At 43.1% G+C, this 287447-nt stretch overlaps 10 protein-coding genes across 16 annotated transcripts; 7 read left to right on the forward strand and 3 right to left on the reverse strand.

The window, feature by feature from the left end:
• The first annotated feature begins 875 nt into the window (after nt 1-875).
• PSKH1 (protein serine kinase H1) lies at nt 876-26154 on the forward strand. Its single transcript, XM_070760357.1, has 3 exons — nt 876-968; nt 3257-4275; nt 24340-26154. The coding sequence occupies exons 2-3, from the start codon at nt 3355-3357 to the stop codon at nt 24655-24657; spliced, it is 1239 nt and encodes a 412-aa protein (XP_070616458.1). The 5' UTR covers nt 876-968; nt 3257-3354; the 3' UTR covers nt 24658-26154.
• An 8193-nt stretch (nt 26155-34347) lies between these two features.
• Nucleotides 34348-42426, reverse strand: CTRL (chymotrypsin like). Its single transcript, XM_070761637.1, has 7 exons — nt 42372-42426; nt 40838-40941; nt 40293-40372; nt 38452-38533; nt 37592-37772; nt 35983-36116; nt 34348-34509 (listed from the first exon to the last, which is right to left on the reverse strand). Exons 1-7 carry the CDS (start codon nt 42424-42426, stop codon nt 34348-34350), a joined length of 798 nt encoding a protein of 265 aa, XP_070617738.1.
• A 4496-nt stretch (nt 42427-46922) lies between these two features.
• On the forward strand, nt 46923-48271 carry LOC139171905 (leukotriene B4 receptor 1-like). The gene has a single exon (XM_070760401.1). The coding sequence runs from the start codon at nt 46977-46979 to the stop codon at nt 47883-47885; it is 909 nt and encodes a 302-aa protein (XP_070616502.1). The 5' UTR covers nt 46923-46976; the 3' UTR covers nt 47886-48271.
• An 8945-nt stretch (nt 48272-57216) lies between these two features.
• On the reverse strand, nt 57217-84979 carry EXOC3L1 (exocyst complex component 3 like 1). The gene is made up of 14 exons (XM_070760402.1): nt 84614-84979; nt 81405-81582; nt 78769-78929; nt 76436-76655; nt 73567-74242; nt 73143-73260; nt 70826-70951; nt 68424-68524; nt 66919-67029; nt 66659-66800; nt 64652-64777; nt 63653-63808; nt 59948-60072; nt 57217-57909 (listed from the first exon to the last, which is right to left on the reverse strand). Exons 2-14 carry the CDS (start codon nt 81445-81447, stop codon nt 57723-57725), a joined length of 2292 nt encoding a protein of 763 aa, XP_070616503.1. The 5' UTR covers nt 81448-81582; nt 84614-84979; the 3' UTR covers nt 57217-57722.
• E2F4 (E2F transcription factor 4) lies at nt 84931-106665 on the forward strand. Of its 2 annotated transcripts, XM_070760403.1 has the most exons (10): nt 84931-85225; nt 88891-89000; nt 93522-93683; nt 96508-96551; nt 97735-97796; nt 100561-100843; nt 102232-102423; nt 104304-104351; nt 105065-105109; nt 106420-106665. In XM_070760403.1, the coding sequence occupies exons 1-10, from the start codon at nt 85097-85099 to the stop codon at nt 106533-106535; spliced, it is 1191 nt and encodes a 396-aa protein (XP_070616504.1). In that variant the 5' UTR covers nt 84931-85096; the 3' UTR covers nt 106536-106665. The 2 variants fall into 2 exon arrangements, with proteins under 2 accessions (XP_070616504.1, XP_070616505.1); XM_070760404.1 differs by lacking the exon at nt 104304-104351 and having other exon boundaries at nt 85005-85225.
• A 4885-nt stretch (nt 106666-111550) lies between these two features.
• On the forward strand, nt 111551-146121 carry ELMO3 (engulfment and cell motility 3). The gene is made up of 22 exons (XM_070760358.1): nt 111551-112224; nt 116429-116529; nt 117074-117178; nt 117338-117378; nt 120526-120598; nt 120900-120950; nt 123754-123923; nt 126507-126606; nt 128356-128507; nt 129441-129519; nt 130392-130442; nt 131181-131303; nt 131436-131567; nt 132952-133056; nt 134062-134170; nt 135473-135609; nt 137316-137479; nt 139032-139144; nt 140757-140861; nt 142764-142846; nt 144304-144381; nt 145220-146121. Exons 3-22 carry the CDS (start codon nt 117101-117103, stop codon nt 145430-145432), a joined length of 2157 nt encoding a protein of 718 aa, XP_070616459.1. The 5' UTR covers nt 111551-112224; nt 116429-116529; nt 117074-117100; the 3' UTR covers nt 145433-146121.
• Nucleotides 146122-150633: 4512 nt separating this feature from the next.
• LOC139172519 (uncharacterized) lies at nt 150634-166120 on the reverse strand. 2 transcript variants are annotated; one of them, XM_070761668.1, is made up of 7 exons: nt 165954-166120; nt 159864-159965; nt 157782-158765; nt 156354-156569; nt 155113-155325; nt 153157-153374; nt 150634-151552 (listed from the first exon to the last, which is right to left on the reverse strand). In XM_070761668.1, exons 1-7 carry the CDS (start codon nt 165978-165980, stop codon nt 151378-151380), a joined length of 1935 nt encoding a protein of 644 aa, XP_070617769.1. In that variant the 5' UTR covers nt 165981-166120; the 3' UTR covers nt 150634-151377. The 2 variants fall into 2 exon arrangements, with proteins under 2 accessions (XP_070617769.1, XP_070617770.1); XM_070761669.1 differs by having other exon boundaries at nt 155113-155259; nt 165954-166061.
• Nucleotides 166121-166201: 81 nt separating this feature from the next.
• TMEM208 (transmembrane protein 208) lies at nt 166202-177278 on the forward strand. Its single transcript, XM_070761670.1, has 6 exons — nt 166202-166280; nt 167931-168026; nt 170151-170210; nt 172213-172349; nt 173254-173338; nt 176726-177278. The coding sequence occupies exons 1-6, from the start codon at nt 166275-166277 to the stop codon at nt 176861-176863; spliced, it is 522 nt and encodes a 173-aa protein (XP_070617771.1). The 5' UTR covers nt 166202-166274; the 3' UTR covers nt 176864-177278.
• A 7572-nt stretch (nt 177279-184850) lies between these two features.
• On the forward strand, nt 184851-213496 carry ZDHHC1 (zinc finger DHHC-type containing 1). Of its 2 annotated transcripts, XM_070760407.1 has the most exons (13): nt 184851-184962; nt 185490-185692; nt 194117-194216; nt 196305-196523; nt 198609-198784; nt 199962-200063; nt 201909-202033; nt 202304-202462; nt 204999-205111; nt 206971-207056; nt 208937-209030; nt 209676-209796; nt 211904-213496. In XM_070760407.1, the coding sequence occupies exons 4-13, from the start codon at nt 196305-196307 to the stop codon at nt 212437-212439; spliced, it is 1731 nt and encodes a 576-aa protein (XP_070616508.1). In that variant the 5' UTR covers nt 184851-184962; nt 185490-185692; nt 194117-194216; the 3' UTR covers nt 212440-213496. The 2 variants fall into 2 exon arrangements, with proteins under 2 accessions (XP_070616508.1, XP_070616507.1); XM_070760406.1 differs by lacking the exons at nt 184851-184962; nt 185490-185692 and adding an exon at nt 189765-189964.
• Nucleotides 213497-238634: 25138 nt separating this feature from the next.
• Nucleotides 238635-270139, forward strand: TPPP3 (tubulin polymerization promoting protein family member 3). Of its 4 annotated transcripts, none has more exons than XM_070760361.1 (4): nt 238635-238900; nt 261187-261380; nt 267729-267882; nt 269271-270139. In XM_070760361.1, the coding sequence occupies exons 2-4, from the start codon at nt 261193-261195 to the stop codon at nt 269457-269459; spliced, it is 531 nt and encodes a 176-aa protein (XP_070616462.1). In that variant the 5' UTR covers nt 238635-238900; nt 261187-261192; the 3' UTR covers nt 269460-270139. The 4 variants fall into 4 exon arrangements, with proteins under 4 accessions (XP_070616462.1, XP_070616460.1, XP_070616461.1 ...); XM_070760359.1 differs by having other exon boundaries at nt 238642-238917; XM_070760360.1 differs by having other exon boundaries at nt 238792-238933.
• Nucleotides 270140-287447: the final 17308 nt, after the last annotated feature.

Below are 287447 nucleotides of genomic sequence, written 5' to 3' on the forward strand. Positions count from 1 at the left end.
CGATAACTCGATTGTTGAAATCATATTTTTTACAGTCAAGTTTGGAGCGGCTCGTATTAAGTTTGAATCTGTTGCGTTCTCTTGTGTTGTTGCGGTTGAAGCTGAAGTAGTCATTTACCGGTAGGACGTTGCAGCATATGATCTTGTGGGCAATACTCAAATCGTGTTTTAGGCGCCGTAGTTCTAGGCTTTCTAGGCCCAGGATTGTTAGTCTATTTTCGTAGGGTATTCTGTTTCGAGTGGAGGAGTGAAGGGCTCTTCTGGTGAAATATCTTTGGACATTTTCAAGGGTGTTGATGTCTGAGATGTGGTATGGGTTCCAGACAGATGAGCAGTAGTCTTGGATGGGTCTGTGATCTATGATGTATTATTTGAGTGTTCCTTTTATTTTCTTGAGCAGTATGTTATATATAATATAATATAATATATATATAATATTATATAATATATATAATTATAAATATATAATTATAAATAGTTATAAATTATAAATATAAATTTATATATACTGTACAAATGTTAACAACAGTGAAAAGCTTGTCCACTCCTTTTAAAATTGCAAGGTTTCTTTTATAAGGGAAGCAGAATTAGGTTTTCAAAAAGGCGTTTTAAAACAAACGTCCATCAAAAGATGCAGAAAACTAATTTGCCGATGGCTAGGCAGGGCCCCCCGGCAAAAAAGAATGACAGCCCTCTATAGGCGGGGCTTCTGTTTCCCTAGCAACTGTCGCCAACCGTTCCTTCCTCTTTCTCTCTCTGTTCCCCCCTCCCTCTCTCTCTATGGACCAGGGAAAGTCCCGACCTCCAACTCGGCTCGTCCAATCACAGCAGAGGAGAGCGGCCTGGGTACCTAGCGTTGGGTTCCCCGAGCGCGAGCGCGCTCTGATGACGTCATGAGGCCAGCGCCAGGCCAAATCCCCCCCTGTGGGCTTGTGGTGGACCCGGTACCCTCCCGGCCGCGGGCTGAGGTGAGTCCTTTCGGGTCGGCCCGGCGAGTTCCGAACCTCGGCCCGCTCCTCGGTTTTTTGCCCGGACGGAGCTGGGCTGGAAGTTCTCGGCCGCCTCGGTCCTCTTGGGCCTGCGCCTGTTTTCCTTCTGGTCCGCGTGCCAGGCCCGTTTTGGGGTCGCCCCCCCGACCCCGGGAGCGCGGCTGGTGTATGTGGGCCTCCTTCAGCCCGTCTTCTCTCCCCCCGGGCGGAGTTTTTCCACGCCGGGCAGCGCTGGGTTCTGACAGCTGGTTGCACCCCCAACCCTTAATAACAGGTAGCAGTGTTAGAATAGGATAGAATAGAAAAGAATAAAATTCTTAATTGGCCAAGTATGATTAGACACACAAGGAATTTGTCTTTGGTGCAGATAGTCTCAGTGTACATAAAAGAAAAGATACGTTTAATACTTAAATATTGTCATAGGGTACAAATAAGCAATCAGGAAACAATCAATATTAATAAAAATCTTAAGAATACAAGCCACAAATTACAGTCATACAGTCCTGTGTGAGAGGAAAAGGGTGATAGGAATTATGAGAAAAAACTAGTAGTACAGTAATAGTAGAGCAGACTTAGTAAATAGTTTGACAGTGTTGAAGAAATTATTTGTTTAGCAGAGTGATGGTGTTCGGGGAAAAAACTGTTCTCGTGTCTAGTTGTCTTGGTGTGCAATGCTCTGATGTTTTGAGGGTAGGAGTTGAAGCAATTTATGTGCAGGATGCGAGGGGTCAGTAAATATTTTCACAGCCCTCTTTTGGACTCCGTACAGTACACAAGTCCTCAATGGAAGGCAGATTGACAGCAATTGTTTTTTCTGCAGTTCTGATTATCCTTTGAAGTCTGTGTCGGTGTTGTTATATACATGATACTAGACAGAGAGGGGGGGGGACATTAGGACAGTGGATGGAAGGCATGCTGGTGCAGTTATGCACGCCCCTTATTGTTTTGAGATCCCAGGACCCATAATTCCCAGCTGGCATGTTTATCCAAAGCCATCTGGAAAGGAAGAACTTCAGGAGGCTGAGCTATAGAGCTTCAGGGGGCAGGGTAGGAAATATAAGTAAAGGAGAAAGGTGAGGAGGGCTGGGGGAAGAAAAAAGACTAGATTTAGCTCTTTTTTAAAAAGAGATAGAGATCCTGTATTTTAGTAATAGGCAGCTGCCCCAGAAATCCCCCTCACCCTTTCATCTAGCCTGGTCTTTTAAACTTTACAATCCCTTTCATATCACCTGTCAACCCAAGCTTTTTATTATTGGTGGCTGGGGAATTCTGGGAGTTGAAGTCCATACACCTTCAAGTTGCCCAGGTTGAAAATATAACACTGATTTGGAACAACTTTGAATTGAACCTGTGGGTTAAATATGTTTCTCGTTGTTAAGTTTTTGTCTCTCTCTCTTTTTTTAATGGATTAACTGTTGAGATGTTATTATTATTATTTATTTTATTATTGGATTTGTATGCCGCCCCTCTCCGCAGACTCGGGGCGGCTAACAACAATGATAAAAAACAACATGTAACAATCCAATTTAATAAAACAACTGTTAAGTCAGGCCTTGTGTATGACACTTCTTCACCCGCCACATCTTAGCAGTGGGTATGATACTGAGCCAGTGTGTGCCATTAGTTTGTGGTTAAACGTGTCTTGTGAAACTCTTAACATGTGTTTCATTGGATCAAATAAGGTAACCACAGCTCAGTGTGTTGTGCAAAGATGGATTTGGGTTCTATGGCTAATCAAGCATAGCTCGGGCTGACAGGCAGTTTCTGACTACCGCATTTCTGATATGTCGTTTGGCAGGACCCAGGGGAAGAGCCTTCTCTGTGGCGGCCCCGGCCCTCTAGAACTAACTCCCCCCAGAGATTAGAATTGCCCCCACCCTCCTCGCTTTTCGTAAGTTTCTTAAAACCCACCTCTGCTGTCAGGCATGGGGGAACTGAGATACTCTTTCCCCCTAGGCCTTTACAATTTATGCATGGTATGTTTGTTTGTATGTATGTTTGGTTTTATAATAAGGTTTTTTTTAGTTGTTTTAGTATTGGATTGTTACATGCTGTTTTTTATCACTGTTGTTAGCCACCCCGAGTCTACGGAGAGGGGCGGCATACAAATCCAATAATAATAATAATAATAATAATAATAATAATAATAATAATAATAATAATAATAATAATATAATTTCTAAAAAGTTCCTGATGTTTGAATTCAACTGTAGATGCAGGAAAAATAACCAAGCCAACACAATGGCTATTTTTCCCTTTTTTTTCAGCTTCTTGGGATATTGCAATGGTTGCAGTTGTTCCAGACATGATTGCTGTGGTGCTATCCTGGGAGACCATTTTGATGGATGACTAGTACCATTCAGTGATGGGCTGTGGGACTAGTAAAGTCCTCCCTGAGCCTCCCGAGGATGTTCAATTGGATCTTGTTAAAAAGGTTGAGCCCTACACTGGTTGTAAAACTGACATCTATAAACATTTCATCAAAGGGGATGGCGACGCCATCAAGTCTGCCATTCCTTCTCCACCGTGTCACACCAATCCGTACGTGGAGCAGCAGGAGCCCCGCAAGAACAGAGTGGCAAAGTACCGTGCCAAATTTGATCCCAGGGTGACAGCCAAGTACGACATCAAGGCTCTGATTGGCCGAGGTAGCTTTAGCCGGGTGGTACGAGTGGAGCACAAAGCTACCAGGCAGCCTTATGCAATCAAGCTGATAGAGACCAAATACCGCGAGGGGAGAGAAGTATGCGAGTCAGAGCTGTGTGTTCTCCGCCGGGTGCGGCACACCAACATCATTCAACTCATCGAAGTTTTCGAGACTCAGGAGCGCGTCTACATGGTCATGGAGCTGGCCACCGGAGGCGAATTGTTTGACCGCATTATCGCTAAAGGGTCTTTCACGGAAAGGGATGCCACCCGGGTGTTACAGATGGTATTGGATGGGGTTAAATACTTGCACACGTTGGGCATAACTCATAGAGACTTGAAGCCAGAGAACCTGCTCTATTATCACCCGGGTATGGACTCTAAAATCATGATCACCGATTTCGGGCTAGCGAGTGCCCGGAAGAAAGGAGATGACTGCTTAATGAAAACTACCTGTGGGACCCCGGAGTACATCGCCCCAGAGATCTTGATCCGGAAGCCTTACACAAACTCTGTGGACATGTGGGCGCTCGGGGTGATCTCGTACATCCTACTCAGTGGGACTATGCCTTTTGAGGATGATAACCGCACCCGCTTGTATCGGCAAATCCTGAAAGGAAAATACAGTTACTCTGGGGAGGTGAGTAAGGAATGAGGATTGATGTTGTGTGGGATGATATGTTTGATGAGAACATGACCGAAAAGAGCATATTACACAGTCCATGTAATTATAACTAATACAGTGGTACCTCTACCTACGAATGCCTCTACTTACAAACTTTTCTAGATAAGAAATGGGTGTTCAAGATTTTTTTGCCTCTTCTCAAGAACCATTTTCCACTTAGAACCCGAGCCTCTGAAACTGTAACCGGAAAAGGCAGGGAGAAGCCTGTGTGGGGCCTCTCTAGGAATCTCTTGGGAGGAAACAGGGCCGGAATAGGCGGGGAGAAGCCTCCGCGGGGCCTCTCTAGGAATCTCCTGGGAGGAAACAGGGCCGAAAAAGGCGGGGAGAAACCACCATGGGGCCTCTCTAGGAATATCCTGGGAGGAAGCAGGACCTCCACCCTCCCTGTGGTTTCCCCAATCCCACACATTATTTGCTCTTACATTGATTCCTATGGGAAAAATTGCTTCTTCTTACAAACGTTTCTACTTAAGAACCTGGCCACGGAACAAATTAAGTCCGTAAGTAGAGGTACCACTGTATAACTAATACTTCTAAGGGCGTGTAACAGTGGCTTCATAACTGGATGACCAATTCAGCTATCCAGGGCAATCACCTCTGGTGTTGCTTCATGCAGATCTAGGGAACCAGGGAACGCACATTGTGGGCAGTCTTGCGCAATATATTTAATGGTTTGTATATCAACAAACCACAATCTCAACAAGGAGAATCTTCCCACCCCCACTGATACAGGGCCAAGGCCCTTCTTCCAGTATCAAACCTAAATAAAAGAATAGCCAAGGACTAGCATCGTTCCTATAATGTTATTGCAGGGATGTCTTGAATATTTGAATCACTTCTCAAAGGGGCTAATCTGCTTTTGGTGAATTGCTCTGCCCTGATAAGTGGGTCTCTTCTAGGAATATGCTTGTAGCCAGGGAATGGCCCAAAATGCTGCACTGTGACAGTAATAGTAATGGTAGAAGGAACTTTTAGCACTGTGCAGGTGTATTAGCAATGACATTTAGACTTACATACTGCTTCACAGTGGACTCTCTGAGCGGTTTACAGAGTTACTGTATTGCCCCAAAAATAATGTTCTTAATACTTCACCAGTGATATATGGATACGTACTATTTCTTAATCTTGTTTTTGAAATTTTGCCTGACTGGGGGAGATGCCTTTTAGGTGTGCTATATGTCAAATTTAATGGATTTTATTTAACCTGTTCTTACTCTGTGTATGTTTTACTGGGTTATGTCATGGGCTACATTCAGCGTATAAGATGCACCCAGATTTTCAACCTCTTTTTTAGGGAGGAAAAATGTGCGTCTTATATTCTGAAAAATACGGTTATTTCAGCAGCAGGGATCTTTCTCCTTTCCCACTCGTTCAAAACCAGCGCCTTTTCAAAACCAGTGCGGGTGCAGGCACATCCATCCAGTGGTTGGGCACGTGCCAGAGCGAGATTTGGCTTCTGTGCATACGCCGGAAGCCAAATCTGGCATGAGGATGTGCGCGGAGCGAGATTTCGTCAATTTTCGTCAATATGTTTTGCTTCCACACATGCAAAAATCGCCGAAATCTCGCTCACATGTGTGTCCTCGTGTGAACTTGGCTTCCGGTGCATGCGCAGAAACGGAATCTCGCGCCGATGTGCACGCCGGTCAGCTAGCTGGAGCTGCGCGCACACCTCCATTTTTGCTACCGGGATGCCTTATTGGACGTACCGGCTGTAACCCGCTACTGATCTAATAGTAATCCGGTAGGCGGTAGGGAGAGCAAGTAGGATGCTTGGCTGCATAGCTAGAGGTATAACAAGCAGGAAGAGGGAGATTATGATCCCGCTATATAGAATGCTGGTGAGACCACATTTGGAATACTGTGTTCAGTTCTGGAGACCTCACCTACAAAAAGATATTGACAAAATTGAACGGGTCCAAAGACGGGCTACAAGAATGGTGGAAGGTCTTAAGCATAAAACGTATCAGGAAAGACTTCATGAACTCAATCTGTATAGTCTGGAGGACAGAAGGAAAAGGGGGGACATGATCGAAACATTTAAATATATTAAAGGGTTAAATAAGGTCCAGGAGGGAAGTGTTTTTAATAGGAAAGTGAACACAAGAACAAGGGGACACAATCTGAAGTTAGTTGGGGGGAAGATCAAAAGCAACATGAGAAAATATTATTTTACTGAAAGAGTAGTAGATCCTTGGAACAAACTTCCAGCAGACGTGGTAGATAAATCCACAGTAACTGAATTTAAACATGCCTGGGATAAACATAGATCCATCCTAAGATAAAATACAGGAAATAGTATAAGGGCAGACTAGATGGACAATGAGGTCTTTTTCTGCCGTCAGTCTTCTATGTTTCTATGTTTCTAATCCATTTTATAGTTAACAGATGGGCCTCCCCATGGCCACGCCCCCTCCCTCTTTATCACATGACCATGGGGAAGCTACAACAGCCGTCAGGATGAAAAGGGTCATAAGTTGTAACTTTCAAACGGTCAGTAAATGAGCCATTGTAAGTCGAGGACCACTACTGTATAGCGGTGGGTGCTTGGCAGTGTGGCCGCACGTGTCTTCCTCACGTGGTTCCATTCTTGAAGGGAGAGTCTCTTTTCCAGAGGCTATTAAGCGATCAATGGCCACGCTACTCTAATAACTCATTCAGGTTCTGCTGACTTCACTGCTCTAATTATTATTCTTTGGCTCCTGGATGATAGATAGTTGATGACCAAGAAGGGAAGTTTAATGCAGCTTGGAGAGACACTACAAACACTTCTGATGATGTTAGCTTCTTTGCGTTGCAGTGCTTATTCGGAGCGGGATCAGCTCAATTTATCTGTTAGGAACTAATTGTGTTTTTCCCTGCGCCCTGCAGCTTCTTTGCTTTATCAGGGCTTTGTTAAATAAGCAGAAGCCTTTTTTTGGGTGGGGTGGGGGGGGCGTGTATATATATATAAAGTATATTAAAAAAATAACAGAATATACTCCACCTAATGTGTCTGGTGATTCCATGATGAGAAGCCAAATAGTTTGATAGATCCTATTGTTCTACTCTCTTATGATTGATAACAAAAACTCCCGGTAAAAGTATCCACAAATTATCTGCCTGCGTCACCGACTAATTTTATGAATGGGACGTAGTGGGGCAGAAGACATCTGTGTTTTACATTTTTTAATATGCAGATTTAAAATATGTACTACAATTTCTATGCATTTCTCGATCTCCTCCTCGATCCACAGCTCACATTATAGAACCATCTTTCAGCTGTGGCGAGGGGGGCGTTTGCTCAGGTTCGCCTGGTGCATCAGTTGCGGCCCTACCTGGACCGGGAGTCATTGCTCACAGTCACTCATGCCCTCATCACCTTGAGGTTCGACTACTGTAACGCTCTCTACATGGGGCTACTTTTGAAAAGTGTTCGGAAACTTCAGATTGTGCAGAATGCAGCTGCGAGAGCAATCATGGGCTTACCTAGGTATGCCCATGTTACACCAACACTCCGCAGTTTGCATTGGTTGCTGATCAGTTTCCAGTCACAATTCAAAGTGTTGGTTATGACCTATAAAGCCCTTCATGGCATCAGACCAGAATATCTCTGGGACCGCCTTCTGCCGCACGAATCCCAGCGACCGATTAGATCCCACAGAGTTGGCCTTCTCTGGGTCCCGTCGACGAAACAATGTCATCTAGTGGGGCCCAGGGGGAGAGCTTTCTCTGTGGCGGCCCCGACCCTCTGGAACCAGCTCCCTCCAGAGATTAGGATTGCCCCCACCCTCCTTGCCTTTCGAAAACTTCTTAAAACCCACCTCTGCCGTCAGGCATGGGGGAAATGAGCCATCTCCCCTGGTCTATATAATTTATGCATGGTATGTTTATCTGAATGTATTGTTTTAAATAAGGGTTTTTAGATATCTTAATTATTAGATTTGCCATTGTATATTGTTTTTTATTATTGCTGTGAGCTGCCCCGAGTCTGCGGAGAGGGGCGGCATACAAATCTAATAAATTGAATTGAATTGAATTGAATTTCCCATCTCAAAAAGCAGGCTGTGATGCTGTTAAATCTTCACAGTCTGAGCAGCTTTTTTTGGGTTTTGTAGTTCCACAGAGACAGTCCCTAGATTTTCACCCAAGCTCAGCAATAAATCTCTATTTGGGAAGTTTGATGGGTGAGTTGCTTGTGTTGACAATGAGCTGCTGAGTAATATGGAGTCCTCTTTAAAATCCATGTTTCTTTTTCCTGTCTTTGCATGATAATAGACTTCTGGCCCCCATGTTTCTCAGCCTTGCTTCCTGTTTTGATAACATCTGGTCTAAGGTTGTTAGTTTCCAGGCCTCCCAGCTTCAGTCTTCACAATCACTGCATTTTTCAGAGTGTAAGACACAGATTCCACCCCCCTACCCAAGGCTGAAAATTTTGATGCATCTTATACTCCGAATGTAGCTTTTTTAAATCTTTTTTTCCAGCTCTAATGAAGTGCTAACGATCTTCCTGGCTTGCAGGATTTTTTCATTACTACTCTGAAGCAGATTTTTTCCAGCCCTAAGTCTTTGCAGGCTTGTTTTCATTGCTATTCCCTCCAAAGAAGCTTTTTATTCAGCCCTAACCAGGGGATAAAATAATGTGCTGAAGCTGACCAGACTAAGGACGCTAGCCAGATGAATACTTTGTACGTAAATTCCCCACTCCATTTTCCTCCCAAAAAACTAAGGTGCATCTTATAATTCGCTGCGTCTTATACTCTGAAAAATACAGTATACAAAATGTTTGAAATATATGAAATTGGGTCAATAGGTTCCACGTAATACGAAGTGCAGATGGAGCTTCAGTAGCGGACTGCAGTTATTTACACAGTTCCTAATTGAAGTGGTCCTGTACGCAGCTCTATTCTGTCATCCTCCAAGCTATTCCATTCTATCCAGTCATTTCATTTTACATTTCCCTTTTCTAATTAACTCTGAATATTCTGTGGTTTTCTCCTTAGAATGTGATTGTGAGCTTTTTTTCCTTTTAATGTCTGCAAACCTTAAATTTCCCCTGTGCTTGCTCCTATGCTCCTGCTGAAGCCCAGTGACTGTTCTCCTGCTTTCTCCCACAAAATTTCATTTGCAAACGCAAATGTGAGTTGACAAGTATGTATGTAGCCCAAGATTGTCTGGAAAGAGACTGTATTTCACAGGACTATCAAGGTCAGAGAGGCCTGGTTTCAAATCTCAGGAAATATGAAACTCACTGGCTGACCTTGAAGAATCACTTCAAGTACTCCCTCCATCAAAAAGGAAAAATGCTACCCAGGCAATGGGAAAGTTTATTGCTAAGATATTTAATAACACACAGGAACAACACAATCGAGTTTGCACATGTAGGTAATCCTTGGCTTACAACAGATTCCTTAGCGACTGTTTAGTTACAACGGCACTGAAAAAAGTGATTTATGACCATTTTTCACACTTAAGACCTTTGCAGCATTCCCATAGTCAAGTGATCAAAATTCAGATGTTTGGCAACTGATTCATATTTATTTTTATTTTTTTTAAAGAATGTTTTATTTTTTTTAAAGAATGTTTTATTTTTTTCACCATCTTTACATAAACATTGATACATGTGACCATGGGGAGGCTACAACGGTCGTAAGGATGAAAACGGTCCTAAGTTGTTGTTGTTGTTGTTGTTATTATTATTATTTATTTATTTATGTATTTATTTATTAATTAAATTTGTATGCCGCCCCTCTCCGTAGACTTGTAACAATGTGGAGTGAATTATTATTATTATTATTATTATTATTATTATTATTATTTATCAGATTTGCATGCCGCCCCTCTCCGCAGACTCGGGCCGGCTCACAACAGTGATAAAAACAATACATGGTAACAAATCTAATAATTAAAATCTAAAATAACAGTTTTACATTAAAAAAGTCTAAAAAGAAAATATAAAAATATATAAAAACATACACACAGTCATATCATACACAAACTACATAGGCAAGGGGAGATGTCTCAGTTCCCCCATGCCTGACGGCAGAGGTGGGTCTTAAGAAGTTTACGAAAGGCAAGGAGGGTGGGGGCAATCCTAATCTCTGGGGGGAGCTGATTCCAGAGGGTCGGAGCCGCCACGGAGAAGGCTCTTCCCCTGGGTCCCGCCAGACGACATTGTTTAGTTGAGGGGACCTGGAGAAGACCAACTCTGTGGGACCTAACCGGTCGCTGGGCTTTGTACGGCAGAAGGAGGTCTCACAGATAACCTGGTCCAGTGCCATGAAGGGCTTTATAGGAATTATTTGTTTAGCAGAGTGATTGCGTTCTGTGAAAAACTGTTCTTGTGTCTAGTTGTTCTGGTGTGCAGTGCTCTATAGCTTTGTTTTGAGGGTAGGAGTTGAAGTAGTTTGTGTCCAGGATGTGAGGGGTCTGTAGATCTTTCCACAGCCCTCTTTCCCCCATCATTTAAGAGGCAGAGGACACATCATCTGCCTGGAAGAGTGGTTGCAATTTGTCATTTACATTTGTCAGCTTGCCTGGGAAAATGATCCACCAACGTCACTCTCTCCTTGTTGCTCTGTGACTCACAGCAGCCTTTTCTTTCTAACAAAGACCACTTCCACTTGATACAAAGTTTAATGCACCTTGACGCATATCCCACTTCAGATAGTTTTGCAGCAGAAGTTGCCTTGAACACACTGTTGGTGCATCTCTGATGAAATATTGACTTGCTCGATGGTGTAAGACACAAACGTAAAATTTGTACAAAATTTAAAAACTATGAGGAAACCAAGGCTGCCTTAGGCATCATACATAAATTGTGCCCCCTTTTTATAATTTTAGTCTTAAATTGTGAAACTGGCTTAGGGTTTGTTCTTTTTTTTTTAATATTCCAGTTTTCTTCTATACTGCTCAAAAAAAATAAAGGCAACAATCAAATAACACATCCTAAATCTGAATGAATGAAATATTCTCATTAAATTAAGTACAAAGTTGAACGTACACAACAGCACGTGAAATTGATGGTCAATCAGTGTTGCTTCCTAAACGGACAGTTTGATTTCACAGAAGTTTGATTTACTTGGAGTTATGTTGTGTTGTTTAAGTGTCCTGTTTATTTTTTTGAGCAGTGTGGAGAATTTTGGCCCTTTAATAACTTGAGCCAGGGTGGCGCAGCAGGTAGAGTGCTGTACTGCAGGCTACTGAAGCTGACTTGTAGATCTGAAGGTCAGCGGTTCAAATCTCATCACCGGCTCAAGGTTGACTCAGCCTTCCATCCTTCCGAGGTGGGTAAAATGAGGACCCGGATTGTGGGGGCAATATGCTGGCTCTGTTAAAAAGTCCTATTGCTAACATGTTGTAAGCCGCCCTGAGTCTAAGGAGAAGGGCGGCATAAAAATCCAATAAATAAATAAATAAAATAAAACTTGTGGACTTTAACTCTCAGGAATTCTGGAAGTTGTAGTCCACAAGTCATAAAATGGCCGTGGTTCCGCATCTTTGTTCTAGATTACGTTTTACATTAGTGGCAACAACTCTTGTTTGTTACTAGCCCAAATTCACTTATTCACTAATGATTGGGAATGGGGTGAATTCTGGACCATGATAAGCACACTGGTTAGAGTGCAGCACTGCAGGCCATTTCTGCTGATTGGAATTTGGCAGTTTAGTTCTCACCTGGTTTAAGGTTGACTCAGCCTTCCATCCTTCCAGGTTGGGTAAAATGAAGACCCAGATTGTTGAGGTCAATATGCTGACTCTGTAAACCACTGAGAGAGGGCTTGAAACACTATAAAGTGGTATATAAGTCTAAGTGCTCTTGCTATTCCTCCCTCCCTCCCTTGATGGTGCAATGGTCAGAATGCAATACAGTGTTCCCTCAATTTCCGCAGGGGATGCGTTCCGAGACCGCCCGCGAAAGTCGAATTTCTGCGAAGTAGAGATGCGGAAGTAAATACACCATTTTTGGCTATGGACAGTATCACAAGCCTTCCCTTAACACTTTAAACCCCTAAATTACCATTTCCCATTCCCTTAACAACCATTTACTCACCATTATTACTGGTACGCACCATTGAATAAGACACTTAGTGACCCTGATATTTATAAACATAATTATTTATTAACAATAATTATTATTTTTGGTTATTTATTTGCAAAAACTATTAGTTTGGCAATGACATATGACGTCATCGGGTGGGAAAAATTGTGGTATAGGAAAAAAACTGCGAAGTATTTTTTAATTAATATTTTTTAAAAAAACGTGGTATAGGCTATTTGCGAAGTTCGAACCCGCGAAAATCGAGGGAACACTGTATTACAAGCTAACTTTGCCCACTGCCAAGTATTCGATCCTGACAGGTTCAGCCTTCCATCCTTCGGAGGTGGGTAAAATGAGGACCCAGATTGTTGGGGGCAATAGGCTGACTCTGTAAACTGCTTACAGAGGGCTAGTAAGCACTGTGAAGTGGTATACAAGTGCTATTGCTACCTGTTCTAACCTGACTGCTTTATTATATAAATACTTTATTGCCATACAACGAATTGTCGTTGACAACGAAAGTCACGTGACACCCAGACACAATCCCACCACACATAACAAACAGGGGGGGGAAATGCCCCACCCGCGCCACAAATTCCCTATTCTGAACCACATCTACACAACAGACCAAGTTACAATGCCCCTAAGATACTTTTAATTCTTGATTGACAAACAATGACTTTTCAAGTCTGGTTGGTCTGCTGTTCCTAAAAGCCAGCAAACAGTGCGATGAGGGCTGGGGTCCAACAGTGGCAGAGCCTTTGGTTTCGATCTCTCATTAGTATTTCAGTTACTTACCGAGGAGGGCTCGATTTTCAAGTGCTTGCAAGAAGGAAGAAACAAATCCACGAAACTCTTGGATGGAAAGGAGGCTGCAATATCCTACTCTTAAGAGGACCTTAAGAGCGGTCCCACTCTTTCTTAGAAGAAGAGAAATCCATTTACCAAGGAATGCGTTTTCGCATCCCTGGCAACCTCAAGGGGCTCGATTGAAGAGTCCAAGTGTTCTTCCTTTTTTTTAATTTCATTTTTTTAAAAAAAAAAAAAGAGAAATATTGAACGGAGCTTGGAATAAGATGCTGCCGTCCCTGACAGGTCAGCCTAACAGTTGCACATTCTGAAAGTCTTTCTCCTTTTCCCCCACCCCAATTCTTTGCTCTTTCCCTCAACCTTTAATGCAACTGTCCAGCTGACAAGCTAATGTACCTAGAGTCCCTTTTGTCCTCATCTGATTGCCTCAGCTCTATGGCCAGATCTGATGCAGCGGGCAGAAAATGTTCCCAGAAGTACAGATTAATTGGACATTTGCTCTCTTTCAAAGTTGAAATGGCCATGGATATTTTTTTTGCCTACAACGTTGGCTAAACAGTGGTACCTCTACTTACGAACTTAATTCGTTCCGTGACCAGGTTCTTAAGTAGAAAAGTTTATAAGAAGAAGCAATTTTCCCCATAGGAGTCAATGTAAGAGCAAATAATGTGTGGGATTGGGGAAACCACAGGGAGGGTGGAGGGCATGTTTCCTCCCAAGAGATTCCTAGAGAGGCCCCACGGAGGCTTCTCTCTGCCTTTTTCGGCCCTGTTTTCTCCCAGGAGATTCCTAGAGAGGCCCCACAGAGGCTTCTCCCCGCCTTTTCTGGCCCTGTTTCCTCCTAGGAGATTCCTAGAGAGGCCCCATGGAGGCTTCTCCCTGCCTTTTCCGATTACAGTTTCGGAAGCTTGGGTTTGTAAGTGGAAAATGGTTCTTGAGAAGAGGCAAAAAAATCTTGAACACCCGGTTCTTATCTAGAAATGTTCGTAAGTAGAGGCGTTTGTAGGTAGAGGTACAACAGTACTGTAGTTAATCAGGAGCCTTGTATGCAAGATGTTTCCATGAGGATAAAGACGGGTGTATTTGGGCTAATAACCTTTGTGGACTTGAATTTTGCCCACTGCATATTGACCGTGAGAATAGAGATTATTTAATTGGAATTAAACTCATTTAGTTTGCTTTCAACTGTTTAGATTCCGGTTGATGTACCTGGAAAAGTAGACCCAGACCGGATGTTGCCAAGAAAATTGTTTATTATTTCTCTGTTTAATTTTTGTAACGGAGTGGTGTAGTATAATGCAGATTTGACTCAAGAGAAGAAAGAGGAGAATACCCAGCCATTACAGAAAAGACATTTGAATTCTGATAAAGTAGAAAATGTGAAAAAGAACAACTCTCTCTTAATTGTGTTAGGTATAAATTGAAACCTGGAGAGGCTCTGACAGGCTTTCAGGATTCACTACAATATCCTTATCCACAATCTAAAATGGGGGTCTTCAAACTTGGCATCTTTAAGACTTGTGGACATCAATTCCCAAAGTTGCCAAGTTTGGAGACTTCTGATCTAAGACTTCTAGCATTTCCTGTTTCCTAAACTTCACCATCTCAAAGGGTAGACACATTATCTGTTAAAATTTATGCATCGTAAAATCATAGGGCTGAAAGGAACCCTGTAGGTCTTCTAGACCAACCCACCGCCCAAGGCAGAAGTCCTTATACAATCCCAAATGGATGTTCAGATTTGGTCTCCCCATCTGATAGAGCCAACTTGTTCTTTTAACGTTCAGCATTTATCTTTGCAAAATGTGATATTTTTCATTTATGTTCCCTGAAATTTTAGCCGATAAGAATATTGTGGTTTTGGTTCAGATTTTGGCAATATATTGATGTATTTGTTTCTAACGACTTTTATCATTTTTTCATTTGTATAAAATCTGTAATAAGTTTGCTTGAGCAAGACCACCATGTCAGAAGTCATATCATTACCCTTTCAGTATTTGGCAGTGATTTCTTGGGGAAAACAGAAGATAAAGAAAAGGTGTTTTGTAAAAATGTGTTCATGAAGTGGCATATAGAACCACAGAATTAGTTTTCCCTCCCCCCCTCTCTCTTTCTTTCTTTCTTTCCTTCTTTCTTTCTTTCCTCCTCTTTCTCTCTTCTTTCTTTCTACTCTCTCTCTCTTTCTTTCTTTCTTTCTTCTTTCTTTCTTTCTTTCTTTCCTGCTCTTTCTCTCTTCTTTCTTTCTACTCTCTCTCTTTCTTTCTTTCTTTCTTTGTTTCTTTCTTTCCTCTTTCTCTCTTCTTTCTCTCTAGTCTTCTTTCTTTCTTTTGTTCTTTCATTCTTTCATTCTATCTTCCTTCCTTCCTTCCTTCCTTCCTACCTACCTACCTACCTTCTTGATTGTTCCAGCATATTGACCATTTGTCCAGGCTCCATCATCCCCTCCAGTCCATCATACTTGGTACATAGGTTTCAGTCTACACAGTATACATATTCCCTTTACTGGGAGTTTGCCAGGGCTGGGTTTAGAGACATGTTTCCCAATTAAGGTTTTGTTTTGCTGTTTGGACTTAAACGCCTTTCTGGGCGATTGGCAGACTTCTTCTGAAACCTGAAAATTGACTCAATCAAGTGATCAGTGTCGATTGGTAAAACTGTGCACGTAGCTGACTGTGCAGAGGAGGCTTCTGGTTGTTGGTTCTTAGGAACACCTGCTGCTGCCGCATTCACTGGCTGGCCTGTGTAAGATACAAGATGAATGGCTTGTATTGATACATGCCTGCAGACTACATGGCAAGTGCACAAAACTTCCACCCCTACCGAGGAAGTCAATGTTTTGAGATATTTCAGGTGGCCGATTTAGAAGTTTTTTTGGCAGCTGTTGGGAAAATGATGTTCGCAAAAACTAAGAAAATTTCAAGTTGTTACAAATTTGATTCTAAATACTGTGTACCAAATGCAACCTACTCAGAAAGTAAGTCCTAGCTTGATTTTTTTACACATGCACCTGATATAAACCCTACTCCCTACAAATAAGTCCTCCCTTTTCAATATTAGCAAAAATATGTTATATACACAGACACACACACACACACACATATATTTGTTTTCGTAAATTTTCATGGGTACAGGTATGACGGTCTTGGCATATTCAGGTTTCTTCCCATGTAAGATTCAGAGATTTCTGGCAAAACGTGTATATATATATATATGTATGTATGCATGTATGTATGTATGTCACATGTTTAAGCTGAATTTGAAAATTAAGGGAGACTAGGATATATATATATATATATATATATATATATATATATATATATATATTCGTAAATTTTCACGGGTATATGTATGTAGATTGTTCTGAGTTCGGGTTTTGCCCTGTGTAATATTTTGCATGTTTATGCGATGTTTCGGTGAAATCACATCCACCATCATCAGGCACGAAGCTTGGAAACTTCAGCCTGATGATGGTGGATGTGATTTCACCGAAACGTCGCATAAACATGCAAAATATTACACAGGGCAAAACCCGAACTCAGAACAATCTACATATATATATATATGTGTTCCCTCGATTTTCGCGGGTTCGAACTTCGTGAAAAGTCTATACCACGGTTTTTCAAAAATATTAATTAAAAAATACTTTGTGGTTTCCCCCCCTATACCACGGTTATCCTGCCCGATGAGGTCATATATCATCACCAAACTTTCGTCCACCTTTAATAAATATTTTTTAAAAATAAATTTTAATAAAGAAACATGGTGAGTAATAATCTAAATGGTTGCTAAGGGAATGGGAAATTGCAATTTAGGGGTTTAAAGTGTTAAGGGAAGGCTTGTGTTACTGTTCATAGCCAAAAATAGTGTATTTACTTCCGCATCTCTACTTCGCGGAAATTCAACTTTCGCGGGCGGTCTCGGAACGCATCCCCCGCAAAAATCGAGGGAACACTGTATGTATATATGATTTTTTTTTAATCTTTAAAAACCACCCAGAGTTTACGCAGAGTGAGTTGGGCAGCCTGTATAAAAATTTTTTAAATAAATACCCTATCCTTTCTTCCCCCCTCCCCTTTTAAATACATACAGTTGGAGAATCCTCTGTGAAACCATCATTTTGGTTTGTTTGCCTGTTAAAACATTCACAGATCAATAAGGGTGGCAATTTACTTTTTAAAAACCCATTCCGGATGATGTTGCCAAGTGCGTTGCACTATAGATGGTTTCCTAACGTGATTGTGACAATTTTGGATGTATCAAATGGCTACTCTACAGCACGGTCATTTATTTATTTCCAAAGATGCGCATTGTTAAATGCGAGCTGGACAAAACATGATACGGGACTCATTAGTAGAGAGTGTCTGAGAAGGCCCCGTAAATATCCGCTATAGCTTCAAAATGCTCTGGGCAGTACATCACCCAATTTCTCCCTGTTTAGCTTGCTAAGTCTTTTGCTGACAACGGCCATTTCACTGGCAATCTGTTACTTAGTGGTATTTATTCTTTTTCTCCGGTGTGCAGAACAAGAATATTGCTCGTTTCAGTCGGCTCAATATATTTTAAGCCTGTGCTTCCCCAAAGTCTGATTCTATACCTGGGACTCCTATAGCTGTCTAGTCACACCAACTGAAAAAGAGCGTCAGTTTCTTGAAGCTCTGCTCTATTTCGTATGATGCTGTAAATGTACTGAAAATAAGACCCTGTCTTATATTTTTTGGAACCCTGAAATAAGCCCTTGGCCTTATTGCCAGGCACTCAAAAGTCCGATTGGGCTTTGTTGTGATTCAGCCTGAGGCTCCTCGGGGACCGGCTGCATCTCTGCTGGATCCAGGCCCGGAGGAGGAGGACAGTGAACAGGAGGGGGAGGACCAGGCAGACGGGGGAGAGGAAAGTCAGGAAGAGGATGAGGGGGAGCAGCCTGAGAGCCCCGGGGGGGGGGCTCTCCCCAGCCAGTAGCCTGGCCTCATTGGATGAGGAAGCACAGGCTATAATTGACATGAGACAGCGACGTGCAGCTCAGAGACGGGACCAATTAGAAAGGTATTGGCATCACTGAATTGGCAACAGCTGGGTTTGGGTGTGGTTCTCCTCAGCAGGGTTTAAAAGGCAGGCCAGCCCTTTAAGCCATGTGGAGCGTTATCAACTGGAAGTTCTGTGACCCTGCTTTGCTTCTCGGCGTCTCTGATCTTGGCTTGTGGCCTAGAAGACTGGAAGACTTGGGGGAGGCGTATGTTTGTTATCTCCAGCTTTGTTTTTGACAGCAAGAATCCTGTTTTACTTCATGGCCTTCGTGAAACATCTTTGAAGTTTCAGCGTGTTCCTGTTTGTAAGGACATTTTCTGTTACCTGTGTTTGCTTTGAATTCTATAAACTGCCTTTGCTTTTTACCAGTGTGTCTGGATTCTCTTTTTGGGTTGGTGTTTGCTTCTGGAGGGACCCAGACAGAACAGGCTTATTATCAGAAGATGTCTTATTTGGGGGGAACAGGGTATCTACCTATCTATAACAGTGGTTCTCAACCTTTCTGATGCCGCGACCCCTTAATACAGTTCCTCTTGTTGTGGTGACCCCCCAACCATAAGTCTAGCACCAATTCTCCCAACAGAGCTTGAAGCTGATTGGCAGGAAGGTCAGAGGGACACCCCCACTTTAAACGCCTGATTGGTCGGATTGTAAAACTACGTTCCAAGCGCCAGAATAGAAGCTGTAGTTCCTAACACCTTGGGAAATTTGTCTTTTCCCATGGTCTCAGGTGACCCCTGTAAAACTGTCGTTCGAACCCCAAAGGGATCCTGACCCCCAGGTTGAGAACCCCTGATCTATAGCTAGCTAGCTATGTATGTATCTATCTTTCTTTCTACCTATCTCCACCCACCCATTCCTTCCTTCCTTCCTTCCTCCCTCCCTCCCTCCCTCCCTCCCTCCCTCCCTCCCTCCCTCCTTCCTTCCTTCCCCAAAAATAAGATCCTATCATATATTTTTGAACCCTGAAAAAAGGCAGAAGAATAAAATAGAAATGAATTAACCAAGGATTTAAGGATGTCATGGAGGTTAAAAGGTCCAGGATATCATTCTTTGATGGTGAATAACTGAATTAATACATTACATTGTTTTTGAAAAACTGGAAATAGCCCTTCAGGAAATCACTACGAAGCTTCAACGAAAACATGAATATTGAGAACAATGACCGACATGGTATAAATCACCAGGCAAAATAATTAATTTCAAGCCTCTTCTGTTCGTGGTGCTTGGGTTTGCTATTGGAACAGTTTCTCCGCACAAAAGCCCAATAATGAGGCTCTGAATGTTTATAGCAACAGCTATGGATTTTGTCTATTTCTGCAGCTACCTGCAGAGTCCCATTCAGGTCTTTGTTGTTGTTTCTGCTTGCTTGTTCTATTTGTTGAGGTTGGAACAACAAAGAGGAAGAAAGGAGTCGATTTGGGGGATTGGAATTGGAATTCCAGCTGATTGGAACTTGAAGGTATCTCAAATATACAAATATTGTAGCACATTTCTTTTCCTGTGGGTATACCCGCTCCAGACTAAAAAGTGGATGTAACCCTAATATGGTAGACTACTAGGCACCATACTACACCTAGCTAACCAAGTATAACTTGGCACTGAATAACCCATTAAAAAAAAACCATTATAAAATCATGCATGGGATAGAAAAGGTGGATAGAGAAAAATCCTTTTCTCTATCACACAATACTAGGACGAGGGGACATTCCCTAAAGCTCAGAGGTAAGAAAGTGAGGACAAATAAAGGGAAATATTTCTTCACCCAGAGGGTCCTTGGTTTATGGAATTCACTTCAAGAAGAGGTCGTGACAGCTGTCGGCCTGGATAACTTCAAGTCAGGATTAGACAGATTCATGGATGCCAAGTGTATTGGTGGTTATTGAAATGGATGTCCAAGTGCCGCCTCTATGTTGACTGAGGCAGGCGGGGTTCCCTTGGGTACCATTTGTTGGGGTCGAGGGAAAGGGAGGGTTTTGCCTTCTCTTTCTGCTCAAGATCCCCATGGACAATTGGTGGACCACTGTGTGACACAGAATACTGGACTCAATGGGCTTTGGCCCAATTCAGCATGGCTTTTCTTATGGTTCTACTTTTGGAATGAAAACCATTGTCTTGGCATTTAGTGTGATCTTCGAGGCCCGTGATGGCTAACATATGGCACATGTGCCACAGGTGGCACACGGAGCCATATCTGAGGGCATGTGAGGCATTGCCCTATATCATCTCCAGCATGCATGTCCTTGCTGGCCAGCTGATTTTCGTCCTGAAGGCAGGTGTCGGGGAGGTCTTGAAGCGCTACTCTATTTCATATGATATTGTAAATGTACCATAGCTAGTATATTTTTAAATTCTATGCTTTAGATCAGTGTTTCCCAACCTTGGCAAATTGACAAGCAGGAAGAGGGAGATAGTGATCCCCTTATATAGAGCGCTGGTGAGACCACATTTGAAGTACTGTGTTCAGTTCTGGAGACCTCACCTACAAAAAGATATTGACAAAATTGAACGGGTCCAAAGACGGGCTACAAGAATGGTGGAAGGTCTTAAGCATAAAACGTATCAGGAAAGACTTCATGAACTCAATCTGTATAGTCTGGAGGACAGAAGGAAAAGGGGGGGACATGATCGAAACATTGAAATATGTTAAAGGGTTAAACAAGGTTCAGGAGGGAAGTGTTTTTAATAGGAAAGTGAACACAAGAACAAGGGGACACAATCTGAAGTTAGTTGGGGGAAAGATCAAAGGCAGCATAAGAAAATATTATTTTACTAAAAGAGTAGTAGATCCTTGGAACAAACTTCCAGCAGACGTGGTTGGTAAATCCACAGTAACTGAACTTAAACATGCCTGGGATAAACATATATCCATTGTAAGTTAAAATACAGGAAATAGTATAAGGGCAGACTAGATGGACCATGAGGTCTTTTTCTGCCGTCAGTCTTCTATGTTTCTATGAAGATATCTGGACTTCATGTCCCAGAATTCCCCAGCCAGCATTCTCTGGCTGGGGAATTCTGGGAGTTGAAGTCCAAATATCTTCAACTTGCCAAGGTTGGGAAACACTGCTTTAGATCATAGGCCTTCAAACTTGGCAACTTGTAGACTTCAGTTCTCAGAATTCTCCAGCCAGCGTAGCTAAATAGAATTCTAGGAGTTAAAGTCCACAAGTCTTAAAGTTGCCAAGTTTGGGGATTCCTGCTTTACATTATCCAAGCAATCATTATTAGTATTGGGTCTGATCTGGTTTAGGACTCACCGGGGGGGGGGGGAGATGGGCCCACCCATTTTCCTGTCCATGAACTTGTTGCATACCAATCATCATCTTGTTTTCCTTGCTTTGACATTTAAGTGGTTCCCTAAGAATTGAGTTCAAATGCAGGTTTTTAATATTGCACCCAATGTAGCTCTCCTTGAGCAAATACTGGGGGGGAGGATATATTGAAGTAATACAAAGCTCATGAAATTGAGAGTCTGCGACCAGCTTGCCATGTTCCTCTCATTTCATTCTAGAGAATGAAAGTGATCATTTTAATGGGCAATAGGCAAAGAAGTCAGTAAGCTCGTTTCATTTCTAACCTTAATTTTGTGTGTGTGTGTGTTTGTGTGTGTGTGTGTATGTGTCTGTATATGTAGGTTGTTCTGAGTTCGGATTTTGCCCTGTGTAATATTTTGCATGTCTATGTGTAGTTTCGGTGAAATCACATTCACCATCATCAGGCTGAAGTTGTAAGCTTTGTGCTGCTGTAGATATACAGTGATCCCCCGAGTTTCGCGATCCCGATCATTGCGAATCGCTATATCGCGATTTTTCCACCCGATGACGTCACTCCCTTCCTTTCTCATCTTTCTTTCTCTCTCTCTTTCTCTATCTTGCTTCTTCCTCTCTCACACTCTCTTCCTCCCTCTCTCATCTCTTTCTTTCCTTCTCTCTCTTTCTCTATCTCTCCCCCTCTTGCTCTCGAGCGGCAAGCGAGCAGCCAGGCGGGCGGGCGAACGGGCAAGCGGCAAGCGAGCGGCCGGGCGAGCGGGTGACGGGCAAGCGGCAAGCGATCTTGGGGTTTCCCCTTTGCCTGGGCGGCGGGAAGACCCAGGGAAGGTTCCTTTGGCCGCCCAACAGCTGATCTGCTCCGCAGCGCGGCAGCAGCGAGGAGCCGAAGATGGGGTTTCCCCGTTGCCTGGGCAACGGGGAAACCCCATCTTCGGCTCCTCGCTGCTGCCGCGCTGTGGAGCAGATCAGCTGTTGGGCGGTCAAAGGGTCTTCCCCGCCGCCCACACGCAAACTCCACCATCTGCGCATGTGCGGCCATGGAAAAGGGGGCGCGCATGCGCAGATGGTGTTTTTACTTCCGTGCCGCTACATCGCGAGTTATCGATTATCGCGAGGGGTCTTGGAACGGAACCCTCGCGATAATCGGGGGATCACTGTAGTTCTAACTATAGATATAGATATAACTATATCTACAGCAGCACGAAGCTTACAACTTATATTCCCCATATTTTGGGGAAGGAAGGCAGCTTAGGTCTCGCAGTGTTCGCCTTAGAACAAGGACAGAAACACCAGCCTGAAGATGATGAGTGGGACCTCATCGAAACGTCGCCAGAAATTTCCAAATCCTACACGGGAAGAAACCCGAATATATATATATATATATTCCCTCTTCTTAAGAAAGGTAGCTTAATTAAATCAAGCCAAAGATACATACTGTACAGCAGGTGAAGCCTCCAGCAAGATAAACAGATCAATAAACCAATTTGTGTTTGCTGACTAGAAGAGATTTCTAATTACTAGTGCTCTCTGCTTACCATTTCAGAGGGTGGCAGAGTAATTGAAAGGATAAGAAATCCAATTCCTTCTTGTTCGAGAATTTGTTCCTGTTTAGCGCCCCTTAACTGAGCTGGTAATGCTGACTCCCTTGTCAGATTGAAGGTGATAATTTATTGCTGCCTGTTCCCCATTCAGGAATTGCTTCGCATTTTGGTTAAAATAATACCGGTTGGTTAAATTGTTAAAATAACATTGAAAACATTAACATAGATTATTGGTTGGCGATAATTAGCATTTTTAAATTTAACATTCTAGCAGTATGTGAGCTCCACCTCTCTCTAACTGCAAACATGGTCCCTTTTTGTTGTTGTTATGCATAAGTACAAAATCTAGATCCGGGGTGTCAAACTCAAGACACAGGGGCCAGATCTGGCCCGCGAGGCTGCCCTACAAACAGAGGACCAATCCACGGTGCTTTTGCTCTGCCAGCGAAAACGGGCTCCCAAGCTTCGTTTTCGGCTGCCAGGGCCTCCTGCAACCCTCTGCCAGTAAAAACAAAGCTTGGGAGGCCCACACACGGGTTAAAGTGTGTGTGTCCATCTAAATAGCCATTCTGTCTGGAAAGAGCACTGAGAGACCACGGTAGATATTTTAAAAATCTGCCTAACCCTCTAATCTCAGGGGTTATTGAATAGCCGTTGATATTATAGTGCAGGGGTGTCAAATTCTCATCATCACGTCATCACATTAAGTTTTGTGACTTTTCCTTCCTTCCTTCCTTCCTTCCTTCCTTCCTTCCTTCCTATCTTCCTTCCTTCCTTCCTTCCTTCCTATTTTACTCTTCTGCCTTTTTTCAGAGTTCAAAAAAATATAAGGCAGGATCTTATTTTGGGGTAAGTAAGTAAATGAGGGAGGGAGGAAGGGAGGGAAGGAGGAAGGAAGGAAGGAAGGAAGGAAGGAAGGAAGGAAGGACAATAGCACTTAGGCTTATACAGTATACCATTTCACAGGGATTTCCAGCCCTCTCTAAGAGCGGTTTACAGAGTCAGCCAACAATTCTCATTTTACTGACTTCGGAAGGATGGGAGGCTGAGTCAAGGATCAAACTGCTGGCAGTGCGCAGAGTCAACCTGCAATGATGGGAGGGAGGGAAGTAATAGCTCTTTAAACTTATATACCACTTCACAGGGCTTTCCAGCCCTCTCTAAGCAGTTTACAGAGTCAGCCAACAATTTGGGTCCTCATTTTACTCACCTCAGAAGGATGGGAGGATGAGTCAAGCTTCAGCCAGTCAGGATCGAACTGCTGGCGGTAGGCAGAATCAGCCTGCAATACTGCATTCAAACGACAATTCACGTTTCCCCCCCCCATCCCTTTTGTTTCTCCTTAAATTCTCAGCCCTGGCCCAGCGTGTCCAACCTCGCTAAAGATTTCATCGACCACCTGCTCACCGTGGATCCCGGCGACCGGATGACAGCCCTTCAAGCCTTAAAGCATCCCTGGGTTGTAAGCATGGCGGCCTCATCTTCCATGAAGAACCTGCACCGCTCCATCTCCCAGAACCTCCTCAAGAGGGCGTCGTCTCGTTGCCAAAGCACCAAGTCGGCTCAGTCGACCCGTTCCAGCCGCTCCACCAAATCCAACAAGTCCCGCCGAGTGCGGGAGAGGGAGCTACGGGAACTGAATTTGCGGTACCAGCAACAGTGCAACGGCTGATGGCGCCCAGCAGGAGGCGATCTCACTTCCTTCTTTCCGTCGCTGGGAGCGCGTGGTGCAGGGTGCCCACTAGGTGCTCCAGCTGCCTTATTCTTTCTCTGAACGGTCTCTGCGTTCTGTCTTTCCGTTTTGAAAGAAATGGAGGCTTTGGGGACATTGATGCCTGCCTGGGTATCTACCTACCAGTATCTCTGTCGTGGTGGGAAATGAGGAAAGTCCGCTCTGGGCCCTTCCTGGGTCAAATCCTGAGCTGAGGGTCTGCATTGCTGGAAACACGTGGAAGAGAAAATACTCACTCAGTTTAAAATCTCTGGTACCACTGCTTATTTAATGGCGAAAGTCAGTTGTGGTTGGCACAGCGGCCGATGGTTGGGTATTTAGAAGGCACTCCTCTCTGCCCATTTACCTGGAAATAAGCTTGATTCAATTAAGGGTGTGACTTCTGCACATGTACAGAAGTACACACTGGGCCAGTGATGGCAAACCTTTTTTTCCTCGGGTGGCGAAAGAGCATATGCGCAAGTGCCCACACTCATAATTCAATGCCTGGGAAGGGCGAAAACAGCATCCCCTGCCCCCCTGGAGGCTGGAAATGGCCTGTTTCCCAACTTCTGGTGGGCCCAGTAGGCTCCTATTTCACCCTCCCCAGGCTCCAAAGGCTTCCCTGGAGTCGGAGTAGGGTAAAAACGCCCTTCCCCATCCCGCCGGAGGCTCTTTGGAAGCCACAAACGACCTCCCAGAGCCTCCGTGCAAGCCAAAAATCAGCTGGCTGGCACACACATGCACACTGGACTAAGCTAGGGCAATGGCTCGTGTGCCAGCAGATATGGCTCCGCGTGCCACCTATGGTACCCGTGCCATAGGTTTGCCATCACTGCACTAGGCTCACTTGCTTAAGATTTGGAATCACCCGGAGTTAGAGGCATTTCTAGGAGGGCACAAATAGATGATGGGTTTTCTTTACCAGCGTGACCTCTTGGACTGTACTAAACTTTTTCCCCCCTAGAGATTCTAGTAACATTTAATGTGTTATGCGTGTGGCGGTGTTCTCTACATCTGGGCCAACATTTATCTGCAAATGGCTTGGAAATGAGCTTCGTCCTTTTTCCTTGCCTCTTATTTTGTGGCATTGCTTTGATCTTCCATTTTTTCCCCCTCTTAAGGTTGGGGATGAATTACTATAATCCCAGTTATCATTCCAGATCTGCCAAAATTGTAGGATGTGGGTCAGCATTCCACATTCCCAGATTACGGCAAGAACCTTGACTTTCCTTTCCAACATCATATGCTCTTAGTAGATGACCTATTAGAAGGACAGAAGGAGCAATAGAAATCTCTCATCAAATGTTGTGGTTGAAGCGTGACCGTTAAATCTGCCTATAGAATTGTGCAGAAAATACACTTGGGAATGACTGACTTTCCTAGTTTAATGAGATCCACAAATATTCTACACTGCAGAGACCCCCAATGATTAACCCACTTTAAAAAAAATAAAAATTGCACAGTTGTAAACAAAGAGCCCGAAAACAAAAGCAATACAGTGATACCTCGTCTTACAAACTTTTCGAGATACAAACCCAGGGTTTAAGATTTTTTTGCCTCTTCTTACAAACTATTTTCACCTTACAAACCCACCGCCGCCGCTGGGATGCCCCACCTCCGGACTTCCGTTGCCAGCGAAACACCCATTTTTGCGCTGCTGGGATTCCCCTGAGGCTCCTCTCCATGGGAAACCCCACCTCCAGAGTTCCGTTGACAGTGAAGCACCCGTTTTTGCGCTGCTGGGATTCCCCTGAGGCCCCCCTCCATGGGAAACCCCACCTCCGGACTTCCGTGTTTTTGTGATGCTGCAAGGGAATCCCAGCAGGGGAATCCCAGCAGAGCAAAAACGGGAACTTCACTGGCAACGGAAGTCCAGAGGTGGGGTTTCCCAGCGAGGGGAGCCTCAGTGAAATTGCAGCATTGCAAAAACACAGAGGTCCGGAGGTGGGGTTTACTATGGAGGGGAGCCTCAGGGGAATCCCAGCAGCGCAAAACCAGGCACTTTGGCTGGCAAAAGGTGTGAATTTTGGGCTTGCACGCATTAATCACTTTTCCATTGATTCCTATGGGAAACATTGTTTCATCTTACAAACTTTTCACTTTAAGAACATCGTCCCGGAACCAATTAAGTTTGTAAGACAAGGTATCACTGTAATCCTGCCGTAGCCATGTTTTAAAATAAAGTCAGGTGAAGCAGTGCAAATGATTATAACAAGAAGATTGACATATTACCAACATGCATCTTCAAAGTCACTAACTTGAAGAGGAGTTGTATTCTTCTATCCTTGTTTAAGCCTGATGTAGTTCTGCAGAGCCAAAGGAAGTGTTGGGATTTTGAAGATGGCATTAATCCTTTAATTTCAAGCAGCGTGGAGAGTCAGGTTTTTAATGGCTCTGTATTGAAAATGCATCCCCCTGCACATAACAAAGCTAGCACATCAGGGAGTAGACGAGGCACTAAATCTTTATTAGCAAAAGGAAGATTTGTCAAACATCAGAATGGATTCAAGGTGGCACACAAACCACGCACCCCTTGCTTGGTGAAATGGTCCGATGAATTCTGCTACCTCATTCTGCAGCATAGTAACTCCTGTGGGAAGCCAACTAGGGCTGGTCAAAATACAATCTGGAGTTTTCAAGTAGATGACCCTAGTTTTGAAAATAACCATCCAGAGACACTTTTAATTCTCTATGTCGTATTCAGTTGAGCTAGTCCTTTTTCTGTTCTATTTTTCCCAGTTGGAATTGTGTCCATGACAGTTATAAAGTGCCTTTTATCAGAAACCAGCTCCTTATATCCTCTGGCAGATCCTGTTTTGCAATGTAACTTTCTTAAAACTGATACTAATCATGTATTTAACGATAATTAGCCGGCAGTTTAAAGTTTAGCATTTCTTCAGTCTTGATATTCAAGGGGTGTTTATCATGTTGGGCAGTTAAATGCCACTGAATTTTATGAGCATTATGAGCCTAAATATACGTTTTACTCCAGTGAGTGATGATTCTAATTTTTACATTCATTTGAGCATGCTGTTACTCCACATTTTTACTTCTGTACTAAGCACAATTTGTGTAGAATTGGTTTCTCAGGCCAGAGTGCCATCTAGTGGTTCAGGATATTCTTGCCTGTCGGATCAATTAGTGCGCCCATCTTATTAATGCTTCACTTCATATCCTGTCACTGTCATTGTTTATTGTACCATAATTGGCATACCTTAATCCATATTTTGATAGCTATTGGGCCATACAAAATTTCCCATTGGTGTTTGCATCCAAAGTGCCTTTTCAAAAGTCAAGTGGACAAAGAAAGTCCAGTCACCTCTTGAAAAAGCAGCTTTGGGACAACCATGACCTGGATGACTGAAAATCTCCATGGACATCCTAATCATGTTTGGCATGATTAGGAAGGGGATCGAAAATAGGTCGGCAAGTGTCGTATTGCCTCTGTACAAATCAATGGTGAGACCACATTTGGAGTACTGTGTACAGTTCTGGTCACAGTATCTCAAGAAGGATATAATGGAACTGGAAATGGTGCAAAAAAGGGCAACAAGAATGATCAAGGAAATGGAGCACCTCCCTTATGAAATCAGGTTGCAACACCTTGGTCTCTTCAGCCTTGAAAGGCAGCGTTTAAGGGGTGACTTGATCGAGGTGTATAAAATCATGCGTGGGATAGAAAAGGTGGACACAATACCAGGACGAAGGAGCACCCTTTAAAGTTCATAGATAAGAAAGTGAAGACAAATAAAGGGAAATATTTCTTCACCGAGAGGGTCATTGGTTTATGGAATTTGCTTCCAGAAGAGGTCGTGACAGCTGTCAGCCTAGATAGCTTCAAGGCAGGATTAGACAGATTCATGGATGCCAAGTGTATCAGTGGTTATTGAAATGGATGTCCATGTGCCACCTCTATGTTGGTTGAGGCAGGCAGGGTTCCCTTGGGTCCCATTTGTTGGGGTTGAGGGAAAGGGAGGGTTTTGCCTTCTCTTTCTGCTCAAGATCCCCATGGACAATTGGTGGACCACTGTGTGACACAGAATGCTGGACTCAATGGGCTTTGGCCCGATTCAGCAGGGCTCTTCTTATGTTCTTGTGACATTGACCTTTGCAGTATTTATTTGACTCTTCAGATTTGAAAAGGTCTGGGGTAGAGATTTCTTTAACTCTTCGTTGCTCCATTCCTTTTGGATAAGAGGCCAATTTGAGAGATGCCCTGTTTTTGACCCCCTGGTTGTCCATGGAGATCAGTAATATCTAATGTGAGAAACCTCCAGGAAGGATGTCTAACTGTAGCCTGCTGGCCTGCTATAAATCATTCACAATGGAGTTTTTGTTTTAAAGTGCATTCCATAATTTCTAAATCAAGAAAAAAAATAGGTTTATCTTGGATGCAGCATAAATTAATCGATGCTTCTTCCTCTCCTGCTCTGATTCATTTTGGTATCTAGCTGCTAAGTTGATTTTATTAGATACGCAATAACAACCATTGAATGTCCTCCTGATCTTGAGATTAGGTTGTGCCCCATGCCGGAGCCGCCTTTTCTCACTTTTGGAAAATACTAAACATTGTAAATATACTGGAACTTAGCAATACTGTGTCGAAAAGTGCGAATTCATTTGAAATCCATCTGTGCCTTGGAGAAAGAATGCAAAGTTGGGGTTATGTTCTAGTTTGCTAACAGTGGCACTTTGGAGACGTACGTGTGCTATAGATTAGAAGTTACTTCTGGGTCATTTTATGCTGTTGGAAGTACAGTGGTACCTCATGATACGAACTTAATTGGTTCCAGGAGGAGGTTCGTAAGGTGAAAAGTTCGTAAGATGAAACAATGTTTTCCATAGGAATCAGTGTAAAAGCAAATAATGCTGCAAGACACCGTTTCAGTTCCTTTGCAAGTACCTGTTCTCTGCAAAAAAATTCCTCCCCCAAGCTGCCCCTCACTCCTCCCTTTTCTTTCTTAAAAAGACACCCTTTCAGTTCCTTTGCAAGCACGTTGTTCTCTGCAAAATATTTCCTCCCCCAAGCTGCCCCTCACTCCTCCCTTTTCTTTCTTAAAAAGACACCCTTTCAGCTCCTTTGCAAGCACGTTGTTCTCTGCAAAATATTTCCTCCCCCAAGCTGCCCCTCACTCCTCCCTTTTCTTTCTTAAAAAGACACCCTTTCAGTTCCTTTGCAAGCACGTTGTTCTCTGCAAAATGTTTCCTCCTCCAAGCCGCCCCTCCCTTTCTTCAAAAAAGGAAGAAAAAAGAAACCCCTTCATCCCAGCAGCAGCTGCTTGGGTTCGTAAGGTGAAAATAGTTCGGAAGAAGAGGCAAAAAAATCTTAAACACCGGGTTCGTATCTTGAAAAGTTCGTTAGAAGAGGCGTTCGTAAGATGAGGTACCACTGTATGTTCTTTTTATGTCTTTTATTTGAACATCAGTGGGTCCTTTTATGCCAGACTCTTCCTGTTACTTTCTAAGACAGGGGTCTCCAACCTTGGCCACTTTAAACTTGGTGGACTTCAACTCCCAGAATTCCCAAGCCAGCTTTGCTGATGGACTTCAACTCTCAGAATTTGCTGGTGGACTTCAACTTCCAGAATTCTGGTGGACTTCAACTCTCAGAATTCCCCAGCCAGCTTTGTTGGAAGTTGAAGACCTCCAGGCTTAGTGACCAAGGTTGGAGACCCCTGTTCTAAGGTCTCGTTGGATTAGAGCCACGCATCCCAAAGGATTGGCAGTAAAAAGTACCATCATATTACTGCTGAGTAGGAAGTAGCATGAGATCTTTTTCAAGGAGAGTGATTAAAAGAAGGTTGTGTGGAATCAAGCATGTATGTATTCCACAATGTCAGGATATTTAGCTTTTATCTGGCGCTCTTACTGTCTGCCTTCAAACTGCCAACTCTTTTAAAAAAAAATAATAATCCAGGAACTCTTGCACTTTATCCAGTCCCGATAATTTAATATTTCCTATGAGCCGCGTGTTTCAACATTTCCCATCATTTCTTATGAAGCATGCATTCCAGTGTTTCCCAACATTTTCACTGAGTCACAAGATAGTGCTTTAACATTCCTCTGGCTTTTTGATGACTTTTACTCCCCAGTGGAAGAGAATTCAAATGTGGAAATGTTACTGTGACTGTACAATAATTTACAAGCCTGTCAGAGCAGGTTTTCTTATGAAATTATTGCTAGCAAAATGCTCCTTCCTGAGGACCACATTCCTCTTCTGCTTACTAGCCAATGGTGCGCCAACATGGATTCCCCTGAGACTGGTGGAGAGGCGGCAACAGGAGATCATTTTAAGCGATCCTTCTGTGTCTTCCATAATGCCTAGATTGGCCTTTAAATGTTCATCTCATCAATGACCAGGATTGCTGTGTGTGGCAGTTTCAGCTCTGATGAGTAGGTAGAAGGTAGAATTAAAGCCATCTTGTGTTCTTCTGAGGTTTCGTAAAATAGAATTCAGCAACTGGAGAACTTCAAGAAAACCCATTTAGGAATGGCATCAGATGCCTAAATCCACACCGGTAATTTTGCCAAAACTTTCAAAAAGTTGCCTTTATCTCAAGATGGATATAAATGCCATTTTTGCCAGTTTGGTGCCTTATTTAAAGCACTCGAGCCATTATTCTTGGAAACCTAGGGCTACAATGAGTTCACAGTCCAAACAACTCACTTTGCTGATGATGCACCCTAAGTCCAGACGAGTTCCCTTTCTCTCTGTGTTGTGTTACAAATAGCTTTTGAAACTCAATGGGAGTCTGATGCAACACAAGGGACTCCTTTATTCAAAGAGGGGAAAAACCATTACAAATCTCAGCAACCATTTCTGAACTGCTGGATGATTTTCATCTCCATCTGATATCATGGAAGCAGGTAACACAACAGAAAAAAATAGGAAATTCACCCTTTTGATAGGTAGTTGCCTGCCCTGCTTTTAATTTTTTTCGGTTTGATTTAGCAAGCCACGTTTTTCCAAAACTCTTGGCAACTTTAAGTCTAGTGGATTTCAACTCCCAGAATTCCTGGCAGCAGCTGGCCAAGATACTGGTATTCCAAGTAGTCCTTGACTGACAACTATTTGTTTGAAGTTGGAACAACACTGCAAAGGTTGACTTATGACCATTTTTCACGCTTACGTTGCAGAATCCGCCATGGTTATGGGATCAAAATTCACACACTTGGCAACTGGCATGTATTCATGACAGTTTTGCTCTCCCGGATTCATGGGAGCTCACCATTTATGATCACTTGAGTCAGCTCCCTACAAGCAGAGTCAACAGGGAAAGCCAGATTGTGAAACGGGGTGCAACTCATTGGACCAAAGAAATTTAGGTCTCAGTTGTGGTTGTTAAGTCAAGGACTGTCCTGTTATTCTGTGTCTAGACCAAGGATAGGCAAAGTTGGCTCTTCTTTGACATGTGGACTCCAACTCCCAGAATTCCTGAGCTAGCATGTTTCGCTCAGGAATTCTGGGAGTTGAAGTCCACAAGTCATAGAAGAGCCAACTTTGCCTACTCCTGGTCTAGACATACCTCGCAGCAGCCATACAGTGCTGAGATTGCTCAGCCATTTCATTGAGAACCCTTAACAGTTTTTGTCCCCAATAAAGGCTCGATTGGCTTATCAAGAGCCTCAGGGCTGTCTAGAAACCAACATGGAATTCTGGGAGTTGAAGTCCTCAAGTTGCCAGGGTTGGAGACCCCTGGTCTAGATTCTTACAGGTACTGTACTTCTCTACTCCAGCATCCCCCAACTATATCTTGCTGTCTTCCTGCCAATATCTGGTGTGCTGTGAATGTGTCACTGTCGGCACTACAGCAGGGACGTGCAACCTTGGCAAGGTTTGCAGACTTCAACTCCCATAATTCCCCAGACAGCATGGAATTCTGGGAGTTGAAGTCCACAGGTCTTAAAGTTGTCTAGCCCTGCACTACACTATCCTTCGGAAGTTCTCCGTGGTAGGAATTAAGCAACTTCGGTCCAACTTTACGGATAACTTCTTCCCGTCACCGTAACATCTCATTTGCCAAAAATAATTGTTTCTCTTACCACTTTTTCATAGGTCAGTGACTTCCCCACTCCCCCGCCCCCCAAAAAGTATTCACATCTGTGATTATTTTTTTTATCTTTGGTGCCTTTTGGGATTTTTTTGTTTTTACACAGTGGAATCTCTACTTTTTTAGAGGGTGATTTGATGCATGACAGTTAACCTGTAATGTTGAAATTAGTGTATGGAATTATTTATTTTGTGTATTCAGTCTGTTTTTTTAAAATTTGGAACTGTAACCTTTTTATTCAATAAAATGTTGATCCTGACAGTGGTGACGGGTCATTTGTTTGGTGGGGTATGATTGAAATACTGTACACGTTCTAATGAAAGACGGGATTTTTCGGGTGAGGATCTGCACTTCTGAACTAAAGTTAGAAGATGAGGATAAAAAAGGTGGGTTTCAGCCCTAACCACGGGATATAATAATATGCTGACCAGACTAAGGATGCTAGCCAGATGAATACCTCCCAGGTAGATTCCCCCCCCCACCCCCAGTTTTCCTCCCCCAAAACTAAGGTGTGCATCCTACACTCCATCTTACACTCTGAAAAATACGGGAAGTAGATTTTACTGCTTGCCCCAAAGCCTCCAGCCAGCATACAAAAGCTTTCCCGCACCAAGACTGGAAACCTTTCGGTGGGAGGGAGAGACTGAGGCTGCCCACCGTTTCAGAGGTCAGAGAAGCCGAGCAGGGTGCAATGGTCCACCTCTCCCTCTGCTCTCAACTCTCTGCTTTTAGGGCACCCAGAGCAGATGAAGAAATTGTGGTGGAGAGGCTGGAGAGCTCACCAGATCTTCGCAAGGAGTTTCCACAGGCCCGTGTGTGTGCGCGCACGCGTGGAATCGACAGGGTGACTGTTTCAATCCCTCTGTGATTGTTCATAAGGGTGAATCACCGCTGTGGTGCTCCAACATTCTGCCACACGAATCCCAGCGACCAGTTAGGTCCCACAAAATTGGCCTTCTCCGGGTCCCATCAACTAAACAATGTCGTTTGGTGGGACCCAGGGAAAGAGCCTTCTCTGTGGTGGCCCCGACCCTTTGGAACCAACTCCCCCCAGATATCAGAGTTGCCCCCACCCTCCTAGCTTTTTGTAAGCTCCTTAAAACCCACCTCTGTCGTCAGGCATGGGGGAATCGAGACTTTCCCTCCCCCTAGGCTTATAAAATTTATGCATGGTATGCTAGTATGTATGATTGGTTTCTAAATTGGGGTTTTTAAAATTAACTTAAATATTAGATTTGTTTACGTTGTATTATTATTGCTGTGAGCTGCCCCGAGTCTGCGGAGAGGGGCGGCATACAAATCTGATTAATAAATAAATAATAAATAAATAAACTCGGAAATGTCGTAAGTACTCAGGGGGGAGATTATGTCGTAATTTTGAACAGTTGCTAAGTGTTTTAACTCGGGGACCACCTGTAGTTTACTTCATTTTATTATGAGATGATCATTGGAGGAAGATTTCCCCACCCCCCTTGAAAAGGGGTGTGGGTTTTTTCCCCCACCCGTATCTCAGTTGCAAGAATGTACGTTGATATATTTTTTATATTGGCGAAGAGTCCCAGTGAGAGTATTTCTCTGGTGTCTCCCAGGGGTGTCATCAGTTTTCAGCCACAACCTGGTCAATCCAGTCGCGGAATTTGGAGACTCGGCAATACACAGCAGGAGTATTGATGTTACAGCTGGAGTTTCCCCAGGAGACGATCCCAACCAGATACCAAGTTGAGTCTTTCTGGCATACCAGAGGGCCACCAGAATCACCCTAAAAGGAAAGCAAAGCAAATGCTTTTAAGTAAAAAACAACCCCCTTTTTTTAGCGTAGGGTCAGAAAAATTAATCAACACGGTTTCCAAAAAAAAAAAGAGTAACCGAAACTGAGGAAAATTAAAGCAATTACCGTATTTTTCAGAGTATAAGATGCACTTTTTTCTCCCTAAAAGAGTCTTAAAATTCAGGTGCATCTTATACTCTGAATATAGCTTTTTTCGAAGCTTTTTTCCCCAGCCCTAACTAGGTGCTAACAATCTTCCCAGCTCTTACCCTGCAGATTCTTTCATTGTTACTCTCTGCAAAGAATGTTTTCTAAGCCCTAAGTCTTTGTAGGGTTTTATTTTCATTGGTCTAACTTTCTCTGAATAAGTTTCTTTCCAGCCCTAACCAGGTGCTAACAATGTTCCCAGCTCTTACTGCCTTGCAAGCTCTTTCATTGTTACTCTCTGCGAAGAATGTTTTCCAAGCCCTGTCTTTGTAGTCCTCCCCCCCATTCTCTACTTGCTCCAAATGTTTCTTTCCAGTCCTAACCAGGTACTAACAATGTTCCCAGCTCTTACTAGCTTGCAAGCTCTTTTATTGTTACTCTCTCCAAATAAAGATTTTTTAAAGCCCTAACTAGGGGATAAAATAATGTGCTGAAGCTGACCAGACCAAGGACGCTATTCAGATGAATACCTGGTAAGCAGATTATTTTCCCTATTTTCCTCCCCAAAAACTAAGGTTCGTCTTATACTCTGAAAAATACAGTAATAAAGTTTTAGAAAGCGCTATTGCCCACTTAGAATTAGAGAAGTCCTCTTTCTACATAAGACTGCAAAACATACTAGGGGTAAGAGGAGAAAAGGAGGGAGGGAGGGAAGGAAGGAAGGAAGGAAGGAAGAGGAAGGCAAGGGAAGGAAGGGAAGGGAGGGAAGAAGGAAGGAAGGAAGGAAGGAAGGAAGAGGAAGGGAAGGGAGGAAGGGAAGGAAGGAAGAGGAAGGGAAGGAAGGGAAGGGAGGGAAGAAGGAAGGAAGGAAGAAGAAGGGAAGGGAAGGGAAGGGAGGAAGGCAAGGGAAGGAAGGGAAGGGAGGGAAGAAGGAAGGAAGAGGAAGGGAAGGGAGGAAGGGAAGGAAGGAAGAGGAAGGGAAGGAAGGGAAGGGAAGGGAGGGAAGAAGGAAGGAAGGAAGGAAGAGGAAGGCAAGGGAAGGGAAGGGAGGAAGGCGAGGGAAGGGAAGGGAAGGGAGGGAAGAAGGAAGGAAGGAAGGAAGGAGAAGGGAAGGGAGGAAGGGAGGGAGAGGAGGAAGGGAAGGGAGGAAGGAAGGAAACTCCAATAGAGCCAAAGGTTTGAAAAACCCGAAAGAATATTACTGGGTGCATTTTCTCTCCCTCACCACAATAAACCTGTGGCTGGACACAATAGACCTCTCTCTCTCTCAGTTCAATATGCTGCCCTGATAAAATATTTTTTTATAGAGAAACTTACGTGGCAGGACGAAGCACCAGCTCCACCCGCACATATCATGGAACTGGTGATAGGCCTGGAATGTTTTTTCTGGCACTCATCTACCGGCACCAAGGGAAGAACAAGTTGCTGTAATATGATTGCAGATTCATAGGCTGGCGGAAAGAAAGAAGGAAAAAAAATTGGTGGGTGTTCTATTCTGGGCCTGCACAGAGGAATCCACGCGCTGATATTCCAAATCATTTTTTTATATATTGAGTGTCATTTATACAAGCCAAATTCCTGCATGTGAGTTCACCTTGGCAGCTTCTCAGCCCAAGATCAAAGCTAATTGTGAATTCCTACATGAGATAAGGAGTCTCCAGTTTCACTGACTTACAATTACAGCTTTCCAGCATCTCCGCAGACAGAGCAATTCTATTCCAAGGATTTTAGCAGAGAAATAACAGTTGGCTAGTGTAACCTGGCTGAAACCTCAAACATCAGCCGACTCCATTACAAAACGTTGAAACTCCACCCCGAATTTCCCATCGGCCACCCTTAAATACCTATGGGGAGTGGTCAACAATTCCCTAGAGTTAACAAACTGCAGACTACTTCCTTTTCCCATACAGGCAGTGATGGGTCAGGTTTGCAGAACTAGTAGAAAAAATTTGGTCAGGTACGCAAAACCAGTAGAAAAACTTTGATCCCCCCCCCCTTCTGGGCTCTGGGTATGTTTTTCCTATCTCAATAAATGAGGTTGAATATGTATAATTTTAGAAGAGCTGTGTGCGTGTGTGTTTGTGTTTGTGTGTGTACATACACATACAGTTTATATGTGTGTGCCTGTGTGTAATACAGTATGTATGTACACATATGGCCTATATACATAGAATTAAAGAGTATATTTTGGATGTTCAGTAATAGTAAATAGATAGGGAAATTGTACTTCTTTGAGGCGAGGAGAGGCCAGGCCCCCAAAACCTTGACATGAGTGACGTCAAGTTGGCCACCTTTAAGCCAGTCACATGATCTTTAAGCCACCCCCCGGTCACATGGCCATCAAGCCACTCCCACCTGGTCACATGGCCAGCAAACCACACCCACAAAATAAGCCACACCCACAGTGTGATAGTAAAAAATTTTGCAGCCCTTCACTGCATACAAGTATAGAAGACTAAGAAAAAGACAAGAATTCTTGTATGCAGTGAAGGGCTGCAAAAAAATTTACTATCATACTGTGGGTGTGGCTTATTTTGTGGGTGTGGTTTGCTGGCCATGTGACCAGTGGGCATCTAGCAAAGGCTCATAGTCTTCCTCCTCCTCCTCCTCCTCCTCTTCCTCCTCTAAGTCAGACCCTACTGTCATTGGCATATCTGCCAGGTCTGGTGGTCCTTCAAGTTCATCAAGGTCTATTTCTTCCTCACTCTCACTCTCTGCATCATCTGGCAACACCACTGGCCCAGGGTACCAAGATGGGCCTGGCTCATCCTCATCTCAATCTATCATTACAAGAGTTGGTCGAGGACCCCTCACAACAGTGGGGAGGAAGAAACCAATTGGAATTGTCAGATTGAATTGAAGAAGAAGGCAGGCTGGTGTCTTCTTCGCTTTTCCCAGCCCGCCTGATTCCCAAATGGCCACTTACAACTCAGTTTGTCCCGTCCCCAGCCAGTTGTGACACACTTTAAATCTGGGGATAAACTCTCCGCGGGAGAAGCCAGGCAGACTGGAGATACGTAATCATTCAGCTCCACGGGAGAAGACAGCTTCACTAGGCTGATGTCGTTGTTTATCTCGTAGGAGTTCCATTTCAGATGGGTAATCACCTGGAAAACGACAGGATTGGGTAGGATGGAGAAACTTTAAAAGATTATAGTCTCTTCTTGATTGAAGATCTTAGAAGTCCATCACTCCTTTTTCCATTCAAAAACCAAGCTTCTTAGTAATACGCTGATAACTCTTGGTATTTCTGAATGGAAATACAGTAGTACCCCTAGATACGAGTATAATTCGTTCCAGAAGGGAGCTTGTATGTCGAGCAACTCGTATCTGGAACAAATGGCTTTAGACTTTGTTTTTCCCCTCCGAGATAACCAAAAGCAAGGATTCTTGCGCCACCTAGTGGACGCTCGGCTCGTATCCCGAATTTGAGCTCGGGTCTGGAACAGAAATTTCTCTCCCCTCGTGGCTCGTATCTTGGAATACTCGCATGTGGAGCAGCTCGTATCTAGAGGTACTACTGTACATGGTTTCTCCATTAGGTCTTCATCTGAAATCACAGATTGTGTGATTGCTATCTTTTCCTTTGTTAAGAATCTCTAAAGGAAAATAAATAAAACAAGAGTAGGAGAAGAGTTCGAGGTTTTGTCAACTTTATGTAACTCCTGATTTCTCGGACTGCACTTCCCATCATGCCCAACGTCATCAGAGACTTGAGAATTATTGTCCAGTGCATCTAGATGCACTTTCTGGTCATTTGATCATTGTCCCTAATGAACTGCTCACCTTGATTATAGATCGCTCTTGGACTGGTGGAGCATTATCGAATCTGTTCTGTAGTCCAAACACAGCCAAATCTGATCCCTTTCTGTAGAAATAAAAACACCACTCATGTCTTACTGTGCTATTGCGACCTTTTTCTCTCTGATGCCTACATGCAGCTAAACTGAACATCACAACACACTGTAAATCAATCCCTTAGAGCTGGGGATGGAAGAAGAAGGGTAGGGTAGAAAATAGAATGGAACAGAAATATAGTAGCATAGAAATGGAAAAGAGATGGGATGGGATAGAATAGAATATAGAAATGGAATGAGAGTATATTGAGTAGAGTAGAAGAATTGAGTTGAATTGAATAAAATAGAACAGAACAGAATAGAATAGAATTCTTTTGGGCCAAATATTGTTTGTTTGTTTGTTTGTTTGTTTGTTTATTTGACTTCTATGCCACCAAATCCCGAAGGACTCAGGGCAGCTTACAACAGCAATATAAATACAATATAAATAGATACAAAATGATAGAAAGAAGTCCAACATTATCTAAAACTAAAACCCCATTGAAAAGTTATTATAAAAATGACAATGAAACACAGAAGAAATTTGCTTCAGGTGCAGAAGCTCTCAGTATTCACACCCCACATGGGTTCCTCCCAGTTCACACTGGTTCTATAGAACCAGTAGCAAACTGGTGATGACATCATGAAGCCGGTTCTGTAGGTTCAAGTCTGTGGAAGTTGCCAACTTTTGGGGGTAGTGTTTTTTTATGGGGGGGCCCTGCATTTTTGGCACTTTGTGTGTGCGAAACACAGCCACGCAGCACGCAATGTGTGTGCAGCCACAAGGCACAGGAGGAAGTGAACTGTCGGCAAGGTAAGTTAGAACCCACACCTGATTCACACATAAAACTGCAAAGTGATAGGTCATAGGTCATAAATAGGTCATAAATAGATAGCATCGACTGAGATTCAAACTCTTGAATCTCAGGTCATTTTGTTGATTCAGTAGTTCAGAAAGGGATAGAATAGTTTGGAGATGCAGATGGGGAAAGAGATGGTTAAATCAGAGAAGATCTTTTGATGGACAGAGGTCAAAGGGTAAAATTCTCTTTCGCCTTTATGGAAGGGATACAGTTTTAGAGCAAACCTTGGCGACTTTTAGACTTGGGGACTTTGAACTCTCTGATGACTCCAAATAAAGAATCATCTCGAGGAAAGTGGTCAATAGAACAAGACTCTCCACGATTGACCTCTCCAGGTTCCTAAGAGGCCAGTAAGGGGCGTATATAAGTGCACTGATGTGCCTATCGTCCCCTGTCCAATTGTCTTCCTTATCTCATATATCATATGAGATAATAGGAAATTAATAGGAAAGTGAACACAAGAACAAGGGGACACAATCTGAAGTTAGTTGGGGGAAAGATCAAAAGCAACATGAGAAAATATTATTTTACTGAAAGAGTAGTAGATCCTTGGAACAAACTTCCAGCAGATGTGGTTGATAAATCCACAGTAACTGAATTTAAACATGCCTGGGATAAACATATATCCATCCTAAGATAAAATACAGAAAATAGTATAAGGGCAGACTAGATGGACCATGAGGTCTTTTTCTGCCGTCAGACTTCTATGTTTCTATGTTTCTATATATATTCTCTCCTTATCTATATATATATCATATATATTCTCTCCTTATCTCTTATATCATATATATTCTCTCCCTCCCATCTACTTCTCTTCTTTTTACTTTCTATCGTTATATATATTACTTAATGTCTATTCTCTTCCATCTGTATTGTATATTGGACAAAGAATATTTTTTTAAAAAAAACATAGAAGAGATTTACTTACACCACATTGCAGTGAGCAGCAGTAACAACCCAGTTCTCATTGATCAGGGATCCGCCACAAAAGTGGGAATGTGAGGCAGTCTAAGAAGGGGAAATCAAAACAGCACAGATTTGGATCGCACAAAGAAGGATAAAATGCATCAAGAAAACAGGTTGTTGGGCATGTTTATGCTCCTAATTTCCCCCTCCTTATTTCCTCCTTCTGAACTAAACAGAACACACAAAATAATAATAATGTGTAGTTCGCCTTTTCCAACAAGTCCCAAGTATGGATATGAATCAATTCTAAAGCCAGGTCCGATTGGCACTTAATTTGAGCGTTGTTCTCACTTTGGATGCAAAAGTTTATCAGCAAACAAACTCCAAATAAATCTGTTTTCAAAAAAAGAAAAATATCACACACTCTTCTACTAGGAATGCAGAAAGAATATACAGTACTAAAAGTTGCACAAAAACAGTATTAGTTAATTTTAAAAGAAAAAAACTGCAACTAACAACAAGAACCCACACTACTGACCTACCAGTGATCGCAGAAGATGTCCTTACCTGCAGCGAGACTTGCCAGGGCCAAGAACCATGAATGGCATCCTGCCCGTTGATAATTCTCCCTGTCTCTTTCACATTGGGCTTAATGGTTGGAATCCCGCAGCCTACGAAAAGACAAAGAGAGATTGACCCTCTCAATCTGATAAGTATCTCAGATCTGGACTGAGTAGCCCTCTGTGATGGACAAGAAGGTTGTGCAGGAGTGTTCAGATTTGTTCATTTCCTGCCATTTTTATTTATTTTTATTTATTTATTCATTCATTCATTCAAACAATTATAGAGTGGTAATTTGTACAAATAAAACATTACATAAGTAATGATAAAAAGTAACAAAAGAAGACAATAGGACAGGGACGGTAGGCACAGTGGTGCGCTTATGCACGCCCCTTACAGACCTCTTAGAAAGGGGGAGAGGTCAATCATAGATATCTAAGGCTAAAGGTTTTGGGGTTAGGAGTAGAAACCACAGAATCAGGTAGTGCATTCCAGGCATTGATTACTCTGTTGCTGAAGTCGTATTTTTTGCAGTCTAGTTTGGAGCGGTTGACATTTAGTTTAAATCGATTTCGTGCTCGTGTGTTGTTGCGGTTGAAGGTGAAGCATGCGCATCAGCAAAAAAACCTAGTAATTTTTACTGGAATCATGCTGGTGAATGCCTGGTGGCAATAGAGTGAAGCTACACGCTCCATTTCCGTCACTGGAACAGGGTCCCAGACCTTCCACCTCCTGGCCCATTCTTGCCTATGACAATCGTTAAGTGTTGCACCTCCTGATTCTTGACAAATGTATCTTTTTATTTTATGTACACCGAGAGCATTTGCACCAATGACAAATTCCTTGTGTGTCCAATCACACTTGGCCAATAAAGAATGCTATTTCCCCACCTGTTGCTCTTTTTTGCAAGACAGGACATTCAGCTAAGCAGGCCTGTGAATTAGGCAACGTGTGTTTTGCGCTTGTGTGTAGTGTGTTGCAAGCAATGAACGTAAGCAGTGTTCCCTCTAATTTTTTTTGGGGGGGGGGGCGGAAAAGTATAGTGTCTGAGCAGCAGTCCCTTCGGGATTGGGCGGCACAGAAATAATAAATAAATAAAATAAATAAATAAATAAATAAATAAAAGTGTGTCTATAACAGTGAGCTCATAATAGGGCAACTCTATCAATATCAAAATGCCACTTAAATAGTTGAGCTAGTTTCAAACTAGATTTTGATTTTCTTTCTCTCTTCCTTACTCCCATTCTTTTTCTTTCTCTTTTCCTTCCTCTCTTTTTTCTATCTGTTTCTCTCTCTTCCTCTCTCTCTCCTTCCCTCTCACTCTTTCCCTCTCGGCTTCTGGGCAGGTTTGGAAAACTCTGAGTTGATGATGATTTTTAAGTGAGCGATTGCTCACTGCTCAGCTTAGAGGGAACTATGAACGTAAGCACCCCCCCCCCCACATACACACACATACCTAGAAACTGCATGATCCGTCAGCCGTGATGAAAGAATAGGAAGCAACCAACCAACCTAGAAAAGCAACACAGGCTTTACTCACCACAGGCAACATCAAGGAGCACTAGGTAAGTGAGGGCTGCCCACAGGAAAGACATTCTGGTTGTTACTCCCAGGAGCTTTAGGTCCCCTGGGTGCCGCTGGGTTTTTATTGCTATGAGCCATGGCGCATCGCCAGGTGGGGTTGACTTCCCCTCCCCGCATCCTTGGATTGATGATAGCAGGAGCCGACTAAATTTAGCCTTGGTGGCACGGTGCAGGTGTCTTGCGAAGGACGTTTCACCAACAGTGCCACCGAGTTTGCAAACAACACCTGTTTCCCATAACCGTCTTTTTGCTTTCGAGCTGAAAGCTCCACACTGGCCATTTGTAGAGTTTCAGACTTAGCCTAATCACCGCTGTCTTCTTTTCACCCAACCATTTCCCCACTCGGTTAAAGACCTTGGTATACTAATAACAAAAGATTTAAGTGCCAAAGCCCACTGCAACAATATAGCCAAGAAGGCTTCAAGAGTTGTAAACCTAATCCTACGTAGCTTCTGCTCTGGCAATCTCACACTATTTACCAGAGCTTACAAAACTTTTGCCAGACCCATCCTCGAATACAGCTCATCTGTTTGGAACCCATATCGCATCTCAGACATTAACATCCTTGAAAATGTCCAAAGATACTTCACCAGAAGAGCCCTTCACTCCTCCACTCGAAACAGAATACCCTATGAGACTAGGCTTTCAATCCTGGGCCTAGAAAGTTTAGAACTAAGACGCCTTGAACAACATCTAAGTATTGCCCACAAGATCATATGCTGCAACGTCCTGCCTGTTGGCGACTACTTCAGCTTCAACCACAACAACACAAGAGCACACAACAGATTTAAACTTAATACCCTGTTTCTCCGATAGTAAGACACCCCCGATTGTAAGACGTATTAGGGGTTTCAGGGGGGTCGGCTAATATAAGCCGTACCCCGAAAGTAAGACATATGTCTTACTTTCGGGGAAACACGGGGGTATTGCCGGGGGGGTAGCCCGATGACGTCGCTTCCAAGCTCCCCACGCGCCCCTCGCCTTCGCCTCGCCGCGGCGCCACCGCCTCTTCCCCGGCTTGGCAAAGCGAAGGACGGCGCTGGTCCGAAGCGAGCCGAGCGGGCGGCTTGCAGCGAAGGCGCTTGTCCCAGCAACCGAGTCCTGCTGAGGCTCAGCTGCAAGCGGCCGGCGAGGCCGACCGGGCTTCGAGGCGAGCGGCCGGAGCTGCGCCCTCCTTCGCCTCGCTGCAGCGCCACCCGCCTCTTCCCCGGCTTGGCAAAGCGAAGGACGGCGCTGGTCCGAAGCGAGCCAAGCGGGCGGCGGCTTGCAGCAAAGGCGCTCGTCCCAGCAACCGAGTCCTGCCGAGGCTCAGCTGCAAGCGGCCAGCGAGGCCGACCGGCTCCGAGGCGAGCGGCCGGAGCTGCGCCCTCCTTCGCCCGCCTCCTTTCCAGCAGGCAGGTGGGGCTGCCCAACTGCGCAGAGCGGCTCCTCCCCTCCAGACACACGCTTCCCCGACACGCGCCTGTGTCTCCACGCGTGCACGCCGCTTGGAGCCCTGAGGTTGAACTTGGAAAAGGGCTCACGAGGCTCCTGTCCGGCGGCTGCCCTTCTGGACTCTGGGGAGATGCCTTCGGGAATGCGACCCTTTCAATTTTTTTCCAATGTAAGACATACCCCGAAAGTAAGACGTAGTGGGGGTTTTTGGGGGTAAAAAGAAAGTAAGACACTGTCTTACTTTCGGGGAAACACGGTATTAACCGCTCCAAACTTGACTGTAAAAAATATGACTTCAGTAACCGAGTTGTCGAAGCATGGAACTCATTACCGGACTCCATAGTGTCATCCCCAAACCCCCAACACTTTACCCTTAGATTATCTACAGTTGACCTATCCAGATTCCTAAGAAGTCAGTAAGGGGCGAGTACAAGTGCAGTAGAGTGCCTTCCGTCCCCTGTCCTATTGCTCTCCTATATCTCCTATACCTTTCCTCTATTCCTATATCTCTTCTTCTATTCTTTCATTGATATATTCTATTCCTATATCTTGTTTTCTATTATTTCTTAGATATATTTTACCATGAGTATCTCCTCTATAACCTTCATCATGTATTTCACTATGTGTATATTGATATATACCCACTAAAACCCTCATTGTGTATTGGACAAAATAAATAAATAAATAAAATAAATAAATAAAGCATTTCCATAGGATCTCCTTAATGTCTTGTCACCATTTCTCCAGGAGGGATAGAATCAATGAAGGGCTACCGGCATGGTAAGCCGCCCCGAGTCTATGGAGATCAAATAAATAAGTAAGTAAGTAAGTAAGTAAGTAAGTAAGTAAGTAAGTAAGTAAGTAAGTAAGTAAGTAAGTAAGTAAGAAAGAGAAAGAAAGAAAGAAAGAAAGAAAGAAAGAAAGAAAGAAAGAAAGAAAGAAAGATAGGTTTATGCAGGACGCCCTGCATTTTCTTTCAACATCTTTCAGTGCAAATTGGGTGCTCTGGGGTGGAGCTCCATTTTTGCTACCCTACTGTGTCCCCCAACCCAATCTGGGCAGTAGCCCACCCCAGATAGAATCAAGATCACACAAAGTGTTAATACCACTATAGGATGCCTTGGTAAGGCCCCACTTGGAATACTGCATTCAGTTTTGGTCGCCACGATGCAAAAAGGATGTTGAGACTCTAGAAAGAGTGCAGAGAACAGTGACAAATAGGATTAGGGGACTGGAGGCTAAAACGGTTGCAAGAACTGGGCATGGTTAGTTTAATAAAAAGAAGGACATGATAGCAGTCTTGCACAAAGAAGAGAGAGTGAGTCTATTCTTCAAATCACCTGAGGGTAGAACAAGAAGCAATGGGTGGAAGCTGAACAAGGAGAGAAGTAACTAAGAACCAAGAAGAAATTTCCTGACATAACAGTTAATCAGTGGAACAGCTTACCCCCAAGAAGTTGTGGATGCTCCAACACTGGAAGTTTTTAAGAAGATGTTGGATAACCATCTCTCTGAAGTAGTGTAGGGTTTCCTGCCTAAGCAGGGGGTTGGACTAGAAGACCTCCTTGTTCTTATTGTTATTGTCATTGTCATTATCATTCTTGTTACATCATCATCATCATCATTATTATTACTACTACTACTACTACTTCTACTACTACAATGATAAGCAGATGGTTGGACTAGACCTCCAAGGTCCCTTCCAACTCTTGTTGTTGTTGTTGTTGTTGTTGTTGTTGTCATTATCATTCTTGTTACATCATCATCATCATCATCATTACTACTACTACTACAATGATAAGCAGGTGGTTGGACTAGACCTCCAAGGTCCCTTCCAACTCTTGTTGTTGTTGTTGTCATTGTCATTGTCATTATCATTCTTGTTACATCATCATCATTATTACTACTACTACTACTACTAGTACTACTACTACTACTACTACTACAATGATAAGCAGGTGGTTGGACTAGACCTCCAAGGTCCCTTCCAACTCTTGTTGTTGTTGTTGTCATTGTCATTGTCATTATCATTCTTGTTACATCATCATCATTATTACTACTACTACTAGTACTACTACTACTACTACTACTACAATGATAAGCAGGTGGTTGGACTAGACCTCCAAGGTCCCTTCCAACTCTTGTTGTTGTTGTTGTCATTGTCATTATCATTCTTGTTACATCATCATCATTACTACTACTACTACTACTACTACTACTACTACAATGATAAGCAGGTGGTTGGACTAGACCTCCAAGGTGCCTTCCAACTCTTGTTGTTGTTGTTGTCATTGTCATTGTCATTATCATTCTTGTTACATCATCATCATCATTATTACTACTACTACTACTACTACTACTACTACTACTACTACTACTACTACTACAATGATAAGCAGGTGGCTGAACTAGACCTCCAAGGTCCCTTCCAACTTTTGTTGTTGTTGTTATTGTCATTATCATTGTTATATTATTATCATCATCATCATCATTATATGCAGATTAAGGACCTTTTGTGAAAGGACAAATAACACACCTAAAGCCAAAATAAAGTCTATTTTAATCATTTGTCTGAAGTAATGTAGGGCTTCCTGCCCAAGCAGGGAGTTGGACTAGAAAACCTTCAAGATCCTTTCTAACTCTGTTTTTGTTGTTGTTGTTGTTGTTGTTATGATGACGACATGGAGACACACTAACCAGGAGCCCTTTCTGGGAACCCCGCACGTTGTTGCCTGCAATGTAGCTCCATTCTGTAGACTTGCTTTCCGGGCAATGCAACAGAACCCTTACTCAACTTTGTAGGAATTGAGCCATAGGCAAAATACCCTCTGAAAGGAAGTGGACTGGAGAAAGCCTCTGTTGCAGAACCAATCAGGATGCCCCAGTCTGAGTCAACAAAAAAACACAACACCCTCTTTTTAAAAGAAACTGGCCTTCGCCCAAGAGGTCTACTTCTTCTTCTTGGGGGATCCTATTGACTCGGTAGGGATCCTATGCATTTGTCCTGGAGCTCTTTTGCCTTCAGACAAGACTACATGGACACAGGATGACCGACTTCAATGCCACAGGGACACCAACCAACCAGGCTACCGATTCTCTGGAGGCCAAAGTGATTCCAACCGTACTCATGACTATATGCTTCCTGATTGGGGTTCCCGGCAATGGCCTCGTGATATGGACCATCCTTTCCAAAGTCCCCCAGCGCTCCTTCACCATCACCCTCATCCTGAACTTAGCTGTGGCTGACTTACTGGTCATACTGACTGTGCCTTTCTGGACTTACTATTTCGCCAAAGGATGGGTTTTTGGGGTATTCATGTGCCGGTTCCTCATGTACCTTGTGTACGTGACCGTCTACACCAGCATCTTCTCCATCACTTTAATGAGCCTCCACCGCTTCGCAGTCGTCGTGTTTCCGCTCGCCTCCCAAAGATGGCGGAAGCCACGGCAGGTGCACGTGATAATGTTATCCGTTTGGTTGATAGCGGGGGCTCTCTCCTGCCCGTGCTTGATATTCTCCGCCGAACAGATGCTCCGAGGGGAGTGCACGGATGAATTTTACGACTCGGACAACCAACGCATTGCGGTCAACGTCGTGGAGACGCTGTTTGGCTTCGTGATCCCTTTTTCTGTCTTGGCAGTCTGCTACACCTACGTGGCCAGGAAGATTCGGACGCTGAGGAACCACAAGGAAATGAAAAGTGAGAAGCTGATCGCTGCCGTCGTCGGAGCCTTCTTCATCTGCTGGCTCCCTTTCCACATCTTAAACCTCATCACCATCGCGGCCTTGTTGCTGAGGCAAGCCAAGCCCAAGGTCAGCGAAGACTTACTCGAGTCCTTGAGCATTTTAACAAACGTTCACGGGGCGGTGGCCTTTTTAAGCAGCTGCATCAACCCTATTCTCTACGCCTTTGCGGCCCGGAGTTTCCGCGGCGGGCTGCGCGAGACCAACTTTGCGAAGTTGTTCGAAAAACTGCGCAATGACACAGAGGAGACAGTAACGAAGGACAATAATGTCCCCATGCAGACTTTGTAGTTCGAGAAGAACCCGGAGCAAATTGGAGAGCGAACACTTTGTTTTTTGAACGGAATGTCGTTGTCGCGATCTAGAAAGGACCATAAGGGTAGGTTTTAGATAAAAGATTTTAGAGGATATTCAGAAACTGAGGTGAGGACAAAGGTCTTCAGAGAACTACTCTAGTTTAGTTTATTTGGATGTGTGAATGGGTGGGAGTGGCTTACCGACCAGGATAAGTTTTCAAATAGGTGTTTGGACTCTTTTTCACTTGATGAAGTCACATTCTTTGAAGATCCACAAAAAGGACAAATGATGGACAGCATAATTTGTTGAGGAGCACAGGAACATTTTAAGGTTTTGTAATGAGCCCACAAGGTTCAGTATGATAACAGATTAGGCAAGTAGCTCGATTTTCTTTCATTGCTATAAAAATTCAGTTCTAGATAATGATTAATTTGTAAAAACATACTATTTAATTATGTCCTATTTTAAAAGTAATTAGGGATCATTCTAAGGTACTAGAGAAGGAAGGACAATAAAAAAATCATTAAGTGTTCAATAAATAGTGCATAAACTTACTACCCCCCCCCTGCACCCCCCCTGCCCTCCTGGGGGTCAGAAGCCCATAACTATCATCCCCTCAGACCAATCCTACAGAAGGAATTAGGAATGTTTGCTTCTTATGGCTTACTGTAACCAGGTCTAAACTAACTAAAGTGTTTTTAATAGGAAAGTGAACACAAGAACAACGGGACACAATGAAGTTAGTTGGGGGAAAGATCAAAAGCAACGTGAGAAAATATTATTTCACTGAAAGAGTAGTAGATCCTTGGAACAAACTTCCAGCAGACATGGTTGGTAAATCCACAGTAACTGAATTTAAAGATGCCTGGGATAAACATATATCCATTGTAAGATAAAATACAGGAAATAGTATAAGGGCAGACTAGATGGACCATGAGGTCTTTTTCTGCCATCAGTCTTCTATGTTTCTAACTGTAGTTAGACCTTATTGAAATTTAAAGAGACACACCAACATTAAACTTTAGCTCATGAACCTGACTTCTCTGCTTAATTAAGCTTGGATTAATTTCTGGCTTACCCATAACAATAGGTATTTATTAAGAGAAACACTGAAGTAAAACCTTCTTCTAATCTTTCTTCAAGGGTGCATCCATGAAAAATTGAAAAACAGAAACATGTGGTTTGCCCTTCCTGCTAAGTGGTGGTTTATTTTTCTTGGGTTTGCCGTAGTTAGCTGAATCATGTAATTTACGAAATCATGAGGGTTGCCACACCAATCCCAAAACCGATTATGGTTTAGTGCAATGTATGAATTTCTCTGGTGACCCAAAATTGTGCTGATCGGATCAATTTGAGTTGACGCACTTCTGTGTGTTTCTTGAATTCTCCTTAAGTGGGGATGTTACCACCAGAAAAGAATTTGATAAGGATCTGATAAGACGCTCCCTGAAAACGCACGTTTTGTGGTCAAATTTCCTATTTTGCTTCCGCAACGCATCACTTCCTGTTTTGATTTCAAATACTACACAGCAAGAATCTCTTTTCCTTGTTGGTGGTTTGGGGAACAGTGGTGGTGAATAAACAGGACAGTTTTCTTGGTGTTAATAGTCTCCAGAACCAAATCCCATTTTATTAAATCTTTCAAATAGTTGCTGGTAATTAAAACATCTGAACCCAGTTCTAACTTTTGTTTGCTTTCTTCCTGCTCCTCAAGATGCTCAGGATTTTATTTATGAGGGGTGTGTTGTTTATTCTGTATTTAATTCTGCATTGTTAGAAAGAATGGGCATAAAAAATGATTAACAGTGGGTCTCCTGCTGACCATTAATAAGTGTCCCAAGATTAGCCTTTCTGCTGATCCATTAAAGCTGATTTTTTAGCATGTATTGTCATTTCTTAAACAATGTCGGTTGGCGGGCCCCAGGGGAAGAGCCTTCTCTGTGGCGGCCCTGGCCCTCTGGAACCAACTCCCCCCGGAGATTAGAACTGCCCCTACTCTCCTTGCCTTTTGTAAGCTCCTTAAGACCCACCTCTGTCGTCAAGCGTGGGGGAACTGAGACATCTCCCCTGGGCATTTACAATTTATGAATGGTATGTCTGTATGTATGTTTGTTAGAAAATGGGGTTTTTAAAATATTTTTAAATAGTAATTTAGATTTGTTGTAAATTGTTTTCACTTTGCTGTGAGCCGCCCCAAGTCTGCGGAGAGGGGCGGCATACAAATCTAAATAATTAATAAAATAAATAAATAAATAAAATCTCAGTTTAAAATAGTGGTTCTCAACTTTTCTGAGACCCCTTAATACAGTTCCTCATGTTGTGGTGACCCCCAGCCATAAGTCTAGCCCCTCTTCTCCCAACAGAGCTTTAAGCTGACTGACTTCATGTCCCTATGCTTGGGAAGGCAGAGTTTCAAGTACGTCTTAACATAAGGTGTAGAAAAGCTTAGTTCATAAGGAAAAATACCTCCCAGGTTAATCAAAAGAGGCAAAGATGTTCGGTGAACACAGTAATTCTCCCCCCCCCCCCATTTATAATATTTAAGGTGATGATGGAACGGTGATGAAAAGTGAAGGGGTACCAAAATTTTTACTACCGTGTTTCCCCGAAAATAAGACACTATCTTATATTAATTTTTGCTCCAAAAGTTGTGCTACGTCTTATTTTCGGGGTGGGGGGTGCCTTATATCTCTCAAATTAGACAAATTCACAGGCAGGAAAGCTGACACCCCCAAAGAAAGTATACCATACGGTACACTGATTATGGTATGGTACCTGTCAGTATGGCACCCACACACACAAACGACGGCACTTATATAGTACAGTGATCCCCCGCTCGTTGCGAGGGTTCCGTTCCAGGACCCCCCGCAACGAGCGGGTTTTCGCGAAGTAGCGCTGCGGAAGTAAAAACACCATCTGCGCATGTGCAGATGGTGTTTTTACTCCCGCAGCGCTAGCGAGGAGCCGAAGATTGGGGGCGGCGCGGCTGTTTTAAAATGTCGCCGCCGGCATGGGGGGCTTCCTAGCAGCCCCCCAAACCCGGGTTGGGAGTCCGGGGGGTGCTGGCAAGCCCCCCATGCTGGCGGCGACATTTTAAAACAGCCGCGCCGCGCTGGCTGTCGGCGCTTTCGAGCTGAGTCCCGGAGCGAATTCGCTCCGGGACTCAGCTCCAAAGCGCCGACAGCCAGCGCCAGCGAATGGCTTCTCCGCGCTGGCTGTCGGCGCTTTTGAGCTGAGTCCCGGAGCGAATTTGCTCCGGGACTCAGCTCAAAAGCGCCGACAGCCAGCGCTAGCGAACGGCTTCTCCGCGCTGGCTGTCGCCGCTTTCGAGCTGAGTCCCGGAGCGAATTCGCTCCGGGACTCAGCTCGAAAGCGCCGACAGCCAGCGCCAGCGAACGGCTTCTCCGTGCTGGCTGTCGCCGCTTTCGAGCTGAGTCCCGGAGCGAATTCGCTTCAGGACTCAGCTCGAAAGCGGCGAGAATGAACGGCGTGGGCGGGCGAAGGGCGGGCGGCAGCGAGGAGTTTGCATGGGCGGTGGGGAAACTCCTTGCTGATGCCCGCTGCTCGCCCTCCCGCCAGCAAGAGGGGGAAGACCCAGGGAAGCCGCCCAGCAGCTGATCTGCCGGGCGCCATCTACGCATGCGTGCCCATAGAAAAAAAGGGCACACATGCGCAGATGGTGTTTTGACTTCCGGGTTGAAAAATCGCAAATTACCCTGTTCACAATGGTCGGGGACGCAATAACCGGGGTATTACTGTACAACAGTATACTCCCGCTATTGCAGCTTCCAGCCACCAGAGGAACTAAAGTCTACGCACTGTAGTGGAGACTGTAATGGCGGTGAGACAGCAGCAGACTGTGTCTGCTGTACTGGACGGTACAAAGCAGCCAGCAGGGAACGCCACATTATTACGGTACCGCTATGAACAGCTTTGAATGGTACCGTATGTTTTTCCATCGTACCGTATGTAAACTTGACTATGCCTTATTTTCAGGGGGTGCCTTATATTAGCAAATTCTGCAAAACCTCTGACATGCCTTACTTTCGGGGTACATCTTATTTTCAGGGAAACAGGGGTACCACACTGTGGGCATGGCTTATGCAGGATGCTCACATTTTCTTAAAATATCTGTAAGGGCAAATTGAGTACTCTGGGGTGGGGGTCCATTTTTGCTACCCCCCGCCATCCGGGCAGCAGCCCATCCCTGGTGACGAACCACCAAGATGTTCTCCCCTCCTCAGGCTGAAAACTGTCCAGGTTTGTGACAGTAAGTGATTGGAAGCAAGTATGATGTATTGCTGATACAATATGACTCAGGAAAACTTTTACTCCATGTAATGGATAAAAAGTGAAGTCTCTTTCAAAGGTTTAATATCGGGCAAAGGTATTAGAAGGAGGCTGAAGAAACATGATGTTTCCCAACTCTGCATTACTAACAATTGCAGAAGACTTCCTTTCACGAGATTCTTTCTTTCTTTCTTTCTTTCTTTCTTTCTTTCTTTCTCTTCCTCCTCCTTCTCTTCTTCCTTCCTCCCTTCCTTCCATCCTTCCTTCCTTTCTCTTTCTTTCTTTCTCTTCCTCCTCCTTCTCTTCTTCCTTCCTTCCGTCCTTCCTTTCTCTTTCTTTAGAAACATAGAAGACTGACGGCAGAAAAAGACCTCATGGTCCATCTAGTCTGCCCTTATACTATTTCCTGTATTTTATCTTACAATGGATATATGTTTATCCCAGGCATGTTTAAATTCAGTTACTGTGGATTTACCAACCACGTCTGCTGGACGTTTGTTCCAAGGATCTACTACTCTTTCAGTAAAATAATATTTTCTCATGTTGCCTTTGATCTTTTCCCCAACTAACTTCAGATCTTTCTTTCTTTCTCTTTCTTTCTTTTCTTCCTCCTTCTCCTCTTCCTTCCTTCCTTCCTTCCTTCCGTCCTTCCTTTCTCTTTCTTTCATTCTTTCTTTCTTCCTCCTCCTCTTCCTTCCTTCCTTTCCTTTCTTTCTTTCACAAAACTCTTTAGAAGTTCTAGATTTGAGAATCAGCTTAGGCTAACAGCAGTTGCGCGACTAGCTTCCTAAGCCCGGGCAGAGGTGTTTTCTCACTGATGCCAGAACACTGTTTATTTTCAACTCTGCCCAGTAAAGATGCAGAATTTCAGCCTTGCAAGATGGAGAACGGGGAGTGAAAATCACTTCGCAAAAAAGAAATTTGGATTGCCCGTCTCCCTTATGACCTAGAACTGATGGTGGTTTGCATACTAACCTTTTAGTAAGCGCTGGATCAGATCTTTTGTTACCTTCCCATCATAGTGGTACCTAGTTATCTACTTGCATCTGCATGTTTTCTAATTGCTAGGTGGACAAGAACTGGGAAAAGTAATGGGGGATCACCCTGTGGTGTGATGCTCGGGTCTCGAACCTGAGCTGTCAGCTTTCCAAGCCCAATTATTTGATGAGCCATCATACCCACCTTAAGGATTACAATAAGAGACACAATAACCCAAACTGGGTTTATCAAAAGGAACTTAAAGAGATGCTGTTGTTAGTTGCGAACTCTTGTCCAACCCACCACAACTCCTGTCCTCTACCATCCCCCAGAATCCATTTAAGCCAGGGGTCCCCAAACTTTTTACACAGGGGGCCAGTTCACTGTCCCTCAGACTGTTGGAGGGCTGGAGTATAAAAAAACCCCTATGAACAAATCCCTATGCACACTACACATACCTTATTTAAAGTAAAAAACAAAATGGGAACAAATACAATATTTAAAATAAAGAAGAAGTAATAAGATAATTAATAATTAAGTAATAAATTAATTTATACTTCTTTATTAACAAGTAAATTTAAACTTAAATCAACAAACTCCATTTCTCCTTCCTTCCTTCCTTCCCTCCTTCCTCTCCACTTCTCTCTTCCCTCTTCCTTTTCTCTCATTTGTTTCATTTTCCTCTCCCTCGTTCCTTCCCTCCATCATTTTCTCATTTTTCTCTTTCTCTCTCTCTCTCTCTTTCCATCTCTCCCTCTTCCTTTCTCTCTCCCTCTCTATCTCTTCCTCTTTCTCTCTCTCTCGTCTCTTTCTCTCACTCACTCTTTCTAACTCTCCCTCTTTGTATCTCTCACACTTTCTCTCTCTTCCCCTCTCTCTATTTCTCCCTTTCTATCTCTCCACTTCATTTCTCTCTTCCTCTCTATTTCTCCCTCTTATTATATTGATCAGTAAAATCTCGTGTGCTGCCGGGGGCCAGTTAAAAGACCTCAGCGGGCCGCATCTGGCCCGTGGACTATAGTTTGGGGACCGCTGATTTAAGCTCACACCGACTGCTTCAGTGACTCCATCCAGCCACCTCATTCTCTGTCAACCCCTTTTTCTTTCGCCCTCTATCTTTCTTCTCCACCATCAGGCTCTTCTCTTCTCTTCTCTACCTATATCTTTTCTTCTATTCTCCAATTGATATATTTTTATTCCTATACTCTCTCCTCTTTTCTTCCTCTAACATATTGTACTTGAAGGTCCCCTCTATTGCCTTCATTGTGTATTATTGCGTATTGGACAAAATAAATAAATAAAATAAAAATAAAATAATCTCCATTTGGTGTCCAATGATTCTGAAGGCTCAAAGGTCTTTCATTGAATAAAACCAGTTTAATTCTGGCAGCTTCAGTCTGACTATTTAAAAAAAACCCCGCTGCTTTTAACTCCCAGCCTCTGTGCTTATTTATATTTCTATTTGTTTCCTTCCTTTGGTTTCTTTGGAGAAACTTTCCACAATCTCACACCTGCGATTTCTTTAATCAGTCTGATTTGTCCTTTCCTGGTAGAAGAGCCTTGAGAGCTGCAGCTGGGCGACAAGACTCCCAAATGCTTGTACTTGGACTGTGACCTGCCCTTCACAGGCAGCAAACTTCACTGGGGAAAAACCAGCGTTGTCTAGATCTCCAATGGCGAACCTATGGCACAGGTGCCACAGGGGGCGCAAAAGTTACAGGGGTAGACAGAAAAATGGAAACACCTTGCAGCTCTTGCGTGGAATCCATTGGTTGCCGATCAGTTTCCGATCACAATTCAAAGTGTTGGTTATGACCTATAAAGCCCTTCATGGCACCGGACCAGATTATCTCAGGGACCGCCTTCTGCTGCACGAATCCCAGTGACCAGTTAGGTCCCACAGAGTGGGTCTTCTCCGGGCCCCGTCAACTAAACAATGCCACTTGGCGGGACCCAGGGGAACAGCCTTCTCTGTGGCGGCCCCGGCCCTCTGGAACCAACTCCCCCCAGAGATTAGAATTGCCCCCACCCTCCTCGCCTTTCGTAAGCTACTTAAAACCCACCTCTGCCATCAGGCATAGGGGAACTGAGATACTCTTTCCCCCTAGGCCTTTACAATTTTATGCATGGTATGTCTGAATGTATGTTTGGTTTTTACTCTAATGGGTTTTTAATTGTTTTTAGTATTGGATTATTGTGTATACTGTTCTATTATTGTTGTTAGCTGCCCCGAGTCTCCGGAGAGGGGCAGCATACAAATCCAATAAATCAAATCAATAAAATTTGTGAAGCTCCCTTCGAACAGTTTTTGTGAAAACTGGGTTCTGTACGTGTCTATTGAGCTCTGCAGTGATTTTAGGAGCTGTGGTCTTGTGATCCGCTCTAACAATTTGCTTTAGAGTCCGACGGTCTCTCCCAGACAACTTCGACTTTCGACCAGACCTGTGCTTGGCTGAGGACGTTTTCCCTTCTCTTTCAAAAGCGGTCATTACTTTTGAGACATGACCTCTTGAAACGCCAAACATTTGGGCACTTTCTGTTACACGAGCGCCTGCCATTCGAGCACCAACAATTTGGCCTCTTTGAAAGTCTGAGAGGTCTGCCATTTCTAGAAGGTTATAACCAATTTCCTTAAATTTCTGTAAAAAAAAAAGTAGTTTAAAAAAACATCAAATAACAGAATTTAAAAAAAACATTAAAATATTTCAAGTTTTGATTGATTTGAACGTATTCAAATATTATAATGCCAAAAAGTCAAGTGTTTCCATGTTTTTGTTCACACCCTGTATATCTGCTGGCACGTGAGCTCGGCTCCGACGTGCATGTGTGTGCCGGCCAGCTGATTTTGGGCTCTGTAAGAGCGGTTTTGGCTTCCAGAGAGCTTCCAGGGGAATGGGGGATGACATTTTTACCCTTCCCCGGCTCCAGGGAAGCCTTTGGAGCTTGGGGAGAGTGAAACATGAGCACACTGGGCCTACCAGAAGTTGGGAAAACAGGCCGTTTCCAGCCTCCAGAGGGCCTCCGGGGGGGGGGGGGGAACTGTTTTCACACTCCCCAGCCATTGAATTCTGGGTGTGGGCACTCGTGTACGAGTGATAGCGTGCGCACACACTCCTTCGGCACCTGAGGAAAAAAAAGATCGCCATCACTGGTCTAGATACTTGCAGATAAGCTCATATGGGGTGTGTTTGGGGATCTAACATTTTTGGCTTTCTACATTGTGTTGTGGTTAGCTCTGGCCCCAAGGACTGTGGATGTGGGGGAGACATCCACATGCTACAGGCCTGTTTTGCCCCTGGTAGAATCTGATGATGAAGGCTCCTCTGACCAAGAAGACATGAGTGACAGGGAAGAGGAGAGTGTGGCAGACAGCTCAGAAGGAGATCAATTATCTAGCTCCTCCTTGGATTCAGAACAAGAGTTAATGATACAGCCACGCATGCGGAGAGCGATGCATAGGCAACAACAACTGAGAGATTATTATCAAAGAAAATGAGGCCACCTGTGATTGGGTGGGGCTGTGGTAATTAGTGAGGCTGCTATAAATAGAAGCCTGTGGGTTTGGCCATTGTGGAGGATTATCTGATCGTTGTGTTTCGTGACTGCTTTACTGACTTTGACCTTTTGTGTGCTGATTTTTCCCCACTTTGAAACTAAACCAGAGCAAAGTGTGTTTCACTTTGTGAAAGAAGAAGGACTGTGAATTGCCTCACATCTGCAAGCTAAGTATCACAGAACTGATAAGGGACTTGTACAAATTACCAGTTTGTTTGGAGACCAGTGCTCTTTGCTATACCAAAAGAGGGCTTGGTTTAAGTGAATTTTCATTATAAAGAACATTGTTTTGAATTTTCAAACGTGTGTGTGTCTGAAATTTGTACCTGTGAATTTTTGAGAGGAGTCTACCAGAGAGCCCGACAGAACACATTGTAACATTTTCAGGTTTTGAACCAAACCCAGAAAGTTCAGTATGATAACAGATTAGGCAAGTAGCTCAATTTTCTTCTCAATTGCTATAAATGTTCAGTTCTAGATAATGATAAAAACGCTGAAAGCGTTTAAGGGTAAAAACATACGATTTAATTATTTCCTATTTTAAAAGCAATTACTAACGTACTAGAGAAGGAAGTATTCAATAAATTCAATAAATAGTGCATAAAACTACTACCCCCACTCCACGTACCCCCCATGGGGGCAGCAGGCCATTAGTGTCGGAGGGCTGCATGAGGCTCTCCTAAGCTCCATTTCTGTTGGCAGAGGGTTGCAGGAGGCCCTGGCAGCCGAGGACGCAGCTCGGGAGCCCCATTTTCACCGGCAGAGTGCTCTGGCCACCACAGGCATCCCAGACACAAGTGATGTCAAGCTGGCCATGCTTGACCCCCAGAGATCAAACACAACCTTAATGTGTCCCTCATTGAAATCAATTTTGATACACCTGGCATGGGGTAGGTTTTCCCCGCCGTGCCAAGTTTTAGCAACTGAACTCTGAGCCGGTGGGTGAATGCAGACAGGCTGGTGAGAGAGTTGGTGGGCAGGAGGAGCAGCGGAGACGGTTAGAAGCTCTCAAGCGCACTTGGACCTGCCAAGGCAGAAGGCCAGCTCTGGAGCAGGAACCAAGATATTGCTGAAAACAGGTTCGTAATCTTCCGGCACGACGGGAGGATTCTGCACCATAATTCCCAGCACGTGGTTGCAGATTTCTTTGGAAATGTCGCCGCGCAAGTGGAAGAACATGGAAATGTGGTCCTCACTGGAGAAACGAGATGGGAAAAAAACAGGTCCCAGAAGGAGGATTAAGTGTTTATTATTATTATTATTATTATTATTATTATTATTATTATTATAATAATATTAGATTAGATTTATTGGATTTATATGCCACCCCTCTCCGCAAACTCGGGGCAGCTTACAACAAAGTAAAAACAATACATAATAGCAAATCCAATACCCACCAATCCAATTACAATTTTAAGCTAAAAAATTCATAAAAAACAACCCCAGAATATTAAAAAACAAGCACACAATCAATCTAACACCAAAACAACATGGGCAAGGGGGAGATGTTTCAGTTCCCCCATGCCTGATGGCAGAGGTGGGTTTTAAGGAGTTTGCGAAAGGCAAGGAGGGTGGGGGCAATCCTAATCTCAGGGGGGAGCTGGTTCCAGAGGGTCGGAGCCGCCCCAGAGAAGGCTCTTCCCATGGGTCCCGCCAGACGACATTGTTTAGTCTACGGGACCCGGAAAAGGCCAACTCTGTGGGACCGAACCGGTCGCTGGGATTTATGCAGCAGAAGGCAGTCCCGGAGATATTCTGGTCCCGTGCCATGAAGGGCTTTATAGGTCATAACCAACACTTTGAATTGTGACTGGAAACTGATCGGCAACCAATGCAGACTGCGGAGTGTTGGAGTAATATGGGCATACTTAGAGAAGCCCATAATTGCTCTCGCAGCTGCATTCTGCACGATCTGAAGTTTCCGAACACTTTTCAGAGGTAGCCCCATGTAGAGAGCGTTACAGTAGTCGAGCCTCGAGGTGATGAGGGCATGAGTGACTGTGAGCAATGACTCCCAGTCCAATTTATTATTATTATTATTATTATTATTATTATTATTATTATTATTATTATTATTATTATTTAGATTGCTATGCTGCCCTTCTCAGACGACTCGTCCTTTTTCTGGGCTCGGGTTCTTAACTAGAAAATGGTTCTTAAGAAGAGGCTAAAAAATCCTGAACACCCGGTTCTTATCTAGAAAAGTTCTTAAGTAGAGGCGTTCCAAAGTAGAGGTACCACTGTATATACAGAGACCAAACCTGCCAGACTATTTATGGGACCGCTTCCGCTCTCATACCTCACTGCGGCCAATAAGGGCCCACAGAGTTGGCCTTCTCCAGGTCCCGTCCACCAAACAATGTCGGTTGGCGGGACCTCAGGGAAGAGCCTTCTCAGTGGTGGCTCCGACCCTCTGGAACCAACTGCCTCCAGAGATCCGCATCATCTCTACACTACCGGTCTTCCGGAAAGCTGTTAAGACCTGGCTTTTCTGGCAGGCCTGGAATTAGGCTGATTGCAAGTATGTGTTTTTAATATTATTGTTATTACTAGTTTTTATTATTAGATTTTAACTGGTTTTTTTCCCTTGTATTTATTCCGATTGTTAGCCGCTCAGAGTCCATTTAGAGTGAGCAGCAAATGTCTGTCTGTCTGTCTGTCTGTCTGTCTGTCTGTCTGTCTGTCTGTCTGTCTGTCTGTCTGTCTGTCTGTCTGTCTATCTATCTATCTATCTATCTATCTATTTATTGGATTTGTATGCTGCCCCTCTCCGTAGACTCGGGGCGGCTAACAACAATAATAAAAACAGAATGTAAATCCAATACTAAAACAACTAAAAAACCCTTATTTTAAAACCAATCATACTTACAAACAAACATACCATGCATAAACTGTAAAGGCCTAGCGGGAAAGAGTATCTCAGTTCCCCCATGCCTGACGGCAGAGGTGGGTTTTAAGGAGCTTACGAAAGGCGAGGAGGGTGGGGGCAATTCTAATCTCCGGGGGGAGTTGGTTCCAGAGGGCCGGGGCCACCACAGAGAAGGTTCTTCCCCTAGGCCCCGCCAAATGACATTGTTTCGTTGATGGGACCCGGAGAAGACCCACTCTGTGGGACCTAACTGGTCGCTGGGATTCGTGCAGCAGAAGGAGGTCCCTAAGATAAGTTATAATAAATACAATAAATACAATAAATTGTCCATTCCCCTCCTCCAACCACCACTTACGCATCCTACCTGATATCAGGATATTTTGACATGAGTCCCAACACTTCCAGGCTGAGCAAAGAAGGGTCCTTGACGCTGATGATTTGCTGCAGATCTGCTATGACTCGGAGGGACAGTTTCTCCTCCTCCAAGCCCTTGGAAGAAAAGAAGACCAGGTAGCTCAGAACCAACACATTCACTTAATTTCAAAACAGAGTAAAACTCAACGCTGCAATCTCAAAGCCACAAAATAGAAGTTTGAAAAGTGATGTAGGAGAGAATTGCGAAAATGCAATCAAGGAAGACTGCCAACAGTTAGCATAGACCGGGTGTCGGCAACACGTGGCTACGGAGCCGCATGCGGCTCTTTCGTCCCCACTTGGCCACGCCTTGTCAGTATGTAAGGAACTTTCTAAGGGAAGGTGGGCATGTCTGACAACGTTCTTCATCATTGATGCCGGAGAATCGGAGCCGAGAGGACTTTTGGAGTTCCAATCCTTTGCCCCTTTCTGCTGAACCGTGAGTCTGTTCAAGCTGCCAGAGACCCTCTGAGAACTAAGATTTATAGCCCTCTGGCTCGCAGCCGGGAGTGCTTGTCTCCAGCTCATTAGAGAGAAAGTGGCCAGCATGAAATTCTTCATTTTAGGCAAGAAAAACAAAATGCACAGGTACAGTGTACAGTTTCCGGTCACAATTCAAAGTGTTGGTTATGACCTATAAAGCCCTTCATGGCACTGGACCAGATTATCTCAGGGACCGCCTTCTGTTGCACGAATCCCAGCGACCAGTTAGGTCCCACAGAGTGGGCCTTCTCCAGGTCCCGTCAACTAAACAATGTCGTTTGGTGGGGCCCAGGGGAAGAGCCTTCTCTGTGGCGGCCCCGGCCGTTTGGAACCAACTCTCCCCAGAGATTAGAACTGCCGCCACCCTCCTTGCCTTTTGTAACCTTCTTAAAACCCACCTCTGCCATCAGGCATGGGGGAACTGAGATATTCTGTTCCCCTAGGCCTTACAATTTATGCATGGTATGTTTGAATGTATGTTTGGTTTTATAATAAGGGGTTTTTTAGTTGTTTAGTATTGGATTGTTACATGCTGTTTTTTATCACTGTTGTTAGCCGCCCCGAGTCTGCGGAGCGGGGCGGCATACAAATCCAATAAATAAATAAATAAATAAATATGTGGTACATTGCTCAACAGTAGTAACTGTGAGAGGGATCTTGGGAGTCCTAGTAGACAACCATTTAAATATGAGCCAGCCGTGTGCAGCAGCTGCCAAAAAAGCCCACACAGTTCTAGGCTGCATTAACAGAGGGATAGAATCAAGATCACATGAAGTGTTAATACCACTTTATATGGCCTTGGTAAGGCCACACTTGGAATACTATATCCGTTGGTCGCCACATCATAAAAAAGAAGTTGAGACTCTAAAAAGAGTGCAGAGAAGAGCAACAAAGGTGATTAGGAGATCAGAAGCTAAAACATATGAGGAACGATTGCAAGAACTGGGCATGGCTAGTTGAATGAAAAGGAGGACCAGGGGAGACATGATAGCAGTGTTCCAATATCTCAGGGGTTGCCACAAAGAAGAGGGAGTCAACCTATTCTCCAAAGCACCTGCGGGCAGGACAAGAAGCAATGGGTGGAAACTAAATAAGAAGAGAAGAACTTTAGTTCTAAGGAGAAATTTCCTGACAGTTAGAACAATAAATCAGTGGAACTGCCTGCCTCCAGAAGTTGTGAATGTTCCAACAGTGGAAGTTTTAAAGCAAGTGTTGGATAACCATCTGTCTGAAGTGGTGTAGGGTTAGCTACCTAAGCAGGGGGTTGGACTAGAAGACCTCCAAGGTCCCTTCCAACTCTGTTGTTATTGTTATTATTATTAAATTCCTTAGAAATGAGCCAGTGGATTGCATGATTTATTTTACCAATTGATTTTGCCTATGGTCGGCTTTTGACCAGGGTGTGTGTCTCTTTCCGCCCTGAGTCTTCGGAGAGGGGTGGCATACAAATCTAATACATTATTATTATTATTACTGTATTATTATTATTATTATTAATAATAATAATAATAATAATAATAATAATAATAATAATAATAATAATAATAATATTGTGGTTGGCTCTGGCCCAGCTCCTGCCCCAGGGAATGTGGAGGTGGATGCAGGGGAAACTTCAACATGTCACAGGCCTGTGTTATTGCTGACAGAGTCAGTTCAGAGTTTAGTTTCCTCGGACGAAGAAGAAGGTGGGAGTGACTTGGAAGAGGGGGGCTTGGCACACAGCCCAGGCAGTCAATCTCCCTTATCTTCCATTGATTCGGATGAAGACGTCTTGGACCCACGCAAGCGCAGAATTATGCATAGAAGAGACCAAATAAGGACATATTACAGGAGATAAGAGAGGCCAACTGTGGTTGGGTGGGGCTCCAGTAATTAGGGCTGCTGCTATAAATAGCAGCGTGTGGGTTTGGCCCGTTGTGGAAGAGTATCTGATCGCAGTTCTTCAGGAATCATGTGTTGCTGTTTTCTGGACTTTGTTTGTTTATATTTCACGCCTTTGAAACCAAAGCAGAGCAATGTGTGTGTGTGTGTGTGTGTGTCTCACTTCGTTGGAAGAAGAAGGGGTATGAAGTTTCTTCACAGCTGCTAGCTAAGTACTTAATGACTGCTTAAGGGAAATTGTACAGACTACCTGGTTGTTTTGGGACGAGTGCTCTTTGCAATACAAAAAGAGTGCTTTAGTTTATTTTGAATTTTGTCATCAAGAACATTGTTTTGAATTTTCAAACGTGTGTGTGTGTCTGAAATTTGTGCCCTTGTAATGCTGATTTCCCCCCCCCATATTTCTATTCTCTGTTTTACCGTCATTCTCATATTATTCCAGTTTTCTTCCTACATATCCTTTAATCTTCTTTGTTTTAACAAATTATTCCATTCCTTATTCCTTGTTATTCTTAAATTTTCTCTTATTGTTTCTATTTCCCTTATTCTTTTTTCCCTTTCCAGCCCCCAGCTTTTTTTAATCTACGACTCCATACTAATTAAGTTTCCCCTAATAACTGCTTTCTTCGTGTCCCAAATAACTGATTGTCTCATTTTGCCATTTTGATTTATCTTATAAAATTCCTGAATATCTCTCTGGATTTTTTCCTTATTTTCTTCACTTACTGAAACAATTGTATTATATCTCCAAATTCTTTGTCTACTAATGGAAAGATGCTAACAAATGGACGATGAAAAATTGGTGTAAGTACATGGTGGACCACATTCACTATGAAGTTATGGAAATTAGATTACACAACTACAATGAAGAGAAATTAGCAGAAACAATTAGGCGGTGGGAAAAGGTTAAAAATTATATATTAACAATATCAGTAAGCGATGCAAACGTTAAAAATAAAATTAAATCACTTTATAAAGAATGAATAATGTAACCCAGAAAAAAAGTAAATGAAGGATATAGAATTGAATCTTCCTTGGTGAAGGGGTTTTTTAATTTTCTGTTTGGTGATGGTATTCACTTTTATGCTTTCTGTTTTTTGTAAAAATTTCTAAAAAAATCAATAAAAATTATATATTAAAAAAAAAAATTGTACCCTTGAATTTTTGGGAGGCTCCTACCAGAGAGCCCGGCAGAACATAATATTATTTATTTCTGACCAGTGCCAGGAGCACACAGAACAGGGATTCTCACTCCAACACTCCAGTTGCCCCCACCCACCCTCTTTCTCACCAGGGTGCAGAAGAGTTCCTTCAGCTGAGCGGTGTCTTGTAGCATCCTGGTGGACATTTTGCTCCTCTCCTCAGCTGTTCGACACGACATCCGTTTCTGCAAGAGGGACTTCACGTATTGGCTCATGACCAGGTGCTCTGCTTCCGACAGCAGGTACTGAGTGGGTGTTATAGGAGAAAGGGGAGGGGGGAGAAGTAGCATGATGCTTCTGGACACGGCCGAAATCCAATTTGTAAGTCTGTCGCCTTTGTTAACTAACCTGGATTGTTCTGAGCTGAAACTTAGGGTCAACGATTTGTATGGAAAAGATTATGCCTTCGCTCTTGGCATTTCCAGATAGGACAACATGGGCATCTACCAGCAAAGGGCTGCCGTCTTCGGTGCTACTGGTGTGCCCTTATGGCGTGGGCCGGTCCACCACGTACGATATTTGGTGATATCAGTGTGATATTTGGCTTCTGTGCACGCACAGCAAATGAAATCTCGTGTGAAGATTTTTAGTGATTTTTGCCGATATTTTTGCTTCCACGCATGCGCCAAAGCAAAAAACCTGGTGAAAATTGCCAAAATCTCATGCATGCGAGCATCTTCACACATGTGTAGCAGCCAAATCTCATGGGAATGAGCAGCTGCATACGCATCCCAAAAATCGCTACTGGAGCATAGCACCTGACTGCTCCGGTTGCAGGCCATCTGTGGCATCTACCATGCTAAGATCGGGAGCCGCACCCAGTATTAAGCTTAAATTCCAGTTTCGATTCTCTGCACAGACTCAGTAGTTAGCTTCTATTTGTTGACTGAGTTGCTATGCTTATTGATTGGCTGACATTGTTAACCCTGGCTCTCCCAGTTCATGAATACCTTAACCCTACTTGTCTCTTGATTTGCTAACGGACTGATCCTGTGATGATCTGAGGATGATGCCCAGCCTCGGTCTTTCGATCCTGGATAGATTTTCATCACTACCATTGATGTTCCCAGCAGTAGGCGGGTTCTTACCGTGCTGACAGGTTTGTGAGTTCTGCCGAAACCTTCCGCATGCTTGTCAATCATCTCGCAGATGTTGTTCGTCAGCTGACAGTCATCCAGTAGCCACTGGCGGGAGGGCAACTGGGCAAAGAGTGGCTGGAACAGACCAGAAGAGAAACCAAGTCTTCTCTTATTTTAGAGGAGCTCAGAACCGCATTTCAAATAGCAAAAAAAAAAAACAAAAGAGAGAAAATGCTGGTAGCTTTTAAATAAAAGTTAATCTAAAAGTAGTCCTCAATTTATGACCGCAACTTAGCCCAAAATGAGTCCTCGGAGAGGGACGGTATACAAATCTAATAAATTATTATTAATTAATATTATTATTAAAATGCCTGTGCGACATTTCTTAATTGAGTTTTGCCCTGCTTTACGACTTTTCTTGCCACCGTTACTAAGCGAATAACTGCAGTTGATAAGTTAGTAACTCAGTTGTTAAGTGAATCGGGCTTTCCCTCTTGATTTTGCTTCTCAAAAATTGCCAAAGGGGCTCACGTGACCTCGGGACAGTGGTCGAAAGTGTGAACCAGTTGCCAGGCACCTGAATTTTTGCTCACATGAACATGGGGCTGCCACAAAGTGTGAAAAATGGTGGTAAGTCACTTTTCCCAGTGCTGCTGTAGCTTTGAACGGTCACTAAATGAACTATTGTAAATTGAGGACTACCTGTATTTGAGATTAATGCTATGAATATGTGATACAAGCAGGGCTGGGCTGGTAGCTGGAACGCTAAATTGGGCTCGCCGCTGCGGCTCGTAAGGGCTTGCGGGGCCAGCGCGATTTTGCTTCTACACCTGTGAAAGTAGCAAAATCGCACACGGAGCTGCAGGTGCGCCCATGTTTCAGCATGCGTGGAATAAAAAAAAAACCTCGCCGAAACACCGGCGCACCTGCTGCTCCCTGAGCAATTTTGCTGTCTACACATACCTAATGTATGCCTGTTGTTTAAAGGGGAATGAGTGATTTTTATTGTTACTTAGAGTAATTAGTTAAATTAATTGAATTAATTTGGAGATTTATACTGTATATTGTTTCTTTTATATGTTGTAAGCTGCTCAGAGTCCTCAAAGAGGAACGGTATATAAATCCAATGAATGAATGAATACAAAATAAATAAAATAAAATAAAATAATAAATAAAATAAATGAAATAAATAAAATAAATAAAATAAATAAAATAAAATAAACAATCAAGAAGAATCAGAATTTTATAAAATTAGGGAAAGGGTTTATACTTGGTTGAATAAAAAGCATGCTTAATGAATTATAAACATATTTGAATTTATCATTCTAAAATGTTTTCAAATAGAGAAATGCAATAGACATTTTTTATTCCTCCGAATTGATCTAATTAACAATTGTTTTTCCTTTTTGTATTATGAAGACTTCTGTTTTGAGCGGAGCGATTGTAGCTCCTTTTTATGTTATGTGTTTTGTTTGGGTTTTTAGGTTTGTTTGTGATGTTTTGTTTTTTGAAAAATAATAAAAAATAAAATAAAATTAAATTAAAATTAAATTAAATTAAAATAAATTAAAATAAATTAAAATAAATTAAAATAAAATAATAAAATAAAATAAAATAAAATAATAAAATAATAAAATAAAATAAATAAAATAAATAAAATAAATAAAATAAATAAAATAAATAAAATAAATAAAATAAATAAAATAAATAAAATAAATAAAATAAATAAAATAAATAAAATAAATAAAATAAATAAAATAAAATAAATAAAATAAATAAAATAAATAAAATAAATAAAATAAATAAAATAAATAAAATAAATAAAATAAATAAAATAAATAAAATAATAAATAAAATAAACCAACCAACCAACATTTCCACCCTCTTTAGGTGGAAAAAGTGTGTCTTATACTCTAAAAAGTACAGTAAGGCCTGAACCACTATTAGGTTCTGCAAGCCAAGCATCCTAAGCCAGAACCAAATCCACTGCTGTGTGTGATCCTGAATGAGGAGTACCTTCAAGTCAGCCAACATCTCCTCTAGGAGAAGTTGGCATGCCTTCTTCTGAGTTTTCTCCAAAGCCAGGTGTAGAGATGGGACAGTCCTGGCAGGCTCTTCAGGTGGCAACCCAGTAGCGCATAAGGCTGAGATGGAGGAGCTGCCAGGGAAGAGAAGGCAAATAATTAAGAAGAAGCCTTCGAGCTGATGGCTAAGAAGAGGAAGAAAACAGGCCTGGAGAGAGAGAGACAAGTACCAGAAACAGCCTCCGGGAATACCTGAGAGCTAAGCAGTTGTTGACAGTGGACAGCAGTCTTGCTGTGTGGTACTTAGATGCCCTGGGCTCTTGCGGACGTTCTTTGCAAAATTCCACTAGTTTCTCGTACAGGCTGCAGGAAGGAAAGATAACACTTACCACGAGAGGCCTCGCTTACCCAGAAGCCTTTGGTGAGGTTATAGGGCAGGGGTGGGCAAAGTTGGCTCTTCTGTGACATGTGGACTTCAACTCCCAGAATTCCTGAGCTAGCATGATTGGCTCAGGAATTCTGGGAGTTGAAGTCCACAAGTCATAGAAGAACGAACGTTGCCTACCCCTGTTATAGTGAAATGATTCATGTAGTCACCCACCATGCGTCCTGCTTGCAAGCCAACCGCTTTCCCTCACATTGATGTACAAGCACCAATAAGCTGACGTAATGGTAGACTGGACCCGGGGTGGGACTGAAAAAAATTAGTAACCGGTTCTCTATCCGGTTACTGGGTGGGCGTGGCCTACTTGGCCTCTTGAACCATGGTGAGGCAGTGGAACATTTTTAGCCTCCCCAGGCTCTGGAGCATAGTTCCTTCTAAGCTGAGCAGTGAGCAATCGCTCACTTAAAAATCATCATCAACTCAGAGTTTTTCAAACCTGCCCAGAAGCCGAGAGGGAAAGAGTGAGAGGGAAGGAGAGAGAGAGGAAGAGAGGAAGAGAGGAAGAGAGAGAAACAGATAGAAAAAAGAGAGGAAGGAAAAGAGAAAGAGAAAGAATGGGAGTAAGGAAGAGAGAAAGAAAATCAAAATCTAGTTTGAAACTAGCTCAACTATTTAAGTGGCATTTTGATATTGATAGAGTTGCCCTATTATGAGCTCACTGTTATAGACACACAGTACAGTATTTTATTTTGAAATTCCCTGAGGCAAAACAGGGTGGGTTTTTTATTTGTTTGTTTGTTTGTTTGTTTATTTATTTATTTATTATTTCTGTGCTATTATTTCTGTCCCCCGAAGGGACTGCCACTCAGACACTATACTTTTCCGCCCACCCCCCCAAAAAATTAGAGGGAACATTGCTCTGGAGGTTTTCTTACAGCATCCGAAAGGGTGAAAATGGCCTCTCCAGGCTTCTGGAGGCCGAAAATGAGTCTGTTTCCAGACTTCCAGTAGGTCCGTTTTTTGCCCTCCCAGCGCCTCCGTGTGGGCCCTGCACTTACAAAATGTGCTGCATGGAGACTCCTGGGAGGGTCAGGACGGGGTGGGAGGGGGGTCAGCCAATCCTTGCAACTACCAGTTCTGCACACCAGATGTAAAATTAGCATCCAGTTCTCCTAAACCAGTCCAAACCGGCTGAATCCCACCCTTGCGACAGGACCAAGATAGATCCAATTACAAACCAAGAATGTTCAGACATGAACTTTCAAAATTGATTCAGCTCAGATGTGCCTACAGGTTGGACCCAAAGATCTTTCTCCTACTGAGGTGTTGAGGTAAATAGTGGACATTAATTGGCATAGAAGATGAAACTGACCTGCCCAAAAAGGCCTCCAACTCTCCCAGAGCCATTTCAAGAACCTTCCGCTGGAAAACACCAGAAATGAGCGATACCACTTTAATGTTTTCATGAAGCATCTGAGAAGTTTAATGGGAAAGAGGGGGAAAAAAATAACAACAAATGGGGGAATCAAACTCATGATTTGGCTTCTACAATTAAAAATACCGTATTTTCCTGAGTATAAGACGCACCTTAGTTTTGGGGGAGGAAAACAAGGAAAAAAGCCTCTGCTTCCCAGCAATTTGGCAAACAGATGATATACACAGTTTGCTGTGTATTTATGTATGTATGTATGTATGTATGTATGTATGTATGTATGTATGTATGTATTTATTTATTTATTTATTTATTTATTTATTTATTTATTTATTTATTTATTTATTTATTTATTGGATTTGTATGCCGCCCCTCTCCGGAGACTCGTGGCGGCTAACAGCAACAATAAAACAGTGTACAATAGTAATCTAATACTAAAAAACGATTAAAAAACCCATTAATATAGAAACCAAACATACATACATACATACCATGCATAGAATTGTAAAGGCCTAGGGGGAAAGAGGATCTCAATTCCCCCATGCCTGACGGCAGAGGTGGGTTTTAAGTAGCTTACAAAAGGCAAGGAGAGTGGGGGCAATTCTAATCTCTGGGGAGAGTTGGTTCCAGAGGGCCGGGGCCACCACAGAGAAGGCTCTTCCCCTGGGTCCTGCCAAGCGACATTGTTTAGTTGACGGGACCCGGAGAAGATCCACTCTGTGGGACCTAACTGGTCGCTGGGATTCGTGCAGCAGAAGGCGGTCCCTGAGATAATCTGGTCCGGTGCCATGAAAGGCTTTATAGGTCATAACCAGCACTTTGAATTGTGACCGGAAACTGGTCGGCAAAAGTATTTCTGTGCATGTGTGCCTGACCGACAGAAATAGCAAAGAATTGGAGAAATGTACATTACATTATGGCAGTATATTAATGCCAGAAAGTTTTCTTAAATGTAATCACACTAACTCCTCCCAATTATTTAAATAGATCTACTCCAAAAATGACTAAGTCAGGGTTTAACTCAGCTGCCTTAATACTAAAACAGGACACTGTTACATTTCAGATTATACTTTCAAAGATCTTTCAAATTGATGTGGCTTTCTGGAAGTATATATTTTTCCCTGCTATTTAAAAGAAGATACAATAGCACTGGGCCTCTTCGAATCAAACATGTATTTTAAAAAGTTTCTTCATTTTGTTACGTTGTCCAGAATAATAATAAAGCAGTCTTTAAAAAAACCAAGTCTAATAATTTTAACATTCTATAGACATTTATAGGTTTGATTACTGCAACGCTCTCTACATGGGGCTACCTTTGAAAAGTGTTCGGAAACTTCAGATTGTGCAGAATGCGGCCGCGAGAGCCATCGTGGGGCTTCCCAGATTCGCCCATGTTTCTACAACACTCCGTGGCCTGCACTGGCTGCCGATCAGTTTCTGGTCACAATTCAAAGTGTTGGTTATGACCTTTAAAGCCCTACATGGCATTGGACCAGAGTACCTCCAGAACCGCCTGCTACCGTACGAATCCCAGCGACTGATAAGGTCCCACAGAGTTTGCCTTCTCTGGGTCCCATCGACTAAACAATGTTGTTTGGCGGGCGCCAGGGGAAGACCTTTTTCTGTGGTGCCACCAGCCCTCTGGAATCAACTCCCCCCAAAGATTAGAACTGCCCCCACCCTCCTTGTCTTTCATAAATTACTCAAGACCCACCTATATCGCCAGGCATGGGGGAACTGAGACACCTTCCCCAGGCTTTTATATTTTATGTTTGGTATGTATTGTTGTTTGGTTTTAAATGATAGGGTTTTATATGTCTTTTTCTCTCTTAATATTAGATTTGTTCCACTGTAACATTGTTTTTATTATTGTTGTGAGCCGCCCCTAGTTTTCGGAGAGGGGCGGCATACAAATCTAATAATAATAATAATAATAATAATAATAATAATAATAATAATAATAATAATTATTATTATTATTATTATTGACTTACTTCCTTGCAGCAAAAAACAAACAGCCAGTTTCAGTCTTAGCCTCTCCCTGTGGCAATTTAGCTTTAGTTTCACTTTCATTTTAGCATGGGGGTTTGCTGGCAACTTCAATCAATCGAGTGTCAGGAGGCAGATAATTAGTGGCTTGTGCTAATCGTGCTCTGCTGATGTTTGCTGCAAGGAGGTAAATTGCTGGTGGGCAGAGACCAAAGAGTGGGAGTGGCTGTGTGTGTATAAGACGCACCCACATTTTCACCCTCTTTTGGGGGGAAGGTAAAAAGGTGTGTCTTATGTTCCAAAAACTATGGGTATCAAAGTCTTCTCTCCTTGCCTCCCCAATTCCTCCTAACCTTCATGGCAATGTTAGGCAGAGTGGTCCGGTAGAAGCCTTGGTAGTCGGATTCGGGTTCTTTTCCACAAAGCCATTCCTCAAATTCCATTTCTAGAGCCTTCTGCATCCATTCTGCAATGCTAGCCTGGAGGAAGGAAACAGAATGAGATCCTGAGCCCTTTGCAACGAGAGCAAAGTACCGTTCATTTGGCCAGAAATGAAACTTCCGGTTGGGCTGTTTTTTGCCATCCCCAGGCTTCAGGAGGTTTTCCTGATCCCTGGGGAGACCAAAAACGGCCAAAGAGAAGGCCAAAAACCAGCTGGCCAGCTGAAGCTGACGCCCTCCGATATGGCTCCGTGTGCTGCAGGTCACAGGTTCGCCATCACTGGTCCAGCAGAACAAAGATACAGTGGTACCTCTACTTAAGAAACATAGAAACATAGAAGACTGACGGCAGAAAAAGACCTCATGGTCCATCTAGTCTGCCCTTATACTATTTCCTGTATTTTATCTTAGGATGGATCTATGTTTATCCCAGGCATGTTTAAATTCAGTTACTGTGGATTTATCAACCACGTCTGCTGGAAGTTTGTTCCAAGGATCTACTTGTTCCAAGGATCTACTACTCTTTCAGTAAAAGAACGTCTCTACGCAAGAACTTTTCTAGATAAGAACCGGGTGTTCAAGATTTTTTTGCCTCTACTTAAGAACCATTTTCTACTTAAGAACCTGAGCCTGGAAAAATTTCCCAGGAAATTTGAGAGCGGCAAGAAGGTCCGGTCAGTTTCCCGCCATTCCCCCTTTAATCCTGGCCATCTGGGCTGCCAGAGGAGCCTTTCGGTGGTGCTTAAGGAGGCTTTGGCAGTCCAGAGTGAACGGAGCGTTTTCCTTTCTCTGGGTGCTTGGACAGGGAATAAACCTCTCCCAGTGCCTAGAGAAAAGAAACGCTCCCTTTGCTCTGGGCAGCCGAGGAGTCACCACAGCGAAGGAAAGGCACCGGCTACAAAATGAGCGAGCGAGAGGGGAGCCCTTCAGCATGGGAAGGAAGAGGCAGCAGGTAGCAGCAGCAGCAGCCGGTGTATGGGAGGCAGCCTCGCGCCGGGTGTATGGAAGGCGCATGCTTCTCCCAGCCGCCTCAGAGTCCCTCTTTTTTTTTAAGCCTTAAAGTTTTGGATTTTTTTTTATTCCCCTCCCCTCACCTTCTTTCTTCGGCAGCGACTCTCCTCCTCCCCCTCCTCTTCTTCCTCCTCCTCCCACCCAAATTCTGAGCTTTTATTTCTTTCCTAATGGGTTTGCACGCATTATTTGCTTTTACATTGATTCCTATGGGGAAAATTGCTTCTACTTAAGATCGTTTCTACTTAAGAACTTGGTCACGGAACGAATTAAGTTTTTAAGTAGAGGTACCACTGTACGTGCTGGTAGTTCAAAGGAATCTTGATTCACACTCCGACCTGAAGGTTGACCTCATGGTGGAACACCAGCTGCCTCCTTGGGCCTCTGGTATTGCACCATTAGATGGGCTGAGACAAGCCACCGCCTATGTTTAAGATACAAATGAGTTTAAGCAGACCAAATGAGACACATGAATCAGAGCAGGTGGGAACGCCTAGAACAGGGGTCCCTAAACTTGGCAACTTTAAGATTTGGGGACTTCAACTCCCAGAATTCTCCCTCTTGGTGAAGGATACTGCAAAACATGACTGTAAAAAATATGACTTCAGTAATCAAGTTGTCAAAGCGTGGAACTCATTACCGGACTCCATAGTGTCATCCCCAAACCCCCAACACTTTACCCTTAGATTATCTACGGTTGACCTATCCAGATTCCTAAGAGATCAGCAAGGGGCGAGTACAAGTGCACTAGAGTGCCTTCCGTCCCCTGTCCTATTGCTCTCCTACATCTCCTATACCTTTCTTCTATTCCTATATCTCTTCATCTCTTCTTTCATTGATATGTTCTATTACTATATCTTCTTTTCTATTCTTTCTTAGATATATTTTGAGTATCTCCTCTATAACCTTCATCAGGTATTTTACTATGTGTATATAGATATATATCCACTAAAACTCTCATTGTGTATTGGACAAAATAAATAAATAAATAAATAAATAAATAAAATAAGCAAAGCAAAGCAAAGCAAAGTAAAATAAAATAAAATAAAATAATAAAATAAAATAAATAAAATAAAATAAAATCTCCATTCCTACTCTATTCTAGAGCCAGCCAAAGATGGTATTTGCCAGTTCTCCGAACTACTCAAAATTTACACTACTGGTTCTCCAGAACTGGTCTGAACCTGAATTTCACCCCTGACCTGGTCTTCTAACTCACCTGTACTTTCCCCAGATAAGCCTCTTCCAGGAACCCTATTGTTTCTGCTGGAAGCAGTGGACCCAAGGTTGTGATGTCCACTTCAGGAAGAAGATATGGGTGAGACATCATTTCAGAACTGTTTAAAAAAAAAAGGATGAAAGTCAAGACAAAAATACCTGTTTTTATGGCTCCTTGCTAGCGCTGATTAGCCCATAAATTTTAGAATGACTTGTGGAATGTATTGATGTTACTACTGAGATAATCTGCTTAACTGCTTGAGAGGGAGACTGATCAATGGCACTGCGCCAGAGCAGATGTATTAATGGAGACTGAACGGGAAAATAAAAAAAAGAAGCGGCTGTGTTTTTACAAATATAATGCGTCTGCCAATCATTTATTCCAACTACTATCTGAATTAGCCTGAAACCAGAACAGCACCCACCTTGGGTAGACATGGATTGCCCAGTGGAGGAGAGCAAAGATCTCTTGTTTGTCCAGGTCCCAGGTAAGAATACGATGCAGGTGATGGGTTAGGCCTTGATGGAACATGGTGGTAAAGGCCGTGAGGATGTCGTAATCAGGAGGGCAGCATTGGACCATCCAATCTTTCACGATGCGTAATTCAGTTAGGATGCTATTCTGCAGGGATGCCAAGTGGCTACTGAGCCCCTGGCCTTGAATTGTCTTTGTCTCGGCTTGGAAATGGGAAGCTACAACAGTGTCTTGAATGACTTGGAAGAATTTCCTTCTCCAACATTTTGGGCGTCCCGGCGGGTGGAAGCCATGAGGTTGGGCCCTCAGCAGCACGACGGCGTCTATATTTTCCTCTCTCTCAATGATCCGTAGGGCTGACACCAAAAGAGACGGGTCCTCTGATACCAGTTTGGTGGCACGGGCGACTGTGCACCACAGATGCTGGGCCAAAGCATCGTTCAGTTCCAGGAGACCTCCGAAGTAAGTTTCAATGCTCGTCCGATCCGAAGGGCTGAGCAGGTTGCGGTTATGCACCTGAGACAAGATGCTATCCCGTAAATTCTCCAGGTCCATAAGCCCTAGATGAGCTTTCAAGAGGTTCTGGCTTTCTAAGAGATCGAAGCCTTCCGAAATGAGTTGAGGTACTGCAGGGAGAAGAAGACGAGTAAAAGAGAAGCAATGGGGTAGAATTCAACCACCTTGGCCCAGCTCGGGAGAGGCGGTAGGGACAATTTGAATCGGTTCGCAGAGCTGGTAAAAATCACCCCTGGTTGACCCGCCCACGCCCGCCCATCTCTTAATAAAGCAGATAGCTCTTGCCTACTTTATTAGGCACATAAACACTCCTGTTAACCCTGAGCTTCTACTCAGGCAACCTCACTCTACTCACAAGAGCCTACAAAACTTTTGCCAGACCCATCCTAGACTACTGCTCATCTGTCTGGATCCCATACCACATCTCAGACATCAACACCCTTGAAAATGTCCAAAGATATTTCACCAGAAGAGCCCTTCACTCCCCCACTCGAAACAGAACATCCTATGAAAATAGACTAACAATCCTAAGCCTAGAAAGCCTAGAACTACGACGCCTAAAACACGATCTGAGTATTGCCCACAAGATCATATGCTGCAATGTCTTACCAGTCAATGACTACTTCAGCTTCAACCGCAATAACACAAGAGCACGCAACAGATTCAAACTTAATACGAACTGTGCCAAACTTGACTGTAAAAAATATGATTTCAACAATCGAATTATCGAAGCGTAGAACTCATTACCGGACTCAATTGTGTCAACCCCTAACCCTCAACACTTCTCCCTTAGATTCTCCACGATTGACCTCTCCAGGTTCCTAAGAGGCCAGTAAGGGACGTACATAAGTGCACTGGTGTTCCTTTTGTCCCCTGTCCAATTGTCTTTCCTTTCTTTCACCTATCTTATATATTCTCTTCCTTTCATATATCCTCTCCTCTAAGTTCACTTTCACCCTCTTTTATATTATCACATGTCTATTTTTCTTCCTATGTATTTGTGTATTGGACAAATGGATGGATGGATGGATGGATGGATGGATGGATGGATGGATGGATAGATAGATAGATAGATAGATAGATAGATAGATAGATTACGAGCAGTATTTGGTTCCTACCTGGATGGGGGGGGGGAATGGCGTTCCAGTAGCGAAAATGTAGCTGCGCGCGCAGTTCTAGGTGATCGGTGGGCGCGCATGGATGCTGGAGTGAGATTTGGTTTCTTTGCATGTGCAGGAAACAAAATCTCACCAGAGGATGTGCGGGCATGTAAGATTTCAGCAATTTTTGGCTTCCGCGCATTTGGAGAAGGCGTAAATGCCTCCATTTTGTGAAAAAAAACCAGGCAAAAAACGGCCTGTTTTTCACAAAAATGGGAGCATTCTTTTAATTTCCCAGCATCCAGGAGCTCCCTGCAGGCTTCCCAGACCCTTTGACTATGCAACTTTTATGAAAAAAAACCAGGCAAAAATGGGCCGTGTTTTGCAAAAATGGGGGTTTTTTTGCCTTCTAATTACCCCATCTAACATGACTGGAGGAAGAATTCTGGGAATTGAAGTCCACTGGTCTTAAAGCTGTCAAGTTTGAAGTTTGTAAAAAGTATATACACGTTTGTAAAAAGTATTCTGCTACACTGGTGTTTTATTAAATAATATATTATTACACCGTTTGGTTCAGAATATTTTTCCCCCCTTGTTTTCCACCTCTAAAATCTAGGTGCGTCTTATACTCCAAAAATACGATGCATAATGGACTATATGTGAAAGGGATTAAATCTACGGTTTTCGAAGGGGCTAGGGCGGTGATGGCGAACCTATGGCACGGGTGCCACAGGTGGCACGCGGAGCCATATCTGCTGGCACGCAAGCCGTTGCCCTAGCTCAGCTCCAATGTGCATGTGTGTGCCGGCCAGCTGATTTTTGGCTCACATAGAAGCTCTGGGAGGGTGTTTTTGGCTTCCAGAGAGCCTCCGGGGGGATGGAGAGGGCGTTTTTACCCTCCCCTGGCTCCAAGGAAGCCTTTGGAGCCTGGAGAGGGTGAAACATGAGCCTACTGGGCCCACCAGAAGTTGGGAAACAGGCCATTTCCGGCTTCCAGAAGGCCTCCGGGGGGCAGGGGAAGCTATTTTTGCCCTCTCCAGGCATTGAATTATGGGTGTGGGCACTCGCACAGGTGCGATAACATACATAGGAAGAGATTGAGAGTGTTATGCTCCCCCACCTGTGGTTGTCTACCGTAACATTTTGCAAAGGGTTTTGGAATGGCACAACAAGGCGATGGGGTCCCACAAGCACGCAAGTCACCTGAGAAAAGCTGGGGCACCATTTGGGCCACTGCCTCCAGCTGGTCATGTTTCATCGCCAGTTCTCGTAGCTCCTGTAAGCTCCCGAAAGAATCGATGCACGATGTGAGGTCCTTCCTAAGGGCCCCCAGTTCCTCTCGCACCTGTTGGACGTCTCTGAGGGCTGAATGCAGCTCCTCCAGGCCCGTGTTCATCCCTTCCAGGTAGGTCTGAGCAGTGGACTGGAGGCAAAGCCAGAAGAAAGTCATTACAGGCAGGCCTTTGGCTTACAACCCGTTCGTTTAATGACTGTTCAAAGTTCAACGTAAGAAAATATTATTTGGCTGAAAGAGTGGTAGATGCTTGGAACAAACCTCCAGCAAACATGGTTGGTAAATCCACAGTCACTGAATTTAAACATGCCTGGGATAAACATACAGTGGTACCTGTTCTGTCGGGCTCTCTGGTAGACTCCTCCCACAAATTCACAGGTACAAATTTCAGACACACACACGTTTGATCTCCTTCTGAGATGTCTGCCACACTCTCCTCCTCCCTGTCACTCATGTCTTCTTGGTCAGAGGAGCCTTCATCAGCAGATTCCACTGGGGGTGGGGGGGCAAAACAGGCCTGCAGCATGTGAATGTCTCCCCCACATCCACAGTCCTTTTGGACAGGAGCTGGGCCAGAGCTAACCACAACAGGTGCCTCTACTTAAGAACTTAATTTGTTCCGTGACCAGGTTCATAAGTAGAAAAGTTTGTAAGTAGAAGCAATTTTTCCCATAGGAATCAATGTAAAAATAAATAATGCATGCAAACCCATTAGGAAAGAAATAAAAGCTCGGAATTTGGGTGGAAAGAGGAGGAGGAAGAAGAGGAGGAGGACAGTCACTGCCGAAGGAAGAAGGTGAGGGGAATAAAAAAAAAAACCAAAACTTTAAGGCTTTTTAAAAAAAATAGAGGGACTCTGAGGCCACGAGGAGAAGCACGCGCCTCCCATACACCTGGCGCGAGGCTGCCTCCCATGCCCTGCGCCAGAGAGAGAAACTCAGGGGGAATAGCAGGAAATTGACGCTCTCAAATTTCCTGGGAAATTTTTCTGGGCTCAGGTTCTTAAGTAGAAAATGGTTCTTAAGAAGAGGCAAAAAAATCTTGAACACCCGGTTCTTATCTAGAAAAGTTCTTAAGTAGATGTGTTCTTAGGTAGAGGCACCACTGTATATCCATCCTAAGATGAAATAGTATAAGGGCAGACTAGATGGACCATGAGGTCTTTTTCTGCCGTCAATCTTCTATGTTTCTATGTAAGCATGGCAGAGTAATATCAGACACTAATTTTTATTGAGTTTTTTTTAGCTGTAAACAAACAAGATATAAACAAGATATACAAAAATACATGAAATAAAGTAAATACTAACCACTTTTTCAACTATTTCATTTCCAGATATATTTACACTTCACAATATTACTTCTTCCAGCTTTACATACATATATACATACACACACACATCTGTACTTCTCTATCCTACATCTATATTATTTACTATTTTCATTAAATTGAGCTGGCCCGAGTCCTTGGAGAGGGGCAGCATACAAATCCAATAAATAAAATAAATTTGTTGATCACATTTTAACATTTTTTCCCTGTATATTTAACTTGTTTGTATTATCTCTTCCAATTTCTAGCATTGCTTCTGATCTTTCCCCCAACTAACCTCCCCCAACTTCCCCTTGTTCTTGGGTTCACTTTCCTATTAAAAACACTTCCCTCTTGTGTTTTATAGATAGCACTTATCTCCAGCTAGACTGGCTAAAATATATCCAAATTTGAAACCAAATTGCTGGAGGTGTAACAATAAAAATGGGACCTTTTTTTATTTATGGTGGACATGCCCCCATATAAAAAAGACATGGAAAAAACTCCAAGGATGGATTTGCGATATTACCACAATTACATTGAAATTAAAACCAGAGACCTTTCTTTTAGGCATAATAAATCAAAAACTTAAAAAAGACCATTATTATCTGATATAGCATCTGATTACTGCAACAAGAATTACAATAGCACAAAATTGGGAAAAAGGAGAAACAGCATCAGAAAGAGAAATGATAAAAAAAATATATGATTGTGCCCCCTTGTTCTTGTGTTCACTTTCCTGTTAAATATAGGAATATTATATCTTTGAATACCACCAATACGTATGTGACAAATCAAAACAAACAAACAAACAATCATGTCCCCCCTTTCCCTTCTGTCCTCCAGACTATACAGATGGAGTTCATGAAGTCTTTCCTGATAAGTATTATGCTTAAGACCTTCCACCATTTTTGTAGCCCATTCAATTCTACCTACCTTTATGCGTGATTCGATGGACCTGTTGCGCTGCATCTCTCGAATCTGGTACTGCGGAAGACTGTCCAGTTTCTTTGGTTGGTCAAACACCCCAGATGCCCACTTCAAGGCAGCCCCTCTTGCTAGCTTCTCTGCTTTTTCCAATTCTGGCCATTCTCCCACTAAGGCAACAACAATGAAAGGAAGTAAAATTCCAGGCAGTGGAATGCTTCATCTCAGGATGCAGAAAGGAAACGGGAAATGAACGCATAACTTTGCAGTTGGTGGAAGGTTGGCTCTGGGTTCTCTCGATTTTGTTCTGTCGGGCTCTCTGGTAGAATCCTCCCAAAAATTCACAGGTACAAATTTCAGACACACACGCACGTTTGAAAATTCAAAACAATGTTCTTTATAATGAAAAATTCACCTAAACCAAGCCCTCTTTTGGGATAGCAAAAAGCACTGGTCTCCAACCAAACTGGCAATTTGTACAAGTCCCTTATCAGTTCTGTGATACTTAGCTTGCAGCTGTGAGGCAATTCACAGTCCTTCTCCTTTCACAAAGTGAAACACACTTTGCTCTGGGTTAGTTTCAAAGCAGGGAAAAATCAGCACACAAAAGGTCCAAGTCAGTAAAGCAGTCACGAAACACAACAATCAGATAATCCTCCACAATGTCCAAACCCACAGGCTGCTATTTATAGCAGCCTCACTAATTACCACAGCCCCACCCAACCACAGGTGGCCTCGTTTTCTTTGATAATAATCTCTCAGTTGTTGCTGCCTATGCATCGCTCTCCGCATGCGTGGCTGTATCATTAACTCTTGTTCTGAATCCAAGGAGGAGCTAGATAATTGACCTCCTTCTGAGCTGTCTGCCCCACTCTCCTCCTCCCTGTCACTCATGTCTTCTTGGTCAGAGGAGCCTTCATCAGCAGATTCCACCGGGGGCAAAACAGGCCTGCAGCATGTGGATGTCTCCCCCACATCCACAGTCCTTGGGGCAGGAGCTGGGCCAGAGCTAACTACAACAGATTTGAAAGGGATTCTTTGCTACACAGAGAAGATTGGGTTTTTAGGGGGCTTTGAGGGGGAGAGGAAAGTCATTGCAGAATTGAAGCTATTCAGAAGGCAACGAAATCAGAGCTTACAAAACATTTGTCAGACCAATTCTAGGATACAGCTCTCCTGTATGGAACCCGCATTTACATCGCAGACATTAATAAAATCGAGAGGGTCCAGAAATATTTCACAAGAAGAGTCCTTCACTACTCCTCCCGCAACAAAATACCATACTCCACCAAACTTGAAATTTACAACTACATTGCCTTTGAACTGATCTAGCCATAGTTTACAAAATCATGTCCTTTCTGTTAATAATTACTTCACCTTCAACTGCAACAACACATGAGCACATAAAAAGATTCAAACTAAATTTAAACCGCTCCAAACTCGACTGCAGAAAATACAACTTCAGCAATAGAGAGATCCACACCTGGAATTCAGTACCCGACTCTGGTTTTTCTTCCCCAAACCCCAAAATCTTTAATCTTAGATTGTCTACAGTTGACCTCTCGCCTTTTCTAAGAAGTCTGTAAGGGTCATACATAAGTGCCCCATTGTGCCTACTGTCCCTGTGCTATTGTCCTATGGTCTTCTTTCATCATTACTTTCTATGTTATGTTTATATAAACCACTATACTTGATTGACAAATAAATAAAATAAAATAATAAATAAAAGCGTAGCCTCCCAAAACGGGTCAGCCAAGTTGGTCCTCAAACAGAATGAAGTGATAGACCTGGTGTCAATATATTTGGGGTGACACACGCTGATCAAAACTTGCTCAAACTGAGTTGTCCCTAAACCAACATTTTAAAAAGTGAGAGATGGAGGGGATTTGTAGAACGCTGCCATATTAAAGTTGGTTGAACTTTCTTTTTCCAATATAAAAAACCAGATTCCGGTTTTTCTCCTGGCTCCAAACACAATGTTTGGGAATTGAGTTCTCAGATCCTGTAGTCTACACCGGAATAAAAATATACCCTATGCAACTAGACTGAGAAAGCTAGGCTTAGAAAGCTTCGAACTACGTCGCCTTAAACATGACCTACACATAGCCCATAAAATTATCAGCTACAATGTCCTTCCTGTCAACGACTACTTCAGCTTCAACCACAACAACACTCGAGCACACAACCGATACAAACTCAAAGTAAACTGCTCTAAACTCGACTGCAGGAAATACGACTTTAGTAACCGAGTAGTCGATGCATGGAACTCGCTACCAGACTCTGTAGTATCATCACCTAACATCCAAAACTTTACCCTTAGACTCTCCACTGTTGACCTTTCCCGATTCCTAAGAGGTCAGTAAGGGGCGTGCATAAATGCACCGGAGTGCCTTCCGTCCCCTGTCCTAATGTTTCTCTTTTACTAGTCTCATGTATATAAATATTATCATATCTTTGTATACCACCAATACGTACTTGACAAAACAAATAAATAAAAATAAACTTCTCAGCCTGTGGGAAATGTAAAAGGAAGAAAAACACCGGTCGACATCAATGGGTGAGCTGCATATTGGGCTGTTGCGTGGTAGAAAGTGTTACATATCCCCCCAAAAACCCCACCCTGGCCTTTATTTCTCAATTGTTACCTCTGGGACAGGTGGAAGTGCTCTCCTCGGCAGACATGCCCATGGTTTCAGGGGCAGGAGGATTCCCCGATCCAAAGCTTAGGGCTGGACAGGGCCGAGCAGAGGAAGTCGAGCCAGCGAAGAGCGTTTCCGTCAGTTAATGTTCCTCGCAGCTCCTTGGGGGATTTTCTCTGTAACACTGAAAGCCAAAACACTCAGGATGTTGGAATAGGAAGGCGGGGGAAAAAACAGCAGATCTACCGGTCAGTTTCATTCTTTGGGAACGCAGATGAAGCAGCACAAAATTAGCTCCGCGCATCCATGCCGCCTGCTGGCTTTGGGCCACGGCAAGAGTCTGTGCGTCCTGGTTTTTTGGCCAGGATTTCAGAGACCGGCTGCCTGTGGATGCAGTTTCTTAGTGAATGTTTTGCTTTTATTTCTAAACGTTCAAGTCAAGTAATGCATTACTCGAGAGGCTGCGGGTTGGATTATGGCAAGTGTGGAGGTGAGATAATGCATGAACGGGGGGGGGGGGGGGGGGAAATTCCTCCAAAGGTCTTTTTCAAAAAAAGGTGACTTTTTTTTCCTGGAAGAAGGAAATGATGACATTTTGCTTCTCATCCAAGAAGCTTAATCAGTATCGACCTGAAGATTCAAATGATGAATAATTTGTACCTCTTCTATATATTCTATTCTATTCTATTCTATTCTACCCTACTCTATTCCATTCCTATTCCATTATATTCCATTCCTATTTAATTTATTCCATTCCATTATATTCCATTCCTATTTTATTCTATTCCATTCCACTTCTATTCTATTCTATTCTACCCTACCCTACTCTATTCCATTCCATTATATTCCATTCCTATTTAATTTATTCCATTCCATTCCATTATATTCCATTCCTATTTTATTCTATTCCATTCCATTCCATTCCACTTCTATTCTATTCTATTCTATTCTACCCTACTCTATTCCATTCCTATTCCATTCCATTGTATTCCATTCCTATTTTATTCCATTCCATTCCATTCCACTTCTATTCTATTCTACCCTACCCTACTCTATTCCATTCCATTATATTCCATTCCTTTTTAATCTATCCCATCCCATCCCATCCCTGTTCCATCCCCTTCCCTTCCATCCCATCCCATCCCGTCCCAATTCCATTCCATTCCATTTCACTCCTATTCCATTCCACTCCACATCTATTCCATTCCATTCCATTCTACATCCCATCCCGCTTCTATTCCATTCTATTCCATTTCATTCCATTCAGCTTCTTGGATGAGAAGTTAAAAGTTTTCTCCTTCTTCCTCCAAGAAAAAGGGAAAAAAACCCAGTTCCATTTGCCTTTTAAAAAAAAAGCACCACTGAGACAATTATGACCCGGGTCAGGGGTCTCCAACCTTGGCAACTTTAAGACTTATGGACTTCAATTCCCAGCAAGGCTGGCTGAGGAATTCTGGCAGTTGAAGTCCAAATGTTTTAAAGTTGCCAGGGTTGGAGACCCCTGACCTGGATGATTGAGAATCTCCATTTTGTCCCTTTTTATCAAGACAAGGGATATGTGTCCCATGTGTTTTATTACCAAATCAGTCAAATATGCTTCTTTCTTCTCAGATAGAATAATAATACGCTCCATGTTGGTATCCTTCTTTCCATTCTGGATAAAATGTTATGTTCTTTTCTTGAAAAGTGCCCCAGGGATCATCAACCACAGTTGATTCAAAACCAAAGATGTTAAAAGGTCAATTACAAGGATAGAGTGGTCAATTGCACTGCCAAGTTATGTTATGGCTACTTTTTCAGGAATAAGCACATTTTTCTTGGAAGCAGAGGGCTTCCCAAGATATTTGTTCCCAGCTTCTATGTAACACTAGGGTTGCGAAAATTAACAGGGCAGAAGTGATACTTTATGTGCAATACTACTTTTTCCAAAAAGATTTCTAAAACATAGCCATATCTTACAAATCCAGTACAGTATCTTATTCCTTGAATGCATTTGCATCACAGTGGAGAATAATAATAATTATTCTTCTTCTTCTTCTTCTTCTTCTTCTTCTTCTTCTTCTTCTTCTTCTTCTTCCTCTTCCTCTTCCTCTTCCTCCTCCTCCTCCTCATGTCTCTTTCTTTCTCTTTCCTCTTTTTCTCCCCCTAACACACTGTTACTATGCATGTTTCCCAATTATCAATGTTCTCTTACATTTGTTGCTTCCGGCTGACTTGAAGATCAATAGTTCCAAGCATGGGGAAGTCTGATTATCTGACTAGATAGCAGTGCAATTCAGTTGCCCTCTGAAATATAATTCCCAGAATAACTCTAAGGCAGGGGTGTCAAACTTGATTCCATTGAGGGCCGCATTTATTGCTTAAAAGTAGGATTACAACTCAGGACTGCTCTGTTCTGCATTGATGTTTTCACCACTACATTATTGTGGGTTTTTGTTTTTTGTATTTATTGTTTTATTTACTACTCTTATTGTTTTTTTAATTAATTGTATTATTTGTATTAATCATATTATCTTTTTATTATATAATATTATATTAATTATATTATATTATTATATTAATTGTATTATTAGCTTTTTGGTTTCAAGCTTTGCAATCCACATAGCCTTGCCAAGCTATGTTAGTCGTGGTGGTGGTGGTAAATGATGAGACCTCCATACAGTGATGGGCTGTCAAATTTTTTACTGCCATACTATGGGCGTAGCTTATTTTGTGGGTGTGGCTTGATGGCCATGTGACTGAGTAGGTGTGGCTTGCAGCCATGTGACCAGGTGAGAGTGGCTTGACAATCATGTAACCGGCTAGCTTAAAGGTCACGTGACTGGGTGGGAGTGGCTTACCGACCCAAGATAAGTTTTCAAATAAGTGCTTGGACTCTTTTTCAGGTAATTAAGTCACATTATTTGAATAGCCACAAAAAGGACAAATGATAGACAGCCTTATTTGTTGAGGAGCACAGTAACATTTTAAGGTTTTGTACTGAACCCACAAGGTTCGCTATGATAACAGGTTAGGCAAGTAGCTCAATTTTCTTTCATTGCTATAAAAGTTCAGTTCTAGATAATGATTAAAAGGATTCAAGCGTTTATGGGTAAACACATACTATTTAATTATTTCCTATTTTAAAAGTAATTAAGGGTCATACTAAGCTACTAGAGAAGGAAAGACAATTAAAAAAAACTACTAAGCATTCAATAAATAGTGCATAAACTTACTATCCCCACTGCGTCCCCCTCTCCGTGGGGGCAGCCGCCCATTACTGCTTGTAATGCAAAGCAACAGCGCCGGTTGGGGATGATGGGAACTTTGCAAGCAGGCTTCTCCGCGATCAAGGCTTGCTAAGAGGTCTCCCCCGAGTCCGTTCTTCTCTCGGCCAGCAGGCGCCGCTATACAGTATACAGAGCGAGCGAGAAAGAGAGAGAGGGAGTAACCACCACTATCCCCGCCGGCGGAAGACCGACCAATCAAAGAAAAGCCGGCCGGAGGGGCGGAGCTTGGGGGGGGAGAAGAGGGCGGGAAGGCGGGTCGGCGAGGCCCCGCCCTTTCTTTCAAGATGGAGCGTCCGGGCTCCTCCCCCTCCCGTCATGCCCCGCGGCGGCCGGAAGCGGCGGCGGCGGAGCGTGAGGGGGGGGGCTGCCGCGGAGGAGCGAGCGCTGGGATCCGCACACCGGCGGCGGCGGCAGGTGTGAGCCGTCCGGATGGCGGAGTCCGGACCGCAGCCGCCGGGCGGCGCGCCCAGCCGGCACGAGAAGAGCCTGGGGCTGCTCACCACCAAGTTCGTCTCGCTGCTGCAGGAGGCCAAGGACGGCGTGCTCGACCTGAAGCTGGTGAGCCGGTGGGGGCTGCGGGGAAGCGGGGAGTGCAAGGCGGGGAAGGGCAGGAGCGGGACCCTCGCACGAGACTCCCCCGTGTCTCCTTCCCCGGGCAGAGCCAGGCGACCCCCATCCAGCCTGCAGGGGTTTTGCAGGTGTGTGGACTACAAAGCCCATCCGCTGCGCGGGGCTGCCTTGGGGAAGGGCAGGACTCTCGCCTGGAGAAGCACAAGACCTCCACCATCTCCCCTTCCCCGGGCAGAGCCAGCTGAAAGCCCCCCCCCCCCAGTTCACAGGTTTGCAGGGGTGCGGAATACAAAGCCCATCTGCCTGCGCGGGGCTTCCTTGGGGAAGAGATGGAGAAGGGTAAGGACCCTCGCCTGGAGAAACACAAGACCCCCTCCCATCTCCCCTTCCCCGGGCAGAGCCAGGTGACCCCCGCCCAGCCTGAAAGGTTTTTGCAGGGATGTGTGGACTACAAAGCCCATCTGCCTGCACGGGGCTTCCTTGGAGGAGAGATGGAGAAGGGCAAGGACCCTTGTCTGGAGGAGCACAAGACCCCCTCCCATCTCCCCTTCCCCCGGGCAGAGCCAGGCGAGGACTACAAACACCCATGTGCGCCCCAGCTTAGCCCAAGAGGCTGCCACCAGGGACAGCTTGGGGGCAGTTGCAAAGGAGCCTGTTGAGCAGCATCCTTTGCCCGGTGTGTGGCTTTTTGTGTGAGTGTGTGCCCTGTGCACATGTTCCCTGTTTGGTCACGTTGACCCGGCTTCTGTTTGAGCCTGACTCAGTTTTGGGGAAACGATACCTCTGGTCTGGTTGGGGTCTTCCACCCATCTCTCCCTCCGATGACCTTTCCTTCCTTCCTTCCTTCCTTCCTTCCTTCCTTCCTTCCTTCCTTCCTCTCCTTCCTTCTTTCCTTTCCTCCTCTTCTTCCCCTTCCTTCCTTCTCTCCTTCCCCTTCCATTTCCCCTTCCTTCCTTCTTTCCTTTCTTCCGCCTTCCCCTTCCATTTCCCCTTCTTTCCTTCTCTCCTTTCCTTTCCTCCTCTCCTTCCCCTTCTTTCCTTCTCTCCTTCCCCTTCCATTTCCCCTTCCTTCTTTCCATTCCTCCTCTGCTTTTCCTTCCTTCCTTCTCTCCTTCCCCTTCCATTTCCCCTTCCTTCTTTCCTTTCCTCCTCTCCTTCCCCTTCCTTCTCTCCTTCCCCTTCCATTCCCCCTTCCTTCCTTCATTCCCTCCTTTCCTTCCCCTTCCTTCCTCCCTCCCTCCTCTCATTCAGCATCAGCAGGGCAATGGTGGGGGGGGGCACATCCCCTTTAGATGCTTGTGGTATGCAGCCTTTTATCCTTTTCCCCTCCTTCTGCCAGCTGGTGGGAGCCCTTCCTTCCCCCTTTTCCTCCCCCACCTCCCTTCCGCCACCTGCGTGCTTGCCAAGGCACCACCTCCTCTGCCGAATGGCGACTGCGACCGCTGCCGTTTTGTGGGCTCCCGTGCAAGGCTTTCTTAGGAGGGTTGAAATTTCTGCAGAAATCTTCTTTCTGCTGCCTCGGCCAGGGTGGGGGCGGGCAGGAAGAGTCCCAAACTTCTTGAGACTAACTTCTCGAAACCGTTAGTAGCAATGGACAGCAGGGTTTCCCCCCAAAGCATACATAGAAAAACCTAGAGTAAAGTCCCGGACAGGAAATCACTTTTTATGCTATGAGCCCCAGCTGAGGTTTAACACAGCACGGGTGAAGGATCAGTGAATCCCCAATAGATCGGAAATATGGCCCTTTTGGGCAGGAGGACTCGGAGTACTATAAAATTTGGGACAAATTTTACAAATGGTTAGAAAAGAGAAGTAATGAAGGAAGTTAAATCAAAAGGAAACATAAAAGCAATTAAAAACTGTAGTAATAATGTATATATGCTCAAAAAACTAAAGGGAACACTCAAATAAAATACCCTAGATCTGATTGAATGAAATATTCTCATTGAATACTTTGTTCTGTACAAAGTTGAATGTGCACCACAGCATGTGAAATTGATAGTCAGTCAGTGTTGCTTCCTAAGTGGACAGTTTTTAATAGGGTTTCTTAAATTCAGTTCCTGTGGATTTACCGAACTAATAGAGAAAAAAAGACTAATTATAATTTAGATCAATACAGAAAAATAACTCATAATATAGTACTATAAAATCACATCTACATCTGTATTTCCATTTTAACGTTGTAGTTAAAATAATTGGAGTAATATACTACTGTAATTTAACATCTACTTCTGTACAGTATTTCCATTTTAACAATATAATTAACATAATTAAAATCAATTAATAAAACAAAGAACCTTATGCTTAAAATTTCTTAATATACTACTATACTATAACATCTACTTCAACATTTTCGTTATAGTTAAAATAATTAAAATCAATTAATAAGGTTAATAGCTTATCCTTAAGATTTCAATATATCATTTATTCATAGAAACATAGAAGTCTGACGGCAGAAAAAGACCTCATGGTCCATCTAGTCTGCCCTTATACTATTTTCTGTATTTTATCTTAGGATGGATATATGTTTATCCCAGGCATGTTTAAATTCAGTTTAATGAATTTAAATTTTCTAGAATTTATTTGTATATTGTTAATAATCTTTTTTCACATTCCACCAATTATACACTTTCTCCCAAGTTTTATAAAACTCAGTTTCCATTTGATTTTTTTGTGAGCTATTCTTGATTAGCAACCATCCTTGATGAATTGATGAAGCAGTTAAGTGCATTAGCCTAATCTGAACAGTAGTTAATTTTTTGCATATGGTGCTGTTTTATGGTTGTTGCAACTGCTTTGTACAGTGTTAGTTTTTGTGATGAGTTTCACATTGCAATAATCATAGAGGGGCACTCTTCAGTTTTAAAACAGACAGTCCTGAGCAAGTGAGGATGGGAGTCCTTGAGAAAGTTCACAAACAGGGTGGGATGTAATTAACACAGCTTTTGTGTTGTGATGGTCCAGGTATGTTTGTTTATGTTTATGTTTATTTAGATTTGTATGCCGCCCCTCTCCGCAGACTCGGGGCGGCTCACAACAAAGTGCAAAAAGACAATTTATAACAAATCTAAATTTCTACTAAAAACATTTAAAAACCCCATTTCTAAACACACATACATACACACATACCATTCATAAATTGTATATGCCCGGGGGAAATGTCTCAGTTCCCCCATGCCTGGCGACACAGGTGGGTCTTAAGGAGCTTGCGAAAGGCAAGGAGAGTAGGGGCAGTTCTAATCTCTGGGGGGAGTTGGTTCCAGAGGGTCGGGGCCGCCACAGAGAAGGCTCTTCCCCTGGGGCCCGCCAACCAACATTGTTTAGTTGACGGGACCCGGAGAAGGCCCACTCTGTGGGACCTAATTGGTCGCTGGGATTCGTGCGGCAGCAGGCGGTCCCAGAGATATTCTGGTCCAGTGCCATGAAGGGCTTTAAAGGTCATAACCAACACTTTGAATTGTGACCGGAAGTTGATCGGCAGCCAATGCAGACTGCGGAGTGTTGGTGTGACATGGGCATACCTAGGTAGGCCCATGACTGCTCTCGCAGCTGCATTCTGCACGATCTGAAGTTTCTGAACACTTTTCAAAGGTAGCCCCATGGAGAGAGCATATCATTGAACTTGCCTCTTTTGTGTTTATTTGCTTTTGCAGGCAGCAGATACCCTGGCAGTGCGGCAAAAGAGACGTATTTATGATATTACAAACGTCCTCGAGGGCATTGGGCTGATCGAGAAGAAATCGAAGAACAGCATCCAGTGGAAGTGAGTAGTGGGAGACAGAAGCCCTGACACTAGCTTCCCTTGTATTTGTATTTGTATTTATTAGATTTGTATGCCGCCCCTCTCCAAAGACTCGGGGCGGCTAACAACAATAAAAAAGACAATGTGAACAAATCTAATATTAAAAATAATCTAAAAAAACCCAATTTAAAGAACCAATCATACATGCAAGCATACCATGTATAAATTCTATAAGCCTAGGGGGAAGGGAAATTTCAATTCCCCCATGCCTGACAACAGGGGTGGGTTTTAAGGAGCTTACGAAAGGCAAGGAGGGTGGGGGCAACTCTGATATCTGGGGGGAGTTGGTTCCAGAGGGTTGGGGCCGCCACAGAGAAGGCTCTTCTCCTGGGACCCGCCAAACGACATTGTTTAGTTGACGGGACCCGGAGAAGGCCAACTCTGTGGGACCTAACCGGTCGCTGGGATTCGTGCGGCAGAAGGCGGTCCCGGAGATATTCTGGTCCGATGCCATGAAGGGCATTGGAGAGTCTATAGCAGGGGTCTTCAAACTTGGTAACTTTAAGACTTGTGGACTTCAACTCCCACAATTCTCCAGCCAGCAGAGCTGGCTGGAGAATTCTGGGAGTTGAAGTCCACAAGTTTTAAAGTTGCCATGTTTGGGAACCCCTGGTCTATAGCATTAGCAATAGCATTTAGACTTATATACTGCTTCATAGTGCTTTTACAACCCTCTCCAAGCGGTTACAGAACAATTTCTCTGAACGGCTGTGGGGTTTCTCTGAAGTTTCTCAGTAATCAGTCATCCAGGTCACGTTTATCCCAAAGAGGCTTTTTCAAAGGGCAACTGGTACTTCCTTTGTTTTTATTTGAAGACGTTTCATTTCTCACCCAACCAATAAGCTTTTTCCAGTTCTGACTGATCGATTGAATTGAGTCAGAACTGAAGGAGCTTTTTGGATGAGAAGTCAAATGTCTTCCTCAAGGAAAAAAACAAATAAACTTTGTTTATTGGAGGTGAATAAAGAAGACCTTACAGACAACCCTCACTCCGTAAAACAGTGTTTCCCAACCTTTTTTGAGCCGCGGCACATTATTCATATTTTCAAAATCCTGGGGAACATTGAACGGGGGGGGGGGGCGCTAAAGAAAAGTTTGGACAAAAAAAATTCTCTCTGTTCCTCCCTTTCTCTCTATTTCTCCCTCTTTCTCTCTCTTCCTTCCTTCCCTTATTTCTCTCTCTCCATCCCTCTTTCTTTCTTTCTCTCTTTTTTGCTCTCTTTCTCTCCCTCCTTCCCTTCCTCTATGTCTTTCTCTCTCCCTTTCTCTCTCTCTCTTGCTATCTCTTTCTTGCTTTTTCCTCTTTCTTGCTCTCTCTCTCTTTCACTGTCTCTTGCTATGTCTCTCTTTCTCTCTCTCTCTGCCTCTCTTGCTATGTCTCTCTTTCTTTCTCTCTCTCTCTGCCTCTTTTGTTATGTCTCTTTCTCTCTGTGTCTCTCTTGCTATGTCTCTCTCTCTCTGCCTCTTGCTATGTCTCTCTTTCTCTCTCACTTGCTATGTCTCTCTTTCTCTCTCTCTTGCTATGTCTCTCTCTCTCTCTCTCCTGACTGCGAGCAGGAGCCCTGACGGCGGCAGCACGTCCAACCGCCACCGTCGGTGCCTCCACCCTGGAGCTCCCTCTTGCATCTCTCCGCGACTGCCTGGGGCCGCTGCAGCCGGCACCCTCCCGCTCCCACCGCTAGTGCCCTCCCGTCGGGCCCCAAAGGACACTTGCCGCCGATGCCAGGGAAGCTCCATCTGGGCGGGGCGCTGCCGATGCCTCCGACCTGGAGCTCCCACTCGCAGCTGTCCCCCGGCTCCTGCCCGATGCCGCGGTTTCTGGCGCTCTCCTGCTGGGCCCCAAAGAAGGAGGGCGGGAAAAAGGAGGCGCGAAGAATGAAGCTCTCCTTTTTCCTGCCTTCCTTCTTTGGGGCCCAGCAGGAGAGCGCCGGAAACAGCGGCATCGGGCAGGAGCCGGGGGACAGCTGCGAGTGGGAGCTCCAGGTCGGAGGCACTGGCAGCGCCCCGCCCAGCTGGAGCTTCCCTAGGAGCTTCGCGGCACACCGGTTGGGAAACGCTGCCGTAAAAGACTCATATCAAATGACCTAAGTGCCAAAGCCCACTGCAACCACATCGCCAAAAAGGCTTCAAGAGTTGTTAACCTAATTTATTTATTTATTTTATTATTTATTTATTACTTAGATTTGTATGCCGCCCCTCTCCGAAGACTCGGGGCGGCTCACAACATGTAAAAAACAAATCATAAGCAATCAGACAAATTTAAAATATTTAAATATTTAAAAAACCCCATATGCTAACAGTCACACACGCAGACATACCATGCATAAATTAAACGTGCCCGGGGGAGATGTTTCAGTTCCCCCATGCCTGCCGACAAAGGTGGGTTTTAAGGAGTTTACGGAAGGCAGGAAGGGTAGGGGCAGTTCTAATCTCCGGGGGGAGTTGGTTCCAGCTTTTGCTCTGGTAATCTCACACTACTAACTAGAGCTTGCAAAACTTTCACCAGACCAATCCTTGAATACAGCTAATCTGTCTGGAACCCACACCACATTTCGGACATAAACACTATAGAAAACATCCAGTGAGGCCTTCCACTCCTCCACTTACAACAGAATACTCTATACAACTAGGCTTACAATCCTAGGTTTAGAAAGCTTAGAATTATGTCACCTTATACACGACCAAAGCATTGCCAATAAAATCATCTGCTACAATTGTCCTTCCTGTCAACAACTACTTCAGCTTCAACCACAACAACACACGAGCACATAACAGATACAAACTCAAAGTAAACTGCTCCAAACTCAACTATAGGAAATACGACTTTAGCAATCAAATAGCTAATGCATGGAACTCACTACCAGACTCTGTAGTTTCATCACCTAACCCCCAAAACTTTACCCTTACACTATCCACTGTTGACGTCTCCTGATTCCTAAGAGGTCAGTAAGGGGCGTGCATAAGGGCATCAGAGTACCTTCTGTCCCCTGTCCTAATGTTTCTCTTTTACTAGTATCATGTAAATAAATATTATTTGTATATCACCATTACGTACTTGACAAAATGAATAAATAATAAACAAACAAATAAATAAATAAAGTCCAATCGCCTTTTGAAAAAGCACCTTTGAGACAGTTGAGATGTGTGTGATTTTTAGTTCTCTCATGGATGCATTAAATGTGTCACTGAATTCTCTTTGAAACACTAAAAGTAAGACACATTTTTTAGGTTTTCTCCTGCATCGTGCGTGATTAAAATGGCCATTGTTATCGGATTCTTAATACGCTGTGGAAAAGGCTGATCCCTTGGTTTTCTCTTTTTTTCCCCCCAAAAGATTTTAATTTTTTCTCCACCTTCACAAAATCAAATTCACATGTATGTACCTTCCAATGTTATGAGAAACATATATAGAAACATATATTTATCCGTAATTCAAACATCCCCATCTTTCAAAAATTCTTATTATTTATAGCATTTCAATCTTAAAAATTAAAACAAATCATTTATGCCAGGTGTACAACACCACCCAAAAAACCTAGCTCCAGTAAAAAAAAAAATCTAATTTTGTCTTCTGGGTTCTCTATCACAGTGATTTTCAGCCTTTTTTGAGCCGCGGCACATTTTTTACATTTACAAAATCCTGGGGCACATTGAGTGGGAGGAGGGTGGGAGGGCTAAAAAAAGTTTGGACAAAAAAATTATCTCTCTCTCTCTTTCTCCCTTTTGCTTTATTTCTTTCTCCATCCCTCTTTCTTTCTTTCTCCCTTCCTCTCTTTTTTGCTCTCTTCCTCCCTCTATGTCTTTCTCTCTCTCTCCCTCCTTCCCTCCCTTTCTCTCTTTCTCATGCTTTCGTTTTCTCTCTGTCTTTTTTCTCTCTCTCTTGCTTTCTCTCTCTCTCTTTCTCTCTTGCTTTCTCTCTCTCTCTTTCTTTTTCTCTCTCTTTCTCTCTCTCTTGCTTTCTTTCTCTCCCTCGCTTTCTTTCTCTCTTTCTCTTTTGTTTTCTTTCTCTCTTTTGCCTCGCTTTTTCTCTCTCTCTTTCTCTCTATCTTGCTTTTGTTCTATCTCTCCCTCACTTTCTTTCTTTCTCTCTCTTGTTTTCTTTCTCTCTTTCTCTATCTTGCTTTCTTTCTCTCTCTCCCTCACTTTCTTTCTCTCTCTCTTTCTCTCTCTTGTTTTCTTTCTCTCTCTCTCCCTCACTTTCTTTCTCCCTCTCTTTCTTGCTTTCTTTCTCTCTCTCCCTCACTCTCTCTCTCTCTCTCTCTTGTTTTCTTTCTCTTTGAAGGCGCGAAGAAGGAAGCTCAGCTTCCGGTCTCGGAACTTAGCTTCGCAGCACATCTGACCATGTCAGATTGAAAAACACTGCTCTATCAAATTAATGTACAAGAAATAATGTCTATTTGGGAAAGATAAAGTCATAGTGGTTAAATGAAGAAATTAAACTATCGGATCTCCTGATTTCTCTTGTTTTCCCGTTCTTGTCAGAGGTGTAGGGCCTGGCTGTAACACCCGAGAAATTGCCCACAAGTTGATTGCGCTGAAAGCAGAGATTGAGGATCTGGAGCATCGGGAACGAGAGCTGGAACAGCAAAAGATGTGGGTGCAGCAGAGTATCAGAAATGTCACCGATGATGTACAGAACAAAGAATATCCTTGGAGTCTTACCCTGGTTCTTCCTGGTTTTTGGGGGGAGTTTCTTTAATGCTAAAATGCAGGTCTTTTCTGACGATTCCGCTTCGGCCTAACTTTACAGTTCTTCCTCTTGTTTATTTGGGATGGCAGTGCCCAAAATTCTGGAATTGGCTGGGAATTCTGGGATTTGTAGTCTCAGAGTGAGAGCATCTCCCATCCTTATATCATTGATTATGCCAATTTGTATAGGGCATTTTTTTTAAAGGCAAGCTGTCTTCTTGTCAAAATGTTCCTAGGCAGGTAACCTAATTTGCACAGGGTAATAGAAAAACAGATAACATCGAATTAGAAAAGGCTCTTTTATTCCACTGTCCTAGTAGCATGAAATAAATAATAGAAACATAGAAGTCTGACGGCAGAAAAAGACCTCATGGTCCATCTAGTCTGCCCTTATACTATTTTCTGTATTTTATCTTAGGATGGATATATGTTTATCCCAGGCATGTTTAAATTCAGTTACTGAAGATTTATCTACCACATCTGCTGGAAGTTTGTCCCAAGGATCTACTACTCTTTCAGTAAAATAATATTTTCTCATGTTGCTTTTGATCTTTGCCCCAACTAACTTCAGATTGTGTCCCCTTGTTCTTGTGTTCACTTTCCTATTAAAAACACTTCCCTCCTGGACCTTATTTAACCCTTTAATATATTTAAATGTTTCTATCATGTCCCCCCTTTCCCTTCTGTCCTCCAGACTATACAGATTGAGTTCATGAAGTCTTTCCTGATACGTTTTATGCTTAAGACCTTCCACCATTCTTGTAGCCCGTCTTTGGACCCGTTCAATTTTGTCAATATCTTTTTGTAGGTGAGGTCTCCAGAACTGAACACACTATTCCAAATGTGGTCTCACCAGCATTCTATATAGCGGGATCATAATCTCCCTCTTCCTGCTTGTTATACCTCTAGCTATGCAGCCAAGCATCCTACTTGCTTTCCTTACCGCCTGACTGCACTGTTCACCCATTTTGAGACTGTCAGAAATCACTACCCCTAAATCCTTCTCTTCTGAAGTATTTGCTAACACAGAACTGCCGATACAATACTCAGATTGAGTATGCTCCTTCTGTTTCAAATTACCCTGTTTCCCCCAGAGGGAAATTAAGACATCTCCTGATAATAAGCCCAATCAGGCTTTTTGAGTGCATGGCAATAAGGTCAAGCGCTTATTTCAGGGTTCAAAAAAATATAAGTCAGGGTCTTATTTTCGGGGAAACATGGTAGTAGCCTTTCTCTTATCCCTGCTTGGATTTTGCCTTAATTCTTCCCTAGGTATTTTTCCTGTGTTGGTGGCCCATTGGTATATTTCCAGTGGGCAGCCACAGTGAACAATACAAACTGGTTAGGCTCCAATTTTCCAGGATTGGTGGTTGGAGGGTGGGACAAAAGGATTAATTTTTAACAAGACTGTTAGGGTGCATGCTACGTTTATTGTGTGTATCTATCTTATTAAACTGCAGTTTAATGTTTCCAAATGTAAAATAATGCACTTGGGGAAAAGGAATCCTCAATCTGAGTATTGCATTGGCAGTTCTGTGTTAGCAAAAACTTCAGAAGAGAAGGATTTAGGGGTAGTGATTTCTGACAGTCTCAAAATGGGTGAGCAGTGTGGTCGGGCGGTAGGAAAAGCAAGTAGGATGCTTGGCTGCATAGCTAGAGGTATAACAAGCAGGAAGAGGGAGATTGTGATCCCGCTATATAGAGCGCTGGTGAGACCCCATTTGGAATACTGTGTCCAGTTCTGGAGACCTCACCTACAAAAAGATATTGACAAAATTGAACGGGTCCAAAGACGGGCTACAAGAATGGTGGAAGTTCTTAAGCATAAAAAGTATCAGGAAAGACTTAATGAACTCAATCTGTATAGTCTGAAGGACAGAAGGAAAAGGGGGGACATGATCGAAACATTTAAATATATCAAAGGGTTAAATAAGGTCCAGGAGGGAACAAGGAGACACAATCAGGTTAGTTGGGGGAAAGATCAAAAGCAACATGAGAAAATATTATTTTAGTGAAAGAGTAGTAGATGCTTGGAACAAACTTCCAGCAGACGTGGTTGGTAAATCCACAGTAACTGAATTCAAACAAGCCTGGGATAAACATAGATAACATCCTAAGATAACATACAAAAAATAGTATAAGGGCAGTGTGGTCGGGCGGTAGGAAAAGCGAGTAGAATGTTTGGCTGCATAGCTAGAGGTATAACAAGCAGGAAGAGGGATGGATCATGAGGTCTTTTTCTGCCGTCAGTCTTCTATGTTTCTATGTTCTATCTTGGGACGGCAGAAAACTGCTGCCGATTTTCAACCATCCAGGTGGAAGGCTCAATCCTAGGCAGCGACAGATGATCCTCTATCAAGGCACAAAGCGTAAAATATCTGCTGTGAACTCGGCATAGGCCACTGGAAGGGCATCCGGCTAGGAAATGCTTAGCCCCATTCAGTTGCTTTGATTCCACCCTGACAAAAAGGGGATTACAGCAGTGTTTCCCAACCTTGGCAACTTGAAGATATTTGGACTTCAACTCCCAGAATTGGTATATGTACTTGCTGTGTGCTAATAAGATAAAGTATTGCTATGTGCTAATAATATACCAGCGAATGCTGGCTGGGGAATTCTGGGAGTTGAAGTCCAAATATCTTCAAGTTGCCAAGGTTGGGAAACACTGGATTACAGGGTTGCAAAAAAGTGTGTGTGGGGGGGGGAGAGAAATACTAATGGGGGAAATGATTTTGCTGAGTTTCGGAGCCAGCTGGTTTTTTCCCTTAACTTCAGGAACATTAGCGTATGTGACAGACGAGGATCTTTGCAAGTGCTTCCCAGGTAAGGATGCCGTGTGGCTTCATCCCTGCGATCCCTGTCTAATATAATTGAATTAATTTGACTTCTGTGCCACCCAATCTCAATAGGACCCAGAGCGGCTTGCAACAGTAAATAACACTGGGGAACAATTTGTAACACAATTTCTGTTGAGTTTGATTTTTGAGCTTTTTAATAGTTAATTAGGCAGGCTGGTTTCAAAACTGTAGTTAGTTTTCTTCTACCGTGTCAATTTTTTTCTCCACACCATATATATATATATATATATGTCACATGTTTAAGCTGAATTTGAAAATTAAGGGAGACTAGGATAGATCTATTTCGGCCTTATTTTGGCCTCATCAGCTAGCCATACCCACTGGGACTTGAACCTGCAACCTTTGCCTTGTAAGGCAGAGAATTATCCTCTAGGCTACAGTATCCAACCCCTTCAGCTCTGTACCAGGGAAGGGTTACATTTTGTGTCGAATCACCCTGGTATATTGAAGGAACATCACAGCTCCTTTTTTGCCTCTCGGCCCAACCCAGGGCCATTTCCAAGGCAGTTAATTTTATTGATAGCCGACAATTCTATCTGTATGTGTCACATGTTTAAGCTGAATTTGAAAATTAAGGGAGACTAGGATAGATCTATTTCGGCCTTATTTTGGCCTCATCAGCTAGCCATATATATATATATATATATATATATATATATATATATATATATATATATATATATATATATATATATATATATATACATACACACACATATATATATATAGACACACACACACACACACACACATACACACAAACTATACATATATAAACTATATTTACAGCAGCACGAAGCTTACAACTTCAGCCTGATGATGGTGAATGTGATTTCAGCAAAACATCGCATAGATATTCAAAATATTACACAGGGCAAAACCCGAACTCAGAATAATCTACATACATATACCCGTGAAAATCTACGAAAACACCTGGGGTCGTTGATTTACCCCTAATCCACAATCATTAACTAATCAGCATACCTCAGTTAAATCAAAGACCCCAGGTGTTACTTGCTATATTAGGGACTGAAAACCTTGTGCCCGGCTGGCGTGAGGAAGAGGAACAGCTGAGGAAGGCGTCCTCTTGCGTTGCTCTCAACTTAGCTCTGTTTCTTGAATGCAGTGTTTCGGTTTTCTCGTTACAGGCGACACACTGCTGGCCATACGAGCTCCGTCAGGAACCCAGCTAGAAGTTCCTGTCCCAGAGGTGGGTGTAGATGTTTGGTCATTCAAACAGAGGGCTCTCTTCAAGCCAGCATGCAGCAGCACCTTCGATGACCGAAGGGTCTTTTGCGGCCCAACGCATTGGACAGGTTGCAAGCATAAAGTAAAAAAGTTGACCGATAAATAAAGCAGAAAATTCACCGATCGAACACGGTATTCCAGAAACACTGGAATAATTAGATAATAATTAATAGCTAATAATTAGTTAATAATTAGATATGTTCAAGAGCAGTCTGGGGAATCAAGATGCAGAAGGAAAAGAAGAAAGTCAAGAGGGACAAAATGGTTACCAGGAAGAAGAAAGCAACCCTGAAATCCCATCCACATGAAGGATTACCCGAGGTCTTCAAACTTGCTGACTTTAAGACTTGTGGACTTCAACTCCCAGAATTCTCCAACCAGCATAACGTGTGGACTTGTGGACTTTAAGACTTGTGGACATCAACTCCCAGAATTTAAGACTTGTGGACTTCAACTCCCAGAATTCTGGAAATTGAAGTCCCCAAGTCTTAAAGTTGCCAAGTTTGAGAACTTGTGGATTACTCCCAAGGAATATCTATTTGGCTGGAAGCAAGATTTCCCAACAGGAGCAACATTAAGAGACATGGACCCTTAAAAGACATGGACTTCCAACTTTAAGGAGTTGGAGCAACATAAAGAGACATGGATTTCCGACTCCCAGAATTCCTCTGGCTGGGGGAAGCACGGGAGTTGAAGCCCTTGGACCTTCAAAGTTGGGAAACCCTGGGTCTTAACAGATTCAATTCTGTGCAGGACATGTGTTCAACTGTCTTAGTGTCTCTATTTAAAAGAAAGGCCTGCTCTAAAGTGTTTGGCACTCTGCTGAGCTGATCCCCAACCCCAAATCCGCTTGGCGCGCTAGGCTACTTTCATCCACGAACCGTGTTGCTGTGTGTGGGGCTCAACAAATTGTGAAGGGCCTCTTCTTTTGTGGTGACACAGAAGGTTTGGGTGTGTGTGTGTCACCGGTACATAGAGAACACCTGAAGATCAAGAATTCCATACTGACATCGATGGTTTCCTCTCAGTCCAGTTGTGGCGTCACTGTTCTGTGCACAGCCCTTGGTGCGAAACCCCCAACTCAAAAATCCTTTATTTTATGAATAAATTAAACTCTTTATTGATATAAGCACACACAACGAAAAGCAGATTTTAAAACGCCAGGAAAAAGGAGTTATTTCTCTTTGGAGCTAAATGTCAAAAATGTCCAGGAAAGGCGTCAGCATTCCTTAGATTAGTGTTTCCCAACCTTGGCAACTTGGAGATATCTGGACTTCAACTCCCAGAATTCCCCAGCCAGCATTCGCTGGCTGGGGAATTCTGGGAGTTGAAGTCCAGGTATCTCCAAGTTGCCAAGGTTGGGAAACACTGCCTTAGATAACAAAGTCCATTTATCATTTAAGCATATGAATTTTGCTTGCTGGAGTCCTGGCAACAAGCATCCAGCAGACAATGGGTTTTATTGAGGCAGAAACCATGGTTTTAAAGCCTTGTTCTATCACACCCCTAGTCTCACATCTCTTCCAATGAACGATGTTGAATCCCCTCACCCAGTTTCACAAAATCCTTTCCCTTTATACTGCTTGGAAGTGACATCACAGGCTAAGTCAACACACTAATAACTTTTACTATGCAACTCCTCTTGCCTTCTGAGCAATCTCCTATAGCGAGGGTCTATCCACTAACTTTCCACTCTAATGTCTTCCTTATCCTCTGACTGGGACCAATCCTCCGTTGTCACATCAGCCCCCTCTAGTGGTTCCTCAGACTCGCTCAGGTCACTTTCTCCCTCACTCATTCTCTGCATCAGCTGGCAACCCCCCCTGACCCAGGGTATCCAGAGGGGCCTGGCTCATCCTCAGAATCTGACACGACCTGAGGTAGAAACATAGAAGTCTGACGGCAGAAAAAGACCTCATGGTCCATCTAGCCTGCCCTTATACTATTTTCTGTATTTTATCTTAGGATGGATCTATGTTTATCCCAGGCATGTTTAAATTCAGTTACTGTGGATTTATCTACCAGGTCTGCTGGAAGTTTGTTCCAAGGATCTACTACTCTTTCAGTAAAATAATATTTTCTCACGTTGCTTTTGATCTTTCCCCCAACTAACTTCAGATTGTGTCCCCTTGTCCTTGTGTTCACTTTCCTATTAAAAACACTTCCCTCCTGGACCTTATTTAACCCTTTAATATATTTAAATGTTTCGATCATGTCCCCCCTTTTCCTTCTGTCCTCCAGACTATACAGATTGAGTTCATTAAATCTTTCCTGATATGTTTTATGCTTAAGACCTTCCACCATTCTTGTAGCCCGTCTTTGGACCCGTTCAATTTTGTCAATATCTTTTTGTAGGTGAGGTCTCCAGAACTGAACACAGTATTCCAAATGTGGTCTCACCAGCGCTCTATATAGCGGCATCATAATCTCCCTCTTCCTGCTTGCTATACCTCTAGCTATGCAGCCAAGCATCCTACTTGCTTTCCCTACCGCCTGACTGCACTGTTCACCCATTTTGAGACTGTCAGAAATCACTACCCCTAAATCCTTCTGAAGTTTTTGCTAACACAGAACTGCCGATACAATACTCAGATTGAGGATTCCTTTTCCCCAGACAAGGAGAACTCACAACAGTCACCAGATAATGTCGTTGCCCCAATACTGTCATTGTATACTGTTCATATACTTGTACCCATGAAATCTCTCTCTTTTTTCTTTCTCTCCAGGGCTTAAACGGCCAGAGGAAATACCAGATCCACCTGAAGAGCAGCAACGGTTCCATTGATGTTCTTCTAGTAAACAAGGATGCCTGGAGCTCTCCTCCGGTGGTACTTCCTGTGCCTCCCCCCGAAGACCTCATCCCGTGCCAGCCTATCACACCCTCGAAGAAGCCGTCCGTTGTCCCGTCCCCGGAGACCTCTCTTCCCAGTGGCGCCCACCCTCCTGTGTCTGTACCCAACAGCACGCAAGATCACAGATCCTCTGCGGCCAAATCGGCCGCCGGGACAGGTGAGCTGTAATGGGGCGAGTGAAAAGCACAGCATTCATTGTTGTTAGTTAATTTAATTTAATTTAATTTAATTACAGGCAGCCTAACTCCTTCTGGATATAGTTGCAAAATCGTGTACGACCCATCGCGATCCCATGGGTTGGACTAGAAAACCACCAACTCTGTTTTGATTGGTTGATCTTAAAGTAATTTTCCTCAGTTTTCTTCCTTCCTTCCTTCCTTCCTTCCTTCCTTCCTTCCTTCCTTCCTTCCTTCCTTCTTTCCTCCTTTCTCTCTTCTTTCTTTCTCTCTATTCTCTTCTTTCTTTCTCTATTTCTTCTTTCTTTTCTCTTCTTTCTCTCCACTGTCCTTTCTTTCTTTCTTTTTCTTTCCTTTCTTTCTTTCCTCTTCCTCTCTTCATTCTTTCTACTCTTCTTTCTCTTTTGCTCTTTCATTCTATCTTTCTACCTACCTACCTATCTATCTATCTATCTATCTATCTATCTATCTTTTTTTATTGAAGAAAGAACAACGCCACAATATATATGTGTCTGCATGTACAAATCACAAAAGAAAAATTTGAACATGGGGGATATAAAAAACATACAAATATAGGGTTTTTGCATTAAACCTCTATCATAATAGGTAGTTGATGTCTTAATTGAAGGAAAAGGAGAGAGCAGCACAACACACCAATAAAATAAAAAGGTAAAAGGTAAAGAAGAGTTAAATAAGAGAGGAGGAAAGAGAAGAAAGAGAAAAGAGAAGGAAAAGAGGAAAGAAAAAGAGAAGGAAACGACATATATACAACAGAGACAAGTCAACCTTTTTTTTTGACTATTATGTCCTTTACAAAATAGTTTATGTCTGAGTAAAATCCATCCTACACAATAAATAATTGAGTGGCATGCAAGTGTAAATATTATTTATTTATTTATTTGATTTGATTTATATGCCACCCCTCTCCGAAGACTCGGGGCGGCTTACAACATATAAAAGAACAATAAAAAAGTCTTAAATCCAAATTTAAAATTCAACTAACTAATCCAAAACTCCCAATTCCTTAAAAACCAATCAATCTCTTTCAAACAGTTAAACATACATTCCATTCTTCAGCCAGGGGCTACTGTGTAATGGCCCCAGGCTTTGTCAGCACAGGTGGGTATTTAGGTTCTTGTGGAAGGAGGGGAGGGTGGGGGCAGTACGAATCTCTGGGGGGGACCTGGTTACAGAGGGCCGCCCCCCCCCCCCCCGCAGAGAAGGCTCTTCCCCTAGGCCCCGCCAAGCAACATTTGTTTTGAGAAGGCCGACTCTGTGGGACCTGACTGGTCACTGGGACTCATGGTTAATTTATAATAAATAAAGATAAATAATAATTTGTCTTTCTGTCGCCCTCTTCCCATTGCAGAGACAGGCACCTCGGCAGCAGAATCGAAAAGCAGTGAGGTGTTGGACTCGCTTACCCCTTCGACTCTGCCGGCCAGCCCACCGGCTGGGCTCGATACGCAGCCCCTCCAATCCTCCGCCTTGCTGGACGGCAGCTCTGTCCTACCCAGTCCCTTGACCTCTTTTGAACCAATCAAGTCCTTCCCCACAGAAAGTAAGCGCTCTGGGTTTTTCAGCCGTCGGGTGGGCGGTTAGGATGGACCAAAAGCAAGAGACGGAACTTGAGTTTGTTTGGCTCTGAGCCCTGCATTGTACTTTGATGGTGCATTTTCAGTCACTGGGTGTGTTTGACAGTCTGTACTGGACTGGCTCTTTTTCTCAGATGTTCTGCTAAAATAGCAATAGCACTTAGACATATACCCCTTCACAGTGCTTTTACAGCCCTCTCTAAGGGGTTTACAGAATCAGCATATTGCTCCTATGATGCCGCCCCGAGTCTGCGGAGAGGGGCGGCATACAAATCCAATAAATAATAATAATAATAATAATAACAACAACAACAACAATAATCTGGGTCCTTATTTTACCCACCTCAGAAGGATGGAAGGCTGAGTCAACAGGAAGGAAGGAAGGAGGGAGGGAGGAAAGGAAGGGAGGGAGGAAAGGAAGGGAAGGAGGGAGGGAAGGAAGGAAGGAAGAGCATTTAGACTTACATACTGCTTCACAGTGTTTTTACAGCCCTCTCTAAGCGGTTTACAGAATCAGCATATTTGCCTTCAATACTGTAATCTCAGTCCTCATTTTACCCACCTCGGAAGGATGGAAGGCCGAGTCAACCTTGAGCCAGTGGTGAGATTTGAACTGCTGAACTACAGCTAGCAGTTAGCTGAAGTAGCCTGCCATGCTGCACTCTAACCACTGCGCCACCCCGGCTCAAAAATTAAGCAGATATAGAGGAAGTGATAAATAACCAGGAGAAATGAGCTTTGCTGGCTAGGGAATTCTGGGAATTGAAGTCCGCCAGGCTTAAATTTAGCCAAGGTTGGAGACCCCTAGTGTAGATAACAGCCAGGAAAACTGTGTGGACTTCAACTCCCAGAATTCCCCAGCCAGCTTGAATTCTGGGACTTGAAGTCCGCACAGCTTTAAGTTGTCCTGGTTGGGAAACACTGGTGTAGAAGACAATGGAAACTTTCAAGTGACATAAAAACAAGAAATCTTAGCAGACTGGGATTGTATCTTGTTTTTTCCCTACCTGGGCTCCTGGATAGGCTGGAATGAACTGCTTCCAGAATTCCTCTCTCTATTAATATTGGGGATTGCAGCCCCAAACATCCTCAAGGACAGAGCTAACCTGGACCCAGAGTTGAGCTGCTGCCAGAACGGCTAATTGCGTGCAGTTCCGCAGCTCTGGAGCGTGAATGTGGGGTCGAGCACAATTTTGCTTCCCATACCTGTGCAGGTAGCAAAATCTTGCACAGGGACAGGGAGCAAAATTGCGCTCAATTTATTTTATTTATTTATTTTATTAGATTTGTATGCCGCCCCTCTCCGAAGACTCGGGGCGGCTCACAACAATAATAAAAACAATATTCTAGCGAAAACAAATCTAATATTAAAAAAGTACATAAAAACTCTGTCATATTTAAAAAGCAAACAACACATACATACCCAAACATAAATATAAAAAAAAGCCTGGGGGAAAGGTGTCTCGGCTCCCCCATGCCTGGCGGTATAGATGGGTCTTGAGTAATTTACGAAAGACAAGGATTTTATTTATTTATTTATTTATTTATTTGTTTGTTTGTTTATTAGATTTGTATGCCGCACTCGGGGTGGCTAACAACAATGAAAAGACAATGAAAACAAATCTAATATTAAAAACAATCTTAAAAACCCCAATTTAAAGAACCACTCATACATACAAGCATGCCATGTATAAATTCTATAAGCCTAGGGGGAAGGGATCCCACACTCCCGCTCCAGAGCCACGGAGATGCACACAATTAGCCATTCCTCTGCATGTGCCACAATAAATGCATTGGTCTTTTAAGATGTGCAATGTTTCTTCTTCTTTTTTTTTCTTTTCCCCAGTACTGGAACTGCCCCAAGAGCTTTCAGAAATGCTTGAGCCAACCAGAGGTGCGTTGCTAGTGTCCCTGTAGCAAAACCTTGTTCGCGCTTTGCCTTTTGTTTGTTTTTTTCCTTTTGGAAGTGGAGAAAAGCCAGGCTTGTTTTAAGCAAACTTGGACCAGGCCCTCGGTTGGGCTCATGTAGAATTAGCAACAAGAGGAAACACGTTTCTTGGCCCACTCTGCTGGTTTTCTGCTTGTAAGGAAGACTTTGCATTCTGAAAGATTAAAGGGTTTAAATGTGTTACTCAAGGGACATTTAATAACAAGAGTTGGAACCTTGGAGGTCTTCTAGTCCAACCCCCTGCTTAGGCAGGAAACCCTACACCCCTTCAGACAGATGGTTATGCAACATCTGCTTGAAATATTCCAGTGTTGGAACATTCACAACTTCTGGAGGCAAGCTGTTCCACTGGTTAACTGTTCTCACCGTCAGGAAATTTCTCCTTAGTTCTAAGTTGCTTCTCTCCTTCTTCCCATTGCTTCTTGTTTGATTTGGTTACCTGCGTAGGCCAAACCCCTGGGGAAAGAAGCAGCTGCTAAAAAATGCATTGTTTCGATGTTGCTTTTGCAGGAGCCTGCAGAACCTGCCCAGTTACTCATACGTAGTTAAGAGAGGAGCAAATTGAGACAGAAAGAAGCTGGGCTGGAAGAATTTGGTGCACGGGGGATATTTTGCACGAACGTAAATGTCTTGCGCATTCTTTTTCTTCTTCCCCACAGAGTGCGTGAATTCTGAGTTGCTCGAAGAGCTGATGTCATCTGAAGGTAAGACTGGCATTTCTTCAACTCTTGGACCACATCAGGTAGCAGAGAAGGCTAGGGAATGCAGCTGTAAATATATGCATTGTTTTAGCTGAGCTAGGGAATTCTGGGAAATGGTCATCTTAAAAGTTGAAAAAGGTTGGGCTAAGGCGGGGGTCGGCAACCTTAAACACTCAAAGAGCCCCAAAGATCCTAACTGGAACCCCCCTCCCTCAATTCAATTCTGGGACCAAGCAGAAGTCTGGTCCTCCCCCGTTAGCATTCCACACTGGACTTACAGCCAATGATAGAAATACCAAACTTCAAACAGAGTATATGTGGCAGTGGTGGTTGTTCAGCAAATAACACAGACCGGTATAGTAAAGGTATAAATATTATTTACAATGTATACAATAGACTTTAGCTATTATATACATATCCAAATATCAATATTACATAGAGTTCCATACAGTGTCATAATATAATATATAGACTTCTAGCAAGTACATTTAGCACACAGCAAGTACATATTTAGCACACAGCAATATAGTATCTTTATTAGCACACAGCAAGTACATATACCATTTAGCACACAGCAATATAGTATATTCTCTTACAAGCACTCAGCAATATCTTACCACACAGCAGAATATATTCTATTATTAGCACACAGTAATATCTTTATTAGCACACAGCAATACTTTATCTTATTAGCACACAGTAAGTACATATACCATTTAGCACACAGCAATATAGTATATTCTCTTACTAACACACAGCAATATCTTAGCACACAGCAGAATATATTCTATTATTAGCACACAGTAATATCTTTATTAGCACACAGCAATACTTTATCTTATTAGCACACAGTAAGTACATATATCATTTAGCACACAGCAATATAGTATATTCTCTTACTAGCACACAGCAATATCTTAGCACACAGCAGAATATATTCTATTATTAGCACACAGTAATATCTTAGCACACAGAGTATTTAGCACACAGCAAAGCGTAGCACACCGCTATATAGTCCGCGGAGAGGGGCGGCATACAAATGTAAATAATAAATAAATAAATAAATAAATAAATATAGCAAGCATTATCAAGAGTAACTGCAATAGCCACCAACAACCTGCAATACAATGCAACAGAGCAGAGAGCAACACATCTGCCTCCCTTTTATGGATAATTGCAGCCTAGCTCTTAAAGCTAGCTCCACATGCGGCTCCAGAGCCCCAGGTTGCTGACTCCCGGGCTAAGAGGTTGGGATTGCCGAATCAGAAGAGGCACCGTCCTCCTAAGAGTCTCTTTTTTCTTTCCCGCGACAGTGTTCGCTCCTTTACTCCGCCTCTCCCCGCCTCCCGGAGACCACGACTACATCTACAACCTGGACGAGACCGAAGGGGTGTGCGATCTTTTCGACGTCCCGATTCTCAACCTCTGACTTTGACTTGGATGGGATGGACTTTTGGGATACAGATTCTTCTTCTTTTTTTTAAGAGAAAGAAACCTGTCTCTAGGGAAGGTGGAGGTGTGGGGGGAGAGCCCCAAACTCTTCATTTTGGATTTTTTTTTTTAAAGTTTTTTGGGTCTGCTGGTGCTTGAGTGAAACACAGAGCTGCTGTGGTCTAGACTGAAAACCGAACGAGGATGAGACCCTCATCTCCAGCTTTTTTCTTTCCCCCCCCCCCCTTCCCTGGCTTATCTTCGTCCACTCCTTGTCCTTTCATGGATGCTGGGTGGGCCTGCTGTTGAACCTTTGCCGAGCAGCAAAAGCGCTTCCTTGAGCCCCCCCCCCCCCCCCCCCCCAAATCCCTCCAACTAGCCTGTTTTGGCATCCCTGCACTGCTGGGGGCACTTTGCAACTCCCCCTCCTTCTTCCTTCTTCCTTTCTGGTTACCAACTTGGAACAGCGGAACCGTGGCCTAGTGGTTTTGGAGAAAATCCCCCCTCTCCCAGCCTCCCTTTTGGCTCGTTCCTAGAATTCAAATGGCGTGGGTGGGTGGGTGGGGCATTCTCTAGCAATCGTCAGCTTTTGGCATGATGGAATGCAGGCATCTCAGCTGGATCGGTATATTGTTTTTGTTTGTTTTCGTTTTTAATGTGCTTAGAAAGTGGCGTTTCAAAGAAATAACCCTCCTGGTCCATCTGTTTTAACACGAAGCACGAAGCCCCTTTCCCTCGTAGGCTAAAAACCCTGTGTGTGTGTGTGTGTGTGTGTTTTTAAGGTGCCAGTTTTGCACAGTCACTTTTCCTCCAAAGAAGTCAGAACAGAGAAATGATTTGTTTAAAAAGAAAAAAAAGTGTGTGTGAGAGTGTGCGCGTGTGAAACAAGCTGGGGCTTTGAGCGGGTGGGACCCTTGCCTGTCGTCAGTGCAGAACCAATTTTGCATGCCCGTCTTGGGTTGTGGTCGATGTCGCCTGCAGCTGTGCTGCTTCAAGCCAGGGAAGAGCTGGCTGGGGCTACTTGGGGAGCTTCATTCCTCTCTCAAGGCCCTTAACCCACCTCCGACGCAGCCATTGGGAGCCTCCGACGGAGGAGATTCCATCACACCTAGTGAAGTGAGTCTAAGCATGCCCCCCTCCTCCCCTAGCTGCTAGATAGAATAGGGCTTTTGGGGATGCGCTGGGGATGCTGTTTCCCTTCGCGACCTGCTAGCTGTATTAACGTCGCTGGTCCCGTAGACGCAGTCCGACTTCTCTTTACAACTGAACCATGGCGTGTTCCCTTTCCTGCGTTCCATGCGCACCATCGCCCTCTCCGTCGGGGTCCTCTCCTGATCCTAGGGACATAGAAGGAGCCCTCGCTTCTCCTCCGACCCCACCCTCCCCTCTGCACTCCCGAACATCTCCCCCCTCAAAAGCCATATATCCTTTTTCACCACTCGTCGGCTTCTAGGTCATCAGCCTGCCGTCCTGGGCGCTACTGGTACGCCCTCGGAAGCCGTCGTGGGCGTGCGTGTGTCCGTCGGTGTGAGATTTTGCTTCTGTGCATGTGCAGCAAGCAAAATCTCACATGAGATCGTGCACACGAGCGAGATTTTGGCGATGTTCGGCGATATTTTTGCTTCCGCGCATGCGCAGAAGCAGAAAATTGGCGGAAATCGCCCAAACCTCATTTCCACAAGCATCTTTGTATGAGATTTCGCTTGCTGCAGGGGTGCGCACACATCTTACCGTTCCGGTAGCAGTCCATCACTGGCTACGCTGCATGCAAACCTTGAAGGTCACTTCCCAGATTCCTATATTCCACAAGTGCCGTCCCAGCGGCTGAAGGCCTACCTCCTGCAGTGGGGCGGCTAGGGTGAGAAGGGTTTTGACCTGAAGGGAGAGCTCTCCAGCATCCCAACGCATGAATCGCCTGGCTGGAGGGGAAAAACTCTCTTTAAGATGGGATGGAAGGAAGCGTGTTTAGGATTTGTGGAAGGGTTCACGGGAAGTGGGCAGGCCTGATCCTGATCTCTCCTCCCCTTCCCCCCTGTAATCAGGGAACGTTTCTATTGTCATTAGGGAGACCTAGGCGAAGCCGGGTGGCCCTGTGTCTCAACCTTGAACAGCTATAGTCTAGGGGTAGGTCAACTTGGCTTTTCTGTGACCTGTGGACTTCAACTCCCAGAATTCCCGAGCTAGCATGATCGGCTCAGGAATTCTGGGAGTTGAAGTCCACACACGTCAGAGAAGAGCCAACTTGGCCTACCCCTGGACTTCCGCTCCCAAAATCCTCTAGCTGCTAGCCCTACCTACTGGGGAATTCTTAAAGCCATCAAGGTTGAAGACGCTGGGCAAAACGATCCACAAAAGCGACTTTTTGAGGAAATAAATCCGTCTCTGCCTCCAGGCAGGCGAATGTCTCAAAAAACCCCAACAACAACCCTCATGCCCTATTTGCCTCTCCTGAAAGGACATAGTTGTCCCACTTCCAGGGTTTCTGAGTTGTTCTTCCAGCTCTGCGTGGCTGTCCGTGGCAAGCCACAGGACTCTTCCCTGCCTCCATTGCTTCCTGCCCCTGCCTATCGTACGTGGTTTGGGCCTGCTCTTTGGCGGCCGAACCTTCATTTCTCTTTGCTGTCACCTTCCTGTTTGCGCCCCTGACCTCTTGAGGTGACATCTCCCAAAGGATGCGTATAGAGGGAACGTTTGCGGGTGGGGAAGGGAGAGAAATGAGTTTTGATTCATATAAGAAAAAAAAGATTATTTTTATACTTTTTTGCAGCAGAAGAAACTTGCCTGTAACATTTGTACAGTTTTTTTTTCCCTGAGTGAATAAATAAACTTTCCAAAGCTTTCCGCCCTATTGTGTTGTCAAAAAGGGGGCGTTTTCATACCCTTCGCGGAACATCTGCTGTCTTGCGCTTGCCAGGGGTTTGGACTACAAAATGTCCTGAGTGGAAGGATTTTTAAGATTTGGCATCTGACCGCCAGGGTTTTCTTTTCAGTTAGTGACTTTTGGTCCCAGTGGGTTAATTATTTATTTATTCATTCATTCAATTTGTATGCCACCCAACTCCCTAGGGCAATGATGGCGAACCTATGGCACGGGTGGCACATGGAGCCATATCTGCTAGCATGCGAGACTTTGCCGTAGCTCAGTTCCAACATGCATGTATGTGCCAGCCAGATGATCTTTGGCTCACAGAGAGGCTCTGGGAGGGCATTTTTGGCTTCCAGCGAGCCTCCAGGGGGATGGGGAGGGCATTTTTACCTTCCTCCAGCTCCAGGGAAGCCTTTGGAGTCTGGGGAGGGCGAAACACAAGCCTATTGGGCCCACTAGAAGTTGTGAAACAGGCTGTTTCCAGCCTCCAAAGGGCCTCCCGGGGGGGAGGTATTTTCGCCCTCCCCAGGCATTGAATTATGGGTGTGGGTACTCATGCATGTGCAATAGCGCGCATGCATGCTCTTTCGGTACTTGAGCAAAAAAAAGGTTCACCATCAGTGCCCTAGGGACTCTAGACGACAAACAACCAAACAAACCCCTCCCTCTACAGTGTGATATGGAAATCTCTAACAGTACAATTTAAAACCAACAATTAAAAACCATGCATGCCATTTGTGGCTGGATCTCGATGATCTTAAAGTTTGAGGGTCCCTAGAAGGAACTCTGGGAATTGAAGTCCACAAGCCTTAAAAGTTGTGGAGTTTGGGGGCTTCTGGGCAAGGACAACCACAGCATCATCATGGGAAAGTCAAACAGCTCAGTATGGGACTGAGAAGATTGGAGAACCTCAGAGGAGTTCTTTGTAAGGCATCTGAAGCTCTGCAAAGCGATGCAGTCCGTGGAGGGTCTGCAACAGGCCTTCAGCTGGTCCTGTTGTTCCTCTGCCAGCCAGAAGCAACATCTGTTGACCAGCCAAAATAGATGCCAGGTATTTTTGCTTGGGGCCCCATCTGACAAAGGGCCAAGAGTTGGGAGTTGCCCCAAAGAGACAATTGTAGTAAAATTCCAGGAAGGAGCAGAATGGAGAGTTTTGGGGGAAAGGAGAAGTGGGAAGGGCTAGCCTGGAGAAGAGTCCTCAACTCTTTGAGACAGCTGGAAAAGCAGCCCTGGTGCTGAAAAAAGCCCAAGATTAGATTGTTGGTGGGACTGAAGCCCAGAATTTTTATGTCTAGCAATTAGTGTAAGTTCAAAGTGACAATAAAGTGATTCCTTTTCTGACAATAGTGACAATAAAGAACTCCTGTTCTATTCTTTCTTATTCTATTCCATTCCCTATTATTTTCTGTTCTATCCTATCCCTATTTATTCTATTCCATTGCATTCTATCCTATTCCTATTCCATCCCATACTATTCCATTCCATTCTTTCCTATTCTATTCCATTGTTTCCTTTTCTATTCTATCATATCACTATCCTATCCTTTATACCATTATTCTATTCTTTCTATTTCTATTTCTATTCTATCCTGTCCTATCCCTATCCTACATTCCATTATTCTATTCCATTCCTATCCTATCCTATTCTTCATTCCATTCTATTCTATTCTTACTCCACTCTACTCTACTCTATATTCCATCTCATCCCATTCTTGTTCCATTTCAACATTTCCCTTCTCTTCCATCCTGTCCCTATTTCATTGCATTCCATCCTAGATTCCTAATCCCAATGCCATCGCATCGCGGCCGTCTCAACGACGCTTTTGGGGAAATCTCGTGCCGGCCGCCCCGGAGCTTCCTCCGCACGTGCCGCACGCTCGCAACAGGCTCCGCCAAAGAACTCCGCGCGTCTGGCAAAGCAGGCGGGCAAACAGAGAAGCCTTGGCCGGGCAAGCCTCGCTCGGAGTGAGGAAGCCCCGAGGCGGAGGGAGGTGGTGGGCTAAGCAGCGCTCCCCTCCATCCCCTTCCCGCCTTCCCCTCCACAGGGGCGGAGACGGCCGTCCTCCTCCGAGGGCGGGCAGCCCGGCCGGCCACCGCCCCGGAACTGCCGAGCGCCGAGCGGGAGAAGGAGGGCGAGCCAAGCGGGGCGGAGAAGGCGGCGGGGGCGGTTGCAAGCGGCGGCGGCGGCCCTTCCCTCCCTCGCTCGCTCGCTCCTCGCCTCGCCAGCCGCGCTTAACCAACCCGCCGGCTGGCTCTTTCGGGGCCCAGCCGGGAGCTCTAGGGCCGCCGCCGGCGCCGCCGCTTCTTCCCGGTTCGGAGCGCGCTGCTCCATTTCCCCCTTCGGGCCGCGGACGCGCCAAAGGAAGAAGCCCGAGCTGTGAGGCACTGAGGCGGCGGGCGCCCTTTCTCTCGCCCTGAGGGGGCTGCTGGCGGACGCGGAAGAGGACTTGGCGATCTGTGAGGGAATCTTTGGAAATTTTTTTATTTCCCCCCCCTCCTTCCAAAGTTTGTGGAAGCAGAAGAAAAAAATAATAATAAAGCGGGGCCGGGGAGTCTTTTTGGTTTTCCGGGCTTCTTTAGTCAAAAAGTCTGTCAGGCTTCCCTCGGAAGTTTCCCGCTTCTTCGTCGTGGGCACCGGCTTAAAAAAATAAATAAAAATCGCCCAACTCATTTTAGCCAACGGTGGAGCCCTGCGAGGTAGGCCGGCGCGGGGAACGGCTGCGGCACGTTGCTGCCCTCCTTCGAAGAAGCCACGGGCCGGGGCTGCAAGGCGTTTCTCCTGGGCTTGCTCGGTGCAGGTGAGGACTTGCAAGAAGCAAAAGGTGAGCCGACAGGATGTGTGTGTGTAAGTTTTGAACAAGGTGAGGCTCAAAAGGTTGCATGATTCTTTTTAAAAAAATCAATTAAAAAAAATCTTTATCAAATAGAATAGAATAGAATTCTTTATTGGCCAAGTGTGATTGGACACACAGGGAATTTGTCTTGGTGCATATGCTCTCAGTGTACATAAAATAAAACATAGATTTTTCAAGAATCATAAGGTATTTACATTATATTATTTTAAAAGACCATAAAAAACCGTGACATGACAGAACTTATAAGACGTACAAAAACAAAACAGGGATAATTTTTCATATTTGTCGTTTGGCGGCACTCAGGGGAAGAGCCTTCTCTGTGGCGGCCCCGACCCTCTGGAACCAACTCCCCCCAGAGATTAGAATAGCCCCCACCCTCCTTGCCTTTTGTAAGCTCCTTAAAACCCACCTCTGCAGTCAGGCATGGGGGAACTGAGATATTCTTTCCCCCTAGGCCTCTACAATTTATGCATGGTATGTTTGTATGTATGTTTGGTTATATAATAAGGGTTTTTTAGTTATTTTAGTATTGGATTGTTACATGCTGTTTTATATCACTGTTGTTAGCCGCCCCGAGTCCACAGAGAGGGGCGGCATACAAATCCAATCAATCAATCAATCAATCAATCAAACAAAAATAAATAAATAAATAAATATTTACAGATACACTGTATATACCCAATCTTTTAATGCTCCATGATCTACTTAAACATCAACCATCTTGTTGATCCTATTTATTACAGCCTAACTTGTATCAGCCTAATAATATACTGCGCAAAATAAATAAAGGGAACACTTAAAAAACAATATAACTCCAAGTAAATCAAACTTCTGTGAAATCAAACTGTTCACTTAGGAAGCGATACTGATTGACAGTCAATTTCACATTCAATGAGAATATTTCATTCATTCAGATCTAGGATGTGTTTTTTTTATTTTTTGAGCAGTGTACAACATTCCATTAACATTTTTGGCGGACATTACTTGTAATTTTTGTAGTACGTTTTATACCCAATTCTTATATCATATGCTACGGTATATACATTATTACTACAGTTTTTTATTCCTTTTATGTTTCCTTATGATTTAACTTCCTTCATTATTTCTCTTTATTTTTTTGAGCAGTATATACAGTATTATACTTTAATACAATTTACATTTAACTTTTGATTTGTAGGAATTTTTTAAAATTAATTGAGATTTTTAAAAAAAGTTAATAGTCAGAGGTAAACCTCTTTAACTGTAAGAGTTAACATCTTTGTCCCAGCTGAATCATGGTTCACTTGGTATATATGAGTGTATTATTGTACAGTTTAGTCTAGTTTTTTTTTTTACCGTTACAGAGTTTTTATAGTTTAATATTTGACTTTTGCTGTATTATTGTATTATTTTATTGTTGTACGCTGCCCTGAGCCCCACAGGATTTATTTATTTATTTAATTTATTAATCAGATTTATGTGCCATCTCTCTTCGAGGACTCGGGGCGGCTTACAACATACGAAAAAGACAATTTTCATCAAAATCCAATTAATTAAAGTTAAGAATTAAATCTAAAAACTAAAAACCAATTAAAGTACACACATATCCATTCAATCAACAAACCCACCATACATTGTGTTTGGGCAACATCTAAGTCAAATAAATTAAATGGGGGTTTTTTTTACAATTAATTGAGTTTATTTTTAATTAATTGAGGGTTTTTTCAAGCTAATTGAGATTTTTTAAAAGAGAATTGAGATTTTTTTAAAAAGTGAATTGAGATTTTTTTAAGTTAATTGAAATTTTAAAAAAAAGTTAATTGAGATTTTTTTTTTTAAAAAAAAGCTAAGGTATTTTCCATGATGTCTCAGGCTTCATAAGGGGCTTGGTGGGAAGAATGCTAAGCAGGCCAGCCAAAGCTCTCCATGGAATTAAGAGGAAGTGGCTTTGAATCATCCATGTGACAAACTCTATTTTTAATCATTAAACAAGCCCCCCCCCCCGCGCGGTTGTTAGAATTAGATCCATTTTTGTGGGTTTCTACTTAATTCTCCACCCTTCCAACTAATAAATTCTCTGCAGTGGTGCCTGTCAGACAAATGTGACTTTGACTGACTGTCCTCTTCTTCCTCCATCTCTCCTCCTCCCCTCCCCCATTTGCATTCAAAGTTCTTGGGAACAAGTGAGCAATGATGGTTTACAGTAAAACTGTGGAGCATTTCAAATTTGATTCCAAAAATGGCACCTGGATCATGCTTCATTGGCAAAACCTTTTAAAGCAGCCAAGTCTTTCCCTAGGAATTGGGCCTCTTATGTTGGTGAAGGCTTGACCATTCCTCTCCTTCAGGCCCACTTCAGGGAGACAAATCTTAACAGAGTTGGTGAGCACTACACACCAAGACAACTAGAGACAAGAACAGTTTTCTCCCGAATGCCATCACTCTGCTAAACAAATAATTCCCTCAACAGTCAAACTATTTACTAGGTTACTACTATTTTCCCCATCATTCCTATCACCTATTTCCTCCCACTTAGGACTGTATGACTGTAACTTCTTGTTCATATCGTTACGATTTTTATTAATATTGATTGTTTCCTGATTGCTTATTTCACCCCTATGACAATCATTAAGTGTTGTCCCTCGTGATTCTTGACAAATGTATCTTTTCTTTTATGTACACTGAGAGCACCTACACCAAAGACAAATTCCTTGTGTGTCCAATGACACTTCGCCAATAAAGAATTCTATTTTCTATCTATTTGGAAGGGACCTTGCAGGTCATCTAATCCAACCCCCCGCCCAAGCAGGAGAACCTTACATCTGCCTCTGTCTAGGATCGCACTCACAACCTCCTGATTGCGAGGCAAAAGCTCCACTTCTAGGCCACAATTTGGTACCCCCGAATCTGTAGAGATTCTCAGTCATCCAGGTCATGAAGATGTTTGTTCAGTTCAACTGAACTTCCTTGTGTTTGTTTTGAAGACAGAAGGATTTATATTCCTTGCAGACAGCTGGTCATTTGCATCTTTTTTGAGGGTCTTTGAAGCTCTTGGAGGTTTAATCTGTGTCCTCATGGTCACTTGAGTAGTGCTCCTGTAGCCAGCAATTTTTTTTCCTCTGGAAATCTGTTCCTACTTCCGCACCGTCCAAAGGCTGTTCATCCCAAATTACATAGCTAAAAGTCTGTAGAGATTCTCCCTCAATCCAGGTCATGGTTGTCCCAGACAATTTGTGATGAACACCCAAATTGTATGGGACAGCCATGTGGGAGTAGGAATGGATTTCCAGAGAAAGAAATTGCAGACTACAGGAATCAGGAACGCTATGGTGGTGACCCTGAGGACATAGATAAATTTACAAGTGCTTGAAAGACCCTCTAAAACAGTGGTTCTCAACCTGGGTGTCGGGATGCCTTTGTCAAAAAGACAAATTTCCCATAGCGTTAGGAACTAAAGCTTCTATTCTGGTGCCTTGGAATATATTTTTACAATCCGACGAATCAGGGGTTTACAGTGGGTGTGTCCCTCTGACCTTCCTGCCAATCATCTTAAAGCTCTGTTGGGAGGATTGGCACTAGACTTATGGTTGGGGTCACCACAACATGAGGAACTGTATTAAGGAATCGTGGCATTAGAAAAGTTGAGAACCACTGCTCTAAAAGGATGCAAATGACCACTATCTTGTCAGAGCCGAAGAAGCTTCTTGGATGAAAAGTGAAATGTCTTCAAAAGAAAAGAAGAGGTCGTGACAGCTGTCAGCCTTGATAGCTTCAAGGCAGGATTAGACAGATTCGTGGATGCCAAGTGTATCGGTGGTTACTGAAACGGATGTCCAAGTGCCCCTCTATGTTGGTTGAGGCAGGCAGGATTCCCTTGGGTCCCATTTGTTGGGGGTCAAGGGAAAGGGAGGGTTTTGCCTTCTCTTTCTGCTCAAGATCCCCATGGACAATTGGTGGGCCACTGTGTGACACAGAATGCTGGACTCAATGGGCTTTGGCCTGATTCAGCATGGCTCTTCCTGTGTTCTTAAAAAAAACCCAAGAAAATCCAGTTGCCTCCTGAAAAAAGCACTATACAGTACATCCATTTTTAGGTAATCCTCATTAGGGCAACCTGTTAACTAAGCAAATTTGCTAAGTGAAACCTCAACTGTGCTTACGATTTTACTTCAGTTTTTCTTTTGCTTTACAGGCCATAAATGTGAGGATTGGTTGCAAAGTTACTTCTCCATCTGACTCTCTGAAGGAGGGATTCTTGGATACAGTGGGAGCCGGTCTACTTTTCCTTTGAAGGTGATGAAATTGGAATAGAATCCGATAGAACAGTGTTTCCCAACCTTGGAAACTTGAAGATATTTGGACTTCAATTCCCAGAATTCCCCAGCCAGCAAATGCTGGCTGGGGAATTCTGGAAGTTGAAGTCCAGATATCTTCAGGTTGCCAAGGTTGGGAAACACAGCGGTAGAACATGAACCAGTGGTGAAATCTACCTACCTACTGGTTCAGAAGCCCTCGTTCCACGCACGCCACCATTGCATGCACATGTCATCGTTCTATGCTCTTTTTCACTCTCTGCACATGCGCAGAAGGATTTGTGCATGTTCAGAGGGTTTAAAATGAGAAAATGTTGATGCCCGGGCAGGTGGGTGGAGTCTCATGCTGCTGCTGCTAACGATATGGCTCCAATAGCGGGCCGAACCGGTAACATTTCACCTCCGACATGAACCTAAGTTCATATTAGCTTTTCAGAGGAACACAAATCTTTTGGCACGTGAACCAAAAAAAGGGTTTGCCATCGCTGTTATAGGTGACGAAGGACCTTTTTATCCTTTCGCAGGAAGGACCTCCCAGAAAAGGCCTGACCATGCCACCTTCCAAAGATGTGGTCAAAATCGCTGTGCAGATGATGGGTGCGATTCCCCAGCTCATAGAACTGAATCAGGTAAAGGCTCTTTGTGTCTTTTTTATTTTAACCCATTTGGCACATGTCAGAGTTGTGCCAGCTCAGAGGTACCCAATTTTATTTTCCATGTCCCGGCTCTGCTTAAGGATCAAATCATGTGGAAACCATCCATCACATGCTGTTTATGTTTAATTACAGGCTAAGCCTTTGTCGGCAGTTGTGAAAGAAGTCTGCGAAGTGTGAGTAGCGATTCCTTTATTTCATTTCATTTTTTGCTTTTGCTTTGCAGCAGATCAGCAGAAAATGTCTGAGACTGGTTCATGGAACAGTTTCAGAAAGAAACTGCTGCCTGCAAATGTTCACATTGCAGATGCTCTTTAAGTTATTAAATATGTTTTAATGGAGGTCTGTCTGCTTTCTCTTTCATTAATACACTTGACCTTTCTTGAACTTGAATATTTAAAAAAAAGTTTTTTATTTCATTTTATTTTCCAGTTCATATTCAAATGTATACTGCTCAAAAAATAAAGGGAACACTCAAATAGCAGATGCTAGATGTGAATGAATGATATATTCTCATTGAATACTTTGTTCTGTACAAAATTTAATGTGCACAACAGCATGTGAAATGGATTGTCAATCAGTTTTGCTTCCTAAGCGGACAGTTTGATTTCACAGAAGTTTGATTTACTTGGAGTTATGTTGTGTTATTTAAGCATTCCCTTTATTTTTTTTGAGCAGTGTATATACCTTACATACATCTCAACGACATACCTAGTTACATACTGACATATTTTTAATTAATCTCTTTTATATTTATAACAACACCCCAATCTTATTAATAAGTTATCAGTCTGTGTTCGTTGAACTTGAATCTTGAATACATCTTCAAGTTGGCAAAGTTGAGAAGCACTGCTATAAATCAGTGAAGCTCCCAAACTACTGATAGCAGGCATTTTTCTAGATATTTCCCACTTCCCAGTGGCGAGATTCAAAAATCTTTTGCCAGCGGTTCTGTGGGCGTGGCTGGTGGGCATGGCAGGGGAGGGATACTGTAAAATTCCCATTTCCTCCCGATCAGCTGGGACTCGGGAGGCTGAGTATAAATGTGGGCAAGGCCAGTCAGTCATAGGTGGTATTTACCGGTTCTCCGAACTACTCAAAATTTCCGCTACCAGTTCTCCACAAATGGTTAGAACCTGCTGAAACCCACCTCTGCCTCTTCACCCCTTCTGTCCTCTTCACTGCCTTTCAGCCTTCCCTTCCCTTCCTTCTCTCCATCCTCTCTTCCACCATAACCTCCTGCTGGAATTAGGACATAAAATGACAGAGTTGAATAAGACCATGGAGGTTTTCTAGTCCAGCCCCCCTTCTCCAGCAGGAAACTCTATATATAATTTCACACAAATGGGGTATCCAATCTCTTCTTAAAAACCTCCAGTGATGAAGCACCCACAACATCTGGAGGCAAATAGTTCCACTAATTAATTATTCTCACTATGAGGAAATTTCTCCGTAGTTCTAGCTTGCTTCTCTTCTTGATTAGTTTTGCTTTGAAGAATAGCTTGACTCCCTCTTCTTTGTGGAAGGTGATTTGCATCTGTGAAAGAGAATAGGTTGTTTACATACTTGCCAGGGAGTGAAGGATTGATTTTACAAATTAGAGCCTCATGGTAAACGAATGAGGTTTAATTGGCAGTTAGTATGAAGAGTTATTTTGTCCTCACTGTTCTGTTTTTTTGGAGTGTGATTTCTGCTATGGCCTTGTATGCTGCATGCTTGGAATGGAATGGAATGGAATAGAATGGAATAGAATAGAATTATTTATTGGCCAAGTGTGATTGGACACACAAGGAAATTGTCTTGGTGCATATGCTCTCAGTATACATAAAAGAAAAGATATGTTTGTCAAGAATAATAAGGTACAACACTTAATGATTTGTGTACAAATAAGCAATCAAATCATATTAGGAACCAGTCAATATAAATTGTAAGGATACAAGCAACAAAGTTACAGTCAAAGGGTGATAGAAACAATAAGATTAATAGTAATAGTAATGCAGACTTAGTGAATAGTTTGACAGTGGTGAGGAAATTATTTGTTTAGCAGAATGATGGTGTTCAGGGATAAACGGTTCTTGTGTCTAATTGTTCTGATATGCAGTGCTCTATAGCGACGTTTTGAGGGTAGAAGTTGAAAAAAATTATGTCCATGATGCGAGGGGTCAGTAAATATTTTCACCACCCTCTTTTTGACTCATGCAGTATACAGGTCCACAATGGAAGGCAGGCTGGTAGCAATTTTTTTTCTGCAGTTCTAATTATTCTTTGAAGTCTGTGTCGGTTTTGTTGGGTTGCAGATCCAAACCAGACAGTTATAGAGGTGCAGATGACAGACTCAATAATTCCTCTGTAGAACTGTATCAGCAGCTTCTTGGGCAGTTTAAGCTTTCTGAGTTGGCGCAGGAAGAACATTTTTGTTGGTTTTTTTTTAATGTCGTTTTTGATGTTAGCTCTCCATTTTAGATCTTAAGCTATAGTAGAGCCTAGAAATTTGAAGTTCTCTACTGTTGATACTGTGTTGTCTAGTATTGTAAGAGGTGGAAGGTAGGGAAACATCTCTAGGAACTGGTAAAGGTTGACTAAGCTATTGCACAGAATTTTATTCCCCCAGTGTGGCTGTGTATGTGTATATACACAAATATGGGCATGTACAATTTCTCCTTAATTCCCTTCCTCCTTTAAAAAAATATTTTTTGAGGGTCATGTTCCTTTTAGATAAACACAGAATTTGATTCAACTTTGTAGAAAACTTAATTGGGTAGCAGAGGAAACATTTGCATGATTCAGACAACTTACTTACTTACTTACTTACTTACTTACTTACTTACTTACTTACTTACTTACTTACTTACTTACTAGTCTTTGGAGAGGGGCGGCATACAAACCTAATAAATTGAATTGAATTAAATTACTTATTTTAATTCGACTTCTATGCTGCCAATCCCGAAGGACTCGGGCGGCTTATAACAATATAAAATACAAAAAACAATTAAAAAGAAGTCAAATATACAATATAATAATAAAACCCAGATTAAAACCAATAATATACAGTACTAAATAATTAGCATACATATGTAGCATTCATACAATTTGGCCATGATAGTTGTTAATTCATGGCCCCCAGGCCTGATGGCAAAACCAGGTCTTCGTGGCCTTATGGAAAGCCATTAGGGCGGGAGCAGTATGGATGTCGGGAGGGGAGGGGGGAGTTGATTCCATAGAGCCTTGGACATCCAGTTTCTTTAATGGGAGATGGAAATACCCCAGTTTTGGGGGAGATCACTGCACCCTGGCAAAACTCCAACTGTCTGTCTCTTTCGTAGGTGGAACCTAAATAATTCCGAGCGCTATGCTCTGCAATACGTGGATGGCCAGCAAGCCTACATCACAGAACTGGTGAGTGCATTTGAGAAAGATTTTAGTAGACCAGCCTGCTGTTTTAAAAAAACGCCTGCAAGGAAAGTTATAGTCTGGCCAAAAAAAGATGGACTTTGGATGATTACCATGAGTAAAACAACTTTTTCTACCTCTTATTTTTTCATTTCTCCTAGAAGGCTAGTTAAAATGTTGGCAAGATAGAAATTTGGAAGACCAATGTGAACTTTTTCCTCCCCAATCCATCTTCGGCTGCTCTTATTCAATGTGTTTTGAGATTTTGATTGTGCAATTACTGTATTTTCTTGTGTTGTTTTGTTAGAACCGTGGAGAAATTAAGAATGGGAGTATCCTGCAATTGACAACTGCTCCGGTAGGTCCCACTGTAAATGGGAAAGCATTTCGGATTCTGTCTTTGCTGAAGGACAATGTCTATTCCAAGCACGTGAATTCTGCATGCTTTTCTCCTTATTTCCTTACTGGGTTTTTGTCATCTGGCAAATTTGCAGGCTAATCATTAGAACAAAAGGAGACAACCCCTCTGCATCCTCCTGGTTCCTCCAATTACGCACATCCTTAAGATGATGGTGCATTACTATTAATATTATGTTGCAGATATAGGAAATTGAGAATGTTTTACGGTTGTGTTATAAAATACTTTCAACGTGGCTCGGGGTGGGTGGGTGTAGTGAGGATAGCTAGATGTGAAGATGCTTGCTTCCCACTCGGAAGGTTGAGAGTTCAAGCCTAGGCATCCACCCCCAATCAGCTTTTTTCTTATTTTCCTCCCCCAAATCTAAGGTATGTCTTATACTCCGGTGCGTCTTATAGTCTGAAAAATATAATATTTATTTTTGATGACTGGATGGAGAATTTTGATGGTGAAAGATCATTATTTTCTTATCATGATATGCTTTATCACATCAGTGTTCCCTCTAATTTTTTTTTGGGGTGGGCGGAAAAGTATAGTGTCTGAGCGGCAGTCCCTTCGGGACTGGGCAGCACGGAAATAATAAACAAACAAACAAGCAAACAAACAAACAAATAAAAAACCCACCCTGTTTTGCCTCAGAGAATTTCAAAATAAAATACTGTACTGTGTGTCTATAACAGTGAGCTCATAATAGGGCAACTCTATCAATATCAAAATGCCACTTAAATAGTTGAGCTAGTTTCAAACTAGATTTTGATTTTCTTTCTCTCTTCCTTACTCCCATTCTTTTTCTTTCTCTTTTCCTTCCTCTCTTTTTTCTACCTGTTTCTCTCTCTTCCTCTCTTCCTATCTCTCTCCTTCCCTCTCACTCTTTCCCTCTCGGCTTCTGGGCAGGTTTGGAAAATTCTGAGTTGATGATGATTTTTAAGTGAGCGATTGCTCACTGCTCAGCTTAGAGGGAACTATGTATCACATATTCTTTTTTTTAAAAAAATATACTTTATTAGGTTATTAAAAAAAAGGGAAAGGGGGATGGGAGTACAAAAAAAGAAGTAGGAGGGGGGTGGGGTAAACAATATTTTTATACAGTAGCTTATATATATTGTTATATATACATTCCAAATATTTGTCTATAGGTAACTATTTTGTATTCAATATTCTTATTTGGATAGTCTTATAAGTGTAGTATTTAGTAGTCCGAGGGAGACGTGGAAAGGAAAGGTAGTTGGAAGTGGGATAGAAAAGAGAAGAAAGAGGAAAGGAAACAAAGAGAAAGAAAGAAAAGAGAGAAAAAGTGTGTGTGTGTGTGGGGGGTAGTACCTGCAGATTAGCAGGAATATGCGTTGTGACGACCTAGTTTGATTCTGTTTGTTATTTTTGTGAGTGAGAAGTATTTGTGAGTCTTATCACATATTCTGAGTGCTCCTTTCTTTCTTACTTGGAGGAAATCCATAGGAAAGTAAACAGAGGTTTGCTACAGAACGCTTTAAAGAAAAATAACCCACCCACATCCTGGCTACTATTTTTACCTTCTATTTATATCAATACTTTTTGGTTGCTTTTTATTTTTGCTATTCCGGCTAAATTTCACAGTCCTTACTGTTTAAGGTTCCAGTGCTTAGCAGCAAAATATTATTACACCCATTCCTAGGCGCATAATAGAAGCAGCAATGAGATGGGATGCAGTTATGTTCTTGTTGCTGTTTTAGCACAGCTTTCCACAACCTAGACCCCTCCAATGGATTTCTACAGCTGTGCTAGTCAAGGGCGTCTGAAAGTAGCTATGACAACATATATAAGTGACATGAGGATGTGTATGATGTCACACGTAGAACCCATGATATCAGCTATCTCTGGAAGTAAAAGAAGGATTAGGCCAGGAACTTCCTGTTTGAGTAACGTGACCAGAACTGAATGCAACAATATTCCAATTGTGGCTCTATTGTCCTCATTATATTGCCCAAAGAGCCGGTGTGGCGCAACAGGTAGAGTGCTGTACTGCAGGCCATTGAAGCTGACTGTAGATCTGCAGGTCAGCAGTTCAAATCTCATCACTGGCTCAAGGTTGATTCAGCCTTCCATCCTTCCGAGGTGGGTAAAATGAGGACCCGGATTGTGGGGCAATATGCTGGCTGTGTTAAAAAGTGCTATTGGTTATGACCTATAAAGCCCTACATGGCATCGGACCAGGGTATCTGCGAGACCGCCTTCTGCCGCACGAATCCCAGCGACCGGTTAGGTCCCACAGAGTTGGCCTTTTCCGGGTCCCGTCGACTAAACAATGTCGTCTGGCGGGACCCAGAGGAAGAGCCTTCTCCGTAGTGGCTCCGACCCTCTGGAACCAGCTCCCCCCAGAGATTAGGGTTGCCCCCACCTTCCTTGCCTTTCGTAAACTCCTTAAAACCCACCTCTGCCGTCAGGAATGGGGGAATTGAAACATCTCCCCCTTGCCCATGTATTTTTTGTGTATGATTCGATTGTGTGCTTGTTTTTTATATATTGGGGTTTCTTTTCTTTTTTTTGGACTTTTTAACCTAAAACTGTAATTTAGATTGCCAAATATTAGATTTGTTACTATGTACTGTTTTTACCATTGTTGTGAGTCTGCGGAGAGGGGCGGCATATAAATCCAATAAATCTAATCTAATCTATTGCTAACATGTTGTAAGCCGCCCCCAGTCTAAGGAGAAGGGCGGCATAAAAATCGAATAAATAAATATTTTCCCCAAATATCTCATTGCAGGATCAAGAGGCAGCAAAGCTGCATGGAGGTATCCAAAGCAACAGTGTGGATGTAAAGGCCAATTCTTTGAAGAAGTTGGCAAGCCTGTCCCGGGATGTGGCCTTTGCTCAGGAGTTTATTAGCAGAAATGGCTTGAATCAGCTATTCTTGATTGTGGAAGAAGATAATAAGTGAGTATCTTCAGGCTGCTTTTGGCATGAGATTTCTTGCTAATCTCTCTTAAGGGGGCTTACTGCAGCTCCTCAGGTAGCTATGGGGTATATAAGAACATAAGAAGAGCCCTGCTGAATCAGGCCAAAGCCCATCGAGTCCAGCATTCTGTGTCACACAGTGACCCACCAATTGTCCATTGGGATCTTGAGCGGGAAAGGAAAGGAAAAACCCTCCCTTTCCCTTGACTCCCAACAAATGGGACCCAAAGGAATCCTGCCTGCCCCAAGCAACATAGAGGCAGCACATGGGCATCCGTTTTAATAACCACCGATACACTTGGCATCCATGAATCTGTCTAATCCTGTCTTGAAGCTATCAAGGCTGACAGCTGTTACGACCTCTTCTGGAAGTGAATTCCATAAACCAAGGACCCTCTGGGTGAAGAAATATTTCCCTTTATTTGTCCTCACTTTCTTGCCTGTGAGCTTTAGGGAGGGCCCCCTCGTCCTAGGATTGTGTGTTAGAGAAAATATTTTTTCTCTATCTGCCTTTTCTATCCCATGCATGATTTTATACCCTTCGATCAAGTCACCCCTTAAACGCCGTCTTTCAAGGCTGAAGAGACCAAGGCATTGCAACCTGGTTTCCTAAGGGAGGTGCTCCATGTCCTTGATCATTCTTGTTGCCCTTTTTTGCACCTTTTCCAGCTCCATTATATCCTCCTTGAAGTGAGATGACCAGAACTGTACACAATACTCCCAAGTGTGGTCTCACCATTGATTTGTACGGAGGCAATACAACACTTGTAGACAACCAATAGAGGGCTGCTCTTTGGATGGACTAGTGCACAGTCCTAGTTGGAAAAATTGGGATGTGCACGCAGTTGTACATACCTGACGCACGCATGTGTACCCCTGTGCAAAATTAAGCTTTTGCCCCTGCACCAGAAGCAAAATCCTGCATGAAGATGCTCACACAAGCAAGATTTTGCCGATTTTCGCCAATTTTTTCCTTCTGCGCATGTGCAGAAGCAAAAATATCTATTTATTAATTTGACTTCTATGCTGCACAATCCTGTGGGACTCTCGCTCGTGCACACATCCTCACATGAGATTTTGCTTCTGGTGCATGCACAGAAACTGAGTCTTGCGCTGATGCACGCACACCCACCCACGCCCGTGCCAGCCTTTGGGAGTGCACCATTAGCGCCGGCAATGGGCAGCCCTCCACTGTAGACAACCCATGGCACATGAACTGAACACAGTCTTCTGCAATGCCCTGATGCAATTCATGGAGCCAATTGGCCAGTGAAATGTGAAAATGACTGCGATGGTTAAGAACACAATTACTTTTTAAGCGTTACCCTCACGGAGAACGCTCTACACATTTCTCTTCCCCCCCACCCCCCAATAAAAGTTTTGGTTTTGGTTTGGCTTTGCCACAATTTTCATGCTGGGCTCCATTTTTTCATTGGGGTGCTACCTTCAGCCAATAATCCTTACCGATCAATGAAATGCCAGTTTAGTTGAGTTCCAGGAAGGAGGCACACAATCCGTGTGAGTTTAGCAAACGTGCTTTTTAACTCTCCTCTCATTAAGTTTCCTCTGTTTTCTCTTTATAACATGAAGCCATGAATTAATAATAATAAATCTCAGGGATTCAACTGTCCACAGTGACCAGAGTGAGTTATGCAAAAGGCGCACACTTATAATCAGGTGTTTCTCAACAACATTATTTATTTATTTATTTGTTGCATTTATATGCCGCTCACTCTGAAATGGACTCTGAGCGGCTAACAACAGTTATAAATATAATACTAATAAAAAGAGCAATTTTTTAAAAAATCAATAAAATTTACGGTACAAAAACTACTACAATGATCCCTTGTTTTTCGTGGGGGATGTGTTCCAAGACCACCCGCGAAAAACGAATTTCTGCGAAGTAGAGGAAATATATTTTTGTGTGTATTTAACGAGTATTTTGACTTTTAAAACCCACCCTGTATTGTTAACAACCCACCGCTGCTGACCGCTGAGAGAGACCCGGCTTCTCTCAGCTACCGCGAGGGCTGAAGGAAGCTGCCGCTGCAGTCCCCCCCATGCCCCCCCCAAACTGTCCCTGCCTCGGCGTTCTCTTTCCTTTGAAAAAACTCATGAAGTAGCGAATCCACGAAAGATGAACCGTGAAGTAGCGAGGGATTACTGTATATTAAAAAAAACATATGTACTCTGGGGGCAGTTGGTGCCACAGGGTTGGAGACACCACAGAAGGCTCTTCCCCAAGGTCCCGCCAACTGACATTGGGGACGGGATCTGGAGAAGACCAACTATGGGCCCTTACTGGCTGCAGCAAGGTATGAGGACAATATATATGTATTGAGATTTCCTTAGAATAGTCTGCCTCATCTCTTCCTGCTTCCTTGGCCTTTTTTTCACCCCGGGGACGTTGGCTTTTATGGAGACATTTCCTTTTTCTTCTTCTTCTTCTTTGTTCCTTCTCTCTCCTCCTAGGTTCCTCTAATGCATCCTTCCTATGGTTTCTGGGTTTGAGTCTTCCACCCGCCCTTTGGCTCTTACCCTGTTTGCTGTCTGTTACTCCAGTACAGGGGAGATTCTTGCGTATGCCCTGAAGGCCTTTGTGGAGCTGATGGAACATGATTTTGTTTCCTGGGAGACTCTCAGCCCCACTTTCATCAAAAAGGTAAGGGTGGAAGCAGGTCCTGTTCTTCTAGAACATCTGGGTTCTAGATTTCTCTTCAGGGGGATGGTCAGGATTTCACGGAGTTGCAAATCAAGTTTGGCAATGTGGGCATTACACACATTTCTTTTTGGGTTCATAGGATATTCTCTCTCTCTTTCTCTCTCTCTTTCCTTTTTTCTTCCCCTCTCTTTTTCCTTTCTCTTTTTCTTTTTCTTTCTTTCCCACTTTCTCTCTTTCTTTTTCTCTTTCCATCTTTCTTTTTCTCTTTTCTTCCTCAATTTCTTTCTTTTCTATCTTGATTTTCTTCCTCTCTCTCTCTCTCTCACACACACACACACCTCCTCCCTTTTCTTCTTTCTTTTTAAAAATGAGTGAAGAGGAAGTTAGTGTATTAGAAAACCACTCTCTTAAGCATTGGATTTATTTTCAAAACTGTTGCTGAATCATATCTAGGAACAGCGTCTGAATTCATATATCTATTTCTCCAATAACCAAATCTTATGGGGTGTTTACAAAATGAATTGTAATCTTAAGCGTTTAGAAAAAACACTGTTTTTCTAAAAGCACAGGAAAACTTTTTCGAAAGCTCCATCTTTCAATGTGAAGTGGGCACTTAAAGTCACGTGTACGATATTTGAAAAAGCCAAGTAATTTTACTTCAATTTTCTATTATGTGTTGATTCCCCTCCCCCCTTGAATGATCACTGCTGTGTGATTTGGCTGACCCAAAAGACAGAAAGACTTTGAGATGGGAAATGATGTGTGAATCCCACAGGAACTAATTTTTCACAACTGTTTGTTGTATGACTTCCTGCTTAGCTTATGCAAAAGCTGCCCAAGGGATTTGACCAATTGAGTGCCAGCCCTGGTAGAAAACTACAACTCTGCCCAGCGAGATTGGCCAAAATGTACTCCAATTTGATGCCAAAATGTTGTAAATATGGCTACGAAAGTTACCATGTGTGGTGGACCTGCCAGTGATACAAAAATTTTGGTATAAAATTTGAACATGGTTGGAAGAAATAACTAAACAATTTTTTTTAAAAAAAAACCCTGAACCATTCTTCCTAGGGATATTAGATCAAGTTATAGGAAAGCAATATCGTTATATCATATTACACATTCCCACAGCAGTAAGAATCACACTAGCACGATACTGGAATCAAGGAGCGGTGCCAACCAAAAATGTAATGATTAAAAAGATTTTGGAATGGGCGGAACTAGACAATATTACTAGACAATTGAGAATTGTCATACAAACCTATTGTATGAGTCACTTGAAAGAAGTAAATAAAATAATATATTAATGATTAATTTAGTACAAGTATAGGATATCATTATTAATATAGTAAGGCTAAACATTTATATATTTTGATATACCAACCGTTAGACTATATATATTAAGCAAAGTGTTATAATTAATATGTTTAGAGCTATACTGATTAAAATGATACTAGAACTATGTTAAAATAGTAAATAAGCATAAAATATTCATTGATTTAAGTACCGTAAAATAACCCTAGAAGTATAAATGTGTGTATGTATTGTTTTGGTTTAGTTTGTATTGTATTGTGTTTTATTTGTTTGTTTTTCTTTTGTTTTTAAATAATAATTTATTGTTAAAAAAAGAAAGAAAGAAAACTACAACTCTGTCCTTGTAAAGAAGGAAAGAATCAAAACGATGAAATGAACAAAGAGATGAATCCCTCTCCGTTGTCTAATTATCTGAAATCTGTTCTTTGGCTGTAGATTGTGAGTTACATCAATGTCAGTCCCTTGGATGCTTCCATCCAGCAGATTTCTCTGGCGATCTTGGAGAACATGGTGCCCACCAGTCGGGCTCTTTTTGAGCTGGTCAAGCAGCAGGTGACCCTGGACCGCCTCATTGCCCTCCTGCAAGTGTAAGCATAGAGGGGAGCAGCTTTCCAGCAGTCCAACCTCCCAAAACACCCCACAGCCCACAAGATTAGGAAAGGGTCCGGTTATTTCCCAGCCCTGGGTCTCATTTACTGGCAGAAGGGGAGCCCACAACAACAACAAAAAAGGTGCAGAATGGAATGTGGCTTTTTATGGTGGTCACTGGGATGTTCTAGCATTCTGCCCATAAAGAGGGAACCGCTGATGGAGCATCAAAATCTGTCAATCGCCTGCAGTTGTCTTGTGATGATTGCAATCTCCTGGAAATGGGTCCCTTCTTCCCTCCAACACTTATTTATGGGAGTTACCACATTTTTCGGACTATAAGACAAATTTCCCATGATGTTAGGAACTAAAGCTTCCATTCTGGCGCCTTGGAACATATTTTTATAATTAGATTAGATTAGATTTATTGGATTTATATGCCACCCCTCTCCGCAGACTCGGGGCAGCTCACACCAATGGCAAAAACAGTACATAGTAACAAATCTAATATTTAGCAATCTAACTTACAGTTTTAAGTTACAAAGTCCATAAAAGCAACCCCAATATATATAAAAAACAAGCACACAATCAATTATAGACCAAAACTACATGGGCTAGGGGGAGATGTTTCAATTCCCCCATGCCTGACGGCAGAGGTGGGTTTTAAGGAGTTTACGAAAGGCAAGGCAATAATCCGACCAATCAGGCGTTTACAGTGGGGGTGTCCCTCTGACCTTCCTGCCAATCAGCTTAAAGCTTTGTTGGGAGAATTGGTACTAGACTTATGGTTGGGGGTCACCACAGCACAAGGAACTGTACTAAGGGGTCGTGGCATTAGAAAGGTTGAGAACCACTGCTCTATGCCCCTTTAGCCTTCTGGTGTGAGATGGAGTCTAATTTCTGCTTTCTTCCCCCCACCCCTTCCGTATTAGAATGAACACGCAGCTGCAACTCAAAGCTATGGCGCTTCTGATTGCTCTCCTCCTCAACGCTGGCGAGGCAGAACGAAGGGTAAAGCAGATGTTCTAAATCTTATATCTTTGGATTTACATTTGCATATATTTGCATAAGTCTGCCAAACCAACCTACAAGAGAAGGATGGTCTGGTACAGGGGCGGGTTCCTTTTAACGTTTCCGACCGGTGCGCATTGCGACATTCCGCACCCGTTCCCTAGCATGATTTTGCACATACGCAGAGGGACGATTTTACTTCTGAGCATGCTCAGAGAGCCAAAAAAAATAGTTGAAAATTAGGGGGAGAAAGATGGCAGTGCGAACAGACTGGCAAAGACAGCACCAGAGTCGTCGCGCCAAAATTGTGTAATCGGCGGGACGCTATCGGAGCAGCGCGCACAGACTGCACCGGTAGGAACCCATCTCTGGTCTGGTCCATTTCTAGGAGATGATTGGAGATTTGTTTAGCTTTTTTTTTCTTTTTACCTATTGCTCTTTCTGCTGCTTCTTTTGGAATAAATAAATACATTGTACTGTATAAGTTAGCGTTACATAAAAGATTTGTTTAAAACTCAATGTAAATATTTACCATGTGAAATTATAAACGATTAACTGAATTAAAATATGATAAAGAAAATATAATGATAGAATGAATTTTGATCTTAATTACCTGATTTCTACGATTAACATGATATTTTATTAAGGGTTTTGTTCTTTTCTATATAAGATAAATAATGTTTAACAGAGGAATTAATTGTTGATTAACTTTTGATTCAATCATTACTGAGATAGAAATGATTTTTGTAAATGAGATCTGAAAATCTGAAAATTGTTACATGGAGGTCTGAACTGACTTAAAAATAACACATGAAGCTCTTGGGGAGAAGTAAGAATGTAGGATTGTCTCACTGTCTGCTTTCCATTTCTAGGAGATGATGGACTATCTAGGGGAGAAGAACCTCAGGCAATTTATCCACAAGGTGGGCATGGAGGTGGCACCTGTTTCCTTTCCGTCAGCTTCTTTGCTTCTTCACACCTTGGCTGCCAAGTCTAACTTCCAGAGGATCTCTTCTGCTGCTCAGGTCCCACAGAGAGCCTTCTCCAGGTCCCGTCACCGAGACAATTCCGCTTGGTGGGGTCTAGGGGAAGAGCCTTCTTTGTTTTGGCCCCGGCCCTCTGGAACTCACTCCCCCAGGAGATTCGTGCTGCCCCCACCCTCCCAGGCCTTAAAGCCTTAAAAACGCACCTCTGCCGACAGACTTGGGTCACTGAATCTTAACATCTACTACGGGCTATGATTGGATTAATAATGTGTGTTTGGATGAAAGGTGGATGATTGGGTTTTTAAATGCATTGGGGTTTTAGAATACGATTCTTACTAGATTTTCCTACGTGTTTTTAGATTGAGGTTTTTAGTATTTTAAATGTTAGACTTCTTGCATAATTTGTATTTGCTCTGCTGTAAGCCACCCTGAGTCTCAGGAGAAGGGCGGCATAGAAATCGAATGAATGAACGAACGAACGAACGAACGAACGAATGAACAAACAAACAAACTAATTGCTCCATCCTCACCTGTTGCTTCTGGGCTTAACGCTTTCACCTCTGTAGACAGGCCCGTTTGTCCTTGCTCAACCCTACATTAGGAAATGAGATGTTTGTTCCCAAGGGGGAATGATGGAGCAGTGTCACATTGTGCCTCTCTTGGACTCCCCTTCAGAACATTGTCCATGCTTCGGACCCAATTGCGGATGAGATGGCTCACTACCTCTACGTCCTGCAGTCCCTCACGCTCAACCTTCTGGAGCGTCGGATGAGGACCCCCATGGACCCCTATTCCCAGGTCTGGTCCCTTGTCTCGAGTTCCTCTTCAGGGTGTGGAGGGTTTTTATTGTGGGGGGGGGGGGGGATGCCTTAGGTGGCAGTTGCCTTCCTCCTCTGCCAACTAGAAAATCTGATTATTTTCAATGTGCAGGAACAACGGGACCTGCTGCAGTCTCTACGCCATGCTGCCTTTGTGTCTGAGAACGAGTCTTCCGCTGGCAGCTATAACACTGAGCGTCGACACTCACTTTGTGCTAAAGAATTCCGCAAGCTGGGCTTTGTGGTGAGCTCTGCTCAGACTCTTTGAAGCTGATGAGATGCAGGAGGGGGATTTTCATAGCAAGCACAGCCAGGACCCTCCCCTCCCTCCCTCCCTCCCTCCCTCCCTCCCTTCCTTTTCTCCTTTTCCTTTCATTCCCTTTCTTCTTTCCTTCCTTTCCTTCCCCCTTCCTTCCTTCCTTTTAAACATAGAAACATAGAAGTCTGACAGCAGAAAAAGACCTCCTGGTCCATCTAGTCTGCCCTTATACTATTTTCTGCATTTTATCTTAGGATGGATATATGTTTATCCCAGGCATATTTAAATTCAGTTATTGTGGATTTATCCACCACGTCTGCTGGAAGTTTGTTCCAAGGATCTACTACTCTACTACTCTTTCAGTAAAATAATATTTTCTCATGTTGCTTTTCTCCTTTCCTTTCTTTCCCCCTTCTCCTCCTTCCTTCCTTCCTTCCTTCCTTCCTTCCTTCCTTCCTTTCTTCCTTCCTTCCTTCCTTCCTTCCTTCCTTTTCTCCTTTCCTTTCCCCTTCTCCTCCTTCCTTCCCTCCCTCCCTCCCTCCCTCCCTCTTTGACATGTATGATGTCCTCTTTGCCTAGAGATGACTCTGAATGGTTTACAAACATCAAAAGTCAGAAAAACAATTAAAAATAATCATATACAATTAAAAGATGGGGGAAAGGGGCTCAAAATGCACACGGAGCATGGTGGGATCTTTTCTTACTCTATTAACCACCTCCAGTGTGATGCGCTCCAGCTGGGGCCCCTGGCAGAGCCAAATATTCAGGTCCTTCTGGAAGACAAAAAGGGTGGGTGTGGATATCACCTTGGGGGCCATAATGTTCCAAAGAGCAGGAGCCACAGCAGAAAAGGCTGTAATCCTGGACCCTGCCAACTGAAATTCCTTGACTGACACGGCCCACAGGATAACCTTTCTTCCAGCACAGGTGGGCAGACCAATCCTACTGGGGGGAAATGGTTCCTAAAATAGCCTGGACTCATGCCATGAAGGACTTTCAAGGTTGATAACCTTTTAGTGGCCAAGGGCTACAGAGTGCAAAAGTGAGTGGGGCTACAACGAATTAAGGACATGTTGGCAATAGAAGAGGAGGCAGAACTGGAGGGCAGAGTAAAACATGTCATCAGTTTAGAGTCATTGCACAAGAGACCCGAGTCCAGTCCTTACCTAGCACAATTTAGCACTGGTATTAGTCGACTGGATTTTTGTGTCTAGGTAGCAATAATAAACTCTTCTGTGCTTTGAATCCAATGAATAATCCTGATAATTTGCGCCTGACAGCTGTGCAATTTATTGATGTCAAGGCCATGGAAATGGGAGTCATATCCTGTACAAATTTTCTCATGTTACTGACTAACTTTCTCTTTCAGAATAACAGTAACCCTGCATTGGATTTGCATCGGACTCCTCCAGGATTGCTTGCGCTGGACAGCATGGTGTATTTCTCCAAGCATTTCCGAAATGTATACAGCAGGGTAAGAGAACAATGTTTTCCTGGTAAAGCTGCTCTTTTGACTAAGTGCGGCTGGCTTCATGGATTTTCCTCTCTAACAATAAGAAGCTCTGGGATTGACTACCATATTTTTGGAGTATAAGACGCACCTTTTTCCCTCCTAAAAGAGGGTGAAAATCTGGGTGCGTCTTATACACTAAATGTAGCCCTGCCCAGCCTCTCAAAAGGAGCTTTCAGAGGCTGAAAAAAACCCTTCTGAAATAGAGCTTTGCAAGGCTGAAAACAACCTCTTAAATAAAGCTTTGCAAAGTTGGGAAAAAATAGCCTCTGAAATGGAGCTTTGCAAGGCTGAAAAAATAACCTTCAAATGGAACTTTGCAAGGCTAATATACCTCTTCCAGGCTGTTTACTAAGGACCCTTGCCAGATGGATACTGGTAGGCAGAATTTGTTTTTTTTTCTTATTTTCCTCCCCATAAATTAAGGTGCGTCTTCAATGTGTCTTATAGCCTGAAAAATGCGGCATTAGGATTTGTACTCATAGTAGCAATTGCAATAGCCCTTCTGTACGGCTTCATTAGTGCTTTACAGCCCTCTCTAAGCGGTTTACAGAGTCAGCATATTGCCCCAACAATCCGGCTCCTCATTTTACCCACCTTGAAAAGATTGAAGGCTGAATCAACCTTGAATTGGTCAGGATCGAACTCCTGGCTGTGGGGCAGAGTCTGCAATACTGCATTCTAACCACTGCACCACCCCAACGTATTCATAGTACGTCTGTTGTTGTTTTTTAAAACTCTACCCTAAGCATTAGTCTACTTTAACTTTTGCATCCTCCAATGTATTGGAACCAAAACTCCCAGAATTCCTAGTCTGTGTTGCTCTTGGGAATTCTGAGAGTTACAGTTTCAAGATAATCGGAAAGCTTCCAGATGGAGTAAGCTCAGATTTTAAATGAGACCTTGGTTTGGTCTTCATGATGACATTTTACATCCAGCAGGTTCTAATACTGACCCCTTTTTGTTTAGTTTATTCTTGAGAATAGCAGTCGAGAAGATAAACACGAATGCCCATTCGCTCGGAGCAGCATCCAACTTTCCTTTATGCTGTGTGAGATTCTTCATGTAGGGGAGACATGTGAGTATTCCATTGGCTTCTAGTCATCCAGAATGTGTTGACACCGTGTGGACCCACAAGGATCTTCTGCAGCAGGGTTTTCTAGTCTTGGCTACTTTAAAACTTGTGGATTGCAGCTCCTAGAATTCCCAAGAATTGTGGGAGTTGAAGTTCACAAGTCTTAAAGGGATGGCCCCCAGTGGTAGCTGAGGAATTCTGGGAGTTGAAGTCCACAAGTCTTAAAGGGATGGCCTCCAGTGGTAGCTGAGGAATTCTGGGAGTTGAAATCTACAAATCTTATAAGGATGGCCTTGAATGGTAGCTGATGAATTCTGGGAGCTGAAGTCCACAGATCTTAAAGGGATGGCCTCCAGTGGTAGTTGAGGAATTCTGGGAGTTGAAGTCCACAAGTCTTAAAGGGATGGCTTCCAATGATAGCTGAGGAATTCTGGGAGCTGAAGTCCACAAGTCTTAAAGGGATGGCTTCCAATGATAGCTGAGGAATTCTGGGAGCTGAAGTCCACAAGTCTTAAAGGGATGGCTTCCAATGGTAGCTGAGGAATTCTGGCAGTTGAAATCCACAGGTCTTAAAGTTGCCAAAGTTGGAAACTCCTGTTCTACAGTATGCCAAGAGGAGATGAGATAGTAATAGTAGGTCCCTGTTTCTCACCCCAGGAAAGTCATCCTGTTCTTGGGACTACTGCATAAAGTAGAGGTAAGCAGGAAGTAATTTTGCATTTGTTAGCTGGTTTTTGTGTGTATGTTATTGGAATGAGAAGAAGCACTGATAGATTGGTAAGGGTTGGATGGTGAGGTGTGTCTTCTGCTTTCCATCTTTATATACTGATCTGTTTTTAAAATTATATATTGTAATTGAAAACTGCTCACAATTCAGCTACTAAAGCTTTTTGACACAAGTTTTTGTTGTGTTCATTTTTGTAAGGGCTTTTGCAAATTGGATTCCTTTCCCCTTCCAGGATAGCAGAAACAAACATTACTTCTCACATTCTAAATTAAACTGTTGGTTGCAATTAAAAACCATGGGGTGAAACAAGTAGCAAAGAAGGTAGCAATTGCACATAGGCTTACTGTATATACTGTATCACAGTGTTTTACAGCCCTCTTTGTGGTTTAAAAAAGTCAAGGTATTGTCCTCTCATTTTATTGGACCTGGGAAGCATGGTCCAAGTCAAGGCCGAGTCAACCTTGAACTAGTCAGGATTGAACTGCTGTCAGTCGGTAGTGAGTTAGCCTGCAATGCTGGATTCTAACCACCGTGCCACCATGGCTCATTCAAGTCTTGTGATAATTCTCTGGTTGCAGGCTCAGAGACAGCCCAGGCCTTCTACCCCATGTTCTTTGGCCAAGAGCACTTCTTTGAGGACATTTTCTGTATCTGCATCCAGCTGTTGAACAAAACCTGGAAGGAGATGCGAGCGACTCAAGAGGATTTTGACAAGGTAAGACCCAGATGGATTGCAATGGGCTCTTAAAAGGGATTATTTGGCTTTTAGGTTCCTGAGCTGCATGGAGATTGAATGTTTCTGCATCCTAGAGTGGAGCCAGCCTTCAGAATGGGTTTGGCCTCGACCTTGGGGAACGAGTCAGTCAATTTTCATGCATGCCAGGATCCTCCTTGTGTAGCCTAGATCTTGTTCCTTCAGAGGAAATGTCGTGGCTGGACTCTCTCCTGAAGAAAGTTCTCTTTAGGCCTAATTTAGAAATTAGATAGGGATTAAATAGCAAAAAATAGAATACTATAGGAAGAGAGGGCTTGCTATCAGGGTAGAAATGTTTTATTTTCAAACCAACAGGAAAGATCAGGAAACAAGCATGTCAATCGGGTAGGAAATAGAAACATAGAAGTCTGACGGCAGAAAAAGACCTCATGGTCCATCTAGTCTGCCCTTATACTATTTTCTGTATTTTATCTTAGGATGGATATATGTTTATTCCCGGCATGTTTAAATTCAGTTACTGTGGATTTATCTACCACGTCTGCTGGAAGTTTGTTCCAAGGATCTACTACTCTTTCAGTAAAATAATATTTTCTCATGTTGCTTTTGATCTTTCCCCCAACTAACTTCAGATTGTGTCCCCTTGTTCTTGTGTTCACTTTCCTATTAAAAACACTTCCCTCCTGAACCTTATTTAACCCTTTAATATATTTAAATGTTTCGATCATGTCCCCCCTTTTCCTTCTGTCCTCCAGACTATACAGATTGAGTTCATGAAGTCTTTCCTGATACGTTTTATGCTTAAGACCTTCCACCATTCTTGTAGCCCGTCTTTGGACCCGTTCAATTTTGTCAATATCTTTTTGTAGGTGATAACCCTCGCTCCCTCTGCCTTTCATCCTGAGAGTCCTGTATTTCACTTCCCGTGACTTTAAAATTCCCAGAGACCCCTTTGTTCTAGCTTCTGGAAAAGAGAGACTGGCGCTATTTGAAGAGCCAGGTGTTTCCACCATCCGCCTCCTTCCGCCGAGTCAGCCCAAATGGCGTTTCCACAGCCGTCGCCATTGGAAGCTTTGGAACGGGTTGCTCTCCCTTTCCGTCTCACAAACCGCCAATCTCCAGGCAATTGGGTGAGAGCGGAGCCGTTTCCCCTCCCCCACTGGAAACAGGACCGCTGCTGCTTTGAACCCCCAGGGCTACCAGCTGGAAACTGGCAGCCGTGAGACCCTTTGTGACATCTAATTAGCCTTCTCACGCACGACTGGAGCCCAAGCACAGCCGTTTATCGGCAACGCTTCCAGCGCCAGGTGGTTACACCTGAGCGTGCTTGGAGGCTCAGCGCATGGGGCGGAGAGAGAGAGAGAAAGGGGGGCGGAAACATCGAATAAGCGGCATAAACTGCGCTCACAGGCATCAAAGGACTGAGCAGATCCACGTAGTGAGGCAGGCAGCAACCACCTTTCCAACCATGTTGTTATTACTGGCAAAAGCTGTCACTATACAAACAAACAACAAAGTGATAGGTAATAAATCAAAGTTATAAGCATTAATCACAAGATACAAACAGCAAGTGATAAATCATAAGATACCAACAGGAGAAGATAGTAGGAGAGATGAGAAATGTCAAGGGTAGTAGCAGTATAGCCTAATATTGTCAATCCACTTGACTTCATTTTATGAGAGATGGGAATCTTTGGATCTTCCTGCAGGTGATGCAAGTGGTTCGGGAGCAGATCACCCGGACCCTGGCCTTGAAGCCCACTTCGCTGGAGCTCTTCAAGAGCAAAGTGAACATCCTCAACTACAGTGAGATCCTGCGTCTCCGACAGACAGAACGCATGCATCAAGAGGAAATCCTACCTGTCCCTGTCCTGTGAGTAAGGAGGCCTCCAACTGTATCTTCAACAGATACCGTATTTTTCGGAGTATAAGACGCACCTTAATTTTGGGGGAAGAAAATAGGGAAAGAAATCTGCTTACCAGATATTAATCTAGCTAGCATCCTTAGTCTGGTCAGCTTCAGCACATTATTTTATCCCTTGGTTAGGGCTTTAAAAAAAACCTTATTCGGAGGAAGTAACAATGAAAGAGCTTGCAAGCCAGTAAGAGCTGGGAACATCATTAGCACCTGGAAAGAAACATTCTGAACAAGTAGAGCAATGGAAAAAACCCTGCAAAGACTTAGGGCTTGGAAAACATTCTTCGCAGAGAGAAAAAATGAAAGAGCCTGCAAGGTAAAAGCTGGGAAGATCCTTAGCAGTTAGTTAGGGTGAGGGAGAGGGTGGAAGCTACATTCAGAGTATAAGATGCACCCAAATTATCAGCCTTTTTTAGGGAGGAAAAAGATTTGTCTTATATTCCGAAAAATAAAGTAGTTGTCTGTGTGAGTGTGCATGCCTATGCAAGAGAGAGGGGTTGAGAAAGACACGCACACATCTCCCTAGAACATGTAGGACTGAGCTGTATTCAAAAAATTATTTGCCACCGTGCAAAGAGGAATCACTTGAGTTGCTTCCATGGACAATGGACTCCACCTGATCAGAGATGGACGTCTTGTCATTGAGATGGAAGGCCTCAATCAGTTGTAGGAAGGATTTTGTGCTGCGTCAAATACCGGTCTTCTTAGGTTGCATTCTGTTTTTATTTTCCAATTAATCAAGCTGTTTCCGAGCGACTTGTTGCCTTTATTAGATTACAAATGGACAGCTTGATTAATTGGGATGACAAACAGAACGAAGCCAAAGAATAAAGAGTAATGTTTGGATAGCTGCCTGCCTTTTGATACGTCCCTGGAATCCTTTCAAGGAAGGGCAGTAAGATGCCTTTTAAATAAGAGACCATGATTATTTTTATTTTCAAGAGAGTTTAATGCTGTGCCCTGGGTTGTGAACATGTTACTTACCCCCATAACTATCACTCGTTGCCCATGGACCATTTCCCCCCTTTTTTTCGCAAAAATTGGGGGGGGGGGAAGGTCTGGAAAGCCTGCAGGGAGCTCCTGGGTGCTGTGAGATGGCAAAAATGACAAAGAGGGAGGCCTTTTTGCCTTCTAACAGTCCCCATGAGCTCTCTGCAGGCTCCCCAGACCCTTTGCCAAGCCCATTTTTGCAAAAAATGGGCTAAAAATGGCCTGTTTTTTGCAAAAATTGAGGGATTTTTGCCATTCTCCAGTAGCCAAGAGCTCTCTGCAGGTGGTGGTGGGGCCTTCAGGGCAGCAAAAATGGCTGCATTCGGTGTATAATATGCACTGACATTTCCACCCTCTTTTAGAGGGGAAAAGTGTGTGTCTTATTCTCCAAAAATATGCTACTTTCATTTCCCCAAGCATTCCACCCTGCGTTGCATAGCAGCGAAGCACAAGCAAGCAGAGGGTGGCAGCTGACAGTCACCTCTCCCATGTTACAAAAAGCCATTTTCCGCTGCAGGGAATTGAAGGAGCGGCTGAAACCCGAACTGATCAAGTTGATCCAGCAGCAGAGACTCCTCCATCTTTGTGAAGGGACGCTTTTTCGCAAAATTAGCAGCCGCCGTCGACAAGGTAAAACCCACGTCCGCAGGTTTGAGGGGGATGGGTGGGGTGGAGAAGACGCCTGGGTCTTTAATATGACCAAGGAAAAAAGGGGAAAGGAAGGGGTGAGTGCTTTGAGACTTGCAAGATTCTTTTCCTGTAACCTTACAGTACCGATTGTGTTAATACTTGTTTATGGTTTGTGCTTCTTCTCTGGACTATCTCGAAAGCGCTCGGGTCAGTTTTGCGAGACTGAAAAGCCCCTTGTCCCTCTTTTACTTTTAGAAAACTAAAGAACGGACGTTTCTGAAATGCTTCCCCAGGGGTGAAATGCTCCCGTTTCGCTTGAGCCTGTCAGAAGTCGGAGAGCTGGTTGCGAAGGGAGCGTGAGGCTCCGCCCACCCACCCGGGTGCCGCCATTTGGGTTCTTTTACCCTCTGTGCATGTGGAAAGCATCCTGTGTAGAGGATAAAAGAACCCAAATGGCGGCATCTGGGCAAGTGGGCAGAGCCTCGCACTCCCTTCGCGACCAGCTCTCCGACAACCAATAGGCATGAGCGAAACAGCAGCATTTCACCCCTATGCTTCCTGAACCCATTTTTCTTCTGTGGGCTCAAATATCTTGTGTGTGACAGTTGTCTGAGCTGTAGCGCTTCCTCCCACATCCCGTTAACAGTACTATGTAGTTGAATCCTTTATGAATTGGCAACCCCACTGTCCATTTTATGAGGCACCCTATGAGCAGTAATTAATAATCAGTAAATTAGTAAGCTTTGCCCCCATTTTACTATCTTTTTTTTCTTTGCCACAACTGTTAAGTGAATCAGGAGTGGGTTCCTACTGGTACGGATAATTGCGCGCAGCTCCCGTCTCTGGCATGCACATGCGCGCGTCTGAGGAGAGTTTGCTTCTGCGCATGTGCAGGAAGCAAAATCTCACGAGGGGACGCATGTGCGTGTGAAATTTCAGTGATTTTTTTTTGCTTCTGCTCATGCAGAAATCTCATGCGCATGTGCCTCGTGAAATTTTGTTTCCTGCACATGCTTGGATGCACGTGCGCATGCCAGAGAGGCAAAGCTTTGCGCAATTATCCATACAGGTAGGAACCCACTACTGATTGTGGTTGTTAAGTTAGCAATCTGGTTGACGAAGTGAATCTGGCTGCTTCATTGACTTTGCCTGTCAGAAGTTTGCAAAAGAGGATCGATCGCGTGACCCCAGGATGCTGAAACCATCACAGATACGAATCAGTTGCCAAGTGTCTGAATTTTGAGCATGTGGCCATGGCGATGCTGCAAGGATCATTAAGTTGAACAGTCAAGGATCAAAACAGAGCCATAAGTCACTTTTTTGTAGCTTGGAACAGTCACTAAATGAACCGTTGTAGAGAGCTGTCCGTAGATACCTCTTGACCTCAAAAGGTCCCAGATTCCAGATCAATGGCAAGATTTGGAAACACTGGATTTCTAAATCATGAAATGTCCTGGGGAATGAGTTTGGAGTTCCTAATATTTTGCATCATGAATGCCCATCTTCTAGGAAAGGAGGCAGGAGGGAAGATATTACGGTGGGAATGGTTGGCATTGAAAGATGGAGAAAATCAGGTTACGGGACTTCGAATATTTTTCTTCTTCTTTGGCAGATAAGCTCTGGTACTGTCGCCTTTCTCCCAACCATAAATTTCTCCATTATGGAGATGTGGAAGAAGGGGTTGAAAACCCACCAATTGAGAGCCTGCAGGAGAAAGGTTGGTGACAATTCCCTGTCTTTTCTAGGCTTGTTTATCTCATCTTTGCTCCACAGATTAGATTAGATTAGATTAGATTTATTGGATTTATATGCCGCCCCTCTCCACAGACTCGGGGCGGCTCACAACAATGGTAAAAAACAGTACATATTTGTATTTGTATTTTGTATTTATTTAGATTTGTATGCCGCCCCTCTCCGCAGACTCGGGGCGGCTCCCAACAAAGTGAAAAACAATTTATAACAAATCTAAATTTCTACTAAAAACATTTTAAAAACCCCATTTTCTAAACACACATACATACACACATACCATTCATAAATTGTATATGCCCGGGGGAGATGTCTCAGTTCCCCCATGCCTGACGACACAGGTGGGTCTTAAGGAGTTTACGAAAGGCAAGGAGAGTAGGGGCAGTTCTAATCTCCGGGGGAAGTTGGTTCCAGAGGGTCGGGGCCGCCACAGAGAAGGCTCTTCCCCTGGGGCCCGCCAACCGACATTGTTTAGTTGACGGGACCCGGAGAAGGCCCACTCTGTGGGACCTAATCGGTCGCTGGGATTTGTGCGGCATCAGGCGGTCTCGGAGATATTCTGGTCCAGTGCCATGAAGGGCTTTAAAGGTCATAACCAACACTTTGAATTGTGACCGGAAGTTGATCGGCAACCAATGCAGACTGCGGAGTGTTGGTGAAACATGGGCATACCTAGGTAGGCCCATGACTGCTCTCGCAGCTGCATTCTGCATGATCTGAAGTTTCCGAACACTTTTCAAAGGTAGCCCCATGTAGAGAGCATTACAGTAGTCGAACCTCGAGGTGATGAGGGCATGAGTGACTGTGAGCAGTGAGTCCTGGTCCAGAATAGTAGTAAGATGGTACTTGGTTTCCCTATAGTGCTGACAAAGAAGAAGTCCCATGGGATTGGGTGGCATAGAAGTCAAATAAATAAATAAATGAAGGGAGGCATGGAAAGATTGGGGTGCTAAGTTTGCTCCCGAATGTTTTCCTGATTTAAGCTCTTGTCCTTTGATTGTTGTTTTGTTTTTAATAGATTTGATAGTTTTCTCTTGGAAAGCAATAGTAATACCATGTTTCCCTGAAAATAAGACCTTGTCTTATATTTTTTTTGAACCTCAAAATAAATACTTGGCCTTATTTTTGGGGAGGTCTTATTATTTTGGGGTGCGTGGAGCAAGATGAGTCTCCCTAACCAGAGGAAATGATGGGGACAGGTGGTGTGTGCATTTAAATATTTTGGGGGAGGGCTTATTTTCAGAAGAAATCTTATTTTCGGGGGAAGTCTTATTTTCAGGAAAACATAGTAGCACTTAGATTCATATACCGCTTTACCGTGCTTTTTACAGCCTTCTCTAAGTGGTTTACAAAGTCAACCTGTTGCCCCCCAACAATTTGGGTCCTCATTTTCACACCTTAGAACAGTGGTTCTCAACCTTTCTAATGCCGTGACCCTTAATAAAATTCTTCATGTTGTGGTGACCCCCAACCATAAATCTAGCACCAATTCTACCAACAGAGCTTGAAGCTGATTGGCAGGAAGGTCAGAGGGATGCCCCCACTGTAAACATTGATTGGTCAGATTGTAAAAATATGTTCCAAGGTGGCAGAATGGAAGCCTTAGTTCCTGACCCCATGGGCATTTTTTCTTTCCCGTGGTCTTAGCTGACCTCTGTGAAATGGTCGTTCGACCCCCAAAGGGGCCCTGACCCACAGGTTGAGAATCACTGCCTTAGAAGGATGGAAAGTTGAGCCAACCTTGAAAACAGCCAGGATATATACCTCAAAATCATGGATTTCTTAAGATTTGAAGTTTTTTCTGATTTCTCATTGTGGAATCTTCTTCGATCTAGGTGGACTTTAACCTGCCAATTACTTTTCTCTGCAGTTTCTGTGGCTGACATGAAAGCGTTGCTGGTAGGCCGGGAATGCCCCCACACCAAGGAAAAGAGTTCGGGCAAGCAGAATAAGGTCAGCCACTGTCTCACCTGTGCTGGGAGGATCTCCTCCATCTCCATGTCCTACATCAGGGCTCCCCAAACATGGCAACTTTAAGACTTGTGGACTTCAAGCTGGCTGGAGAAGTCTGGGAGTTAAAGTCCACAAGTCATAAAGTTGCCAGGTTTGGGGATCCCTGCTCTACATAGTCAACAGTTGCTGGAGACTTCAAAGAGCTTGCAGCCATTGGATAGCATCCCTTTCTAGACCAAGGACACACAAGGAATTTCTTACTTCCTTTCAGTAAACAGAATTTGATCTGAAGAGGCCCAGTTCTTTTGTATATTCTTTTAAATAGCAGAGAATAATGTATACTTCCAGAGAGCCACATCAATTTTAACAGCATCTGTACATACAGTGTTCCCTCACTTTTCGCGGGGGATGCGTTCTGAGACCGCCCGCGAAAGTCGAATTTCCGCGAAGTAGAGATGCGGAAGTAAATACACTATTTTTGGCTATGAACAGTATCCCAAGCCTTCCCTTAACACTTTAAACCCCTAAATTGCAATTTCCCATTCCCTTAGCAACCATTTAGATTATTACTCACCATGTTTATTTATTAAAGTTTATTTAAAAAAAATATTTATTAAAGGCAGATGAAAGTTTGGCGATGACATATGACGTCATCGGGTGGGGAAAACCGTGGTATAGGGAAAAAACACGCGAAGTATTTTTTTAATTAATATTTTTGAAAAACCATGGTATAGACTTTTCGCAAAGTTCGAACCCGTGAAAATTGAGGGAATACTGTAATCTGAAATGTGACAGTGTCCTGGTTTAGTATTAAGATAATGCAGCCGGGTTGGACCCTGACTTAGTCATGATTGGAGTAGATCTGTTTAAATAATTGGGAGGACTTTGTTAATTTAAGAAAACTTTCTGGCATTAATATACTGTCATAATGTAAAATTCTTCAATTCTTTGCTATTTATATGGGTCAGGCACACAGAAATACACAGCAAACAGTGTATATCATCTGTACAATTTGCTGTTTGCAGGGAGGCAGAGGCAGAATTTCCCCCCCTTGTTTTCCTCCCCCAAAACTAAGGTGTGTCTTATACTCTGAATAGTAGGATATAAATCAGCCAAGAAGTTGACTGGCCATATGATGAATGAATACCCTCGATCTGGGTCAACAAAACACAGCTGCTCCCTTTATGTACATTAAAACAGACCAGTTTTATGTACCTAAAACAGTCTTTATGAAGACCTTAATGTGGCATGTGGTACTCACAACATACTAAGACGGTGTCCGAGTTCCTGCCACATAATGAACCCCTAACAAAACCAACCCAATTCTATTTTCAACCAAGCTTGTGTTTTGCTGATCCGGTTAGTAAGTTTTGAATTGCCTTTCTTTCTGAAAGCAATAAGTTCTTCCACTAACCATCCTGCTTTCTCTCCTAAAACATTTGTTTCCCGTCCCTCAGGATCTTCTCGACCTTGCATTTTCCATAAGTTACGATGTTGGAGAGCATCTGAATTTCATTGCCCCTACACGTTATGAAGTGAGTCACTGCAAGAAAACTGAACCACACAGCTGCGCTATAAAGAGCTTCCCCAGTTTCATATCTATGCCAGATATGAAAATAGCTTTGGGACATTATGCCCTTGAAATAAGATGCAGATATACATAGATCTTCTGGGGGGACTCATTCTTGTGGTTATTTGTGTCATGTTTCAAACTTTGAAAAATGAGTCAATTTCAACTTTGGGAAGAGATAGGAATTTTATTGGTTTATTTATTTGTAAATTTTATTAGCTGCCTATCTTGCCACACGGTAACTCTGGGCTGCTTACAATATTAAAAGAAAAACTGCAGTTTATAATAATATAAATACAATACTATGAAATCAATCTAGTTAAAATATTCTGTGTTCTGGGATCATTCAGTCAAGAGAAGACCGTAGGTGCTCAATTCTTTCAATTTGCTGAAAATTGCATCTTCACCCTCTCAGTTTTGCATTCATTTTTTAAAAAGATATGTTCTAATTTCTGCTCTACTAGCTACGGTGTTTTCCCCAAAATAAGACCCTGTCTTATATGTTTTTGAACTCTGAAATAAGTGCATGGCCTTATTGCCATGCACTCAAAAGCCCGAGTGGGCTTATTATCGGGATGTTTTATTTTGGGGAAAAACAGGGTATTGCTTTGGTATAATATGGAACTTGCTGATGATGGTTTGCTATAGTTGAGAGCTTTGCAGGATTATTAAGCATGGGAAAGAATGGGTTGTATGAGTGTGGCCACTGTAGCCCTGGTTTAAAAGAAAACATGTCTTGTTCTCCTTCGGTGTTAGAAGGTTGGGAATGACGTCCTGATGAGATTGATCTTCTTTCCTCTCAGTTCTGCTTGTGGACTGATGGACTGAACGTGCTTCTCAGCCGGGAGATGGTCAGTGAAAGGATGCAAAGCGACCTGGATATCTTGCTGTCTATGGAGCTCAAACTGCGATTGCTGGATCTGGAGAACATTACCATTCCGGATGCCCCGCCCGCCATCCCAAAGCCTCCCAGCAACTTAAATTTCTGCTATGACTTTACCCATAGCGAACACTAAGGGCTGACCTCTCTGTCCTTAGCACACAGGGCCCCCACTGCCCTCTGTCCCCCGTCCCCCCCGAAGCAGGATCTGTACACCGCTCTACGAATTCACAGAAACGTGGCATGGAATTCCCTGCTTTCATCCCATGTCGTTCCAATTGTCGCCTTTCACTTACGTATAGCACTGACTGTGACATCAAAAGCTGGTCAAAACCACAGGTAACCTATCTTGCTCAAACCGCACCTTGTCAAAAGCACGTTTCGAAGACGAGCAGTGACCACAGATTGCCTAATTAGACATCGCAGCAAATGAAGCGAGGCCAAGAGGAAGGAGTGGGGGCAGCCTTTGTGGTCTGATTGCAGCTTTCTCAACTGAGCCTTGGTTGAGTCTGTGTTCTGGTTTTTTAAAAGAAAATCTAGGAAATCGGTTCTTTTAATTAACACTTCTGGATGCCCAATTTCATGCGGCTTCCTTCCAACCGAGGTGCCATCAAAATCTGGAATGGGACTAAGCTTTGCTCTGGAGAGAGATAGGCTGGCAAAGAGGCCTTAAGAATAGAAAGTGGGCACTGTGAAAAGGGGAACAGAGAATTGAAGAATCTCCCACTCGCCACGATATTTGCCTCTTATGAGCTGGCATCTGTAACTGGTATTTGAAAGTTACCTGCAACAAAACACGCACATGTACACCAAAAACAAAACAAACACACAAAGGGAATTTGCCTGCCACCTAGGTTGGCTTGTACTCTGGAGAGACCTCATTCTGTGATCTTTAGCATTATCCTACTGTAAAGGGTAGTCACACAGACTACCATTTGCCCAACCACACTTTGGACACTATTAATGCCACAACCTGCCTGAACCATGCAATCACCTTAGCTTTTGCACATTGTGGCAAAAGAATCCCAGTTGCTTGCCTGCGTGGAAACTGGGAGACTGGACTGGTGGCTGTGTCTTGAGTGTCAAAAGAGGCAGAAAGTCGCATTTCTCATCGAGCTGAGACTTGATCTCAATTCCGGTGAGAACAAAACGGCCATTGGCTTCAGCGGCCTGAAACGATGAGCTTCTAAGAGCTGGTTGTGGAAGAGAAGAATGAGCTTTAAGTTGGTTTCAGGTTCACAAGTGGGTTTCTGAATTCTCTGCTAGCTGGGGGGTTCCCCCCCTTCTTTTTTCCTCCAAAAGTTCATGTGGAGTTACATTTCCACAGAAATTACACAAGGGAATTGGAGATGTGGAGTGGAGGGATGGTGGAGGATTTCTTCTCCTTAAGCAGCACTGGTGTCCTCCCTAGGCAGTTGGTCTCTCCTCCACTCCCTCCTAAGCTCATGTGGTTTCTATGCTGTCGAATGCTTTTTCTGCATTTTGGTACGTTTCGCACTTTACACTTTGCCCCTCTCGTTGTATAGAACGCTGTTTCCCAACCTTGGCAACTTGAAGACATTTGGACTTCAACTCCCAGAATTCCGCAGCCAGCAAATGCTGGCTGGGGAATTCTGGGAGTTGAAGTCCAAATGTCTTCAAGTTGCCAAGGTTGGGAAACGCTGGTATAGATGGCAATGCAGTCGTGGCTCCAATCTTCCCAAGCGAAGGAGGAGTACTATTCAAACCAGGCGCACAATTAGCTTTAAGGGGTGCATTTAATTTTTTTTTTTACTCATGAGAAGTTTGCAAGTACGATGTACGGTACGGGGGAGAGATTTCTGATGATCTTTCAAGAGCTGCTTTTTAGGGTACAGTATATTCCTTGGTACTTAACGGTCGGTACTGTAGGTTTGAACAACAGTCTTGATCCCACCCTCACAATAGTTGGGATTCTGGATATGCCATGAAACATGATTTTTTTAAAAAGTTTTTCCTTATTCCATTGACCACCTTGTTCTGTGCCTAAGCTAGGTAGAGAAGCTTTTGGGGGATCTTGAAAGAGTGAATGAGAGGTTGGTTTGCATCACACAAGGGATCAAATGAGACCAGGGTTGGGCAACTATGCAACTTTAAGCCCTGTGGACTTCAGTTCCGAGAATTCTAGAGGCAGCTGATGTTAGAATTAGAATAACAGAGTTGGAAGGGACCTTGAGGGTCCTCTACTCCAACTTCCTGCTGAGGTTGGACACTTACACCATTTCAGACAAATGGTTATCCAACATCTTTAAAACTTCCAGTATTGGAGCATTCACAACTTTTGGAGACAAAGTCTTTCCACTGATCAATTGTCCTCAATGTCAGGAAATTTCTTAGTTCTAGGTTGCTTCTCTCCTTGATTAGTTTCCATTTGTTGCTTATTGTTCTACCCTCACTTGCTTTGGAGAATAGCTTGACTCCCTCTTCTTTTCTGGCAACCCCTGAGACATTGGAAGACTGGCTATCAGGTCAAGCTGGAGTTGAAGCCCACAGGTTGTAAGGTTGCTTTAGCTGCCCACCTCTCAGTAAGGCAGTCTATGAAACTCATCCTGAAGCTAAGATTTTCTTGATGGACCAAGGATTGGAGCTTTCCCCCTTTTAACTGACCAAGGACAAAGGCTCTTCGGCATCACTCTGTAAATGATGGATTTATGACTAAGGGAAAGGCTTATTTGGATAGTTCCTTCGTTTTGTCTCTCTTAACCTATTTTGAAAGCAAATGTGGCGGTCCTTTACTTATTTTATGTATATTCAATGTATGTGTCACAGTTTTTCCCCCTCGCCCCACAACAGATGTGGAGTTCATTGCACTGAATCAAAAATTTCATTCCCCCCCCACCTCTCCTTGCAGCTCTTTGCATATGATTTTAGTCTTGCATCGTGAAAAATCTTCACAGGTTAAGAACAAACCTTGTCTGCTTCCAATATAGGTAGTCCTTGACTTACGACCACAGCTGAGCCTAAAACGTCTGACGCTAAGGGAAACATTTCCGTGAATTTTGCCCCTTTACGACCTTCCTTGCCACGGACATTAAGTGGATCTTGGGAGGTTGCTAAGTTAGTTAACGTGCTTGTTAAATGAATCTTGACTGTCCCGTTGACTTTGCTGGTCGGAATCACGTGGCCAGTAGCGGGTGGTTACTGGAACGGCTAAGGACGCCACAGCAGTAGAAAAAATTGAGCTGCCTGCGCAGTTTCGGGTGTGTTGCCTGCCTGCATCCCAGCGGGATTTTGCTTCTGCGCATGAAGCAAAATCTCACGAAGGGACATGCACATACCTGAGATTTTGTCAATTTTTTGCTTCTGCGCATGCATGGAAGCAAAAAAAATGTGGAACCTCCTGCGCACACGCACCCTCTTGCGAGGTTTTGCTTTCTGTGCATGTGCAGAAGCAAAATCTCGCTTGAGCGCATATGCGCAGGCAACACACCTGAAGGTGGGCACGCAGCGCACTAGTAATAGCAGTAGGAGGAATCCACCCCTGGAAGTGACCAAGGGACACAGCAATCGTAACATTTGCCAAACCGTCCAAATTTTGATCGCATGACCACGGGGATGCTGCAAGACAGGGCCATAAGTGTGAAAAATGGTCGTTAAGTCACTTTTTTCACTGCTGTTGTAACACTGATCAAGAAATGAACTGTTGTTAAGTCGAGGATTACCTGTAAACTGCCGAAAAGAGATTCCTGGGCATTTTCTTCCTGCTCAGATGATTCTACTGTAACAAATTCACTGTGGTACTACCTTGGGCATAGAAGCCATTAATCATTAAAATTTTAAAAAAAGAGGAAGAACAACCTTTATGGCTTTCTTTGATTGCATGGAGTTGCGGTTCCTGTACATAGCACAGAAACGGGGTGTCTTTTTAACATTTATAGATGTCAAAACCCAGTGAGAAGTTCGACTTTTTTTTTCCAGTTAGAAAAATAAATGATTAAATAAGTGACCGCTTAATTTTCTTTTTTTAAAGTAACCTCTTATGCTGCAGGGACAGATACTTTGGGAATATTCTGTAATCTGACATGGGTCTTAGCAATAGCAATTAGACTTAAATACCGCTTCATATGCTTTTACAGCCCTCTAAGCGGTTTACAGAGCCAGCATATTGCCCCCAAGAATCTGGGTCCTCATTTTACCCACCTCAGAAGGATGGAAGGCTGAGTCAACCTTGAACTTCTTCTGTGAAGGGTTACTATTTGTGAAACAGAAGGAAATGGAAAAGGACAAATTGACAAATTATCTTTACCGGGAATCAATAAGTCACCTGTAGCAAAATAGCAAGATAAGCTTTGTAAGGCATCCATATCCAAATGGTTGAAATTGGAAGACAATTCTCTGCTCAACGCTGATATTTTCCATTACATCATCATAAGATTTGGGGAAATTTAATGGAGAAAGTTACATCTTAATTCATTTTATGTCTCATTGGGGGGTATTAGGATATTACTATATCTAATAATATTAGAGCACGTAGGACCATCACTCTGTTTTGTAACCTCAGGTTTGGGTTAGATTTACCTTATGGATCAAAACTGTTTTAAAAAATAAAATATAAATCTATTTAGTGCAATAACTGGCTCACATGAACAGCTGCTTGAATAAGCAGAGTACAGAATTCAGAACTGATCGGTACAGAATAAAGCTCACACAACTTTGGTGCACCTTCCTTGCTACGTTCCCGCTAATATTAAAAAGAAAAGGCTTTTAAAGTTGTAATGGTCAAGTGATGTCACAAACCTCCAGCAGGTGTGCGGAAGACCATTTATCACATGATTCACAATTCTTATTTTTGTGACAGTGGGCTGTTAACTGGCAGGCCTTCCCCCCCCCCCCTTAAATTGCGCACAAAGCTAAATTTCAGACATGACTTGAATGTGGCTCCCAGTCAGAAATGGGTTCCACTTGGTTCTTACCAGTTCGCCCGAACTGGTAGCAAACCGCTGGTGACATCATAATGACATCAGTGTCAGTCCGTGGGTGCTGCCATCTCTTTTTTTAAAAAAAGATTTTTTTTCCTGATTTTTTTTTGGGGTGGGGTGATTTTCCCCCTTTTTCCCCCCTTCGCATGCGCAGAAGTCGAATTTCTTGCACTGTGTATGAGTCGCCATCTTATTTTTGGCTTTCTTTTTTGAATTTTTTTTTGCCAATGTGCATGCGCAGCCACGCAGCGTGGGAGGGAGCGAAGTGGCAGCAAGGTAAGTTAGAACACACATACACACCCCACTCCCAGTGCTATTTTGTGGAAGGAGGCATCGGGCAGATCTCGGCTATTTTGGATTATAACTTGCGGGGAGCGAAATCAAATACACAACTCTTAGCCAAGGTGAGAGACTTGGGTTTAATAGCCTGCTTGGTCCTTTGCCCCAAACTCCAAAGCACGGATAAGATGGCAGTCTTTTATTTGTGTTCCTGTTTTATACCTGACACACGCACCCCCCTTTCCAGGTGCACAAACAATCCCAGGCTTAGAAAGGCGAGAGGGATGCTATCGGAAAAGTTACTTTTTTTCACCCTGTTTGCAAGAAGGCCGTGGGACGTCTCGCTGTGGCCGAAGAGTCAAAGGATGCTTTGGTATCAGGATTTCGAAAGCAGATGCCAATCCAGGTTTCCTCTAAAATTGACAAAGGGACCCTTAAGGACTAGCAACTTAGAATGTACTTATTCCATCCGCGTAGAGGGAATTCATACCCTTTAGAAGGGACAAAAGGAAAGAGCTCACGTCTGGCTATATCAAAGTTGATACGAGGAACAAGACTTGTCCTGTCGTCTTGTTAGAATACCAGTCCCAGCACTTACCTTGTTCCAAACTCTTGGGAGCAAATAAATATCTCTCACTCTGCTTGTAGAATACCGAAATTGCTGGCCCTGCTCAATAACTTCTGGAAAATAAGTCTTCTGTCTTCACTACCACGGAAGATGGGCTTTGCTTCTTTATGCGGCCATAACAGCCATTCATTTTCAGTTTGCCGGCAAGAGGCCATCCGGGCTGCCCAAGAGGACTTCCTGCCTTCCCACCGGGGTAGAGAAAGGTTAACCGAGGTGTCCAGGCTCGCAAGGGTTCCTTCAAAGGGTGATGGAAAGGTCTGCTCCACCCACAAACCGCGACTGGATGCTGGTTTGGCTTTGAGGTGGCAGCTGCGCCTGGAAGCGTTCGACGTCGTGCATGGTGATCTTGCTGCACATGGAGACATCTAAGGACTTCAGCAGCTGGCACTCATGGCCGATGGACCTCAGGGTCCTAGAAAAGGGATATTCCGGCCTATGTTGGTGTCCTTGTTCTACACCCACCTCCGCCAAGAAAGCCCTGCGGTAACCTTGCCGCCCCCATCTCCTTTGTAAGATAAGGTCAACGGCGAGGGACTCGGGATTTGTATTAGCCGGGGCAAGAGTAGAAATCGGGCTAGGCCCTTTGCAGGGGGAAGAGCTTCTAAAGTGGGGGTCTGCACCCACCCAGGCCGTGGACCGCTACGGGGCTGTGGTCCATTGGGAACTGGGACACCAAAGCGGCCCTGGCGAACGCATGAAGCTTCATTTGCACCCACATAGAATTTAGACCGTGTTTGAAACTATTCCACTCCCCCTATGGAGCTATTCAGTCCCAAGGGTGCTTTTTCAAGAGGCAACTGGACTTTCTGGGTTGGTGGGTTGAGTTGGGTTGGGTTGGTGGGTGGGTGGGGTGGGGTTGGTAGTTGGGTTGGTTGGTTGGTGGGTGGGGTTGGGTTGGTAGTTGGGTTGGTTGGTTGGTGGATTAGGTTGGGTTGGTTGATTGACTGGTGGGTTGGGTTGTTTGGTTGTTTGGTTGGTTGTTGGGTTGGGTTGGTTGGTTGTTGGGTTGGGTTGGTTGGTTGTTGGGTTGGGTAGGGTTGGTCATTCATTGATTGATTGATTGATTGATTCATTCATTCATTCAAGTTGAAAGGGACCCTGCAGGTCATCAAGTCCAACCTCCTGCTCAAGCAGGAAACCCTACACCATCCAAGCCAGATGGTAGAACAAGAAGCAATGGGTGGAAATTAATCAAGGAGAGAAGCAACTTAGAACTAAGGAAAATTTTCCTGACAGTTAGAACAATTAACTAGTGGAACAATTTGCCTCCAGAAGTTGTGAATGCTCCAACACTGGAGGTTTTTAAGAGGATGTTGATAACCATCTGTCTGAAGTAGTGTAGGGTTCCCTGCAAAGCAGGGGGTTGGACTAGAAGACCTCCAAGGTCCCTTCCAACTCTGTTGTAGTTGCTGCTGCTGCTGTTTATTATTATTATTATTATTACTACTACTACTACTACTACTACGTATTATTATTATTGAATGCAATACTCTAGGTGTGGTCTGACTAGGGCATTATAGAGTGGTATTAGTACCTCCTTAGTCTTGGAGTGTATCCCCCTGTTCATACAGCTTAAGATTGTGTTGGCTTTTTTAGCCACTGTTGGCTTTTTAAAAACAATAATAATAATAACAACAGAGTTGGAAGGGACCTTGGAGGTCTTCTAGTCCAACCCCCTGCTTAGGCAGGAAACCCCACACTACATCAGACAGATGGTTTCCCTTGAAGACGTTTCGCTTCTCATCCAAGAAGCTTCTCCGGAGCTAAACAAACTTCTTGAACACGAAGCAAAAAAACACCTTCAAAGAAAAACCAAAAAGTTCGGTCGCCTCTTCAGAAAAGCACTCCGCTTGCTGAAACTTACTAAAGCTTCTGCCACCGGTCCTTGGAACCAAGAAGGTTGGGGACCCCCTGTTCTAAAGAATTTCCCAAGGTCAACTGAGGAGCCTTTAGGCTGCCTGGGATTCCCCGCAAGGCATTCAGGGAGCCCTTCTCTCGCCAACCGCGCTCGCTTACCTGGGCGTCAGCTGGTTGCAGCCCGAAAGGACAAGATGCTGTAGCCTGGATAACTTTCCAGCTGCCTCGGCAAAGCCTTTGTCCGTCAGGTTTGTGCAGTGGCTCAGCGAAAGGTGCTCCAAGCTCCGGCAGTTGTGCGCAATAGAGAGGAGGCTGGTGTCGGTGATGCTGGGCACGAGGCTGAGGGAGAGGTAGCGAAGATCTGGGAAGCTAATAACCTGAAGAGCAAGGGCAGAACCAAATCCTGCATGAGTTGCGGGTTGAAAATCAGGCTGATAGAAAAATGAACTCCATCTATATAGTCTGGAGCAGTGTTTCCCTACCTTGGCAACTTGAAGATATCTGGACTTCAACTCCCAGAATTCCCCAGCCAGCGAATGGGGGACATGATCGAAACATTTAAATATGTTAAAGGGTTAAATAAGGTCCAGGAGGGAAGTGTTTTTAATAGGATAGTGAACACAAGAACAAGGGGGCACAATCTGAAGTTAGTTGGGGGAAAGATCAAAAGCAACATGAGAAAATATTATTTTACTGAAAGAGTAGTAGATCCTTGGAACAAACTTCCAGCAGATGTGGTAGATAAATCCACAGTCACTGAATTTAAACATGCCTGGGATAAACATATATTCATCCTAAGATAAAATACAGAAAATAGTATAAGGGCAGACTAGATGGACCATGAGGTCTTTTTCTGCCATCAGACTTCTATGTTTCTATGTTTTTATGTTTCTGGGAGTTGAAGTCCAAATATCTTCAAGTTGCCAAGGTTGGGAAATACTGGTCCGGAGGACTACTTAATGAACTCAATCTGTATAGTCTGGAAGCCAAAAGGGAAAGGGGGGAACATGATCGAAAAATTTAAATATGTTAAAGGGTTAAATAAGGTTCAGGAGGGAAGTGTTTTTAATAGGAAAGTGAACACAGGAACAAGGGGGCACAATCTGAGATTAGTTGGGGAAAAGATCAGAAGCAACGTGAGAAAATATTATTTTACTGAAAGAGTATTAGATGCTTGGAACAAACTTCCAGCAGACGCGGTTGGTAAATCCACGGTCACTGAATTTAAACATGCCTGGGATAAACACATATCCATCCTAAGATAAAATACAGGAAATAGTATAAGGGCAGGTGAACCATGAGGTCTTTTTCCTTATTTAACCCTTTAACATATTTAAATGTTTCGATCATGTCCCCTCCTTTCCCTTCTGTTCTCCAGACTACACAGATTGAGTCCATGAAGTCTTTCCTGATACGTTTTATGCTTAAGACCTTCCACCATTTTTGTCGCCCGTCTTTGGACCCCTTCAATTTTATCCATATCTTTTTGTAGTCTTCAGAACTGAGCACAGTATTCCAAATGTGATCTCACCAGCGCTCTATATAGCGGGATCACAATTCCTGCTCGTTATACCTCTAGCAATAGCACTTAGACTTATATACCACTTTTATAGCACTCTCTGAGCGGTTTATTTATTTATTTATTCATTCATTCATTCATTCATTCATTCATTCATTCATTCATTCATTCATTCATTCAATTTTTATGCCACCCTTCTCCTTAGACTCAGGGCGGCTTACAACATGGTAGCAATAGCAGTTTTTAACAGAGCCAGCATATTGCCCCCACAATCCGGGTCCTCATTTTACCCACCTCGGAAGGATGGAAGGCTGAGTCAACCTTGAGCCGGTGATGAGATTTGAACCGCTGACCTTCAGATCTACAGTCAGCTTCAGTGGCCTGCAGTAGAGCACTCTACCTGTTGCGCCACCACGGCTCATATTGCCTACAATAATCTGGAGTATCATTTTACTAACATAGGAAGAAGGGAAGGCTGAGTCAACCTTGAGCTGATGGGAATCGAACTAGATACCTGCAGTTCTGCGTTCCAACCCCTGCGCCACCACGGCCCTTGTCCCAATACCTGCTTTTCCCAACCCAGGAGGCCCCTGTACCTTGGCTATGCTCACGTCCGTCAGCTTCCCGCAGGCGGTCAGATCCAGCTCTTGCAGGCGGGTCAAGGTGTTCAAAGATGCTGGCCGCTGCTCTTGGGCCTTCCGTTGGTTGAGATTAATGACCATCAAATTATCCTGTTCCAAATCCTGGGGTGGGGGCAGAAAAAACCCCATGTTGCCAAAGTTCCTGCTGAACTTTGGGCCAGCGTCTTTCTGTCAAAGGAAGTCGGGAAGGGTGGGTAAAAGGAGACGAAACCTTTCTCGGTGGCTTCGATGGGTATGTTGCCTTCCAGCCACTCAGGTCTGTTCTAATGGCCAAGTTGACTTGGGAAGTCAAAGTCCACGTATCTAGCGGACATCCAGGAAAGGACCATAATGGAGTACAGTATCTATCTATCTATCTATCTATCTATCTATCTATCTATCTATCTATCTATCTATCCATCCATCCATCCCTCCATCCGTCATCTATTCATCCATCCATCCATCTATCTATCTATCTATCTATCTATCTATCTATCTATCTATCTATCTATCTATCTATCTATCTATCTATCTATCTATCATCTATCTATCCATCCATCATCTATCCATCCATTCATCCATCCCTCCATCCTTCCATCCGTCATCTATCCATCCATCCATCCATCATCCATCCATCCACCCACCCACCTCTATCTATCTATCTATCTATCTATCTATCTATCTATCTATCTATCTATCTATCTATCTATCTATCTCTATCTATCTATCTATCTATCTATTTCTATCTCTCTCTCTCTCTATCTCTCTATCTATCTATCTATCTCTATCTATCTCTTATCAATCTATCTATCTATCTATCTCTATCTATCTATCTATCTATCTATCTATCTATCTATCTATTTCTATCTCTCTCTCTCTCTCTATCTATCTATCTCTATCTATCTCTTATCTATCTATCTATCTATCTATCTATCTATCTATCTATCTATCTATCTATCTATCTATCTATCTATCACCATATCTAATCTATCTATATCTAGCTATCTTATCTATCTCTAATCTATCTATATCTAATCTATCTATCTATATCTAATCTGTCTATCTATATTTCATCTATCTATACCTATCTCTAATCTATATCTAATCTATCTATATCTACCCACCTCTCTCTCTCTCTCTCTCTCTCTCTCTCTCCAAGGTCCCTTCCAGCCATATGACTCTATGATTATGTATTTCAATGAATGATGTCCTCTCACCTCTTTGACGCCTTCACGCTCCTCTCTGGGCTCCTCAATCCCTAGTAAGCCCCAGTCGGTCAGTTCTTTACACCAGGCCAAGCGGAGGACAGTCAAGAGTAAAAGGCTGGAGGCGATGGCTTGGATGCTCCGGTTAGAAAGCGACACGCATGACGACAGGTCCAAAACCCGAAGGTTCTTGCCTAGAGTTTCGGCCAGAGAGAGCACTGTGCTGTCCTGCAGAAGGAGAAGATGATTGGGTTTATGTTACCTTGAACTTCCCACTGAGGCTTCGGGGAGAGCATGGAATGGAGCCCCTCCCTTATGAAACCAGGTTGCAACGCCTTGGTCTCTTCAGCCTTGAAAGACGGCGTTCAAGGGGTGACTTGATCGAAGGGTATAAAATCATGCATGGGATAGAAAAGACGGATAGAGAAAAATTCTTTTCTCTATCACACAATACTAGGACAAGGGGGCCCTCGCTAAAGCTCATAGGTAAGAAAGTGAGGACAAATCAAGGGAAATATTTCTTCACCCAGAGGGTCGTTGGTTTATGGAACTCACTTCCAGAAGAGGTCGTGACAGCTGTCAGTCTGGATAGCTTCAAGGCAGAATTAGACAAATTCATGGATGCCAAGTACAGTGGTATCTCTACCTACGAATTTAATTCATTCCGTGACCAGGTTCTTAAGTAGAAAAGTTTGTAAGAAGAAGCAATTTTTCCCATAGGAATCAATGGAAAAGCAAATAATGCATGAGATTGGGGAAAGCACAGGGAGGTCCTGTTTCCTCCCAGGAGATTCCTAGAGAGGCCCCACGGAGGCTTCTTCCCGCCTTTTCCGGCCCTGTTTCCTCCCAGGAGATTCCTAGAGAGACCCAACCAGAGGCTTCTCCCCTCCTATTCCAGCCCTGTTTCCTCCCATGAGATTCCTAGAGAGGCCCCACGGAGGCTTCTCTCTGCCTTTTCCAATTACAGTTTCGGAGGCTCGGGTTTGTAAGTGGAAAATGGTTCTTGAGAAGAGGCAAAAAAAATCTTGAACACCCGGTTCTTATCTAGAAAAGTTCGTAAGTAGAGATGTTCTCAGGTAGAGGTACCACTTTATATCACTATCACTATATATCACTATCCTGTTTCCTCCCAGGAGATTCCTAGAGAGGCCCCACGGAGTCTTCTCCCCGCCTTTTCCGGCCCTGTTTCCTCCCATGAGATTCCTAGAGAGGCCCCACAGAGGCTTCTCTCTGCCTTTTCCGGTTACAGTTTTGGAGGCTCGGGTTTGTAAGTGGAAAATGGTTCTTGAGAAGAGGCAAAAATATCTTGAACACCCAGTTCTTATCTAGAATAGTTCGTAAGTAGAGATATTCTTAGGTAGAGGTACCACTATATATCAGTATCAGCACAGTGTGGAGGCCAGTGGTTAAACCTAAAAGAAATCAATTCACAGAACTTACCTTCAGTAATGAACAAAAGGCGACATTCAAAGATTTTAGCTTGGGAGGTCTCGTGTTGGTGCCAAACGCTTTCACGAACTCACTGCAGCTCACCAGACTGCATTCAGACACGTCCAAGCTCTGGAGATGCTTCAGGTGTGACATTCCCTGGAAGCCAGCATCGGTCATTCGTGGCAGCTTCCCCAGGCGCAGGCACCGGAGATCTAGTAGCCGGGAATTGATGGCGAGACCAGCCCGGTCCGATAGCTCAGAGCAGCCGCTGAGGTCCAGCGTGGTCAGATGAGGCTGGTGCTGACACAGGATGCTTACCGACTCGTTGGTCAGATCCCGGCAAGCTTGCAAGACGAATTCCTCCAGCTGCAAGTTCTCCACTTGGACCAGGGTCCTCATGGCCTGGCTGTTAATGTTGGTGCCGCTCAAATCCAAAAGCTTTACGTAGGCGGCTCGCCGGCTGAGAAACTGCAGGAGGTTGCGGAAGGACAGCAGAGCCGAGGAGTTGTAGTCATGGGAGCCGCTGTAGCTATCGAACTCGAAGGTCAAGTGGCAACGGGCCAGGACCAGCTTGGCCAGCTGCGGACAACAGCCGGTCAGGCGGTTGAAAGTGAGATCGGACAAATACCTTACGCTGGACAAGTTCAGTTCCTGCAAATTGGCGAGCGTTTCTTGAGCTTGCGATAAGGTCTCTTTTTTGGACAGCAGGGTGCCGGACATGAAGACGCTGTTGCAACTGCTCAGGTCCAGGGCCACGAGGTTGGGGCAAGCCAGTAGGAGCTCCTCAAAGCTGGCTTCGGTCAGGCAGCTGCCGTTGAGGCACAGGCTGCGCAGGTGGGGGCCCAGGTAGTTGGCGACGCATTTGATGACGTCCCGGGACGTGGTAGAGCTGTCCAGGTTTGCCATCTTGACGTTGCAGACGCCCTTTTGGGCCAAGGCCCGGATGGTACCGAGGGAAGCAGAGGTGGCTGGGATGTTGTAGAGGACATTTTCCTAGAATTGAAGAGAGACGGGGTCCGTCACGAGGATGTAAAAGTAGCCTGTGACTTAACAATCGTTCGTTTAACGACAGGTCCCAAAACCTGGCAAAAAGTGACTTTTATAGCCTATCCTTGAAGTTACGGCTCCTGCACCACTCCTCCCCCACAGTCACATCAGTAATGGGTTGCTCCCCAGATGGGGAGGGTGGACATGCCGTTCTGGTACCGGAAATGGAGCTGTGAGTGCCATTCCAGCTGACCGGCGGTTGGGCACACGCCCCTGGTTCGATATTTGCTTCCTGAGCATGTGCAGGAAGCGAAATCTCACATGCACCAAGGGAGATTTTCCAAAAAAGTGAAGGTGAGCGTGTTTGTTGTGGTTAGCTCTGGCCCTGCTCCTGCCCCAAGGACTGTGGATGTGGGGGAGACATCCACATGCTGCAGGCCTGTTTTGCCCCCGGTGGAATCTGCTGATGAAGGCTCCTCTGACCAAGAAGGCATGAGTGACAGGGAGGAGGAGAGTGGGGCAGACAGCTCAGAAGGAGATCAATTATCTAGCTCCTCCTTGGATTCAGAACAAGAGTCAATGATACAGCCACGCATGCAGAGAGCGATGCATAGGCAACAACAACTGAGAGATTATTATCAAAGAAAATGAGGCCACCTGTGGTTGGGTCGGGCTGTGGTAATTAGTGAGGCTGCTATAAAGAGCAGCCTGTGGGTTTGGCCATTGTGGAGGATTATCTGATCGTTGTGTTTCGTGACTGCTTTGCTGACTTTGATCTTTGTGTGCTGATTTCCCCCCGCTTTGAAACTAAACCAGAGCAAAGTGTGTTTCACTTTGTGAAAGAAAAAGGACTGTGAATTGCCTCACAGCTGCAAGCTAAGTATCACAGAACTGATAAGGGACTTGTACAAATTACCAATTTGTTTGGAGACAAGTGCTCTTTGCTATACCAAAAGAGTGCTCTGTTTTTTTGCATTTTTGGTATAAAGAACATTGTTTTGAATTTTCAAACGTGTGTGCGTCTGAAATTGTATCTGTGCATTTTTTGGGAGGATTCTACCAGAGAGCCCGACAGAACAGAGTTTAAACCCACAAAGTCTTTACCTGTCGCAGAGAGTCTTGGGCCGCAAAATACCAAGTTCGGTCAACCAGGGACGCCTCTTTTCTGTCAGAGATAGGCAGAAAGCTCAAGATGTAAGCGATGACCTATGCACGAGAAAGCAGAAAAAGGGGAAAGAGATTCAATTTATCCAATGGGAAACATCACCAAGCAAAGATATACAAACATTTTGAACGTTTACAACATGTCGCCTTCCCGACAAGACGGAGTGGCTGTGGGTTCTGCCTCCCAAGGACACCTCCATCTGTCCATCCATTACCCTGGGGGGGGGGGACTTTTGACCTCCTCAGAGAGGGTCTGCAACTTGGGCGTCCTCCTCGACCCACAGCTGACATTGGACATAATAATAATAATAATAATAATAATAATAATAATAATAATAATAATAATATTTGTATGCCGCCCCTCTCCGAAGACTCGGGGCGGCTCACAACAATAATAAAAACAATATAATAGTAATACAAATCTAATATTTTAAAAAGTATATATAAACCCCCAACAATTAAAACCATACAACACATGCATACCAAACATAAAATATAAAAGCCTGGGGGAGGTGTATCAGTTCCCCCATGCCTGGCGATAAAAGTGGGTCTTGAGTAATTTGCCAAAGACAAGGAGGGTGGGGGCCGTTCTAATCTCCGGGGGGAGTTGATTCCAGAGGGCCAGGGCCGCCACAGAGAAGGCTCTTCCCCTGTGGCCTGCCAAACGACATTGTTTTTTTGATGGGACCCGGAGAAGGCCAACTCTGTGGGACCTAATCGGCCGCTGGGATTTGTGCGGTAGAAGGCGGTTCCGGAGGTATTCTGGTCCACTGCCATATAGGGCATGGGCATATCTTTCGGCTGTGGCGAGGGTGTTTGCCCAGATTCGCCTGGTGCACCAGTTGCGGCCCTCTCTGGACAGGGAGTCTTTGCTCACGGCCACTCATGCCCTTATCACCTCGAGATTCAACTACTGCAATGCTCTCTACATGGGGCTACCTCTGAAGACCGATCGGAAACTACAAATTGTGCAGAATGCAGCTGCGTGAGCAGTCATGGGCCTCCCAAGGTATGCCCACCTTTCTTCAGTTCTCTGCGGACTCCATTGGCTGCCAATTGGTTTTCTGGATGCGATTCCAAGTGTTGGTTATGACCTATAAAGCCCTACATGGCATCGGACCAGATTATTTATGGGATCGCCTTCTGCCACATGAATCCCGCCATCTGGTTAGGTCTCACAGAGTCGGTCTTCTCCAGGTCCCGTCAACTAGACAATGTCCCCTGGTGGGGTCTAGGGGAAGAGCCTTCTCTGTGGGGGCCCCGGCCCTCTGGAATTAGCTCTCCCTGGAGATTCATACTGCCCCTACGTCCCTTGCCTTCTGCAAGAATCTCAAAATCTATTTATGCTGCCAGGCTTGAGGTCACTAGACCCTAGTTTCTGGCCAATGAATGCGTGGTATGTCTGTGGTTTGAATCTGGAAGAATGATTTTTAATGTTTTAGCCTTTTTAGCATTGGTTTCTTTTATTTTTTAAAAAAATATTTTTAATTGATTTTTTAATTTCAAAACAAAACAAAAGACAGACAAAACATACAACATAAAAAAGGAGCCAAAACTGCTCCATTCTTCTCAGAAGTCTCGGAGAATCTTACATATCACATTAAAAAAGAAAGAAAAAGAGAAAAAGGTAGATCGAAATGAAGAAAAGTATTAACTATATTCGTTACTACTATTTACATAATTTACATAGTTTTATAAAATATACTATTATATACGTTATTCTTTTGTTTAACCAATCATAAAACTTATAGCAAATTTTATTATATTCTGATTCCTCATTGGTTTCTTTTAGATTAGCTATTTATATTAATTGGATCAGATATGTTATTGTATATTGGTTTTTATTGATGTGTTGTGAGCCGCCCCGAATCCACGGAGAGGGGCGGCATACAAGTCCAATCAATCAATCAAACAATCAATCAATCCATCAATTTATTGCCATGAAGTCCAGAGCAATGATTTCTGAGATAAAGTCTGCCTCTAATTTGCATCTACAGTTTGACTATCTGAACAGGACTTTAACTGTTGAAACAGGAAGCATCCGGTTCCCTTCTGTTTTGGCTTAATATAGCGAGAGTGAAGTTAATTTCAGATGTTCATACGATGCAAAACCACGTGGCTTAGACGAAAGAAGTCTTCCACGAATCTTATTATCCATTTTTTTCAGTTAAATTGGCTAATGAAATGCCAGAGGCTGCTGACCTTTTATGAAGAACCGGATGTAATAAAGCTATACAACAGTAAATAATTTACTGTAATTGCCTCTGCATAACAATAAGCCAGTGTTTGCGTGAACAGGTATTCTGAAAAGAGCAGCTGCTATCTATAAGAAAACAATTTAATTACAGTACTTGTTTGTTTTACCTGGATTGGAAAACCCCCCAAAAACCTCCATTATCTCATTCTGGGTTGAAGTCGATGAGTTTTTTATGTTTACCCATGTTGTGGTTTGCCCTAATCCTATTCTGATCTAGATGAGATGTCACCATCAAGACCAAACGGTATTTTGAGAGATAATTAAAGGATGCTAGAAGCCACAGTTTACAAGCTACAACTGCTGGACTCGTGCAACTTGGCAATGCCTGAATCAGACAATTTCCAGTTTATTTTAGCACCCTGCAATAAAACCAGACAGAAGCCCGATTCTATACAACAACACAAGAGCACACAACAGATTTAAACTTAATATTAACTGCTCCAAACTTGACTGTAAAAAATATGACTTCAGTAACCGAATTGTCGAAGCGTGGAACTCATTACCGGACTCCATAGTGTCATCCCCAAACCCCCAACACTTTATCCTTGGATTATCTACGGTTGACCTATCCAGATTCCTAAGAGGTCAGTAAGGGACGAGTACAAGTGCACTAGAATGCCTTCCGTCCCCTGTCGTATTGCTTTCCTATATCTCCTATACCTTTCTTCTATTCCTATGTCTCTTCTTCTATTCTTTCATTGATATGTTCTATTACTATACCTTCTTTTCTATTATTTCTTAGATATATTTTACTATGAGTATCTCCTCTATAGCCTTCATCATGTATTTTACTACTGTATGTGTATATGGATATATACCCACTAAAACCCTCATTGTGTATTGGACAAAATAAATAAATAAATAAAATATACTTGGGACTCCTGGAGCTGCCCAGTCACACCAACTGAAATAGAGTGTCAATTTTTTGAAGCTCTACTCTTTTTCATGTGATGCTGTAAATATACTGTACTGAAAATAAGACCCTGTCTTATATTTTTTTATGAACCCTGAAATAATGCTGGCCGGGGAATTCTGGGAGTTGAAGTCCAAATATCTTCAAGTTGCCAAGGTTGGGAAACACTGACCTAGTGAATATGGCTTAGCGTTGCCAGTGTTGGTGAAGATGTGGTTTCCCCCTTGGCCGTTCTTTGAATAGGGTTTTGGGGTTTTTTGGCTTGGCTGTTTGTCTGGTTTTAATCCCCGCTTATTGGGGTGTCGGTTGCTGGAAAGGTTATGTTTATGATCTTTTAATTTTCTTCTTAACTTTATTATCTTTTTTAAATGGTATGTAAATGTGATTTGTCTCTGTCTATAGGTTGATGGCAGATTAGTCACAGGAATCCACTAGTGTTTTTGGATTTAAATTGATCTAGGATTAGCAGTGAAATATAATAATAATAATAATAATAATAATAATAATAATAATAATAATAATAATAATTATTATTATTATTATTATTATTAATTAGATTTGTATGCCGCCCCTCTCCAAAGACTCGGGGCGGCTCACAACAATAATAAAAACAATATTATAGTAGAACAAATCTAATATTAAAAAACATATAAAACCCTATCATATTTAAAAAACCAAACAACACATTCATACCAAACATAAAACAAAATATAAAAGAGCCTGGGGGAAAGGTGTCTCAACTCCCCAATGCCTGGCGGTTTAAGTGAGTCTTGAATAGTTTACGAAAGACAGGGAGGGTGGGGGCAGTTCTAATCTCTGGGGGGAGTTGATTCCAGAGGGCCGGGGTCGCCACAGAGAAGGCTCTTCCCCTGGGGCCCACCAAACGACACTGTTTAGTCGATGTGACCTGGAGAAGGCCAAATCTGTGGGACCTTATCGGTCGCTGGGATTCATGCGGTAGCAGGCGGTTCCGGAGATACTCTGGTCCAATGCCATGTAGGGCATAACCAACACTTTGAATTGTGACTGGAAACTGATCGGCAGCCATTGCAAGCCACCTCCGCTACCGGTTCGGAAGTGCACCATAATCACACAAGGTTTGCATGTGATGGTGCATGTGCAGAGGGTTAAGAACAGAAAATGGTGACGTCCAGGCGGGTGGGCGGCGCTTCATGCTGCTGCCGCTACTGGTTCTCCGAACCACTGGCAGCTGCTGCTACCGATATACCAGAACCGGGCTGAACCAATAGCATTTCACCCCAGTCTAGGATGCTCATCCGTTTCTCAGATGAAACTATGATTGAATCTATATGTTGCTCAATTAAAGAGTTTTCATTGGATCTTGTGACTGCTGGTTGATTTTCAGAAAAGAGGGGGGGGGATCACACACGGTTTCCACCCTCTGCGTATGCGCAGAGGTTTAAGAACAGAAAATGGCAATATCTGGAGGGCGGGTGGAGCATGCGTCTATGATAACCCGGAGGAAAAGGACATTTAAGGAGCAACCGTGAAAAAACCCGTTCCTATCCTCCATATCTTCTCTCACTTATGACTCTATGACTGTAATTTGTTGCTTGTATCCTTGTGATTTATATTAATATTGTTTCCTGATCGCTGATTTGTGTCCTATGACAATCATTAACTGTTGTACCTCGTGATTTTTGACAAATGTATGTTTCCTTTTTTTGTACACCAAGAGCATATGCACCAATGACAATTTCCATGTGTGTGCAATCATACCTGGCCAATAAAGAATTCAATTCTATTCTATTTTATTCCTCTACTCTATTATTATCATTATTATTAATAATAATAATAATAATAATAAATAATAATTTATTAGATTTGTATGCCGCCCCTCTCCGAAGACTCAGGGCGGCTCACAACAATAATAAAAAACAATATTATAGCGAAACAAATCTAATATTAAAAAAGAAGCATATAAAATCCTATCATATTTAAAAACCAAACAACACATACATACCAAACATAAAATATAAGGAGCCTGGGGGAAAGGTGTCTCAACTCCCCCATGCCTGGCGGTATAGGTGGGTCTTGAGTAGTTTTCGAAAGACAAGGAGGGTGGGGGCAGTTCTAATCTCCGGGAGGAGTTGATTCCAGAGGGCCGGGGCCACCACAGAGAAGGCTCTTCTCCTGGGGCCATTATCATTATTATCATTATTAGTTCAGCTTATGTATATTTTAACTGCCATTACACTGCAACTTACAGTTTTCACAGGTCTCAAAATAGATTCATACATTAATGCCTTATTTTTTTCTTATCAGTTATAAAGTTGAAAGTTACAAAGTCACTGTATAATGAATTAATCCCAAAAAAATCAAAGATAGATTATTGATTTCTTTTGCCATATAACTGGAGAAATCCCATCTTTTCTTGAAGGAGAGCATCCCTTTCCACAAATAATGAATGAATTTAAAGCTTGAACTTGATTAGTTAGAGGAGTTAGTCCTTGAAAGGCTGAAGAAGTGGCCCCTTTTATATTGGTTTTTATTTTTAATATTATTTCTACCTGCTCTATTATATTATTTCTATTCTGTTCCGTTCTGTTCTATTCTACCCATTCTATTCTAATCTACTTATTCTATTCTATTCTATCCTATTCTTTCTATTCTATTCCATTCTATTCTACTTTACTCTATTCATTCTATTCTATTCTACTCATCCTATTCTATTCTATTCTATTCTACTCTACTCCATTCCATTCTAAAAAACGAGCGCCTGACACGCGTTTGCAAACACGTCTGGATGCAATACCGCGGGTCGAGTGCGGAGTACAGTGCTGACGAAACGTGGGGAGACTCCACGGAGCAGCATATCCGCTCCCTTGGTCGCCTTTACCTCAACAGGCAGCCTGCAGGTGTCCATCGCCGGCCGAAACCGAGCAGGAGGTCATAAGACAAGCGAAAGACAGCGACGGGCAAAGAAGCGGAACCGCCTCCAACGGCCGGCCCCGCCCACCAGCTCCTCCTCCTCCCCTCCCCGCGTTGCAGAATCCCCACGACGACGGCACGAGGCTTGTCGGGAACTGTAGGCATTCCAGAGGAAAGCTTTTTCTGGGCGGCGCTTGATGCTGACGCAAAGGCCCCCGCGCCGGAAGTCTTGGATGTGTTGAGTTGGTGGATTTGCTTGCGTGCCCTGTAGACTAGCCGGGGAGTCGTCATGGCGGTGAGTCGGGCATCGGGGGACCAAGCCGGGGCGAGCGAGGGATAGTTAAGTCAAGATCGAGGGGTGGTGATCATTTTTATTAGTTTTTTATTTATTTATTGAATTTTGACATTAAAAACACACACATTCATATTCTTCACTTCTGTGACATACACAATTATTTAGTTGTATATATACTATATGTATAATATAGTTCAAATCCCAAAACTGTGTGCCACCTGATGAGGGCAAATAAGGCCGAAATAGATCTATAGAAGTTTCCCTTCCTTTTAATTATCAGCAAAAATATGTTACCCACCCACCTACCTACACACACAAACACACATAATACATACAATATAAATGAAGAGTCAACAGACATTGTGGTCTCCGGGATGTCTAAAATTTATTAAAAACTACTAAAATTAACGAAGCTTTTGTTAGTCCTCTACTAATGTCGTCAGTTAGTGTGTATGTATATATGTGTGTGTGTAGATGGTTCTGACTTCAGGTTTTAGCCCGTGTAATATTTTTATATTTAATATTTTGATAACCGGAACTCAGAACAATCTGCATACATATAGCCCTGAAAATCTACAAAAACACACACACACACACACACACACACACACATATATATAATTTTTTACAAATTTGAATATACTATAAGTATGTGTGTGTTTGTGTGTATTCAAATTTGTAAAGAACTGATAAAGAAATAGAGGGAGACCAGGACAGATCCATTTCAAGCTTTTTAGCTCCCATCAGCTAGCCATACCCTCATAGGATTCAAACCTGGATTAAAGGTTCTAATCACTAGGCCACAGGCTCTACTCATTTTTATCAGTTGAGCAGGGGAATTTTAACGCAGATCCAAATATGGGAGGGAATTCACTGCTCCCTTTTGCCTCTTGGCTCCATTCCAGGGGCCATCCAGACACCAAATCATATTTTCAAATTTGTAAAGAACTGATAAAGAATAATGTATGTATGTATGTATGTATGTATGTATGTATGTATGTATGTATAGAGTCTTCAGAGAGGGACGGCATACAAATCTAATAAATAATAATAATAATAATAATAATAATAATAATAATTTGTTTTTGTAGATTTTCATGGGTACAGGTATGAAGGTCTTGGCATATTCGGATTTCTTCCCATGTAAATTTCAGAGATTCCAAAGCTTTGCTCGCCCTAGCACAAAACCAAAGGCACCAGCCTGAAGATGACGAGTGGGACCTTGTTGAAATGTCACCAGGAATCTCTGAAACTTACACAGGAAGAAACTTGAATATGCCAAGACCTTCATATATATAGTAGGTTCAAGTCCCATTGGGTATGGCTAGCTGATGAGGCCAAAAAATAAGGCCAAAATAGATCTATCCTAGTTTCCCTTAATTTTCAAATTCAGCAAAAAAACATGTGATATATATATATATATTTGTTTTCGTAGATTTTCACGGGTATATGTATGTAGATTATTCTGAGTTCGGGTTTTGCCCCGCATTTACATTGTGAGTAACTGTTATTTATATATATTTTCTTTTACATTTATATAGACATTGACTTTCCCCCCCTGATTTCTAACCAGTTGTATACTTTTTCCCATACTGTAAAGTATTTAATTTTTTTATGGCCTTTTATTCTCCCCCCCACCTCCCCTCCCAGCCTAAAGGAAAAGTAGGAACCAAAGGCAAAAAGCAGATATTTGAAGAGAACAAGGACACGCTCAAGTTCTACCTACGAATCATCCTAGGGGCAAATGTGAGTATGGGGTGCTGAACGGGGAGATGAGCTAAGGCAGCCTGTTTATTTTTGCTCAGGGAAGAAGAACTGCACTTTTGAAATAGAATGGAATAGAATTCTTTATTGGCCAAGTGTGATTGGACACACAAGGAGTTTGTCTTTGGTGCAGATGCTCTCAATGTACATAAAAGAAAATATGCATTTCTCAAGAATCATGAGGCATAATACTTAATGATTGTCATAGGGTACAAATAATCAACCGGGAAACAATATTCATATAAATTGTAAGGATACAAGCAACAAGTTACAGCTATAAGTGGGTCTGTATTCCGAGCAGGCTTTGTATTCTGAGCAGCCAGACAAAACAGTTGTTATCATAACGAGTGTTATCATAACTGGTGTTGTTATCATCATAACCAGTGAGTACCTGGGGCACTCACATTGCAGCACTGGTCAAAAAGGCCCAGCAGAGATTATACTACCTGAGACTTCTCAGCAAGCAACAACTGAAGGAAAAACTGCTGGTGGCCTTCTACTGCTGCATCGTAGAAAGTATTTTAACTTATTACCATTGTGCCAATTGCACAATGGCAGATAGGACAGGGCTCCAGAGGGTAAACATCATTGCCCAGAATCTCATTGGGTACCTTCTCCCCTCTTTGAAAGAGCTTTATAGCTTCCGCTGCCTTAAGAAAGTTCAAAACATTCTTAAAGATCCATCTCATCCTGGGCACTCTGTTTTTGAATTATTACCATCTGGCAGAAGATGTATAAAAATAAGGACAAATAAGCTGAAAAGTATTCTCTCCCAGGACATTAATGATACTGAATTCTACTGTATAGTGCAATATTAATGCAATATCAGAGGTTTTCAATTTAGTTGCATAGAATGTGGTGTGGATTTGTTTTATTTTTATAGTTTTTTAAATGTATAATGTACATTGAAGATGGCATTTAATGACTCAGGTCTATGATAGATGTTAAGGTCCTCTTTGAATACGATGGATGGACATCAGTCAATGAGGTTCAATGTAAATGTTAAAATAAAAAAAATCTTAAAAGCTGCAGCTATAGCTTTCCCCCCTTGGTGGCAAGAGTAGTTGCTCAAATCACAGCCCACAAAGTCGTATTTCCGAAGGTAAAAAGTGGAGTTGAAGTTTGATTGGGGAGATTTAACGGGTTTAGATGGAGCCATGGTGGTGCAGAGATTACTGTGCAGTACTGCAGGCTACTTCTGCCTGCAATTTGGCAGTTCAAATCTCACCAGGCTCAATGTTGACTCAACTGTCCATCCTTCTTAGGTGGATAAAACAAGGACCCAAATTGTTGGGGGCAAGATGCTGACTCTGTAAACCACTTAGAGAGGGCTGCAAAGCACTGTAAAGTGCTCTACAGGTAGATTAGTCTAAGTGCTCAATTGCTCCGGGACTGCCTTCTGCCGCACGAATCCCAGCGACCGGTTAGGTCCCACAGAGTTGGCCTTCTCCGGGTCCTGTCGACTAAACAATGTCGTCTGGCGGGACCCAGGGGAAGAGCCTTCTCTGTGGTGGCTCCGACCCTCTGGAACCAGCCCCCCCCCTGAGATTAGGATTGCCCCCACTCTCCTTGCCTTTCGTAAACTCCTTAAAACCCACCTCTGCCGTCAGGCATGGGGGAATTGAAACATCTCCCCCTTGCCCATGTTGTTTTGGTGTATGATTGATTGTGTGCTTGTTTTTTATATATATTGGGGTTGCTTTTATGATTTTTTTAACCTAAAAGTGTAATTAGATTGGTAAATATTAGATTTGTCACTATGTACTGTTTTGCCATTGTTGTGAGCCGCACCGAGTCTGTGGAGAGGGGCAGCATATAAATCCAATAAATCTAATCTAATCTAAGTGCTATTGCTAGTTTGAGAATACTTTTAGACTAATATTAGTCAGCCTTGGTGACTGGGGGATATGAGGTCTTCAATTCCCAGAGTAACATGGCCATCATTGCTAGGAAGTAGCATATAGAACATCATCAAGAGTTGGAAGAGACCTTGGAGATTGAAATGCACACATCTTAAAGTTATCTAGTTTTAGAAACAAAGTTTTAAACAAAGAGCTCAACGTCTGTTCCTCTTTCTCTCTTATTTTCATATCCCTTTCTTTTCAGGCCATTTATGGAATTGTCAACCTTGGCATCTTCTATGTAACAGCCACCATTTGGACGTGGGTGAGTTCTATATATTTTCATACTCTCCTTTCTTTTGAGTCAGTGGCTGCCAACGTGTGTTGCACATTGAGAATTTGGGGTGGGGCAGGGGATTGATTCAGGAGTGTACTTTTTCTTTCACTCCTTTCTGCAAAGAAAGAAGTGTTTATTGGCTAGGAGAATATGTGATTCATATTCAACTGCCATCCATCTGTCTCCACCAATCCTCTACAGCCAGTAATGTGCTGCTGCCCCCATGAGGGTGGGGTGGGGGATGCAGTGAGGGTAATAGGTTTATGCACTATTTATTGAATACTTAATAGATTTTTATTCTCCTTCCATAGTACCTTAATATGATCCTTAATTACTTTTAAAATAGCACATAATTAAATAGTATGTTTTTACCCATAAACACTTTAATAATTATCTAGAACTGAACTTTTATAGCAGTGAAAGAAAATTGAGCTACTTGTCTAACCTGTTATCCTACTGAACTGTGTGCGTTCAGTACAAAACCTTAAAATGTTACTGTGCTCCTCAACAAATAATGCTGTCTATCATTTGCCCTTTTTGTGGCTCTTCAAATAATGTGACTTAACCAACTGAAAAAAAAGTCCAAGCACCTATTTGAAAACTTAACTTGGTCGGTAAGCCACTCCCACCCAGACAAATGACTTTAAGCCACCCCCGGTCACATGATTGTCAAGCCACTCCCACCTGGTCACATGGCTGGCAAGCCATATCCAGTGTGGCAGTAAAAAAAAATTTGGCAGCCCATCACTGTCTATAGCTGAGATTCTGTATCATGTCTGTAAACTTGGGAGGCTCCACATATACCCAAAAGTAAACCATTCTTCCTTTAGAGCTGCCTTAATCCTTAACAGAAGTGCTTACATCCACTTATGGCCAGTAATCTTGGTTAAAAAGATGGCACCAGCTACAAAATGTTTGTCTTCATGTCTATCTTGGCATGTTGCTTGGCGGGCCCCAGGGGAAGAGCCTTCTCTGTGGTGGCCCCAGCCCTCTGGAATCAACTCCCCCTCCCCCCCGGAGATTAGAACGGCTCCCACCCTCCTTGTCTTTCGCAAATTACTCAAGACCCACCTATATCGCCAGGCATGGGGGAACTAAGACACCTCCCCCAGGCTTTTATGTTTTATGTATGGTATGTATGTGTTGTATGGTTTTAATTGTTGGGGTTTTAGATATTTTTTTCTTTTAATATTAGATTTGTTCCACTGTTTTATTGCTTTTATTATTGTTGTGAGCCGCACCGAGTCTTCGGAGAGGGGCGGCATACAAATCTAATAAGTTATTATTATTATTATTATCTTTGCCAAGTACAGTGGTACCTCTACTTAAGAACTTAATTCGTTCCGTGACCAGGTTCTTAAGTAGAAACGTTCTTAAGTAGAAGCAATTTTTCCCATAGGAATCAATGTAAAAGCAAATAATGCGTGCAAACCCATTAGGAAAGAAATAAAAGCTCAGAATTTGGGTGGGAGGAGGAGGAGGAAGACGAAGAAGAGGAGGACAGTCGCTGCCCAGAGCGAAGGGAGCCTTTTTTTTCTCTGGGCGCTGGCAGATGTTTATTCCCTCTCCAAGCACCCAGAGAAAGGAAAATGCTTTGTTTGCTCTAGATTGCGAAAGCCTCCTTAAGCACCACCAAAAGGCTCCTCTGGCAGCCCAGAAAAGCCTGAGATAACCAAGATTAAAGGGGGAATGGCAGGAAACTGGCTGGGCCTTCGTGCCACTCTCAAATTTCCTGGGAAATTTTTCTGGGCTCGGGTTCTTAACTAGAAAATGGTTCTTAAGTAGAGGCAAAGAAATATTGGATATCCGGTTCTTATCTAGAAAGGTTCTTAAGTAGAGGTGTTCTTAAGTAGAGGTACCACTATACAAACCTTCGTGTGCTTCTCAAACCATGTGTACTTTCCTGAAGTAGCATCTCCAAAGTAGGAGTATCTACAAAGGCTTTTGTTGTTTTTTTTTCTCCTGGCTGATTTTCATATTCTCCTCTTAGGTTGCCTTTGTGTTCAGCTTGATGGTCTACGGGGCCAGTTACCAATCCATGAGGTCAATGGCCAAGCCTACTTTTGCAGAGGGCGGCAGCCTTGCCGACGGCGGGATTGATCTGAATATGGAGCAGGGAATGGCAGAGTGAGTGTCAACACTACCTAAGTCCAGGTGAGCAGATCCTGCTGCCTGAGTGCATACGTAGTTTGCCTTCGTAGTCCCTGTTCTGTTCCGTGGGCTTCTGTTAATTCCAATCTCAGGAAAACCACTTCTTTCTTAATGAAACTTGATAGATTGTTTAGGGGAAAATACTGAACAGTGTTCCCTCGCTTTTCGCGGGGGATGCGTTCCGAGACCGCCCGTGAAAGTTGAATTTCCGCGAAGTAGAGATGCGGAAGTAAATACACTATTTTTGGCTATGAATAGCATCACAAGCCTTCCCTTAACACTTTAAACCCTTAAATTGCAATTTCCCATTCCCTTAGCAACCATTCAGATTATTACTCACCATGTTTATTTATTAAAGTTTATTAAAAAAAATATTTATTAAAGGCAGACGAAAGTTTGTCGATGACATATGACGCCATCGGGTGGGAAAAACCGTGGTATAGGGAAAAAACCCACAAAGTATTTTTTAATTAATATTTTTGAAAAACCGTGGTATAGACTTTTTGCGAAGTTCGAACCCACGAAAATCGAGGGAACACTGTATATCCACAAAGCAACTTTAAGACAGTGTAAGGTGTGAGTAATAACAGTAGTGGACTGTTCAGACAAATAAACCTTGGAAGGTCGAGTCAACCTTGAGCCGGTGGTGAGATTTGAACTGCTGAACTACAGCTAGCAGTTAGCCGAAGTAGCCTGCAGTGCCGAACTCTAACCACTGCGCCACCCCGGCTCATGATCCTCCATACCTTTAAGATTATTATTTTTTAAGCCAGTCTTTTTTTGTTTCTGGGGTGGAACGTTGGAGAACAATAGAAGATGCTGTATCTTTCATTTTCTGCTCTAATAAAAATCAAGCCTTTTTTTTCTCTCCTACCCTCAGGCATCTGAAAGACATGGTTTTGCTGACTGCCATTGTGCAAGTGCTCAGTTGTTTTTCCCTCTATATGTGGTACTTTTGGCTCTTGGTAAGTTTCATTTCTTACTTATTTCTTCCACGGCTCATTCTTCCCCTTTCCAGCTACATCAGTGTTATCAGTTTGGGGAAAGCACCGAACTTAGGAAGCAAGAGACCCTGAATTCAAAGTCCAGTCCAAATATACTGCTCAAAAAAATAAAGGGAACGCTCAAATAACACCTCCTAGATCTGAATGAATGAAATATTCTCATTGAATACTTTGTTCTGTACAAAGTTGAATGTGCACAACAGCATGTGAAACTGATTGTCAATCAGTGTTGCTTCCTAGGTGGACAGTTTGATTTCACAGACGTTTGATTTACTTGGAGTTATATTGTGTTATTGAGTCTTCGGAGAGGGGCGGCATACAAATCTAATAAATTATTATTATTATTATTATTATTATTATTATTATTATTATTATTAAGTGTTCCCTTTATTTTGGGGGGCAGTGTACATTCAGCCCAATCCACCGCACAGGGTTATTGCTGTGTGTAAAAAAAAAAGGAGGAAGATGTGTTAGATAATAATAATAATAATAATAATAATAATAATAATAATAATAATAATAATAATAATAATCCCAGCGGCCAGTTAGGTCCCACAGAGTGGGTCTTCTCCGGGTCCCGTCAACTAAACAATGCCACTTGGCGGGACCCAGGGGAAGAGCCTTCTCTGTGGCGGCCCCGGCCCTCTGGAACCAACTCCCCCCAGAGATTAGAATTGCCCCCACCCTCCTTGGCTTTCGTAAGCTACTTAAAACCCACCTCTGCCGCCAGGCATGGGGGAATTAAGACTTCTTCTCCCCCTAGGCCGTTACAATTGTATGCATGGTATGTTTGTATGTATGTTTGGTTTTATATATTAAGGGGTTTTAATTCGCTTTTTAGTATTGGATTATTATTGTATATTGTTCATGATTGTTGTTAGCCGCCCCGAGTTTTCGGAGAGGGGCGGCATATAAATCCAATCAAACTTGAAACTTGAAACTAGTAATAATAATAATTTATTAGATTTGTATGCCGCCCCTCTCCGAAGACTCGGGGCGGCTCACAACAATAATAAAACAATATTACTATGAAACAAATCTAATATTAAAAACATATAAAACCCCATCATTTAAAACCATGCAGCACACACATACCAAACATAAAATATAAAAGCCTGGGGGAGGTGTCTCAGTTCCCCCATGCCTGGCGATACAGGTGGGTCTTAAGTAATTTGAGAAAGACTAGGAGGGTGGGGGCAGTTTTAATCTCTGGGGGGAGTTGATTCCAGAGGGTCGGGGCCGCCACAGAGAAGGCTCTTCCCCTGGGGCCCGCCAAACGACATTGTTTAGTCGACGGGACACGGAGAAGGCCAACTCTGTGGGACTAGAGATATATGTGTTGCCTTACATTATTTATAAAAATAATAAAAGGCGGTATATAAACAAACAGCAGCAGTTGTAGTTCTTAGTCTGTTTGGAGCAAATCTACGCAAACCACACTTTGTAGCTGCATATAATTTTAGCCAGCAGAATTTGATATCACTTCTTGCTGGAAAAAAAAATAGATTTTTAAAAAAAGTATTTGTGCAATGCCGTTGCTTTCTTACAGATTGCAAAACAAGTTAGAAGTGCTCAGATATGTTTCTCGGTAGAAGAAAAACAAGCAAAAAGAATAAAATTATACCAATTTGGTGGGGCCTGGGGAAGAGCCTTCTCTGTGGGGGCCCCGGCCCTCAGGAACCAGCTCCCCCCCAGAGATTCATACCACTCTCGCCCTCCTTCCGCAAGAGTTTAAAGACTCATTTGTGCTGCCCAGCCTGGGGCTATTAACTACTTGCACCTTGGCCAATGAATGAAAGGGATGCTTGTTGTTTTAAATGGGAGTGACTGATTTTTAAATGTACCGTGGTTTTAGACCAATTAGTTTTTAAATTTAATTGGATTTCAGAAGTTTTTAATTGTTTTTTTTGTATGTTGTGTGAGTCCTCGGAGACGGGCGGCATATAAATCAAATAAATATATATTTGTGTGTGTGTGATTTTTTTTTGTCGAGTCACCCTTTTGTCGAGTCACACATAACCCTTCCCTGGTACAAGCTGATGCAGGAGATGAGCCTCTGGCCTAGAGCTAGCCACTGCCTTACAAGGGAAAGCCCCAGGTTCAATTCAATTCAATTTATTAGATTTGTATGCCGCCCCTCTCCGAAGACTCAGGGCAGCTCACAACAACAATAAAAACAATATTCTAGCGAAAACAGATCTAATATTAAAAAGCACATAAAAACCCTATCATATTTTTTTTTCCAATAAATTTTATTAATTTTCATAAAATAGACAAAACAAACAAACATACATTTAACATAAAAGTGGGGTTGCAATTTCCCCGCTTATTCTAGAAGATAAATATCAATACAGAAAAAAAGAATACATTATTAATCCTTAAAATCTACTTATTACTTTAAATGAAAAGAAGAAATTTGTTTAACCTTATATAATAAATCTTCATATATAGACTACATCCAACACAAAATTTAAAACGTATTCATACTTCTACTATTCACCTATTCTTTTTACTTTTACTACTTCTTATTTATCCATATACACACTTTGTTCCAAATCTCATAAAATATTATTTTACTGAAAGAGTAGTAGATCCTTGGAACAAACTTCCAGCAGACGTGGTTGGTAAATCCACAGTAACTGAATTTAAACATGCCTGGGATAAACATATATCCATCCTAAGATAACATACAGGAAATAGTATAAGGGCAGACTAGATGGACCATGAGGTCTTTTTCTGCCGTCAGTCTTCTATGTTTCTTGATCTTTTAAGACGGTTAAAAGACGGAAGACCCTATCATATTTAAAAAGCAAACAACACATACATATCCAAACATAAATATAAAAAAGCCTTGGGGAAAGGTATCTCAACTCCCCCATGCCTGGCGGTATAGATGGGTCTTGAGTAATTTACGAAAGACAAGGAGGGTGGGGGCAGTTCTAATCTCTGGGGGGAGTTGATTCCAGAGGGCCACCACAGAGAAGGCTCTTCCCCTGGGGCTCGCCAAACGACATTGTTTAGTCGACGGGACCCGGAGAAGGCCAACTCTGTGGGATCTTAACGGTCGCTGGGATTCGTGCGGTAGCAGGCGGTTCAAATCCCAGTAAGGGTGTGACTTCCTGATCAAGGCAAATAAGTCCGAAATTGATCTATAGTAGTCTCCCTTTTCATTGTCAGCAAAAATATTTGCATGTATGTATGTATATAAATGTCTTATTGTTATTGCTAAGTGGAATGTAATTCCTTAACTACCAAAAACCTACCCAGGTTTTTCCTAATGCTCAGCTAATGCACTTTGCTTGTGGCCTGCCTCAATAGGAATTCCTGTTGTTTTGTTACCTCTTCCAGGCACCGGGCCGAGCGCTCTATCTCCTTTGGGTCAACCTTTTGGGCCCTTGGCTCACCGCGGAATCTCCGGCTGCCAATCAAGAGCCCAACGAGAAGAAACAACGCCGGCAAGAACGCCGGCAGATGAAACGGTTTTAGCTGCGCTCCCGAGCACGGACGTCGGGCCACCTTGGGTCTCCATGTGGCTGTTTTTCAGGGATTTGAACCAATCAGAATACATCGGGGGGGATTTTCCCACCTCCCTCCCTCATTTCTGGCCCTTGCTCTTCCCGATTGACACCTGCTCATCCTAAGGCTAGATGGCTTGCAATGGGAAGGGTGGGGGAGAGCCCCAGGCAAATGGTTGCTTTTTTTCCGCCTTATGGCCGAGGGAAGGGGAATCGCTGGGACAGGGCTGTAGATGTGTCAATACCTTTTTAAAATGATGCTGTAATGCGAATCGGACAATGAAGGTCTTTGGAAGCAAAGATGCATTAAAAGAGACAGGCCCGCACGCACACAACGTTCGCCATGCGAGGGCTTGCAGTTTGTGTGGGTTTCCTTTGGTCATTTACTCTCCTAGTTTCGTGATCTTCCTTGTTCTGACCATATATTGTTTAGAATGAGGGATGGGCTCCTTTGGGTACGGTCAGGTACGCAGAACCGGTAGAAAAATGTTGAAACCCCCCCCCCCCCACCCCCCCGGGACTCTGGGTATGTTTGCCCTATCGCAGTAAATGAAGTTAAATGGGTATAATTTTAGAAGAGCTGTGCGTGCAACAATTAATTAAATAATTAATTAAAAGACCCTTATTTAAAAAACCGAACATACATACAAACATACCATGCATAAATTGTATAGGCCTAGAGGGAAGGGAATATCTCAATTCCCCCATGCCTGACGGCAGAGGTAGGTTTTAAGAAGATTACGAAAGGCAAGGAGGGTGGGGGCAATTCTGATCTCTGGGGGGAGTTGGTTCCAGAAAGAAAGAAAGAGAGAGAAAGCGAGAGAGATAGAGAGAAAGAGAACAAGAGAAAGAAAGCAAAAGAGAGAGAGAGAAAGAGAAAAACATGGAGGGAGGGAGGGAGAAAGAGAGCAAAAAAGAGAGGAAGGAAGGAAGAGAAAGAAAGAGGGATGGAGAGAGAGAGAAAGAAAGAGGAAGGAAGGGAGAGAGAAATAGAGCGAAAGGGAGGAAGAGAGATAATTTTTTGGTCCAAACTTTTTTTAACCCCCCCACCCTCCGCTCAATGTGTCCCAGGGTTTCGTAAATGTAAAAAATGTGCTGCGGCTCAAAAAAGGTTGAAAATCACTGTTTTAGATGTTTCGTTAATAGCAAATAGATAGAGAAATTGTATCTCTTTGAGACAAGGAGAGGCCAGGCACCCTAACCCAGGGGTCTCCAACCGCTGGTCCGCGGACCGGGACCGGGCCGTTGGGGGTTTTCAGCCGGTCCGCGGCACCAGGGCCCCCTCGGCCTTTCCGCGCTGCCCACCGCCCGCCCGATTTGCCCCCTCTGCTCCTCTGCCACCTCCTGCCTTTCACCGCAGCTCCTCCCGCACCCGGAACGCACGCCCTGCCCGCCTCACATTTGCCGAGAGGACTTTCGCCCCGGGCTCTCAGCAAGGGGGCTGCATGAGAGGCGGGGCCGGCGGAAGGTGATATTCAATGTCGGGGGCGCACGGGCGGTTTTGCGCGCGCTCCCTATCTCCCTGCTAGCCCACTCGGAATACTGTATTCAAAATAAGAAAAGCCTTCGCCGGCAAAGGCTTTTCTTATTTTGAATACGTATTCCGAGTGGGCTAGCAGGGAGATAGGGAGCGCGCGCAAAACCGCCCGTGCGCCCCCGACATTGAATATCACCTTCCGCCGGCCCCGCCTCTCATGCAAACCCCTTTGCTGAGAGCCCGGGGCGAAAGTCCTCTCGGCAAATGTGAGGCGGGCAGGGCGTGCGCGCGTCACCGCTGAGAAGAACGGAGAGAGAACGAGAGTGAGTGAAAGCAACAGACAGCAAGATAGATAGAAAGTGAGAAAGAGAGAGTGAGAGAAAGGGGGGAGAGAAAGAGATAGCAAGAGAGAGAGAACAAGAGAGAGAAAGAGCGTGAGAAACAAAACAAGAGAGAAAGAGTGAGAGAGAGAGAAAGCAAAAGAGACAGAAAGAAAACAAGAGAGAGAAAGTGAGAAGAAGAGAGAGAAAGAGGAGGAGAGAGAGAGAAAGAGAGAGGGGGGGAGAGAGAGAAAGAGAGGGAGAAAGAGAGGGAAAGGGGGGAGAGATAGCAAGAGAGGGAGAGAGAAAGAGAGAGGGAAAGGGGGAGAGAGGGGGGAGAGAAAGAGGAGATAAAGGAAGAGGAGAGAGAGAAAGGAAGAGAAAGAAAGAGGGATAGAAAGAGAGAGAGTGAGAGATGCTCAGTGAGCCTTTCTTTGAAGTTGCCTTTCTTTCTTTCTTTCTCTTTCTTTCTTTCTTGCTCTTTTTCTTTCTCTCTTTTACCTTTCCTTCCTCTATTTCTTTTCTTTCTCCTTCCTACCTTCTTCCCTCCCTCCCTCCAGTCCTTCCTCTCTTACTCTCCCCTTTCATAAGTTTCCTTGCTTCCTTCCTCTGTTCCTGTCCCTTCCCTCTTTCATTCTTTCTTCCTTCCTTCCTTCCTTTCCTCCCTTCCTTTCCTCCCTCCATTTCTTGCTTTCCTTTTCCTTCCTCCCTTCTTTCCTCCCTCATTCCCTTCTTTCACTCCTTCCTCTCTTACTCTCCCCTTTCACACCTTTCTTTGCTTCTTTGCACCCTTCTTCTGTTCCTGTACCTTCCCTTTTTCCTTCCTTCCTTCCCACCCTCCGTCCATTCATTCACCCATTCCTCTCTTGATCGCCCCTTTTACGGCGCCGCTGACAGCTAGCTCCCCCCCCCCCCCCACCGGGCCATGGAAAACTGGTCTAGCTGAAAGCCGGTCCCTGGTGCAAAAAAGGTTGGGGACCTCTGCCCTAACCCAAAGCCTTGACGTGAGTGATGTCAAGTTGGCCACATTTAAGCCGGTCACATGACTTTTAAGCCACCTCCGGTCACGTGATTGTCAAGCCACTCACACTTGGTCACATGGCCAGCAAGCCACGCCCACAAAATAAGCCACGCCCACAGTGGTGGTAAAAACTTTTTGCAGCCCATCACTTTATAATTCTTTTTTCCTTTTCATTGGCCATCTATTCCTCTTCCTTTTATCACCTTTAATTGTTAACACAATGGGGAAATATTATTTGACTTGAAAGAGTAGTAGATGCTTGGAACAAACTTCCAGCAGACGTGGTTGGTAAATCCACAGTAACTGAATTTAAACATGCCTGGGATAAACATATATCCATCCTAAGATAAAAATACAGGAAATAGTATAAGGGCAGACTAGATGGACCATGAGGTCTTTTTCTGCCGTCGGTTTATGTTTCTATGATCAGCCCATGTATTAGGTTCAATTTCCACCGTTCCATTATTCCTGTTTAATTATGTCTCGGTCCAGACCATATCCAATCTGGACCACGATTTCTGTGAGTTAGAAAAATAATGTTGAATTGTTCCTGTTGTGGGTATCTCTCCCTCCATACATCTTTTAACTTAAATTCATTTATCATATCTTTTTTTAAAAATATAGTTCTTGTTCTGACCATTTCCCAAATCACGACCAACCCTCTGGAGTTAACTCAAAGATTCCTTTATTAAGAGCGCCAGCAGCCCCGGCAAAAAGTTTGTTTATTATTTATTTATTTATTGGACTTATATGCTGCCTGTCTCCGAGGACTCGGAGCGGCTTACAGGATATCAAAAAACAGTTTACAATATAAATATCTAAAAATCCAATTAATTCACAGAAGCCAATAACAAGATGGCGCCTGTGGCCAATTCGGCCATATGGCCAACCAGTGATCGCTCCAAGTTCAGCGAGTGGAATGGAAATTCTTGCAACCAGTTCTATAGAACTGGTCAGAACTGGGAGCAACCCACCTCTGACAGATATTCCCCCAGTCTGATCTTTTCTGGCAAAGGAATTTTTAATATCCTTGGTAGTGGTAGAAAATTTTCATATTTTTTTTTTAAATTGGCAAGCTTTCCAGTTATCATAACCAAAGGGTGCATCATCTTCCAAATGAATACGGCATCTCACATTTGGAAAATTTGGAGGCCTCCGGACCGTTTTTGTTTTAAAAAATAAAACCTAAGACCTCGGGAGGATGTGTGATGGCTCAGCAGTTGAAGATGCTGAGCTTCTCAGCTAGAAAACTGGCAGCCCAGGTTTGAGACCGGAACACTGCAGGATGGGGTGATGATATTACCTAATTTGGTAGCAAAATACAGTGATACCTTGTCTTACAAACTTAATTGGTTCCGGGACCAGGTTCTTAAGGTGAAAAGTTTGTAAGATGAAACAATGTTTCCCATAGGAATCAATGGAAAAGCGATTAATGCGTGCAAGCCCAAAATTCACCCCTTTTGCCAACTGAAGCACCCGTTTTTGCGCTGCTGGGATTTCCCTGAGGCTCCCCTCCATGGGAAACCCCACCTACAGACTTCTGTGTTTTTGTAATGCTGCAGGGGAATCCCAGCAGGAAAATCCCAGCATCGCAAAAATGAGCGCTTCGCTGGCAATGGAAGTCCGGAGGTGGGGTTTCCCAGCGAAGGGAGCATCAGTGAAATCGCAGCATCGCAAAAACACCGAAATCCTCGAAACCCCACCTCCGGACCTCTGTGTTTTTGCGATGCTGTGATTTCACTGAGGTTCCCCTCACTGGGAAACCCCACCTCCGGACTTCCGTTGCAGCGAAGTGCCCGTTTTTGCGCTGCTGGGATTCCCCTGCGCTGCTGGGAATCCTCTGCAGTCCAGAGGTGGGGTTTCCTATGGAGGGGAGCCTCAGGGGAATCCCAGCAGCGCAAAAACGGGTGCTTCGCTGGCAACGGAAGTCTGGAGGCGGGGCATCCCAGCAGCAGTGGTGGGTTTGTAAGGTGAAAATAGTTTGTAAGAAGAGGCAAAAAAATCTTAAACCCCAGGTTTGTATCTCGAAAAGTTTGTATGATGAGGCGTTTGTAAGACGAGGTATCACTGTATCTGCAAGAAAACGATCAAACTCCTAGAGCACCAAGGCTCCCATCTGAATTACAAACATTTTTTATCAGAAGTGAAGTAAATGTGAAGGAAAGAAATGATGAAAAGAAACCAGCAAGCCATCAATTGTTCAAAATCCTTCCACTTTTTTGTGGCTTCTGGAAGTCCTCTAGCCTCACGTCAAAAAAATTTGAGGGTAGAGGGGCAAAGTTGACTGTTACTCTGAAAAAAGAAATACCCCTTTAAAATATAAAAGTATTCAAAATACAACAAGCTTTGATACTGTGTGCAGAATGGTCCAGAGAGTTTTGCCATCAGGCATCTGACATCAATTGACCCACCAAAGAAATCTGGCCATTTGTATTTTTGACAGTTTTTTGCTTTGTCCATCTCCTCGCTTCCTTACAGAGGACTAGAGAAAAACAAGAAATGAGAACTTACACTTGACAGGAAGTTACATGGGACAGGGGGTCTCTAACCTTGGCAACTTTACGATTTGTGGACTTCAACTCTCAGAATCGTGGCTGAGGAATTCTGGGAGTTGAAGTTGTAAAGTTCTCAGGGTTGGAAACTCCTGACGTGGGAGATAACATCTTGTTGCATGACAAGAATGCAGTGTGCAGCAGCTGCCAAAAAAAGCCAACACAATTCTAGGCTGCATTAACAGAGGGATAGAATCAAGATCACGTGAAGGGTTAATACCACTTTATAAGGCCTTGGTAAAGCCACACTTGGAAATACTGCATTCAGTTTTGGTTGCCACGATGCAAAAATGATGTTGAGACTCTAGAACAGTGGTCGCCAAACTACGGCCCGTGGGCCACATGCGGCCCACTGAGGCCCTTTATCCGGCCTGCCAGTGAGTGACAAGAACACAGGGAAAAGAGAGAGAGAAAGAAAGAAAAGGGAAAGAGAGGGAGGGAAGGAGAAGTGGAGAGAAATGAAGGAGGGAAGGAAGGAAGGAGAAATGGAGGGAACAAGGAAGGAAGGAAGGAAGAATGAAATGAATGGAGGGACAGGAAGGAAGGACTGTTTTGGCGGAGGGTAATTTTTTTAAAAAATTCTCTCAACATACATTCAAACAACACAGTGTACCATCTAATTTTCCGTGAATAAAATGCAGTATTTTGTTAGTAACTAATATCAATAATCAAAAAAGTTGCAAAAGTTTTTTTTCCTAATTTTGTCATCCAGTTACATTCATTTTCTTTTAATTAAATTTCCTCCTTAACGTTCCTTCAAAAAGTGCAACACCAATTATGTTTCTAACTTATTAGCCATTATGCCAAAGTGCTTCCTTCTTTCTTTATACATTTTTCATAAGCCAAGAAAACCTTTTATAGCCAATCAGATGTCAACAAAAGAAAATTAAAAACCAAACATAAACATATATAAATTTCAGACCTTCTCCCCCCTCTAAGTAGTACGTTCCCATTTTGTTTTTTACTTTAAAACAAGGTATGTGCAGTGTGCATAGGGATTTGTTCATAGGGTTTTTTTATAGTCCGGCCCTACAACAGTCCAAGGGACAGTGAACTGGTCCCCTGTGTAAAAAGTTTGGGGACCCCTGCTCTAGAAAGTGCAGAGAAGAGTGACAAAGATGATTAAGGGATTTGGCTAAAACATGAACGATTGCAGGAACTGAGTATGTCTAGTTTAATGAAAAGTAGGACCAGGGGAGACATGATAGCAGTGTTCTGATATCTCCGGGATTGCCACAAAGAAGGAGTCAACCTATTCTCCAAAGCACCTGAAAGTAGAACAAGAAGCAACGGATGGAAACTAAACAAGGACAGAAGCAACATAAAACTAAGGAGAAAATTCATGACAGAACAATAAACATGTGGAACAGCTTGCCTTCAGAAGCTGTGAATGATCCAACACTGGAAGATTTAAAGAAGATGTTGGATAACCATTGGTCTGAAGTGGTGTAGGGCTTCCTGCCTAAGTAGGAAGACTAGAAGACCTCCAAGGTCCCTTCCAACTCATTGTTGGAGTCTTCGGAGAGGGGCGGCATACAAATCTAATAAATAATAATAATTGTTAAGGGAGAATATTGGAAGTTTAAAAAGAAGGAAGTTGATTCAATTAAAGTGAATCCGATTTTAGATCATCCAGGCCCAGTTTTGTGTATTCACTAAAACAGTGGTTTTCAACCTTTTTTGAGCCGCGGCATATTTTTTACATTTACAAAATCCTGGGGCACACCACTAACCAAAATGACACTCGAACACAGTACATATTATACATATACAGTGATACCTCGTCTTACAAACGCCTCATCATACAAACTTTTCGAGATACAAACCCGGGGTTTAAGATTTTTTTGCCTCTTCTTACAAACTATTTTCACCTTACAAACCCACGGTCGCCATTGGGATGCCCTCCCTCCGGACTTCCGTTGCCAGCGAAGCACCCGTTTTTGTGCTGCTGAGATTCCCCTGAGGCTCCCCTCTATGGGAAACCCCACCTCCAGACTTCCGTGTTTTTGTGATGCTGCAGGGGAATCCCAGCAGGGAAATCCCAGCAGCGAAAAAACGGGCACTTCGCTGGCAACGGAAGTCTGGAGGTGGGGTTTCAAGGACTTCGGTGTTTTTGTGATGCTACGATTTCACTGATGCTCCCTTCGCTGGGAAGCCCCACCTCCAGACTTCCATTGCCAGTGAAGCGCTCGTTTTTGCGATGCTGGGATTCCCCTGCAGCATCACAAAAACACAGAAGGGGTTTCCCATGGAAAGGAGCCTCAGGGGAATCCCAGCAGCACAAAAACGGGTGCTTCAGCTGGCAAAAGGGGTGAATTTTGGACTTGCACGCATTAATCGCTTTTCCATTGATTCCTATGGGAAACATTGTTTCGTCTTACAAACTTTTCGCCTTAAGAACCTCGTCCTGGAACCAATTAAGTTTGTAAGACAAGGTATCACTGTAGTTAATATAGTTTCTAATTGTATTTATACTCACTAAGTGTGAAACCTGGGTCTGTTTCAATGAACTCAAAAGGGATATCCTGCCAGGAATGGTAGTTTGGGGACCCAGGTTTAATTTCCCCATGTCTCACGGCACACTGGTTGAAAAACACTGCACTAAAATACCCTCTTTTCCGCCCCGCAGGTGAACATCACAATAGTTTCGTGTGTGGATTTCAAGGGCTGCCTTCAGTTTATTGCAATGGCTTATCTGAGGTTTGTCTTGAACAGCTTCCAAGCTAGTCAAAAGATATTGACAAAATTGAACGGGTCTTAAGCATAAAACGTATCAGGAAAGACTTAATGAACTCAATCTGTATAGTCTGGAGGACAGAAGGAAAAGGGGGGACATGATCGAAACATTTAAATATGTTAAAGGGTTAAATAAGGTTCAGGAGGGAAGTGTTTTTAATAGGAAAGTGAACACAAGAACAAGGGGACACAATCTGAAGTTAGTTGGGGGAAAGATCAAAAGCAACATGAGAAAATATTATTTCACTGAAAGAGTAGTAGATCCTTGGAACAAACTTCCAGCAGACGTGGTTGGTAAATCCACAGTAACTGAATTTAAACATGCCTGGGATAAACATATATCCACCCTAAGATAAAATACAGGAAATAGTATAAGGGCAGACTAGATGGACCATGAGGTCTTCTTCTGCCGTCAGTCTTCTATGTTTCTATGTTTCTAGTCGAGAAAGGAATCCTCCGTTCACTGGTTTTCAAAATGTTTTTCGCATTAGATTTCTCCCAGCCCTCCTGGATTTCTTCCAGTTCTCCTGTTCCGAAAATGTTGTTATTCTTTGCCAGCCAAGGCAGTTTGCAAAAGGCCGAAGGGTGGGGACTTGGTGTAAATGCCGCTGTCTTCCTCGGCTGCTGAAGTCGGATCCTGGATTGCTAAGTGAAAAATGCAGGACCGAAGACAAGATCAATCTTAATTTTTAAGGTATTTGAAAACGACGAAGGTATCCAAGGAGAAACGATCTATCGGTTCAGATTACGTTGCCAGAACAGCAGTGGAAACTTTTCTATGATTTCATCTTAAGTAGAGTTTGTAATAGCGTTGGGGATGTTGAGAGAGAAAATGCAATTATATGAAGTTAGAGGAAATGGTTCTTTTGTAAACATTGAAAATCTGGCAGGCTCGTCAAGGTTTTCTGCTTCTGGCTTCTATAACATGCCTTTCAAAGTTAGAAGGGATATATTGTTGGGAGCCTTCATTGTTGTATTTGGGGGATGTGATTCATACTTCTATTTTTTTTTAACCAAACCAGGAAGCAATTTCTGGTACTGTATATGGAAGGGTTAGCAACGGAACTAACTAAAAGGAGAATTCTTCAGTTTTGGATGGAAGGAGGCTGCTTCCTGGGAACCAAAGGCTGCATTATATTCAGAGACACATAATTGTGTTTGTTTGTTTTAAATCGGTCTTCTAAAGCTGAAGTCAAAGGATGTTTATCCTGTTACTCTGAATTAGCAAGTCAAATGGGAAGGCCCCCCCCACCCCAAAAAGGAGAAAACAGGAATCCCAATAGCAAAGCGGTCACTTTGAAGGAGAAGTGAAAGCAGGGCTGATCCTCAGCACCAAAACCCAGAAGCCACAGCTACTGGGATTATCAAATGACCATTCCAGAGACTCTAGAGTAGTTTTTGGCAACTTGAAGATGTGGGGACATCTGCTGGCAAAATTTTGCATACCATTTGGGGAATTCTGGGAGTTGGAGTCCACACATCTCTCCCCCCCCCCTCTCTCTCACACACACTACATTAGATGAGATTACTAGAATTGGAAGGGACATTGTTGGTCATCTACTCCAACCACCGCTCAAGCGGAGATATTATATATTTTATACGATTATATATTTATACTATATTAATTATACTATACTATATTATACTATACTAACTATACTATACTATACTATACTATACTATACTATACTATACTATACTATACTATACTATTTATTTATTTAGTCCAATACACAACGAGGGTTTTAGTGGGTATATATCTATATACACATAGTAAAATACATGATGAAGGTTATAGAGGAGATACTCATAGTAAAATATATCTAAGAAAGAATAGAAGAGAAGTTATAGTAATAGAACATATCAATGAAAGAATAGAAGAAGAGATATAGGAATAGAAGAAAGGTATAGGAGATATAGGAGAGCAATAGGACAGGGGACGGAAGGCACTCTAGGGCACTTGTACTCGCCCCTCACTGACCTCTTAGGAATCTGGATAGGTCAACCGTAGATAATCTAAGGGTAACTATACAGTGTTCCCTCGATTTTCGTGGGTTCAAACTTTGCGAATAGCCTATACCACGGTTTTTCAAAAAATATTAATTAAAAAATACTTCACGGTTTTTTTTCCTATACTGTACCACGGTTTTTCCCGTCTGATGACATCATACATTATCACCAAACTAATAATTTTTTGCAAATAAATAATAAATAATAATAATAATTGTTAATAAATAATTATGTTTATAAATATCAGGATCACTAAGTGTCCTATTCAATAGTGAGTACCAGTAATAATGGTGAATAAATGGTTGTTAAGGGAATGGGAAATGGTAATTTAGGGGCTTAAAGTGTTCAGGGATGGTTGGTGATACTGTCCATAGCCAAAAATGGTGTATTTACTTCCGCATCTCTACTTCGCGGAAATTCGACTTTCGCGAGCGGTCTCAGAACGCATCCCCCCGGGAAAATCGAGGGAACACTGTACTATACTATACTATACTATGCTATACTATTCCATTCCATTCCAATATCATTAGTAGAAATGTTGCAAGCAGAACCCATCATGGTTGATCCAGTTTCATTACATTTATTTTTTCCTACCTTTTAAAATCTGATGTTTTGGGGATGGCTAGCTGCTCTTGATCCCAGTTAGGAGGGGCTCCTTTTATTTTTAAAATATATCTTCTCAACCACCAAAAGACACTTCCTCACATCATATTCATATACAGGAATATAGGGGTTTATAAGCCAGAACAATTGATATCTCTTTCCTTTGCTCCCATCCTCCTTTGTATTTTTCAGCCAACTTTGTTTCTTTTGTGTTTCTTGTATTCTTGCTTTTAAATGCTTTTAACAATTTGCAAATGGCCCAGTCATGGAGAAAAATCTAACTTTGTGGTTGCAAGCAGTGGGAAATGTTCTTGATGGCACTAATTGATCAATAATAGTAAAAAAAAACCTACCCAGTTACTGAGAGTCAGGTGGCATATACAGTACATTTAATAAATTATCCATTATTATAGTAAACAATTGCCCAGGCTCTAAAATGACCTGGCTGATAGTTTTGTCTTTATATATTATACATTTAAGCTAAAATTGACTGACACATTCATAACAATAGCACTTAAGACTAATATGCTTATATATTGATAAAAAGACTTATATATTGATTGATTGATTGAGTGAGTGAATGATAATTTAATGTTTTTAAGTTTTTAGGATGTTTTTAAAGTCTTTTAATTGTTATCAATTGGATCAAATTGTTTTATAATGTATTCTGTTTGTTGTGAGCCGTCTTGAATCCACGGAGAGAGGCCCTCTTCACAGTGCTTTACAGCCCTCTCTAAGAATTTATTTTAAGAATAGATTTTTTATTTTATTTTATTTTTTTAATAAAGTTTTATTTACATATATAATACAAGGTACTTAGAATACATGAAAAGGAAACAGAAAAAGAAAAAACAAACAAGAAAAACAATACATCCAAAAATACATATTTTAAGAATAGAATAGAATAGAATAGAATTGTTTATTGCCCAAGTGTGATTTGACACACAAGGAATTTGTCTTTGGTGCATATGCTCTCAGTGTATATTAAAAAAAATTAATCAAGAATTATAAGATACATAAAGATATACAGTATACCGTATATAAAATATACTGCTCAAAAATAAACAAAGGGAACACTCAAATAACACGTCCTAAATCTGAATGAATGAAATATTCTCATTGACTACTTTGTTCTGTACAAAGTTGATTGTGCACAACAGCAGGTGAAACTGATTGTCAATCAGTGTTGCTTCCCAAGTGGACAGTTTGATTTCACAGAAGTTTGATTTACTTGAGAGTTATATTCTGTTGTTTAAGTGTTCCCTTTATTTTTTGAACAGTGTATATTATAACATAGGACTTCAGCAATAGAGTGATCAACGCCTGGATTTCACCATCTGATTCTGTGGCTTCTTCCCCAAACCCCAAAATCTTCAACCTTCTAGATTGTCTACAGTCGACCTCTCCCCTTTTCTAAGAAGTCTGTAAGGGGCGTGCATAAGCACACCATTGTGCCTCTCCTCGCTGTCCTACTGCCTTCTTTTATAATTACTTTCTATGTTATGTTTATATAAAGTACTACCTTATACTTGATTGGCAAATAAGTAAGTAAGTATGTAAGTATGTAAATCTGTCAGTCAGTCAGTCAGTCAGTCAGTCTGTCTGTCGTCTATCTATCTATCTATCTATCTATCTATCTATCTATCTATCTATCTATCTATCTATCTATCTATCTATCTCCCTGATACAGAGCTAAAAGGATTGGATACTGTATCCTAGAAATTAATTCTCTGCCTTACAAGGCAAAGGTTCCCAGTTCATGTCCCAATGAGAGAATGGCTAGCTGATGAGGCCAGAACAAGGCCGAAATAGATCTATCCTAGTCTCCCTTAATTTTCAAATTCAGCAAAAATATGTCTCTTTCTCTCTCTCTCTCTCTCTCTCACACACACACACACACACACACAAGTTAAATTAAATTAAAATATATATTCTATTCTATAATTCTATTGTCCACAACAATCCGGGTCCGTATTAGCTGCATAAAAAGAGGAGAGAGGATTATCCCCGGTGCCTGTAATTAAATCCAGATTAAATTAGGAATAAATTAGGATTTAAACCTGCAGGAGGAAAAACACACACACTCACACCAATTGAGTCCCAGCGCTTTTCTGATGAATCCAAGAAGGCGGGAGTCCCGAAGGGGGCGTGGCGTGGCGAGGTGGGGGCGTGGCTGGGCGGAGCTGGCTCGCTCGCTGTCCCGGCGGTCGCCATGGAGACGGGCCCCGCGGCCTGACCCGCAACGAGGAGCCTTCGGTCCGCCGGGCCCAGCTTGAGGTAGCGGGGGGCCCCTTTCCAGGCATGAGGCGGGTGCATGGCCGCCCCGAACCACCGCTGAGCTGGAGGGGGGAAGGTGAGACGAAGCCGGGCTGCCTTGAGGGACGGTGAAGTGGGTGGTGGTCGAGGAAGTGCTTGGAGACCCTTCGATCTTCCCTGTGGATCTTGCCTGTGGTTTTCTCCCCCCTCCCATTAAAAAAAAAGACTCTCCCGCCCATCATTCGAAGCACATGGCCGGCTGCGGATGATGGGCCGATCGGCGCGCTTCCTTGGAAGAAGGACGCTTTCCCCCCTCCCCGCCCCCGTATGAAGGAGAGCCGGGCGGTTCCCAGGGATAGGAAGGAGCGAAGGCCGAGATGGGGAAGGGGCTTTTCAGGAGGAAGAGGAGGAGGAGGAGGAGGAGGGAAGACTTAATGAGGCCCCAAAAGGGGCTTAAAGCCTCTTAGGACAGGAGGTCTCCAACCTTAGCAACTTGAAGACTTGTGGACTTCAACTCCCAGCAAAGCTGGCTGAGGAATTCTGGGAGTTGAAGTCCACAAGTCTTCAAGTAGCCAAGGTTGGAGACTCCTGCCCTGCTCTAAGGTGTATAAATTCCCTTTTCAAACCGAAATAGCCTCCCTCTTTCAGCCGCCCTCCATCTCAGGCTTGCAAGCTTGAAGGTGAGTGGGCTTCAACCAATCCACTGTAATCTTAGAACAATGAACCAGTGGAACTGCCTGCCTCCAGAAGTTGTGAATACTCCAACGCTGGAAGTTTTTAAGAAGATGTTGAATAACCATTGGTCAGAAATAGTGTAGGGCAGTGATGGCAAAGACGGGCTACAAAAATGGTGGAAGGTCTTAAGCATAAAACTTATCAGGGAAGACTTCATGAACTCAATCTGTATAGTCTGGAGGACAGAAGGGAAAGGGGGGGGGGACATGATCGAAACATTTAAACATATTAAAGCGTTAAATAAGGTTCAGGAGTGAAGTGTTTTTAATAGAAAAGTGAACACAAGAACAAGGGGGCGCAATCTGAGGTTAGTTGGGGGAAAGATCAGAAGCAATGTGAGAAAATATTATTTGACTGAAATAGTAGTAGATGCTTGGAGCAAACTTCCAGCAGCCGTGGTTGGTAAATCCACAGCAACTGAATGTAAACATGCCTGGGATAAACATATATCCATCCTAAGATAAAATACAGGAAATAATATAAGGGCAGACTAGAGGGACCATGAGGTCTTTTTCTGCCATCAATCTTCTATGTTTCTATGGTGAAACTTTTTTCCCTCGAGTGCCGAAAGAGAATGCGTGTGCGCTATCGCGCATGAACGCGTGCCCACACCCATTATTCAATGTCCTCTAACAGGTTGGAAATGGCCTGTTTCCCAACAAGGTCCAGTAGGCCATGTTTCACCCTCCCTAGGCTCCAAAGGCTTCCCTGGAGCCAGAGGAGGGTAGTAACATCCTCCCAAGGCTGTCTGGAAGCCAAAAATGCCCTCACACAGCCTCTGTGTGAGCCAAAAATCAGCTGGCTGGCACACATGTGCACGTTGGAGCTGAGCTAGGGCAACGACTAGCCTGCCAGCAGTTATGGCTCCGCGTGCCACCTGTGGCACATGTGCCATAGGTTCACCATCATAGGGTTTCCTGTCTAAGCAGGGAATTGGACTAGAAGACCTCCAAGGTCCCTTCCAACTCTATCATTATTGTTATTGTTGTTATTATTATTATCATCATTATCATTATTATTATCTTATGAAGTGCCTGATGGGAGTTGTAATCCAGTCCAGGTTGCCCTCCCCTTAGGGCCATGATTGAGCCCTAAAATTTTCCCTTTTGCTAATAAGCAAGGTACTTTGGGTGAGTTAGCATTAGCAAAAGCATTTATACCACTTCACAGCACTTACGGCCCTCCCTAAGCGGTTTACAGGGAGTAAGCATTTTGCCCCAACAATCTTGGTCCTCATTTTACTGACCTTGGAAAGATGGTGATCAGCAGAAGTAGCTTGCAGTACTGCACTCCAACCACTGCACCACCGAGGCTCTTTTTTGCAAGGAGCTTGACCTCCTTGTACCAAACTTTCTTGCCACCGTTGTTAAGTGAATCATGCAGTCCTTAAACAAATCTGACTCCACCCCACTCCCCCACATTGACTCCGTTTGTTGGAAGCTGGCTGGGAAGGATAGAAATCAATAATGGGCAGCCGAAATTTTTACTGAAAGATATGGCAACAGTTGTTAAGGGTGAAAAATGGTTGCAAGTCACTTTTTTTACAGTGCCTGGGTAAAGCTTCAAACGGTTGCTAAATGAATGGGAAGGAGTCCATATTGGAGGGTCTTCCTGGCTGATAAAAATATCACTGTTTTTGATGGAACTCCCTTAACTGGTCTCTGTGTGGTTTTATGGGAACCTTGCACTTAATCCAATATTTGGATATTTTGGATCCCTGAGGAGTCCTTGCTTAACTGTCACTTGTTCGGAGACTTCACTAAATGAATGAATGGGACTTATGACCAAGCCTATCATATATGATTAAACGCGTTTGCATTTCCCTTCTGAATAGGGAAAAACTCACCACTTTTTATGTAGGCAGCTATTTATCAGGGTGGAGCTTCTACTTTTTCTTGGCCCGGCACAGAAATGATTGTTCTAGCGCATACTTAATTGGAAATGCGGAAAAGTAGATCAGTTCATGGATATTAATCTACAGGTCCTCCCCACCCCATTGTGTGAATGATTTATGGGAGAGGAAGGTGTTGCTTAGCCACCAGATCTCTATTTCGAACAAACAACAAAGGAAGCTAACCAAAGCCAAGATCTTTGCGTGAAACTGCCGTGGCTCACGAGGAACTGAAACATACTTCAAAATTATGACCAGTCATGTAGCTAGCAACAGTGTAGTTCTAAAGGAAGGTTAATGTTGGTTTCCTCTAGAGGAGAATTTAACATTTTACTGCATTCAGTTTTGGTCACCACGATGCAAAAATGATGTGGAGGCTCTAGAAAGAGTGCAGAGAAGAGCAACAAAGACGATTAGGGGACTGGAGGATAAAACATATGCAGGCACTGGGCATGGCTAGTTGAATGAAAAGAAGGACCAGGGGAGACATGATAGCAGTGTTCCAATATCTCAGGGGTTGCCACAAAGAAGAGGGAGTCAAACTATTCTCTAAAGCAGTGACTTTCAACCTTTTTTGAGCCGCGGCACATTTTTTACATTTACGAAACCCTGGGGCACATTGAGGGGGGGGGGGGCTATAAAAAGTTTGGACAAAAAAATTATCTCTCTCTCTTCCTCCCTCTTTCTCTCCCTTCCTCGTTCTTTCTCTCTCTCTCCATCCCTCTTTCTTTCTCTTCCTTCCTCTCTTTTTTGCTCTCTTTCTCTCTCTCTCCTTCCCTCCCTCTCTTTCTCTCTCTCTCTTGCTTTCTTTCTCTCTCTTGCTTTCTTTCTCTCTCTCTCTTGCTTTCTTTTTCTTGTTCTCTTTCTCTCTATCTTGCTTTCTTTCTCTCTCTCTTGCTTTCTTTCTCTCTTTCTGTCTCTCTTCCTTTCTTTCTCTCTCTGAGCTTCGCGGCACACCTGACCATGTCTCGCGGCACACTAGTATGCTGCGGCACACTGGTTGAAAAACACTGCTCTAAAGCACCAGATGGTAGAACAAGAAGCAATGGGTGGAAACTAAATAAAGAGAGAAGTAACTTAGAACTAAGGAGACGTTTCCTGACAGTTAGAACAATTAATCAGTGGAACAGTTTGCCTCCAGAAGTTCTGTCTTAAGTAGCGTAGGGTTTCCTGCCTAAGCAGGAGGTTGGACTAGAAAACCTCTAAGGTCCCTTCCAACTCTGTTGTTATTATCAACATGAAAGGGACCTTGTAAGTTATCCAATCCAACCCCCTCCCCGCCCACTTATTGGACAGGATGCCCTTTTCAGGTTTGTAGAATATTGCAGTCCCCACCATTTAGGAATAGGTAGGGTTGCCTGCAATTTGCAGGCAATGAGTCAATCACACAAAAGATTCCCCGTGGGTAAAGGTTATGTAGGACAAAAGAGCCCTGTGATTGGTGTGAGATTGTTTTCTATTCTGTTGGATTGTTTTGAAAGCAAATAACTTTTTAACAGTCCAAAGTGGAATTTAAGCTTTAGGCCAAGTAAATAGAGACACACTTCATTTTTCATAGTCTCAAAAACGCTTCAACCGTTCTGATTCCGTTTATCTTTGTTGTTGGCTTTTTTTTGCTTGCAGAGAAAGAGACTGTGGACCTTATGAGAGCACTGTAAGAACTACACGATTGGATCAAGGGAGGCCTGAACTGTAAGATTGAGGCAGTTATCTTCAGGCTGGGGTAAGGGGAGCCCGTACGATTTGTGGCACTTCCAGTCTTACAAGTTTCAGTTAATCTAGATTTAAATTGTGATGTGATGTGTGATGTTTCCCTGTACTTTCTGTTCTTTTCCGGGGTATATCATATTCAATACAGTGGCGTATTGAATCTCCCATTTTTTATTCTGGCATTTCTTAATGAAAACATACTGCATGTGTTCAAACGAAAATCATGGGTGTCTGGCGCACTTTGTCCTCTGTCTGTCTGTCTGTCTGTCTGTCTGTCTGTCTGTCTGTCTATCTATCCATCATCTATCTATCCATCCATCCATCCATCCATCCATCTATCTATCTATCTATCCATCATCTATATATCTTCTATCTATCTATCTATCTATCTATCTATCTATCTATCTATCTATCTATCTATCTATCTATCTATCTATCTATCTATCTATCTTCTATCTTCTATCTATCTATCTATCTATCTATCTATCTATCTATCTTCTATCTATCTATGTCTCTCTCTCTTTCTTTCTCTCTCTCTCTCTACATCCATCCATCATCTATCTATCTATCTATCTATCTATCTATCTATCTATCTATCTATCTATCTATCTATCCATCATCTATCTATCTATCTATCTATCTATCCATCCATCATCTATATCTATCTATCTATCTATCTATCTATCTATCTATCTATCTATCTATCTATCTATCTATCTATCTATCTATCTATATCTTCTATCTATGTCTCTATCTTTCTCTCTATCTATCTATCCATCCATCATCTATCTATCTATCTATCTATCTATCTATCTATCTATCTATCTATCCATCATCTATCTATCTATCTATCTATCTATCTATCTATCTATCTATCTATCTTCTATCTATGTCTCTATCTTTCTATCTATCTATCTATCTATCTATCTATCTATCTATCTATCTATCTATCCATCATCTATCTATCTATCTATCTATCTATCTATCTATCTATCTATCCATCATCTATCTATCTATCTATCTATCTATCTATCTATCTATCTATCTATCTATCTATCTATCTATCATATCTATCTATCTATCTATCTATCTATCTATCTATCTATCTATCTATCTATCTATCTATCTATCTATCTATCTATCTATCTCTATTAGATTTCTATGCCACCCTTCTCAAAGTGATTCAGGGCGGTGTACAATATTATAAATGCAACAATATATAAAAGAAATCTAATTTACTTTAAAAGAATGATACAAATTGCTAAAAGTGTTAAAAACCCCATATACAGATATACACGTTCATTGAATTCAATCATTCATAATATCGGCTGGAGACAATCTAATCTCTCACGGCCCCCATGCCTGCCGGCAGAGGTGGGTCTTCAGAGCTTTACGAAAGACCAGGAGGGAGGGGGGGGCGGTACGTATCTCTGGAGGGAGTTTGTTCCAGAGGACCATGGCCACCACAGAGAAGGCTCTTCCCCTAGGTCCCGCCAGACAACATTGTCTGGCCGACGGGACCCGGAGAAGGCCAACTCTGTGGGACCCAACCAGCCTCTGGGATGCATGATTATTTACTAAATAATGAATTATTTATGATTATTTATTAAAGTTTGAACATTAAAAATGAGGTTCATCTCAAAAATGACTTTTGCCCCATGGGATAGGTTGTTGTGTTGTAATGAAACAATTTCCCTACCTCCTCCAGTACACATGCACACAAAATGTAAAGTTGAATTACTGGAGAATGTGTGAAGCGCCCCTTGATGTGTGGTCAGAGCAACAACTTCTTAATTTTACTTCCAAAGGGCAACCTAGCAGCTGGCAGTTCTTGGCAATCTAGTTCTGGCCTAGTTCAGCCTCCAAGGACAGGCTGCGACATTTGGCTACCTGGGTTGCCTTTTCTAAAAAGCAAAACTGTTTGGTCTCCTAAGTGTTGAAATTGCCCTCTCCGTGACCTTCCGAGAAGCCGTCCTGCACACAACCGTTCCACCTGCAGAAAGGTTTGTGTTTGAAATATGCTTCCTGCAGCTTTTTCGGTGCAAATACGTTTCTCCTTTTTTCTCTTTTTTTTTTACGCCCCCCCTCTTCCCTCCTGCAGATGAACATCTGCAATAAGCCACCTAACAAGACAGCCCCAGAGAAGACTTCTGAAACAGCGTTTGAAGTTCAGTCTCAGCACGCCAGGAGAAATGGCTGGAGTTGGCCCCCGCACCCTTTCCAATTCGTTGCCTGGTTACTTTACTTCTTCTTTGCGCTCATCGGTTTTGGCATCCTCGTGCCTCTCCTGCCCATTCGCTGGGTGCCTGCTGGGTACATTGTATCCTTTATGCCTCCCAAGTTATTCCGGATCCATGACAGCGCGTATATCGTTTGGGAATGGTGGAAAACTCCCATTCATTACTGAAAGGGTAGTAGATGCTTGGAACAAACTTCCAGCAGACGTGGTTGGTAAATCCACAGTCACTGAATATTAAACATGCCTGGGATAAACATAGATCCATCCTAAGATAAAATACAGGAAATAGTATAAGGGCAGACTAGATGAACCAGGAGGTCTTTTTCTGCCGTCCGTCTTCTATGTTTCTATGTTTTTAATAGAAAAGTGAACACAAGAACAAGGGGACACAATCTGAGGTCAGTTGGGGGAAAGATCAGAAGCAACGTGAGAAAATATTATTTGACTGAAAGAGTAGTAGATGCTTGGAACAAACTTCCAGCAGGCGGGGTTGGTAAATCCACAGTCACTGAATTTAAACATGCCTGGGATAAACATAGATCCATCCTAAGATAAAATACAGGAAATAGTATAAGGGCAGACTAGATGGACCCGGAGGTCTTTTTCTGCCGTCAGTCTTCTATGTTTCTATAAAATCCACCGGTGCTTCTTTCACCACCTGTTTGCTTCCCGTCATTTTGTGTAGCTGTTGTCTTTAAGTGGTCGTGTCACCGTTCCATAATGAAATATTGGTGGCCCTCGACTTACAACAATTCGTTTGGCGACCGTTCAGAGTTACAACGGCATAAAAAAAAAAGTGAGTTAGGACTGTTTTTTTCACACACAACCATTGCAGCATCCCCACGATCAAACTTTGGATGCTTATCAGTTGACTCATATTTATGATGGTTGCATTGTCCTAGGACCGTGATAGCGAACTTATGGCACGTGTAGCCATATCTGCCGTCACGCACACCTTTGCCTTAGCTCCATCGTGCATGTGTGTGCTGGCCAGTTAATTTTCGGCCTATGGAGGGGCTCCATAGGGGCGAGAGGGCATGTTTTCGCCCTCACCAGGTTCCAAGAATGCCTCTGGAGCCTGGGGAGGGTGAAAAACGGGCCTACCGGCAATGTTCCCTCTAATTTTTTTTCGGTGTGGGCGGAAAAGTATAATGTCTGAGCGGCACATTTTCATGCCTGAGTGCTACCGGGCCCACTGGAAGTTGGGAATTGCGGCAGCAGGAGGGTGCGTGCAGGTGCGCAGGAGTGTGGCACATGGAAGGCATTAAATTATGGGTGTGGGCATGGCACCCACGCAGTAATAATAATAATAATTTATTACATTTGTATGCCACCCCTCTCTGCAGACTCAGGGCAGCTCACAACAACAATAATAACAGTGACAATATAACAAATCTAACATTTTAAAAAAATCTAAAAACCCACCATTTAAAAACCATACAACACAAGCATACCATACATAAAACTATATAAGCTTGGGGGAGATATTTATTTATTTATTAATCAGATGTGTATGCCGCCCCTCTCCGCAGACTCAGGGCGGCTCACAGCAATAATAATACAATGTATACAAATCTAATATTTAAGTTAATTTAAAAACCCCATGTCAATTCCCCCATGCCTGACGACAGAGGTGGGTTTTAAGGAGCTTACGAAAGGTTTCTCAATTCCTCCATGCCTGGCGATACAGGTGGGTCTTAAGCAATTTACGAAAAGCAAGGAGGGTGGGGGCAGTTTTGATCTCTGGGGGGAGTTGATTTCAGAAGGCCGAGGCCGCCACAGAGAAGGCTCTTCCCCTGGGGCCCACCAGACGCCATTGCACCCATGGGCATGCACTTTTGGCACCCCAGGGAAAAATGGTTCGCCATCACTGTCAACAGAGCAACAGAAATGTTGAGCTCAATTGTAGTCATAAGTCGAGGATTCCCCATAGACACAATAGTGTTAACAGTTCCTTTTGCCATCATTGAATACCTTCAAATGACTTTTTACCTTTCCTGTGCTTTTTCTGGGCTTCTGTGAAAGAAGCAATGAGTTGCATCTTTCAAGCTAGCTGGCCCCAGTTTTTCTTTTTTTTAAATGAAAGGATTTTTAATCTTGGTGGCATTTTTGTCCCGTGGAACGTCGATGAATCTGAGAGAGAAGCCTTAACTGTGCCCCCTTCAGTGTCCTGGCGTCTTCTTCCTCTGCCATCTAGTCGTTCACCTTACCGCAGTTTCCATTGATCCGGCCGATGACAGTGTGCGAAAGAAGAATTACCAGGGGCCGCTGTCTGCCTTCAATCGCAGCCAGCACGCTCATGTTATTGAAAATCGTCACTGTCACATCTGTGACGTAGATGTGTGAGTATTTGTTTTCCCTTCCTTTTCGTAAGAGTTGTGAGTTAACTGCACCGATTCCTTTCTCGGGCGAAAATCAGCGCTAGAAATCTCGGAGAAAACTTCCAAGTATTTTTACCTTGCCTTGGTTTACTGCCACTGGGCCATAATAGAACTGGCTGGATTCACATGTCATGCCGAGCATAATGTGGTTTGTTTGGCTTTGGTTAAGCGTGTTATGTAAACACAGACAATGTGTTTTGTAAACTGTGACTTATGGCTTCGTCTGTTGTATGAACCAATCAATTGTGTTTATTCAATAAGTTATGATTAAACAAACAGTTTAGCATAATAGATGACTCAACCATGACCTTGTGAATCACATAACCACTTGGGGTCTTACACAGTCAGAAGTGCCTTTGTCGTTCCCCCTCTCCCCCCAAATCTTTGCATCGTATCCTCATCAACAATATAGCTATACCACAGAAGTGAAACTCGGCAGATTCTGACCAGTTCTGGAGATTCACAAGGTCATGGTTGAAATTGAGAACCGGTAGCAGGAATTTTGAGTACTCTGTAGAACTGCTAAATAGCACTTCTGACCCCCATCTATTCTCTGCTTCCCAAGTCCCAATTAATTGGGAAGAAATGGGGACCTTCCCCTGGATTGGAGAGAGAATGGAGATTTTACAGTATCCTTCGCCCACGCCACACCCAGTAAGCCACGCCCACAGAACCGGTAGCAAGATTTTTGAATCCCACCACAGCTATACCCATGACTTTTAAAATTAACTTTGTTTCTGCTCTTTCGTACTTGATGCCAGGTAACTAAATTGTGCTGGTCACCAGCAGTAGTGCAGCATAGTTGACAAACCTTTGTAAGACTTGCTGTTTTCACAACAGACTGTCATTCCTGCATTGATGTTATGATTCGAAGATCAAAGAAGTTAGAGTAGTCTTACTTAGAAGTGCAGACTTGGTGAAAGAAAGCCAGCAGTAAATACAAGGAAGAATGTAGTTTTCTGAACTCACCGATTTTTTAGTGGAATTATTCTGCATATAAAAGCAGACTTAATTGGAAACAACATGCCTTTGTTAGTTCTTTCTTCTTCTTCTTCTAATTTAGCGCCCCAAATTAATCTGGGAAAACAGCTACAGAGTATAATTAGCTCCGTTATTTCTCTCTGTGTTTTATTATTAGGAGCTCCAGATCAAAACATTGCGGGTCCTGTAACAAATGCGTATGTGGCTTTGATCATCACTGCATGTGGCTCAACAACTGTGTGGGAGAAAGAAATTACTGGTATGGTCTTGTCTTTCACACATTAGCCCATTAAGCAAAGCTGTGAACATCCATTGAACAAATCTAGCACCTTTTAAAAATTTCACAGTCTAAATACCTGTTTTCCATTTTCAAATTTCATGTCCTTATAGGGAATATACTTAAGATCATAGGTAGAAATATATAAACTATACACCTACTATTTCAAAGAGCCGTCTAGAATCTTGGGACTTTTAGTCTAGATGCTTGTTTTGATTCTTGGATGTATTGCAGGTTATTTGGCTGGTAAAAATTAAGAGTTGTATTCTTTGTGCAGCATTGAGCTAAACTGTGTTGGATATAATGGGTATTTTTCGGACTAAGGATGCTAGCCACATGAATACCTGGTAGGCAGATTTTTCCTCTTATTTTTCTTCCCCAAAACTAAGGTGTGCCTTATACTCCAAAAAATAGGGTAGTTACATGTAGATTTCTCTTTTAAGTAATTTTTATTAATTTGTTTTAAAAAGCATAATCAAGAAAATATATACATTGATGTTTTTGAAATATTTGCAATACACAAAAAAGAAAATAGAAAAACATACATACACTTCTAAACAAACAAAAAACACCTGGACAATTACAAAATTACAAATAACATAAACATGTAGATTTCTCAAATTGGAATTCCACTCTAGAATATGCTATACAGTAGTCCCTCACCTATCGCTGGTGTTACGTTCCAGACCTGGCCGCAATAGGTGAAATCCGCGATGGGGAATTTATCGACTGATAGTACTTATTTAAGTATTTATATTGTAATTGTTTGGTAAGTTTTCATTGTTTTAAGTGTTTATAAACCCTTCCCACACAGTATTTATTTTAGATACAGTATTTAAATACAGTATTTACAATTTTAGATATTTTTTTTTTAAAAAAACCTGCCGATCGAGTTCGGCGGGCTGTTTAAATCTGCCGATCGGCTTCCTCAGAAACCCGCGATGAAGTGAAGCCGCAGTAGGTGAAGCTCGGTATAGCAAGGGACTACTGTACTGTAGTTGGCTCTGGCTTCTTTGGGGGCCCTTACTCTCTTCTGCTGAGCTAGACAAGCAAAGAGGTACAGGAGACTCAGGCAGGAGTGTAGCCCTCACTGTACACCTGCCACAGGTAGGAATGGCACAGTTTCTTTGCCAGGGATTCTCATTGCTAAATGCGACAGCCCTGGCTGAAAATTGATTTCTCTTGTATACTTCTCAAAAAAATAAAGGGAACATTCAAATAACACATCCTAGATCTGAATGAATGAAATATTCTCATTGAGTACTTTGTTCTGTACAAAGTTCAATGTGCTGACAATGTGTGAAATTGATTGTCAATCAGTGTTGCTTCCTAAGTGGACAGTTTGATTTCACAGAAGTTTGATTTACTTGGAGTTATATTCTGTTGTTTAAGTGTTCCCTTCATTTTTTTGAGCAGTGTATTTAGCAATAGTATTTGGACACAGTGCTTTACAGCCCTCTCGAAGTGGTTTACAGAGTCAGCATATATTGCCCCCAACAATCTGGGTCCTCATTTTACCCACCTCGGAAGGATGGAAGGCTGAGTTGACCTTGAGCCTGGTGAGATTCGATCTGTCAAACTGCTGGCAGCTGATGATCAGAAGGAGTAGCCTGCAGTACTATACTCTAACCCAGTGTTTCCCAACCTTGGCAACTTGAAGATATCTGGACTTCAACTCCCAGAATTCCCCAGCCAGCATTCGCTGGCTGGGGAATTCTGGGAGTTGAAGTCCAAATATCTTCAAGTTGCCAAGGTTGGGAAACACTGCTCTAACCACTGTGGCTCTTCATTGTGGAGATGCTAAAAGTTTCTCTGTTTTCTTTACAGGTTGTTTCTCAACAGCGTAATCTCCGCCATCCTGGGCCTTCTCCTAATTCTCCTTGTTGCTTTCTATGTCTTTGTTCAATTCTTCCTTGATCCCATGAGGTTACGCACCGGACATCACTTTGAAGGTACCTTTCTACAACCTGCACGGAGGAAATATCCCATCCTGGCAATTTCTCCTTTGTGTCCTTTGATTTTTTTGGTCAGAAGCATTGTGCTGATAATTATCCAAGTTAACAATCACTGTTATACACTTGTTTCCCTAAGAAAAGATGTCCGAAGTTTGGGCAATCTAGATATTGCTCTGTGACTTGAGAGCTCATTAAAATGATTTGCACAAATACAGAGTGATGAAGATTCAACTCCTCCTCACTTTTTTTGTCTGTTTCGTTTTGCAGGCTTGGCGAACCAAACAGATGTCTGGTTTGTGTTCCTTCCTGTTGCTCCAGTTAAGGCAAAAGCACCTGCGATCTTGTCGTTGGCTGGTCTGCTGATAATTCTGGGGTTATTGACTCTGTTCCTCTTGGGCCACCTATTAGTCTTCCATATTTATCTGAGTAGGTGCCACTTTTTTTTTGGTTTTCCTTCTCACTTCAATTAAACTGTGCATCGCCCCCTACATACATACATCTTTACACTTTCACACTGTTTGTGTGAACATTAGCTAGAAGCGTTTTGCTTTGCGTGAAATTTCTGAATAAGATTTAAAAGGTAAAGGTTCCCTTCACACATACCGTATTTTTCGGAGTATAAGATGCACCTCAGGTTTTGGGGAAGGAACATAGGAAAAAGAATTTGAACGGGTCCAAAGACAGGCTATAAGAATGGTGGAAGGTCTTAAGCATAAAACGTATCAGGAAAGACTTAACGAACTCAATCTGTATAGTCTGGAGGACAGAAGGAAAAGGGGGGACATGATCGAAACATTTAAATATGTTAAAGGGTTAAATAAGGTTCAGGAGGGAAGTGTTTTTAATAGGAAAGTGAACCCAAGAACAAGGGGGCACAATCTGAGGTTAGTTGGGGGAAAGATCAGAAGCAACATGAGAAAATATTATTTTACTGAAAGAGTAGTAGATCCTTGGAACAAACTTCCAGCAGACGTGGTTGGTAAATCCACAGTAACTGAATTTTAAACATGCCTGGGATAAACATATATCCATCCTAAGATAAAATACAGAAAATAGTATAAGAGCAGACTAGATGGATCTTTTTCTGCCGTCAGTCTTCTATGTTTCTATGCTTACTAGATATTCATCTGGTTAGTGTCCTTAGCCAGCATTTTTATTCCCTGGTTAGGGCTTTAAAAAAACTTTATTCGGAGAGAGCAACAATGAAAGAGCTTGCAAGCCAGTAAGTGCTGGGAACATCATTGGCACCTGGAAAGAAACATTTGGAGCAAGTAGAGCAATGAAAAAAACCCTGGAAAGTCTTAGGGTTTGGAAAACATCTTTTGCAGAGAGAAACAATGGAAGAGCTTGCAAGACGGTAGCAGCTGGGAACATTGTTAGTACCTGATTAGACTGGAGCAAGTAAAGCAATGAAAAAAAAACCTCTACAAAGACAGGATTTGGAAAACATCCTTAGCATAGAGTAACAATGAAAGAGCTTGCAAGCTGAAAAGAGTTGGGAACATCGTTAGGGCTGAATAGACACTTCTTCGGGGCAAGTTAGAGCAATGAAAACAACCCTGCAAAGACTTAGGGCTTGGAAAACATTCTCTGCGGAGAGAAACAATGAAAGAGCCTGCAGGGTAAGAGCTGGGAAGATTGTTAACAGCTAGTTAGGGTTGAAAAAATAGCTACATAGACAAGACATAAGGAAGACTCTTACCTTCCCACCAAGGTGGCCCCTATTTTTCTACTTGCATTTTTTAAATGTGCTTTCGAACTACTAGGTTGGCAGAAGCTGGGACAAATAACGGGAGCTTACTCCATTACACTGGGCCAGGGATTTGAACCGCTGAACCGAATAAGATTACGTAAGGTAAAACCCAGTGGTGGATTGCTGCCAGTTTGGACCAGTTCGCCCATACTGGTGGTGGAAATTTGCCCCTGCTCGCTGAACCGGCAGCTATGGCCGGCTGGCCATGTCCCTGAACCGATCCTTTGATCACCTGCTCCTTTAAAATGGCTGGCAAAAAAACCTATGCGCATGCACAAAGGCTTCTGCCCATGCACAGAGGGTCATTTCCTGGATGTGTAAAACGCCCACTTCCGACATGATGTGAATCGGATGGGAAGGTAAGTGGAGCCCACCCCTGGGGAAACCCAGCCTACCTAAAGGGCAATGGACTAGAGGCTTGGCTAGACTACTATATCAAACTGGATTGCTTCAGTTACATATCTGCAAACATTACTTGTCTGAACTGCAGGATTTGTATACATACTACGGGGACTGTAGTATTACCTCATTTGTTAATGATCAATAGATCGCTGATTTAAATGAAGTCTTTTTATTCCCCTCCAAAGCATCCTTTTGAGCTCTTAACAGAATTGGAAGTTTTCTCGTTCAAGCAGGAAATCCTATACCTTTTTAGACGATTGGTTGTCCCTTCTTAAAAACCTCCAATGTTGGAGCACCCCCAACCTCTGGAGACAAGCCATTCTGCTGATTAATCCTTCTAAGTGTCAGGATATGTCGTTCGGCAGGGCCTAGGGGAAGAGCCTTCTCTGTGGGGGCCCCGGCTCTCTGGAATCAGCTCTCCCTGGAGATTTGCACTGCCCCCACCATCCTTGCCTTCCGTAAGAGCCTTAAGACTCAACTATGTTGCCCGGCTTGGGGCAATTAGGTCTCAACCCCCTGGCCAACGAAATGAGATATATGTTGGATGATTGAACTGGTATGATTGTTTTTAAATATTGGATTTTTAGATTGTAATTTTAAATTTAATTTGATTTGCTGTTGTACTGTATTGTTATATTATATGCTGTTAGTCGCCCTGAGTCCTAGAAATCTAAAAAATAAATAAATATTTCTCCTTAGTTCTAGGTTGGTTCCCTCCTTGATTAGTTTCTCTCCCACCATAGCATCTTAATTCATGCCTTCCTCTCTGGACTTTGAAGTGAATTAATCTTCTGTCCTTCTCTTTAGTGTGGCACCGATTGACCACCTATGAATATATTGTCCAGCAACGTCCCCCACAAGAAGTGAAGGATCCTGAGAAGCAACCAGAGTTTTACCCTCCTTCAACAAGGCCCATTCAGGCAAGCTGCAACTTTTATTTAAATAAAAATGTATATATATATATATATTTAACATATCCAGCATTTAATCTGTTCATAATATTTCCTTCTAACATTGCTTTAATTCTGTTACCTGTAAAGTCTGGGGCTTATGTATGTTTCCCATGGTAGGAGATAGAGTGAGGCTTACAGATTTCATGCTGTTAATTATGAGAGCCAGTGCAAGAGGATAATCATTATTCATATTATAATAATACTAGTATACGATCATAGTATCCATAGAGATAATTTTTGGTGATCTATACTGATTAAAATCTCAATACAGCCCAATATCCTTCTTGGAATTTAAATTGGCTAGAACAGTGATGGTGAACCTATGACACGGGTGCCACATGTGGCATGCAGAGCCATATCTACCGGCACGTGAGCCATTGCCCTAGGTCAGCTCCAAGGTGCATGTGTGTGCCAGCCAGTTGAATTTTGGCTTGCACAGAGGCTCTGGGAGAGAGTTTTTGGCTTCCAGAGGGCCTCCAGGGGGATGGGGGAGAGTGTTTTTACCCTCCCCTGGCTCTTGAGAAGCCTTTGGACCCTTGGAAGGACGAAACATGAGCCTACTGGACCCACCAGAAGTTGGGAAACAGCCATTTCTGGACTCTAATAGGCCTCCAGGAGGTGGGGGAAGCTGTTTTCGCCCTCCCCAGGCATTGAATTATGAGTAGTGATGGGCGAACTGAACCCGCACAATTCGGGTCCGTACAGAATTTTGCGGTGTTCGGTTTGCCGAACACGAAATTTTTCCAAAGTTTGGGGTCGTGTTCGGCGTTCGGAGCTTTGACATCACCGGAATCTCTTTGCTTGCAGCGCCACTGCTGTGTCCTTTTTTGTAAAAATAACAATGTTTATTTTTACATGAAGACCTCCCTTTGAAGGAGCTGGGGAATCCCTCCCATGAAGAGATTCCGGGGGCGGAGCTTTGAAGTCACCGGCAGGTTGCTAAGGACACCAAGGTGATCACTTTCTGGATTCCATGGAATCCAGGAAGTGATCACCTTGGCATCCTTAGCAACCTTCCGGTGACGTCAAAGCTCCTCCCCCAGAATCTCTTCATGGGAGGGATTCCCCGTTCGGGTTCGAGTTTGGGTTCGGTTCGGGTTCGGCCGAATTTTGTGTAAAATTTGGCCGAACTTGCCAAACCCGAACACTGTTGGGTTCGCCCGTCACTAATTATGAGTGTGGGCACTTGCGCACGCACGATAGCAATCCAGTTATTTGGGCTTGCAGAGATATTCAGCATCCAGTGAGGGCAAATAACAATGCTGGCTCTCTCTCTTTGTTAGGTGAACAGTTGGATAAACTGTTGCCAAACCGAATGGCAGATACTTGACACCAAATCTAAACCATCCTTAGCTAAAATAGAGTGGCTAAACCAAGTGATTTGTGATAGGAGAGTGCATTAATTGAAACTCTCGATATTGTTGCTCCTTCTTCAAACATTCCATTTTTATCAAGTGAAATAGAAACTGTAAACAGTGCAGTATTTTGTTTCCAGAAGCACAGAGATAGCGTGCGTGGACTTTGCTATGCCCTGGAACCTACGAAAGGCTGAGATTTAGTGACTGGCTCAGGGCCTCCTCGTGATCAGCATCGCCAACTGTGTATTTAAGCCATGTTTCCCACAGTCCAAGGCGAAAACAATAAGCGTTGTATCTTTTTAGCTCCTTTAAAAATCACGTGCAAATATGAAGTTGCTATGTTTTAAACTGAGACGTCTTTAAACCATGAGATGCGTCTGATCAGACCTACACAGGCAAAGCTCCTCACTTTATTGGTGCAGAAGCTGCAGCAGCAGGCCACTAACTAAAATAGCTTGTTTGTTTTAGGATATGCAATTTTATGCAGGGAGTCTTGGCTATACCAATTCTGAGATGCAGGTGGAGGACCCATCAGAATTACCATCTGGGAGAGAGTAAGTAGAAGGAAAGCAGATCCCCCTGAATTTGTTAAAGTGGGCGAGGTGTCTTGGATTGACAGTAAGTTTATATTAAATGTAATTTTCTTCGCTTCTTAGAAATCGGAACAGCTTTCTTAACAGTAAATCCAAATGCGAATGTATATCTCTGTTTGGCTTTTGTTGATAAGAAGAGGAAATAAAACCAAATCAAGCAGCAACAGTAAGAGTAGAATTCAGCAGAAAATAATGCAATTAAAAACAACATTAAATGCCACAGCAAAGTATCATTAAATAACATTGAGTGTCTAGATTTTGCACAAAAAAGTGGGGGGATTTTAATGTGGCTCATAATTTATTGGTAATGCTTAGGGCTAAATCAGGAGGGGCTAGCCCATGTCTCTCTGTGATCCTCCACCACTTTTTAGCCCATTGGCCAATGGATCCTCCTCCTCCTCCATTGGCTAGTTTGAAAACTATATAGTTGGGAAGGAAGAGAATCAAGAAACCAGCATTTTTTAATGAGGATTATTAGTACAGCAATAGCAACAAGAAGTCAACAAAGTGTTAACCCTACCCAGCTGGGCAACCTTAAGTAAACAAGACCTATGCAGACTTCACATCTTGGACTGTGGTCAAGATAAATACAGAATTAGAATTACAATTAGAATTCTTTATTGGCCAGGTATGATTAAACTCTCAGTGTACATACAACGATAACGATAGATCATTATCATCACCGTTGTGAAAATACATTAATCATAAAACATTAGATACAATACTCAGTGATAGTCATGGATACTAAATAAGCAATCGACATAAATCATACCAGGATACTTATGAAACAATTTAAATCGTAACATACAAGCTACAAGTTATGGTCATAAGAAGATAAGGTGATAGTGGGGAAGATGAGAATAACAGTAGTAAAATACAGTGATACCTCATCTTACAAACGCCTTGTCATACAAACTTTTCGAGATACAAACCCGGGGTTTAAGATTTTTTTGCCTCTTCTTACAAACTATTTTCACCTTACAAACCCAAGCCGCCGCTGGGATGCCCCGACTCCGGATTTCCGTTGCCAGTGTTTTTGCGCTGGTGGGATTCCCCTGAGGCTCCCCTCCATGGGAAACCCCACCTCTGGACTTCCGTGTTTTTGTGATGCTGCAGGGGAATCCCAGCAGGGGAATCCCAACAACGCAAAAATGGGTGCTTCACTGGCAACGGAAGTCTGGAGGTGGGGTTTCCCAGCGAGGGGAGCGTCAGTGAAATCGCAGCATAGCAAAAACACAGAGCTCCGGATGTGGAATCCCAGGAGCACAAAACGGGCGCTTCGGCTGGCACAAGGGGTGAATTTTGGTCTTGCACGCATTAATCGCCTTTCCATTGATTCCTATGGGAAACATTGTTTCGTCTTACAAACTTTTCGCCTTAAGAACCTCGTCCTGGAACCAATTAAGTTTGTAAGACAAGGTATCACTGTACTGCCTTTCTAGATAATTTGGCAGTGTTGTGGGAATTAGTTGTTCAGCAGGGGGAAGGGAAAACAGAATGGTGGAAACCGTAATAGTTTCCCCCCCACTTCTGGTATTTAAACAGAGTCCCTGTGGGGGTTTTGAAACACTTTTTCCTAGAAGTCTTTTAATTGGGCTAAGTTGCCATTTATGAACTGAGCTTATCAGCTGACTTGCCCACCCTCTCTTAATTTCTCCACCTGTCCGCTCTTCATCCTTTTTACTGTCCCTTTACAATTTCTCACATTAGGTTACAGGGAGGAAGCAACTCATTGATGCTAGGTGGTCAGATAAACTAATAATGTATGGCTATCTTTATGGTCCACGCGTAGAAGCTTTTCAGTACGTGAAAAAGAGCCAATGCCGTATCTTCTGTTTCAGCCTCCCCAAGTTTTGTATTCGCAATGATGGCATAGACAACAAGACCGTACCATCTTCTGAACTTCCAGATTTGCAGTCTGGAGACCAGCGACAGGTTAGAAATGTTTGACTGAACCTTATCCTGTCATTGAATTCTTTCTACAAAGATCTCTGAGTGGCCAGATGGTATTTTAAGCATTCTGCTTTATGCTAACCTAATCTTATAAAAATCCTATAAAGAAGAGCACAGTGTTCCCTCGATTTTCGCGGGTTCAAACTTCGCGAAAAGTCTATACCACGGTTTTTTAAAAATATTAATTAAAAAATACTTTGCGTGTTTTTCCCCTATACCACGGTTTTCCCCACCCGATGACGTCATATGTCATTGCCAAACCTTCGTCTGCCTTTAAAAAACATTTTTTAAAATAAACTTTAATAAATAAACATGGGGAGTAATAATCTAAATGGTTGCTAAGGGAATGGGAAATTGTAATTTAGGGGTTTAAAGTGTTAAGGGAAGGCTTGGGATACTGTTCATAGCCAAAAATAGTGTATTTACTTCCGCATCTCTACTTCGCGGAAATTCGACTTTCGCGGGCGGTCTCGGAACGCATCCCCGCGAAAATCGAGGGAACCCTGTAGATGAGAGAGTGTAACTAAGCTTCATAGGTTGGTGGAAATTTGGCCCGGGTTTACCAATAACCATCATCAGTGTAGTCACCTTGATTCTAAGCGGATGCCACTTTACTTTGTTGTGTAGCTTCAGAAGAAGAAGCGGAAGAAGAAGCGGAAGAAGTTGCAGAAAGTTTCCTCTTCTGGGTTGGAAGAAAACTCCAAGACGATACTTGTCCCGTGGACTTCTTTCCCAGTTTTGCAGTCAGGTAAGGTCAGCAGGCCAGAGCTTTCATCCCAAAGGTCTCCTTTTGCCTAACGAGAATCCTGGAGATTTCAATATGAAGCTGCCAAACGACTTGTGAACAGCCTTTGTTTTTGTTTTTTAACAACCCAACTATTTCTAATAGCTTCACCTGGGTAGGAGAAGAATGGTACAAAACGTGTTAACTTTTCCCTGTTTTTTTCCCCTGCCACTCACATGATCTCCAACAAGCCCCATTGCTATAGAACAGGCAGGGTGTCCAGCAAACGGGGAAATCAGGGAATTATCAGGGGAATTGGCAGTTTGGGAAATATCAGGGAACTATCAGGGAATTTGTGAAAAAAATGGAATAAATCAGGAAAATTAATTAATTTAATTTAATTTAATTTATTAGACTTGTATGCCGCCCCTCTCTGAACCCAAACTGTATTACAATGTTTAAAAGTCAAGGAAAAATCGAGCTGGGGTGGCGCAGCAGGTAGAGTGCTGTACTGCAGGCCACTGAAGCTGACTTGTAGATCTGAAGGTCAGCGGTTCAAATCTCATCACCGGCTCAATGTTGACTCAGCCTTCCATCTTTCCAAGGTGGGGAAAATGAGGACCCAGATTGTGGGGGCAATAGCCTAGCTCTGTTAAAAAAGTGCTATTGCTAACATGTTGTAAGCCGCCCTGAGTCTAAGGAGAAGGGCGGCATAAAAATTGAATGAATGAATGAATGAATGAATGAATGAATGAATAAATAAATAAATAAAATCATGTTAAAAATACCCCGGATTGCGCTGGCTGGCAGAGTCAAGCCAAAATGAGCATAACTGTGGCAACAACTTTCTTCCCCAGCTACCTTATTTCTCCACGGCTTAGCCATTTGTTATAACATCATCTGTGACTGTGCCTTAACTAGATCGCAAGTTGTTGTTGTTGTTGTTGTTGTTATTATTATTATTATTATTATTATTATTATTATTATTAATAATAATAATAATTAGATTTGTATGCCGCCCCACTCCGCAGACTCGGGGCAGCTCACAGCAGTGATAAAACAATATACAATAACAAATCTAGTATTAAGAGACTAAAAAGTCACAGGGAAATGTCAGGGACTTTCAAAATGCTTCCCCACTGGACACCCTGACAGGGGTGTCAAACTCGATTTTATTGAGGGCCACATCAGGGTTGTCTGACCTTGGGGGCCAGGGTGGGCGTAGCCAGCTTGACAACACTCATGTCAAGGACATCTGTGGTGGCCCGAACACTCTGCCAGCGAAAACTGGCTCCTGGTCTGTTTTCAACTGCAACGGCCATTTGTCGCCCTCTACCAATAAAAACAGAGCTGGGGGTGTGTGCTGCACACGAGCAGCCATTTTTTCTGGCAGAGGCACCATGGTCTGGTCTGTTGTCTCCAGGGTGGCCCCAAGGGCCAGGTCTGAGCACCCTGTGGGCCGGTTTGAGCCTGCGGGCCTCAGGTTTGACACCCCTAGAGGGAGATGATCAATACAGCCGCGGGAGCAGTTATGGGCCTTCCAAGGCATTCCCATATTTCTCCAGCATTCCATGGACTGCATTGACTGTCGATTGGTTTCTGGACGCAATTCAAAGTGTTGGTTATGACCTATAAAGCCCTACATGGCATGAGACTAGATTACTTACGGGACTGCCTTCTGCCGCATGAGTCCCAGCAACCGGTTAGGTCCCACAGAGTCAGCTTTCTCCAGGTCTCGTCAACTAGACAATGTCATTTGGTGGGGCCTAGGGGAAGAGCCTTCTCTGTGAGGGCCCCAGCCCTCTGGAGTCAGCTTCCCCCAGATATTTGCACTGCCCACCGCCTCCTCACCTCTGTAAAAATTTAAAGACCTATCTGTGCCGCCAGGCTTGGGGCCATTAGACCCTAGCCCCCTGGCCAACGAGTGTAGTATGTCTTGCTGTGTGAATGGGAATGAATGATTTTAAATGTTAGTAGAGTTTTTAAAGTTCTTTAGCTATATTAATTAGATTTTTTAGATATGTATATTGTTTTGATGTGTTGTGAGCCGCCCCGAGTCCTCGGAGAAGGGTGGCATACAAATCCAATTAATAAATAAAATACTACCCTCTCCTCCTTTTCTTCTTTTCAGAATCGTCCATCACTACCCTTCCCTCTTCAACCTCCTCAGCGTCCAGCCTTCGCCCCCCTGCACCGGCCGGTCCTCCTAAAGCAGCCGTACCCACCGGCAGCACGGGTCCAGTCCAAGCAGCGGGTCCTCCGGCTGATTATCACTCCGAGTCAGCCGAGTCCATGGAGGAGATCCCTGTGGCTCAGACCCGTCTGGGCAGCAAAGCCGCGAGTGGCGCTTCCAAGAGCGGTTCTCGGCGCCTTCCTGTCCCCGCTGTCTCCACTAAGGGCACAGGGGAGAAGCCCCGGAACGCCGGGCACGACACAAAAAGCAAGAACTCTCACCCAGCCAGGGCCCAGCGAGCGGAAGAGCTGGAACTGTCTCCTAAGATCCCAGCCGTCTTTGTGAGCAGAAGTAGTGGGGAACCTCCTGTGCCCAATCTCTGGTCCGGTGAGACCCCGTCTGAACCTTCTCACAGAAAATGTTCCAGCAAAAGGCACCTCGATAACCAGAAGTATCGCGTTTGGGAGTCAAACATTAGTTCCACGGCGGCTTAGACGCCTGGTAACCCTGAGAGCTATATCGGCCGCGAGAGAAGCCATAGTATTGTGGCCTGCTCACTCTCCAAATATATTGGTGTTCATGGATTTAATCTCGAGTGATCTGTCTTGCTCTCTGGAGCAGGCTGGTATTTTGCTTATTATTATTAATGCCTTCTGTCCAGGGGGGGGGGGAAATGGGGCAATTCCTTTCCTGGGGCAGTTTGTGAAGATAAACGGTTTTGCCTCTGGAGGGCAGCCAAAAAGTAAAGTTCCCCTTCTCTCTAACAGGGCTTGAAGATTTCGGGACTAGGCTTCGCGGATGCTTAGTTTTCTAACCTGAGCTCTTTTATAGACCTCAGCAAAGCAAGCCTGCTTCCCTGGAGTTCTTCGGGAGTGCCAAATGTAGCTCTCTTCTACCCCCTAAGCAGAGTAGGGAGTTGGAAAGAGCATCCTTTCCTTTGGGAAACATTTCTCTGCTTGTGTCTAAAAGGAAAGACGCAAAAGGCCTTTGCCACGTAGCCTTTGCCTTTTCCCCCCTCTGCTGCTTATTCTAGCCTTGCAACACAACCTCGAGTTTTGGGGTGGTTTTTTTTTTTAAAGGCTGGAGCGGAGCCCTTGTGTAAATTTGGGGCGGTCCGAGCCAGTTTCTTCACTTGGGACAATTTCCCTTCTCTTTTCTTGGTAATCCAAAACGTTTGAGTGCATGATGGATCTTGGGTAAAAAGATGCACCATAAGGCGTCTCTTGGAGCCAGAAGTACAGGAAGGCAGTTGTCTGTTTCAATGTTTCCTGGGACATTTCGGGGTCCTTATTTTATTTTATTTTTTTTTACTATTAGGGAGGGACCACCCTCGGTATCCAAAAAGTTCCAGGTCCTTCCCTAGCATCTAGTTAAGAAGGATTAAATAGATTAAATCGATGGGAAAGACCTTTGCCTGAGACCTTGAAGCTACTCCTGGACAAGTGATCTGGCTTAGACCGAAGGTAGCTTCCAGCATTCATTTAGCAATATTATGGAGCGCTTTGAACAGCTCTGTTCTCAATAAATATTTTTTCTATGCTCTTTGCTAAATACTTCTCCTTTTTTTCCCCCTGCCCTGCATTTGCTAAAGCAGTTTTGTCATCATAAAGAGATTCGAGATGACCCCATTTGTTAGCCCCAGAGCATAGCATTCCATGTGTGTATAACTCATAATTATTCTGTGGGTTGAAGCTAATGTTTGCATCCTTCCACAGATCAGGACATATTTCAACTATTTTAAGTTCTACCTCGGGAACGATTCTGATGGACCCGTGTTTCTCAACACTGGCAGCTTGAAGTTGTGTGAACATCAACTCCCTGGATTCCCCAACCAGTCAAACCCAGACATAAAATCTAGGCTAAAACCCCTGACTATTAAAACCATAAAATCTAATCTAAAACCCTTGACTATTTAAAACAGCCAAATTCAGTTACAATCATATTCACATACCATCTGCCAGAGCCAAGATGCCAATGATCAATGGCCCAGGCCTGCCAGTAAAGATATGTTTTTAAGACCTTTCAAAAGACGGGAGGGTGCGAGCAGTGCAAATCTCTGGAGGGAGTTGATTCCAAAGGGCCTGGGCCACCACCGAGAAGGCCCTTCCCCTAGGCCCCGTCAGCCGACACAGGCCGACTCAGTGGATTTTGACTGTTTTCTTCCCGTTTTGGCAATGCAGAACTGGGCTTCCTTGGCATCCAGATCAGTGGACATTAAATGGCCAAAGCGACTCAAGTAGATATCCAAACTTTTAAGACCCGTTACAATACATACAGTCAGAGGTGGGCTGCTAAGGTGGAACGGTGACGTGTGCTTGCCCCCATGGCTCTGAGTGATAGCAGAGTCCAGCGCAATTATGCTACTGCACCTGGGCAGGTACTGAAATCGCGTGTGGACATGCGAACATCCTTTTGCTACCTGCCCAGGTGCAGTAGCATAATTGCACTGGACTCCGCTAGCACTCAGAGCCACGGGAACAAGCACACGTCACCATTCCACCTTAGCAGCCCACCTCTGCATACAGTCCTATTGGCCAGAGCAGAAAAATCAACTTTAATACCTGAAGAAATATAACACTGCGAACAGCAATTTCGTTGTCTTAAATCTGTGACTTGTTTTCAACTAACTCTGGATCCAAAAATAACCACAGTGTTTGTCTATCACGTCAACTTTTTAAGCTACAGGATACCCTCAAAAGGCATACAAATTGTGCATAGAAAGGAAAGTAAAGTAAAAAGTTACCAAATGTACTGTTCAAAGAATAATTTTATTCATTCAAAGGCTATAATAGTTACTGCAAGTTAAATTGTGTTCATACAAATAGTTGTTTTTTTATCGAACGATAATTATACATATTAAGGTAAAAAAAAATTGCTTATAGCTTCTTCCGGAGTGTTTAATCTGTGGACCTTCTAGCTTGATGCTCCAACAAATAGTCAGCCATCAAATGTACATCCCATCTGCCTTGATACCATCCCTCCGTGACCTTCAAATCTTGGTGGAATCGCTCACCCTGCTCATCACTGACTGCACCAAGATTTTCTGAGAAGTTAGCAAGATGACTATGTTAAAAAATGCAATTTGATGCTCATATTGCCTAATGAACTATATTATATATATATAAGGTGTAGAGGAAAAAACTTGACGTGGTAGAAGAAAACGAACTACAGTTTTGAAACCAGCCGGCCTAATTAACTATAAAGCTATAAAGCTCAAAAATCAAACTCAACAGAAGTTGTTCCCCAGTGTTAGAGAAGAGCTTGCTTCAAGCAGCAGGAAAAAGTGGACGGGTGCCATTGGAAACTTGAGATGGCCGTGCTTGGGGTTGTTAGGGTTCTCTCCAGCCTTGTGATTGTCCCGGTTGTGTAACTTTGGTTCAGCCTAGAGCCTGTCCTTGCAGGCAGTGGGACCAGCTCGGGATCTCATTTCTGCCCTCCTGCTGTGCTCAGCTGCCAAAGCAGAATCCAGCAGCTGCCCGAAATGGTTTGCAGGATGCCAGTTGAGTCTCCTGCAAAAGAGGCTATCTTAAGGTCCCTGATAAATTTATTTATTTATTAGATTTGTATGCTGCCCCTCTCCGAGGACGCGGGGCGGTTCACAACATATCAAAACAATGCGGATCAATTTCCGGTCACAATTCAATGTTTTGCTTATGACCTATAAAGCCCTTCATGGCATCGGACCAGAATATCTCCGGGACCACCTTCTGCCGCACGAATCCCAGCGACCAGTTAGGTCCCACAGAGTTGGCCTTCTCCGGGTCCCATCGACTAAGCAATGTCGTTTGGCGGGACCCAGGAGAAGAGCCTTCTCTGTGGTGGCCCCGACCCTTTGGAACCAGCTCCCCCCAGATATCAGAGTTGCCCCCACCCTTCTTGCCTTTTGTAAGTTCCTTAAAAACCACCTCTGTCATCAGGCATGGGGGAATTGAAATTTCCCTTCCCCCTAGGCTTATAGAATTTATGCATGGTATGCTTGCATGTATGAGTGGTTCTTTAAATTGGGGTTTTTAAGATTATTTTTAATATTAGATTTGTTTACATTGTCTTTTTATATTGTTAGCCGCCCCGAATCTTCGGAGAGGGGCGGCATACAAATCTAATAAATAAATAAATAAATAAATAAATGTACAATGTACATATCTAAAAAATCCAATTAACATAGCTAAAAAGCTTTAAAAACTCTAATAACATTTAAACATTTAATGAGCCGAGGAAGTGCAGTGGGTAGAGTGCAGCACTGCAGGCCACTCAAGTTGACTGCTAGATCTGCAGGTCAGCGGTTCAAATCTCATCACCGGCTCAAGGTGGACTCAGCCTTCCATCCTTCCGAGGTGGGTAAAATGAGCCGGATTGTGGGGGCAATAGGCTGGCTCTGTTCAAAAGTGCTATTGCTGACATGTTGTAAGCTGCCCTGAGTCTAAGGAGAAGGGCGGCATTAAAAAAATCGAATAAATAAATATCTAAAAAATCCAATTAATACAGCTACAAAACTTTAAAAACACGAATAACATTTAAAACCATTCATTTTACACAGAGAGACATACTACACTCGTCGGCCAGGGAGATAGGATCTAACGGCCCCAAGCCTGGCGGCACAGATAGATCGTTAAACTTTTATGGAAGGCGAGGAGGGTGTAGGCAGTGCAAATCTCCAGGGGGAGCTGATTCCAGAAGGTCGCCCCCCCCCCCCAAAGAAGGCTCTTCCCCTAGGTCCCGCCAAACGTCTGGTTGACGGGACCTGGAGAAGACCGACTCTTTGGGATCTAATCAATTGCTGGGACTCATACGGCAAAGGTGGTCCCGGAGGTAATCTGGTCCGATGCCATGTCAGGCTTTATAGGTCATTACCAACACTTTAAATTGCGTCCGGAAACCAATCGGCAGTCATTGCAGTTCATTGTGCCCCTTCGCCCTAGCTATCCCTTGCTCCAAGAATCCACTTTTCTGTGCCTTGCTTCTTCCTCAAGTGACTTTATATTTATATTTATTTGTTGTTTTGTTTATTTATGACCATTTATACAGCGACTTAAACGGCTTACAGGTAATAAAAGAATACAACGTGGAAAAAATCTCTAACCTTCACCGCAACGGCAGTCGATGATATACTGACCATTGGCAGTGCTCGTTCTCTTCCGCTGGCTTCCCCACTACACGATAGTACAGTGTTCCCGCAATTTACGGGGGATGCGTTTTGAGACTGCCCGCGAAAGTCGAATTTCCGTGAAGTAGAGATGCGGAAGTAAATACACCATTTTTGGCTATGAACAGTATCACAAGCCTTCCCTTAACACTTTAAACCCCTAAATTGCAATTTCCCATTCCCTTAGCAACCATTTAGATTATTACTCACCATGCTTGTTTATTGAAGTTTATTAAAAAAATATTTATTAAAGGTGGACAAAAGTTTGGTGATGACATATGATGCCATCGGGCGGGGAAAACCGTGGTACAGGGGGGAAAACCGCGAAGTATTTTTTAATTAATATTTTTGAAAAAATGGTGCAGTGATACCTTGTCTTACAAACGCCTCATCATACAAACTTTTCGAGATACAAACCCAGGGTTTAAGATTTTTTTGTCTCTTCTTACAAACTATTTTTACCTTACAAACCTGCCGCTGCCCCTGGGATGCCCCGCCTCCGGACTTCCGTTGCCAGCGAAGCACCCGTTTTTGCACTCCTGGGATTTCTCTGAGGCTCCCCTCCATGGAAACTCCACCTCTGGACTTCCGTGTTTTTGTGTTGCTGCAGGAGAATCCCAGCAGGGGAATCCCAGCATCGCAAAAATGGGTGCTTCGCTTGCAACGGAAGTCCGGAGGTGGGGTTTCCCAGCGAGGGGAGCCTCAGTGAAATTGTAGCATCGCAAAAACACAGAGGTCCGGAGGTGGGGTTTTGAGGACTTTGCTGTTTTTGCGATGCTGCAATTTCACTGATGCTCTCTTTGCTGGAAACCCCATCTCCGGATTTCCGTTGCCAGCGAAGCGCTCGTTTTTGTGATGCTGGGATTCCCCTGCTGGGATTCCCCTGTAGCATCGCAAAAACACAGAAGTCTGGAGGTGGGGTTTCCCATGGAGGGGAGCCTCAGGGGAATCACAGCAGTGCAAAAACGGGCGCTTCGGCTGGCAAAAGGGGTGAATTTTGGGCTTGCATGCATGTTCGCTTTTCCATTGATTCCTATGGGAGACATTGTTTCATCTTACAAACTTTTCACCTTAGGAACCTCGTCCCGGAACCAATTAAGTTTGTAAGACAAGGTATCACTGTATAGACTTTTGGTGAAGTTCGAACCCGCGAAAATCGAGGGAACACTGTAATACCAATTTCCCCCATGAACATTCCCCACGAGAGTTATGTGCCTTGTAACCTTACTTTCCAGATAACCCTCATACCTTGCCTGCCCTTCGTAGCTCAGCATGGTTGCGACCTGTTAATTCTAACTCTCTTGGCCAGGATGGGAAATGTTTAAAAATCTTTAAAAAAAAATAAAAATGAAACGCTGTTAAGAACATTAATAAAGCTCTTCATGGCATCGGATCAGAATATCTCCGGGACCGCCTTCTGCCGCACGAATCCCAGCGACCAGTCAGGTCCCACAGAGTTGGCCTTCTCCAGGTCCTGTCGACTAAACAATGTCATTTGGCGGGACCCAGGAGCAGAGCCTTCTCTGTGGCGGCCCCGACCCTCTGGAACCAGCTCCCCCCAGATATCAGAGTTGCCCCCACCCTCCTTGCCTTTTGCAAGCTCCTTAAAACCCACCTCTGTCGTCAGGCATGGGGGAATTGAAATTTTTTCCCTTCCCCCTAGGCTTATAGAATTTATGCATGGTATGCTTGTATGTATGAGTGGTTCTTTAAATTGGGGTTTTTTAGATTACTTTTTAATATTAGATTTGTTACATTGTTTTCTTTATTGTTGTTAGCCGCCCCGAGTCTTCGGAGAGGGGCAGCATACAAATCTAATAAATAAATAAATAAATAAAATAAAAACATCGCCGTTAAGGATCTGGTTTGACTTGAGGGCATCTTGCCTTTGATTCTTAGCTGGGGTTTGGCCTTGTGATAAGTGGGGGCTTTCCTCCTCTGCCTTCCCTCCCTTACGGATTTTAGGACTGCGGGTTTCCGTCAGCTGACAGCAGGGCCAAACAATGAATAGAAAGTATACACAGCTTTTAAGTAACAAGTGTGGTAATCCTCAGCTTTGGGAACTCCCCGTGCCGTTTTTGAACAAGGAAGCTGTGTTTGTTTTTTCTTCCATTAGTTTGTATTTCGGTATCAGGCAGCACGGTGGCAAATGTAGGCACAGCATCTGAGGTTCCTTTGTCCCAAAGTATTAGGATGTTTCTGACCAGCATTTCCAACGTGATGCGTTTGGAGAACCCCATGCACACATCTGGATGATTCTCTCCAGAGGATTATTTCTCAAATCTGGTATTTTCCATTCTTGACTGGTCAGTCTGCAATTACATGGTGTTTTTTTTTACTTTTTACTCTGTTACTTCTAAAAGGAGAAATTTGTCTGTTAATACCCATCGAGTCAGCGCGCAAAACTATTCTGGAGGGAGGCAGCTTTGAGTCACTGGGTTCATACAGCTTTAATTGATTAGGTTAGATCAGGGGTAGGCAAATTTGGCTCTTCTATGACATGTGGACTTCAACTCCCAGAATTCCTGAGCTAGCATGTGTTGTGGTTAGCTCTGGCCCAGCTCCTGCCCCAAGGACTGTGGATGTGGGGGAGACAAATGGCTGTCCCATCTCCCCTTGAAAGTCTCAAGCGTTGGAGCTCTCACAACCTCCGCAGGAAACTTCTATTCCACTGGTCGATCGCTCTCACCGCCAGAAAGTTCCTCCTTATTTCCAGGTTGAATCTCTCCTTGATCAGATTCCACCCATTATTCCTTGTCTGGCTTTCTGGTGCTTTGCAAAACAGCCTGAACCCCTCTGTGTGTCTCCAACTTCCAGCAAAATCCAGAATTTGATCAGTTCTGGAGACCTCACCTACAAAAAGATATTGACAAAATTGAACGGGTCCAAAGACGGGCTACAAGAATGGTGGAAGGTCTTAAGCATAAAACGGATCAGGAAAGACTTAATGACCTCAATCTGTATAGTCTGGAGGACAGAAGGAAAAGGGGGGACATGATCGAAACATTTAAATATGTTAAAGGGTTAAATAAGGTCCAGGAGGGGAGTGTTTTTAATAGGAAAGTGAACACAAGAACAAGGGGACACAATCTGAAGTTAGTTGTGGGAAAGATCAAAAGCAGCATGAGAAAATATTATTTTACTGAAAGAGTAGTAGATCCTTGGAACAAACTTCCAGCAGACGTGGTAGATAAATCCACAGTCACTGAATTTAAACATGCCTGGGATAAACATATATCCATTGTAAGATAAAATACAGGAAATAGTATAAGGGCAGACTAGATGGGCCATGAGGTCTTTTTCTGCCGTCAGTCTTCTATGTTTCTATGTTGATGGCATAGCACAGTAGCAAGTGGCAGGGACCAGAGCTTTCCTTGAAGAGGATTGTGACACAACACTTGCACAAGAGATTTGAATCACCCGTTGCCTACCGTGAGAACAAACTGCTGGACTGGATGGATGAGGAATCTAATCCAACTGGGCACTGCTTACGTTCTTATGGAAGATGAAAGCTTCTACAGTTAGCTCGTCCCTGCAGCTTGGCTGTCCGGAAGCAATTAAAGCCATGTAATAAATCATCTACCTCTGCTAGGATGCTTTTTCTGCTTCATAAAATTCTCACAGTGCACTTTTAAAATTGCTAATTGGTTTGGTTTGGGCTACTTACTTCACGGACTACAAAGAGCTGGCAGCAGCACAATCGATTTCATTCTGATGGTTGATAGTTATTGTACTTTTTTTTAAAATTAAATTTTATTACAACAAACAAAAAAAATAAAGAAAACGTGCTCAACACGAATAAAAACCACCACCATTTAGGGGGTTAAATTATTTGCAATAAGTTTCAATTTCTTCCTTAGCTCCGGTTTACATTTCTTTACATACAAAAAGTGATTGGAATTTATTTTTCACATTGTCGTCATAAATTCTACTTAAGATATAATTTTTCACCTTATTCCATCGTGCCATCAGCTTCTCCAATTTATTTTACATCAAAGTTATTTAATCTTATTTCCATAATTTCGAAGTGGATGTGGTCCACCATGTACCAGTACCAATTCTGGATTGTCCATTTATTGCTATCCTTCCACCCTAATACCCCTACTGCTTGAGCGCTTTCCAAAGCTGCTGTTTTGATTTCTTTAAATTCTCGTAATTCCCCATATTTAACTAGTGTTGCTAATTCTTTCGTGATTATCCAATTAATGTTTAGCATATTATTAATTTCATTCTGTACTTAAATTTTTGAACTTCAACGCATTCCTAGAGCATATGCATAAAAACTCCTTTTATTTGGCAACCATGTCAGCAATTTCCTTTTCCTTTCCTCTGGAAGTGTGCTAGTTTTACTGGTGTGAAATACCGTTTATGTAAGATAGTTATTGTACTTTACTACCTTGTTTTAAGTACCTCCCCTGAAATAGAAAGGATATAGAAATTTTAGACATGTTGCAGCACGTTCGGATAATGGAAGAATGCAACATTCAGCGCGGTGATAACCTGGCAATATCTTTATTCATTTGCTCCGGTTACTGGATTACACTGTATATAGAGTTATTGCACAAGTCATCTCGGGGTCATATGTATTGCACAAAGTCTCCTGAGCCACTATGTTTTGTAGCAACAGTAAATGAACAGGAGATTGCCAAATAAAGAACCCAGAATTTGTAGCCCTGTGCAACGTGAGGCTACAGCTTTTATAAGACCTAACCAGTTCCAAAACCAGCTGGGAGCAACGGGAGTTTGGAGTCCAAGTTGCCAGCAATCCTTAATGACAGTCTCAAAATGGGTGAAGAGTGCGGTCAGGCTGTAGGGAAAGTAAGAAGAATGCTTGGCTGCATAGCCAGAGGTATAACAAGCAGGAAGAGGGAGATTGTGATCCTGCTGTGTAGAGCGCTGGTGAGACCACATTTGGAATACTGTATTCAGTTCTGGAAACCTCACCTACAAAAACATATTGATAGAAATTGAACAGGTCCAAAGATGGGCTACAAAAATGGTGGAAGGTCTTAAGCATAAAACGTATCAGGAAAGACTTCATGAACTCCATCTGTATAGTCTGGAGGACAGAAGGTAAAGGGAGGACATGATCGAAACATTGAAATATGTTAAAGCAGAGGTCCCCAACCTTTTTGCACCAGGGACCGGCTTTAAGCTAGACCAGTTTTCCATGGCCCGGTGAGGGGGGGGGGGGGGGGGGGGGGGGGGGGGGGGGGGAGAGAGCTAGCTGTCAGCGGCGCCGTAAAAGGGGCGATCAAGAGAGGAATGGGTGAATGAATGGACGGAGGGTGGGAAGGAAGGAAGGAAAGAGGGAAGGGACAGGAACAAAAGAAGGGTGCAAAGGAAGCAAGGAAAGGTGTGAAAGGGGAGAGTAAGAGAGGAAGGAGTGCAAGAAGGGAATGAGGGAGGAAGGAAGGGAGGAAGGAAAAGGAAAGCAAGAAATGGAGGGAGGAAAGGAAGGAAAGAAAGAAAGAAAGAAAGAAGAAAGAAAGAAAGGGGGAAGGGACAGGAACAGAGGAAGGAAGCAAGGAAACTTATGAAAGGGGAGAGTAAGGGAAGAAGGTAGGAAGGAGAAAGAAAAGAAGAAATAGAGGAAGGGAAGGTAAAAGAGAGAAAGAAAAAGAGCAAGAAAGAAAGAAAGAAAGAGAAAGAAAGAAAGGCAACTTCAAAGAAAGGCTCACTGAGCATCTCTCACTCTCTCTCTCTTTCTATCCCTCTTTCTTTCTTTCTCTTCCTTTCTCTCTCTCCTCTTCCTTTATCCTCCTCTCTCTCTCCCTCTCTCTTTCTCTCCCCCTCTCTCCCCCTTTCCCTCTCTCCCTCCTCTTGCTATCTCTCCCCCCTCTCCCTCTCTCTTTCTCCTCTCCTCTCTTTCTCTCTCTCCCCCCCCTCTCTCTTTCTCTCTCTCTCCCCCTCTTTCTCTCTCTTCTTCTCACTTTCTCTCTCTTGTTTTCTTTCTGTCTCTTTTGCTTTCTCTCTCTCTCACTCTTTCTTGTTTTCTTTCTCACGCTCTTTCTCTCTCTTGTTCTCTCTCTTGCTATCTCTTTCTCTCCCCCCCCTTTCTCACTCTCTCTTTCTCACTTTCTCTCTATCTTGCTGTCTGTTGCTCTCACTCACTCTCGTTCTCTCTCCATTCTTCTCAGCGATGACGGCGCGCACGCCCTGCCCGCCTCACCTTTGCGAGAGCACTTTCGCCCCGGGCTCTCAGCAAGGGGGTTTGCAGGAGAGGCGGGGCCGGCGAAGGTGATATTGAATGTCGGGGGAGAACGGGCGGCTGCAAGCGCTCCCTATCCCCCTGCTAGCCCACTCGGAATATTCAAAATAAGAAAAGCCTTCGCCGGCAAAGGTTTTTCTTATTTTGAATATTCCGAGTGGGCTAGCAGGGAGATAGGGAGCGCGTGCAAATACCCGTTCTCCCCCGACATTCAATATCACCTTCGCCGGCCTCCGCTGAGGAAAGCCTTTGCCGGCATTTCCTCTCGTTGTCAAGGAGGCGCAGCGGCGGGCGGAGAGAGGGAAGGAGGGGGGGGGGGCAGCGGCGTCCCTCCTGGCCTTGGCGGGCCGCCCAACCCTCCCCACCTCCTGCAAACGCGGCGGGGCGGCGGGGGGGAGAGCGAGGAGCCGGTTCCGGCGGGCGCGGGGCTTGGCTGGCTGGCGGGGGGAGCGCCGCTGGTGATGCGGAAAGGCCGAGAGGGCCCTGGCGCCGCGGACCGGCTGAAAAGCTCCAACGGCCCGGTCCCGGTCCGCGGACCGGCGGTTGGGGACCTCTGTGTTAAAGGGTTAAATAAGGTTCAGGAGGGAAGTGTTTTTAATAGGAAAGTGAACCCAAGAACAAGGGGGCAAAATCTGGGGTGAGTTGGGAGAAAGATCAGAAGCAACGTGAGAAAATGTTATTTTACTGAAAGAGTAGTAGATGCTTGGAACAAACTTCCCAGCAGACGTGATTGCTAAATCCACAGTAATTGAATTGAAACATGCCTGGGATAAATATATATCCATCCTAAGTCTTCGGAGAGGGGCAGAATACAAATCTAATAAATAATAATAATAATAATAATAATAATAATAATAATAATGACATCGCGATCCCAGGGGACAACAGAATTGAGGAGAAGCAGCTAGAGAAATTAGTGAAATACGAAGATCTAAATATTGAGCTGCAACGAGTCTGGCATAAGCCAGTGAAAGTGGTCCCAGTGGTACTTGGCACGCTGGGCGCAGTGCCAAAGGATCTCAGTGGACATTAGAAAACCATCGGAATTGACAAAAATCTCCACCTGTCAATTGCAAAAGGCCGCTTTATTGGGATGGGCACACGTAATTCGCCACTACATCACGCAGTTCTAGGTGCTTGGGAAGCGCTCCGACTGGTGATGAAATACGAAATCCAGCATAGCGATCTCGTTTGCTGTGTTGTATTGGACATAATAATAATAATAATAATAATAATAATAATAATAATAATAATAATAATAATAATAAAAATACAGGAAATATTATAAGGGCAGACTAGATGGACCATGAGGTCTTTTTCTGCCATCAATCTTCTATGTTTCTATGCTCCAAAGCCAGCTGGGAGCAACAGGAGTTTGAAGTTGTCAGCAACCCTTAATTAACACAGGCTCATTGCTTCTGGTAGCTCAGTCTTCGTTGGATGAGGTCCAGCTCTTACTCTGAACAACCTGCAGGAGGAGACAATTGGGTCACAGAATGACTAGCACTGAAAATCGGGGTTTTCCTATTGTGCAGCTGAAGAACAAAACCCATTCGCTTATATCATATTCTACCAATTGAGCTGCGATGAATGGGTTCTCAGCCCAACGCATTGATGAGAAATTCAATTAAGAGAATGGCTTTAAGGGCGGCGTTAAACTGGCCACGTCTTCTTCTCAAAGGCCTGGCTTGTCAGCCAAGAACAAAAGTGGAAGACTTGCCAAGCTATTTGAAAATGGACTTGGCTCAACTTGTCAGCCAGATGTGCGGAGGAAGGAAAGATGGGAAAATGGAGTTTTTTTCTTGGGATGGAGGGTGAATTCATACAAGGGGGCGAATCTGGATGTTGAGTGGATGATTTATGCCGAATTGCACTGATCAATATTCCTCGGGTAGGGAATCGATCAATCTTTTCTCCGTTCCCTAAGAGTTTCTTTCAACTTAAGTACCAGGGATTCCTTACAGCAGATACGGCAGATTACTTAAAAGTTTGGATATCTACTTGAGTTGCTTTGGCACTTTAATGTCCACTGGTCTGAATGCCAAGAAAGCCCAGTTCTGCATTGCCAAAACAGGAAGAAAACAGTCAAAGCCCACCGAGTCGGCCTTCTCCAGGTCCAGGTCCTGGGAGACACAGGTGGGGGGGTGTAGTAATTTATTTATTTATTCATTCATTCATTCATTCATTCTTTATTTGATTTGTATGCCGCCCCTCTCCATAGACTCGGGGACTATTTACGCACTATTTATTGAATACTGAATAGTTTTTTATTGTCCTTCCTTCTCTAGTACCTTAATGTCAGCCTTAATTACTTTTAAAATAGGACATAATTAAATAGTATGTTATTACCCATAAATGCTTTAATCGTTTTAATCATTACTTGGAACTGAACTTTTATAGCAATCAAGAAAATTGAGCTATTTGCCTTATCTGTTATCATACTGAGTCTTTCTGGGTTCAGTACAAACCTTAATAAACTGTTACTGTGCTCAACAAATAATGCTGTTTATCATTTGTCCTTTCTGTGACTATTCAAATAATGTGACTTAATCAACTGAAAAAGAGTCCAAGCACCTATTTGAAAACTTAACTTGGTCGGTAAGCCACTCCCACCCAGTCACATGATCTTTAAGCCACCCAGCCAGTCACATAATTGTCAAGCCACTCCTACTTGGTCACATGGCTGGCAAGCACACACACACAAGCCACGCCACAGTGAAATTGAAAACTTATCTAGATCGGTAAACCACTCCCACCCAGTCACATGACCTTTAAGCCGCCCTGGTCACATGTTTGTCAAGCCACTCCCACCTGGTCACATGGCCAGCAAGCCACTCCTACTCTGGTCACATGGCCATCAAGCCACACCCACACAATAAGCCAAACCCCACAGTTGTGGCAGTAAAAATTTGGAAGCCCTTCACTGCCAAGAGACCCAGGAAATGATTGATGCTTCCTGGGGAGATGGGGTAGCTGACCCTTCTGGGACCAAGGGATGCCCAGAATGGGCTTGGGCGGGTTGGGGTGGGATGGCGGATTGGCTCGTGCACCACCCTGGTTGCTAACCACACAGGGCTGGCTGCTGTGGAAACCCTTTTGCTTTCACTACAACTTGAAAACATTTCTGCCTGGCTGTTTATTGTGTGTTCTTGGCATGGTCTCCCAACTGCATGAGACAATACAGCAGCGAAAGGCAGCGACTGGCTCTACCATCCCATCGTCTGTTGACCTCTCCCACCCCCAACCTTCCCACCCGTCCAAGTTTTTTTGATCATTAAATTTTTTTTCCCTCCAGCATAAAATAAAAAAAATCCCAATACATAGTTTCCCACACAAAATCAAGCTTACTATCAAACATATACAACTTTTTACTTTTTCCTTTGTAATCAATCAATGGAGGCTCTTATAACTCTCTTCTTTCACAAAAGGACTGTAGAAACCTGTCATATCTTATATATTCAAAAACCTCTTTAAAAGGTTTTTCTCCATCTAATATTAAAAACATTTCAATCACCTTTACATTAATGGCTGGTCATCAAATTCACATCTTATTTGAGTCTTACAAATCTATTGAGCTAATTATTCCAAAAGACAGTTTTCTTATAATCATCTAAGCAGTGGAGATTATATATAAAATAATTCTTCACATAAGGGGCGAGTACAAGTGCACTAGAGTGCCTTCCGTCCCCTGTCCTATTGCTCTCCTATATCTCCTATACCTTTCTTCTATTCCTATATCTCTTCTTCTATTCTTTCATTGATATGTTCTATTCCTATATCTTCTTTTCTATTATTTCTTAGATATATTTTACTATGAGTATCTCCTCTATAACCTTCATCATGTATTTTACTATGTGTATATAGATATATACCCACTAAAACCCTCATTGTGTATAGGACAAAATAAATAAATAAATAAATAAATAAACATTGCAACAAAAAATCTAAAAAACCATAATCCCTCAGGACTGCCTTCTGCCGCACAAATCCCAGCAACTGGTTAGGTCCCACAGATTTGGGCTTCTCCGGGTCCCGTCGACTAAGCAATGCTGTCTGGCGGAACCAAGGGAAAGAGCCTTCCCTGTCGTGGCCCCGTCCCTCTGTAATCAACTTCCCCAGAGATTAGAACTGCCCCCACCCTCCTTGCCATTCGCAAGCTCCTAAAACCCCCACCTATGTTGCCAGACTTGGGGAAGTTGATATGCTCCTTAGATACTACGATTTATGTACCTTGGGTTTTGTGATTAATTTTTTATGATAAGGGTTTTAATCTGTTTTTTTAAATATTGGATTTGTACATTGTGTATTGTGTTGTGAGCGCCCCTGAGTCTTCGGAGAGGGGGCAACATGCAAATCTAATTAATAATAATAACAACAACAACAACAACAACAATAATAATAATAATTATTATTATGTCAGTACAACACAGCAAATGAGATCACTATGCTGGATTTCGTATTTCATCACCAGTCAGGCGCTTCCCAAGCACCTAGGACTGCGTGATGTAGCGGCGAATTATGTTTGCCGATCCCAGTAAAGCGGCCTTTTGCAATTGACAGATGGAGATTTTGTCAATTCCAATGGTTTTCAAATGTCCGCTGAGATCCTTTGGTACTGCGCCCAGCGTGCCAAGTACCACTGGGATCACTTTCACTGGCTTATGCCAGAGTCGTTGCAGCTCAATTTTTAGATCTTCGAATTTCACCAATTTCTCTAGCTGCTTCTCCTCAATTCTGCTGTCTCCCTGGGATTGCGATGTCGATGATCCATACTTTCTTTTTCTCCACGATCACAATGTCTGGTGTGTTATGCTTCAGAATTCGGTCAGTCTGAAGTCGGAAGTCCACAGTAGTTTTGCTTGCTCATTTTCGACCACTTTTTCGGGCTTATGATCCCACCAGTTCTTTGCCACTGGTAAATGGTAGTTCCGGCACAAGTTCCAGTGATGATGATGATGATGATAATAATAATAATAATAATAATAATAATAATAATAATAATAATAGTTGTTGTTGTTGTTATTATTAAGTAACCCCTCCAAGTTGCTTGCTTGCTTTTCTTCCTCTAAATACACAAACACACACACACAAAGATCATTTTTCAGCTTCCTCAGCAGGAGCAATTGCATGCAGTACAGTTTCCCCGATACCATGGAGATTGTTTGGTTCCATCTAAACAGAGTGGTTGGATTTTTTTTTTTTAATTTTTGCCCTTCCTGTCCTTTTTGTCTTGCGCGCCATGCTCAAGATTCCTGATGGGCCTAGATCACACATGACCTGCCCGTGGCCCCGTAGCTCTTTTTAGGCCTGGAGCTGGAAGGAAGGGCAGGGTCTCTAGGGTGTGTTTATGTGTGTGTGTGTGTTTAGGAGATGAGAAGGAAAAGAAGTGGTGTGTTGATGGAAAGCCAGGTTGAACGTTATAATGAGAAGTGGGCTGTTAATTCTCAGCACTTGGGCTGAGCCTGTGAAGAGGGGAGTAGAATGATGTGTTGCACAACACCCTGTCTTTCTCTCTCTCTCTCTCCCTGGGAGCGAAAGGATGAGCTCGTGTCTTGTCCTTCGCAACAGGAAGAGAAGGTGCCTGCCAGCCAGCAAGCCAAAGCTCTGAAATTTCTCTTTATTTATGAATTTTTAAAAATATACACTGCTCTCTTTTTTTGAAAAATATTTTATTAAAAAACATAGAAAGACAAAACAACAATACAACATTTACAGAATGTATATACAGTGATACCTTGTCTTACAACTTAATTGGTTCCGGGACGAGGTTCTTAAGGTGAAAAGTTTGTAAGACGAAGCAATGTTTCCCATAGGAATCAATGGAAAAGCGATTAATGCGTGCAAGCCCAAAACTCACCCCTTTTGCCAGCCAAAGCGCCCATTTTTGCGCTGCTGGGATTCCCCTGAGGTTCCCCTCCATGGGAAACCCCACCTCCGGACTTCTGTGTTTTTGCGATGCGGAATCCCAGCAGGGAAATCCCAGCATCGCAAAAACAAGCACTTTGCTGGCAACGGAAGTCCGGAGGTGGGGTTTCCCATGGAGGGGAGCCTCAGGGGAATCCCAGCAGTGCAAAAACGGGTGCTTCGCTGGCAACGGGAGTCCGGAGGCGGGGCATCCCAGTGGCGGTGGTGGGTTTGTAAGGTGAAAATAGTTTGTAAGAAGAGGCAAAAAAATCTTAAACCCCGGGTTTGTATCTCGAAAAGTTTGCATGATGAGGCATTTGTAAGAGGAGGTATCACTGTACATGTAAATCTATAAGTGAGAAAAAAAATAATAAGAAGAAAGAGAATGATAACATATATACACTCATAACAAAAATAAAGCATTATGCTTTATACATGGGTTATTTTGGTATCAGAGCTTGATATTTACACCTGCTAAGTAGCAGTATACTTGATTTGCAGCTCATTCATTTATAACAGTATTTTCCCTTTGTTAATTGTTACACATATATCTTGTTGACTTTTCCGTTTAACATATCCATTTTTGTGAGATTATAATATACACTGCTCTTATGTATACTTGAACAACACAATGGAACTCCAAGTAAATCAAACTTCTGTGAAATCAAACTGTCCACTTAGGAAGCAACACGGACTGACAATCAATTCCACATGCTGTTGTGCACATCCAACTTTGTACAGAACAAAGTATCCAATGAGCATATTTCATTCATTCAGATCTAGGATGTGTTCTTTGAGGGTTCCCTTTATTTTTTTGAGCAGTATATATATATATATTTACAAAACGTTTTTATTGTTCATACACAATTTAAAAAGACAGCACACAATCTATTGTATCCACTTCAGATAGATAGATAGATAGATAGATAGAAAGATAGATAGATAGATAGATAGAAAGATAGATAGATAGATAAGATAGATAGATAGATAGATAGAAAGATAGATAGATAGACAGACACAGACAGATAGATAGACAGACACAGACAGACAGACAGATATTCTCCTCCTCCATCATTCTATTCTATTCTAGTCTAGTCTAGTCTAGCTAGTCTATAGTCTATAGTCTATAGTGTAGTCTATTCTGTTCTATTCTATTCTAGTCTAGTCTAGTCTAGTCTATAGTCTATTCTATTCTGTTCTGTCTGTTCTATTCTATTCTAGTCTATTCTCTATTCTCTATTCTATTCTATTCTATTCTAGTCTAGTCTAGTCTAGTCTAGTCTATAGTCTATAGTATAGTCTATTCTGTTCTGTCTGTTCCATTCCTATTCTATTCTATTCTAGTCTAGTCTAGTCTAGTCTCTAGTCTCTAGTCTCTAGTTTCTAGTCTATTCTAGTCTATAGTCTATAGTCTATTCTATTCTATTCTGTCCTGTCTGTTCTATTTTATTCTATTCTATTCTAGTCTAGTCTATTCTCTGTTCTCTATTCTATTCTATTCTATTCTATTCTAGTCTAGTCTAGTCTATTCTCTATTCTCTATTCTATTCTATTCTGTTCTTTGTCTAACCTCTTCAAGTAAAAACAACATAAAATTTAAAAAACCGGCTGTTTTGGACACTTATATTATAACACCTTGAATTTGTCAAGCCCTGTCCCAGGGTTTTTAAAATGGCCGCTTGCCCAGCTGGGGGAAAAAAACACACACCCCGAAAGTCCCCGCTGAGAAGGAAACGGTATGGAAAACAAACCCGCTGTGTTTACAGAGAAACCGGGTTAAACCAAAGTGTCCACGAAAGAGCCAGGAGCAATTAATTCCCTCCCCGAATTGCATGGGAAGCTCTCGGCTCTCATTCCGCAGAAGGAGGGTTTGTTGATGGTCACACCATTTGCCTAACAACAGGGTCATGGCCCCAAACAAAACGTTTACACAGCGGAGAGCTGGAAAGGGCTTTGCTTGGAGATGGCTCTGCGAACCTTTGCTCCAGCCTTGGTTACAAGGAAGCCCAGCCTTTGAAAAACAGGACGGGTGGTTTTAAAAATCCGTCCCACCCCAATTTTTTTCCCCTCACTCAATGCCACCCGTAGTTTCACTCACGTAACTTATGCCACCAAGGGTTGGTTTTTTTTATTTTTCATTTTTTTTTAAAAAAAAAGAGGTTTAATCTTCAAAATAAGCTCAGACCTGCTTCGAAAGAATAACTGAGTTGGAAGGGGCCTTGGAGGTTGTTCTGTCGGGCTCTCTGGTAGAATCCTCCCAAAAATTCACAGGTACAAATTTCAGACACACATACGTTTAAAAATTCAAAACAATGTTCTTTATAATGAAAATTCACTTAAACCAAGCCCTCTTTTGGTATAGCAAAGAGCACTGGTCTCCAAACAAACTGGTAATTTGCGCAAGTCCCTTATCAGTTCTGAGATACTTAGCTTGCAGCTGTGAGGCAATTCACAGTCCTTCTTATTTCACAAAGTGAAACACACTTTGCCCTGGTTTAGTTTCAAAGTGGGGAAAAATCAGCACACAAAAGGTCAAAGTCAGTAAAGCAGTCACGAAACACAAGGATCAGATGATAATCCTTCACAATGGCCAAACCCACAGGCTAATATTTATAGCAGCCTCACTAATTACCACAGCCCCACCCAACCACAGGTGGCCTCATTTTCTTTGATAATAATCTCTCAGTTGTTGTTATTGCCTATGCATCGCTCTCCTCATGCGTGGCTGTATCATTAACTCTTGTTCCGAATCCAAGGAGGAGCTAGATAATTGATCTCCTTCTGAGCTGTCTGCCACACTCTCCTCCTCCCTGTCACTCATGTCTTTTTGGTCAGAGGAGCCCTCATCAGCAGATTCCACCGGGGGCAAAACAGGCCTGCAGCATGTGGATGTCTCCCCCACATCCACAGTCCTTGGGGCAGGAGCAGGGCCAGAGCTAACCACAACAGAGGTCTTCTAGTCCAACCCCCTGCTCAACCTCATACCTCCCTGAGGCCAATAAGAACCCACAGAGTCAGCCTTCTCCAGGTCACATCCACCAAACAATGCCACGGAAGGGCCTTCCCTGTGGCGGCTCCAATGCTCTGGAACCAACTGCCTTTGGAGATCCGCACTACCCCCACCTACCAGTCTTCCGGAAAGCCGTTAAGAGCTGGTTAGTCTGGCAGTTAGGCTGTCATCTCGCTTCGGCCACGAACGTTTGAGAGTAGGTATGGGTTTTTTTAAAGGTGATTAATGTATTTTTATATCGTCTTTTAACTGCTGTTATTATTGCAGGTTGTATTATTATGTTCTCATTTAACTGTCATTATTTTGTAAGCGGCCCAGAGTCCAATTGGAGGTGGTCAGCATATAAATTTCACAAACAAACAAACAGATAAATAAACAAGCAGGAACGGCTGACCCTTTATTTTGCTTGAGTGGCGAAAGGTATGTATGTATGTTTGGTTTTACAATAAGGGTTTTTAACTGTTTATATTGGATTGTCATATGCTGTTTACTACTGTTGTTAGCCGCCCCGAGTCTATGGAGAGGGGCGGCATACAAATCCAATCCAATCAAATCAATCAAATCCCGCTTTTGAGCAATTTGTCCCGCGTCCGTTTATAAAAAGTCCCATTTTTAAAAAAAATTATATTTTTATTGATTTTTAACCAGTTTAATATACACACAACATAAAACAGTGCATAGTGAAAAGTGCCCACCACCCCGACACACACACATGGACCCTTTCCCTATGTCCACAGGCAATCACTTGTGTGGTTAAACATCTTTTTTTCTCTTTGATGTTTGTCAAAATGTTCTTTTTTTTCAAAATAATTTGGGAAGATAATTTTTTATATCTACTGCTCAAAAAAATAACAAACAACACATCCTAGATCTGATTGAATGAAATATTCTCATTGAATATTTCATTTGCACAACTATTCCATTTGCACAACAGCATGTGAAATGGATTGTCAATCAGTGTTGCTTCCTAAGCGGACAGTTTGATTTCGCAGAAGTTTGATTTACTTGGAGTTATATTCTGTTGCTTAAGTGTTCTGTTTATTTTTTTGAGCGGTGCATATTTTTTTAATTGAATTTTAAAAACAAACACAAAACACAAAACAACATTAAACTTTCAATAAATTTGTATGAACATTATGAATACTAGCGAAGTAAAGAACAAAACAGAGAAAGGAAAAATAAAAACAATAAACAAGAAAAAAAAAACCCAGACATAAATGAAACATACATTTGGGATATTTACATCTTCTCATTCAGAATTTCGATCGGAGATACTGTATATGCATTTTTATCTTTTTTTTCGGTTAATGTATTGCTTTGCATGTTTACATATTTGCTTACTTTTCTACAAACTTAGATTTTAATCTTCTAAACTGTATTTCTGTATAGTCTTTTCTTTTATCCTTTCTTTCTTTATTTTAGTCAATTATAAAAGTTCTCCCACATTTTATAATAGCCTGAATCCTCCTTCCCTTCTAGTTTTCTTGACAGTATATCCATCTCTGCACAATCCATCATCTTTTTAATTACCATCCCTTCTTCCGGTATTTTTTCACTTTTCCAATGCTGGGCATATACAGTATATTGCTCAAAAAAATAAAGGGAACACTCAAAGAACACATCCTAGATCTGAATGAATGAAATATTCTCATTGAATACTTTGTTCTGTGCAAAGTTGAATGTGCTGACAACAGCATGTGAAATTGATTGTCAATCAGTGTTGCTTCCTAAGTGGACAGTTTGATTTCACAGAAGTTGGATTTAATTGGAGTTATATTGTGTTGTTTAAGTGTTCCCTTTATTTTTTTGAGCAGTGTATGACCTTGCCGCTGTCAAAATATGGATATTCAAATACAGTGATACCTTGTCTTATGAACTTAATTGGTTCCCAGACAAGGTTTGGAAGGTAAAAAGTTTGTAAGACGAAACAATGTTTCCCATTGGAATCAATGGGAAAGCAATTAATGCGTGAAAGCCCAAAACTCACCCCTTTTGCCAGCCAAAGCGCCCGTTTTTGCGCTGCTGGGATTCCCCTGAGGCTCCCGGAAGTTTGCAAAGCAATTTGCATTCCAAAATGTGCACATGAAAGAAAACCTATTAGCAGTCATCTATAATTTGTAATATAATTAGGATTAACACATTATAATTAGTTGCATTTTACTGCCTTGTTGTACAAATTCCTGTTACGCGGAAATATTCTTCATTCGGAAGAACTGTTTTTGTAACTTAGGGCAGAGGAATAGCTCAGATGCTGATATGAGTTTACGGGGTTTTTGGAATTTTTTAAAAAAATTGAAAATAGCCTCAATCAAGAATTTAAAAAGCTTTGATGTTCCTGTAAATAAAAATAGCTTTCCTGGCCAACGAATCTGGCAATGTTACCGAAACGACTTCTGTGTGTATTTTTAATGCATCTCCTCATCTTGAGTTCTTTATTTTCATGCTTTTAATGTAAACCACTAAGAATTGGTCAACTGTGGCAGGATATAATCGATGCGTCTTAATGCTTTGCTAGATGTAGCGTCCATAATACTCTGTTGTTATTTATAATGGCTCAGGAATGTAGGTAAAGGCCGATATCCGGGCGGGTGGAGGCATTCCTGCTTACAGCACTAAAAGTACATATATATTTATATTATTGAATGTTGCCTAGCATGTCTTTTCCTTCCTCCAGCTATCAGTTACAAGCATTTATGTGTCCCAGGAGGATCAGCTGCCGAGGTTGGCTAGCTCTGCTTGTCTCCCTTCGTAAATGCACACTCCACGCCTTTTGCGACATATCACATTTGTATTATTCCTTGGCAGGAGGCATCTTTGTTTAACCCTGAGTAGTGTGGGAACCTTAAAGCTTATCTAATCCAACTACCCGTTTGATTCCGTTTTATATACGAGGGTCATCCAGAACATAATGCACCACATTTCTTTTCTCCAATAATTATTTATTGAACACAATGAAAATTACTCACAAGAAAGAATGATGTTTCTTCTACACTCCCTATTTTTCCATGTAATCTCCATCTCGTTCTATGGCCTTCCTCCAGCGAGACACAAGGGCATGTATGCCCTGTCGTTACCACTCCTTGTTCTGGTCACGAAGCCGTTTTCGTCTTCTCACCTTTTGTGCCCAGCGACTCACCGTACTTCTGTCGACTGCAGATCCTCCATAAGCTGTACACAAACGTTTGTGAATGTTCCCAACAGTTTCTTTCTCCGCAGTGAGAAATTCAATGACGACACGCTGCTTGTAACGTACATCACTTACAGATGCCATTTCGAAACACTGCTGCAGCTACACTATCTGTCTGAAGAAATGCAAAATTCACACACACACTCCTGACAATTCAAATAATGTATATCTAAAGTTTCGCATTACTGCAGGCTGAGAAAAAAAATGTGGTGCGTTACTTTCTGGGCGACTCTCATAAGTCTCTTGTCTGTTTGGCAGAGGGCTACTCCGCCTTTCCTCCATCCCATCCAGTGGAAAAGATTCGCCTCCCTTTTTAGCAGTTTTAGGGAGGTTTTCCTGAGGTTTGGACAAAAAGCTACGGGCCTGCCGACTTCACCCACTAATGCTAGGTCTTCTTTTGAAGCAGACAAGAAAGAGAAATAATGGCACTGTCCCTGGTAGCCTCCAGATACATAGCTTCCCTTCTTCGTTTTGAGATTACACGCATGAAACTCTTTCCATTGATTTATCTTTGCTCCTTTATGCACATGTGAGTGAGCATGAGCAGGCAAAGCCCCGGGATTTCATGTTGGCTTTCTTTCTTTCTTTCTTTCTTTCTTTCTTTCTTTCTTTCTTTCTTTCTTTCCTTCCATTCTTCTTCCTTTCTTCCTTCTTTCTCTTTCTTTCTTCCTTCCTTCTTTATTTATTTGTTCATTTGTTCATTCGTTCATTCTTTCATTCATTCATTCATTCATTCTTTCATTCATTCTTTCATTCATTCATTCATTCTTTCATTCATTCATTCATTTATTTAATTAATTAATTTAACTTCTACACCGCCCAATCCCGAAGGGCTCAGGGCAGCTCACAACAATATAAAATTACAATAACAATAACATTAAAAAAGAAGTCAAGGAAAAAAAAATCCTGAGCAATTTCTAAAATCCTAATTAAAATGTAAAAAAAACCCCAGTTCAGCAACCCACGTTCTACTCATTCGTACCCATTCGTATACATGGACAAGCTGGTGCTTTGCACAGCCCTTTCGCATGATCTCTGGAGGCCCCATTGCAGAACTCTGAAGACGTTTCTATGCCGCCAGCCTTGGGGCTATTAGTCTCCAGGCCCCTGGCAGACGAAGGCCATGTATGTTTGTTGTCTGAGTAGGAATGCCAGACTTTTAATATAACTGGGATTTTGGATTCGATTCGATTCATGAATTGAAATTAATTGGATTAGGACATTTGTAATGTATTGTTTTATCTTCAAGGGGCGTGCATAAGCGCACCACTGTGCCCACCATCCCTGTCCTATTGTCTTCTTTTGTTACTTTTTATCATTACTTATCTAGTGTTTTATTTGTACAAATTACCACCCTATAATTGTTTGACAAAATAAATAAATAAAAATAAAATAAAATAAATCTTTTATATGCGGTGAGCCGCCTCGAGTCCTCAGAGAGGGGCAGCATATAAATCCAATAAATAAATAAATATAGATCAGTGGTTCTCAACCTGGGGGTTGGGAGTCTGGGACCCCTTTGAGGGTTGAACGACTGTTTCACAGGGGAAAGACAAATATCCCATGGTGTTAGGAATTAAATCTTCTATTCTATATATAGTAACTTAGAACTAAGGGGAGGTTTCCTTAGAAATTAGTTAGAACAATTAATCAATGGAACAGCTTGCCTCCAGAAGTTGTGAATGATCCAACACTGGAAGTGTTTCAGTAGATGTTGGATAACCATCTGTCTGAAGTAGTGTAGGGCAGTGTTTCCCAACCTTGGCCACTTGAAGATATTTGGACTTCAACTCCCAGAATTCCCCAGCCAGCGAATGCTGGCTGAGGAATTCTGGGAATTGAAGTCCAAATATCTTCAAGTGGCCAAGGTTGGGAAACACTGGTGTAGGGCTTCCTGCCTAAGCAGGGGAGTGGACCAGAAGACCTCCAAGGTCTCATCCAACTCTATTGTTGTTGTTGTTGTTGTTGTTGCTGCTGCTGCTGCTGTTGTTATTGTTGTTGTCCTTATTATTATTGTTATTGTTATCGTTGTCGTTATTGTTATTGTTGTTGTTGTTCTTCTTCTTCTTCTTCTTCTTCTTCTTCTTATGATGATGATGATGATGATGATGATGATGCCTTGGAACATATTTTTACAATCCGACCAATCAGACATTTACAGTGGGGGGGGGGGGGTGTCCGCTCTGACCTTCCTGCCAGTCTGCTTAAAGCTCTGTTGGGAGAATTGGCACTAGACTTATGGTTGGGGGTCACTTAGGCTTATATGCAGCTTCACAGTACGTTTACAGCCCTCTCTAAGCTGTTTACGGAGTCAGCCTCTTGCCCCCAACAATTTGGACCCTCATTTTTACCCACCTCAGAAGGAGGGAAGGCTGAGTCAACCTTGAGCCTGGTGAGATTTGAACTGCCAAATTGCAGGCAGCTGGCAGTAAGTAGAAATAACTTGTGCTACTGCACTTTAACCACTGTACCACTGAGGCTCATAATTAGAAGAGAATAGAGAATAGAGAATAGAGAATAGAGAATAGAGAATAGAGAATAGAGAATAGAATGGAATGGAATAGAAGAATGAAGAATAGAATAGAATAAAAGAGAGAAGAGATAGAATGGAATGGAATGGAATAGAGGAATGGAGAATAGAATAGAATATAGAGAATAGAGATAGAATGGAATGGAATAGAGGAATGAAGAAAAGCAGAACAGAGAAGAGAAGAGAATATAGTGGATAGAACAGAACATAATATGGAAATTATTTAGAATAGAAATAGGGCTAGACTAGACTAGACTAGACCAGAACAGAATAGAATTCTTTATTGGCCAAGTGTGATTGGACACGCAAGGAATTTGTCTTTGGTGCAGATGCTCTCAGTGTACATAAAAGAAAAGATACATTTGTCAAAAATAATGAGGTGCAACACTTAGAATAGAATAGGAAGGTCAGGGTAAATAATAGAATAGAATAGGAGTAGAACCAGAACTAGAACCGGGACCTTTGATTGTACAGCCTCTGCCAAGCCTGCGGGAATTCAAATCCCCTGCGCCGCCTGCCTAGAGCCTGAACGACCCAAGGTTCAGCGGACCATATCAGGTCTGTGTATGTGTGTGTGTTGGGGGGGGGTGGGGGTGCGAGGTCGCCTAGACGGGCCCCTCCCGGCGCCTGCGCCTCTTCCTCCCCCCGCGGAGCCACATCCACCCATCTGGGCTTCCCGACAAACCGGCCCCTCTCTTCGCCCCGCGTGGCGGTGGCACAAAAGCGCCCGGAGTCCGGGGCGCTTTGGCGAGCCTCGCCAGGCGCCTCTCCCCGCCCTGCGCCCTGCCTCGTTCCGCTCTGCCTCCGCCCCTCCCTTCCCTTCCCTCCCCTCCCCAGCCGCTGTGTCACTCACATCTCTATGGAGACGGGAATCAACAGCTGAGCCTCGCCCGGACGGCCGCGCAAAGGGAACCTTTTTCCCCTCTCCAAGCAGCGCGCGTTCTGCAAAAAAAATTAAAGGCGCAGCGAGGTTAGAAGGCGAGCGGGGTAAGAAGCGGCGCGGGTGAGAAAGCGAGCGAGCGGGGCAAGTCCAAGAAGGCGAGGTGGGGTAGGCAGGGCTGCCAGGACCGGGTGGCGGTGGCGGAGACGGTGGTAGTGGGAAGAGGACGCGTCGGGCTTTGCAGTCAAGCGCCCTTCTGCTTTTCCCACCGGCGCCGCTGCAAGCAGCTGCAGCTACACGAGCCCTGCTCCACCCCTCCATCCATCCCTCCATCCACCCCCCCTCCCTCCCTCCATCCATCCTTCCTTCCATCCATCCCTCCATCCCGGCTGCAGCTCCGTCTCCGCGCATCCTTTCTCCAAGCTGCCCCATCTCCGTGTCTGCGAGGACCCCTCCCTCCTAACTGTTTAATTTAATTCAATTTAATATTTGTCTGTCTGGGCGCGCTTCCTTGCGCATCAGCTCCTTTTGGAAATCTCATCCATAGATGGCAATGGACAAGAGAGCCGTCTCTCTCTCTCTCTCTCTCTCTCCCTCTCTCCCCTCTCTCTCCCCACCTCCAGCCGACGCCCTCCAGACGCTCCAGACCCCTTCCTACCCACCCCAACCCATTGATTTTGGGCGAAGGGTCCCTGGGGAGGGCGCCGTGTTGGAGACAAAAGCGACGGAGCTTCTCTCTCTCTCTCTGTTTATTTTTGCAGCTTGCAGCGCAGGCAAGGCGGTGACGTCATTTTTATTTTATGTTTTTTGCTCTAATTGGGGATGCGGTGGTGTTTCTCTCCAATGAGCTGTAGGGTAAAATAATGCAAAAAATAACAATAACCACAAGCCCCAAAACCTTGCTCTCTAGCGATCCTGAACGCCACGATTTCCATGCGGGTCTGCTCTTAAGGCATCTCTAGATCCGGAGAAGGGGCTTGGTTGACTGGGTTAGCTGTGGGTGGCTGGATACCTGTTTCGCTTCGTGCATCTGTCTGCTTATCCTGGTGGGTTATTTAAACGCAAGGCCTAGGATAGGATAGGATAGGATAGGATAGGATAGGATAGGATAGGATAGGAGAGGAGAGGAGAGGAGAGGAGAGGAGAGGAGAGGATAGGATAGGATAGGATAGGATAGGATAGGACAGGACAGGACAGGACAGGATTAGACTAGACTAGACTAAACTAGACTAGACTAGACTAGAATATAGAAATAATTTAGAATATGGGACTAGACTACACTAGAATACACTAGACTATAGACTAGACTAGACTATAGACTAGAGTAGACTAGAATAGAATAGGATAGATTAGACTAGGCTAGAATAGAATATGGAAATAATTTAGAATAGAAATAGGACTAGACTAGACTAGAACAGAACAGAATTCTTTATTGGCTAATTTTGACTGGACACGCAAGGAATTTGTCTTTGGTGCATGTGCTATCAGTGCCCATAAAAGAAAATATACATTTGTCAAGAATCATGAGGTGCAGCACTTAATGATTGTCATAGGGGTCAAATAAGCAATCAGGAAACAATCAATATTAATATAAGCAACATGTTACAGTCATACAGTCATAAGTGGGAGGAGATGGGTGATAGGAATGATGAGAAGACTAATAGTAATAGTAATGCAGTCTTAAGGATTCTCTTTCGTTCCCCCTGATGTTGATTTGCCTTGATGGTTGTTAATAGCATTGTGGAGAAAGCAAAAAGCCAAAATCTAGAGACGTACAGCTTGGCTCAATCTGCTTGATGCTTTTTGTTTGAGTAAACATTTGAAAATAGCTGGCTACCCTCTAACAGGGCAAGTTAACCTTAGCTGAGCTATGCCTAGAGATTTTCACTGACATGTTTTACAGTTGCAACTTCAGAAGCTCTCCATTCGGGATTTATCTGTCTGTTATAACTTTGCTTATTGCCTAAAGTAATGTATCATGGGCTACAAAAACAGAACAGAAGTTAAAGATGTACTATAGTCTTTCTTAGCGTTTCCAGGGTTGAAACGTAAATAGGGATCTCACTGGCAACCTCTAAAATTCATAATTCATAATAGTTGATATTCCTGGAGGGGTCTGTAATATGGTAAATGATTTAGCTTTACTAGATAAATGGTCAAAGCAATGGAAACTGCAGTTTAATGTTTCCAAATGTAAAATAATGCACTTGGGGAAAATGAATCCTCAATCTGAGTATTGCCTTGGCAGTTCTGTGTTAGCAAAAACTTCAGAAGAGAAGGATTTAGGGGTAGTGATTTCTGACAGTCTCAAAATGGGTGAGCAGTGTGGTCGGGCAGTAGGAAAAGCAAGTAGGATGTTTGGCTGCATAGCTAGAGGTATAACAAGCAGGAAGAGGGAGATTGTGATCCCCTTATATAGAGCGCTGGTGAGACCACATTTGGAATGCTGTGTTCAGTTCTGGAGACCTCACCTACAAAAAGATATTGACAAAATTGAACGGGTCCAAAGACGGGCTACAAGAATGGTGGAAGGTCTTAAGCATAAAACGTATCAGGAAAGACTTCATGGACTCAATCTGTATAGTCTGGAGGACAGAAGGAAAAAGGGGGATATGATCGAAACATTTAAATATGTTAAAGGGTTAAATAAGGTTCAGGAGGGAAGTGTTTTTAATAGGAAAGTGAACACAAGAACAAGGGGACACAATCTGAAGTTAGTTGGGGGAAAGATCAAAAGCAATGTGAGGAAATATTATTTCACTGAAAGAGTAGTAGATCCTTGGAACAAACTTCCAGCAGACGTGGTTGGTAAATCCACAGTAACTGAATTTAAGCATGCCTGGGATAAACATATATCCATCCTAAGATAAAACACAGGAAATAGTATAAGGGCAGACTAGATGGACCATGAGGTCTTTTTCTGCCGTCAGTCTTCTATGTTTCTATGTTTCTATGTTTCTATGTTTCTAGTGGGGGTTTTGCACTCTGGTTTATTACGAACTAACACAACTAACATGTGATGAACAGTTGCAGGATTTGACCACTCTAGAGAAAAGAAAGACCAGGGGGGACATGATAGCAGTATTCCAGTATTTGAGAGAGTACCACAAAGAGGACTGGGGTCAACTTGTGGGTTTTTTTTCAAAGCACCAGAAGGCAGGACAAGAAAAAAAATGGATGGAAACTTGTTGTGGTGGCCAGAAACTAATCAAGGAGAGAAGTGACTTAAATCTAAGGAGAAATTTCCTGACAGTCAGAACAATCAACTAGTGGAACAACTTTGTCTTCAGAGGTTGTGGGTGCTTTTTAAGAAGAAATTGGAGAACCATTTGTCTGAAATGGTATAGGGCAGTGATGGCGAACCTATGGCATGGTTGCCACAGGTGGCATGCAGAGCCATATCTGTTGGCACATGAACCATAGCCCTAGCCTAGCTCCAGTGTACATGTATTTATTTATTGGATTTGTATGCCGCCCCTCTCTGGAGACTTGGAGCAGCTAACAGCAACAATAAAGCAGTGTACAATAGTAGTCTGATGTTAGAAACAATTAAAAGCCCATTAATATAAAAAACCAAACATACATACATACATACCATGCATAGAATTGTAAAGGCCTAGGGGGAAAGAGGATGTCAATTCCCCCATGCCTGATGGCAGAGGTGGGTTTTAAGCAGCTTACGAAAGGCAAGGAGGGTGGGGGCAATTCTAATCTTTGGGGGGAGTTGGTTCCAGAGGGCCAGGGCCACCACAGAGAAGGCTCTTCCCCTGTGTCCCGCCAAGTGACATTCTTTAGTTGATGGGACCCGGAGAAGATCCACTCTGTGGGACCTAACCGGTCGCTGGGATTCGTGCAGCAGAAGGCGGTCCCTGAGATAATCTGGTCCGGTGCCATGAAGGGCTTTATAGGTCATAACCAACACTTTGAATTGTGACCGGAAACTGATCGGCAACCAATGCACAACCAATGTATGTATCAGCCAGCTGGTTTTTGGCTCGCACAGAGGCTCTGGGAGGGCGTTTTTGGCTTCCAGCGAGCCTCCAGGGGATGGGGGAGAGTGTTTTACCAAGGAAGTCTTTGGAGCCTGGGGACGGCGAAATACTAGCCTACTGGACCCACCAGAAGTTGGGAAACAGGCCGTTTTCAGCTTCCAGAGGGCCTCTGGGGGGGAGATGGAAGCTGTTTTTGCCCTCCCCCGGCATTATTATGGGTGAGGGCACTCACACATGTGCGATAGCGCGCATGTACGCTCTTTCGGCACCCAAGGGACAAAAGGTTTGCCATCACTGGTATGGGGTCTCCTGCTGAAGCAGAGGGTTGGACTAGGTGACCTTCAAGGTCCTTTCCAGCTCTATTCTAATTGACTGATTATTAAATCTAAAAAGCAGTCATGAGGCTGGATCCGCAGTTTGATCCAAGAACTCCAGCCAGTCAATAGGTTTGAGGTGACTTCTGTATATGGATCAGTACTTCTCAAGCTCAGCAACTTTTGAAGAAATGCAGACTTCAACTCCCAGAGCCCCCCGCCCCCAGCCAGAACCTTCTGCATCTCTTAACGTCTGGTGAGCTTGAGAAACACAGAAATGGACTATTGAGCATCATTAGGGCCACTTTCAGTCCCTCCTGGGCAAAAAAAAAAAAAAAAAGCCATTCACTTTTTATATCCTTGCAAAAATTGCAAGCCAGAATTATGTGAAAAGTCTTGGGTGCGTCCTTTAGTATCTTCAGTTTAGAGGACCAGCCACTTTGGTAACAGAGTAGTTGATGCATAGAACTCACTACCTGACTCTGTAGTATCATCACCTAACTCCCAAAACTTTACCCTTAGACTCTCCACTGTTGACTTCTCCTGATTCCTAAAAGGTCAGTAAGAGGCGTGCGTAAGTGCACCAGTGTGCCTTCCATCCCCGGTCCTAATGTTTCTCTTTTACTAGTATCATGTGTATAAATATTATTATATCTCTGTGTACCACCAACATGTACTAGGACAAAACAAACAAATATATAAATAAATAAATAATAAATGGCAAAAAAGATAAATAGATAGATAGATATAGATAGGTAGGTGGGTGGGTAGGTAGGTAGGTAGGTAGGTAGGGAGAGAGAGAGAGAGAGAGATAGAGATAGATAGATAGATAGATAGAGATAGAGATAGATAGGTAGATAGATAGATAGAGAGATAGATAGATAGATAGACATAGAGATTAGATAGAGATAGGCATAGGTATAGGCATAGACATATAGATTATATGTATATGTAACCTGTTACCTCCCAAATAATCATCCCCTGATAATAAGCCCAATCGGACTTTTGAGTGCATGTCAATAAGGCCAAGGTCTTATTTCAGGGTTCAGAAATCTTTTCAGGGTTTCCTTGAAAACATTTTGCTCTCCGAGACCGCCTCCTGCCGCACGAATCCCAGCGACCGATTAGGTCCCACAGAGTGGGCCTTCTCCGGGTCCCGTCAACTAAACAATGCCGGTTGGCGGGTCCCAGGGGAAGAGCCTTCTCTGTGGCGGCGCCGGCTCTCTGGAACCAACTCCCCCCGGAGATTAGAACTGCCCCTACTCTTCCTGCCTTCCGAAAACTCCTTAAGACTCACCTTTGCCGTCAGGCATGGGGAAACTAAACATCTCCCCTGGGCATGTTAATTTATACATGGTATGCTTGTGTGTGTGTTTGCTATTACATGGGGTTTTTCTTAAATCGTTAAATATTTTAATTAATTGGATTGTTGTGACTGTTTTTACTTGTTGTGAGCCGCCCCGAGTCTTCGGAGAGGGGCGGCATACAAGTCCAACTAATAAATAAATAAAATAAATAAATAAATAAATAAAGAAGCTTCTTTGGTTCAGTCACGGCTGAACCCAAATATGCTTTTTCAAAAGGCATCTGGATTTTCTTGTGTGTTTTTTTCCCTTGAAAAGTTTTCCGTCTTCATCCAAGAAGATTCTTTGGTTCTATTGAACTGGAGAGGGTTATTGGTTGCCCCTTTGGGATAACCATGAGCAGGAGGACGGTGAGAACCTCCATAGATGGAGCCAAGACTTCCTTGGGCAAAGCCTTACAAATTGCTCCAGTCCACGAACTGGAGGCAGAAGGTAATGATTTACTGATGTGTCCCAGATCTGTTCAGGGGGTTTCTGAGAATGCCTGTTGGTGCTGATAACAAGCACAAAAAGGCTTTGTTTTCTGTCCTAAATCAGGTCATGTACATAGTTGCAGCATTTCTTTTTAAGTGTCAATCCTGGCTATTGAAAAACAAACCCTTGTTTTGCAGTTTTGCATCATCCACCATCTTGAGATATCATGTTTACATTTGGAATACCGTGTTCAGTTCTGGAAACCTCACCTACAAAAAGATATTGATTAAATTGAACGGGTCCAGAGACGGGCTACAAAAATGGTGGAAGGTTTTAAGCATAAAACATATCAGGAAAGACTTCATGAACTCCATCTGTATAGTCTGGAGGACAGAAGGGAAAGGGGGGACATGATTGTTTGTTTGTTTTGATTTGTCACATACGTATTGGTGGTATGCAAAGATATAATATTCCTATATTTAATAGGAAAGTGAACACAATAACAAGGGGGCACAATCTGAGGTTAGTTAGGGGAAAGATCATAAGCAACGTGAGAAAATATTATTTTACTGAAAGAGTAGTAGATCCTTGGAACAAACTTCCAGCAGACGTGGTTGGTAAATCCACAGTAACTGAATTTAAACATGTCTGGGATAAATGTAACATTTAAATATGTTAAAGGGTTAAATAAGGTTCAGGAGGGAAGTGTTTTTAATAGGAAAGTGAATACAAGAACAAGGGGGCACAATCCGAGGTTAGTTGGGGGAAAGATCAGAAGCAACGTGAGGAAATATTATTTTACTGAAAGAGTAGTAGATGCTTGGAACAAACTTCCAGCAGACGTGGTTGGTAAATCCACAGTAACTGAATTTAAACATGTCTGGGATAAATGTAACATTTAAATATGTTAAAGGGTTAAATAAGGTTCAGGAGGGAAGTGTTTTTAATAGGAAAGTGAATACAAGAACAAGGGGGCACAATCCGAGGTTAGTTGGGGGAAAGATCAGAAGCAACGTGAGGAAATATTATTTTACTGAAAGAGTAGTAGATGCTTGGAACAAACTTCCAGCAGACGTGGTTGGTCAATCCACAGTAACTGAATTTAAACATGCCTGGGATAAACATCTATCCATTGTAAGATAAAATACAGGAAATAGTATAAGGGCAGACTAGGTGGACCATGAGGTCTTTTTCTGCCGTCAATCTTCTGTTTCTGTTTCTATGTCTCAAGATGGCGGATGATGCAAAACTGCAAAACAAGGGCTTGTTTTTCAATAGCCAGGATGGAAGCTTAATCCTGGCTTATTATATCGGGCTAGATCTCCAGAGCAGCAGTGGGAAGCCATATTCTTTTATCCACTGTTGAACTGCGGCTTCCAGGATTCCAGCCTGAACAATAGATCAGCTGGGTGATCCAGTTTAATAAGATCTGGGTGTGTGTGTGAAATCCTCCGAAGTCTGCTACCGGTTTGTTTCGTGCACATTTTGTGTGTGCATGCATGCTGCACACTTATGCACGCCATAGGCACAACTGTGCAGCATTGAAAAAGGAGCATTTCGAAGCCATCGGAGTCTGCAAAAATAAGTAGGATAGCGAGGGGAGAGATCAGCTGTGCCATGCAATTTAGATTACCGTATTTTTCACAGTATAAGATGCACCAGAGTATAAGACACATCTTAGTTTTTGGTTAGGAAAATAGGGAAAAGAATCTGCTTACTAGATATTCATCTGGCTAGCATCCTTAGCCAGCACATTATTTTATCCCCTGATTAGGGCTTTTAAAAAAACTTTATTGGGAGAGAGTAATAAGGAAAGAGCTTGCAAGCCAGTAAGAGCTGGGAACATCGTTAGCACCTGGAAAGAAACATTTGGAGCAAGTAGAGCAATGAAAAAAAAAACCTGCAAAGACTTAGGGCTTGGAAAACATTCTTTGCAGAGAGTAACAATGAAAGAGCCTGCAAGGTAAGAGCTGGGAAGATCGTAAACAGCTAGTTAGGGCTGGGGGAAAAAAGCTACATTCAGAGTATAAGACGCACCCAAATTATCAGCCTTTTAGGGACAAAAACTGCATCTTAATACGGTAGCTAAAAAGCAGGAAATCCTGCTGGGAACAGCTGATCAATTCACCCAAACTGGTAGTCTTTTTTTTACTCCCAGTTCTGATGAATTGGTAGCCTTTCACTCCTGTCTGTGGGGGAGACACACAATCCTCACCCATGCTAATCAAACCTGATCTGAGATAATTGTTACGAACGATAGCGTTTCCTTTTCAATTTTTATTCTATATTCCTGGTTCTTACAAGCAGAGATCGGGAATCTAAGAGCCTTATTTAAGCATCCCACGTTAAAAGTGGGTTTCAGTCTATTTGCACTTCAATCCTAGCAGCAACGTGTTGAGCAAGAGATACACTATTGATTGGAAGATGCTTCCAGTCCATAATATATGTTTCTCCCTTTTTTAATGAATCTGTCAAAGAGGGAGAAGAGACAGCACTGTGTTACAGCCCTTGGAGGCGAACAGGGATGCAATTGTTTGGACTGATATCCCCTATTAGATAGGTTTGAGGGTTTACGGGTAGCTTTGTTTCCATCACAGATTTTAGTTGGTAAATACACACGAGAGGAGCAGATCTGTTCATATTGATTCTAGAAGAGGTCCTTAAAAAATATGAGGTCCTCTCAGTTATACCAATTGAGTTAAGAACCAAAGATTTCAGGATGCTCTCCAGCTCTCTATTCATCTAAAGATGGAGTTTGTTAGTCTGCACATTTATAAAAGAGATGTCAAATATGCACAGGTCAATGATCTACTTACCATAGCCATTCTACACATAATGTGCATTAGACATTTGCCCTCCGGAATTACTAGCAATTAGGAGGGAGTGAAGCAGAGAGAGAGAGAGAGAGGAGGGAGGGAGGGAGGAAGAGAGAGAAGGAGGGAGGGAGGAAGAGAAAGGAAGGAGAGCAAAGACCGAGGGAGGGAGGAAGAGAGAGAGAGGGGGAGGAAGAGAAGAGGAGGAAAAGAGAAAGGGAGGGGAGAAAGGAAGAAAAAGAGGGAGGGAGGGAGGAAAAGAGAAAGGGGGGAAGGGAGGAAAGAAGAGAGAGAAGGGGGGAGGGAGGGAGAAGGGAGGAGGAAGAGAAAGAGAGGGGGAAAGAGAAAGGGAAGGGAGGGAAGGAGAGGGAGGGGAGAGAGAAGGAGGGAAGAAGAGAGGAAGAGAGGGAGAGAGAAAGCAGATAAGTATTTATTGTATAATTACATATGATTATCTTCCTTTTTACAGAGATGTAAACATAGACAATCTAAAAAATAAACACTGCCATGATCAAGCAGAGAAAATTCTGGATTAAAAAACAGATGCTTTGAGTTCTTTTCTAGGTTTTAATGATATCTTTATCGCTCATGTCAGTTTATTCTGCAGTATACGACTCAGCACACACAAATATTTATCTAAGAACTTAACATCTTTGGAGAAGCCCAAGGAGTAAAGCAGTTGTTCAAAATGGGTAGAGCTGTATGCGTCTTCAACCAAAATGCACTTTTATTTTTCTGCATATGCGCAGGTGGTGTTTTCTTCAACGGCTATTCTCCCCCGCTACCTCCTTTGTTTGTTAAAACAACATGAAGCTTATTTTAAGATGTAAATTACAGATGTGTTTCTTTCCCCAAACAGAAAAAAGCATACTGCCAATTTTTTGGCCGTCCAGGAGACATTTTAAAAATTTGTATCTGAGGTTGGAGAATAACTAGCCCCCAAAATACAATTCCCATGTAAAAGCCAATGCGTTTGTTGATTCTTGTAGCATGCCCAATTGAAAGGAAGCCAGTGGGCAGGTTGCAGCAAGTTAAAATTGTAAATACTGTACAACAGTTAAATAAATCCAAATTTTAAAAACGACAATAGCCACTATCAATCTTCCTTCAAGTTGGAGAAGTTAACTAGGTCTACCATTTGTTGCAACACATTTTAGAAGGCATTCCGAAGACCAGCATTGCAAAATCAAAATCCATGCCAAAGATTCAAAACTTTTAACAAACTAGAATTTGAAACCATGATTCAATGTGAATTGTTAATCTTAAATTTAATGCTAACTGTGGTTTGATGAACTAAAGCAGAGCAACGGCTTTCTTGTGCAATTACAAAATCACAAGTGCAAAATTATGAAGTTGCAATTTGAGAAATACAATAAAATTACTGCATAGTCGAAGGAGAAATGAATGCCAACAGAGCAATGGTGAAATCCATTTTTTTAAACCTCCACTGCTTGGGCATGGCTTGATGGCAGGGGAAGGATATTGCAAAATCTCTATTCCCTCCCTACTCCTGGGGGAAGGATATTGCAAAATCTCAATTCCTTCCTTACTCCTGGGGGAAGGATACTGGAAAATCTCTATTCCCCTCCCCTACTCCTGGGGGAAAGATATTGCAAAATCTCCATTCTCACCCCACTCCAGGGGAAGGATATTGCAAAATCTCCATTCCTACCCTTCTCCAGGGGAAGGATACTGCAAAATCTCCACTCTCACCCCACTCCAGGGGAAGGATACTGCATAGTCTCCATTCCCTCCCTACCCCTAGGGGAAGGATATTGCAAAATCTTCATTCCTACCCTTCTCCAGGGGAAGGATACTGCAAAATCTCCATTCTTACCCTTCTCCAGGGGAAGGATACTGCAAAGTCTCCATTCCCTCCCTCCCCCTAGGGGAAGGATATTGCAAAACCTCCATTCTTACCCTTCTCCAGGGGAAGGATACTGCAAAATCTCCATTCCCTCCCTCCCCCTAGGAGAAGGATATTGCAAAACCTCCATTCTTACCCTTCTCCAGGGGAAGGATACTGCAAAATCTCCATTCCCTCCCTCCCCCTAGGAGAAGGATATTGCAAAACCTCCATTCTTACCCTTCTCCAGGGGAAGGATACTGCAAAATCTCCATTCCCTCCCTCCCCCTAGGGGAAGGATATTGCAAAACCTCCATTCTTACCCCTCTCCAGGGAAAAGATACTGCAAAATCCCAATCCCCATCCCACTCTAGGGCCAGCCAGAGATGATATTTGCCGGTTCTCTGAACTATTCAAAGTTTCCACTACCGGTTCTCCAGAACCTGTCAGAATCTTCTGGAGTTCACCCCTGCAACAGAGATACAAATGGAAGCCAATATTAAGCTCTTCTTAACTGTGACTTGTTTGTAATCCATCTTTGGAATTTGAAATGTGGTTTGGATTCTTCGTGACATGGTTGTTAATGCAAACATTGGGCTTGGCCTGGTGTCTGAAGTGAGGTGGCCTATTGGGTGGGGAAGCAACGTTACTGTATGTTTGTTTATGTATCCAAGATCTAGCAACTAGCCCGACGTTGTGAATTAGTCAATCTGATGAAAGAATCCCGCTTGCATTGTAAACATGGCTTGAGTCAATACCTTAAATAACAGAGAAAAGGAAGGAGAGTTTGGAAGAAAGTCAAAAACTAGGAGCCATCATCCACAAAGTACAGTAGCTGGTTTACTATTTCTAGTGCAATCATCAGTCTGGGGATAAAAGTCTTTTTGCTCACATGCAACATAGACAGTGTGAAGAGGAGTTGCATGTATGAGTTTGTGTGACATGTGTGTTTAGAATAGAATATAATTCTTTATTGGCCAAGTGGGATTGGACTCACAAGGAATTTGTTTTTGCTGCATATGCTCTCAGTGTACATAAAGAAAGATATAATAAAATGTTTTCATCAAGAATCATAAGATACAACATTTAGTGATAGTCATAGGATGCTAATAAGCAATCAAAACGTACAAGGAAACAATACAAACAATATAAGTTGTAAAGATACAAGCAACATGGATATAGCCATAAATGGGAAGAGATAGGTACTAGTAAGGATAAGAATAGTAATACAATGGTACCTCTACTTAAGAACTTAATTCGTTCCGTGACCAGGTTCTTAAGTAGAAAAGTTTGTAAGTAGAAGCAATTTTCCCCATAGGAATCAATGTAAAAGCAAATAATGCATGCAAACCCTTTAGGAAAGAAATGAAAGCTCAGAATTTGGGTGGGAGGAGGAGGAAGAAGAAGAGGAGGGCGGTCGCTGCCCAGAGCGAAGGGAGCGTTTCTTTTCTCTGGATGCTTGCAGAAATTTATTCCCTCTCCAAGCGCCCAGAGAAAGGAAAATGCTTTGTTCGCTCTGGACTGCCAAAGCCTCCTCAAGCACCACCGAAAGGCTCCTCTGAAAGCCCAGAAAAGCCTGAGATGGCCAGGATTAAAGGGGGAATGGCAGGAAACTGGCCGGGCCTTCGTGCCGCTCTCAAATTTCCTGGGAAATTTTTCCGGGCTCGGGTTCTTAAGTAGAAAATGGTTCTTAAGAAGAGGCAAAAAAAATCTTGAACACCTGGTTCTTATCTAGAAAAGTTCTTAAGTAGAGGTACCACTCAACAGCCTTAGTGGTTAATTTGAGTGTTGTGCGAATTAGCTATTAAGCAGAGTGATGGCATTCAGGAAAAAAACTGTCCTTGTGTCTAGTTGTCTTGGTGTGCAGTGCTCTATAGTGTTGCTTTGAGGGTAGGAGTTGAAACAGTTTGTGTTCAGGATGCGAAGGGTCTGTAGTTATTTTCTCAGCCCTGTTTTTGATTTGTACAGTATACAGGTCCTCAATAGAAGTTTGTGCACGAATTCCCTAAATATTGAAGGATGTGAACTGAATGGAGATATACCGTAGTTAGATTCCCCCATTGGGGAGATAAATAGTATCTTTTACAGAAAGCCTCTCCAGATGCTTGTTTGTTTTTTGAAAACCACACATATTTTTTCCCCATGGAAATCTGGGGGCTGGAGCATGCATTCAAACACGTGTGCATTCCGACCTGCACACCCAAATAAAAATTCAAACATTTTTGACTGGGGAGATGCCCAAGAATTGGTTAGAAGATGGATGGCTATATAATTTTTAAAAAACCAATGAATACAGTAAGTGCTCCCATTGCCAGAGTCTTTGAGCGTAAAGAGATGCTAGAGGTCCTTGTGAAATTTAGGGTCTGGGATCTAGAACTGAGTTTGATCGATCCAGAAATTTGTGCGATGTTAGTAATAATAACAATAATAACAATAACAACAACAACAACAACAACAACAACAATAATAATAATAGCACTTACTGTATTTATTGATTTTTAAAAAATTATATAGTCATATAATTATATAAGTCATACAATTCTTGGGCATCTCCCCAGTCAAAAATGTTTGAATTTTTATTTGGATGTGAGGTTGGAATGCACAGAGCGAACACATGTTTAAATGCATGCTCAAGCCCCCAGATTTCCATGAAAAAAAATAATCTGTGTGGTTTTCAAAAAACGGACAAACGTCTGGAGAGGCTTTCTGTAAAAGATACTCTATTTATCCCCCTAATAGGGGCATCTAACTTTATCTCCATTCAGTTCACATCCTTCAATATTTAGGGAATTTGTGCACAAACTTCCATTGAGGACCTGTATACTGTGCAAGTCAAAAAGAGGGCTGAGAAAATATCTACAGACCCCTCACATCCTGGACCTTGGAGGTCTTCTAGTCCAACCCCCTGCTTAGGCAGGAAACCTTACACTACTTCAGACAGATGTTTATCCAACATCTGCTTAAAAACTTCCAGTGTTGGGGCATTCACAACTTCTGGATTCAAGCTGTTCCACTGATTAACTGTTCTGTCAGGTAATTAATTAATGTAAACCTAATCCTAAGTAGCTTCTGCTCTGGCAATCTCACACTACTTGCCAGAGCTTACAAAACTTTTGCCAGACCCATCCTCGAATACAGCTCATCTGTTTGGAACCCATATCGCATCTCAGACATCAGCACCCTTGAAAATGTCCAAAGATACTTCACCAGAAGAGCCCTTCACTCCTCCACTCGAAACAGAATGCCCTACGAGACTAGACTTTCAATCCTGGGCCTAGAAAGTTTAGAACTAAGACGCCTTAAACAAGATCTAAGTATTGCCCACAAGATCATATGCTGCAATGTCCTGCCTGTCAGCGACTACTTCAGCTTCAACCACAACAACACAAGAGCACACAACAGATTTAAACTTAATATTAACCGCTCCAAACTTGACTGTAAAAAATATGACTTCAGTAACCGAGTTGTCGAAGCGTGGAACTCATTACCGGACTCCATAGTGTCATCCCCAAACCCCCAACACTTTACCCTTAGATTATCTACAGTTGACCTATCCAGATTCCTAAGAGGTCAGTAAGGGGCGAGTACAAGTGCACTAGAGTGCCTTCCGTCCCCTGTCCTATTGCTCTCCTATATCTCCTATACCTTTCTTCTACAGTGATCCCTCGATTTTCGTGATCTCGTTCTTCGCGAAACGCTATATTGCGATTTTTCCACCCGATGACGTCACTCTCTTCCTTCCTTTCTCATCTTTCTTTCTCTCTCTCTTTCTCTATCTTGCTTCTTCCTCTCTCACACTCTCTTCCTCCCTCTCTCATCTCTTTCTTTCCTTCTCTCTCTTTCTCTATCTCTCCCCCTCTTGCTGGCGGGCGGCGGGCGGCGGGCGGGCGAGCGGGGGCATCAGCGAGGAGCCGGGGTTTCCCCTTTGCGTGGGCGGCGGGGAAACCCGGATTTTCGTCTGCTCGCTGCTGCTGCGGCCGCCCAGCAGCTGATCTGCTCGGCGGCAGCAGCGAGGAGCCGAATCGGGCTTTCCCCTTTGCGTGGGCGGCGGGGAAACCCCGATCTTCGTCAGAATAGGTTAACTCCTTCTTCTTTGTGGCAACCCCATAGATATTGGAATACTGCTATCACGTCTCCCTTAGTCCTTCTTTTCATTAAACTAGCCATGCCCAGTTCCTGCAACGTATGTTTTAGCCTCCCTAATCATCTTTGTCGCTCTTCTCCGCACTTTTTCTAGAATCTCAACGTCCTTTTTGCACCGTGGCAACCAAAACTGAATGTTTATCTTCGTATCTTTGCAGTGCAGTGCAACCATTGTGTGTCTCTGCTGCCTTTGTGTGCGGGCTTGTCTTGGTTCCATCCTTGTCAGCCTTTCACAACCTTCCTCTCTCCCATTCTTGGAGTCGGTGGAGAAGCAGAGATAAGAAGCGAAGGCATAAACACTTCTTCTTGTCACACACACTCTGCACGTGTCTCTGTGCAGAGTCCAATACGCCCCCCCACCCCATCCTCCCTGCTTGCAACAGCATCCAAAGATCACAACCCACCCATAGCAACCGTCGCCGGGCAACACAAACTCTGGCCACACCAACAGCCAAACGCACACGTCTGTTTTTGTTTACTGTCAGGCTGTAACTATGGCCGTGGATCTGGCAACAGGCCAAGCTGGCTGGTGCCCTAACAGGGGAAAACAGGGGTTACTAAGGGCAGCACAAGCCATGGGCAGCGAGATCCAGAGGGGAGATATTGCTGATTTCTCGCAGGAAACCTAGTACCTTGGATAGCCTCCCTTCCTGCTTTGGGCAGAGCTGGTTCTAAGGTTGGGCTGAGGGAGGCAACGGATCCAGGACATGAAGCAAGGTAGCTACATCTTCCTTATGTAATGCCTTTTCTTCCTGCCAAAAGTTTTATTTCTAAGTTCCTTGGGCTCACTTTGGGTAATTGGCAAGAATTGAGATGAAGGGAGAGTCCCAGTTGCTCAAAGTCTCAGGAGAGCCAGAGAATAATAAACATTTTATTTGTTTGTTTGTTTGTTTGTTTTGGTGGCATACAAAGATATAATACAGTGTTCCCTTGACTTTCGCCGGGGATGCATTCTAAGTCCGCCAGCGAAAGTCAAATTTCCGCGAAGTAGAGACACGGAAGTAATTATACTATTTTTGGCTATGAACAGTATCGCGGGACATCCCCTAACACTTTAAACCCCTAAATTACAATTTCCCATTCCCTTAACAACCTTTAGATTATTACTCACCATTATTACTGGTACTTGAAGAAGATACTTAATGATTCTAATATTTATTAACATAATTATTGATTAACAATAATTTGGCGATGATGTATGACGTCACGGGCGGGAAAAAACCGTGGTGTAGAAAAAAAACCCTGCGAAGTATTTTTTAATTAATATTTTTTGAAAAACTGTGGTATAGACATTTTGCGAATGTTGGACCCGCGAAAGTCAAGGGAACACTGTAATATTTATATACTTGATACCAGTGAAAAAGAAACATTAGGGCAGGGGATGGAAGGCACGCTGGTGCACTTATGTACGCCCCTTAATGACCTCTTAGGAATCGGGAGAGGTCAACAGTGGATAACAGAGTCTGGTAGTGAATTTCACACATCAACTACTCGGTTACTAAAGTCGTATTTCCTGCACTCGAGTTTAGAGCGGTTTAAGTTTGTATCTGTTGTGTGTGCTCGTGTGTTGTTTTGATTGAAGCTAGTCACTGACAGGAAGGACGTTGTAGCAGATTATTTTATGGGCAATGCTTAGGTCACATTTAAGGCGACGTAGTTCTAAGCTTTCTAAACCTAGGATTGTAAGTCTAGTTGTGTAGGGCGTTCCGTTGCAAGTGGAGGGAGACTTAGACTCAGATGCTGAAGTTCAAGACTCAGTGAGACAAGAGTCCTTTACCTAATCTGACCCTGGGCGTAATTCTTGAGTGGACTTTGTCCCTCCCTCTCTCGGAGAGACCAACACCTGCTGGCTCAGCTTATAGGTTGACCGACTGCTGGGGAGAATTCTTGACATCCAAGCTGGAGGCCGGAAGCAAGAATGAAATCACTCACACCATGGCAGTTAGAGATACCGAGGAAGAAGAAGAAGGCATGGCTCTTGCGGTGGTGCAGACATAAGTGGCAACCATGGAATTTTTTCTGGGTCTTATGTTTTGGTAGCACCGGTGGGGAGGGGCATGGAGACCCTGGAAGCCTCCCTGGCTTTTGTCCTGAGCCCGGAGAGAAAAGACGAATGCTTTTTTCTGCTAATGGGTTCTGCGTCTGTCAGAGTCTTTTGCCCTTCCGTGAGTAAGTCAAGCAGAAAACCCATTAGTTTGCTGGAAGGATACAGGGTGGTGTGTGTATGTATAAAAGTGTATTGGTTTATCAGTGTCCTGATAGATGGATGAGAGAGAGAGAGAGAGAGAGAGAGAGAGAGAGAGAGAGATTAGATATAGGTAGATTAGAGATCGATCGATGGATAGATAGATAGATAGATAGATAGATAGATAGATAGATAGATAAGATATACAGTAGATACACAGATAGATTAGAGATAGATGGATGGATGGATGGATAGATAGATAGATAGATTAGAGATAGATTAGAGATAGATTAGAGATAGATAGATAGATAGATAGATTAGATATTCATAGATAGAGATATAGATTAGATATAGCGATAGAGATAGAGATAGGCATAGGTATAGGTATAGGCATAGGCATAGATTATATGTATATGTATATGTACCCTGTTTCCCCCAAAATAAGACATCTCCTGATAATAAGTCCATTTGTGCTTTTGAGTGCATGGCAATAAGGTCAAGACCTTATTTCAGGATTCAAAAATATATAAGACAGGGTCTTACTGTCAGGGAAACATGGTACATGTACGTGTATGTGTATATGTATGTGTATGTGTCTATATATACTGTATGTATGTTTTCTGTCGAATCACCTGGTATACCCAAATATGGGAGGAAGCTGATTCGGAGGCGAGCCTGTAGCCTAGAGGTTGCAGGCAGAAGTCTATTGGTTCAAATCCTGGCAAGGGTACGTCTAGCTGACGAGAGCATAACAAACTCGAAATAGAGCTACAGTATACTATTCTCTCTTCCTTTTCAATTGTCAGCAAATATATTTTACATACATGTATACATAATAGTATATATGTATTATGTATATCCTGTGTGTGTGTGTGTGTGTGTGTGTGTACACATCTCCCAAATCAGCACCAGATTTGCCTCTTCAGTCCAGAATTTAAAGCAACTTTTGTGTCATAGCAAAATCTGGGATCCATCCATTCATTATTATATGGTGACTTTCGTATATAGAGTGAAACACAAACGTTTGATGCTTACACAATTTCTGACTTGACTGAATCCATTGAATCAATGGCATGACAAATGTTGCAGCCCTAACATCCTACACAATTTCTATGTAGAGGCATTCCAAGTTGCCTCCTTTTCAGTCCAAAATTAGAGGTTTCTTTTTATAACGTAGCTTTTAAATAATTGTTTATGGTTTTTACAATATGTTACTTCTTTAGCGTAATTATAGGTTACGTTTTTATTTTAGTTGAGACTTAAAAGAAGTAGAAAAAAAAGAAGCAGAAAAAAAAGGAAAAAACAAACAAACAAATAAATAGAAAAGAGGTTCACACACATTATAAAACTGAATGAAATGGAACAACAATTTCGAGATAACATTCATTTTGCCCTAACCATTTAAGTACCCTATACCAGTGATTTTCAACCTTTTTTGAGCCGCGGCACATTTTTTACATTTACAAAATCCTGGGGCACACCACCAACCAAAATGACACAAAATGACACCCTAAGACACTCTCCTCTCTTTTTCCATCCCTGTCTCCTCCCCACCCTTGTGTGTGTGTGTGTGTTTATACACACTCTTGAACCATTTCCAAAAACAGGTGAGGGCTGGGGGGTTTTCTCTCTTATTCTTTGGGTGCTTTTTATCATATGCTTTAAATCAAGAGTCACTTCTCTCTCTCTTTTGTTTCTCTCTCTTTCCTCTCATTCTCTGTCTTAATCATTTTCTCATTTCTCTTTTTTCCTCCCCTTTTTGCTCATTTCTCTCTCTCTCTCTCCCTTCCTCTCCTTTTCTCTCTCGCTCTCTTGCTTTCTCTCTCTCTCTCTTGCCTTCTTTCTCTCTCACTCTTGCTTTCTTTCTCTCTTTTCTTTCTCTCTTGCTTTCTCTCTCTCACTCTATTGTTGTGAGCCGCCCCGAGTTTGCGGAGAGGGGCGGCATATAAATCCAATAAACCTAAACCTAACCTAACCTCTTTCTCTCTCTCTTTCTTTCTTTCTCTTTCTCTCTCTCTTGCTTTCTCTCTCTCTTTCTCACTCTCACTCTCTCAGCAAAAAGTTGCGAGACCGGAACCTGAGCTTCCTTCTTCGTGGCACACCTGACCATGTCTCGCAGCACACTAGTGTGCCACGGCACACTGGTTGAAAAACACTGCCCTATACCACTTAAAAGCTTTCTACCATTGTTAAAATCAAGCTAATGTAATGTGCAATTATAGAAGATGACCATTGGTCTGATATAAATTATAAATCAAAATAGGGGTTATAAATAATTTCTTTCTTTAAAAAATATTTAGCAAATCGAAATCTAAGTGTTAGGCTCTAATTGTTAGAAGAAACCCAAACTTTTTATATGGAATGATAATTAAAAATTGATTTCCAAATTCAAATGGATGATTATTTTGGACAGCAGAGCCTATAGTTAATTTGCTTTTCTTCTGCAGAAAAAATCCTGTGCAATTTGCAATAAGAAGCAACCATTCAATCCAGTAACGAAGAACATTTTTGAATAATTTCTGCCTTGTGTTTATTACTCATTCTGTTTTGATTGCTCTTTTATGTAACTGCTTGGAACAGAATTGCTTTTCCTTGCTTCGAGCTTGAAGAGTGGAAACGAGGAGGAAGCAGAATTAGGCTAAACATGAAGAATAACTTCCTAACAAAACCAGAAGGTGAATTTGAATGGCAGGACAGACTTGCTAAGTCGATGGGGATTCTTTTGAATGGTGATATGTAAGGCAAGAGACCAGCAGCCTTCTGCCAGGAATTCAGGATTTACATTAAATATGATCAGTAAATAGTATTTCTCTGGCTCTGATAAGAAATTGTGTTTCTGTTGTCTAAGACATATTAACGTGGGCATTTTCATATGCACAAAACCTCTAATTCTCCATCCAATATGAGTTTTGGCACCAGGATCAAGCCTGATGATTTTAATTAATTAATTAATTAATTGGATTTATATGCCGCCCCCTCTCCGAGGATCCAATACCAGTAGAATTATTGTATAATTAGAAAATTTGAAAGCCCTCCAGCAATACTTAGGTAATATTTATGAGATCCTTAATGTCAAGAGTTAATAATTAGTTATTTGTGTAACTAATACTAGTCAACACACACACAAAAAATCATCGGCAAAAGTAATATGTTTGTTTTATGGATTTGATGTGCTGATTCCAAAAATAAGCTTAGTTTTGCTCTATCACATAAAATTTATGATATAGAAGCATTTTTGTTATTACGTTATTTCTACATTTTCAATATACAGTATTTGGCAATTATATATTTCCTATATCTTATAATAATGATGCTGCTCTCTGGAAACTCTACTGGCACAGAAAAACTATATACTTTTTTGATATCAGAACAAAAAAATGATTCAGAAAGTACAAGGTCAACTGCGGTGATTGCATAAAATACATTTTCTTTAGACGCATACCATTTCCGTTGAGCTGGATTTCAGTGAAATAAATTGCAATTGCTGCAGATATCAACAACAACAACAAAATATAGATATGCACCATTAATTGCTCAAGGAAAATCCTTCTAAGAAGCATTGTAACCTGCTAATTTTGGGGTTTCATAATTCCTTCTGGGCACCCACTGTTGACCTCTGGGATGAAACAAGTAAAGGATTGACTAATGGGCTTTTAGCATCGTACATCTGGATTCCATCTGCCAAACGTTTTTGGAGAACAGCAGTTACATAAACTGGTTTGAAGAAAGTCTTTGAGAAGAGAGAGGAGGGAATATCAGAGGGATTTTAGAAAATCTGTATCCAGTATGTTGTGGTTAGCTCTGGCCCAGCTCCTGCCCCAAGGAATGTGCAGGTGGATGTGGGGGAGACATCCACATGCCGCAGACCTGTTTTGCTCCTGATGGAATCTGCCGACGAAGCCTCCTCTGACCAAGGAAGCGTGAGTGATAGGGAAGAGGGGAGTTTGGCAGACAGCCCAGGAGGGGATCAATCATCTGTATCATCCTTGGATTCTGAACAAGAATTAATGACACATCCACGCATGCGTAGAATGATGCATAGGAGACAACAACTGAAGGATTATTACAAGAGAAAATGAGGCCACCTGTGGTTGGGTGGGGCTTCAGTAATTAGGGCTGCTGCTATAAATAGCAGCTTGTGGATTTGGCCATTGTGAAAGAGTATCTGATCGCAGTTCTTCAGGAATCGTGTGTTGCTGTTTTCTGGACTTTGTTGATTTTTCACGCCTTTGAAACCAAAGCAGAGCAACATGTGTGTGTGTGTGTCTCTCGCTTCGTTGGAAGAAGAAGGGGTGTGAAGTTTCTTCACAGCTGCTAGCTAAGTACTTAATGACTGCTTAAGGGAAATTGTACAGATTACCCGGTTGTTTTGGGACGAGTGCTCTTTGCAATACAAAAAGAGTGCTTAGTTTATTTTCAATTTTGTGATAAAGAACATTGTTTTGAATTTTCAAATGTGTGTGTGTGTCTGAAATTTGTACCCTTGAATTTTCGGGAGGCTCCTACCAGAGAGCCCGGCAGAACACAGTATAGGCATCCTGGAGACCTTGGTTTACAGATTGCACAATGTCCAAAGACTCCTTGGACAAAATCTTTTCTTCTTCATTGTCTTGGGCTCCTAAAGATTAGAAGGAAAGTCGGTGTTTTGATATTATTCCTGTTTAACACTTCAGTAATTATATAAGTGGAATTGTGTTGAAAACTGTTTGGAAGAGTCAGTTGATATCCAAAGAGCAGCTGCTAAAATTCATCCTTGATATAGATTATGTGGTATTGTTTGCATGTATGCCTCCCCTCTCCGGAGACACGGAGTGGCTCACAACAAAAAAACACAGTACAAATTCAATAGTTAAAAAGCAATTTAAAACCCTTAATATAAAAACAGTCATACATCACAGACAAAAACCATACATGAAACGGGAACGGCCTGGGGGAATCAATTTCCCCATGCCTGACAGTAGAGGTGGGTTTTAAGGATTTTGCGAAAGACGAGGAGGGTGGGGTTGGTCCTAATTTCCCAGGAGAGTTGATTCCAGAGGGGCGGGGCCACCACAGAGAAAGCTCTTTCCCTGAGTCCCACCAGATGATATTGTTTCGTCGACGGGACCCAAAGAAGGCCCACTCTATGGCACCTAACCGGTCACTGGGATTCGTGCGGCAGGAGGTGGTCCCGGAGTGGGGTCGAACTAAAGTCTATAAACCCCAGAAGGGCATTCGGTCACCTCTCCTTTCCAGTCTTCTGGATGTTAGTTCATCTCACCTCCCTACAACCCGCATCGAAACAGATCTTCCTTTGTTTTAAAAGGGCACCATGGCGGAGAGCGCAGACATGGAATCCTTGCAGGACAGCTTCCGGAAGTTTGCCATCTATGGAGACACCAAAGCAACAGGGCAAGAAATGAATGGCAAGAACTGGGCCAAGCTGTGTAAAGATTGTAAGGTGATCGATGGGAAAGGAGTTACCGGGACAGAGGTGGACATCGTCTTCAGCAAGGTGAAGTAAGTGTCGCTTCTGGGTTGACTTCTTGACAGGGCTTCATTTGTGAAATGGAGGAGCTCTGAGTTTTCAGACAAATGTGGAACACATCATTAAAGCATATTATCACTGTATTTTAATGTATGTACGATACATTTCCCCCCCCCCCCAGGCTGTCTAAACAGAGGTCTCCAACCTTGGCAACTTTATGAGGTATGGACTTCAATTCCCAGAATTCCTCAGCCAGCATGGTTGGCTGAGGAATTCTGGGAATTGAAGTCCACACCTCATAAAGTTGCCAAGATTGGAGACCTCTGCTCTAGTCAGTGTAGTATTCTACAAAGACCGCTTGAACATTGTAACAGGAATCATGTTTATTGAGAAATAACAAGTATTCAAGGAGGCAAATTCCTGAGGTAGCTTTTCCTTTTATACAATAAACAAATGACAGCTATCCAATGAGAGCCAGTTGTCAAGGCTTCTAACCAATGAACGTTTAACCTGCTTAACTCACTGCTGCCCTCTACAGGCACCTGGGATGTTACAGACACTATATCCTAGATCAGGGGTGTCAAACTCAAGGCCCGTGAGCTGTATCCATCCTGCAAGGTGTTTAGATCTGGCCCACGGAGCAATCCTGGAAACAGCGAAGAATCGCCCCACGGCACCTCTGCAAAAATGGAGATCGGGAAGACCGCGTGTGAGATTCTCCTCAGCTCTGTTTTTCACTGGCAGAGGGTTGCAGGAAGCCATTGCAGCCAAAAACAGGTTGAGAGGGCCACGTGTGGCTCTCTTGAACTCCGTTTTCACTGGCAGAGGGTTGCAGGAAGCTGTCGCAGCTGAAAATTGAGCCCTGGAGCCTGTTTTCATTGGCAGAGCACTTGGGCCACCACAGATGTCCCGACACGAGTGATGATGAGCGGGCCATGCCCCCTGCCAGCCACAAGGTCAAACACAACCCTAACGCAGCCCTCAATGACTCGGGTTTGGGATTGCTGAAGCCCCTGATTGCCTTCAAGGGAATTATATCCATAGGGATCCTGAGCTTTTTCAGTGGTTCCTGCCCGCTTTCTGGGAAATAGTTTTCCGTAAACATCTGGACCAAGATGTAGTGGTGAAGGCACCCAGCTAAAAACCAGGAGACCCAAAGCTGGCTGGCGCACCTTGGCCGATTAGTCTTTCTCAGTGTTAGCCAAAAATACTCCCAAACTACTTCTGAAAAAAGCTTGTCAAGAACGCTGCAGGCAGGGGTGGTTTCTAACTTATTTTGCCGCCGGTTTGCTTCCTTCCACGCTGCACAGTACCAAAAAACAAGCTCATGGTCATGCACAGAACTAAAAACAGCTGTGCATACACCAAAACCAAAATCAAGATAGCAGCGTCATCATAGAGCTGGTTTGAGGGTGTGGCCAACTGGCAAACGCTCCCAGTTTGGTGAGCAGGGGAATATTCCCACTACTGGATCTAAAGAACCAGTATGAATCGGGAGCAATTCACCTTTGGCTGCAGGGATTTGTCTAGGCCAGTGATGGCGAACCTATGGCACAGGTGCCACAGATTGCACACGGAGCCTTATCTGCTGGCATATGAGCTGTTTTTATTCATCCATCTATCCATCCATCCATCCACCCACCCACCCACCCACCCACCCACCCACCCACCCACCCACCCACCCACTTACTTACTTACTTACTTACTTACTTACTTACTTACTTACTTACTTACTTACTTATTGGATTTGTATGCCGCCCCTCTCCGGAGACTCGGGGCGGCTAACAGCAACAATAAAGCAGTGTACAATAGTAGTTTGATGTTAGAAATAATTAAAAGCCCATTAATATAAAAAAACCAAACATACATACATACATACCATGCATAGAATTGTAAAGGCCTACGGGGAAGAGGGTCTCAATTCCCCCATGCCTGACGGCAGAGGTGGGTTTTAAACAGCTTACGAAAGGCAAGGAGGGTGGGGGAAATTCTAATATTTGGGGGGAGTTGGTTTCAGAGGGCTGGGGCCGCCACAGAGAAGGCTCTTCCCCTGGGTCCCGCCAAGCGACATTCTTTAGTTGACGGGACCCAGAGAAGATCCACTCTGTGGGACCTAACTGGTCGCTGGGATTCGTGCAGCAGAAGGCGGTCCCTGAGATAATCTGGTCCGGTGCCATGAAGGGCTTTACAGGTCATAACCAACACTTTGAATTGTGATTGGAAACTGATCGGCAACCAATGCAGACTGCGGAGTGTTGGTGTGACATGGGCATATTTGGGAAAGCCCATGATTGCTCTTGCAGCTGCATTCTGCACAATCTGAAGTTTCTGAACATTTTTCAAAGGTAGCCCCATGTAGAGAGCGTTACAGTAGTCGAGCCTCGAGGTGATGAGGGCATGAGTGACTGTGAGCAGTGACTCCCGGTCCAAGTAGGGTCGCAACTGGTGCACAAGGCGAACCTGGGCAAACGCCCCCCTCGCCACAGCTGAAAGATGTTTCTCTAATGTGAGCTGTGGGTCGAGGAGGACGCCCAAGTTGCTCTAGCTCAGCTCCAACGTGGATGTGTGTGCCAGCCAGCTGATTTTTGGCCCACCCAGAGACTCTGGAAGGGCATTTTTGACTTCCAGAGAGCCTCCAGGGGGATGGGGAAGGATGTTTTTACCCTCCTCTGGCTCCAGGGAAGCTTTTGGAACCTGGGGAGATCAAAACATAAGCCTATTGGGCCCACCAGAAGTTGGGAAACAGGCCGTTTCGGGTCTGCAGAGGGCCTCCAGGGGGGCGAGAGAAGCTGTTTTTGACCTCCCCAGGCACTGAATTGTGGGTGTGGGCACTTGTGCATGCGTGATAGCACATGCTCACGGTCTTTCAGCACCCGAGGAAGTCGCCATCGCTGGTCTAGGCAGTTGCCAGCTATCAACACTGACTTGAAGGCACACAAGCAAATCTTTGGACCACAACCACCAACCCTTGTTAAGTTTTCTCGGGGCAGCACAAACTTTAAAAAGCTATTTAAAAAAGCTAATTTGGAAGATGTTGAGCTCAGGCCAGTCTCTTCTGGACGTTCCTGTTATTTGAGATGATAGCATTGTGCCCTAACAAGATACTGGCAAAATGAATTACGGATCAATGAAAGCGAGGTGGAAGAAGTAGTAGAAAATATATATAAGATAAAGAATACAAGAATTAGAGAGATGAGAAGGAAAATTTTACATAAATGGTGTTGTGTCTGGGTTCCCCCAGACGCCAACACCAACTAAAAAGAGTATCCAGACACGCTGGTAAAAAACAAAGTCATTTTATATCTTTGAAAACAAACACAGATAACAAAAACTGTTCTTACAAACTGGAATGCTGTGAAGCTTCACAGAAGAGTCACGACGGCCAGACAATACAACAGGCTTCTTGCTGGCACACACATCACTGTAGATAATAAAACCCATGCCTCCCCCAAGTTTTCAGCCTTCGAGGCCACAAGCCAGAATCAGAGACGCCAAGGATCGAAGCAAGGTCACAGGACTCCCAAAAGATAACTCTCCACAATACAGGAAGGGCGGGCCTGCCTTTTCAACCTTTCTGAGGAGAACCACACCCAAACCCAGCTGTTGCCTATTAGGGATGGAAGTACCTGGCTAATTGTCCCCTTCTTTGTGCTGCCCTTCTCTGCCTCATCTCTATGATGGCTTGTGCATTCTCATCTAATGACTCCAGGCTACTCGCTGGGGAGAGCTCCCCCCCGGGGGTCTCAGGCTGTTCCCCCTCCTCCTCGTCCTGACATTCCTCTTCCCCGTCTGCCTGGTCCTCCTCCTCCTCCTGTTCCTCGTCCTCCCCCTCTGAGCATGGAGCCGGCAGAGTTCCAGCCATTCCCTGAGGAGCCTCAGACTGAATCACAACAAATGGTATTTCACACCAGTAAAACTAGCACACTTCCAGAGGAAAGGGAAAGGAAATTGCTGGCATGGTTGCCAAATAAAAGGAGTTTTTATGCATATGCTCTGGGAATGTGTTGAAGTTCAAAAATTTTGGAAGGAAGTACAGAATGAAATAAATAATATGCTAAACATTAATTGGATAATTACAAAAGAATTAGCAATACCAGTTAAATATGGGGAATTACGAGAATTTAAAGAAATCAAAACATCAGCTTTGGAAAGCGCTCAAGCAGTAGTGGTATTAGGTGGAAGGATAGCAATAAATGGACAATCCAGAATTGGTACTGGTACATGGTGGACCACATCCACTTCGAAATTATGGAAATAAGATTAAATAACTTTGATGTAAAATAAATTGGAGAAGCTGATGGCACGATGGAATAAGGTGAAAAATTATATCTTAAGTAGAATTGATGACGACAATGTGAAAAATAAATTCCAATCATTTTTTGTATGTAAAGAAATGTAAACCGGAGCTAGGGAAGAAATTGAAACTTATTGCAAATAATTTAACCCCCTAAATGGTGGTGGGGTTTTATTGGTGTTGGGCACTTTTTCTTTTAAGTTTTTTTTTGTTTGTTGTAATAAAATTTAATTAAAAAATAATTTTAAAAAAAGGAGATGATAGGATTGTATATTGTTTGAAGGTTTTGACGATTGCTCGTGACTCTCCAGAGCCTACAACCATTGTACATCATAGTAATTCCTATAAATACAAATAGATCTCTGTCTCCCACACACATACAAACACACACACAAACACACACACAAACCTCACCCAGTTTCCCTGGCCGAATGTCAACTTGGGCTTGGCACAGCTGAGGGCCACATCTGTGCTTCGGAGAAGACCAAATTGTTCTGATTTGATGCGAAGTACTGGCAGAATGTCTTTTGCTGCTACTCCTTTGGCTCAGCTTCATCTGTTGTTTCAGAGGTTAAGTCCTTAGTTCTGGCAGAGAATGGAGCTTAGTCTGCTGGCCTTGTTTGTTTGTAAAGAAAAGGTCTTGATTACAGAAACAAATTGTTTAATTGGCGGGAGGAGAGAAAGAGAAAGGGAGGGAGAGAGGGAGAGAGAGAGACAGTTGGGGTTGAAACCTTCTCAGATGGCCCTTTGATCTTCTAAATCCAATGAATGCAAATACCGTATTTTTCAGAGTATAAGACCCACCTTAGTTTGGGGGTGGAAAATATGGGGTGGGGAATCTGCCCATCAAGTATTCATCTGGCTAGCATCCTTAGTGTGGTCAGCTTCAGCACATTAGTAGCTGTTGTGGTTAGCTCTGGCCCAGCTCCTGCCCCAAGTAATGTGGAGGTGGTTGTGGGGGAGACATCCACATGCCGCAGGCCTGTTTTGCTCCCAGTAGAATCTGCCAACAAAGTCTCCTTTGACCAAGGAAGAGTGAGTGACAGGGAAGAAGAGAGGCTCATACAGTACTAAGGTACTGGAGAAGGAAGGAGAATAAAAAAACTATTTGGTATGCAATAAATAGTGCCTAAACGTACTACCCCCACTGCGTGTCCTCCCCACCTGTTCTGTCTGGGTTCCCCCAGACCTCAACACCAACTGGAAAAAACAGCCAGACACTCTGGTAAAAGCAAAAGTACTTTATAGCTGGAAAAAATAAACACAGAGGAAAACCTGTTCTTCCCAACAGACAGGCTATAATACTTTACAGCAGAGTCCTGATGTCCAGACAATACAGCAAGCTTCTTGCTGGCACACCCACCCCAAGGTTTCAGTAGTCAAAGGCACAAACCAGGATTCCAAGACGCCAAAGTTCACAGCCAGGTCCCAAGACTCTCAAAGATAAAACTCCACAAGCCAGGAAGGGTGGGTCTGCCTTTTAGCCTTTCCAAAGAGCACCACACCCAAACCCAGCTGTTGCCTCTTTAATGCTGAAAGTACCTAGCCAATTGGTCCCTTCGCTGTGTAGCTCTTCTCTGTCGCAGATCAATTATGGCTTGTGCATTTTCCTCTAAGGAATCCAGGCTGCTTGCTGGGGAGAGCTCCCTCTGGGGGGACTCTGGCTGTCCTCCCTCTTCTTCAGCCTGGGATTCCTCCTCCTCGTCTGCCTGCACCTCCTGTTCCTCATCCTCTCCCTCTAAGCTGGAAACTGACAGAAGATCAGCCGTTCCCTGAGGGGCCTCAGACGGAACCACAACACCACCCGTGGGGCAACACCCATTACTGGTTCAGAGAACCGGTAAATACCACCTCTGGCTGGTTCCAGAGTGGGGAGGCAACAGGGAATTTGCAAATCCTTCTGCTACCATGCCCACCAAACCACACCACGCCCACCAGGCCACGCCCACAGAACTGGAAGTTAAAAAAAATGGATTTCACTGCTGGGGGCTGGGGGCATAGAAAGGCGGAGGGCTCCCAACCTGAAGGGGGTGTGTCCTTTCTTGTGAGTTGTTTCTGAACTCTTCATTCCCATTCGGGTTTACAGAGCAAAATCATCCCGGGTGATCAGTTACGAGGAGTTCAAGCGAGCCTTGGAAGAACTGGCACCAAAGCGGTTTAAGGATAAAAGCAGCGAGGAGGCTTTCAACTCCATCTGTGAACTGATAGCAGGCAAAGAACCCGCCAACCTGGGCATTACAGTGAGTGTTGCTCCTGGGAGAGGGAAGGAGGGTGGGAGAGAGGGTGGGAGAGGGAGGGAGAGAGAGGGAGGAAGGTGGGGGGAGGGAGATGGAGGATGGGGAGGGAGAGAGAGGGTAGAGGAGGGGAGAGGGAGGGAGGGTGCCAAAGCCCACTGCAACAACATCACCAAGAAGGCTTCAAGAGTTGTTAATCTAATCCTACGTAGCTTCCACTCTGGCAATCTCACACTACTTACCAGAGCTCATAAAACATTCGCCAGACCCATCCTAAAATATAGCTCATCTGTTTGGAACCCATACGACATTTCTGACATTAATACCCTTGAAAATGTCCAGAGATACTTCATCAGAAGAGCCCTTCACTCCTCTACCCGTAACAGAACACCCTATGAAACTAGACTTACAATCCTGGGTCTAGAAAGCTTAGAACTAAGATGCCTCAAACATGATCTAAGTATTGCCCACAAGATCATAATCTGCAACGTCCTGCCAGTCTACTTCAGCTTCAACCACAACAACACAAGAGCCCACAACAGATACAAGCTTAATATTAACCGCTCCAAACTTGACTGTAAAAAAATATGACTTTAGTAATCGAGTTGTCGAAGCGTGGAATTCACTACCGGACTCTGTAGTATCATTCCTGAACCCCCAATAGGAGAAAAAGATATAGGTATAGAAGAGAAGATATAGGGGATATAGGAGAGACTATAGGACAGGGGACGGAAGGCACGCTGGTGCACTTATGCACACCCCTTACTGACCTCTTAGGAATCGGGAGAGGTCAATAGTGGATTATTATTATTATTAAACAGCATGAACAATCCAATTAATAAAAACAACTAAAAAACCCTTATCATAAAAAACCAAACATACACACAAACAAACATACCATGCATAACTTGTAATAGCCTAGGGGGGAAAGGATAACTTAACTCGCCCTTGCCTGGCGACAAAGGTGGGTCTTAAGTAATTTGCGAAAGACAAGGAGGGTGGGGGCCGTTCTAATCTCTGGGGGGAGTTGGTTCCAGAGGGCCGGGGCCACCACAGAGAAGGCTCTTCCCCTGCGGCCCGCCAAATGACATTGTTTGGTCGACGGGACCCGGAGAAGGCCAACTCTGTGGGACCTTATCGGCCACTGGGATTCGTGCAGTAGAAGGCGGTTCCGGATGTATTCTGGCCCAATGCCATGTAGGGATTTAAAGGTCATTGCCAACACTTTGAATTGTGACCGGAAACCGATCGGCAGTCTAAAGGTAAAGTTTTGGGGGTTAGGAGATGATACTACAGAGTCAGGTAGTGAGTTCCATGCATCAGCTACTCAGTTACTAAAATTATTACTGTGTAAGATGGATCCTGAGGCTCCGCCTTGTCTTTGTGATTTCCAGAAAGCCAAGAGCGTAGGGGCTGTGGAGAGGCTGACGGACACGTCCAAGTACACTGGATCCCACAAGGAACGCTTCGACGAGACTGGGAAGGGCAAAGGGAAGAGCGGACGGGAGTACATCGTCGACAACAGCGGCTACGTAGCGTCCTACAAGAACGCTGGCACCTACGACGCCAAAGTGAAGAAATAAGGGCCGCTGATGCGGCCTGTGCCAAGAAGGGGGGCACCCCAGTGACATACCCCTTGTATTGGGAGGGTGGGGCGTTTTTTCCCCCCTCTGGGCCCGCTCCCGGGTTCTGAATTGCAAAACGGAAGGGTTGCTGCTGTTCTCCATCTTGGCCTGGCCTTTTGCTTACCGTATCCCCCCCCCTCAAAATTGCAGCTATAACGCCCCCCCCCTTGTGTCAGATTTCTATCCCGGGCTTCTCCTCACCCTCAACAGCTTCTCAGGCTCCCCACCCACTCGCTCAGGTGAATCTTCAAGACTAAATATGGCTCTTCCTCCGGGGAATCTCGCTTGGGTAGAACTTCTGCTTCTCGTATAGTGGCTGTCCAAGGCACCAGGGTTGCGTGAGGGAAACCAAGTGGCTGCCCTCCCCATAGGTCACCAACCATTGAGAAGGCCTCAACCGCCTTGCCAGCATGCGCCGGTGCTCAAACCCTCTCAGCTAGCCTGTAACCTGCCCTTACCATCTGGGTTGGACTGCAGGTCCCATGGTTCATAGCCAGCGTGGCGCTCTTGCCTGGCATCATGGGAGTTGTAGTCCCGCACCTCTGAAGTGTGACCGTCCTCTGGCATAATTTCACCGCTTCTGAGCTTTGTAAGTTAAGCTGTATATGAATAAAGCACTACTAAATATATTCCTCAAATTACCAGAATCTGCTGTCTTGTAGATCCTGTTCACTCCACGCATCAGTGGGGGCCGATATGTCTCTCTCTCTGTGTTGCTGAAGCATGCTTGGTTATACACTGAACCGTGGTTTGTTCTACCATGTTTATACAATGGGTTCCTGCTGGCTGGGATAAGGGAATACAGTGGTACCTCTACTTACGAACTTAATTCGTTCCGTGACCAGGTTCTTAAGTAGAAAAGTTTGTAAGTAGAAGCAATTTTCCCCATAGGAATCAATGTAAACGCAAATAATGCGTGCAAAGCCATTAGGAAAGAAATAAAAGCTCGGAATTTGGGAGGGAGGAGGAGGAGGAAGAAGAGGAGGAGGACAGTCACTGCCCAGAGTGAAGGGAGCATTTCTTTTCTCTGGGTGCTGGCAGAGGTTTGTTCCATCTCCAAGCACCCAGAGAAAGGAAAATGCTTTATTACCTCTGGGGTGCCAAAGCCCCCTTAAGCACCACCAGAAGGCTCCTCTGGCAGCCCAGAAAAGCCCAAAATGGCCAGGATTAAAGGGGGAATGGCAGGAAACTGGCCGGGCCTTCGTGCCACTCTCAAATTTCCTGGGAAATTTTTCTGGGCTCGGGTTCTTAAGTAGAAAATGGTTCTTGAGAAGAGGCAAAAAAAATCTTGAACACCCGGTTCTTATCTAGAAAAGTTCTTAAGTAGAGGCATTCTTAGTTGGAGGTACCACTGTACAGTGGCACCTCTACTTATGAACTTAATTAGTTCTGTGACCAGGTTCTTAAGTAGAAAAGTTTGTAAAAAGAAGCAATTTTTCCCATAGGAATCAATGTAAAAGCAAATAATGTGTGAGATTGGGGAAACCACAAGGAGGGTGGAGGCCCTGTTTCCTCCCAGGAGATTCGTAGAGAGGCCCCACAGAGGCTTCTCCCTGCCTTTTCCTGCCCTGTTTCCTCCCAGGAGATTTCTAGAGAGGCCCCACAGAGGCTTCTCTCTGCCTTTTCCTGCCCGGTTTCCTCCCAGGAGATTTCTAGAGAGGCCCCACAGAGGCTTCTCCCTGCCTTTTCCTGCCCGGTTTCCTCCCAGGAGATTTCTAGAGAGGCCCCACAGAGGCTTCTCCCTGCCTTTTCCTGCCCTGTTTCCTCCCAGGAGATTTCTAGAGAGGCCCCACAGAGGCTTCTCCCTGCCTTTTCCTGCCCGGTTTCCTCCCAGGAGATTTCTAGAGAGGCCCCACAGAGGCTTCTCCCTGCCTTTTCCTGCCCTGTTTCCTCCCAGGAGATTTCTAGAGAGGCCCCACAGAGGCTTCTCCCTGCCTTTTCCTGCCCTGTTTCATCCCAGGAGATTTCTAGAGAGGCCCCACAGAGGCTTCTCTCTGCCTTTTCCTGCCCGGTTTCCTCCCAGGAGATTTCTAGAGAGGCCCCACAGAGGCTTCTCCCTGCCTTTTCCTGCCCGGTTTCCTCCCAGGAGATTTCTAGAGAGGCCCCACAGAGGCTTCTCCCTGCCTTTTCCTGCCCGGTTTCCTCCCAGGAGATTTCTAGAGAGGCCCCACAGAGGCTTCTCCCTGCCTTTTCCTGCCCTGTTTCCTCCCAGGAGATTTCTAGAGAGGCCCCACAGAGGCTTCTCCCTGCCTTTTCCTGCCCGGTTTCCTCCCAGGAGATTTCTAGAGAGGCCCCACAGAGGCTTCTCCCTGCCTTTTCCTGCCCTGTTTCCTCCCAGGAGATTTCTAGAGAGGCCCCACAGAGGCTTCTCCCTGCCTTTTCCTGCCCTGTTTCATCCCAGGAGATTTCTAGAGAGGCCCCACAGAGGCTTCTCTCTGCCTTTTCCTGCCCGGTTTCCTCCCAGGAGATTTCTAGAGAGGCCCCACAGAGGCTTCTCCCTGCCTTTTCCTGCCCGGTTTCCTCCCAGGAGATTTCTAGAGAGGCCCCACAGAGGCTTCTCCCTGCCTTTTCCTGCCCGGTTTCCTCCCAGGAGATTTCTAGAGAGGTCCCACAGAGGCTTCTCCCTGCCTTTTCCTGCCCGGTTTCCTCCCAGGAGATTTCTAGAGAGGCCCCACAGAGGCTTCTCCCTGCCTTTTCCTGCCCTGTTTCCTCCCAGGAGATTCCTAGAGAGGCCCCACAGAGGCTTCTCCCTGCCTTTTCCTGCCCTGTTTCCTCCCAGGAGATTTCTAGAGAGGCCCCACAGAGGCTTCTCCCCGCCTTTTCTGGCCCTGGATTTTGCAGCAACCTTCCCCTGGAGTGGGGAGGGAATGGAGATTGTGCAGTATCCTTCCCCTGCCATGCCTACCAAGCTACCCCAACAAGCCACGGCACAAGCACCAAACCACGTCCACAGAATCAGTAGTAAAAAAACTTTGAACCCCACCCCTGGGCTAAGTGTATTGAGGGAAGGCAGCTAAAGGAGGATGGCAAGAAGTTGTGACTCTAACATGAGAACCAGGCCAAGGCAACTTCACAGAAAGGGCCAGAGTCTTATCAAACTAAATTATTAATTTTGTATGCCGGAGAGGGGCGGCATACAAATCCAAATGATAAATAATAAAATAAATAAATAAATATAAGAAATAGCCAAATTATTCCTCTCCATCTCGTAGTATAGCCACCTAGATGGGCAAATGGCACCACCCGTGTAACGATGTCGTTCTACAAATGGCACAATAGGCTTGTGTAGTTAGGTCAGGTAGTATTTGCCGGTTCTCCGAACTACTCAAAATTTACCCCTGCGTATTTGGCTGGTTTTCTTGCTTAGCTGCATGCGTTCTAGATTTAAGGGCTTCTTATTCTACATGGATTTTACATTTGTGTGGGTTGGCTTTAAGTTGCAATACTTGCCGTGAAACTGCTATATCAACTCAAAAGGGCAGAAGGGAAACTGGAGGACATGATCGAAACATTTAAATACGTTAAAAGGTTAAATAAGGTTCAGGAGGGAAGTGTTTTTAATAGGAAAGTGAACCCAAGAACAAGGGGACACAATCTGACGTTAGTTGGGGGAAAGATCAAAAGCAAGATGAGAAAATATTATTTTACTGAAAGAGTAGTAAATACTTGGAACGAACTTCCAGCAGGCGTGGTTGGTAAATCCACAGTATGAATTTAAACCTGCCTGGGATAAACATAAATCCACCCTAAAACAAAATACAGGAAATAGTATAAGGGGAGACTAGATGGACCATGATTTTCTAAAAGGACAATGTGCGGGCCCTTCACTGCATCATTCATTCATTCATTCATTCATTCATTCATTCATTCATTCACTCACTCACTCACTCACTCACTCACTCATTTATTTATTATTTATCCAATACACAAATACATAGGAAGAAAATAAACACGAAATAATATATATAAAGATAAAAGTGAAAATAGAAGAGAAGATATATGAAAGGAAGAATATATATTATTATTATTATTATTATTATTATTTATTAGACGTTCAATAATTACATATGATAAATGTACAAGGTGGTGGTGGGGTCCATAGTGCTTAGAGAAGAGAGGGGGAGACCTCATTTAGCAAGCTTCTCGGTACCAAAACCATAAAAGGAAACTGAATTTACACCCAGCAACACACACACACCCCACCTTAATTCAAGAATTAGTCTTTGGCAATTGTACCTCGGCACGGCTCGTGAATTTTTGCACAAAGTTTCCCAAAGCAAGTTCTTTAAATTGCATGTGAAACAAGGATGATAACCAAGGGACCAATTTTCATGGGTTATTAGAAAGCAGGACAAGCAAGAAGGACTGGTAGACAAGAGCGCCCTCTACTGCCCAATAAACATATGTTATGATTGATATGTCTCGGTTCCCATCATCAACAGAAGATAATAGAATAAGAGAGTTGGAAGGGACCTCGGAAGTCTTCTAGTCCAACCCCCTGCTCAGTCAGGAAGCCCTATACCATTGTCCAAACTCTTCTTAAAAATCTACAGTGTTGGAGCATTCACAACTTTTGGATGGTAAGTCATTCCACTGAGTAATAGTTCTAAGGATCAGAAAACTTCTCCTTAGTTCTAAATTGCTTCTCTCCTTGTTTAATTTCCACCCGTTGCTTCTTGTTTGACCCTCAGGTGCTTTGGAGAATAGGCTGACTCCTTCTTTGTGGCAACCCCTGAGATATTGGAACACTGCTATCATGTCTCCCCTGGTCGTTCTTTTCTTTAAACTAGCTATGCCCAGTTCCTGCAACCGTTCTTCATATGTTCTAGCCTCCAGTCCTTTAACCATCTTTGTTGCTCTTCTCTTAAGAGCCTCGGTGGTGCAGTGGTTAGAGTGCAGTACTGCAAACTACTTCTGTTGATCAACCGGCTGCCAGCAGTTTGGCAGATCGAATCTCAGTAGGCTCAAGATTGAGTTTGCCTTCCATCTTTACAAGGTCGGTAAAATGAGGACCCGGATTGTTGGGAGCAATAGGTTTACTTTCTTAGAGAGGGTTGTAAAGCACTGTGAAGTGGTATATAAGTCTGAATGCTATTGCTAATGCTACTCATTCTTTTTAGAGTCTCAAAATCTTTTCTATGATGTGGTGACCAATGTATTCCAAGTATTCCAATGTATTCCAGTATTCCAAGCGTGGTCTTACCAAGACATTATAAAGCCGTACTAACATTTCACGTGATTTTAATTCTTTCCCTCTGTTAAAGCAGCCTAGATGCTATCTAGAGGTGATTGTGGCAGCTTTCCTACTGCAAAAACACTGTTAGAAAGGGCTCAGTTTAACTTTTTTTTTTTTTTTAGGATACCCCTGTTTCTCATTTTTATGATCTAGGCCAGTGGTCCCCAAACTACGGCCCGTGGGCCACATGCGGCCCACTGAGGCCCTTTATCCGGCCCGCCAGTGAGTGGCAAGAACACAGGGAAAAGAGAGAGAGAAAGAAAGAAAAGGGAAAGAGAGGGAGGGAAGGAGAAGTGGAGAGAAATGAAGGAGGGAAGGAAGGAAGGAGAAATGGAGGGAACAAGGAAGGAAGGAAGAATGAAATGAATGGAGGGACAGAGGAAGGAAGGACTGTTTTGGCGGAGGGTAATTTTTTAAAAAAATTCTCTCAACATACATTCAAACAACACAGTGTACCATCTAATTTTCCGTGAATAAAATGCAGTATTTTGTTAGTAACTAATATCAATAATCAAAAAAGTTGCAAAAGTTTTTTTCCCTAATTTTGTCATCCAGTTACATACATTTTCTTTTAATTAAATTTCCTCCTTAACGTTCCTTCAAAAAGTGCAACACCAATTATATTTCTAACTTATTAGCCATTATGCCAAAGTGCTTCCTTCTTTCTTTATACATTTTTCATAAGCCAAGAGAACCTTGTATAGCCAATCAGATGTCAACAAAAGAAAATTAAAAACCAAACATAAACATATATAAATTTCAGACCTCCCCCCTCTAAATAGTACGTTCCCATTTTGTTTTTTCCTTTAAAACAAGGTATGTGCAGTGTGCATAGGGATTTGTTCATAGGGTTTTTTTTACAGTCCGGCCCTACAACAGTCCAAGGGACAGTGAACTGGCCCCCTGTGTAAAAAGTTTGGGGACCCCTGATCTAGGCCTACAGGGTGTGCAGTTAATAGTTCTAGCCTAGGGGTCCCCAAACTTGGCAACTTTAAAATTTGTGACTTCAACTCCCAGAATTCTCCTGCCTAGGAAAGCCCACAAGTCTTAAAGTTGCCAAGTTTGAAGACCTCTGTTTTAGACAAATAAATTTGGGGAAAGAGAATCTCACCTTCTAACACGTCTCTTCTATGCAAGATGAGCATGTTGAGCTTCTGGGAAGACTCAAGAAACCAGGTAAAACAAATACAGAACCAGGAAGAAAATACAAGTAGCCCTCGAATTATCAACAATTCGCTTACTGACATTTGAAGTTCCATGATTGGGGAAACTACTTATAACTGAACTGAAAGCAGTTGTTAGGTGATCTTTTTCCTCACCAGGAGGTAGCGCCAGAGATCTGTCATTCATTTGATTTCTTTAAGTTCATAGAAGATGCTTTAGAAAAAATATACACTGCTCAAAAAAATAAAGGGAACACTCAAAAAACACATCCTAGATCTGAATGAATGAAATATTCTCATTGAATATTTCATTCATTCAGATCTAGGATGTGGATGATCTAGGATAGTTGCTGAGTTGTTATCCTACATTTATGATAGCTTTTGGTTTAGGGTTAGACCAAATACACTGCTCAAAAAAATAAAAGGAACACTTAAACAACAGAATATAGTTCCAAGTAAATCAAACTTCTGTGAAATCAAACTGTCCACTTAGGAAGCAATACTGATTGACAATTAATTTCACATGCTGTTGTGCAAACGAAATAGTTGTGCGAATGAAATATTCTCATTGAGAGGGATAGATGATAGGTAGGTAAGTAGGTAGGTAGGTAGGTAGGTAGGTAGATGGATGGATGGATAGATCGATAGATGATAGGTAGGTAGGTAGGTAGGTAGGTAGGTAGGTAGATAGATAGATAGATAGATAGATAGATAGATAGATAGATAGATAGATAGATAGATAGATAGATAGATAGACAGACAGACAGATAGATGGGCGGGCGGGCAGGCAGGCAGGCAGGCAGATAGATAGATAGATAGATAGATAGGCAGGTAGACAGACAGACAGACAGACAGACAGACTAGACAGACAGACAGACAGATAGACAGATGATAGGTAGGTGGGTGGGTGGGTAGATAGATGGTAACTAAGTAGGTAGGTAGATAGATGGATGGCTGGATGGATGGATAGATAGATAGATGATAGGTAGGTAGGTAGATAGATAGATAGGCAGGTAGGTAGGTAGGTAGGTAGGTGGATGGATGGATGGATGGATGGATGGATGGAAGGATGCATGGATGGACGCATGGACGCACGGACAGACAGACGGACAGACAGACGGACAGACAGACAGACAGATGATAGGTAAGTGGGTGGGTGGATAAATGATAATTAGGTAGGTAGGTATTTTCTACCGATTCTGTGTACCCGTAGGAACCCATCACTGACATACACTGACCTTTTCTATGCAAAAGGAAAATACCAAGATGACAACAGTACCTTCTTATTCCCTTTTTCATTTTGTGAATATATTTCGATAAGGGCAAAAGGCGTCACTGAGGTTTGAGCGTGAACACTTCCAACAGTCTTCTCAAGGAGGTGAAGATGTCGAAGGGATATTATTTGTTGTTGCTTAGATACTTACGTCCATCCTGCCGGGAAAGCTAAGGGAGGGGTGGGGGGGGGAGAAATTGAATGAAATATAATTTGATTGTGTGACTGGGCACGATTGGAAAAAGCGTAGATTTTTCGTCGGAAAAACCTTTTAGTCATTGGCTTCTCATTAGAAGCAAAAGACGTAAAATGCCAGAATCAATCTAATGGGAATGTGCTGTGCTCGCAATGTCTTTTAGACCACGGTGACGAAAAGGCGTGTTCCTCCCATCCTTCCTGCACACCGGGAGACATGCTAATGACATATCTTTTTATAGCGTGATGGATTTACAAGTCAACTGTAAGTCAACTGCTTCCTGCATGTGAACTCTATTTTAGCAGGATGCTTTTCTGCAGAGCTTCAATAATTCGGTGGTCCACTCAAATCAGGGCTTCAGTTAGTTGGAAAAACAACCCCTTTCCTTATCCTGGTGCTGATGTGTGTTTGATGTCAAGCTGGTGCAGAAGTTGGTGATAAATTAACGGCTTGCCATACTATCTGTAGAGGGCCTGATGTTTGTGGGAACTTGGGAGGGGGGATTTTCAGGAGAGAACAGATGCAGTCCATAAAGCATTTTTTCAAGTGGTTCAAGGCAGTAAGGGGGGGGAGACGGGACGCAGTGGAGGTAGTAAGTTTATGCACTATTGAGTGAATACTTAATAGTTTTTTTATTGTCCTTCCTTCTCTAGTAATAATAATAATAATAATAATTAATAATTTATTAGATTTGTATGCCGCCCCTCTCCGAAGACTCAGGGCGGCTCACAACAATGATAAAAACAATATTATATTGGCACAAATGTAATATTAAAAGAAATAACTAACCAACACTTTGAATTGTGACCGGAAATTGATTGGCAGCCAATGCAGGCCATGGAGTGTTATAGACACGTGGGCGAATCTGGGAAGCCCCCCTCGCGGCTACGTTCTACACGATCTGAAGTTTCCGAACATTTTTTAAAGGTAGCCCCATGTAGAGAGTGTTGCAGTAATCGAACCTCGAGGTGATGAGGGCATGAGTGACTGTGAGCAATGACCCCCTGTCTAAATAGGGCCGCAACTGGTGCACCAGGCGAACCTGGGCAAACGGCCTCCTCGCCACAGCCGAAAGATGATGTTCCAATGTCAGCTGTGGATCGAGGAGGATGCCCAAGTTGCATACCCTCTCTGAGGGGGTCAATAATTCCCCCCCCCCCCAGGGTGATGGACAGACAGATGGAATTGTCCTTGGCAGGCAAGACTCACAGCCATAGTTCCCTCTAAGCTGAGCAGTGAGCAATTGCTCACTTAAAAATCATCATCAACTCAGAGTTTTCCAAACCTGCCCAGAAGCCGAGAGGGAAAGAGTGAGAGGGAAGGAGAGAGAGAGGAAGAGAGGAAGAGAGAGAAACAGATAGAAAAAAGAGAGGAAGGAAAAGAAAAAGAAAAAGAATGGGAGTAAGGAAGAGAGAAAGAAAATCAAAATCTAGTTTGAAACTAGCTCAACTATTTAAGTGGCATTTTGATATTGATAGAGTTTCCCTATTATGAGCTCACTGTTATAGACACACAGTACAGTATTTTATTTTGAAATTCTCTGAGGCAAAACAGGGTGGGTTTTTTATTTGTTTGTTTGTTTGTTTGTTTGTTTGTTTATTTATTTATTATTTCTGTGCCGCCCAGTCCCAAAGGGACTGCCGCTCAGACACTATACTTTTCCGCCTACCCCCCAAAAAAAATTAGAGGGAACACTGCTCACAGCCACTCCGTCTTAGTACCTTAGTATGATCCTTAGTTACTTTTAAAATAGGAAATAATTAAATAGTATGTTTTTACCCATAAACGTTTTAATCGTTTTCATCATTAGCTAGAACGGAACTTTTATAGCAATTGTAGAAAATCGAGCTAATTGCCTAATCTGTTATCATACTGAACCTTGTGGGTTCAGTACAAAACCTTAAAATGTTACTGCGCTCCTCAATCAATAATGCGGTCTATCATTTGTCTTCAAATAATGTGACTTAATCGACTGAAAAAGAGTCCAAGCACCTATTTGAAAACTTATCTTGGTCGGAAAGCCACTCCCACCCAGTCACATGACATTTAACGCACCCCTGGTCACATGATTGTCAAGCCACTCCCTCCTGGTCACATGGCTGGCAAGCCACTCCTGCCCGATCACATGACCATCAAGCCACACCCACAAAATACGCTCACGATCACAATGTGGCAGTAAAAAGTTTTGCATGCCATCACTGGTTCAAGGCCATCCTATGCCCACCCACAGGGGTGGAAGCGGAGGAAAAACCTGCCACGCTGGCACAATCTGAGTGGGCAACATGACAAGATTGTGGGTGGGGGACAAGGGATTCAGATTTCCCAGTGTAGATGCCAGGGTGGCTCCGACAATAAATCAGAACTTTGAGGAATAATAATAATAATAATAATAATAATAATAATAATAATAATAATAATTTATTAGATTTGTATGCCGCCCCTTTCCAAAGACTCGGGGTGGCTCACAACAACATTAAACAATGCAATACAAATCCAATAATTAAAAACTGTAGCTAAAAACCCATTATCATTTAAAAACAGTCAATACTACCCAATCATAACCACACATAAATTTTACTAGCCAAAAAGGGGATACTTTGATTTGGACTCTGATTTAGTTTGGATTGCCCGGATATACTGAGATATGCAGCAGGACTTGTCAAGATACCAGATATTAGTGTAGCAATTAAGGAACCAGTGCAGATAAATGACAAAGACACTGTAGAAAAACAGTAGCAAACAGTTTTACTCTTCAGTGCAAACAAAATATCTTCTGTCTTAGTCTTCTATTTACAAGAACAAACTTTACTTTAGCTATATGTAGTAAAGCTTACTTACACGTAGACACTAAACCAATTCAGATTTCTCCGTATCAATCCTACAGCTCCAACACAATACTTAACTCACTTAACTCAAACTACTCCAGCCAGCCAACTAACAACCATCCACAATGCCAAAACCACCAAACCACACCCATTATAAAGCTGCTTTGCCTTTTATAGTGCTCTGGCCCAATCAGGTTGCAGGTTACTCCCTATGACTCAGCATTGAACATGCTTACATCATTTTTTACCTTATATTGTAACACAATGAAATACCACCAAGGATTGAGCTAATCCTTGAAATGGATGCTACCTTGACATTCGAGGGACTACAACTCTTCTAAAATTATACACATTCAAACGCATTTACTGCGATAGGAAAAACATACCCAGAGCCCAGGAGGGGGGAAAAGAAAAATTCCACAATACTAACTAAAACCACCAAACCACACCCATTATAAAGGTGCATTGCATTTTATAGTGCTCTGGCCCAATCAGGTTGCAGGTTACTCCCTATGACTCAGCATTGAACATGCTTATATCCTTTTTTACCCTATATTGTAACACAATGAAATACCACCAAGGATTGAGCTAATCCTTGACATGGATGCTACCTTGACATTCGAGAGATTACAGCTCTTCTAAAATTATATACATTCAACTTCATTTACTGCGATAGGAAAAACATACCCAAATATCTCCGGGACCGCCTTCTGCCGCACGAATCCCAGCGACCAGTTAGGTCCCACAGAGTGGGCCTTCTCCGGGTCTCGTCGACTAAACAATGTCGTCTGGCAGGTCCCAGGGGAAGAGCCTTCTCTGTGGCGGCCCCGACCCTCTGGAACCAGCTCCCCCTGAGATTAGAATTTCCCCCACCCTCCTTGCCTTTCGTAAACTCCTTAAAACCCACCTCTGCCATCAGGAATGGGGAAACTGAAATAACTTCCCCAGGCCTATATTGTTTATGTATGGTATGGTGTGTGCATGTTTTTAAATTATGGGTTTTTAGTTTAAATTATTAGATTTGTATTACATATTGTTTTGCCACTAATGTTGTGAGCCGCCCCCAAGTCTACAGAGAGGGGCGGCATACAAATTTAATAAATAATAGTAATAATAATAATAATAATAATAATAATACCCAGAGCCCAAAAGGGAAAAAAAGAAAAAAAATTCAAATTTTTTTCTACCGGTTCTGCATACCTGACCAAACTTTTTCTACCGGTTCTGTGTTTCTGACTGTACCCGTAGGAGGCCATCACTACATAAAACCCAAATCTTAAAATCCCAAACATTTAAACCCATTCATCCAAGCTCGTCCCAATCCCATTCCCAATCCCAATCATACTTATCAGATGGAGTAGAATATCAATGCTCCACGGCCCCAGGGCTGCCAACAAAGGTGTGTTATCTTTTCAGTAGTCCCTCACCTATCGCTGGTGTTACATTCCAGACCCGGCCGCGATAGGTGAAATCCGCGATGTGGAATTTATCGACTGATAGTACTTATTTAAGTATTTATATTGTAATTGTTTGGTAAGTTTTCATTGTTTTAAGTGTTTATAAACCCTTCCCACACAGTATTTATTTTAGATACAGTATTTAAATACAGTATTTACAATTTTAGATTTTTTTTTTAAAAAAAACCTGCCGATCGAGTTCAGTGGGCTGTTTAAATCTGTCGATCGACTTCCTCAGAAACCCGCGAACCAGCGAAGATCTGCGAATGATTTTTCTCATTAATATTTCTTGAAAACCCGTGATGAAGTGAAGCCGCAGTAGGTATAGCGAGGGACTACTGTATTATTAAGCATCAAGAAACAATTTTTAAAAAATTGGGTCAGACCCAGGGTCTAAATTGAACCACATCTGTTAAGGAACTACCAGCTTTCTGTTTATCCCCCCCTGCCCACTCATAAATATCTGCCTACTGACATGATCCCGAATTTTAGAAAGTGATCGATGGGTGGAAAGTCCCACTCATCAAAATGGACAATGAATGACCATGCTGACCAAGAATTTCCTGGAGCGCCCACTCTTGACCCCAGGGACAATGCAGCTCCTATGGGAAAGATTCCGTCGGATAAACAGAGCATGTCTCTGGAATCTGGGAAGCATTTTTGTATCTCTTGGCTTTGATTGATGGCACAGCGTGGTAATTGGAGGAAAAAATAAAGAATCAATTTCTGAGCTGATTTATTAGCGTCGGTTAGATTAAAAACTCCCTAGATAGATGATCTATGCTTCAGCAATCCAAGCTACAAGGGTCGCCCAGAAAGTAATTTTTTCTTCAACAATTATTTATTAAACACAATGAAATTTACACACAAGAAAGAATGATGTTTCTTCTACACTCTCTATTTTTCCACGTAATCTCCATCCCGTTCTATGGCCTTACTCCAGCAAGACACAAGGCCGTGCGTGCCCTTTCGGTACTACTAATTGTTCTGGACATTAAGCCATTTCTGCACTGTGCGAATCACCTCTTCGTCACCCTGAAAATGTCTTCCGTGGCTTCTGTCGACTGCAGATTCTCCACAAACTGTATACAAACATTTGCGAATGTTCCCAACAGTTTCTTTCTCCGCAGTGAGAAACACAATGACGACACGCTGCTTGTAATGTACATTTCAAAATGGCGTCTGTAAATTACAGGCACCACTTTGAAATGTATGTTACAAGCAGCATGCCGTCATTGAATTTCGTCATTGAATTTCATCATTTCAAAACACTGCTGCAGCTACGCTATCTGTCTGAAGAAACGCAAAATTTGCACACGCACTCCTGACAATTCAAATAATGTATATGTAAAGTTTCATATTCGTACCATTACTGTAGGCCAGTGTTTCCCAACCTTGGCAACTTGAAGATATCTGGACTTCAACTCCCAGAATTCCCCAGCCAGCATTCGCTGGCTGGGGAATTCTGGGAGTTGAAGTCTAAATATCTTCAAGTTGCCAAGGTTGGGAAACCGTGCTGTAGACTGGGGGGGGGGAATGTGGTGCATTACTTTTTGGGCGACCCTTGGATATCACTTATTATTTAACTTTGGGAGAATCGGGTTTTGACTGGGTTTGCTATGAGATCAGGAGTGAATAATCAGAATAATCTGTGCGAGGTTCTTAGGTTAGAATATAGGGCATAGAATAATAGAGTTAGAAGGGATCCTGGAGGTATTCTAGTCCTGTTTAAGCAAGAGACCCCAGCTTCGGTTGTGTTGCATGCAAATGTGCATGTCCCCAGCATGATTTTGCTTCTGCACATGCGCAGGAAGAAAAAATGTGCTCAAATCGTGCGAGGGGACTCATGCGCATGCAAGTTTTCGGTGATTTTTTTTGCTTCCGTGTATATGCGGAAGAGGGGAAGAGAGAGAGAGAGGGAGAGAGAGAGAGAGAGGAGGGGAAAGAAGGAAAGAGAGAGAGAGGAAGAGAATAAGAGAGAGGGAGAGAGAGGAAGAGAAGAGGGGAAAGAGAAATAAAGAGGAAGAGAGAGAGAAAGTAAGGAGAGGAAAGGGACAAAGAAAGAGAGGAAGAGAAGAAGAAGAGAGAGAAAGTCAGAGAAAAAGAGGAGGAAAAGAGAGAGAGAAGGACAGGGAGAGAGAGGGAGAGAAGATGGGAAAGAGAGAAAGAAAGAGGAAGAGAGAGAGAAAGAAAGAGAGAGGAGGAGAAGGAGAGAGAGAGAGAGGAAGGCAGAGAGAGAAAAAGAGGAGGGAAAAGAGAGAGAAAGACAGGGGGAGAGAGAGAGGAAGAAAGAGGGAGGGATGAGGGGAAAGAGAAAGAAAGAGGAAAAGAGAGAGAAAGCAAGGAGAGGAAAGGGACAAAGAAAGAGAGGAAGAGAAGAAGAAGAGAGAGAAAGTCAGAGAAAAAGAGGAGGAAAAGAGAGAGAAAGACAGGGAGAGAGACAAAGAGAGAGGGAGAGAAGACAGGAAAGAGAGGAAGAAAGAGGAAGAGAGAGAGGAAGAGAGAGAGAAAAAGAAAAAAGAGAGAGGGAGGAAGAGAAATGGGGAAAAGGGAAAGAGGGATAAAGAGAAAGAGAGGAGGGGAAAGAGAGAAGAAGAGAGAAAGAGAGAAAGAGAGAGAAAGAAAGAAAGAAAGAAAGAAAGAGAGGAGGAGGGAATTATACGGAAACTGCCTTCTGCGTTCTTCATCCTATCTATAGACTGAAACATTGTGAACAATTCTCTGAATTTCTTAAGGGTCTAAAAGGATTGAGAGAGAAAGCACATTCCAGTGGTTATTTGGAGAGGGACATTAGAAGTGAAAATAGAACAGCTTCTTTTCTCCCCCGCCTTCAAGGATTTATCTATTTGTGTATAAATGTGTTGCCCTGGCAAATGGCAACAGCACCAACTGCTGCGCATCCTGTCTCTACAATGCACGAAGCTCACATACTTGCAGGTCCAGGGCATTGTGGGAAGAAAATTGAGGTTCTTTTCTTCTCACGTTGCCCCAGTATAAGATATTCAGCTAAACTCTTGCAGAATAATTATTTTCCTATGAAGGAGCTGAGAAAAACAACATGGAAGAGAAGATTTATAGCTCGGGGATTGAAATGTGGGCCGCTTGGTGGCCTCTGATCTTGGTGGTTTTCTTTCAGACATTTCATTACCCAACTAGCTAACGCCATCAGTGTAAAAGCAACATGGGGTTTGTCTTAGGAAGATACCATCAGAGAAATTTGGGCTCAGGAACTTTAGCCAAGAGTTTCAGCTGGACTACTACAAAGGAAGTTGTTCTAGTCTTTGCTCTATCTATTGTAGTTATCGTATTTTTCGGAATATAAGACGCACTGGAGTATAAGACACAGCTTAGTTTGTGGGGAGGAAAATAGGGAAAAGAATCTCCTTACCAGGTATTCATCTGGCCAGCGGCCTTAGCCAGCACATTAATTTATCCCCTGGTTAGGGCTTTTAAAAAACTTTATTGGGAGAGAGTAACAATGAAAGAGCTTGCAAGCCAGTAAGAGCTGGGAACATCATTAGCACCTGAAAAGAAACATTTGGAGCAAGTAGAGCAATGGAAAAAACTCTGCAAAGACTTAGGGCTTGGAAAACATTATTCCCAGAGAGTAACAATGAAACATCTTACAAGCCTGTAAGAACTGGGAACATTGTTAGCACCTGGATAGGGCTGGAAACAAACTTTTGGAGCAAGTAAAGCAATGAAAAAAACGACAACGGCAATGTCTTACAAAATGACAACGGCAATGTCTTACAAAGAGAACCAAATGAAAATGTTTTACCGATGGCACTTGCCCCCAGCAAGAATATCCAAAATGTTCCCCAACTTCTCACCGATTTGTTGGAAATGCAAAACTAAAACGGGAACTTACTACCATACATGGTGGACATGCCCACTTGCACAAAAATATTGGACAACAATTCAAAGCCTAATCGACCAAGTCACGTCAATTAAACTACCACTTAAACCGGAGCTTTATCTTTTAGGTATATTTAGACAAAACCTTACTAAAGCACAAAAATATCTCATCCTACAAATTATAACAGCAGCTAGAATATCATATGCCTCCCTTTGGAAATCCGATCAGGTACCCTCTTTTTTCACAATAATTACAAAAATTATAGAATGCGCTGAAATGACTAAAATAGCAATGGAAGCACAAAATAAAAAAGATTCAGAATACTATGAAATATGGGAAAATTGGTATAAATGGGTTTCTCAAAAAAAATACAAAAACTACTTATTGTAAAATTTTTACCCCATTACATCATTAAAAGTACCTTTGAGCACTTAAGCCAATATTAAAACAAATTAAAAAAGAAGCACTAAAAACCAATTAAATTTGCAATGAAATTATACGAAATCTCTTTTTAACTATCTTTCAACCAATCCAACATACATCATAAGATTATCAACCTTCTTTAAAACAACTAATTTTCACACTTACTTATCATATTATTTCTATATTCCCTACACTACTTTCAAACAAAAGTCGTCCCTAAAAACGTCTGCGCTAATCGCAGATTTTTTTCTTTCTCCCCTTTTCTCTCTCTTTTCCCTCTTCCCCTTTTACCACTATAACTTTAACATTTATAGACACTTAGAAATATGATATTTGTGTTAAAAATATATATACATATAAAGATTAAGAAATCAAGAAACATTATACTCTTTTTAAGAAACTCGTGCACCATAATCCATATGTATTACAGTGTTACTATAAATGATTTGACTTTGTATTCCCCCTCCCTTCCCCACTCTCCCCCACTCCAGACTTTTTGTTTTGTCCTCCTTCCCCTATTCCCCCCTTCGTTTTTACTATATTTGTAAATAAAGTATATTTTCAAAAAAAAGAAAAAAAAGAAAAAAACCTACAGAGACAGGGTTTGGAAAACATTTTTGGCAGAGAGTAATAATGAAAGAGCTTGCAAGTGGGTAAGAGCCGGGAACATCGTTAGCCCCTAGTTAGGGCTGGAAAGAAACTTATTTGGAGCAAGTTAGAGCAATGAGAAAAAGACTTAGAGCTTGGAAAACATTCTTTGCAGAGAGGAACAATGAAAGAGCCTGCAAGGTAAAAGCTGGGAAGATTGTAAGCAGCTAGTTAGGGCTGGGGGGGAAAGGTACATTCAGAGTATAAGACACACCCAAATGATCAGCCTCTTTTAGGGAGGAAAAAGGTGTGTCTTATACTCCAAAAAACACAGAAGGCCTCTTTTCAAGCACGTACAGCTATGTAACCCTCAACTATCTGTGTTCCATTCTTTCCCCTTACCTTGAAACAGTGAGCAAGGCAAACCGTGCTTGGTGTAAGGTGGGTGAGAAGATGAGACACTGATGGGGGGGAATCACCGCTGAGCTCATCTCCTGAATTTATTCCCGAGACGGCATGTCACTGGAATGGAGGGTGAGCACAGCTATTGCTCCTGAATCAGCTGCCTAAAATTCCAAGCAAGGGATGAAGAAGCTTCTCAAATTCTGACCCCATGACCTGTCCTTTGCATCACTCTGTGCTTGGGTGAGAGGAGGGGGAGAGAGAGAGAGAGAGAGAGAAAAATAAGAACTTTAAGTCTAGACCTAAATATAACGGTTTCCCTAAATTAGATGATGACCGACTCACTTTCTGAAAGAGTTTTGCAAGCTACAATTGAGCACCTTGAAGGAACCACGGTTTCTATCTCCCAACATTTCTGTTCTTTTTCTGCTCCTAAAAAGTATACACAGTGATGGGCTCCTATGGGTATGGTCAGGTACGCAGTACCAGTAGAAAAATTTTGGTCAGGTATAATAATAATAATA

This window comes from Erythrolamprus reginae, chromosome 9 (assembly GCF_031021105.1).
Source record: "Erythrolamprus reginae isolate rEryReg1 chromosome 9, rEryReg1.hap1, whole genome shotgun sequence".
In the NCBI taxonomy this organism is placed as follows: Eukaryota; Metazoa; Chordata; class Lepidosauria; order Squamata; family Dipsadidae; genus Erythrolamprus; species Erythrolamprus reginae.

Coding starts and splice junctions, on each gene's coding strand:
- PSKH1 (XM_070760357.1), top strand. CDS start 3,355: ATGGGCTGTGGGACTAGTAAAGTCCTCCCTGAGCCTCCCGAGGATGTT. Junction 4,276..24,339: donor AATACAGTTACTCTGGGGAG/GTGAGTAAGGAA, acceptor TTAAATTCTCAG/CCCTGGCCCAGCGTGTCCAA.
- CTRL (XM_070761637.1), bottom strand. CDS start 42,426: ATGTCTTTCCTGTGGGCAGCCCTCACTTACCTAGTGCTCCTTGATGTT. Junction 40,942..42,371: donor GCTCCTTGATGTTGCCTGTG/GTGAGTAAAGCC, acceptor GTCTTTTCGTAG/GCTGCGGGATTCCAACCATT. Junction 40,373..40,837: donor CCTGGCAAGTCTCGCTGCAG/GTAAGGACATCT, acceptor TCCCCTTCTTAG/ACTGCCTCACATTCCCACTT.
- LOC139171905 (XM_070760401.1), top strand. CDS start 46,977: ATGACTATATGCTTCCTGATTGGGGTTCCCGGCAATGGCCTCGTGATA.
- EXOC3L1 (XM_070760402.1), bottom strand. CDS start 81,447: ATGGGCATGTCTGCCGAGGAGAGCACTTCCACCTGTCCCAGAG. Junction 68,525..70,825: donor TGCCTAACATTGCCATGAAG/GTTAGGAGGAAT, acceptor TAAACTTCTCAG/ATGCTTCATGAAAACATTAA. Junction 64,778..66,658: donor AGATGTTGGCTGACTTGAAG/GTACTCCTCATT, acceptor GGTCTGTTCCAG/CCACTCTTTGCCCAGTTGCC.
- E2F4 (XM_070760403.1), top strand. CDS start 85,097: ATGGCGGAGTCCGGACCGCAGCCGCCGGGCGGCGCGCCCAGCCGGCAC. Junction 85,226..88,890: donor GCGTGCTCGACCTGAAGCTG/GTGAGCCGGTGG, acceptor TTGCTTTTGCAG/GCAGCAGATACCCTGGCAGT. Junction 105,110..106,419: donor AGAGCTGATGTCATCTGAAG/GTAAGACTGGCA, acceptor TTCCCGCGACAG/TGTTCGCTCCTTTACTCCGC.
- ELMO3 (XM_070760358.1), top strand. CDS start 117,101: ATGCCACCTTCCAAAGATGTGGTCAAAATCGCTGTGCAGATGATGGGT. Junction 128,508..129,440: donor CTCATTGCCCTCCTGCAAGT/GTAAGCATAGAG, acceptor CTTCCGTATTAG/AATGAACACGCAGCTGCAAC. Junction 135,610..137,315: donor CTCAAGAGGATTTTGACAAG/GTAAGACCCAGA, acceptor ATCTTCCTGCAG/GTGATGCAAGTGGTTCGGGA.
- LOC139172519 (XM_070761668.1), bottom strand. CDS start 165,980: ATGGACACCTGCAGGCTGCCTGTTGAG. Junction 153,375..155,112: donor CGGACGTGAGCATAGCCAAG/GTACAGGGGCCT, acceptor CTTGCTCTTCAG/GTTATTAGCTTCCCAGATCT. Junction 151,553..153,156: donor TGCAACCAGCTGACGCCCAG/GTAAGCGAGCGC, acceptor TCCCTTTTCTAG/GACCCTGAGGTCCATCGGCC.
- TMEM208 (XM_070761670.1), top strand. Junction 168,027..170,150: donor GAATCATCCTAGGGGCAAAT/GTGAGTATGGGG, acceptor CTTTCTTTTCAG/GCCATTTATGGAATTGTCAA. Junction 172,350..173,253: donor ATGGAGCAGGGAATGGCAGA/GTGAGTGTCAAC, acceptor TCCTACCCTCAG/GCATCTGAAAGACATGGTTT.
- ZDHHC1 (XM_070760407.1), top strand. CDS start 196,305: ATGAACATCTGCAATAAGCCACCTAACAAGACAGCCCCAGAGAAGACT. Junction 198,785..199,961: donor CACATCTGTGACGTAGATGT/GTGAGTATTTGT, acceptor TTTTATTATTAG/GAGCTCCAGATCAAAACATT. Junction 200,064..201,908: donor GTGGGAGAAAGAAATTACTG/GTATGGTCTTGT, acceptor TTTTCTTTACAG/GTTGTTTCTCAACAGCGTAA.
- TPPP3 (XM_070760361.1), top strand. CDS start 261,193: ATGGCGGAGAGCGCAGACATGGAATCCTTGCAGGACAGCTTCCGGAAG. Junction 261,381..267,728: donor ATCGTCTTCAGCAAGGTGAA/GTAAGTGTCGCT, acceptor TCGGGTTTACAG/AGCAAAATCATCCCGGGTGA. Junction 267,883..269,270: donor CCGCCAACCTGGGCATTACA/GTGAGTGTTGCT, acceptor TGTGATTTCCAG/AAAGCCAAGAGCGTAGGGGC.